General features: G+C 38.5%; 5 protein-coding genes and 1 pseudogene across 6 annotated transcripts; 1 reads left to right on the forward strand and 5 right to left on the reverse strand.

Moving 5' to 3' along the window:
• Nucleotides 1–16,968: 16,968 nt before the first annotated feature.
• On the reverse strand, nucleotides 16,969–91,458 carry SPINK5 (serine peptidase inhibitor Kazal type 5). 2 transcript variants are annotated; one of them, XM_032403516.1, is made up of 34 exons: nucleotides 91,402–91,456; nucleotides 90,055–90,080; nucleotides 86,065–86,192; nucleotides 84,323–84,395; nucleotides 68,224–68,351; nucleotides 66,345–66,408; nucleotides 65,315–65,442; nucleotides 63,804–63,870; nucleotides 60,228–60,355; nucleotides 58,610–58,697; nucleotides 56,623–56,750; nucleotides 55,294–55,375; nucleotides 53,804–53,931; nucleotides 52,011–52,092; nucleotides 51,549–51,676; nucleotides 48,484–48,532; nucleotides 46,618–46,745; nucleotides 44,324–44,414; nucleotides 41,805–41,932; nucleotides 41,091–41,157; nucleotides 39,953–40,080; nucleotides 38,130–38,232; nucleotides 36,604–36,731; nucleotides 34,131–34,203; nucleotides 33,186–33,313; nucleotides 32,947–33,025; nucleotides 29,231–29,358; nucleotides 28,348–28,420; nucleotides 27,353–27,439; nucleotides 27,132–27,259; nucleotides 26,156–26,252; nucleotides 23,297–23,427; nucleotides 20,665–20,755; nucleotides 16,969–17,274 (listed from the first exon to the last, which is right to left on the reverse strand). In XM_032403516.1, the coding sequence occupies exons 1-34, from the start codon at nucleotides 91,454–91,456 to the stop codon at nucleotides 17,266–17,268; spliced, it is 3,279 nt and encodes a 1,092-aa protein (XP_032259407.1). In that variant the 3' UTR covers nucleotides 16,969–17,265. The 2 variants fall into 2 exon arrangements, with proteins under 2 accessions (XP_032259407.1, XP_032259408.1); XM_032403517.1 differs by lacking the exon at nucleotides 27,353–27,439 and having other exon boundaries at nucleotides 91,402–91,458.
• A 2,833-nt stretch (nucleotides 91,459–94,291) lies between these two features.
• LOC116632034 lies at nucleotides 94,292–123,849 on the reverse strand (annotated as a pseudogene).
• Nucleotides 123,850–184,520: 60,671 nt separating this feature from the next.
• Nucleotides 184,521–185,033, reverse strand: LOC116631963 (60S ribosomal protein L10a-like). Its single transcript, XM_032403518.1, has one exon. The coding sequence runs from the start codon at nucleotides 185,031–185,033 to the stop codon at nucleotides 184,521–184,523; it is 513 nt and encodes a 170-aa protein (XP_032259409.1).
• A 34,641-nt stretch (nucleotides 185,034–219,674) lies between these two features.
• CUNH5orf46 (chromosome unknown C5orf46 homolog) lies at nucleotides 219,675–231,119 on the forward strand. The gene is made up of 4 exons (XM_032403565.1): nucleotides 219,675–219,744; nucleotides 226,412–226,420; nucleotides 226,587–226,722; nucleotides 231,071–231,119. The coding sequence occupies exons 1-4, from the start codon at nucleotides 219,675–219,677 to the stop codon at nucleotides 231,117–231,119; spliced, it is 264 nt and encodes an 87-aa protein (XP_032259456.1).
• Nucleotides 231,120–246,540: 15,421 nt separating this feature from the next.
• On the reverse strand, nucleotides 246,541–247,247 carry LOC116631971 (ATP synthase subunit f, mitochondrial-like). The gene is made up of 2 exons (XM_032403527.1): nucleotides 247,127–247,247; nucleotides 246,541–246,569 (listed from the first exon to the last, which is right to left on the reverse strand). The coding sequence occupies exons 1-2, from the start codon at nucleotides 247,245–247,247 to the stop codon at nucleotides 246,541–246,543; spliced, it is 150 nt and encodes a 49-aa protein (XP_032259418.1).
• A 1,773-nt stretch (nucleotides 247,248–249,020) lies between these two features.
• On the reverse strand, nucleotides 249,021–252,158 carry SCGB3A2 (secretoglobin family 3A member 2). Its single transcript, XM_032403519.1, has 3 exons — nucleotides 252,104–252,158; nucleotides 249,430–249,632; nucleotides 249,021–249,044 (listed from the first exon to the last, which is right to left on the reverse strand). The coding sequence occupies exons 1-3, from the start codon at nucleotides 252,156–252,158 to the stop codon at nucleotides 249,021–249,023; spliced, it is 282 nt and encodes a 93-aa protein (XP_032259410.1).
• Nucleotides 252,159–255,122: the final 2,964 nt, after the last annotated feature.

Below are 255,122 nucleotides of genomic sequence, written 5' to 3' on the forward strand. Positions count from 1 at the left end.
TCTTACTGAACCTTCAATAATTCTTGATTATAGTCTTTTTTACATTGTATAGTAAACAACTGTTCAAAAGTATGTCTCTGACTAGTGTACCAACTCCTTAGTGGCATGGATTCTTTGCCCATTTGTATTGCCTTTCCTTACACAACGGATTGCTTGACCTATAGTGATCTTTCTATGTGTGTTGTTAGAAAAAACACAAAAATCTCTACAAAATAGCTGGCAAGCATTTGCCCAGTCTTCACTAAAAGAGCATTGTGCTGGGGCACCTGGGTGTCTCAGTTGGTTAAGCATCCAATTCTTGATTTCAAGCTCAGGTCATGATCTCAAGGTCATGAGATGGAGCCCTGCGGTGGGCTCCATGCTCAGTGGGGAGTCTGCTTGAGGTTCTCTCTCTTCTTCTCCCTCTGTCCCTCCCCTCCTGCATGTGCATGCTCTCTCTCTCTTTCTCAAATGAATAAATAAATCTTTAAAAAAAATCTTTAAAAAATCTTTGGACAGATGAACTTACAGGGCATAACTATTTAAAAACTTACTGTTAGAAAATTCTTCTCTTTACCAATGCAAAATATCTATCTTTGCATGTTACATTAATGACATAACTCCTCCTGTGGAGCCCCAGAAACGAGAAAGTTCTGATCTCTCTATCTTATGATATTTCTGCATATGCCCTCATCTTTCCCAGTTACCTTGAACTTTCCTTGGGCCTTTTAGTGACTTCAACAATTTAATCAGATTATATTGTTTTTATTCTCTTCCCAACATGATCAACAAAATGTCTTCCTTTGTGGGTGCCACTTGTGACTGAGTCCTCTTTAAATAGATATCTAACATCTAATATTATTCCTGGTCTGATTAGTTGACAGTATTATGGATTCTTACTTTATCTTTCTCCAAAGCTGAAATTTCCACTTTTCATTATTGTGGCTAAAGGTACTAATGTTAGACTTGTGGTCAGATCTGCCACTTGATGCATGTTTACTTAAAAATTGTGAGGTTTTTTTTTTTTTTTTAATGGGATGCTAAGAGCAGATTCTTCTCTCACCAGTGTGTATACAATCTCTCCTACTCAACTTGAGTAGAAATAGAGGAAATCTTTCCGTGTGACCTATTGAGGGAAATGGCCATAGACATTCTCCTTAAGAGACAGTCACATCCAGAGACAAACCTGAAAGCTTTCTGCTGAGAATTTTTTATTGAAGAATGAAATCCATATATTTGCTCCCATAGCCATCCAACAGGGATTGATTCTCTACGTGGAATCTGCCAAAGGGAACTCGGTGCCCTTGAGCATCAGGGAGACTCAGCATTTTCCGTGCTTTGCCAAAAAAAGTGCACCACGACTATTCCTACAAGAGAAATAATTTTTTTTAAGGGAATGCTGTGGAGATCTTAAATTGAAACTTTAATATTCTTAGATCAAGCCAGCCAAACGAGCACAGAGTGTGAAAGGTAAGTAATTAGTAACTGAGCTCCAGCATGGCAGAAAAAGTAATTCAATGTACTAGTCAAAACCAGTGTTACGAGCCAAAAAATCTGTAAATATCTCTGTTATCTGCCACTTAGTAATATTATGATGTTGATCAAGTCTCCTTTTCCAGCTTCAGTTTCTTCCTACAATCCACTTTCTTTTTTTCTCTTGCCCTCTCTCTCTTTCTCTCTTTTTACTTCTTTTTGTAAAATATTATAATTATCAGTGAACCATCTCACTTTTATGCTTTGTAGGAGCATCTTGCTTATTAGGTAGCTATGATGGTTTCTGGCTCGGCGGGAAAGGCTATTTCTGCAAATAGCACATTAAATTCAGCACTTACACAACAGCATTGCAAAATAAACATTTGTTTGCATAGTTCTGCCCATCAGATCCACAGAGAGGTGAGTAGTCCATGGTACATATATCAGAATATTGGGTACACTCAATATCCTGCAGTCCAAAAAAAGGAAACAAAGAAAGAACAACTTCAAATTGTTAAATTATAGAAAATGAGCTTTTTTTAAAGGCCTCGAGATGTCATTTAGCCCTCAATCCCACATGCAAAAAGACATATCCTCTTCAATTTACAAAATCTGACCCAACCATGGTGGCAATCTTGTCACAGTAAGAGATAGCTTAGCTTGAGGTTAGGGCTTCCCTCTCACTCATTCTCCACTGGGTACTGGTGAATAGAGTACATCCAGTGGGTCTATCTTTTTTTTTTTTTTTTTAAAGATTTTATTTCTTTATTTGACAGAGAAAGACACAGCGAGGGAGGGAACACAAGCAGGGGGAGTGGGAGAGGGAGAAGCAGGCTTCTGCTGAGCAGGGAGCCCAGTGCGGGACTTGATACCAGGACCCTGGGATCATGATCTGAGCTGAAGGCAGATGCTTAATGACTGAGCCACCCAGGCACCCCCCAGTGGGTCTATCTTGTGCTTAATTTCCGAACCAGTCCTCTCCTCGCCACACAGTTATCCACTTTATTCAGGCCCTCCAGATGTCTTGCCTGCATAATTGCAGGTGTCTGCCAGTTTGCTGCCCAGCGTCCATGCTTAGCTGAGATTTCAGTCACCCTTCACACTCATGTCAGAGTGATCTTTTAAAAACCAAATCAGAACTTTTTTTTTTTATTAGTTAACTGATTCCGCATCTACAGGAAGTCCCCTCATGAGCCGTGCTTACTTCTCTCATCTGCTCTGCCTCTAACTCCAGCTAAACTTGAATGATATTCCCGGAGTGTTTCCCGCTCCTATACATCCCTGTGCCTTAGCTTAGGCTGTTTTCCTATCTTACCCGACCTTACCCACTGGAGCCATCAAAACAACTCCTAAGACTCCTAGTCCTCCTTAGAAATCAGTTTAACTCTTTTTATAACAGTTTCATGACAACATTTCTCTCCCTCACATTGGGTCAGATGCCACCCCTTAAAATGAACTGTCTTTACTACCACAACCCCATGTTTTTATTTCTCTTGTCACATTCCAACCTCTATTAAAATTATTGACATCCATTCACATAGCTCTTTACTCCAGAAGTGTCTTTACATTTGTTCTCGAGTTTTTTTTGTTTTTAAAAAAATAACTTCCTTTATTGTTATGAGAGTGTCCTTGAGTCCCTAATGTCCTCTTCTTAACCTGCTAATTAGTTGCAGTGTTAGAAAACAACCACATGTATACCAATCTGACCCAATTAAGGGCTATGAGTAAAATTTGTGGAGTTTTCCTCTGGAGAAGTAAATTAACTGTGTTCAGGTCTTTTGTTTAGGCTGGCCACATGACTTACCTATGACTATACATACTCACAGACAATTTCTAAAATGTCTATTTTAAAACTTTCATAAAGTGAGGAATTATTGTAACATTTTATATTAAGAATAAATAAAATTTCTGTGTATACTTACACATTTATTATCATGAAGTTTTCTGACTTGTAATCCTTTGTTTCTGAAAGAGATTTTTATTGAATGGGTAATGCATTACTTGGCATTTCACAATCCACAGAGTAAAATACTGTCATATGTCATTCTGTATTCTCTGTCCTGTACTGAGAATGAGGAGCTCTGGTTAATATTCTACCCAGGTTGGCTAATACTGACCATTAACACCTTTGATGGATGATCATTTTGTAAACAAATAAAAATATAAGAAAATAAGATCAACACTAAGAGGAGATTGGGCATTTAAAAAAAATTAGTCCATGAATATTCAGATGAAAATCAAAGGCATAATATAGTGTGAAAACATTTTTTGCAGTTAAGAAAAAGAAAATATGTTCCAAATCCATCTGTGGCACTTGTAGTCTGTGTAATTTTGTTACAGTCACTTCTTTCTATAAGATTTCTGTCTTCTAAAAGGAGGCTATGAAATGATAAAACCAGTAAAATCTCGTGTTTAGTCTCTTGTGTTTTTATTAGTACATGAGTTTCCGTATCCTGAGAGACTTTATTCTGAATAACACTTGTTATTACACTTGACTATAAATTTTCAGAAGGGTTAGAAAAGAAGGAAGAAAAAGATGAGAAGGAAGAAGAGCTCATTTCTGTAAGCATGCAGTCTGTATTAGCTGCATAGCTAAGATTTGATGTGTTTTATCACCGTGGATCCTAAACACTATTATAATTTCTAGCTTACAGATGAGACGACTGAAGCATGAGGTGGATTGGGTATTTGCCTAATGTCACACATCTCCTAAGTGCAGTCTGGATTCTAATGCAGATCTATGACACCAAAGCCTGTGATTTTAATCACTAATCATAAAGTAGTGAATTCCAATTCCTGGAATGGCTGGTAATAACCATTCTTTCATTCTCCTAGAAGCTGAGATGTTTACAGTGAGGAACTCATACGTAATTTGCGGGCTACTGGTGGTGGGGGTCCCAACTATCCATTTGTACTTTCAATCTCCTCCCTAGATTTTTCCAGATAATCATAAGAAGCAACATGGATTTTCTCTGGGGTAGGAAGGATAGATCAAAGTTTTGTAAATAGCACCCATGGCAAAGAGCCTACATAGAGCTGTCTTCTGAGCTCTCATTATGCAATAAGAAAGACACAACAGAAGATTATGGAACTTTGACCAAGATACATTTTCTGCCTGAGACTCAGCTTCCTCAAATGTAATGTGGGAACAAAAATGTCTATAGGTAACAGCTAATGCCTGAGGAATAGTGTATAATGTAAATGAGAATTTGGCTGGATAGCAAAGAAATACATATCTCCTTTGAGATATAGCTAAATTTATTTGTTTATTTTTTATTTGAACAAAGCAATGCCCAAAGGGTATTGGAGGAGCACAACCAAAGGTAGGATTTATCAAACCACATTGTTATAAACCAAGCAGATTTTGGCCAATGTGGACTTCATGATCTTTAAAAAAAAAGAGGGGATCTAAACTGAGTATGATACTTACCGAGTTAGCATGCAAAACATGCATTCATTACTGTAAGTCTTATGATCTGTGCCACATATTGGATCCAGGTGCCTTGGGCATGCAATCTCAGAGCCTTTTGTGTTGTATTTGGAGCAGTCCACCTATAATTGGAACAAAAAATAACGGCCTACATTGTCTTCCTTCAATTCTGTAGTCTTTCTCATATCAAGTTGGTAAGACAGAGAAGAGAGTGGAAAGAGTACTAGCCTCTTCAACTTTTTAGCAAACATGTCTAGAAGACCTTATATGGATCAGATGCTGTGCTACGGGCAGCTAGGTCAGACAGGTCAGACATGAAACATTCTGAAATTAGAGTTAGCTGTTTAAGAAGGAAATGTTAGTCTCTCCTTTTTGAGTTACAGTGAGAGTACAATGGAATAATGAGAGTGAAAAATACTCAGAAAAGTTTGAAATGACGCCTAAAAGTAACAGTTTACTTTATCTGTTGTTCTCCTTTTGCAAAGAGATTCCTTTTGTGACCTTTAAAGAAAGAACCACCACCAAGAGAAGCAGAGTAGGAATGGTTTTACCTCCCTAGGAATTATTTCCACCCACAGTGAGCCAGCTTCATTACTTTCACAGCTCCATTTACACATCAGCTCCGATTTCATTTTTACCAAGACCCCACAGAGAAGGTTACACTCACCTTTCTTCCCACTACTTGATCACCGGAAGACAGTGGCATGAGAGCATTTGAAGAGAAGGAATCAGAGAAAGAGCAAATTCCACAGTTAGAGATGCAAGGCTGAATTCATTGTTCACAGTAACTAAAACCCATATCTGCCATCCCTGGCCCAGGCCAGACCTAAGAGAGGTCTCTTCTTTACTCAGAGCCAACTCAGGATGAAGCCAGAAATATGTGTGATTCTGATTAAAAAAAAAACAAAAACAACATGGGGGAAATCCCTGGTCATTGGAGAAAGGGCTGTCACAGGAATTCCTGTGAGCAAGTCCAGGGTAGGGTTGGGTGAAGGTCTCAAAGCTGCGTAAGTTGTTTCTGAAAGGCAAGTCAGAAGCCTGGTGTGGATCAGGAACTAAGCAGGTTGCCCACAGTCCTTTTATTCTTCTTTTTTTAGATTGAAGTATAGCCGAGTCAGTATGTTTCATTAGTTTCAGGTGTACAACACAGTGATTCACTAAGTCTATACATTATGTTGTGCTCACCACATTATGTTGTAGCTCCCATCTGTCACCGAACAGTATTACAGTACTACTGACTATATTCCTTATGCTGTACCTTTTATTCCCATGACAATCTTTTTATTCTTCTTCTCAGTCTCTCTTCCTCTTCTAGAAGGTCTGACCCCCCACCCCCTCTTTGCTAATCAGGCCAATCCAAATAGTTAAGGTCTCAAGTTTTCTTCTGACTTTAACATTCTATCGTTACTGAAGGTTGAACAAACTGCAGTTAACATAAAGCCATCGCTATTCAAAGGAGTCTTAACTCACCAGGTGGAGACGTAGCCCATGTGGTGGCTACAAGAGCAAAGATGGCAAAAGCAGTGATACTCTCCATAGTGATGAGGAGTGAGGGTGACTGCTCTGAGGCACACATACACGTATATATATACACATGCATAAGGCAGGGTCCCACCCTCCTCAAGACTGATCTTTTCACTGATGATTGGTTGTTAACCCAAGCTAGGATGTTAAGTTTATTTGTCAAGAAAAGCTTCCTTATTACCTTGATTTATGGGCAGCTGGAAGAGTTATACCCTGAAACTCACCTACCAGAACTGTCTTGCATAATAATCCTCTGGTTTCTTAGCAAATACAACGGCATGGCTATATTTGAGACCAAATAAAATAATAGGTGTAGTGAAGAGAAATAAACAATAAAATGACATGTATAAAGGGTTTCAAGATTATATGAAATGAGGGAAAGTTGAAATAGAAAACAGGAGCAATGAGAACATTTCTTGAAAATGTATAGTAGTACACAACATGAATACTTAGCACTATAATACATTTTCTAGAGTTTGAAGATAATTTACCATGTTCTATGAAGGCTTGTTAAGTGACTAAAAAAACTTGTGAAATATGCAGACCAGTATTACTGCTACTTAGCAGATGGAACTACAAACACAGAAAGATTAAGTGCTTTCTCTTTAGTCACAGAGTGAACAGTTGGAAGAGCCAGTTCTCCAGGATTCTAGATCTATACTTCTCTCCTATTTTTTTTTACTAAGATATGCTACTTCAATAACAAAAACCAATATTTATATTGAAAATCCAGATTTTAGCATAGTGTCTCATGCTTCTTAAGATTATAACCATGATATTCTGTTTGACACATTCTTCTGCATCCATATCTATATATATTATGTCCATCCACATAACCAACGTTCTTTCAATAATCCAGGCCTAATGATTTCCAGTTACTTAGCACTTTCATCTCTATCATCTTATGTGGATGACACCATCTCATGTGAAGACATCAGCTCTCTAGAAGATAGAGTTAATACGGAGTTAAGCTAGAGTTAATTCCGAAAGGACAAACTCAAAGATTGGAGGAGTTAAGCAAATTGCCCAAAGCAGACAGCTAATGAGTGATAGAATCTTGACCAAAACCAGATCTTTCCGTTTCAGAACTTATGGTCTCCCAGTAACTGGTTGCAATTATTTCTAATTTTTTAAGATGTTTCTCTCTCATTCATACTTTCCATTCTTCAATACCACCTCTTTTTCTCAGAGATAATTCCATAATTTTGGTTTATGCTATTGTGAAATTTGCATACTTGCACCTCACCCATATTTCAGTGCTTGTTCAGCATTTGAAGTATGTGTACTATACTGAAATGTGCTCCGGAAACTTTTCTCAATGGGATAAGTGATCTTCTTCCCAAGTCATAGTGGAGCATCTGATTAGAGTGACCAAGTTCTGAGTAGATGACAGAAATGAGAAAAATGGCTTAGTGATGGTAGAGCTGGCCAGGTCAGGAGCAAGCACCTGGGTCTGTGGCTTTCAAACTTTTCATTATTGTTATTTAATTAAGAAATGGTATTTTCCCCCTCCCTGAATGTAATTCTATGAAGCAAGCAAGCAATGAAACAGATTTTTAAGCAGTCACTTAAATAGAAGCAAGACAGGATTCAAGAGTGCCTGCATTTCCAGCACATCCCATAAGTTTCCATGCAAATCCATTTGGAAACTGATCTAGAACACACACATACAAGGAAGTGAGGCCCTGGAAGGGAGAGCATCTTGTCCAAGACCTCTCAGTGACACAGATCCCCAGATTCTAGTACAAGATTTGTTCTGCTATGCCAAATCTTTTCAGATCATTACTCAGCATGGGATTTCTGCCCCTACTTGCTTTCCCAGAGAACATGAGCAAGTATCTGCCACCTGGGTCCTGGACTCAATTCTCTACTGCTTATTGGATCTCACCTTTCTGACATCCCAAAGGATCTTCCAGTTCAACATGTTCCTAGGAGAGCTTGTTGCTAAATCTCATTTTTAATGGCTTCCCTCCAGTTTCACTTTGTTAATATCTGTCAGTGGCAACCCAATCCAGGAACATTGTAGGAATCTTCATTTCTTCTCTGATTTTCACACTCACACCCAATCTCTCACCAACTAGGTTTTGAGTGTGTGCCTTCCTCGCCAGGAAGAATATAAGTGTTGTTTGATTGTTTATTATTTTTTTAAATTCAGAGTTCAAGAATAATAGCTTATAAATCTACCTCTAAAAAAAAATCTACCTCCCATATTTCTTCCTTTTGGAAATTTCCACAGGGATGACAGAGAATTTAACCCTGTCTACAAATTCTAATGAGACTGCATTTTTCTTTCTTCCTTTTGCCACTACTCAGTAACTTTCTAAAGATTTAATGCTCAGGAAATAAGTCAATCAGAGAAAGACATGTATCATATGACCTCAGTGATATGAGGAATTCTTAATCTCAGGAAACAAACTGAGGGTTGCTGGAGTGGTTGGGGGGTGGGAGGGATGGGGTGGCTGGGTGATAGACATTGGGGAGGGTATGTGCTATGGTGAGCGCTGTGAATTGTGCAAGACTGTTGAATCACAGATCTGTACCTCTGAAACAAATAATGCAATATATGTTAAGAAAAAAAAAAAGAAGAAGATAGCAGGAGGGGAAGAATGAAGGGGGGGAATTGGAGGGGGAGATGAACCATGAGAGACAATGAACTCTGAAAAACAAACTGAAGGTTCTAGAGGGGAGGGGGGTGGGAGGATGGGTTAGCCTGGTGATGGGTATCAAAGAGGGCACGTTCTGCATGGAGCACTGGGTGTTATGCACAAACAATGAATCATGGAACACTACATCAAAAACTAATGATGTAATGTATGGTGATTAACATAACAATAAAAAATTTTTAAAAAAGATTTAATGCTCAGCATTCCTCAGGCTCAGGGAAATACAAATCAAAACTACAATGAGATACTCCCTCACACCAATCAAAATAGCTAAATTTAACAAGTCAGGAAACAACAGATGTTGACGAGGATGTGGAGAAAGGGGAACCCTCCTACACTGTTGGTGGGAATGCAAGCTGGTGCAGCCACTCTGGAAAACAGTATGGAGGTTCCTCAAAAAGTTGAAAATAGAACTACCCTATGACCCAGCAATTGCACTATTAGGTACTTATCCAAAGGATACAAACATAGTGATTTGAAGGGGCACCTGCACCCCGTTTATAGCAGCAATGTCCACAATAACCAAAGTATGGAAAGAGCCCAGATGTCCATCAACAGATGAATGGAGAAAGAAGAGTGGTACATATACACAATGGAATATTACTCAGCCATCAGAAAGAATGAAATCTTGCCATTTGCAACAACGTGGCTAGAACTAGCAAAATAAGTCAGTCAGAGAAAGACAAATACCATATGATTTCACTCATGTGTTGAATATAAGAAAGAAAACAGATGAACATAGGGGAAGGGAAGGAAAAATAAGACAAAAACAGAGAGGGAGACGAACCATAAGAGACTCTTAACTATAGGAAACAAACTGAGGGTTGCTGGAGGGGAGGTGGATGTGGGGGGTTGGGGTAACTGAGTGACGGGTGTTAAGGAAGGCACTTGATGAAATAAGCACTGGGTGTTATATACAACTGATGAATCACTAAATTCTACCTCCAAAACTAATAATACACTATATGTTAATTAAATTGAATTTAAATAAAAATAAATAAAAAATAAACACAGTATGTAGGATTATGTAAACTCAGTATCATCACAACACATTGCCCAGATCAAAAGTTACTTCAGAGCGACTTCAAGTCCATTCCCATTTCTATTACCAGTTCCTTAACAGGTTTAAGGTTTTATCTCAGAGAGAACCGATTGGCTGTGATTTTAGGGCAGCCAGGCCTGGAGGTGGATGTGCACTGCACATGAATTCTTAGCAACCCCCAGTATGATCCCCCACGTAGTAGGTGTGAGTTTTGATCAATAAATGTAGATGTACAAAATTATCTATTCCCTCTTTTTCTCTAAATAAAATCATGTCTGATTCCAAGTCTTCTGCCGGGCTTTGGGGACGTTTAGTCTCATTCATTATTGAGGTTGATGAGGATCTGAGATGGTTAAGAAGTGCACAAGAACATGAGGCGAGGCCCTCTAATCCCTGGCTAGTCATGGCTGCTGCCTGCGTCCTGATGGTCCAAGCCAGCTGTAAATGGTTCCCGTCCCTGTGGTATTTCCTTGATTCTGTGCCACCCATGGGACGTGGTGACTTTGGGTTGAGATCGAGAACTCTTGAACCCTGGGTTTGGCAGACACATTTCATGGTCGTATACTCAGCCATCTTTTGCTTTTCGAGGCTGCTGCTCAGTGTTAGAACTTGGTCCCTTTCATTTCTCTTGAAATTTTTACTGCTTCTCCTTTTGTTGCTTTCCAAAGCACACAAGCCATTAAGAATAATTTCTTGCCCATTATGTTTTTGTCCAGTTTAACTCAAATATCCTCTAAGGCAAATGTACACATTGTTTTCTTATAGCTCTGTGATTGAGGGGAAGGAAAGATACAGGGAAGAGTAGTTAATAGCTTTTAACTCTTGCTTTTATTGTTGATGTGTTATTATTTCATGTTTAACATATTGACATTAAAATGATGATCAACATTCCATTCTTCTTTAGAATATTATCTTGTGCTTCTAGGTAAGTGCTAATCGGGGGTTATGCAGCTCCATCAGCAATCCTTCAGTGGGCACTTAAAACTGGAACCCATTCAACTGCCTACTCCTCTTTTGAGCGCATAGGAACAGCCTCTGGGTGGGGAAGGATGTGGCATTTCCTGCTAGATGTAGCCATACTGTCCTGTGACCAAGGGCTGGGACTTAAGCAAATATCCCCTGTGAACACAACTTGTCCATAACTTATTTTTAGAGACCTCGGCAACAGGAGTTCTGGCAAATTTCTCACTTAAAATTCCAGGAGCAAAATGGATCGAGAGGTAAGAATATAATAGTTGAAAACTTCATTTTATTACTGCTCCCAGGACTTCTTTCATGTAAGTCAAGCCATTGGAATTCACTTTTCATTATTAATCCCATTCCTATATGCTAAAAAATCAGCATGTGTTACTTTCTCCTGCCACATGTTCCATAGATTTGGAACTGAATTATTCCATGAATAAACAGAAGTAACCATTTCTGTAGATAGTGAACAATTTTCTGGATCACTAGATGCAAAATCCATTTCTTTTGTCTGTAAACATAATCAGATAGATAATATTATTTGTATGAAGAGCATGGAACTGGGATTCATTAAGCCAGAGGGAGTGGTGTAAAGAACATGAGATTAAAATACACTTACTTGAATTTGTATTTTTGATGTAGACCCACTTGGGTAAGCTCAAAAAATCACTTTCCCTCTCCAGGTTTCAAGATTTCCATACATGAAACATCCTGGATAAATCATCTCTAATTTTTCTCTAGCCCTGTTGATCTGGGATATTATCAACCTGAAATAAAATGATCGTTTCTCAATTGAGACCTTATCAGTATGTATTACGTATTTAGCAGATAAAAACCAATTAATCAGTTGCAAGTACAATGCCAATTACAATAGTACACTTCACAGCATATTTTTCTGGCATCATGCTACTCTTTGCATTCCTCTTTAGCTGCAGCTTTTGCTAGTATTTCTGAGAAATACCTCATGAATTTAGCCTTCTGGGGCAGGGAGGAGGAGGGGAAATACATCTTATAAGTTCATATTTTCATGTAACTAGTTTGTTTCCAGCTATTAGCATCAGCGTTTTTATTATTATTATTATTAGTAGTAGTAGTAGTAGTAGTAGTACCAGGAAGGGAATGTAGTTGCTTCTTTAAGTTCCTTGAAAAGTAATGGTCCTCCCCTGTCCTTGTAGGTTTTATGTCATTGACCAGAACTGAGAGTTTCCGTCCTATATTCCCTTTTAAAATTTTTATCTTAAGGGTCTAGTTTTACTCAACAACTTCTGATAAGCAATTGCTTCATGCCAGGCATTGTACCAGGCACTGGGGATTTAAACATGAACATTAAATGTTCTCCTCTCTTAAAAAAGTCACAGTCTAGTGAGAGGGATCAACTTCTAAATAAGCTAGTGCACAACAGTGACAGCTGGCCAGGCAGGTGTAACGAGAGGATATTATGGGAGCATAAGAAAGGAATGACTAATTCATATTCTTTTTTTAAAAGTTTATTTATTTATTTTTAGAGAGAAAGAGAGAGCACAAGCAGGGTGGGGGCAAAAGGAGAGGGAGAGAGAGAAACTTAAGCAGGCTCCACACCCAGCACAGAGCCTGACACTGGGCTCGATCTCACCCCCCTGAGATCATGACCTGAGCCAATATCATGAGTCAGATGCTTTACCGACTGAGCCACCCGGGCGCTCCTAACTAAATCATATTCTAAGGGGAAAGAGGTCATGGAAGGTTTCCAGAAAAAAGCTGCACCTTCAGTGAGCAATAACAAATAAGAGTTTGGATGGATGGACCTTGGGAGATGGAAGAAAAACTGGGAGAAGGACCATGGGGGTGGATAAAAAGAGTATGTTAGGAGGGGACATGTAGGAAGAAGTTCAAGAAAATTATTTAAGGGAAAGAGGACAACGTAAAAGGGGAGGCTGGAGAGGTGAACGGAGGCCTCGCATGTCAGAAAGGCTTTGGACTTCATCTTGGGGGCTAGAGAAGCCATTTACAGGTTTTAAGAATAATGCTATCAGATCTGGATTTCAGAGCATTATTCTGCCTACAGTGAAGAATGCAGTGGAAGGGAGAAGACTGAAGCAAGGAGGTCATTAATAAGCGATGATCATGAAGCGACGATGATGGCTTGAACCTGAGTTTATCCGTGGTGATTGACTCTACAGAGGAAGAAAGGGGTGGGGGTAGACCGAAGCCAATGCCTAGACTTCAGGTTTGTCTCATTTTGCTTTGTTCTAGCACAGTGTGGTGGCTTAGTAGGAGTTTTCAACAATTTAAACTGGGGAATTAAATAGATCAGTGTTTTGAAGAGGTCATTTGGAGGTTTTTTTGTTTTTTTTTTAAGAGAGAGCTATAAGGATGGAGACAAGCAAGTCGGTTTGAAGGCCACTAGAAAAGTCCATTGGGGAAAAAAAGAGGGTCTAAAAGTCATAAAAAAATATTACAAGTACTGTAACAGATTAGAATGGCAAACGTACACACTGTTTTCTGATTGCTTTGTGGTAAAGGGCAAGGAAAGATACAAGGAAAACTAGTTAATGACGTAGGATGACCTACAGGAAGACAGCACACCTTCCCTCAAAATAATCTGGAAGGAGCTCCACGGTCTAATAAAATTTCCATCAAGGATGACAAATATTTTGTTTGACTCTTTTCCTGGGACTAATCCTCATTTGACAAAGCCCTCTCTGTTCTTTCCTCATCTCAAAGAATGATTTATAGTCACATGTAATTTAGAAAGAACTTTAATTTCAATACTGGAAAGAAAAAGGCACCTGTGTGTCATAATAGCATCAAAGAAAGAACAAGAATGTCTTGCTATGCTTTTTTTCCAGGAGGTAGACAGCCCTTGTCATTGTAAAGGCCGCAGGACATATTTACTTTATTTACCATTCTCTCTCTATGTAATATATGACACTGGCCTTGGTCAAAGTCAATCAAGAAGGCCACAAAGAATGTTGGATTGGGGTACAAATCTGAGTCTTGCCATGTGCTTTTCTCAGTTTCAAGCACATATTAAATGTTTAGAAATGTCAACATTTATTATTTTCTATAATTTTATTAAACTGTTCTATTCCTATTTTTATTCTCTATTATCATGGAGTGAGAAGTGTGGTTGGTGTTTAAGAGTATAAAAGAGGGTGAAGAGAAGACCAGTAAGTTACAAAGAAGGACAAGAGACAGATTCTTATCCACTACTGAGTTATAGCCCACAGGTCAAACCTGGCCCACCACCTGTTTTTTTTTTTTTAAAGATTTTATTTATTTATTCATCAGAGAGAGAGAGAGAGAGACAGCGCACACACACACAGGGGGAACAGCAGGCAGACAGAGAAGCAGGCTCCCCACCGAGCAAGGAGCTCGATGCGGGACGCGATCCCAGGACCCTGGGATCATGACCTGAGCTGAAGGCAGATGCCCAGCCCACTGAGCCACCCAGGCATCCCCTACAACCTGTTTTTATAAATATACTTCTATTGAAACACAGCCATGTATATTTATTTACATAATGTAAATTTATTTACTTACACAACAGCATGATTGAGCGGTTGTGACAGAGACTATATGTCCTACAAAGCCTAAAATATTTACTATCTGGCTGTTTACCGAAAGTTTGCCTACCCATAGTCCAGACAAGTGCTCTCCTTGGGTGTTTTTGAAGCCTTGAGAGAGAGGAAAACTTCAGGTGAGTTCCTTACATGAGAAAATAAGGAGTTTGATAGTGTTAGATCTCTGAAAACCCATATTCTGAAAATGGAATCATTTTCAGCATCAGTTCTAGAGAAATGTGTAAGTCTGTGGTGGTGACCAAGTAGAGGTGATATAGTTTTGCTTTTTCAGTTCCAACTCAGGATTCTTTGTCACTTCCTGGGCTAGAATTTTAGGGCTGGTTTGTGAAATCTCAGTGACATGGGTCTGGTTTTCATTTGCCTCCCATCCATTGAGCCATAACTCAAGAAGCAACTCAAAAATTAGTTCACTTGAAAGAAAAATTAGTCTACTTGACATTTAATGCAGCTATTTTGTTGTGAACATTTTGACACAGATGACATTTTATATTCACCTGTTTGTGTCTGCCAAAAAAAAATCAACTTTCAGCTTTTTAAAAATCCCAAGTAATGTGTTCAACACCTTCACATTCAACCCCAATCCCTGCACCTCAGTCCACTGTCTATTTTTCTTGGACCCCATCCCATTCATGAAGTCTGCATCCTCCACTTTACCCTGACTTTCCCTGGGTCCCTGGGCCTTTCTCCATCCCCATGTCTCATCCCATTCCAGACCATCCTATGCTCCAGCCCACCCTATTCCTAAGCAACACTTTCCCTGGTGTTCAGAATGATTATCAAGGATTGGTTAAGTCTTAAGCGTACGATAACAAAGTCTTTTGTGCATATTACCTAATAATCATAATCATCACAAAAATACTAATGAAAGAAGGTAAAGGGTTCATTGTTTATAGCTCAATAAAATGTTCAAAATGACATAAAAAAGCAACTGCTTCTCAAAAAATAATATGTCTTAGCCATGGACACCCTAGCCATCCAGTGTTTCTGGATTTCCTAAACTACCCAGGAAGGAGATACAATCTCATGTTACAGACTCCCTAAACCCTTCCCTTACATCCTGGAATTGCCAAAGAAAATAGCAACATGGTTTTCTCACTTCTTTTTTTTTTTTGAAATGACAGTATTTTCATCCTTGAAAAATGATTTACAAGCCTTTTTTTTTTTTTCCTGTTTTCTTAATGATAGCATAGAAAAAAAACTAGTGTGGAATTGATCTTTCACACAGTTACAAAGGACAAAGATCACAAACTCCTACTATAATTGCCCTAGGGACAACTTATCTAAAAGAAAAGGGCAGAGGTGAAAAATACAGAATTAACTTCCTCAATCCAAGTAGACCTGCCATTCTGGGTACAGTTCTTCTATAGCTGAGAACAACTTCAACCATGATGGACTCTGCATTGCTTCCTCCCTCTAGCGTGTGTTCAGCACCAGCCCCATAACTGTAAGTGAACAACGTAACTAGGTACGCTCACAGGACGCCATATCAAGATGCTGAGCACGACAGAGTTTCAGCACCGAGGCAGGAGCTTACAGGCTGTTCCATCTCACCCCTACCTACTGCTTGTATTCCCTGGTTGATTTCTCAGGTGCATGAGCTCACTGACTGGTTTAGTGGCCTCTAGCTACATGTAGCTATTAAGCACTTGAAATGCGGTTGGTCCAAACAGATATGCTGGAAATACAAAATACATACACTAATATCAAGACCTGGTTAAAATAAAAGTTTATATTGGTTATATTTTGAAATGATAATAGTTTTGACATATTGGGCTACATAAAATATATTATTAAAGTTGACTTTACCCATTTCTTTTGTATCTACTAGAAGATTGGAGATTACATGTCATTTGAATTCTATTTCTAATGGACAGTGCTGCCCTAGTGACATGTGACACACTGGTAATTCTCATTTCCTTAGTCTTGCCCAGACCATGGGTCCAAGGCCCTGATAGAGGAAATAGTCAAGGAGCAACATGACTGAATATGAGAAACTACTGGTTTGTGTCTTCGGATGGTATCTGTGTAACAGTGGTAGTTACGCTCTGTGGAAGTACAGAAGGTAGGCAGGAGAGCTGCTAAGGTGACAGGGACTGAAGGTGATTCATAGCTGGTTTGGTCTTATACAGCTCTTGAACGCCAGGGAGCCCATACCTCCCTACCTCCTTTTTAGACATTTCTTCCCAACTATGACAGCAACTTGAATCTGAAAAAAAGTGAGCATTCTGTGTCCACCAATAGCTTAGCAAGACAAAAGGGTAGCGTTTTTGGCTTCTGTAAAAAAAAAAAAAAAAAAGTTCCTATTATCCAGGCAGTGACGAATCCCAGAAATGGTGTTCTGCTGGGTTTACTTTTATTGAACAAGTATTTGAACAGACAGCATTGTGATCAGGAGGTTTTCAAGCACAGACAGATGGAATGTCTCTGTGCCCTCAGATCACAGAATCTAGGAGGAAAGAGACGGGAAAGACTGGAAGTCAGTGAGTCCATTCCCCCAACAGCTCTGTATTATTTTCTATAGTAAGTAAGACAGGCTCTGAAGAATTCTCTCTCTATACAGATGGTGAGGGTTAGGCGATTCAGAATTGGGGCATATATTTTCCTTCCTGGCTTTCACCAATTCTTCCATCATTTGTCCTGGAAGAGAAGATGGGTAGGTTAGGTGCTAGAAACTGAGAGATACTATAGGTATGTGGGTTATACTGTTATACTGTACTGGAGTCAAAGAAATGCACACATCCTTGCAGTCTGCCAAGAACTCACCATTTACCATCACTTTCACATTTTATTCAATTGATTCAATGAGTACCGAGCACCTAGTACACACTGCCTGCAGCAGTGGATACAAATAGTAACTCTGCCCTTGATCATGTGTGACCCTCATCATCGTGTGTGATCATGTATGACCAGACCCTGCTAATGAAAAGAGGTAGGTGTCAGTAACGTCGTTTCACAGAGGAGGGCACAGAGCTCCAGAGAAGGTTAGTGACTTGCCAAGGTCTCACACTGGGTCAGAACTTAAATCCAATTCCTCCAACACTAATGCTTTACTATTATAAGTTGTTTGAGGCCATAAGAATTTAATCAGCTAACTTGCTTGCCTGACTCATCCAATATTCATACACTCTTGAAATGGACATTTAAAAGAGCGAATCAACACCTAAACATTTTTCAAAAGAAGGTAAGGGCCTCAGGAAGTTTTTTCCCAGGTAACTGCACAGTGTCAGCGTGGAGCACCAGTAGCGCTATTGTGCCAACCCAGACCTCCCTTTTCGTTCTCACATCCACCCCAGGAGATTTCCTTTGGTTTGAGGGTGGCCATCTATGGTCTTGTGGTTTCTTCGAAAGGCTTTGTCATGGAATTGAGAATAGTCATTTATTCATCTCACAAAATAGTATTAGTATTTTCCTTAACAGAGAAATGTCCTTTCAAGGTAGCTAATTTTTATTTAATTGAGCTATGTAATCCCTCTTCTAGAGCCCCTGGTTTTCAGAATTTCCTGACAACTAAGGGATGGTGGCAGAGCACAAGCTATGAAGCCAGAAGATCTAAACCAGATGCAAAATAGAATGTTGAATAACTGATAATTGCAGGGTCTCCCCTAGGCTGATTTTCTGTAAAACGGGAAGGATAATAATCCCTGCCCTAATCACAGGCCTACTGTGAGGATGCATACAGGGAAGAGCACATAAAATTCTGAGTTACATAAATCTTAGGAGTTACTGTATAATAGAAAATACTTCCTAGATACTAAGCATGACTATACATTCTAGGATCTTCAGTCTATTTTTCTAGGAAAGTAGTGACTGCCTGGCCTTTTATTCATTCTTCAAATTCCAGACTCTCTGAGAGATTCTTTCTATACAGGAACAAAGTTCAGGCAATTGCTTTCAACCTCCAGGATATGCATGCATCATAGTTATAAGAGCAATGCTGGGCCATGACCCACTTGTACCACCTTAGTATATCCAAGATCACACCCCTGAATCATACAGAGGGAACTGAACCCATGTTCAGGACACCTTTTGTTCTAATGATTTATTCCATCATCTTAACACCATAAATAAGTCCTGTCATTAATAATATGTTACATAATTCTAGTGGAAAGAAAACACCCAAAAAGGAAAAGAAGAAACTCTCTCATAAAACCTTTTATGCTTAGCCCTGTCAAGATTCTTCCTTATTTGAATAAATACATCTTATCAGTATTTCCCTATGGCAAATTTCTCATAAAGTAGTTTTTGTCAAGTTGTCTACATGAGAGTACAGCAAGATGTGGTCTAAAGTGTGATCTTTAGGATTCACATAAAGATTATTTTTACCTACTGTCCTGAGTTACATGTAATTAGGTATGTGTGTGAGATGTGAGGGATACTATATTCTGTTAATAAAAAAGGAGCAAACCACTAAGAATTTATATGTAATAAGACAGCACACACAATATGGGGTCTAGAGCAAAAGTTGATACCGTCTCCTTATGGATGTGTAACAGATGACTGTCAAGCCCACATGAGGAAAGATGAAGGTCTTCGGGCTTCACCCCAATACTCTGCCTACCCCACCCGGCCTTCCAGCTGCTAATGTAAAACCAAAACCACTGAGTTTCCATCTCTTGTTTTTCCAGGGTCCCCTATCAAGACTCACTGAGTAGTTCTTATGAATGCAGTCTCATCTAGTGTTGCTTAGGAGTTCCAAATCTGGCAGAGTAGTCTCCAGTTCCATTATTGCCAGAGCTTTCTGTGGCAGTGGAATGGAGTGAAACCAGTTGTGAATAATAATAAATATTTATTTAGTAAATATAATTTATTAGAATATTTTGTTTTTATTGAATATAAATATATTTTTAACATCAAATATAAGGTTATTAAACTATAATCCATTATAATTATTAAACATACATAAGCGCTGTGCCAGGATCTGTTTCTCTAAGTTTCCACTATGGACTCTTCTCTTTCTCTAAGTTCATACTTGGGTCTCTTTGGCATAATAATAATAGTGATAATAATAATAAATGCCATTAGTTTGTAGACAGTGCCAAATGCTTAAAAGTCAGTACTTATTGAGTATTTTCAATAACTTGGTGAGATCTTTGGTTTAGATCTTTGATTTGCCAAAGGTCTCATATATGAGAAATCTAAAAAACTGGAATTTAAACCCATATTTGGCTGGTAACAAACATTTTTTCTTGTTTGAAAATTTCTACATTTTCCCCCAAGTTACATATCATCTTGCCCGAGGAAGAGCGTCCTCAGATGCAATCACCAGGGAGAATGGCAAACTCGATAAAGTCTGTCAATCTTGCAGGCTGCAAGGATATTTTGACAGACATTATCGAGTTTGCTGTTCTCTCTGGTGATTGCATTTGAGGACACGACCATGAAAGACTTTGGAATCCGGGAACCGAACTGAGGGTTACAGAAGGGAGGGGGATGGGGGGGATGGGGTAACAGGGTGACGGGCATCAGGGAGGGCACGTGTGGTGATGAGCACTGGGTGTTACACACAACTAATGAATCGCTGAACACTACATCAAAAACTAATGATGTATTATATGTTTGCTAATTGAACATAATAATAATAAAAAATCCTTGCAGGGATTTAAATGAAAAGGCCAGCTTTTCATGTTGGGAAACAGTTAAATGCAATGTTAAGTGTGAGAACGTGGGGGTTTTACAGAAATGGTTGAAATTCAGTTCCGTCACTATGTGACCTCCCTCAATCTTTTCTTCTCTCTTTATAGTAAATCACAGGATATAAAACCTACTTTGCAAAAGTGTTATGTGAGGGACCTTGCCCATAAACAATCTATTAATGATCCCAGTTAACAGTAAGCACTTAAAAATATTAACTATTATACTATTATCCCCGCATATTTCAGTGATTACTTAATTATCCTCACAATGAAGATGTGACCAATTCTGAGCCAGTATCACTGCTCCAGCCAGAGAAATGTCCATCGGTCGGTGGCAGACACAGAATCAGAACCAGCTGGCTCTGGCCGTGTAATGGGGACGCAGTGTACTTACAGATGCTGGCACATCGAGAGGGGTTGTTTCTGGGGTGCTGTTCTCTTCACACTTCCCTTCACTGCGTATGTGTGTATTAGTTTGGCGCATTCTAAAACAGAGCAGAGGAAATTAAAAAGATGGAAAAACTGACAGTTATGATGAGAAAAGAAAACAAACAAGGATCAATGGGGGTGACATCTGGGCATCAAACCAGAACTGAAATTACAAGTAGGACCCGGGATCTGAATTCAACTATTTCCCAGTAGGAATCACCCAGGTTTTGTCTCTCTCTCTTCAGATTCAGCCCCAGATTCGTTGCCCAGTCCTGGATTCATTCCATCACCTTTCATTCACCTATATACTCATGAAATTGTTCAATGTTAGAAATAAACTTGGAGGGGCGCCTGGGTGGCTCAGTTGTTAAGCATCTGCCTTCAGCTCAGGTCATGATCCCAAGGTCCCGGGATCGAGCCCCGCATTGGGCTCCCTGCTCAGCGGGAAGCCTGCTTCTCCCTCTCCCACCCCCCCTGCTTGTATTCCCTCTCTCACTGTCTCTCTCGCTGTCAAATAAATAAATAAAATCTTTTAAAAAAAAAAAAAGAAACTTGGAGACCGTCTATTCCAGAAGCCATTATTTTACGGATGTGAAAACTGGATCCCACAGAGAAGCTTCATTTTACTGAGTACCTATAATGTGGGATTACAAAATACAATACATATATATAATAAAAATATATAAAATGCATATAGAATATAGATTTTATAAAATACAATAATATGTAATCATACAGGTTGAGTTTCATAGCTGGAAAAAATCTTAAAAGGTATGAATTTTAATGCCTCTCTCTTAAATATTGCATATCAAACATCTGCTTGTTTCCTTCTGGTGATGGGAAACTCACTGTCTATCAAGGCAGTTTGACTTGTCTTTGGACATTGCTCAAGTTGAAATGGCTTCCCTCTAAGACCACAGAAACCAATACTGTTTCCTCTTTCCTGGGACAGCCTGGATCCTCCCTCTATAATATATACTACCAGTTCCTTTAGCTAAACAATCCAACCTGAGCCATGCTTTATTAATATTTTTACCATTGAAGTTTCTGACTCTAAAGTTCCCTTGACTAAAGTGTCACTTGTTACGGGTTTATACAGTTAATGGAACGCTTAAAGAACACTGGGTGGATCATTTAGGCCCTGACATTTACAATAAAGGGAAGGTGAAGAATTTCTGGGCTGAAGATAAGGCATATACAGTAACAAATTCCTGAATGGTTGCATTCATTTCTTAAATGGAGATTTCTTAATTCTTAAAACTCTGTAAGATCCATGGAGGGATTTCAGGAGATTTATGCACCCATAAATATTATGCAGACAAATTGTTAATGTTGCTTCATTTTCTTTTCTTTTCTGGAAAGAGGTAACTTTCTCATCATCAAAGGAACTTTTGATCCCTTGACTACCTTGGATATAACAGTAGTATAGTGGAGAGAAAAGAGAACTGTATTTAGACCCAAACCAACAGGGTGAAAATCCTGTCTAATCTACTTCCTAGCTTTGTGACTTTAAACAAGTTATCCGGACTCTCTGAACCTTAGATTCACCCTCTGTACAGCGAAGATAATAGCACTCATAGCATGTACTGAGGATTCAGCAAGAGAGTGAATGTGCGAGTGTCTTACAGATGTGAGAACACACAAAGCACTCACATTCAGATGTTATGCTAAGTGTATAAACTGCAGAATGTCCCATCCTCACATTCTGGGCTTTGCTTATCGTGTCCCCAGAAGGCAAGAACATACACGGACTACAGTGTAAATATAAGTGGGGTGGGAGTGGGATGGAAGAGTCAAGATTTGTCACCAAGCTTTCACTTAAAGCTGGTCAAATGTGAGGCAGGTGAATGGAGGTGAAGATAAGACAGTATTTGAGCAGAAAAGCAAAAAGCTAAAACCCATAACGACAGTATTAAAACAAATCCCTCATATGTAATTTTAAATAAAAATGGCAATTCCATTCTTCTTAAAAACCCAGTGAAGCCAGCTAGCTCAGAGAATGGTCTGCACTTCCTCAGTGGAAAAAGTGAATCTGAGAATGATGAGATAACATGGCCACAGATAGATGCACAGACAGTAATAAATCTGAGTGCCCACACCAAGTCCACCATTTGCCATTTGTTCCAGGGGCTTTCTCTTGAATGAGACCACTTCTGCTCCAAGAAGAAGACTTGGAGAGGTTGGAAAATATGTGACTATCCGGTAGTCAGAGGGCCCAGGAGAGATTATTGGCCAGGCGGACTCAACACAGCAATGATTCTCAACTTTTTTCTTTCTACACAACGCCTGGATGATGTTCAAATTCCCATGACTGTACATGGGCTAATAGAGACTTTCTCTAATTGTTGCAACCCCACCACTTTTTCCTTTCTCTTCCACTCAGTAAAGTATATAAGCAACTTAATCAAAAGGATAACCTCCAATCCTCTCTAGTTTATATTTGAATAAGATCATCCACAAAATTTGAATTTTTAACTGCTATGATTAGTAAATTGGTGCAATGCACCTCCAATTGGTATGAATGCAGTCCTGTGGGTCGACACCATAGTCAAGAACCTCTCCACTTGAAGATATGATAGTACAACATGTATACTTACAGGTTTTCATGACAGAGCATGCAGGGATTGTTGTATGTCTGGCCATCATCACCACAGACAGGCTGTAAATTCTTTGGGCAAAGGTAACCCATCTTGGGCAATACTCGGTAATGTTTGCACATCTCAGAATCCTGAAGAAGTAAAACATATATCAGATTTACTCAATGGCACTTAGGAGTGGAAAAATCTTTTGATTTCCTCAGTCACATCTCAATAAAACATTAGTAAAGGAACTGTAACATAGGTCATAGAAACTCACTATTTAAAAATCAACCAACACACTTATAAATAACTCATGACTCAAGGTACTCATAATGGAATGTAGAAATGTTTTAAACTGAATGATAATAAAAATATAAACTACCAAATCACAGCAGCTAAAGCAGTGATTTGAGGGAAAGTTGTAAATAAATACATAATTGGCAAAGAAGAAAGCTTTAAGATCAATGATCTAAACTTCCATGTCAAGAAGCTAGCAAATGGGGGCTCCTGGGTGGCTCAGTTGGTTGAGCGGATGCCTTCGGCTCAGGTCATGATCTCGGGGTCCTGGGGTGGAGCCCCAGGTCAGGCTCCCTGCTCGGCGGTGAGCCTGCTTCTCCCTCTCCCTCTGCCTGCTCCCCCCCGACCCTCGCTTGTGCGCGCTCTCTCTCTCTCTGTCAAATAAATAAATAAAATCTTAAAAAAAAAGAAGCTAGCAAATAATAAACAAATTAAGCTCAAAGAAAATAGAAGAAAAGAATAATACAGAAGAGAAATATATGAAATAGAAAACGACAAAGCAAAACACTGGTTGTTTGAAAAGATTAATAAATTGAAAAACCACTTGCAAAATCGATAAAAAGGCAAGAAATATACATTACCAATATTAAAAATAAAATGGGGGTTTCACTATATATAGATATAAAAGGATAATGTGGAAATGTTATAACTATATGCCAATAAACTTGACAACTTAGATGAAATTAAAAAATTCCTTCAAAACAACTTTCTGAAACAAAGAAATAGAAAATCTAGTAGTATCATATCTGTAGGTATTCTTTCCAGAGGCATAAAGAAGTACTTGTTTGTTAGTTTGTTTTGATAAATAACTCAAACATCCAGGGGTGCCTAGGTGGCTCAGGCTGTTGAGTGGCTGACTCTTGGTTTTGGCTCAGGTCAAGATCTCGGGGTAATGAGATGGAGCCCCGCTTTGGGCTCACGCTCAGCGTGGAGTTGGTTTGGCCCTCTCCCTCCCCCTTTGCCTCTCTTTCCAATATTTATTTTATTTGAAAGAGAGAGAGACAGTGCGCGTGCACACACACACACACATGCATGTGCATGCAAGTGGGGAGAGGGGCAGAGGGGGAGGGAGAGGGACTTTGAGAGGTGGTTGGAGCCAGGGTCTGCTCTGAAGGTGAAATCAACCATAATCGGTTCAGAGTTGATAGACTATGTAAGAAAATACTAAGGATATCTCTCCCTCTCTCTCTAAAATAAAATTTAAAAAATCCAGTGGACTGCTTTAGAATATGGTGAGTTCCATATTGGTAGATATTCAGGGAGAATTTAGACAAGCACCTTCTATGAATCACTGGCAAAGGTAGGAATGAACCAGATATATCTTTAGCATTTTTTTTTCAGGTATCTGCTGCTACAAGGTTCAAAACTACTAGGATAAAGCATTACAAAGAAGCAATGACAGGCTTCTTTGTACAAACTTTTTTTTTAAGGGTACAAACTCTCACTTATAAGATGAATAAGTTCTGGGGGTGTAATGTACAGCATGGTGATTATAGCTAATCATTCTGTATTATACACTTGAAAGTTGGTAAGTGAATAAATCTTAAATGTTCTCACCACACACACACAAATAGTAATTATGTGAGGTGATGGTGGTGTTTGCTGACACTATGGTGGTATCATTTTGCAACTTAAAAGTGTATTAAATCAAGACACTGTACATATTAAATTTACACAGTGTTATATGTCAATTATATCTAGAGGAAAAAAGAACAGATTTTGTGAATAGTTTCTCTCCATGCTTACAGGAGTCCTAGGGTAGCATCTAGTTTACTAAAAATCTGTAATTAGTATATATTTCACTAGGGCAACTCATCTACTATCCTACTTAAATTGGGCAAATAATAAGATTAAATTCATGTTTGATACTTTTCTTTCTTTTTTTTTCTGGGTCATCAGACTAGATGCTAAAGTTTCACTTTTAGAGGCCAATTTGATATGCTACTTCATGAATATGCTCTTATTCCCTTTCCTCCTTTCTATTCCTCACTTTGGCAAAGCTCTAAAAAAGCAAACCTGTTAGGCTAATTTACACTAAGGTGTATGTTACTGAAGGGCATCAGCTTGTATTTTGAATAAACAAGTTTTAACCACTGTGAATCGCTAATTAGTGGAATTTCACGGGTGTGAAAATGCTCCGTGCACCCCTCTTTAGGCTATTGGGAAGAGGGTTGATTTGGGGAGGGGGAGAGACAGGAAGCTAGGTGAGGAGTCTTTTTGGCCTGCTGAAATTACAGAACTGAGGCTCCTAACTACTTATCTGACCATATGTGCAATAAGCCACATTCATGATACACCCACATTTTAAAATTTCAATAATGTACTAAATTGGCTTGGAACAGGGCTAATAATCTAAAAGAGCACAGAATAATGCACTGATGAGACATTCCCAGAACTCTCACTGAGCTTGGAACTACACACAAAGGGTTTGGAGCTACACTGAATTCGCCTTTCCAAGGCCTCTTTATGGAAATGAAGCTCATGGGGGGCCGGGGGGGGGGCGGGGAGGGCAGATTGGCAACAGACCCCAAACAAATGCATCAACTTAATAAGTAGCTTTTCAGGAGTAGTCATTCTTACCAGAAAAGAAGTGGAGGAAGTTGGGCTGTTTTCGTCCATAGATCTAACGTGGAATGATTTCTCTTGAATTCTTGCCCTTTCCAAAGCTTCTTTTTGACTACAGAAGAAGACGAAAAGTAATTTAAAGTTATAGCCACAAAGACTAGCGCCTGTAACTTCCAGTGGAAGCTATGCCATCCTAAATAAAATATGATAGAACCGCAGAACATTCAGCCAGAGGATGATGTAAAGAAAAGTACACAATGGGGAACTGGTTGAGAGCACTCATCACTTACTAGATGTATGACCTTGGACGAGTTGCTTAAATGCCTTGAGCTTATCTTTTCTAGAACTTAAAAAGAGGGTAGTATTGGCAATTCCTGTCTCCAGGAATGTACTACAAAGAGCTAAAAAAATACCGATTATTACAATTGTGTTCACAGTGTTTCCATAACCATCGTCATTAGTATCTATCATGTCCATTGGTCCCCAAATATAGTTGTTCATCAAAATAACCTAGAAACCCCTTCTAAACAACAAATTCCTTAGCCCTGAATTTTTTGCCAAGTACATTTTGGGGGGTAAAAATCTGTTATTTCAGAAAAAGACTTTTCTGTTGAGTCTGATCCAGTTGTGGAACAAAGATTTGGAAGATTTTCTTGTAGTTATGATCCTGAGAGTTGACAAAAGTTTTCTCCAGTGACACAGCTAGTAAATATCCTGGTTAGAATTCACATATGGATTTCCTGTCTCCTATATCAAGTGTTCTCAACGTAAGGGCCTCGAATCTAAAGACTATTTTAAGGACGCCATGGATTCATGAGCACACATTTATTTAATTGGCAACTTCTAAAGATTCTGTTCCCATGGGTCCTGTCCCCATGCTTTAATAAAAACACCTTTTGCACTGAAAAATAAAAATGAAAATAAAAAATTAAAAAAAATAAAAACACAATTCCCCCACTAGCTGGAGGGGTAACAGGATCCTCTTACTCACATGATCATTCTGCACATGTGGCACTTGTTTTTGTATAATTTTCCATCAGCACCACGCACGGGGTCATTCTCTTGAGTGCACATGAGCCGGTCATTCCTCACGTACTGCCGAAAGTTACTGCACTCGTCCTAGAAAATGAGAAAGGGGAAGTGAACAGGATTTTTCCCCTTTCTAAAACTTGGTCTTAGAAAGTCCTTTCTTAGCTCTGAGCTCAGACTCACTGCCCTTATCCTGGCAATGGAGGCCAAGGAACGCCTAGACTTTAAAATTTCCAACCTCACTTCATTCTGAACTTTTCTTCCTGGGTCCTGGAAATGCAGAGGGGAACACTTAATAGATCATGTCTCCCTCACCCTTTCCTTCCTAACTTCCTTCCTTCCTTCCCCTCCTTTTCCACATGAGCTGTACTCTTTTTTTTTTTTTTAAGATATTTTAAAAAAATTATTTGTCAGAGAGAGAGAGCGCGAGCACACAAGCAGGAGGAGCGGCAGGCAGAGGGAGAAGCAGGCCGCCCGCTGAGCAAGGAGCCTGATGTGGAACTCGATCCCAGGATCCTGGGACCATGACCTGAGCCAAAGGCAGACGCTTAACTAACTGAGCCACCCAAGCATCCCACAGGAGCTTTACTCTTGACCAAAGGACAATATCACAGGACTCTAATGCCACAAATATGATTATCACTGCAAAGGACTGAATGAAGATGTCTTCTTTGCAGGCTTGAAAAGTAAATAGAAGAGGCAGCATCATGCATACACACTACTGATTTGTTGATGCTAAGAAAGCTATCTGGAGGAAACAGAAAAAAAAGACATCAAGGAGAGAAGCTAAAGGGGAGCTTTGAAATTAGTGTATGTTACCTGAATTGTTAAAATCAATGTCAACAAGCTACCCGAAGCCTCATTTCACATTTATGTCAGAGGAAAGCATGCAGTTGAGGTGAAAGAATTTTACACTCTATTTTTCAATACATATTTCTCCCAAAGAGGAGAGCAATATTTGATGTACACTGAGGGCAAATTCTCTACAAAACTGAGAAAAATATTAAACTTAAAGCCAGACGAAAATGTTGTTATAACCAAAATGAAATATTAGCAAAGTCTATTTTCTTTGAAGCAAAACATTGGCATTTTTATTATCCAAAAAAAAACCAGAGGAGAATGTCAGATTCTGAGGATGAAAGGCAAAATAGTTATCTTCGCATCTTTTAAGAAATGACCTTTGCATCATCTGAGGGCTTGGCACTTGATTTTTCTTCGTCATTCTTTTTTCTTTCACTAGCTTCTCGCTCACTGCAGAATAAAAAAGGATAGGATTTTTTTTTATAGGGTTCTTACTGAGTTTTTTTGTTTGTTTGTTTTTACTGAGCTTTTTAAATGAAGTATTTCTCTAATTCTAAACCTTAGCAAATCTAACACTATTTTCTCATATCTGAAAAAAATACCTAAAATACTTTTTTTTTCTTTTTTATTAATGAGTCTTAACTGTTGGAATTTTCATAGTGCATTTGTGGCAACACTATCGACTTCCATAAATTCGGTTACTACACTGTCATCCAGAGTGCTATGCTTAATAAAATATTTTATTAATAAAATATTTTATTAAGGAAAAATACAATGTATTTTTCTCTCTCATGTAGAGTTGCTTCCTTTCTCCTTTCTCTTTTCCATATTCAATTAGAACTGAACTTTACAATATTGATTTTCTTTATGTAGTTATATTGCTTCAAGTTTATAAATGTTTGAAGCATATTATCTCCTTGAATCACTATGAAAAGTCTATCATGTAGAAATTGCTGCCTTTACATAAAAGAGGAAGTATGTGGTTACTCAGCTGATGGACTTCTCTGAAAGCCCGGGATTTGGGCACCATACAATAGCTGTCTCCCTGTCCCAGATGCTCCGGGTATGATTACGCTTCTCATCATCAAAGGAAACATTTCTTGCCAGAGCATTCTGGAAGCTCACTGTCCTCTTCTAAAGGGAAGGCCTTGTCTGTTTTTCATGTGCAATGCCCAGGGCCTTAAGTTTTAAATTAAAAAGAACCATCTCCTCGCAAACAAGCAAAACCCATCAAATTGGTCGATAAACCTCTTCACGTACAAGATGCTCTGACACATAGCACACTTGTTGACGTGCATCTTGCCATCTGGACCCTGAACAGGGTTGTTTTCTCTGGTGCAGATAAACTTCCCCTCTCTCACCATATTCCGGAATTCATGGCACTGATCCTGCCAAGAGAAACAGAAAAAAGATGTTACCGTGATAGTCTGAGCTCTAAAATTTAAAACATAATTTGTGAGATATAAGCTCATAATACTTGAGGGGGGAAATAAAAATCTAGAGAAAACAGAATTTTAGGGATGGAATGTGTTTTAAAGGCTCTTTATTCAATATCTGCGTAGGAAGTTAGAATCCTCTCCATAGTGTCCCTCTCAAATAATGACTTTGTCTGGTGGAATTTCACGACTGCCTAGGGCAGCCTGTACTGTGTTAATGCAATTTTTAGCAGGCTGAGCCCCAAACCTGTCTCCCTGCAGCCTCCTCATTACTCCACACATAAGTAAGCCCTGAAATGAAATGAAAGACGCTCTGTTCCTCAAGAACAAAATAATATTTTATTATATGCCAGGCATTTTGTTGTTTGCTAAGAGCACACAAGATAAACACTCATTATCCTCATTTTATTGATGATAAACACTCATTATCCTCATGTTATAGGTGAGAAAATAAGGCTCAGAGAGATTAAATAAAGTCAATATTGGAATTGTGATCAGAAATCGGGTAACAAGCTTTGTTATTTTCTGTGCTTTTACCTGGCAGAGAATAAAACTCTTAAACACTTGTAAAAAGATAAAGCTGCCTTTTATATTCACTGAAAAATAAGAACCTTAAAAAGAAGGCAGTGAAAATGAATCCATAGGATCTGCCTCTGATGAAATTTTTGGACATCTACAGAAATTTGTCATTAACTACCTGTAAGCTCAAAGAGCCAAAGGAAATATATGGGAAAATTACCTTGAAAAATACTGCTAGTGACGTGGATGGCAGTTACCCTTCCTTCCTTCCTTCCTTCCTTCCTTCCTTCCTTCCTTCCTTCCTTCCTTCCTTCCTTCCTTCCTTCCTTCCTCCCTCCCTCCCTCCCTCCCTCCTTCCTTCCTTCCTTCCTTCCTTCCTTCCTTCCTTCCTTCCCACCTTTCTCCCTTCCTTCCCACCTTCCTTCCTTCCTTTCTCTCTTTCTTTCTTTCAAGAGATTTTATCTATTTATTTTAGAGAGAGAGAGAGTGTGAGTGGGGGGAGGAGCAGAGGGAGAGAGACAAGCAGACTCCATGCTGAGCATAGAGCCCGACACGGGGCCCGATCCTGTGACCCTGAGATCATGACCTGAGCCAAAATCAAGAGTCAGACGCTCAACTGACTGAACCAGCCAGGTGCCCCTATCCTTCCTTCTTTAAATTGTGATACCCATGAACAACTCCAGACCTACTTTTATTTGCAGTATTAAAAAAGTTCTCTGGAATACTTGATCAAAATACTAAATGTCTCACAGCCATCACTTTTGGAAGTTGCTAGAATTATTTCCTTTTCCAGCTACACAAAATCCCACTTACATATATGTTTATGATAACACCCATCTGCCTGTACTTCCATCTTTGCTTTATGGGTGCAATCTCTGGCTCTTCTTATTATGATCTGTGTGTAGTTAACTTATCTGAGTTTTTCTCAACTGAAAAACTGGATCAATACCACCTACTGCATAGATTTTGGGAAGGCTTATTTATTTTTTATTGACGTATAATTGATATTAGTTTCAGATACACAACATAGTGATTTGACATTTGTATACTTTGCAAAATGGTCACCCCAATAAATCTAGTTACCATACAGAGTTACTACAATGTTACTGACTGTATTCCCCATGTGTACGTTATATCTCCCTGACATTTACTCTCGAACTGGAAGCTTGTCCTGGGCAGGTGGTCAGTATGGATAAATATTATTATGATTTGTCCCGCATAACTGACCACCTGGATCTGCATGTACACCAGCAGGCTAAGGAATGTTGTTTGTTAGACTCATGCTGTGTGAATAACCTTGGGAGCCTGGTTGTTTGAAATATATTATCTGGCCTCCAGATGGCCCTTCTGTTCTGGGTGCCAAGAACTACAAATCTTGTCTCACACCCCCTCCTGCTCAAGGCTGGACTGGCCCCCTAGAATGGAATCTGGGAGGGGAGGCAGACAGACAAAGCCCAGGCTCCTTGACAATACAGAAACATGGTAACATAGAAATGCAGCTCACAGCAAACTGCAGGTAGGCAGACAAATGTTTAATTTCAAACCCTATTATTTGCCCTATAAATATTGCTCTATGGGGAGGGTCGGTTGGAAGTCTCACCTGAGGGGAGGATGCTCAGCTCAGGCCTCTCAGCGGGGACTCTAGCCTGGCTGTTCCCATAGGGCTTCCCCAGCTAATGAGGTTGAATGTTGTAAGTATCTGATTTGATGTAACTTTGCCTTACTCTCATTTATTGCCTACTATTACTTTCATCTATGTGTAGATTCCTTTCTTCTTCTGTTCCTATTAGGTTTCTATAATAATAATAAAAAACTTTTTCCTTTTTGAAACTGAAACACAGCTGTTGTGAATCTTTTGTTCAGAGCAGCAGGTTTAAATATGACGATGCATGTGATTTGTAAAAAATTTAACTTTGCAGATGTAGGTAAGACCATAGCTCTCTTTTTGCCACACAAACACACAAAATGTCTGGACATTTTTAATATACGAATATATAGAATATTTTTTGTTTGAAATTTCTAAAATAGATATTAAAAAAAGAAAAATATTGACTAAGATTATAAATAGAATAGATGGCCAGTAGAGATGATTTGAATTTATACAATAAAATCTTATCTCAAGGCCATTCATTTACCAAAATGCATAACAGATATTCCCAACATATATTTTTTAAAATGAAAATTACTATTAATGGTTCATTTTGTAAGTCAGTATAGACCTAATGAAAAGTTCCCTCATTAACATTCTTTAACAGGAAAACTTTCCTGGGGAGACTTCACGATTTCTCTTTTCTAATTGGAGTCCATTGATGGATTAGAAGAGATTGTGCTGTGTCATATTCTATGTGTTAGTGTTGTAAAGCATTGAACATTATTTTTAAAGCCCTAATTGAATACAAGACGGCACTGGAATGCCATGTCAAGAACTTATCATCTGGAGCTCTAAGTTTTTGATACTTGCTTTCTTATTTGTAGTTTTGGTGTCTATTTGCTTAATTATTTGTTTTAAAACTTCAGAGAAGAGGAGCGCCTGGGTGGCTTAGTCGGTTAAGCATCTGACTCTTGGTTTCGGCTCAGGTGGAGATCTCACGGGTCGTGAGATGGAGCCCCATGTTGGGCTCTGTGCTCAGTGGGGAGTCTGCTGGAGATTCTCTCCCTCTGCCCCTCCCCCTACCTACACACACATGCTCTTTCTCTCTCTCTCTCTCTCAATAAATAAATAAATAAATAAATAAATCTTTAAAAAAAAAAATAAAACTTCAGAGAAGAAATCCACTTCATCATAACAATAGCTTGGTGATGGTCATTGGTCCTACAGATAGGTGGTAATTACACCAGAGTTGCTTTCAGAGCACTGAAATAGCATGCTATTTCTTTGCAAGATCTGGCCATGCTTTCCTGTTCATCATTATATATACAATGAGTGGGACAGAGTAGGCATTCCATAAATATTTGCTGAATGAATTAACCTCACCCCCCAAGCTTCCAGCTTTAGGTATTAGTACATCTAACACACACTACCTGGTTTTCATTGCTCTTTTCTCCTGTGTTTCTCAAGTTGTCCTGCTCTTTCTTTTTTCTTTCAGCTGCTTCCCTTTCCCTTGAAAGAAAAATGGAAAAAAACATTTCAACCAAAGTGAACAAACACCTCATTAATAATTAGATCTGTTTTTAAAAAGAAGTCATTTTCTCAAACTGATGAGAAATGATTATCAAACTTTAATATTCGCAGTTAAAGGCTCATTTTTGAAAATACTCACAGTTTGTCCTTACACATAGCACACTTATTGCCGTGTGTCTTGCCATCCAGACCCTGGACAGGGTCACTTTCTCGGGTGCAGATAAGTTGTCCGTTTTTCATTTGGCTTCTAAACTCATCACACGTGTCCTAAAAAGAAGGAAAGTTTATATTGGAAATGGCTGTTTTCACATAGTATTTGATTGGGCTTGAAAATCTGAAGATTTTGATTTGAGAGTCAGGCAGCCACTTAACCTTGCTGGGAGGCGGTACAATGACCTACAAACATGTCCACATCCTAACTCCTGGGGCCTGTAAACATGTAGCCTGACATGATAAGGACAAATTAAGGTTGAGGACAGAACTAAGACTGCTAATTAGCTGCCCATAACATGGAGAGATTATCCTGAATTATCTGGGTGGCCCAGTGTAATCACAGAAGTTCTCATGAGAGAAAGAGGGGGGCAGGAAAGTCAGGATCAGAGTGAGGCAGCATGAAAACAATTCAACTGGCCCCTGCTGATTTTAAAGGTGGCCACGAGCCAAGGAATGCAGGCAGCTCTAGAAGTTAGAAAAGACTACGAAACAGATCTTCCCCAGAGCCTCCACAGAGAGAATTTGCGTTGTTTTAAGCCACTGTTGATAGTAATTTGTGACAGTAGCTGAGCCTCATTCTCCTCATCTATAAAATAAAGTTAAAAAATGTATTTGACCAGGTTGTTCAGACAATGAAATAAACTACTATTTGTAAAAGTGCTTTGCAATATGTTAGACTGAAAGATTTCCATTTGGCATTAAATTTCTCCATTGAACAAGTTACCAGCAATATTGACATGTATGATGACTTCTGATCTTCTTAGGGCAAAGATCTTGGTTGGCAACATTGACGTTCTCTTTCCATATTTTTGATTGCCACGGGTTGACTTACAGAAAGATCATTCTTGTCAAAATCTAGTTAATGACTCACTTTTTCTGATGCTGATTCAGTCCCATTTGATCTGTAGCCAGAATGTTTATTTTCTTCCTCTGCTTCTCTTTCCCTGGAAGAGAAGAATCAATAGTCATCCTGTTAACCCAGACTCAGGTTTGGAAGTAGCCTTAGAGTTTGGGTATCCTAAACCACCTCCTTCACAGAGGATCTTTGTACATCCCTGAGGTGGACAGTCAGCTTGGTTATTAGGAAGCTTCCTCATCACAGGGTATGTATGATGGATATTATATGTAGATCAACTCAAGTAATTTCAAAGTCTCCTTTATTTGTGTCCAGATTTATCTCTGTCTAATGTCTGCCCTTCAGCCTTACTTCATTCACAATCCCAGGACAACACAGAACGGGTTTGCTGAATCAATTTTCTCTTCTTGATATTAACCCATCAGATATTTAGAGGCAAGTTTCAGGTCTTAAGCCCAGTGTCCTCATCTTTTCATCATTAGTTGTGGTTTTTAATTCACCACCAACTCACCATTCTAGTGCCTTGACAAGTAAGGCAACCCATTAGAATATTATTTCTTAAAGTATGGAGCCCAAGATAGAAAGAAGACAAGTAATCTAGAAAGTACCTTAGGATCATTTTTTTTTAAATCTCTTACCTTTCTGATAAAATATTTATTTCAATGGTCCCCAAAGTTTTCATGTGTATTAAGAAACACTGAGATTTTTAAAAATTCAGATCCACTGACCATCCCAACATGTTTACTGACAAGATTTAGACTGGGACTCTAGCCTGGTTTTTAATGAGCCAGGTCATTCTGATGCAGTTGGCTCAAGATCCAAATATTTCAAAACTCTAATATACTTATCTCTTTCAAAATTTTATTCGGTTTTGTACACAAAACAAACGTGTGTATGAATGTACATAACATGAATATATACATTCTTTTTAGGGAGTTCCCTTTGTGTAGTAAAGTGGTAGTAAAACATATCCTGAAGATTCAAACATATATAAAGTCATGACATTTTATCAAGTACTATTGGAAAAAGAGGGTATTGTAATGATTCAGTTTAGTGGAATTCTAGTGATAATCATGGCTCTGATCAAAAGCCTCCAGTGACCTCTGATCACACATAGAATAAAATCCAATGTCCTTCTCTTGGCCTAAAAAGCCTTATTTGATCTCTCCAAACTCATTTTCTGCTATTTTCTGTGCAATAATTTTGAGACATGATGACCTCCTTTCTGTTTCTTGAGCTTGGTAATTTTACATCTTCAGAAATTTGCATTGATTTTTGCTCTGCCTGAAACTTTCTTCCTCCAGATGTCCAGACGATTCACTTCACCCACTTTTTACAGGTATCCCTCACATGTCAGGCCTGCCCTGAACACCATAAACAAAGCAGCAACTGCAATCCCTTTCTGTTGCTTCACTCTCTTTTATTTTCCTCATCAATATCTGACTTTGTGCTATATAGTTATTTCCTTATTTATTTATAATCTGTCTTTTCTGTATTATATTATAGTTCCATGGCAGGAACCTTTTGTTGCTCACATCAAGAATGCTTGTCCATGAGTAGTGCCTGTTACATAGCAGAGAGTCAAAAACCATTTATTGTCAGATGAATGATTTCCAAAGATCATAAAAAATATTCCATTTGTGTTGTGTTTTGTTAAATACTCCAGATAAGTATCTTATAAGATAGATGACACTGATAACAATGGCAAAATTTTATCTTCACTCCCCCCATGAGACCTTGAACTTAAAAAAAAAATTCAGGTTTTCTCATCTGTAAAATGCAACATTTGTACTAATCAAATTTTCTCACATGGCCTATACTGTCACAAGATTATAATTTCTTTTCAAGGAGAAAGGTGAAGCAGGTATATGTGTGGAGAAGCATTACTTATTAAGTATATACCAATTAAATGCCATAATCAATAGCATTGTGCTATAGGCATCAAATTTTAGAACTACAAGTACCCATCAAGGTCACCTAGAAAACTGCCTTAATATACAGCAGTGGTTATGTTACTTGCCTCAGTAACACAAACCACGTGTGGCTGAGTTGGATAATAAAGCACTCCAATTCAGTACCATTCACCATGGGAAAACAGAAGCAACACACCCTGGATTATACAATAAATGTGTTGTATACATACAAGAAACAACCCTCTTAAACTATGCTGGTGAACTATCCCAAATGACCTTCACAAATTCTCCATAGGACTTAGGCATTATATGTTCTAAAGCACAATTATCTACCATGATGGCATTTGTAGGTCACAGAATTATGACAGAAAAATTAGAGTAGGAATCAGACATTGATTAGCTGCCATTGCTAAGGCTTGTTGTTCCTTAGGGGATGTAAGAGAAAGAGACAATACTTGGGAATTAACAAAAACAATAATTTTCCTGGAGGGAGTTGTAAGTAAATGAGAAAGAGCCTGTCATTCAGGAGGAAGTGGTGACTAATTTTTGGACTGCCAGTGGAAAGAAGTACTTACAGTATCTCTTTACACATGGTACACTTATTGTTGTACGACTTGCCATCAGCATCACGTACAGGATCACGCTCCCGAGTACAACTGAGTTTTCCATTTTGCGTTTTGTCCCGATACTCTGCGCATTGGTCCTGAAAAAGGAGAGGAGAGTAGGTCTCCAGATTACCTGATCTCTTGTATTGCTGTTAAATTTAACAAACTTAACTCAAAACAATTTAAGTAAGAAAAGTTCTGATTTACCTCCTCTTATATATAACACCTAGTACTGCTATCTACAGAGAAAGGGGGACTGGAATCACCCATATTCTAAGTCAGCTGTCATGGATAATAATATTGCTTTTAAGGTTCTACACAGGGAAATTATCAAGCTCGCTGGGATTTAACAGCATGAAGGGTCAGCAAACTATAGCCTACAGGACTAATCTGTCCTGCTGCCTGTTTTTATATATGGGGTTTTATAAATAAAACTTGAAACACACCTTCACTCATTCAGGGATTATGGCTGCTTTCTGACAACAATGGCAGAACTGAACAAAAGCAACAGAGACTATAGGACTCAGAATGTCTAAAATATTTGCTATCTGGCCTTTACAGAAAAGAGAAGTTGCTGACCTCTGGTGTAGATCAAAGGGAGAAAGAAATGTTGGAGGGAAATATAAAGTTATGCAAGATGCCAAGGAAAAGAGGCTTGAGCGAACTGTGGAGCGGAGAGACAAAGGGCCTTACCAGCTCTCGCCCTTGAGAGTGAGGATGTAGCCTCCTTACCGAGAAAGATGGAAAAACAGAATAGCCAGAATTTATCAACAGAGATGGTCCTGATATACCAAGGTAGTAAGAAGAGAGCTCAAGTGGCTGTCGTCTTACGCAGTGGTGTTCACACGCCGGAGGAGGGGGTTTACAGGCAATTACTGTCATTCTGACCCTTCAAAATGTCTCAGGAAATGTGCTAAAAACTTGCCTAAATTATTTTATTTTCTCCCTGTAAGAGTGAATAAGGGAAACCAGAGTTCAGTGAGATGAACTAATTTATTCCAAGCTGCACAAGTCCTGCGCCGCAGGGGCAGGATCATATCCCCAACTATCTGGCTCTGAAAACCCTGCAGTTTCACCGTATTATGCTGCCTTGGATCCCAACAGAAAATCTGCCTCTAACCCGTGGCTCCACTGAGGGAAAGAGAGAACAATAAGAGAAAGGAGGAGCATGAGATGCTGACGGGGAACGTCCCCATGCTGATGTCACTGTCTCTGCCGTGATCAGTTATTGGCCTGAGAGCTACATTCTGTAAAAAGGGGTCAGGAGACTCGGATGACGTCATCATGTTAATTATTTCCTTGTTTAAAGAAGTAAAAAATGCGCCCTAGAGAGATGAAAAATTGCTGAGATATTACCCTACAGTTTAAAGGGGGGAACTGCCCTGTCCTTCCAAGGACGCCTTCACACCCAGCATGACGTCCGTTCCCCTTTCCCACGGGTGCCCTTGTCCGTGACTTGCGTCCCCTCTGCCTGTGCAAATTAGAGGTTCTCTCACCTGAGCTTTCCCTCCTCCGCCACCGCCACCGTGGGAACTATGCTCCACCGCGTTTCTCTGATCTTCATCTTCTTTTCTCTTTCTTTCTTCATCTTCTTTCTGGCTGGAAATTAGAAAGGGGGAGGTAGGGAATAATAGATTACAGAGAGTGGGGTACGTTTCTGCGAGTTCCTCCTCCCGTGACCAAATTAGATTTGTATAGAATTCACCAGCATTTACTGAACAGCTACCATGTTGCAGGCCCTCTGAAAACAGAAAGACGAATTATGTGGAGTCCTTCTTTTTTTTTTTTTTGAGTCCTTCTGCCTGGAAAAGCTCTCCCTGTTGTAGGGGAAAACCAAGTACATAAACATAAGCAAGACCACGGGAGCGTTTTACTAGCCCTTCATAAATGCTCACTGTGACTCTCAGCTGGATTCTTCTCAAATACCTCAGAGCCAAGAGGTCCAACAATAATTATCTTTTTCCACCAAATGTGCCCTTGCTCCTGGACTCTCTACCTTCCATGAAGAACAAAACCCTGGAGCTGTCTCTGCTCCTGCCTCTCAGCTCCCACAGCTGTTGCCGGCATGACACTAATTTCACATCTCACCTTCTCTCCTGTTTCTCTGACTCTAGTTATCGCTCCTGGATTCCTGCAAACCCCTTCTACCACCAGCAGCATTCTGAATCTCAGTCCCTTCCTTCTCTTTGTTCCCTTTTTACTGCCGACATACGAATCTTCCCAAAGGAACCATATTTATGCCACTTACTCTCCTACCTGAAAAATTTTAGCAGCTTCCCACGATATACAGGATTGACTTCAAAGTCCTTGATCTGGCATTCAAACCCAGCAAAGTGGCTAAGTTCTAACGAAACTAAATGACTTGCTCTTTACTGTTGATACGGTTTCCTTACTTCTAGAGCTTTACCTGTGCTTTTTCCTTCTTCTCCTCTCATTCCTTCCTGTTCACATCTTATCCAAATTATAAAGTCCAGTTCTACTCTCCCATAAAACTTCCTATTAATTCTCCCTTCCCTGAAGTACTAGAACCCATTGAATACATCATTTATCATTTAGCAATTCCTCCTTCGTATTTTTTTAAAGCTTTATTTATTTATTTTAGATAGAGAGCAGGGGGAAGGGCAGAGGAAGAAGGAGAGAAGCAGACTCCCCACTGAGTGTGGAGCCCGATGTGGGGCTGGATCCCAGGACCCTGAGATCATGATCTGAGCCGAAACCAAGAGTCGGACACTTAACTGACTGAGTCACCCAGGCTCCTATCCTCCTTCCTATTATATGAACTTGTACCCATGTCTATTTCATCCATCTATGTACAATCATTATTCACACTGTACATTGTAGGTGTTCAATAAATGGCTATTGAATGACTGAAATATTTTATGTGTACTTCTGAGCTTTCTGTACAGAACTATTTTTCATTTTGTGAAAAATGTGATATTTTCAAAAACGTAGGTAGAAAAGTTAGGCTGATAGTAAAATATGTTTATCTTCCCAGAGGTATTTAAAAGGTGATGTAGAGAAGGGATCCATCAGACAGCAAAGGACTTAAAATTTTACCAAGAAAGATGTTGTGATCTATTAATAGGTGGGCTCTCCTCCAGAATTTATAGAGAATGTAATACCCTAGTCATATATTGTCTATTTCTAGAATTGTGAATCTTGGTCTTTATAAAGAAAGATTTGCCCGAAAACGCTCTGCAGAGAATCATTTGCTCCCTTTACATGTAAAGAAAGGACAAACACAATAGACATTATCTTCCTGGCTCTCTGTCTCCCCAACTCTGCCAACCCCCGGCAGGGGCCTCATTTGTGCACTCACAAGACAGCTTTACACATGGCACACTTGTTGCCGTGGGTCTTGCCATCTGGGCCACGCACGGGATCATTTTCTCGTGTGCAGAAAAGATTTCCATTTTGCAAAAGGCTCCGAAATTCACTGCATGTATCCTAAAGGAGGAGAAAAGGCAAGAGCGTGGGTATTTTCGTATAAATTACTTTGTTGGATTCCTTCCAAGTGCTTCCTAGTAAAACAGGAACAGAAAATGACCTCTGGGTATTTTTATTCCTGGCAATTGTTTCATTCAATTCCTACTAAACACACATGACTTAAAAAGAAGATTCTCTTTCTTTTTCCTTGAGATTTAGCCCCCAAATCCAGACTGAATCTGCACCCACACATAAGAAAGAATCCCTTAATAACCTGGGTTCTTGGAGAACTGGCCGCTCATCTTTGATGGGGGCAAGCAAATGACCACAAACCTGAAAAAAATCTACTTGGAATCAACCTTTTTGAAACGAAGAAAATATCCTAGAATGTTCTAGTGTGCCCAATGTACTATTTTTATTTTCCCCAAAATGCTGGCACCAGAAATAATTAAAGACAAAGTGAGGAACATAACTGATGTGACCCAATGTGGTCATTCAAAACGACATAGTGGGTTAGGAATTACGCTAGATTTGGTGTCTGGAGGTCTAGGTTTGAACTCTTTTGTTTTCATTTTTCAGTTGTGAGAACTTTGAAATACGAAGATGTGGAATCTGATGCCGATAGTCCCATTGCAACTTCTTCCTTCTCTCTGGGTTTTAAATCTTCCATTTAAAAACACAGGAATGAGGTAGATCAGATGTTTGCAAACTATGGCCTGTAAGCAAACTCTGGCCCACCACCTAGTTTTGTAAATAAAGTCTTCTTGGAACACATCCATGCCCATTTATCTGCATATTACCTGTGGCTGCTTTTACAGCTGTGACAATAGTGTTGGGACAGAGACCGAACGGCCACAACCATTCAAATGTCTACTATTTGGTCCTTTAAGAAAATTCTATCAATTCCTAGATTAGATGAACCTTGAGTTCTCTTACATAGGCTTTTGGTAATTCCATGTGTTGTTTTTTTTTTACAGAGAAACTGCAAAACCTCATCCTTCACTGTGATATTAACCTTCTAGGACAACTACCTTTTCAGCTTCTCTCTTAGCTTTTGTTCTGGATTCAGCTTCTTCTTTTTCTTTTGCTTCTTGCTGGCTGTAGGAGGGGGAGAGGGGAGAATCATTCCTGGCACCCAGTACCTATTATTCTAAAGGGGAAATCTCTCTAGATAGAAATATCTCATTATTTCCGTACCTCTACAAACTGAGTTTGGGAGTAGAAAGGTAAATGCACTGCTCTCCATATTGTTTTTTGTTTTTAACTTTGCTTAAAGAATAAGACACAGCGTCATAGCAAACCAATCAACAAATTTTTAGCACTACGTTCTTCTGGAAAATAAAGATATTGTCCTTTTTCCCAGAAAGCAATGAGGATGCTTGAAAATATTTACTAGATGTTAGCAAATGTTCAATTTGATAGTGCCCAGTGATCACATCTTTGGATTATTCATGGTAGTATGTATGTAGAGAACAGGTATCCCAGTCCTTGTATGCCATTAACTCTGGGGGAATCTGCTGTGAGCACATGGTCCTCCCTGGAGCAAATTCAAGGACATTTTCAAACACTAAGAATACCTCAAAGAAATGTGCAAAGTATATGGCTTTATAACTGTAAATCCTTGAACTCCATGCAAAGATAGCTTCCATAGCGACTTCCTAGAGAAAACCTTCGGTATGATGTCCCTTGCCTGCCGCAGGCCTATCTTCTCCACACTCAGCGGCAGTGGCTGTGGCTCTACTCACAAGAAGGCCTCACACATGGAGCAGGTGTTGCCATGCATTTTCCCATCTGGGCCTTCAATGGGGTCGTTCTCTTTGGTGCAGGGGAGTCGACCGTTTCTCACAGAGTTACGGTATTCATGGCACAGCTCCTGTCAGGTGAGGGTGGATTTAAGAATCAGGTAACTAAATATCGGAGAACTCTTCCACATTACCCCTCTGAAAACTATGATAGAATGTTCCCAAACATAACGGATACATCAAAATGGTGATGTAGGAGGTCAATGTTACCAAGATACTCTTCAGGGGCCTAGCTCACACGTTATCTGGAAAATAAGATTACGTTACTGATCTCATTAGAAAAACTTCAATTCAACTCAAATATTATTCTGGGTTAGGTACTGTAAGATATATGAAGAAGAATCATCTATTGTTCCTTTTGTAAAAAAAAAAAAAAATTGTGATTGGCAGAATAAAACTCCTACCCCCCAAATTTGTCCAAGTCCTAATATCCAGATCCTGTGAATATATTACCTTACAGGGCAAAAGGGACTTTGCGGATATAATTAAGTTAAGAACCTCGAGATGGGGAGATTCTCCTGGATTCTCCTATGTCCCCAATGTAACTGCAGGGGTCAGTCCTTACAATTGGAAGAGTGAGACAGGAGGGAATGAGAGGGCATTATGACTGCAGAAGAACAGTCAGAGACATGATGTTGTTGGCTTTAAGATGATGGAAAGGGTCCAAGGGCTGAGGAGCACGATGGCTTCTAGAAGTGAGAAAAAGCAAAGAGAAATTCTCCCCTATAGATTCCAGAAAGGAACACAGCCCTACCAACCCTTTGATTTAGCTCAGTGAGACCCAGGTCAGACTTCTAATATAAAAACCAAAGATAGTAAGTTTGTGTTGCTTTAGGCCACCAGGTTTGTGGTAATCTGTTAGAGCAACCATAAAAACCAAGTACAGAGTATTTAGAGTCTTTGGAGAAAGTGCATAGAAGTATCTATAAGTTAGAATAAAACAAATTATATAATTGAGGAATAAAGGAAAATTGCTGGCATAATAGATGACAGAGTTATTAAGTATATTGTATAAATGGGGAAAAGCTTTGGAGAGCAGCTAATAGTTATTCTGAGCCATGAAAAGTGGCCAGAATTTTGACAGAAGAAAGGGATAGTCAGGTCTGAGTATGAGGGGACCATACAGAAAGTAAAGTTCATTGCATGTATAATACTGAAGACTTAAGGCATGTGAGGGGCTGTGCTGATATACATGGATAAGTTTCTCAGGACTTCATAAAAATAATATACATAATAATATTTTATAAGTGAAGAAGGTAAGACACAAAACTGTCTGCCTTACTGGAAGGGAGACACAGGCAGTATTTGAGCCCTGGCAGTGTGAGTCCAGAGTTCAAGTTTTTAACCATAATGTGACTGAGTCCATAAGATGGGATACCTTGAATCAATGCTTGGCGTGTCCAAGAAGCAACAAGGCAGCACAAGGATGGCAATGGGTAGAAAGTAGGAAATGAGGTCTGAGAGGTGGCAGAGGTCAGATCACGCATGGTATTGTAAGCCACTAGAAGGACCTAGTTTCTTACTCTGTGTGAGATGAGAAGCCACTGGGTGGCATAACCTCCCTTATGTTTTTAAATAATTACTTTGGTTTCTGAGTTGAGGGTAGATTGTAGGGAACAAAGGTGAGAGCAGGGAGAACAGTAAGAAGTCAGGTCTTCCAAATTATAAAAGGATACAGGAGAGGAGAAATGAAGACCTGAGGCGCGCCCTGTAGGAATCTTACAAATGGTGACAGGGTGCAAGATCTAAGGTGTATCATGGGCATTATAGCCAGAACTTGTGTTCTAATTGCTAGCTCTCAAATTATTAACTATATATATCTCCTAACTTCTTATCTGAGCCTCTGAGTCCTCTTCTATAAAATATAGACAATAATACATACCTTGAATGGTTACTACAAAGATCAGTCCTAAAATTGCTATACCATATGGCATATAGCAGCAATTAAATAATTAATAGCCATCAACATCATCATCATCATCATCATCATCATCATCATCATGTGAGAATGTAAACCCAAGGTTCAAAAATGCTGTTAAGTAATTTTCCCAAAATCTCACAGAAAATTAATTGGGATTAAAACTTAGATTTGTTTGTTTGTTTTGTTTTACTTGTTTTGAACTAATCATCCTTATATAAAAAGATACAGAGAAAAATCTGAAATCTGCCTCTATTGGTTTGTATTCAGATAACAAGATAGCCATCTGTATACACTTCTTTTTTTGGGATAATACAATTCACATGGTCAGTGGAGAAAATGATGACTGACCTCTTCTCAAATGCACAAGCAACTAAATCAGATTTGGTGTGAATGGGAAGAAGGAATCCTCTTATACACAAGGATCCAAATACATGTTCTCAGTCTGCAAAGTCACTAAGGACACTGGGATGAGGAGGTGGGAGTGGGAGGCTTGTCCAGGGGAATGGAATATTTATGTGGTTCTAATATCTAAAACATTTACCTGTGCTGCTTCTCTTCTCACTTTATCAGCCTGTGCTTTGTCCTTTCCTTCCTTGCCATTATTTTTCTTCTCTTCTTCTTCTTCAAGTTTGCTGCAATTAAAAACAAAGAAGATACAAGCTAAGTACAATTTCCCATTGTCTATGATAATGTATTTTAAAAAGGGATGAGGATCTTCCAGACAAGGTCAGATTCACTCTTCAGTAAAAATTTATCCAGTCTAAGAGATACTATCACTGTGCCCAACAATGCAGATAATAAACAAAAGAATAATAAAATACAATCCACCTTAAAAAAAAAACTAGCATGATCTTTTATCAGTATGAGACCCTCAAGTAGTCTTGATTCCATCAGTCTTATCCCATCAATCAGTGATTTCAATGATCTGAAAGAAGCCACAGTTACCTTGATTTTTTAAAATTGTGCAACTTTTCCTTTGTAAATAACAACCATATCAGTGATGAAAGCCAGAGGTGATACCAAGTCAGACAATGGGCCCATAATCAAAATAAACCATGTTTCACTATAAAATTATTTTTTTAGATATTATTTTAAGGGAATTAATATTCAGGTTGAAGTTCAAGTTTTAGAATAATGATCCAAGTCCAATAAGATTCAACAATTAATATTTTAGGTTGATCATGAGCCTAAGCTTCTGGCTTTCTTGCTATTTTCTACTGGTACACAGTTTATCAAAGCTGGAAAATCTGTAGCACTGATCATCCCATCTAGTCATCACCACAGCATGGACAATGGATCAAGTGAGAAAAGAGCCTTGATTTCCTGACTCTCAGGCCACTGTGTACACTACTGGCTTAGTCTTTCAGTCTCTCCTTCAAGGAACTATGTGCATATACCTGAGATTGGACAAGGACATATGAAAGTTAAGGGACAACAATAACCTTGCACCTTTTCAACAGATATTATTTAAACATCTACCTTAGCTTGAGACTCTGTAGAAGATTAGGAATCTAAGAAGGAGGAGAACCTGAGGAGGTAATAATCAATTTCTCCTAGACTGTCTCACACAATGGAGCTTTGGTCCCACTCACCAAAACAATGGCCTAAAAGTCCCTGGATTTGGCTCACAAGAAGACATTTCAATAAACATCTAATGTATGGGCTCACCTCTTAGAGGTTTGACTCTCTATACTAAACCACTTATCAAAGTGTTATTTCAGCTGTGCACAGTAATGTCCCTGAAGAGATAAATGCAACCTTCTCCATTCCTTTTCTCATTCAGGTTATTTTAACACTTCTTGTACTGGCCTCATAAACTTCTGTCCAACTGGTTTTCTCTTAGCCAATAGCTGAATATATTCACAGAATCATAAAATGTCAGTGAGGGAGAGAGAGAGAGACAAAGATATCACTGCATCCAGATCATCAAACTTCTGTTTTCAGTTATGAATGATGATTATCTAGTGTTAAAAATATAAATTAAGACTTTCCCATGACTTAACTAGAGGACAGAAGGATAACTGGATAGAAGGCACCTGGGTGGCTCAGATGGTTAAGCATCTGCCTTCGGCTCAGGTCATGATCCCGGGGTCCTGGAATCGAGTCCCACATTGGGCTCCCTGCTCCTTGGGGAGCCTGTTTCTCCCTCTGCCTCTGCCTCTGCCTCTCTCTCTGTCTCTCATGAGTAAATAAATAAAATATTTTTAAAAATTTTAAAAAAAGGATAACTGGATAGAGAATCACATTGTCACTGTATGATTCATTATTACTTCATGAATTGTCCATGTGCTTTTTTTTTTAAATTTTTTATTGTTATGTTAATCCCCATACATTACATCATTAGTTTTAGATATAGTGTTCCATGATTCATTGTTTGTGCATAACACCCAGTGCTCCATGCAGAACGTGCCCTCCTCAATACCCATCACCAGGCTAACCCATCCTCCCACCCCCCTCCCCTCTAGAACCCTCAGTTTGTTTTTCAGAGTCCATCGTCTCTCATGGTTCTTCTCCCCCTCCGATTTCCCCCCCTTCATTCTTCCCCTCCTGCTACATTCTTCTTCTTCTTTTTTTCTTTCTTAACATATATTGCATTATTTGTTTCAGAGGTACAGATCTGAGATTCAACAGTCTTGCACAATTCACAGCGCTTACCAGAACACATACCCTCCCCAGTGTCCATCACCCAGTCACCCCATCCCTCCCACGTCCATGTGCTTTTAAACTTATGTAGCATACAAGCACGATATATATTCTACACATTTCTAGGAAACTGAGACTCAAACGTGATTGATGATGAGAGATTCAGTGGGACAGGTGAGGGTAGGTACTCACAATAGGCTTGCACACATGGCACACTTGTTTCCGTGCATTTTGCCATCGGGGCCATGGACAGGGTCATTCTCCCTGGTACATATAAGCATTCCATTCTTCACTTGGTTCCGAAATTCACTGCAGAGCTCCTGGAAAATATTTTCTCAGAATGACTGTCTACCCTTCCTGCACCTTTGCCTCTTCTGAGGAATAAGTGATGCGGAGTAGAAGAAAAACAAAAAGGGATGACAGGAAGCAGTAAATCGATAAGTATTTACAAAGCTTCCATCATGGACTCAGAATTGTCGTTGCACTAGAGTGGATCTGGAAATATTTATCATCATCATTCTACCGAGGCTGCTTCCACTCTAGATGCAGAAGAAGACTGACAAAATTAGCAGAGAACAATATACATGTTTGTGTTATGTTACATATCACACTCTATAAGAGCTATGAAAGATCGAAGGGGAGAGAGTTCAATGGACCTAGAAGAGGAGGCTTCCTGGAGGAACTGAGAATATTGCTGAGTCTTCATGAGAAGGAAGGACATCCTGCCATCTGCAACTACTTGGATGAAACTAGAGGACACTGCTAAGTGAAATAAAGGAGACAGAAAAAAAATTATGGTACGATCTCACGCATATGTGGAATCTGAAAAAGCTGACCTCATAGAAACAGAAAGTAGAGTGGTGTTTGTCAGGGGCTGGGGGGTGGGGGAAATAGGGAGACGCTGGTCAAATGGTATACATTTCCAGTTATAAGATGAATTAAGTTCTGGAGATCTGCTTTAGAGCATGGTTATTATAGCTAACAATATAACAGTATACTATACAGTATACTTGAAAGTTGCTAAGAGAGTAGATCCTAAATGTTCTCACCACAGAAAGAAATGTATTTATGTCATAGTGTGATGTGATGGAAGTGTTAGGTAACGCTATGGAGTATCATTTTACAATATATGTGTGTACCAAATCAAGACAATATACACAATGTTAAACTTACACAATGTTGTATGTCAATTATATCTCAATAAAGCTGGAAAATTTAAAATAAGAAGAATGTGCAAAAAAATTGGTGAATCTCGATTTGTCTTTAGAAGGCTGAGAAAGAAAAGAAAAACATGCTCAAACTAAGAAATAAAGATATATTTGAAATAAAGATATGGAGGAGAGGACAAGTATGAGTCCTTGGAGAAACTGACACCTTCCTGGGAGCTCCTTGATAAAGTAGAGGGATAGGGGATGCAGATTTCAAATAGGAGAGGTACAATATAAGCAGAGGGAAGGAGAAATGTGTTAAGACTGATTGGAAAATCTAAGATGATTTAGCAGCTAATCAGATATTATGGATAAAACAAGTGTTCAATTCTAAATTACCAGTAAAAAGATGGTTTCAACCAACAGAAAGAAAGTTCATGAGAAAGTGAGTCAGTTTAAAGGTAGACTTTTAAACTGTGTCAACTTTCCCCAAATAAATATTAGGCTTATGCTTTGCATTTATTAGGTAATAAGATCCATAAAGGCAAATCTTGTTTATGGCCGTCATATTAGAGTAATCCGACATCACATACAGACAGATTTTGTTGGTGTTACTTGTGACAACAGAAATATAAGAAAAGCCAAATATGGAGAATATGCCTTACAGAGTAAATTAATAACCCTCTCCTTCTTATAAAATGAAACTCAAAATTTGAATTATCATGCAATAAAATTGGTACTCTAGAAACTTCTACTTGAGACCCCTTTTTACAAGTGAAAGGCTTTTTGTTGTTGTTCATTTCAGGCATGGCAATTGAAAAGGAAAACATTAGTGCTAATGAGATATCTAGAATACTTAAAGGAGAAAAAATTGTCAAGGCATAACATTAGCAGTCCTGAGAAAAATTACCTTTGTAGCTTCTCTTTTAGCCTTTGCTCTTGCTCTTTCTTCTTGCTGACTATAAGGATCAGGGGAAGAAAAAGAGGGGAAAAGAAGAAATGGGTCTTAATACAGTAGAGTAGATTCTTAACATTTGCAGGTGGATCATTCGTTGCTTTGACAATTCTCAAGCACCCCCAAAGATCCACTCACAGCAATTTGTAATTTTATTGGATAATAAACTGAAATTATTTACTTCACCTCAAGAGAATAGTGTGCAAGAAAAAGTCCCTTAATGAGTAAACCCATTTAGCTCCTCAGCAAGAACATTGTAGTAATACTTTCCTATTGGCTGATTATTTTGCATCTGCCACAGCTCTCGAGAAAGTGCTAATATTTGGCTTCTGGGAGGCAGTATAGCATGGTGGTTAAGAGGACAGAGTCCGGAGCCATAAGGAACACAAGAAATGTCTAAACCTCTCTGTGCCTTCCTCATCTTTAAATACGGAAGGGGAAGGGAGGGACGGGAGGAGTAGTAACCACATTCTTCTCATAGGATTGTTGTGAGCATTAAATGAGTTGATACATGTAAAGCAACTAGAGGAAGGATCTGGTACATAATGAAATGATTGATAAAAGTGATATAAGTGATCGCTATCTTCATCACTGTGATTATCATTAAGAGTGAACCCTCCAAAAAAAAGGTATATGATGGAAATGAAGTGAGGGTGATAGCTCTTAACCATTTTTGATAACTAACAGTGTTGCAAATCAAGTGTAGCACAACTGGATCTATAATCTAAACAATTTAATCTTGTTAAATATGTAAAAAGTTTTCATTTTAAAATGTAAAAATGTGTAAATAATATGTAAAAATGTTATGTTTCAATCAACGTAAGAATTGCTCATTCATTGATCAAATTAAAACTTTTTTAAAAGGTGAAAAGATACCTGGGTGGCTCAGTCGTTAAGCGTTTGCCTTCGGCTCAGGTCATGATCCCAGGGTCCTGAGATCAAGCCCCGCATCAGGCTCCCTGCTCAGCGGGACCTGCTTCTCCCTCTCCCACTCCCCCTGCTTGTGTTCCCTCTCTCACTGCGTCTCTCTCTGTCAAGTAAATAAATAAAATCTTAAAAAAAAAAAGGTGAAAAGACAGGCCGCCTGGGTGGCTCAGTAGGTTAAGCATCTGCTTTCAGCTGAGGTCATGATCTCTGGGCTCCTGGGATTGAGCCTCAGCAGGGAGTCTGCTTCTCTCTCTCCCTCTGCCCCTTCCCCCTGTTCATGCTCTCTCTCTCTCAAATGGATAAATAAAATATTTTTTTTAAAAAAGGTGAAAAGACAGTTTGCATATGGTATGACAGTGTGCAAAAAAAGGCTATGGAGGGAAAAATGATTCTCAAAAAAAGACAAGAGCCTTTGCTAACATACCCACAAAATATGACATAGTAAATCTTTATTTCTTTTTGATAAGGAATTTTTACAGTGATGGGAGAAAATTACTAAAATAGCTCCAAAATTGTGAGGTTCCTCATACTTCTTTACATGGAAACTAATCTAAGCTTTACCATGACTCTACGTTGACTAAAAATTTTAAGAAGCATTTTCTTTCCATACTGGGAACTTTATCAGAGGAAGTAGCACAGCTGACCACTAGGTGGCAGAATTACTTCCTTGTCACTGAAAGATGAATGTCAAGGTAAAGAAAACCAGACAGAAACAAGCCTAACTTCAGGCAAATATAATTAATCGCCAGAAGTTATAATGGCATTGCTAAATGATTATATTATGTCTACAGCATACAGTGGAAAACATCATTTTCTTCATTTTTTTCCCCTGCACTGATACTTCTACCATTCCCAACTTCTCTGGGCCTTTATGCTGTCATCTGTAACTTGTGATAATACAAGAAAGACCCACTTCATATGTTTATTGTGAAGATTAAGTGGGATTAAGTAGCAAAGCTTTTAGCAAGTATATGACAATTACATGCATTCAATAAATGTTGCTTATGATGATTTGGTTTTCAGTGCTTCCATGCCCAAACACTAAAGGACAAATCTTCAGGGTTGAAATGCTCTCCACCAGGAAGACTGAATGACTGAAACCTTTCAGAGATTCTGAGTATATAGAAAATCAACTGGAGTATCCCTTGGGAATAAGATCAAAAGCCTTAAGGAATAGGGCGCCTGGGTGGCTCAGTCATTAGGCGTCTGCCTTTGGCTCAGGTTGTGATCCCGGGGTCTTTGGATCAAGCCCCACATCGGGCTCCCTGCTCCACGGGAAGCCTGCTTCTCCCTCTCCCACTCCCCCTGCTTGTGTTCCCTCTCTCGCTGTGTCTCTCTCTGTCAGATGAATAAGTGAAATCTTAAAAAAACAAAAACAAAAACAAAAAACCTTAAGGATTATCATAGACTTTTTTTGAGAGGATACATCGTGTCATTTATTCTACAGTTGTATTTTACTCCCCTGAAAATGAGCATCCAACTTTTACCATTTCTAAAGCAGGCTTTACCTATGTCAACTATTACAAAGTACATCTTCATGCTGCACCCAAATCTATGTCCCTAAAGCTCTCATCCATTTAATTCTACTCCATTAGGTCACACAGAGTAAGTAAGAAGAAAGGTAGTAAACTAAAACAAAACAAAACAAAACCTTTCCCCTAAAATTTTCCATGCACCATAATGATATTTTATATGTAATCTCAGCCATTTCTTATTTTAGCTGATAATCCTTCAGAAAACTAAGAGCAATTCGTATGGTTATCATAGAGTAATCTCTTCTCTGAATAAAAGATCTTGAGTTACCTCTAAAATATTCTAAAAGAAAAGACAGTTAAAAGAACTTCAAAATAAAAAAAAATATTATGGCTCTCTTTAGATCACAATAATCATCATCTGAAAGCTCTCCACTTGCTTTTTGGTTTTGTGTTTTCTTGTGTGTGGGTTTTTTTTTTTTTTTTTAAATTTTAGTTCATTTAAGTGTGACACCCAAAAATGACCATTGTCCTGAAGAGGAAAATGCATTATTTGCCATTGTTTGAAAACTTCCCTCAGTTCCTTCTCCCTCTCCTTCTAAAGTCCTGAGCTCTACTCACAAGAAGGCCTCACACATGGAGCAGGTGTTGCCATGCATTTTCCCATCTGGGCCCTTGATGGGGTCGTTCTCTCGAGTGCAGAGAAGCTGGCCATTCTTCCTTAATTTGCGGTAGTCACTGCATAATTCCTGTGAAATTGAGGAAGGAAGTTTGAGGTTTTGAACACAGGTTGGGTCAGACTGGAAAAATAGCTGAAGTTTAGACTTTTTTCTTAAGTGGGGATCAGTAATTGGCTTATTTTAGAATAGTTCTTAACTGGGAAGACATGACTATTTTTAAATGATAAAAGTTACACAACCTAAAGCTAGAAATAGTCACATATGCACATGGGTATGTGCTCACATATAAACAAACAAACTGTACAAATATTTCCTACAGTTTCAGGGGATTTATGAGTTTTCTGAATGCCATCTATGGAGCCCAGGTCCACATGCCTCTGACTTTTGGAGAAGTTCCCCTCACCTCAAAAGGAGCTGTGTTCTCAAATTCTCTCTTATTTCTTGATTCACTTTCCTTCTTTTTCTTTTCTTCTTCCTCTGTTTGGCTAAAAAAGAATGATTAAAAAGGAGATCAGTAAGGATCATAGAATGTCCAGGTTGAAAGTGACCTCAAATATAATTTAATTATGACAGTTAATACTTATTAAATTCTGGGGTGCCTGGTTGGCTCAGTCAGTTAAACGTCTGCCTTCAGCTCAGGTCATGATCCTAGGGTCCTGGGATCGAGCCCTACATTGGGCTCCCTGCTCCCTCTCCCTCTGCTCCTCACCACCTTCCTCCCCTGCTTGTGCTCACTCTCTCTCTTTAAAAAAAAAAAAAAAAAAAAAAAAAAAAAAACCTTAACTAAACTCTTACTATGTGCCTGACCTGGGGCTTATTCCATGAAGTCTTCCCAACTGCATGTTACAAAACTACTATTATAACCCCATTTACAAATGAGAAAACTGACAGAATGGATCACTTTCCCAAGGACACAGAACTAACAAATGTACACTACAGATTTAAATCCTAATCCAGAGGAAGTTTTTTGATCTTCCACTACTCATGACTTCTAATACTCAGTATGTCTGATTACTGTCTAGTTTTGCTTTAATCCGCTAGTAAATTCTCTACCTTGTATCATCCTTGAAACCCCACATAGGTCATTCTACCCTTGAAGTCCTCAGACTGTTAGGAAGTTGCTCCTGGCATTGAGCCAGACCCCTTCCAGAGCTTTCACTCATTGTTTCCACTTTCATCCACAGAGACAACCTGGAACTAGTATTGATAAAACAAAAGCTACTTGGATATTTCAAGACCATGACTCCCCCTTTGCTAAATGTACCAAGCCTTACATGGTTTTTATCCTAAGCGTGCTTTTGCTTTCCTGCTGAAGTGGTCCTCTCATAATGGAACACAGAAATGAAGCAGAAAGTTAATCTGAACTCACTGCTTACATTTTCTAGAATCCCTTCCATAACAACAACAATTGTCTAGTACAAGAGAGAGACGGTGAACATATAGTCACACATATCAATTTACCCCTACTAACTGTGTTTTGTGCTACGAAGCAAAGTGCTGATCACCATGAAGGAGAAAGTGTGGGGTTAGGGCCGTAGAGTAGGCTTTGCCACAGCTGTTCAAGCTGTGTTCACGAGACACATGGGAGGGGTTCACTCCACCAGATACTCATCATTCCTATTCCAAGTCATTCCCCCAGGTCCTGTGTATGAATTAATGTACCGTTTTGCATATTTATATGTTTGCTTTGTGATGTGTTGTGTGATTTCAGGTGACTTCACAGCCCTCTCTGCAAGGGTAAGATCCTTGTTTTACATCCTGTACACTTCCACAGGAACTCAACCAGTGATTGATTCTTTGGAGTTCGTTAGGAGTAATGTCACCATGATGGCAACGTAGGTGGTTCCTAACTTCCCTTCCCCTCACCAGAACAACCAACCTCTAGTCAAGAACATGACATGACTGAGAGAATCCTAGGACACGGGGACGAGGCTGAAGTACCCAGGGCACCTCAGAGACCAAGACAGACTGCATGAGAAGGGTAAGAGAAGCAGCTACTTGTGGACAGCACGGCCCCTCTCTCAGGACAGAGCAGGAATTATTCTTTGATAATTATGACATTGTGCAAAAATGCCATTGACAAGAATTAAACACAATTTAAGAAATAAAATATAACAAAGTTAAAATTAAAAAAATACAAAATGAAGCAGAAAGGACAAAACGCTCCCTCATTTCCCCAGGTGCAGCGCTACTCACAAGAACACCTCACACATGGAGCAGGTGTTGCCATACATTTTCCCATCGGGGCCCTGGATGGGGTCGTTCTCTCGCGTGCAGGGGAGTTTTCCATTCCTCACAAGCTTGCGGTATTCACTGCACAGCTCCTGCCAGGATAGAGAAAGCAAGCTAGGGATACATTTTGTTCCTATTCCAAGCAGAAGATTGGAACATCAACATTGGCAGAAACTAATGTTATGCTTCTTTGACACCAGGACTTTAGTTGTGTTTCTCTCAAATGTAAAATTTAATTCAACAAACAGAACTCACCATTTGCTAAGAGATGGGAACAAATAAGACATAATGGGATGTCACAATATAAGAAAAGAGGTGGACAAGTAAACTCCACTATAATCTAAACACACTGAAATAAGGGCAGGGGAGCCTGGGTGGCTCAGTCGATTAAGGGTGTGCCTTCAGCTCAGGTCATGATCCCAGGGTTCTGGGATGGAGCCCCAGGTCAGGCTCCTGGCTCAGTGGGGAGCCTGCTTCTCCCTCTCCCTCTGCCCCTCCGCCTGCTCATGCTCTCTCTCCCGTGCTCTCCCTCTCTCTCGCAAATAAACAAAATCTTAAAAAAATTTTTGGAGGAATAAAATAAGTGCAAACATACAGGTACAAGAAAATCTGAGAACATAGAGGTTGGGACCATGAGATCTGACTGTGAAAACCAGGGAAGATGTCACATAACAAGAATAATTTGAGTGAGACTGAAGAGTAAACAGCATTTTCATGGATAAGAAGGGGATTGGGGAATATGCATACAAGACCATTAAGTTGGGAAATAAAGTAGGAAACCACACGGGCATATAGCAGAACATAAATTTCTGAATGAAGGTAAGCCAAATAAGAAGGGAGATAAGGAGATTGAATTATATCCTATAGTTTATGATGAGCCATTTGTGGCTTTTAAGCAGAACGGTATTGCGATCTGATTAATATTGTGAAGCTTTACTCTAGCTCTGTTAGGGAGCATAGTTGGATAATGGAAAGAATAGAACCTAGCGGGAAAAGTAGAAGACTTTCATCTTCTAAATAATAAGCAGTAACAACTTATAGAAGGCTATGGAAACAAATATGGTAACATTTCAGAGCTAAAAAGCAGGCTTTCTGTGTGCAGAATGAAGGTATTTTTATCCCAATTCAAATGTGAAATTTCAAAAATTCATATGTAGAAAATATATGGGAATATGTGGGAAGTGGTTTGCAAAAGCTAACACAGTCTGTAAGTGATGAAACCAGTGCTAGAACCCAGTTTTTTCAGACTTCAAATAATTTTTACTCCACAGGGTTAGTCTTGGAAGCAGCAAGCACTGATCAAGTTCCCATGGGATTCATCTCAGTGTCATCTCCAGATTAAAGGGTTAGGATTTCCTGGTGATTTTTTTACTGGAAAATATTCCACCCTTTAGACTCTGAAATATGTTCAAGTTAGAATGCCAAGTAGGACTCAATGGGTGGATTCCACTCACTCCACATAAGGGTGTTTTTTCAGATTCTCTTTTATTTTTTGCTTCTGCTTCAGCCTTTTTCTTTTCCTCAGCTTCTGCTTGGCTAAATGAGAGAAAAAAATGAGAAGAATCCATTGGACCAAGTACAGGCAATTATTTGTCCACATTCTTGCATTGCTAATCTGTCCTCCCTCCTTAGAAAGAGCAATTTTGTCCTTTTATCACTACATACCGATGAGAAGCAACAAAACAGCCTCCAGTATGGTAAGATACCATAACTTCTTTATACTTTTTGCTTAACATTGAAAGAAAGACAGTGATTGTGGATCTGGAAAGCTTGCTTTCTATAAAATACCTTTCTTGCCTGTGATCAGAAAAGAAATACCATCAATGTCCATCAAGGAGATATCAAAACTAGTACCCTTGTAACGTTATACCTAGAGACTGAAAGTGGCTTTTACAAAGCACACTGACTGGTCCCCTTGTCTGAAGCAGAGAGGGCTTTGGCTATACTTTTAGGACAGGACTACAATTAACCAAGGTCCCTTCTCTCAAGTCTATAGTCTATCACATCATGGACACCCTAGCTTTATTAATTCACCTTAAATGTATTGCTTACTCATGGCTGTGTTATCTAAAGACAAAATAGAGTGCAGGTGAAAAAGGCCAATAATTTCCATACATTGATAAACCAAATGAGCCTATATTTGCTTTGCACAATAGAATTGCATGGTATGTATGGTTAACTGACGCTATTTCAACCACACAAGGCTATCAATCAAAACAAAAGACCATAGATTCAAAATGTAAATCAACTACTTAATCTGAGTTCAATCAAATAAACTGGGAGTAGTTCCAAATTTTGAAAGCAAACTGTCAATTCTAACTTATTGAGAAATGTCACATTATATAAAGTAATATTTAATTTTGTAAGCGTTCATGATTATTTGATGGGCAACATTAACTCTAATAATCAATATCTGCATTAAGTGCTTACTTTGGGCCCTAACCTCTTTGGAAGATGAGATGCCTGTAAACTTGTACCACAGGTTCACATATGAAGCTTCAGCAGTATGGACAATGTGATATTTGCACAAGCTCAAGGCTGTCAGGATGTTCCAGTGGTAAGAGAATGAGTGTCAAGGAAGCAGACATATTGGAGTAAATAGCTCTAGGTCCTTCTCCCAGCTCTCTTGCTAACATTCTCAATGTAAGTATTCAACTTATTCAACTCCCTTCCCTATTTTGAGCCCCAGTTTCCCCACTTATGGAAGTAAATAGTTCTATTAGACTCTCTGTAAGGTCCTTTCTCTTTGGCATTCTTTAGACACTCTGACATTCTATACTCACTAGAAGGCTTGACACATGGAACACAAGTTTCCATGCATTTTCCCATCTGGACCACGAACAGGGTCATTTTCTCTGGTACAGAAAAGTATTCCATTCTTTGCACGATCCTGATATTCACTGCAGAGTTTCTAAATAATGAAAATGAGACAGTTTAGATATAGTTATCTATTCTGTTTATTCATTTTATTTTTAAAAAGATTTTATTTATTTATTTGAGAGAGACAGAGAGAGTACGAGAGTGAGTTGGGAGGGGAAGAGCAGAGGGAGAGAGAGAGAGAATCTCAAGCAGACTCCATGCTGAGCGTGGGGCCCAATGCAGGGCTCGATCTCACGACCCTGAGATCAGGACCTGAGCCAAAATCAAGAGTCGGATGCTTAACCAACTGAGCCACCCACGACGCCCTCTGTTTATACATTTTAGATGCTGTTAATTAAAGATATCAAAGAAGAGGAACTAAGGATAAAAAATAAAACTTATAGGATTTAGGATCATCCCCAAATTTTGTGATATTTCTCTCCATGTAATAGTTACCCATTTAAGTATTCAGCAAATGTATTAAGGGGATATGACTATAAATGTGATTTAGCTCTTTTATCACTCAAGTGGACAGGATAAGGAATTGCAATATAAAAAGCTGAGAGATATGACACAGGTCTGAGTTAAATTTGTACAAGCACAAAGGGAAGAATGATTTATGGAAGTACAGAGAAGAGTTTATAGCTGAGGTCTCTATCTTTAGGATGTGTCCAGGTAAACAATATGGCAAAAAGGTCCTCCAGGAGGAATTACAACATATATGCAAAGACAGAGGGACATAAAAGACCATGTTATCTTGAGATCATCTATTATTGTCAGGAAGAATTAGCTGGATAAAGAGAGGAAGGTTTGGGAAGGGGTCAAAAAGGAGACCTTGAAGATAAGTCAAAACTAGATCACTGAACCTAGAAGGGAATTTGGACTTTATTCTTAGGAAATTGGAAAATGATAAATATTTATAGAAGAGAAGAACATAAGCAAATCTGTTTTAGAAAGACCACCCAGCCAGCCAGATACGTGGGGATTTGAGTGACTGGAGACTGAAGTTTGAGAAACTATAGGAGAAAATAAGGAAAGGAAGGGAGGGAGGAAGAAAGGAAGGGTGGAGGGAAGGAAGGAGAGAGAACAAGGAAGACAAAGAGGAAGGAAGAAAACCGGAAATGAAAGATAAAAGGATTGTTTTGATTTCAGAAATAAAATTAAAGGATTGAAGAGAAGACATCAGTTGAAAGTGAGGCTTAGACACTACGATGGAATTACATGAAGTCAGCTGCTTTATGAAACTGTGAACTACACACTACAGAAGGTGGGCGAACACTCACTGTTAAAAATAAGTTACATAGGAGTGAAATGGTCCAAATAGCCTCTAGGATACCCTCAAACGTTGGCTTTTCCTAAGGCCACTGAGTCATGGAAATATTTCCCACTCAAACAGTGTGGAAGATGAATTGAATCTTGAGGACTGAGGAAGCTGTTGGCGAGAAGCACAGAGGCCAGGCAGGATGCTAACGCATCAACACAAAGGAAATCTATGAGAAGTATGAGCTAAGTTGGTAGTAGGAGAAAAAAAAAACCCACAAATGACTAGTTAAGAGATGTGTAGAAAGTAGAATGTGGTACGATTTTAAAGGGAGAGTATTAAAATGATACATAGAAGACCTCCAAAACAGCTACCATATTAAACTTTGAATTCAGATGATGCTTTGATATATTACCTTTGTTTAGGAACAATTCTATTAATATGACTTGATTAATTTTCTCCAAATAGCGCTAAAAATTGTAATGTTGTAATTATTCTTCTAAATCTTATGAAATAGTAACTATAAACTGCTTTCCAGAAAATCCATCAGTAATGAAGGAAAAACGAACCAATATCGAAAAAGCATTGTAGAGTAAAATGCACACACATCCCACAAAAGTCATAACTAAATTGATCAAACTAATCATCACCTCAATTTCTCTCTTAACTTTGACTTTTTCTTCAGTCTTCCTTAGGTTTTCATGTGCTTTATTTTTTTCTTCTGAAAAACGCTGTTTGCTGGAGAAAAAAAAACCCAAAAATGAATACATGTATACAGATGCTTCAAATCCTCATGTTATAAAATAGTCATTTAGGGGGCTCCTGGGTGGCTCAGTCGGTAAGCGTCTGCCTTCAGCTCAGGTCATGATCCTAGGGTCCTGGGATCGAGCCCCACATGGGGCTCCCTTCTCTGCCTAGCAGGGAGTCGGCTTCTCCCTTTCCCTCTGCCCCTCCCCCTCTGCTTGTGCTTTCTCTCTCACTCTCTCTTTCAAATAAATATATAAAATCTTTAAAAAAATAAGTCATTTAGGTGCAGGTGGAAAAACAGCTATGTGTTTATGAGTTCTAGAACAAATATTTTCCAATCATCTTAAGGCTCCTTATTAGATGGAAATCTTCACTCTTTCTCCAAAGAATCCCTTTTATTTTGCCTTCATGTATAACATTTCCTTCCACTGCAATGACTGTTTTTGTCATCTTGCCTTCTTTTAAATCTTCTCAGCTTAAATTCTGCCTTCTTTAAGAAGACAGTCCAGACCTCAAAGTGGAAATGAACTGTATATCTGTCATTGTATTTTCATAGCTGAATATTCTCTTACGGGATAATTCTTACTCTGTCTTGCAATGTGTTTGTGTGTGTGTGTGTCCATGGCTTATTTCTGCTATTTAACTTTAAGCTTCTTGAGAGCAGGGATCTTCATTCATACATTCATTCAACATTTGGCTAGTAACTATTTTTTGTCAAGCGCTGGCCTGGTGCTATATATATAAGATAGACACATACACTGTGTTCTTGGAACTTAGAACCCAGTCAACAAATAGTCATAGCAATAATTACCAGCTGTGATGATTGCTATGAAATAAAATTATTAAGAGTTATAAAGATTGATTTCAATTAAGAATTTCAGGAGGTCTTATCCAAAGAAGGGTAATCTTGAAATGTGATCCACAGAAGAAGAGACACTAGCTGGCCAAGATTGAGACAAACTGGCAGCAGGACAGCATAAAGGGGAGAGCTTCAAGAGTTCAAGGATCTGAAAGAGTGACAAGACCTGGTCTGAGACATCTTCATAAATGCTGTAATTTACATGTTGTGGGATTTGTGCTTCCCCCCCAGGTCAGATGCCCGAGATGAAAAGATAAAGTTAATCCAAGTCACGTATAAACATGAAGTTTTTGTGGGAGACAACATCTGTTTTGTCACAATGGGATAATTACTGAAGGAAACAGTCTTAGTCTTGGTACTTGCTTTTACCCTCATTCTGTATTATGACTACCTTGTAAAAAGGCTCACAAAGGTGGTGGGAGGAAATATTAAGAAGTGTTTTGTAATCCAGTCCTCTAACTGGAAAATAGAATCCATTTGTACTCAGAAACAGACATACATCATTAGGATCTACTTACTAGGTGATATCATGGTTTGTAGAGGACAGAAAACTGCTCAAAAATTTTCAACAACAAAGCAGCACCTCAACATTATTCTTACCATTCCCATCAATCTCCACTTTACCTGTCCCATACCTCCAAAGAACCCACATCTGTACTCACAAAATTTCAGCACACAGGGCACATTTGTTGCCATGCATCCTGCCATCAGGGCCACGAACTGGGTCACTCTCCCGTGTACAATAAAGTCTTCCATTCCTCACTTGGGTTTCATATTCTTTACAAAAATCCTGCAAAAAGGTAAGTAATTACATTTAGCACTTCTCTACTCTTTAACATAGAAAATATATATCATGGATTTATAGCCAAAGAATATCAGGTCTAGAAGGTGTTGGTAAACATATAACATATTAATGAGGATTAATGAGAAATAGTAATTATGTTATGGAATTACTACATACCTGTATCTACTATGTGGTATATTTATTAAAAGATAAAAGAGCCGTGGGGCACCTGGGTGGCTTAGTCAGTTAAGTGGCCAACTCCTGGTTTGGCTCTGGTCATGATCTCAGGGTCTTGAGATCGAGTCCCCCTTGGAGGGGGTCTGCACTCAGCGGGGAGTCTGCTTCTCTCTCTCTCTCTACCCCTCCCCCCACTTGCACACGCACTCTCTCTCTAAAATAAATAAATAAATCTTTAAAAAAAGGTAAAAGAGCCTTATAAAAAATAAGGCTGAGCAAATATCTCATAAAACTAGATAGCTCTTATTAACTTTCAAGTCTATGAAAAAAGGATTGCAAAAAATAAAAGATCTTTCAACAAATTCCAAGATAGACATAACAAAATGCAGCTGCCAGGACAAAAGAAAAAAATTGCCAACAAGCAGAATAGAGAATCTGTAAGATGAGATGCTTAAACACTATTTAATATGGATCAAATCAAGAACAATCTGGTTTGGTTTGCAAGGAAAATGAATAAGTTGGCATCCATTGTCCTCTCTGTGACTCTGTGGCCGTTACTGTTGTTCACTTTTATGTGCTCTGCCTCGTTTATGGATGTCCATTTCTAATACAGTAGGTGGAAAGCGCAGAGAGTGAGTCTAATTTTCCTTCACTCCCCACTGGAGATAGGTAAAACACCAAGACTAAAATTTAAATTTAAATTTCAAAGGCTGTGACTTCCCCAAATAACCCAAGAAAGGTTTGTATCCAGATTTCCCAATGCTTTGGTTTAGTACTTTCGGGTTTTTCTCTGTGTTTGGAAAATTCTACTATCTGAAGTGAAGGCTAAACTTCATATTTATAGCTATATTTATATCTCTATCTACCCCAAATTACTGTAAATTTAGGAAACTCTATGTCAATAAACATGTTTGGTAATGGCATATATTACTACATAACTTACAAAACACAACCTACAAAAAAATGCTTCTCTGAGCCTTTTTCAACAATGTGACCTTCATTTTCCATTTCAGCCAAGAAAACATGAGCATAAAGAGTATGGTTTGAAGTGGGAAGACCTGAGCAGCTAGACTATGCTTCTAACTCCCTGGGAAATCACAGCAAACGCCCATTACCTTAGACACCTCTATCTTACCAACTACACAATGAAGTTTTTGGAATAATGCTCTTTAGGGCCTTTTCTAGATGTAATATTCTCAATTTTTAAAATGTAACTCATATTTCATTAGGACACTTTAAAAAAGAATCCTAATTGACTCCTAATAAGAAGGCATTTGTTTTTGGAGGAGCAGTGGGTGTGCTCCAAACTTCCTGGTTGTAACAATCTAGGAATAAAGACACGGAAGACAATCCCCTGATAATCATAGCATGGTAGGAAAATTACTGTTCAATGGTTCCCATAAAAGAAACAATGATAATTTCAGTTTATAAGTTGTGATTCATCTGAGGAGATTCTGAAGAAATGCTTTTGTGAGCAACCCACTGACGGGTTAATTATGGGGCAGATATTGAGCCATCACCATAAAGCAGTCGCATTCAACACAATCACGTCCAGTGACCCCACCAAAACAATGACCCCAGCCACAGAGGAGAAGAGGGAAAAATAAACAAGACCTGATGATAGATAATGGAAAAGAACTGTCCATGTTTATGGAGTAATAAAATGCTCAATATTACAAGATGACCCAAAGGTTTTGACTGAAATTTAACAACCAGAAGAATTGCTTTTCAAATCTCAGTTAGTATTGAACAAATTACTGAGGACATGTTCCTTCATTGAAACTCTGTTGAACACCCTATTTAGGGTGGGAAATTTGCTTGATTGAATAGCATCATGAAGTAGAAGTTTAGTCCTTGACTACCAAAAACTAGACTTGTGTCTATCCTTAGGAAAACATATGCCCATCATCCACAAAAATAGTATACTTGTTGTGCTGTCTCTCCCAATTGGATGGGGCCCCCCCAATGTAGGGCGTCCGGATGGAGTGGGGGCTGGTGGCACGGGTGGTGAAAGAATTCACCCAAGGCAGAACAAAAGAGATAAAAGTTTGTTGGATACACTGCAAAAAAGGCCGGAAAGGATAGCAAAGTAAAGACTGTCTGCCACGAGGCAGTGGGCGAAGGCTGTATTTAAAGGCGGAAGGAGAGGAGGTATGGGAATGTATGGAATTTTCCTTTTTTGGTACCTATGTCTGGGTGTAAGTAGCCCATGTGTTAGTTAGGGCTGATGGATATTTTGAGGTGGTCGCTTGATGGGCCTGTTTGTATTCAGCCAGTGAATACTGTATTCAGTATTCACTGTGGGCCCTTTTGCCTTGATCAAGTTTCCATTGTTCAAGCCTGTTTCCTTAAAAGAGGCCTCAACACTTGTATTAGCACTGCAGGGTATAGGGTGTGGAATCACATTCCAACAAGAAGGTAAAAATGAGGTCCTTTATCCAACCTCCTTAATTCGGGACAAAGAAATTGAGGCCCAGAGAGAAGAGATGACTTGGTTAGTTTCACACAGCCAGAGCATAACAAAACTATGGGTAAAACTAAGTTGTTCTGACTTCTCAACAAAAAGCTAGTCATTTAGCAAAGTAACTGCTATCACTTAGAGTGAGAGTAGGGTTTAATAACCTTGGTGATTTAGGGAATCCAAGCTGTATGACCTACCATGTTTATTCAATTACTAAAAGGAACAATTTTTCATACTAAACAAATCGTATAATAATTTGAAAAAACTTAATTTTAAGGGTACTTTAAAAACCACAACGTCAATATTTGTTTGATATCTTTCTTTAAACAGAAGCTAGACCTTTATAAATGCAGGCCTCATTGTAATAACCATAACAAATAACTCCAGTTTGTATCAATGAGATGATACATAAAATGCACCAGTGGATACACTGTTTAAAAGACTCTAGAATTATTTTAAAGTTATTCCTGTCTAATTTATATTGTTGTATTAAAAAAAATTTATTCAAAGCAAAATTAATCTAAGCCGGAGAGAAGTCTGGTGGAAATGAAGCAGAATTTAATTTGCATATTTTCTGACTGATATTCTTTCTTTCCCTTTTTCTTAAAAATAGCATATTTTGAACTTTTGGTGGGAAATGCAATTTTAATCTAATGATTAATATACTTGAAATAGTCAACTTGGGGAAGTTTGAAATTAAGGGAAACAATTTATTGTAAAAATTAAGGACAATGACATTGACTTACCTCAAAGATTCAAGCTTAACTTTGTTAATACTTTGGCCACAAGATCAAATTATGTTGGTGAGGAATTTACCTTTTCGGCACTTCGTCGAATTCTGGTTTCACCTTCTCTTTTGGCATTTTCTTGAGCTTCTTTTAAGCTGTTAAGAAAGTGAACAGTTGGTCAGTTTACGGCTCAATCATATTTTCAGTGTCCAGTTCTGTGCTAGGCACTTTCATATCCTTGGCCATAGCTTGTTAAACCGATCCACTTAACATGAGACAAGCTTTTCCCCGTCTCGAATTTGAGCCAGAAAACTGCCAAAGATAAGGAAGGGTGTGAAACTGACTCACTGACAGTCAATTAGAAGCTTTGTTCTGTAAAAGTAGATGGGTGTGACTCCTTGACTGACAAACAGAAGATTGTTGGGGCAAAGTCCCTTTAACTGGCAGAACCAAGAGCTTTTTAACACAATGCTGTGACAAGGGTGAAACCGAACTGAGCATTTGAAGTACTGCCGTCCACACCCTTATGTAAACCTTTTCTATACCTTGTAAAGTGTTTGCCTTCATGTAAAATCACTGCAGTTAAAAAAAGTGACATTGAACTGAGCTTCTAAGTCCTCTCCTATCTATTACCTAATTACAGTCCCAACCCGAGACAGGCATTATTAGTTCTACAGAGGAAGAAACCAAGAGTTAGAGAAGTCAAATCTCTTTTTTAGCTAGTGTGTGAAAACAAACAGAAAGTCACAGAATTGGGGCGTGTTGGAAAACTAAACCCACATGTCTCCTGATAAGAAAGTAGAAATTAGGCTTATTTCCTGTCTGGAAACCAGATATAATCACTGTTTTGTAAACCTGATAGGACGTGCCCTTGAATTCTCTGGCAGCACACTGTAATTTTCAAAGGCAGGTGTGAAATTTATTAATCTGTTAGATCTTTATCTGTGATGATTTGAAAGATCCGTGGATGTAAATGGAGCACTTGAAAGCCTGCTGACATATAGAGAGTCTGTATCTTGTTTAACAGCCAGAATATTAAAGACTCTTTGGATCTTCTTCACATCTCAGCCTCAATACTCACAGATGTCAGGCACTCAGAGAAAGTTAACCCTATCCTTCTCTTCCCTAGTTCCACCATTTATAGTAATAAATGAAGGCAGCCACATGACATTGTTATTATTACTTTAAATTAGATTGTCGCATTTAGTAAGAGTCTCTGTACATATACAAATGAAGCAATGCGCATCAAACGAATGACCTAGTTTATTCCAGGAAAGTGTTTTCTAAATTGTAAAATATTGTGCCTTATAAAATACTGTGCATTGTCCTATCATTATAATTAAGCAAATTAAGAGTCTTGAATTTAATAACTAACATAATTACCTTAACCATGCCTTTTAAGAAACTCTAGCAGATGATATGAATTAAAAAGAAAAGAAGCCATTCAGAGAGCAAGGACTATTTCACTTTAAGAAGACAAAGAATTGTATGCTTCATGAAAAGGACTGTATCTCTCTGTAGAGTGGTTCTCAGGACAGCAACCAAGTGCATCCTCATCAAATCCACCTACTTGGCCTGCATGGGGATGATGATACTTACAAGAGCTCAGCACACATGGCACACTTATTGCCATGTGTTTTGCCATCAGGGCCAAGGACTGGATCATTTTCCCTTGTGCATTCAAGTCTTCCATCCTTCACATAAGGCCGAAAAGCACTACATACATCCTGAAGAACAGGAAAAAGAACTTAACATTCACCATCCTGATTGTAATGCATTCCACACGGTTTTCAGAATTTTATAGTACTCAGTGCTTCTCTGCCCAATGCACACTAGCCACCTAGAGCAGTGCCAGATGCCTAGAAGTAGCTCAGTAAGTGTTGCATAATTCATGAGGTTAAGTATGGTGCTCATTTACTTATTCATTTATTAGTAAACACAGATACCCTAGTATGTGTTAGAACTAAGGCGGAACACAGTCCTTGCACTCAACTTGCTCATGATCTACTGGATGACACAAAGAGACATTTAAAATATGATGTACTAACTGCCCTGGTAGGTGCTCTAGGAGCATAGAAAGGGCACCAAACCTTGACTTAGGAAAAAACATTCAGCTAGAAAAAGTCAAGTGTGACTTGTCTGAGATACTCATTTCTTTCTCCTATAATCACAAGTGCACAGAACGTTAGCAAAGGGAAAAGCTATTTAATCCAAATCTCATTTTTAGATATGGAAACACTGGTACAGTGTGGGTAAGTAATTTACCTAAGGTCTCCTGACAGCAAGTGACAGTGCTAGGGTTTCAATTCAGATTACGTGACTGAAGCATAATGCCCTTTCTACTCTAAGTATAGTTTCCTTTTGATGGATGGATGGATTGATTGATTGATTGATTGATTTTTTTTCATAGAAAGCAGAAATAGAGCTGAAAAGTCTAACTACCAAAGTCACCTGCTCCAGTTACAGGAACCATCAACTGCTTTTCATCTAAACAAGCAGGGCCCCATCTTAGGTAAAGCAAGGATTGCTTCCTTCCTAATACCCCACCAAAGAAGGAAGAGGAGAGCATCTTCTTTCTCTCTGAAGTCAGCCTCCCAAGATTTCCCACCATTTTGACACTTGTCCTCACCTGCTCTGGATTATTGGTCTCACATTCCCCTTCACTTTTTATGCCAACTTGGGACCTGGTTTTACTGGAATTGAAAGTTAGTAGACACAGAAGTTTAGTATCACAGAACTTCTTACCATTCAAAAGTAACTTATTGTCACTGTATTATGATTCTCCTTTGCCCTTGAAAACAGATGTCACATCGCATTCTTTTCCTCATTTACTCTTTCTAATGAGAGCCTGTGTTTATAACTTGGAGTTGAAGAAATAGAATTATGTTGGAGGGCTAATAAGAGTCAGATCTATAAATATTATTTCTAGAATTTTCTTTCCTACGTCTAAAGAGGATCCATATCAGAAGAGAAGGAAAAAGTACACCTTATAACTAAAAACAGCAAAGAACTATGCTGTTGTTGATGATGGTGTTTTAAATATATGAATTCAAGTTTAAATGATCTAACATCCTGCTCTATTATTCTTTGTTTGGGTTATGCTGACTAATATTTTAGTTGTCACGGAAAGTACCTTAAGTCCCAGGAATTAAGTTTATTCAGTCTAATAGAGCTTTAACGCTATCTGAAAACAAAACCATAAATGTAAAATACATTTCCTACTTTTTGAAAAGGTAAGGGAGCTTAAAACCACAGCCTCTGTATAACAATAAAAAAACAACAAAAACAATATAAAGAGGAAAAGGAAGTTATTAAAAGTTATAAGAAAAGTTATATCAAAAGATATCATCTGAGGGAAACAAAAAAAAAATTGAATCCCAATGTTATTGCAGAGTCCCCTAGTAGACAAAGCTAAGGAAGAAACCCAATGAGCAGTATGGCTCTCACTGTATAATGAAGGAAGTATACCAGAAATTAGGGGTGAGACACTTAGACCTGAAGAGATTTAAAGAATCTATCACAGGATCCCCCACATAAAACATAGTAGTAATTAAATGCACAGTGTGCTCATAATAGTATTACAAAATACATATCTAATAAAACCTGTCTGTTCTCCCTATGTCTGTGTTTTCCATTTATGTTGACCACTGGTGAGAGGTGAAGGCATCATTTCAGAGTGCATCTCTGAAAATGCAATAATGCAAGGGATCAGAGTGATTTAATTCAGTTGTATTTTGGTAAAGATACTTATTACAAGGAGGGATAACGCTTACAGAACCCTGAAGACTGAGTATTTATCATATCCTTTATTAGTTTCAAGCACTGGTTGTTATTATGTGTGCAAAAAGTGGAGAGCAGACAATTCAAGACTGAGGCCACAGGCCAGAACCTGTGAAGCAGGTGCCATCTTGTTGACTGACAACCGACAACCAAACTTAGCACTGAGGGTGGAGAAAGAATCAAACGGGGACAAAATGTTGGGCAGTGAAATGCTGTAGCTATGTGACAAAGGTCAAATCAATGGAAAGAAGTTCAATATTGAAAGTCCCAATTATCTACTCTAATATTATAAATTACTGAGCACTAAATAAAAAAATCATTTGATGATTAAATAATTCTCTGTAAAAAAAGATATACTCCTAGATAGATAGATAGAAAGGGACAGATGTCTGTCTGTATATGTATGTGTATATAAGTGTATGTACATACATGTGTGCTTATATGTGCATACAGGTAGATACTTAGATTTAGATCTATCAGATGTCTGTCTACTTCACAGAGACACTGATAACTCTCTGATAAACTGCATACAAAAGTGCTTTGTAAAATATAAAGTGTTGCACTTCATATTTTTTTCCTTAAGAATAGTAAAAGGAGTGGTCCTAATAATTTCTAGATGGCTAACTTTCACAAAATGAATTGATATTTTAAAGACTGTAGGAAAAAATTGTGTCATGTACTTGTATGGAGAGCATGCTTTAGGGAGAAAGCCTGCTGCAGATACTCACGCGTTCTCGGCACACAGCGCACATTTGTTGCTGTAGGTTTTCCCGTCTGTGCCACAAAGGGCTGCGTTATCGAAGGTACACATAAAATCCCCACTTCTCTCGTCTTTCCTGAAATCATCACAATTCAACTGCAAGAGACGTTATCAAGGAACATCAAAATATAAGAGATAAAATATTCCTTAGATACATAAATACGTGAACATTTTAAACCCACAACAATATAACCTACTGGAAAACAAAACAGACTGAGGAGACTACAGTGCACAAATAACATCATGAATAACAAAACATGGCCCAAGAACAGAGACGTAATTAGATTTTAGGAGAAAGAATTGGTATTTGATTTCAGCCACTTGCTATCTGGGTGAGGTAGGCCAAGTCTCCCCTCTGAAACTTAGCATACTGTTTGTCAAATCCTGCCGGCCTTCTTAGCAGAGTGATAATGAGGTCTAGTGGATAAGCATAGAAAAGCTCCCTGTAAACTCTAAGCTGCAATGAAGTTTTTATTATTATAGATTAGGGTAGTGATCAGGAGCCAGATTGCTGGGCTTATAATTCTAACTCTGCCACATACTGGCTGTGTGATGTGGGAGTTACTTAACCCCTCTGTGCTTTAGTGTCCTTATTTGCAAAATGTGTACAATATTACTAATCTCTCAGCATTTTTTTTTAAAGATTTTTTAATTTATTCATTTGAGACACAGAGATAGAGCATGAGCAGGGGGAGAGGCAGAGGGAGAGGGAGAAGCAGGCTCCCCGCTGAGCCAGGAGCCTGATGCGGGGCTCGATCCCAGGACCCCGGGATCATGACCTGAGCCGAAGGCAGACGCTCAACCATCTGAGCCACCCAGGTGCCCCACCTCTCAGCATTTTAAAGAAGTTTCAGTGTATGAATACATGCACAGCATTTACAACGGTGCATAGCATATCATAACCCTTCACTGTTGTTATTGTTGTTGTTATTTTAAACATTTTCCTCACTGACAAGCAAGCCAATCATGAAACGTGTTTTGGGGATGATGGAAGAAATCTCCAAATCTCAGCTCAAATAATATGACGCATACTTAGGGACATACCTGTATGGTGAGGAAAACAACTACACTAGGTGGTTAACTGGAGACTAGGGTTTGATTCTCACATCCGCCACCCACTCACTCCACCTCTTTGAACCTTACTTTCCTTGTCTGACAAATGGAAATTCACACCCCATCTGTCCTACAGATTTGTGCTGAGCATCAAATGAATACTTAGGAAACTTTATTTGGCAACACTATTGTGACATGAGCTAACTAAAGAAGACCTAGACTTAACTTGAATTTCGTTTCTATCCCAAAGCAAAGAATGACACTGGAGAATTTTTTAGTTATTATATTGCATGACAAGATAAATTTTTGATGTTATTGTCATAATAAAAATATTTTAAATATAGATATGGAACACTTAGAATATAGACCTGTGACCTAGTATGTTACACAATAGAAAGAATAAAAGAACAATTACAAATACATAGTGAATTTGTGAACCAAAAGGTTACATCAAGGAATACTTCTGAAAAACAATAAAAAAGGAAAAAGAATTTAAAGTAGAAAAAAAAAAAAGCTATGGAACATAACCCACTGTTCATGTCATCTGTTGGGGAAGAAGTTAAAATAGAGGGAAGATAAGTAATGGCTATATGTGTTATTTCATTTATTCGGTTGTTCATCTGTTCCTCAAAATCCACTACACATCTGCTAGCCTCTGGGCTTCTACTAGACGAAGACACTGCCCCCCCCCAAAAAAAACCAAAAAAAAAAACTTGGAATATATGCTCTAAGGAACTTATATTCTGATGAGAAGGTAAAGACCATAAATATGATAATTTGAAATTAAAATAAATGCTATTAAAAATAATCTGAACAATAACTAGAATGATGGCTATTTTAAATATAGTGTCAAGAAAGATCTCTCTGTAAAGGTAACATTCGAGGTAAAATGGGATTAATGAGAAGAAGCCAGCCACTGGAGATCTGAGGGAAGGACATTCCGGGCGTAGAGAACTGCAAGTGCAAAGGATCTGTGATAGGAACTAGACTGTCCTGCTTCAGGGGCACAAAGGAGTGTGGCTGCTGCATGAGGAAAAAGCAGAGAGCGGTGGGTTTTCTCTCTAGGGTCATTTCTTTTTTTTTTTTTTAATTTTATTATGTTATGTTAGTCACCATACAATACATCATTAGTTTTTGATGTGGTGATCTACGATCCATTGTTTTCGAAACTTAGCATACTGTTTGTCAAATCCTGCTGGCCTTCTTAGCAGAGTGCTCCATGCAGTACCTGCCCTCCTTAATACCCATCACCAGGCTAACCAATCCCCCCTCCCCCCTCCCCTCTAAAACCCTGTTTGTCTCTCAGAGTCCATAGTCTCTCATGGTTCATCTCTACCTCCAATTCCCACCCCCCCCCCATTTTTCCCTTCCTTCTCCTAGTGACCTCCATGCTATTCCTTATGTTCCACAAATAAGTGAAACCATATGATAATTGACTTTCTCTGCTTGACTTATTTCACTTAGCATAATCTCCTCCAGTCCCATCCATATTGATGTAAAAGTTGGGTATTCATCCTTTCTGATGGCTGAATAATATTCCCTTCAACAGATGAATGGTTAAAGAAGATGTGGTCCATATATACAATGGAATATTACTCTAGGGTCATTTCTGGAGAAACTAATGAAGCATGGGTGATATGGATTGATTTTATTGACTTGGGACAATCACTGCTATCCCCCTTCAGCAAAAGCAAGTGTCATACTAGGTCACAGGTGTTGGTAGGGTGATGACGGGGCAGATAAAAAGTGCAGCTGTGAGGCCCTGAGAACAGGTGTGGGTATTTACTCCTCCTCCCCCGCCTCCCCCTCCAAACTCCAAGGGCTGGTAGGTCACAACCTACAGAGAACACCTCTTCCAAATGCTAACAGTTTCTGAGAGCTTACAGATGGATTCCTAACCTGATTGGAGTAGCAACAAACTGGTTCCAGAACCTTCTGATCTAGGCTTCATCCCTTTTCCTATCCTTATACTCCCCAGGAGAGGCAGAGACTGAATGTAGCCTTGAACACCATCTCACTCACTGTAGCAGAAAAAAATAACTAAAGCTATTATGGAATGTAGAGTAGAAATACCTGTATATGTAAGGAACAAATAAAAGAAATACGGTAATGTGAGCAATAGTATCAGTTGAAGCAGAATTATCAGAATGCATAGAAAAATGATTTTTCAAGACTGTAACTATGCTTTAGAGAGATAAAATATCTGCAATATGAAACCAGAAAAAAAGAAGCTATAATGGGAAAAAAGTGGAAGTTTTAGACATAGAAAATATTTAAATGGTAATAAATAAAACAATAGAAAGAATAAAAGTAGGATAGGTACATGTACCTAAGGAATTTGTAAACCAGAAGATTAGATCAAGAAACTCTCAGAGAAGCAATGGTAAAGGAAAATGAATTCAAAATAGAAGAGAAAACCTAAAGAACATGGTGAATAGAATTAGAAGTCCCAAAAAGGAGGCAACCATATATAGGAAAAATATTTGAAGAAATAGGGAACATTTCTAGAATCGATGAAAAATGAAAAAACAAAGAAATAGAGACATAGCCATAGCAACTCAAAGATAGAATCTGGTCAATAACAAATTAGAGAGGTTTAGGGATTTTTAACCAAATAAAAGCAAGCTAACATATGTTAGGGGAGAAGATACAGATATTAACAATAAACAAAGACATTAGTAATAGTAATGACAAATAATTATAAATATGGATATTTGGCTGGGGGAGTCATATTAAGAGCAAAAATAGATATGCAACATTTAACTCATCATCAAAGAAAAGCTGGAAGGAAGAAACTACTTTTAAAATAATTTTTTAAAAATATGAAAAATTAGGAGAATCAAGTTCTAGTACAACAGAAATAACAACTGTAAATGAGTTAAACACACAAATTAAAACATGATTTGTGGTTGGATTTAAAAAAACAGAATCAAACCAGGTATGGATGATAAGAGAAAATTAAAATTAAAGAGCACACAGATATTAAAACAATAGGATAAGAAAAGATATGAGGTAAAAATGAATAAGAAGAGAACAGATGCAGTAACATGAATACTAAAAATATAGAATTCAGCCCAAAATGCAGCATAAGTGACAAAGGACACTATATAAAGTAAAAGGAAAAACAGAACATGAAGGTATAATAACCACTGAGCATTCATTCCCTTAATAATACAGGCTCTACCTCCGTCAGACTGCAACCAAAAAAATGTGATAGAATTAGATAAATCAGTAACTGGACTTAGGGATTTTAGCATATACTTCTGAGAAATTGATAGATCAAGGAAAAAATTAAGATGCTTAAGCCGTTAGATTTTTATAGAAAACTACATCCAAGGAACAGCAAATGAACATTTTTTCAAGACATAGGAAACACTTATAAAAGTGGAATATGTATTAGACCACTAAGAAAGTCTTAGGAAAACTTCAAAGGACTGATGTCATATGGTCTATGTTCTCTGCCCAAAATTCAGTAAAATCAAAGTTAATTTAAAATAGATGAAGTGCAATATATTTGAAAATCAAATAATGTATTACTTGGAAGGGAGGAAAATTAAGGAATGTTTGCAAAGAATGACAAATGGAAACACTTCCAGCACAAATCTTGAGATAGATGATCATTAATATCTTCACATACTCTTGTCATGGAATCTTAGAAGTTAAAATTTTAAAGACTAGGTATTGCTCAATCCATTACAAAATGTGCAGCAGAGCAAACATAAAGAAATAGGTATAAGTGACACAGAAAACAAAAATAATTGAGAAGATTAACAAAAAAGCTGGTATTCAGATTTCTATGACAATTGATAAGAGAAAGAGAAGATGGAAATAAAAATACATGCAATGATAATTGAAAATAACTGTATAAAAATTGAGATATACATACAATAAAAGCATATTATCAGTATCTATATGCTAAAACATCTGAAAACCAAAATAGAGATGTGGCGACAAAAAAAAGTGTAAAATACCTACAGTGGTTTAATAAGAAAAGTTGAACAGACCAATAGCATTAATCCCATTGATATACTGGTCTGAGATATTCCTTCCCCAAAATGCCCAAGTACTAATAGCTTTAAAATCCATTTTTCTAAACTGTTAAGAAAAAAGGAAAACTTGTATTGAGTGTAATAATTTACAAGGTATTCCAAAAATTGAGAAGGTATGTGAACTGAAAAACAATTGTAGACAGTTTTATTGAGGTTTTACTTACATACCATAAAATTCATGAATTTTAAGTGTACAATTCAATGATTTTTGGTAAATTTATGGAGTTGTATGGCCATCACCATAACCCAGTTTTAGAATATTTCTGTCACCCTAAGAGTTTCCCCTGTGCCTGTAAATTAACTGTAAATAGTTAATCCCCATTCCCAGCTCTAGCCTTAGGCAGCCACAGAATTTTCTGACTATAAATTTACTTTTTCTGGATATTTCTTATAAATGGAATCATAAAGATGCAACTGTTTGATTCTGGCTTCTTGCACTTTGCATAATATTCCTGAGGTTCATCCATGTCATAACAGTATCAGTGGCACTTTCCTTTTATTCCTGAATAATATTTCATTCTGTAAATGTAGCTCATTTTGTTTATCCATCACCAGCGGACCTTCAGACATGTAGATTGTTTCCAGTTTTGGATTATTAAAGAGAATGCTGTTATGAATATTCACATGCCTGGCTTCGGATGGACATATGTCTTCACTTCAATGGGGTAGATTCCTAGGACCAAATTTGTTAGGTCATATGGTAAATTTATGTTTCACTTCTTAAGAAGCTGCCAGACTGTGTTCCAATGTAGTTGCACTCTTGAATACTCCTTCCTGCCATCTGTAAGTGTTCCAGTTTGTCCACAACCTTAACAACATTCTATATTTTCTGTTTTTATGATTTACAGCCATTCTTGTGGGTGTGTAATGGCACCTCATTGTGGTTTTAATATGCATGCCCCTACATAATAATAATGTAAAACATCCTTTTAAGTGCTCACTAGCCATTAAGATGTTTTTAGTGTAATGGCTTCTAATTGAGTTATCTTCTTATAAATGAGTTGTAAGAGTTCCTTACATATTGTAGATAGAAGTCTTTTACCCCATATATGAGTATTTTCTCCCAGTCCATACTTGCTTTTCTATTGTCTCAATGATTTCATTTGAAGCACAAATGTTTGTACAGGCATACTTTGGAGACACTGCATGTTTGGTTCCAGACCACTGCAAAAGGCAAATATTGCAATAAGGCAAGTCAAATGCATTTTCTGGTTTTCCAGTACATGCAAAAGTTATGTTTATACTATACTGTAGTCTATTAAGTGTGCAATAGCATTATGTTTAAAAAAATACAATGAACAAACCTTAATTAAAAGATACATTTTTTTGCTAAAAATTTCTCATCAGCATCTGAATTTTCAGTGAGTCTTCATCTTTTTGCTAGTCGAGGGTCTTGTTTCGATGTTCATGACTGCTGAAGGTTGGTGTGGCTGTTGCAATTTCTTAAAATAAGGCAACAATGAAGTGTGCCACATCGATGAACTCTTCCTTTCATGAATGATTTCTCTGTGGCATGTGATGCTGTTTGACTGCATTTTACCCACAGCAGAACTTCTTTCAAAATTGGAGTCAATCTTCTCAAACCCTGCCACTGCTTTCTCAACTAAGTTTATGGAATATTCTAAACTTTTATTGTCATTTCAACAATCTTCACGGCATCTTCACCAGGAGTAGATTCCAGCTCAAGAAATCATGTAAGTGACTCCTCAGGGTGTGCAAGTGGTGCAGTTGGTGAAGCTGCCTGACTCTTGGTTCTGGCTCAGGTCATGATCTCAGGGTCCTGGGATGGAGTCTCATGTTGGCCTGTGCATTCAGGGAGGAGTCTGCTTGAGATTCTCTCTTTCCCACTGCACCTCCCCCTGCCCCCCCAAATAAATGAAAAAAATATTTAAAAAAGAGAAGTGACTTATCATATGTTCATTTTATCACGAGATTAATGTAATTCAGTCATAATCAGCCTCCACTTCTAATTCTAGTTCTCTTACTATTTCCACCACATCTGTAGTTGTCCCCTCTGCTGAAGTCCTATATCCCTAAAAGTCATCCATGAAAGTTGGAATCAACTTCTAAACTCCTGTTAATGTTGATACTGTATTTTGACCTCTTCCCATGAATCACGAATGTTCATAATGGCATCTAGAACAGTGAATTCTTTCTAGAGGTTTTCAATCTACTTTGCCCAAAGCCATCAGAGAAATTGCTATCTATGGGAGCTAAAGCCTAACAAAGTATGTTTCTTAAATAATAAGACTTAAAAGTCAAAATTACTCCTTGATCTGTGGGCTGCAGAATAGATGTTGCATTAGTGGCCATGAAAACAACATTAATCACATTGTACTTCTCCATTGAAGATCACTGATCACAGATAACCACAACAAACTTATAATAATGAAATTTTGAAATATTATGAGAATTACCAAGATGTGACACAGAGACATAAAATGAGCAACTACTATTGGAAAAATGGTATCAGTAGACTTGTTTGATGCAAGATTGCCACAAACCTTCAATTTGTAGAAAACATCTGAGAAGCACAATAAAGCAAAGTGCAATAAAATGAAGTATGCCTGTGATTTTGATAAAGTCCAATTTAGCAATTTTGTATTTATGGATCAGCCTTCTGGTTTCGTATCTAAAAACTCTGTCTAACCCAAATTCATGAATTTCTTCTGCTACATTTTAGCCCAGAAATGTTATAGTTATGGCTCTTAAATTTGAGACTCTAATCCATTTTGAGTTAATTTTTGTGGATGATGTAAGGTAAGAATCTAAATTTATTTTTATGGATATTAAATTTTCCTAGCATTTGTTTATCTTGACAAGTTAGTCAAATATTTGCCCATAAATGTAAAGAAGATCAATTCCATTCCACTGTACTGATTTTTATGCCTGTCCTTGAACCAATAACACACTGTTTTGTTCACTGTCATTTTATAATATGTTTTGAAGTCAGTTACAGTTAGGTGTCCCAACATTTCTATATAAACATTAAAATCAACTTGTCGATTTCTACCAAAAAAAAAAAAAAAAAAAAGCCAGGATTTTTGTAGGGGATATGTTGAATTTATAGATTAATTTTGGAAGAATTGCCATCTTGATAATAATTTTTGGATTGTTCATTGCTAGTATACACAAATACAATTGAGTTTGCATTACTGATTTGTATACTGAAATCTTGCTAAACTCATTTATTAGTTTCTTGCTAAATTCATTCTCTAGTTTCTTTTTATGGATGCTTAGGATTTTCTATATATAGTATCATGTACCTACAATGAAAAACAATTACTTTCCTTCCAAGCAGAATGTCCTTAATTAATTAAGAAATTTTGCCTTATTATATTGGCTATACTCTCCGGTTCAATGTTGAATAGAAGTGGTGTGTTGAATAAAAGTGGTGAGAGCAATCATCTTCACTTTCTTCTCAGTCTTAAGGTAAAAGTATTCATTCCCTAACCATTAAGTATGATGCTAGTTATAGCTTTATCATAGATGTCCTTTATCAGCTGAGGAAGTTTTTAACTATTGGTAGTTTTTGTGCATGTGAGTGTGTGTGTGTGTGTGTGTGTGTGTGAGAGAGAGAGAGAGAGAGAGAGAGAGAGAAAGAGACACAGGGAGAGTGTTTTTTTTTTATCTTGAATGACTGTTGGATTTTGTTAAATGCCTTTTCTGCATCTATTGAAATAATGACGTAGTTTTGTCTTTATCAATATGGTGTACTAGATTTTCTGTTGTTAAACCAAGCTTTCTTTCCTAGAATAATACCCATTTGGTCATGGTTTTATCTTTTTGTTGTTGTTGTTGTTGTGGATTCTGTTTGCTAATATTTTGTTAAATATTTTTCTATGTATGTTTATGAGTAATATTTGTCAGTAGTCTGCTGTAGTTGTGATATCTTCCTTTGGATTTTGTATCAAAATAATACTGTCTGGTAAGTGTTATTTCTTCTATTTCCTGAATGAGTCTATAAAAGATTAATATTATTTCTTCTTTCAATATTTGATGGGGGTCATCAACAAAATCTGAACTTTTCTTTCACTTAATCAGGGATTCAATTTGTTTATTTGCTATACATCTATTTTGATTTTTTATTTCCTCTTGGGTCAGTTTTTAGTAATTCATGTATTTCTAAGAATTTGTCTATTTCACGTCAGTTGTCTACTTTTTGGGCACAAATTTGTTCATAATATTCTAATATAATCCTTGTAATTTCTCTAGGGTATATATTGGTATTTCATATTTCATTCCTGATTTTGGTAATTTTTATTTTCTCTCACTTTTTTTTTTTTTAGGTCAGTTTGTCCAAAAGTTTGCCAGCTTTTTAATCTTCTCAAAGAGCAAACATTTGGTTTATTAACTTTCTATTATTTTAATGTTTTGTATTTTATTGATTTCTGCTCTAATCTTTATTATGCCCTTCCTTCTGCTTGGTTGATGTTTAGTTTGCTCTTCTTTTTCTAAGTTTCTTAATGTAGAAGTTAAAATTATTAATTTGTGACCTTTCTTCTTGTCTGATTTAGGTATTTAAAGCTCTATACAATGCTTTAGCTAAACTCGTAAGTCTCAAATTGTGTTTTTTGTATGTATTCAGTTCAAATTATATTCTAATTTCTCTCAAGATTGTTTCTTTTATCCACCAGTTATTTAGAAGTATTCTACTTCTTACTGTCCAAATATTTGGGGATTTCCCTAATTTCTTCCTCTTGTTGGTTTTCTATTCAACTCTATTTTTCAGAAAACATACTTTATATGATTTTATTCTTTTAAATTTATTGAGATATATTTTATATCCTAGTATTTAGTATTCAGTCTTTTTGTAGAATGTTTCATTGTTCCTTGAAAAGAATGTACCTTCCGCAATAATTGGGGAAACACTCTCTATATTTCAGTTAGTCCCTAGTGTTGTTCAAGTATTCTATATCTTTGATGATATTTTGTCTAGTTCTATCAATTTTTAACAGTAGAATATTAAAATTTCTAACTATTATTGTTGAATTGTCTATTTCTTCATTTATAGCATATCTGGTTTCATACATTTTGAGCTTCTGTTAGTAGGAGCATATATATTTATAATTGTTATATCTCCTGGTGTATTAATACTTTTAAATTACAAAATGTCCCTATTTGTCTCCAATAATATTATTTGTCTTAAGGTCTATTTTGTAAGATGGTAATATAGCAAATACTGCTCTCTCATGTTATATCTGACATGGTATCACTCATCATTTCATACCTCTTGTGTCTTTGGATTTAAGGAGTATATAATGGAGATAGTTTATAGTTGTTTTTTTTAATCATACAAAAATCTCCACCTTTTGATTGGAATATTTAAATCATTTACATTTAGGATAATTACTGATATATTTATATTTGCTACATATCTATTTGTTTTCAATATGCTCTTGTCCTTTTCTACTTCTTTATTCCTCCACTACTGCCTTCTTTTTGGTTAAATATTTCTAGTGTGTCTTTTTAACTCTTGTGTTGATTTTATATATTTATTATATATGTCATTTTCTTGCTGGTTACTCTAGTAATTGCAATATGCCTCCTAATTTATCACAATCTATTAGAGATTAATATTTAATTCTGTTAAAATATAGAAACTTTGCCCTAATACAGCTCTATTTCCTTTATTCCCCTTTGCACTATAGTTATCTTAAATATTTTATCTATATACCCAATAAAACAGAATTGTAATTATTGCTTTATGTAATATTATATCTTTAAAAGAAACTAGGTGAGGGGCACCTGGCTGACTCTGTCAATAGAGCATGGGACTCTTGATCTTGGGGTTGTGAGTTCAAGCCCCACATTGGGTGTAGAGATTACTTGAAAAAATAAAATCTTTAAAAAATTAAAAAAAAAAAATAAAAGAAACTAGATGAAAATAAGGGAAATATATTTACAAAGTAGTTCATATTAACCATATATTTATCATGTCTGGTACTTTTCATTTCTTTCTGGAAGTCCAAGTTACTATCTAGGAGTCATTTCCTTTCAGCTAAAGGACTACCCTTATTATGACTTAGTAAGACAGGTCTGAAGGCAACAAATTTTCTCAGATTTCGTTGATTTGGAAATATCTTTATTTGACTTAATTTTTATAGATTAATTTTGGTGGATATAGAATATTGATAAACATTTTTTTTTTTTCTGTCAGGACTTTGAGCATGCCATTCCATTGTCTTCTGGCCTTCACTATTTTAGATGAGAAGCCAGTCATTAATTGTAACCAGTATAAAGAATGTGTCATTTTTCTTTTGCCACTTTAAAAATTTTCTCTTGATTTCAACATTTTGATCATGATAGGCCTAAGTTTCAATCTCTTTATATTTATCCTATTTGGGACTTGCTGAAATTCTTGAATGTAATGAGTAATTACATCCCTATTTGGGGTGTAATGAGTAAAGAAAATAAAAATTCTTTCTTATGCAACCTCAAAGCTGCTTTTGAACCTCTCTACTGAATTGTATGCTTGTCAACTCCAGAATTTCCATTTGAGATATATACCTTTGTCTATCTCCATCTCTAGCTCCTGAAAATTTCTATTTGTTTATTCATTGTCATACTTTCCTTTAATTACCCAACTATGGTTTTCTTTAGTATATGAACATTTTTAAAATAGCTGCTTCAAGTCTTTGTGAAATCTAACATCCAGAGACACTCAGATAGTTTCTATTGGCTTTTCTTTCCCTGAGTATGGGTCATACATTCCAGTTACTTTGCGTATTTCATAATTTTTGTTGAAGATCGGAAATTTTGGATAATGATTTCACTATAAAGATTATTTTTGTTGTTTTATTGTTTATTTGCATCTTTGGCTGGGCTCTCTGATTTCTTGCTGTCCCATAGTGTATAGCTGTTGATGTGTCTGCTATGAAAATGTTTATAGCTTTTATTTTTTTAAGACTGGCTCTCTAGGTTTTTCTTTCTCTATCTCTATAACTTAGTGATTGGCCAATGATTAGACACAGTTTGGGCTCAAACACCTCAGGCTAATAAGGCTTCCATTGCATGGGGGAGGGCATTCAAAATTCAGGATATAGTTACATCTACCCCAGCATTTGCTTTCCACTGGGATTTTTTCACGTGTGTTTTCTTTTTTTTTTTTTTTTTTCCTGGTGCAAAAAAGGTGGTTTTATTAAAGTACAAGGACAGGACCTGTGGGCAGAAAGAGCTGCTTCATGTGTATTTTCTAAGTGCCTGTGCACGGTCTTATGCAGCTAAAACTTTGTGAATTGCTTGGTCCCTCTTTGCTCTCTGCTGCCCATGTGTGAAAACTCAGCCAGAAATAGGTTTGCCTCAACCATGCTACAACTTCAGGCCACTATCCTTACTCTTATTGAAGATCATGACAGCCACTGAAAACATCTCTGGAAATGATTGTTGCCCACTACTCTAAATTACTTTAATAAAGACAGTGCAGTTCCTGACCCTCAAAGCCTGCCTTAGGAAGGTAGACCCTCCATACCAACCAAGCAACAGGAATGAGATGGGAGTATCCCTAAACAAGAACATCACAGACCCCCCATTGCTCCAGTTAAAAATTTAGCAGTTTTTCAAGCATAAATGCTTGTCAGAGTGACATAGGCTAGTCAGAGTGACTCAATTTCCAGAGTGCTATAACGGTTGTTTTGGTCAATTTTGTCTCAATTTATAGTTGTTTTTTGGATAAAGGATTTGCTGACCTCCTTATTCAGCCATAACCTTAGGTGCTACCTCTCAGGGTAATTTTATATTGATTTCAAAACCAGACAAGAATAATTAAAAAGAGAAAAGTATACACTCGATTTACTTATGAAAATAGTTTCAAATTTTCTAAATGAAATACTAACTATCCAAATTCAACAGTGTATTAAAAATGTATTATGGTTAAGTATGATTTACCCTAAGAAAACATTAATAGTTTAACATAAGCAAATTTATCAAGAAATTTATTACATTAATAGACTGAAAAAGAAAAATCAGAAAATTATTTTAACAGTTGTAGAAAAGACATTTGGTAATGATCAAAAGAGATTCAGGAGATTAAGAACAGAAAGGAATTTTCTAAACTTGCTAAAGTTTATTTATAAAACACCTACAGTAAGCATAGTTAATGGAAAAACTCTAGATATATTCCTTTTAATATATGAAGAGAGGGCAAGCTGATATTCATTATCATCACTACTGTTTAACTATGGAATTCTAGATCCTGGCCAATGATATAAGAAAAGAAAAAGAAATAAAGGAGTGAGAAAATGGAAAAGGAAGTTATAAAACACCTATTATCTCCTTTTATGCAGATAATGTGATCACCTACCAAGAAAAAAAATGATAGAATTAATAAACTATCAGAATCAACATAAGATATCATAAAGCTGTTCAATGTAAGATCAACCTGTAGAAATCAATAGAATTTGTCTATACCAACAATAACCAGATAGAAATACCATAAACAACAAAATACCAAACAAAATATCAATAAAATGACAAATTTTCTAGGTATTAGCAAAAATTATAAAAATCTGTGGAGAATAATAGATTTCATAAAGTAGACAGAAATTATTATGAATTAATGATAAGGTATTCTGTGTTCTTGAGTTGGGCAAGCTAATATTATAAAAAGGTCAATTTTACTCAAATTAATTGATAAATTCTTTGTATCCCTAATCACTTTGGGTTCCCAAACTCAAGTTGGATTTTACATAAACTCAATAAACTTTTTATTTCTAGTATATGGGAAAATATATGTCTATGTATAGGTAAGTGAACTTGGAAAAAGATGAATTAAGAAAGAGGACCTGCCTTATTAGTTATTAAAGCAATGAGCTCATCTGAACAGAATAGGGAACTCAGAAGCACACATAAACACACGTATGAACTTAATATCCTACATAGTTGGCAACCTACATCAACGAGGAACATTGAATAAATGAATCAATCAATTTAAAAAATAAAATTCTCTACATGGACCAAATACATTAAAGATTATGAGGAATTGGACTATGGGTGATAGAAATGAAAATGGTGAAAAAAAGTCATATTTGAGATAGACTTTGGAGACAATACCAATGAGAGTTGTAAATGGATTGGATATTAGAGTTGGAAAGTGAAAAAATGACATACTAGTGAAGAAGAAATTGACGATGCAAGTGAGAAAGGCTGTCTGTAGGAGGAAAATTCTTGAACAGGAAGAGCACCTTATTCTGAAAGTGAGCATCAGGGTTGATTTTTGATGGGAGGAATCTAAGCAGAGAAAGTAGTAGATTTTTCTCTCTTATGGGGGAAAGTAACAGCAAAAACAGTGTAATAACATGAACTCATTCAAACACAAACAAGTAAAAGTCTAAACAGAAATTACCCGAAGGGCCTGCAGCCAAATGGACTACCTTAATTTGTAAGTAAGTACATTCCTAGGTAGCAAAACAAGTAATCATGACTTAAGAGGTAAAAATTATAACTCAGGCATAACATGATAACAGAAAGGTATAATGTCTTAGAATTCCAAAATTTTATTTCTTAAAAATCTTATTTGATTAAAATTCAACATTTACATCCGACTAGCAATATTTAGAAATAGTTTTGTTAGAATTGGTATGTATGTGTATTTCATTTTTTCATTTGTCATTGGCTTGTGTTTTATATCTTAAAACATCATTGATCAGTTTCTCATGAAGGAAAAAGATGGGGAGGAGAGGGTGGAGAAGGAGAATAGACCTTAGTGAATGAGCCTCTCTCTAAATGTGACAGCTAAAGGCAGAATTGGAACTTACCAGGAAATTTTCTGATCTTCAGAGATTTTGTAGAGCACAGAAGCTGCTCGCTGTTGCTCAGATAAAGGATTTGCAGTGACTGACTAATTGAGTGGTGACTGTGTTATTGTTTTAAAAGTGAAACCAGTTGAGTTCAAGCAAAGAATGTGGTTGAGTAGATTTACTGTGGAGGCTAAGATTCTCAGACATTCCTAAGTAACACTGACGGGGAAAATTTTAGCTTGGTAAGTCCAGGGATGTTACAGTAATTTGGGTGTGTCTCCCCTGACTGATTGTTTTAATTATGTGTCAGGGACAGGAGAGGAGGAACAGAAAGAAGAAACTACCCTGGAGACCTGGGGTGATATGAATAGTTGTCAGGATTCCTAGTGATAACCCCCAGCTTCGTCAACAGCTTACTGTGACACAGTGTAGGCCAGAAACTTCCCTCAATCCGGGTCTAGTATTTTTATTTTTTTGTAGAAATTAAAAAAATTACAAAGTGAAATCATTGTGTGGGGGCTTGCATCTGTATGGTTTCTTTCATTTTATTCCATTTTTTATTAAAAACCATTTTTTTAACCACAGAATAGTTTTCTCAAACAAATATTAGCCTGTTTTCCAAAGTGCAAAATAGATATAAATAAGCAACTCTAGTTGAGTTAGGGAAACTCTCTAGGTATCAGAAAGGACATGCAGTAGGAAGTAAAAGAAAAAAGAAATAAAATGAATCAGATGCTTGCTAACATATGTTAAACACTGTATTTGGCTTTTTAAAGTTAGTTTCTCATTTGATCCACATTCCTTTTCACGGATGAAAAAAATGAGACCCCAGAGATACATAAATTGTCCAAGTGATACAGACAGTAAGTAAGAATTCTGACATTTGAAATTAGTTCTGATAGTTCCATGAAGGTTCTTGTTGAAGCTGAGACAGGACAGGAAGAATGAGAAATGACCATGGAAGGCAGACATCACACTGACTTACTCCACCTCTTAGTGTCTGTCAGTGCCCAGAGTGTTTTCTGAGAGTTGGGTCATGGGTTGGGCATATGGACAAGATGTACCAGAGATTTAGCCTACCCCTGGACTAAGCCATGTTCCCTCCCTTCTAAGGAGTTAGCTTCACAACAGGTATGACCTAGTAATTCGGAAATAAACAGGTAGCTCTAAATAGAGTCAAACATAATCTTGAAAGCAATTACAAGAAGTTGACTTCAAATAATCTCACCTCTTCTGGGGCAGTGGCCGGGGAGGCTCTTGTTAAATAGCTGGCCCTTTTCTGGGATTTTGCGTCTTTTTCCCTGGAAGACAGCAGGAAGTAGCATAGCTTAGACATGCTTTCCCAATTTGGGGGAAAGATTTAGCATACATGTCAACCTTAATTTTGACTCTTTTCCTCAGCTCAATCTAGCGTATCAGATGTGGAGGTGGTACATGCAGAAATTAGCTCAGGTACCATAAGTCTCTCCTCAGCGCTGAAAAATGTCTCAGACATGGCTCTACAGGAGGCAAGAATCTCTACCTTTAACTGCACAACCAACAGACTACTCCCCGACCCCTTTAAAAGCTTCCAACATCCAGGTGGTAACCAACTCTAAAAGCCATCTCTGCCATCGTTGGAATAGTCTCTTTGAAATACCATATTCACACTGAACCAAAATCTATCTGCCTGTTTTGGTTCTGGTTCTAAACTGTAAGGTCCCACAGAGCAAATTCAGAAATTTAAGGAGAGCTTTTATGCCTTGTACATGTCCTTTCCAGTTTAAGAAACCAAGATTATTCCAACATAATTTAAATAGGTAATAAAAACAATAATTGAGTTAGTGACTTCAAATAGATAACCTATCTTGTATGTCTCAAGGCAGTTTATTTTTGTTTTAAATTCTTTTTCAGTAAATGTACTATATTCATAGTTTCAGTCCCCTTTCAAGACACCCTATATAACAAGAAGGAAGCTTTATAGTAAATAATATATCTGCTGGTTTACATTCAGCTTTCAAGAGAATAAGAAAAAATTGCTCAGCTTGCCCTGGGTCTCCCTCATCCCCACCCCCTAAATCTTGCCCTTCTTCCTCCATCTTCCACAATTTCTTCACTAGGCGCAGCATGTGTGATCACAGCTTCATTATCCCAATGTTATTGACTAGGTCAAATTAAATCCCCTGAAACATACTCCCTGGCATTTAAAAAGCTAATTAGAACAACATAATTATCTTGAATGGATAAGCTTAGTATTGGCTTGGTATCAGTGTTGAAGTTTTGATGGTGGTCACAAATTAAAGATGACCTCCTTGTTTAAAAACAGATTAGAACACTCTGATTTGAGGATTTTCAATGGATAACAAGCCTTTTTTCACCTTTGAGTGTCACTGAAGAGAAGGAAAGAAGCTAAGAAGCATTGCATAGATGTCAGTAAACCTCCAGGACACTCACCCTTCCTGAGCTGAGGGAGGTGCAAGCTAAAATCAGTTCTTTAGACTATGTCATCCTAGCATAATCCGAAATGTCTAAAGACGCTGGCAACTCACAGGATCAGGGTGTGTCCTGCTTAAGTCTTTCTACTGGTTGGCTGCCATAAGGAGAGTTTGGCATTTTTCCCGGGGGGGCTTTTCTCAGTCCCGAGGACACAACAGAGTCAGGGCTTAACAGACCCAAGAATTCTTTTTTTCTCAGAGTCAGGAAACTCAAATTGGAGCTACTTCCTCAAAAGACTATTAAGTGCTACATAAGGTATTAACCCTGGACCCTCTGGAATGCTTTGGAATACCATTTGAGTGATTGTTAAAATCTTTTCTGGTAGGTGGCACTTATCCAACTTCACCTGATAAGAGGTATCAGACTGATCTGCTAAGCATTTTTATTTAATCTTTTAGAGTTAGAAAAATACATTTGACAGAATATAAAAAGAATACATTTACTGGTCCAGAGAATAGCTGGGAACTCAAACACTTCAAGAGGACTTTTACTCACAATATCATTTTGCACGTGGCACATCTGTTGATGAAGGCTATTCCATCAGCGCTCTGAAAAAGTTTTTTATCTTGGGAACAAAATAATTTTCCATTTTTCATTAATGCCCGATACTCATCGCACGTTTCCTAAGGAAAAGATGAAAAAAGCGTGTTTACTGAGATCTCATCAAAGCAAGACTTTACCTTCTAAGAACTTCCTTGAGCAATACTATTTAAAGACCAATACCTGCTTTGTATAGAAGCCATTCACTCAGTCTACACAAATAACATAAACAAAAACAATGACTGGATTGTCCATCTACTGAATAAGCTTTCTTCCAAAAACAATTAGTGAAATGGAAAGACTTGACCTTATATTCCAGGGTTGTAGTTTACAAGCCCAATAGCCATAGCAAATTAACTTCTCGATGGCTAACTTATCTTATCTGTAAAAATAGAGGATATAATTTCCTATGTTCCATACGTATTGTGAGGATTAAATATTATAAGTATGTATAACTTTCAAAGTGCCTGACACATAGTAGATAATCAATAATTACATTATCCTCCCCCCCTCTTCTTTCTCCTTTTTTATTATTGTTGTGATTACTATTATTGGAATATGACACATATAAAATACCTAGTACACAGTAGGTCAATAATTGCTGCCAAAAGGAACACAAAAAGATTGCTGAAAAGGTTAAGTCAATATATTTTATGGAAGGCTTGCTATATGTCACTCTTAAAATCAATGGTGCATTTGCACTATCTCGCAAAGTACTGATTTAATATGTTATACTCCCTATTAGTTTAGAAAATCCAGTGGGCCTTTAGAACAAGCCTTTGGAATCTAAGTTACGTGGTTTTTTGGTTTTATTTTGATTTTGCCAAGAAAAAAAAATGGGGTAACAGGGTGATGGGCATTAAGGAGGGCATGTGATGTAATGAGCCCTGGGTGTTTTACACAACTGATGAATCGCTGAACTCTACCTCTGAAACTAATAATACAGTATATGTTAAATAATTGAAATAAAAAAAAAAGAATTCTGTCCAGCCTCTTATATCTTTATAATAATCATTAAATCAGTCTACAAAACTTCATTATGGTATTAATTTACTTTGTTAGGTGACACGGATATAGCTCGGTGCATGGATATAGCAATAAAGCGGAAGCATCCTTGCCTAAACTGTGCTTACCATCGAATGGATAATGATGTACTTCACCTAGCCTCTTAAACATGGGAGGCAGTTGGTAGCCCTTGCAGAATGATTAATGGTGAAGGAGAATAAATAAATAATATCAGAGACCAGTCCTGGGAAATTCTGCCAGTGGGGTGACCTACTAAAATATCGCTAAAATTATTATCACCAGCCAGTGATCTTATCTGAGTAGCCCAGCAATAATTTCTGGCAACAGTCTGACGACTGGGCCTCTTGAGATCTGTCTAGTGTCTGACTTTACAGTATCTTATGCCAACATTGCAAGTTACTGCTTAGCTTGCCGGATATAACTGATTCTACATAGTCTAGATAAAACTTTGTCATAGAATCAGAGAGGAGCCTGGTGTTTTTTATGATAGAAACATATCCCTTGTGAGGCAGGTCTTAAGAAAGTATTGAAAACAAAGATTCATGAAACACTAGAATGAAGCTTTTTATAGTTTTCAGTGGTCAGTTGAAAAAGAACATTACCAATGAGGATAATTCCTGAACTGGACTTCTCCAGTGTCACGACATGAATGCCTAATTTCTAGAAAGACCCGCCTTTTTTTTTTTTTACAGATGGACAACCAAGACCCAGAGAGGTTAAGATTAATTATAATTAGTTAAGGTAGAACTCAATGCTGCTTTTCTGAGTGATGAAATAATCCAACGTATTCTCTTGGCAAACAGGAAAAGGCCATACAAATTGAAAGCAGGAGGTGGGTTTTCCCTGGGAAAGAAGGAATGTCCTCTCCATTACCCAACCATGAGAGAGGGTTAAAAGAAGAGCAGATCTACACCAAAAAGGGATCCTGAGGTGGGGAGATCACTTTTTAGCAAGTGTTTACTTGCAGTCTTTTGGCTTGTTTCCATTTTGTTTTGTTTTGTTATTGTTGCTGTTGTTTGTGTTTTCTCCACATGTCCCAGAAAAACTAAGGCCCTCCAGGGCCAAACTCCTTCCTTTACTGGCCCATTGTCTTCTACCAACCCTCCTTCAGCAGCATAGTAAAATCCCCCAGGAGCTGGCATCACCCCCACTCTGTGTTAGGGGACCAACAAGCTCCTTTTGGCTTTATAATAACTCTTCTGTGATGACAAATTTAGGTATATGGTAAAGATCCTTGCAGGGCACTACAGTGCTTTTCTGTGCTGTGCTGGCTCACGTTTATAATATTTAACAGGCTTTTGTGGCACTAGTAAGAACTCAAGCTACTGAATTTGGAAAACAAAAATTCCAGCACCATAAGAAAGACTAAATCAATAGTTTTCCTTCTGATGAAATATACAAAGACTGTTGTAAGAAATATTTCCAGAGACATATTTATTTCTTTGTGTTCTTGCTTATGCCAACATAAAGGGTGGCTAAATTTATTTTTAAACTATTTTCCAGTGAAATCGAGTTTAATGGTATAAAAAGTCACAGTTGCAAAATTAAAAATATCCACCAGAATCACCACCCATTATCAAAGACTCTGAAAAAGAAAATTATGGCTTCATGCACAGTGAGATTTACACAATACTCTTCTTTTTTGCCAGTATAAAACATGCAAGTAAGCATGATCTTTGATTCCCCCAATCCAACATTTTTTCTACTCTACTACCCTACTTATTTCATAAAGGTTTTTGAACCTCTCCTTACACAGCAAATTTAGATGAAATTATATAAACTACAATGAAATTTTCTAGAACATTCCTGAAATGTTTCTTTAAAAAAATGTTACACTAAAATATAACAAGAGAGCATTTTAACAATAGTTCTAAGAGTTTCATTATAGAAAAGCGTTGTTTTACTGGTTTATTATTTTAATGTTCATGGGTTTTAAGAGACATAGCACATATTTCCTATATACCTAGCACTATTTTAAGTGCTGAATTAATGGCATAGGTGTGTGTGTGTGTGTGTGTGTGTGTGTGTGTGTGTATTTGGCTCTGGACTTTTTTTTTCCAAATAGATAAAAAAATTAACTTCTAGAGAAAATGATTCTTTTATTGTTCAAACAAAAGATCTCTAAGAATTGGCTAAGCACCCTCCTGAGTCAAGGCCTCTATCATCCCAGATTTTTCTCCTGATCTGCTGTCACCTGCAAAAATCTTCAGGACTTACTACCTTCAGATCCTTGGTCTAATACTATCTTTTCAGAGAATACTTACTTGAGTATCCTAAGAAGAACTGATACCACCTCATCCCCAGAAATTCCTATCTTCCATTCTGCTTCATTTTCCTCCTAGCATTAGTCATCATTTAATGTGCTATATATTTTACTAATTTACTTATTAACTTATCTGTTTTCCTCCACTAATACGTAAGCTCCACAAGGGGAGGGTTCTTGTCTATTTTCTTTATTTTCCAATATCCCCAAGAACTCAAACAGGGTCTGACAAATGATAGATACTCAGTAAATATTTACTGAATGAAATATAGACAATGACCATATTCAAGGTACAGACAACCCGTTTACACATATTTCTGCTTTCTATGTTTGTTATGGCTTTTTCGGCTATTAAATCTGACAATACTAATTCACTGCTTTGTTTATGGAATTTGAAAGCACTCCTTTAGCATGGTAGATTGCCTCTTGCAGGCATCCATCATCATTAATACATTGATGTGTATGTGTGTGTGTTTGTGTGTCTGTGTGTGATTCATGTCTTCCCTCATAAAGACCTGTTTCTGTGTTTTTAACAAAAGCTATTAGTACCTATCAGTATAATATGTCTGTATTATTAATGTGAAGGTGTTGGTCACAGGCCATTTTTCCTTACAGATTTTGGAATGGATTCAATGAACAGAAAAAGCAGGACTAACCTGATTTTCATCCTCACTGGCAGCATCTGGGACAAAAATACAGAAACTTAAGTTAAGGGAATGCAAAATATTCAACAAATAAACAATTCACTCAGTGTAGTGCCTTGCTTATTTTAATGACTGCATGTTATAAAACCACAAATTGCTTTTGAACACATTAAAATTTACCATGGCAAATAAAATGGGGGCACTGCACCAGGAAATCAGTACATGTACTCACAGAGGTCTAGTCACTCATAAAAGTCTAATTACTTTGGAAAACAATACTCATGTACTTTCTTACCCCCTTCAAAATATCTAATTTCAAAGAGATCCTTTCACAGCAAAGTATGGCAGACCTCTTTTAAAATTATAATATAACAAATATATCATGTCAATTATAATTTAAAAGTATAATGTAGCATAAAGTTTATATCATATGTGCACATAAAATGAAAGTTTCTGAATTCTGGCAAACTTGTCTCCTTACTAGAGCTACAAAACTCAAAGATCTGACAAAAATCAAGATTAATTAAAATCATAGGCTATTATACTCTCTCATTAACAGACTCCCTTTTGTACTTATGCACTTATTTTAGGAAAGTGGGCATCATTTATGTATAATGATCTCCTGACTCTCCATCTCTGAGATTTTCTTTTAAAAAGTACAAATGCTTCAGAACAAGATTGAGCCTAGGAAATTCATGTTCCCTTCAAATTCAAATAACAAATACAAAAAACTGCCTTCTACTTCCCACAAAAGTCTCTTACCTTTTAGGAGATATGCTTTCAATCCATTTAGGATTTGGTAACACAAAAATAAAATATGCTAGAAGGCACTACTACTTTAAAATAAGAATAGATGATTAAATTTGATTTTTAATAGTTTATAAATATAGTATTATTATTTATAAAATATACATCTAAGTTTTAAATATCTATTATATACATAATTCCTATCAGTATGAATTGATAAGCTTAGTATCATCTATATGTACGGTATATATAATTTCCAACAGTATGAATTAATATGCTTGGTGAGAGGAAGATGAAGAAGAATCCATTAGCTTTCAGAACCAATATAGAATTAATAGAAGGATTTCTCATGGATAAAAATTCAGATTATGTCAAACTATTTGCCATTTCTAAAGTTAACAACATAGTTATTAAGCCACATATATAATTCTTCAAAACTCTGTGTCTGGTAAGATATTTCAAGACTATACATACACACATACATACAATCACACAAACACACTTACATATATACACATATTTATATGTGTAGGAGTAGGGGGAGGGAGACAAGTCCCTGCCCAGGGCTTTGCCATGTGTGGAAGAGGCTTAGATTACATGCAAATTGCTCACCTTGTATGAGGCAAAGGGCCAGGGTCAGAAGCATTGGCACTTTGGCTATCTTCATGTTGAAGATGATGTAAGTCGATTACAAGACGGCTCTGGGCATTGCTCACCAGCTGGTGCTCTAAGACTGAACCCATGGAGATGCAGCTCACTTTTTATATACTTGGTGACACCCACAATAACAACCAACATTACAAAACCAGTTGTTCTAGGTCATGCTAGACTTAATATACCACATCAATTTAGTTTCCATCCTTTAGCATCCTGTCAAGGTGGCAGATCTGAACAGATAATGTCTATTTCCACAGTTCTGATATGTTTTCATGATACCTCCCCCAAAAGGCAATAGATTGAGTCCAAGAACTCTATTATAAAGTTTAACACTCCATACTCCTATGTAAGAACTGAATTCTTCACCAAGACCAGACATATAACTTTGCAGACAAACATGTTTCTAACTGGGCTCCCTTCATAAGTGGGAGGGGAGGAAAGAAGACAGATGAGTTATCCTACTAGTCAGGTAGAGACTTACAGATTCCCACATCTGGAGAAAGTTGCTGAGAGTAAGAGAAGCTAGAATTCTTGTTGCTTCCATCTGCAGGTGTTTTGAAGGGTCTCAATTCAGTGCCACAGACTCATGTACAAGTTAGAGTGAACAACTCAAAGACATAACCCAGCAAGATTTTAACACTGAGTACATGGTGAAGCCAAAATCCAGAAAAAGGACAATGACTTTCCCAAGAGCACATAGTTTAGATGGAAGAGGCAGAGGTGGTACTTGAGGAAGATCACTTTTTATTTAACTCCATACACTGCTTCCATCACACATTGATAAAGGCAGAAACTATGTGAAATCAAAGCTTGCACATAACTGCTTTCAAAAATTCTCAATCTGAAGGACATTTTCTATTCTAAAGCCTTATCTTTTAGTCTAACCAAACATTGTAATCATAAACATTAGAGGCTCAAACTTTAACTTTCTACAGCCCATCACTCCCCAAATTACTGTTTGAAAAACGTGGCTCAATCAATTTCCCCCTAAATTAAGTTTACTCCAATAGTGACTCATTATTTACTCTCTCAGGAAGAAAAGAAAGAATTAAATACTTAAAAATATAAATATAAATAATCAGTGTAAGATTTTTCCAGAGAAAGTATCTTCTCCTTAGTTATCTTCTCCTTAGTTCCTTCTTCCATTTTACAAGTAATGCCTTTTGTCTACCAGCTTATTCTACTCTAATACCTGAAAAATTATGCAAAAATGATTGAAGCCACAGCCAAACGGTTTGATTCCAGTACTCCAAAGGGTCTCCATATCCACAGAGGGAAAGTTTGGGACTTTATGGGATCAAAGCCCTTTTAAAGATTCTTCCAGAAAACTGATCTAAGGCTAGCCAATTTGATGACGATGTCAATATTCTGAATGCCATTAAAGCCAGAGTATTTCCTTTTTTGTGCGTGTGAAATAACTTATTTCCTCTAAAAGTGTAATCGTTGTTTTCAAGGTCTGTGCTTTGTTTCTTTCCAATGGTTTAGTAAAATGAGTGCCTATGGAAAGCAAGCTCAAACTACATTATTGTTACAGATTAGAAAATTTAATCCATCATAGCTTAATAGAAAGAGAATGGAACAGGGAGTCAGGAAATTTGTTTCTATTCCTGTCTTTGCAACTACACAACGTAAGGAAAGGAGCCTGGCTTTGACGTATGGTAGACGTGGGTACAAATCTTGACTCACCGGTTACTAGCTATGTTGCCTTGGGCAAGTCATTTATTTTCTCTCTGTCTTGGCTTCCCAATATGCAAAACAGGGGTCATAAAATTACACTGTACAATTGTTGTAAGAGTTAGAGGTAATTCGTGTGTGTGTGTGTGTGTGTGTGTGTGTGTGTGTGTGTAAGGTTTAGAACAACTTTGAGTATAGTGATAAGTTTTATAGTTAATGATAGCTGGTCTTGCATTTTTATGTCATTACAATGATGTAGTTGTATTATTAGGTAATTTCAAAGGTACAAGAAAAGTCAACATCTCTTGCACATTGACCTCATCAACAGATTTTAAGCTTACTCAGCATGTAATGACACCCCCAACACATTCTGAAGTGAAATTAAAAAGTCAAGACATGTCTTCTTTTTCATTTTGTTATTATGTTCTAAACCACAATACCTAAAACAAATCAAAGCATTTGCTGTTTCAAACCTGTCAAAGTCATTGCAAGATTTCAATCAGCATTGATTTCTTAGCTTTCTCTGTGAAAGTGTCTTCTAAATATTGACATACCAGTACTAACTCTTTATTTTTTATCTGTTCTGTCAGATCATATGAAATGAGTCCCAACAATACACTCTGTCACTGGTGGTAAGAAAGTTTAGCACCTATTTTTTTTTTTTTTTATAATATAGTTAGGTTTATTTGTCTTAATCTGCATTCCATCTTGGCTTCCCCTGACAGCATGGTTAATTTAAAAAATTGGCATCAGGACTCTTTCTCCATTTCATTTCAAGAATGTTTTAAATCCAGAGGTGATTCACTGCATACTCTGTTAATCACTCCATGTTTCTGAAAACCACAAAATTTAAATTCAGATGAATGGGTGGGAGATTTTAGAAAATTGGGGTTTGGGTTATCAGGGTGCTTTTTGTGTGTGGTTCTGAAAACCGTTTCTTCTTTATTGTTATTTTGCAATGTTGCATCACTGTCTCTTCCATGCACATGAGTGAAAATGTCCTACTGACAGAGAACACTGTGGTTGGGTCAAAAGGCTGCTGGTAACAAGAGTGACACCTAAAGCAAAGTTTCAACTTAAGGTTAAAGCACATAGCCTGGCAAATGCCTGTCAGGGAAAGCAGGGTCAGCAATATTCTCATCAGAGAAATCAGAGTTGAATGACAAAGGCATTAAAGATATGGAATATCATGTAAGCCCCTTTGGCCCCTACCTGCACTCCTGACTTCCCTGACTCCTGTTGCCCCTTGAGGAGAATGGATCTTGTACATCTTATTGTATCCAATGTAAACTACCCATTTTCTGTTTTTTCTTTAGCTCTTCCTTGACATATCTCCATATTCTCTCATCATCTCCTCACTGCCCAAGTGCCTTTCCTTTTTTTCTTTTGTTTGAAGTTTTTATTTGAGTTCTAGTTAGTTAACAACATATAGTGTAATATCGGTGTCAGGAGTAAGATTTAGTGATTCATCACTTACATACAACACCCAGTGCTCATCCCAACAGGTGCCCTCCTTAATACCCATCACCCATTTAGCCCATCCCCTGCCCACCTCCCCTCTAGTAACCCTCAGTTTGTTCTCTATAGTCAAGAGTCTCTTATGATTTGCTTCCCTCTTTCTCTTCCCCCCTCCCCTATGTTCATCTGTTTTGTATCTTAAATTCCACATATGAGTGAAATCATATGGTATTTGTCTTTCTCTGATTGCCTTATTTCACTTAGCATAATACACGCTAGTTCCATCCATGTCATTGCAAATGGTAAGTGTTCATTCTTTTTGATGGCTGAGTAATATTCCATTGTATATACACACCACCCCCCCCTTTTTTTTAAGATTTTATTTATTTATTTGACACAGAGAGAGAGAGCACAAGCACGGGGAGCAGCAAGCAGAGGGAGAGGGAGAAGCAGGCTCCCCACTGAGCAGAGAGCCCAACGTGGGGCTCAATTCCAGGATCCTGGGATCATGATCTGAGCTGAAGGCAGATGCTTAACTGACTGAGCCACCCAGGCACCCCATTCCACATCTTCTTTATCCATTCATCAGGCGATAGACATTTGAGCTCTTTCCATAATTTGGCTATTGTTGATAATGCTGCTATAAACATCAGGGTGCATGTGTCTCCTCCAATCATTATTTTTGTATCCCAAGTTGCTTTTCCTGTAAGTCGTCCTGATAGTCCTTGGGGGAATCAAGGGGTACCCCTGTCCATTTTTCTTTTTGCTTTCCTGGGCATGTAATCTTCAGCCAGGTGCTTTTTTGCAGCCCACTGCTGACTTTCAGGCTTTGCCTGGGGTTCTGGCTTGCTGTCACATAGTGATTTTCCCTCATTTTTGGACTTGCCCGGCTTTTCTTGCTTTACCTCATCTTCTGGTTGTCCCTCATCATCTAGCAGTCCCTCATCATCTCGCTGTCCCTCATTCTGGAACCTTCCCTCATGCCCTGACTTCCCCTCCACTTTCAGCTTTTCTTCCTCACCCGATTTTCCTTCATCTTCAGGCTCTACTTCATATTCTGGTTTTAGCCTCGCTTTTCTTTTTGGCTTTCCTTACTTTTCATTGTAGAATTTTTTCCATGTTGAGATTTCCCCTTCTTTTCCTGTCCTGCAGGGATTGTAGACTGGTTTCCTCCCCCTGTTCTAGCCTTGCACAGTGCTGGGGACTAACGTGCAGAGCTGCGGTCCCGGCCGGGCTGCATGTCCTAGGGCCTAGGTTTCCGGAAGCCCCCACGCCCCTGCCCGCCTCCCCACCCCCCTGCCACTTAGGGACAGGTTTCCAGCGGGCGGTGGGAGCGGAGGAGGCAAGGACGTGACAGCCAGACAGGCCAGCGAGTGTGAGTACTTTTCCTTAAATTCCAAATTGCATCTTTTTTTCTTCAGCTCTTAATTATTCATCAAACATGTAGAAACTTTTTTTTGTCTCATCACAAAGGAATGGAGCTTGATTATAAGAAGTACAAACTTTACAATTCAGAACATGTATCAAGCAACCCAGAATCTGAATTCACATCAAGGATATTGACACAGAGGGAAGAGATGAGAAAACTGTAAAAGTAAACAAGGTTTTGTAGACCAGTAGTGTTACTGAATACAAAGGTTATTTCAAAATCCAAGGTTATCAGACTATTGTTCAAATCTTCTCTTTTTCTATGTAGAGATATCCTTGATGATCACAATAGTTTAATAAATAACTATATTATAGATAAAAATCACTTTCTGCATCTTTCAAAACAATCTGCCATTATTAGCTCTCTTATTTGTTTATGCAATGATGTGAGGTAGCAAAGAAGGTGTTATCCTTTTCTTACCTGCCCGAAATGGTACCATGAATGAGCCCCACAGCAGGAACTAGGGTGGAAAGTAATCCCAGCCTTGCCACCTTGTACACCCAATGTGGCTAACCCAGAACCTTTCAGGGGGTTCAGAGAGAATCTAGACATTATGGTGCTATAAACTAGGAACAGCATGCTACTGCTAATGTAGTTCGTTCTTCTAATTCCTCCTCTCGCACACTCATACAAATGCCGTGCAGCGCGTGCGCACACACACACACACACGCACACAATCACATACCCATAATGACTAGGGCAAAAAGAAATATGTTGTGATCATGACTGAAAAATATATGTCCTAACAGGTCTTAGAAGATGAAATAATTTATTTCTTGTTTTCTTAATTCTTAATTTCCTTTCCCATAATTCTCATATTTTCCCCCATTAATTTAGCATGTCTGTATCCTGTTTTTTGAAAGACACTAACTGGAAAACAGCCTTTACCCACCTTCTTATCTTGCACTGTTCTGTTAACAGCCAGCTTCACTCCCTCTCTGAGAATTCCTTTCTGTTTGTCTACAAAAGCAAAGAAACTATAGAGATAGGCATCTCTTTTTATCTAAGAACAAGATGGGATGGGCACTGTTGGATCACAGACCCTGCTATTTATAGATATAATTGTTGCTTTTATTAGATTAGGATTAAGAAAACAAGAAAGTTTCAATATCTAATTTTTTTTTTAAAGATTTTATTTATTTATTTGACATAGCGAGAGAGAGCACAAGCAGGAAGAGCAGCAGAGGGTGAAGTAGGCTCCCTGCTTAGCAAGGAGCCTGATGTGGGACTCGATCCCAGGACTCTGGGATCATGACCTGAGCTGAAGGCAGACGCTTAACCGACTGAGCCACCAGGCATCCCTCAATATCTAATTTTTAATTGGATTAAGTTTTATGTTTTGGTTTATATTTGGTTCTTAAATACAATATCCTTACAGTTGTTGCTACAGGAACTCTGTTACGTGACTACACTGTCACCTGGAGATTCAGTACATTCCAAAGTCTCCTAGGATCCACTCTGACTATAGGAAACAGAAGTTTGTGGAGTTACAGTCCTTTGAAAAAAATCACAGTGAATTAACTTTGAAGTAGCTAGTATGAGGAATTTTGGTGAAAAATGCTGCATATTTTATATGTGAAATATTTACATGTATTTGTGTATACAGTAAGCAAAAACAAAACTGTTACATTTATAAACAAAATTTGGAAAAGGTAATTTATGTGTTTTTTGACATATATCTTTATAAAACTTTTTGCAAAGAAATATAAAATTTGCTGGCATTTATTGTGCACTTACTGACAGGTATAACAATAAAGCTAAAGAGTAACTATTTCTGTTTTACAGGTAAAGAAATTGAGGTTTGGTAAAATACTGTAACTTTCCCAAGTTCATACAGCCCATAAGCAGTAGTCTTTGCAACTGATAACCATCATTGCAAATAAAGGCAGTCAAACTCCAAAGCCTATGCCCTTAAATACCACACACTGTAGAGACCACATTACCTACATCTGTAATTAACTTAGCTCAGACACTCAATTGTTATGGTCCCAGTTGTGTCTCTCCAAAATTCATATTTTGAAGCCTTAACACCCAGTACCTCAGAATGTGACTGTATTTGGAGATAGGTCCTTTAAAGAGGTGCTTATGTTAAAATAAGGCCATTAGGGTTGGGCCCTGCCCCAACCTGACTGGTGTCCTTATAAGAAGAAGAAATTTGGACACACAGAGAAATACCAGTGAGCTGTGTGCACAGTGGTTTACACCAAGCCACCTGGCTTGTAGGTGGTTAAGCTAAGATTCATATCTAGGTCTTAAGATTTAAATTTCATTCAATCAAGTAACATATTGATTGTGTCATTAGACAGAAAAAGGCAATAAAGGAATTAATAGAAATCATAGAGTTCTCAGGTAAGGGACCAAATTCCTGAAATGAGATTTAGAAAGTTAAAAATGTAAGTCCAAAGTGAGGTGTTATGGTATTCCAGTAGATTCCGTAATACTCCACACATGAATACAACAAATATTGACTAAATGCCTACATTTGCCTGGCACTGTTTGAGAGCCTTGTGCTAAATTTGTGGATAAAAAAGACATGATGTCTGGTCTTTAAGAGATTATAATCTAGTGGAAGAGGTGGAAAATGATCATACAACTCATTGTTCAATCAAATCTGTGAAAGGGTTTTTATTTTTTAAAGATTTTATTTATTTATTTTAGAGAGAGAGAAAGCATGAGTGGGGGGAAAGCAGAGGGGAAGGGAAAGGGAGAGGGAGAGAGAATCTGAAGCAGACTCTGTGCTGAGCATGAAGCCTGATGCGGGGCTCGATCTCATGACAGCAAGATCATGACCTGAGCTGAAACCAAGAGTCAGACGCTTAATTGACTGAGCCACCCAGGTGTCCCAGTGTGAAATGTTTTTTTAAAAAGATGTCCATGGAGTAAAGCTAACATAACACAGGTTCTAGCCTCTGGAGGGGGATTCCCTGATGAAATCAGGCTCAATTTAAAAAATGAACTGGGATTAAAAAGATATATAAACTCACCTATATGAAAAATTCAGCTAATCAGAATGAATCATTCCTTTAATAATTATGAGAACCAAAGTTTTGCTCTGGTAATTTCTTCTGACATTTTCAGTTTTTACTGTATCTCTAGTTAGTTATCTAACAGAGAGGCAGGAGTTGAAATTAAAATTGAATATGGGAATGATTTTGAATTTAGTGGGTTTTTTGGTTTATTTTGAATGATATCTCCCACATGATATTAATACATTCCAAATCCTTACTAAAAAACTGATTTAGTTAAGAAAATATTTTCCCTTAAAAGTAATTTTAATATTTCTGAGCAAGGAGCTGTAAATAGTGGACAGTTATTTGCCAACCACATAAGCAACCTTAGAAAATGCAAAAACTAGCTTTAGTCTACAGTATAAGATAGGGGTTATTTTTTCTCTCACATAGGAAATACTACTTATGCTTTTTAGCTCCCTTGGTCTCCCCAACTCTCAGCTATGTATCTGCATCTAAGGGAGACTGGAAGCCTCCACCTGTGTTTTCTTTCTATGTGTAGCTTACTTAGTATTTTTTCCCTTTCTCAGGGATCACTGACCTGTACTATTTGATGTCCCATGTCAGAAAACTATGTCTTTTTTCTGTATTTTTTTTTTCATTGTTTCAGGTGACAGGAAATATCCTTTCTTTGTTACTCCATTGTAACCAGAAGCATAAATCTTACTTTGTTTTTAAATGATATTTATTTTTCTCTTTCAATGCATTTGGTGTCCTTCTGTCCTCTTTACTTTTTTTCTGAATCCATGCCTCTCTTTTTACTCTCAATATTGTTTGTGACTCAAGGGTTATAAAAGAAAGAAAGGGGTGCCTGACTGGCTCTGTCAGTAGAGCATGTGATTCTTGACCTCAGGGTCATGAGTTCAAGCCCCATGTTGAGCACAGAGATTACTTAAAAATTTTTAAAAAATTAAAAAGAAAAGGAGAAAATATTGAGAGTACAAAAGAGTCCAGCCAAATGAAGTAAAATGTTTCAGGATTTTCCTGATCTACAGGGGGAGCCAGACAATGTCTGGATAGAGAAGATCAGTTCTCCAAACTGTACCATAGACCAGTGATTTTTTTGGAAATGTGAGACTTGCTGGCATTTCGACCTCAGGCAAACCATGATAAGAGTATCATCCACTTGACAGCATTGTTGAGCAGACTGAGATGATTATGTGAAAAACCTAAAGCAACTATTATATTGGTAACAGTGCAAATCATATCGTTAAGACTACCTGAGAGCCAGAAGGACATAAAACTTTGAAGTTAAGTGTTTGGCTTTGCAGTGATACTACTTGGGCTTAGAAACTGGCTTTTTTGATGTGTTACCAAGGACAATTTATCTCAACTCTCTGTCTCAATTTCTTCACTGCTAAACTGAGAATTATAACAGTGATAGCCATGAGGATTCAGGAGGTATTCATGTAAAGACTTAAAATGATACCTGATGTATGGAGAGTGCACAGTGTTAGGTGGTTTTTGTGTGTGTGTATTTATTTATTTATTTATTTATTTATTTATTTATTTGACAGAGAGAGACAGCAGAGAGGGAGCACAAGCAGGGGAGTGGGAGAGGGAGAAGCAGGCTTCCCACCGAGCAGGGAGCCCGATGTGGGGCTCGATCCCAGGACTCTGGGATCATGACCCAAGCCGAAGGCAGACGCCCAATGATTGAGCCACCCAGGCGCCCCCAGTGTTAGATGTTATTAGAAATGTCTTCTTGTTAGCCTCTTGACAATACTGAATTAGGGATCACAGTGGGGAAATCCAATTTTGGGTCTTTGAAAGTACTGAATATTTTATGGGAAGTGCCAAGAACCAGTGCCTAATTTTAGGGGCACTAACGAATAACCTCCAGGATAGAAGAGTCATTTCCTCATCAGTGCCCCTTCCTTTGGACAGCTTATTATACTCCAGGTGGTGAGGCCTTTGCAAGGAATTGGGTCACCCTCAATGAACAATAGCCACACGTGTCTGGATGGACTGACAGGTTATTTGAGACATGAAAAAGTGACACCTTTTCAAATAGGTCAGAAAACCAAACAGCTCATTCTAACCTCTTAAATTTTCTTTTTTTTTTTTAAAGATTTTATTTATTTGACAGAGAGAGAGATAGCGAGAGCAGGAACACAAGCAGGGGGAGTGGGAGAGGGAGAAGCAGGCTTCCCGCCGAGCAGGGAGCCCGATGTGGGACTCGATCCCGGGACCCCGGGATCATGACCTGAGCCGAAGGCAGACGCTTAACGACTGAGCCACCCAGGCGCCCTAACCTCTTAAATTTTCAAATATTTTCCCACTTTAAAGAGAGGAAATGTCTTATCACCCAACTGAGGATGGGGGTGGGGCAACTGCCTTGTCCTACTGTTATGAGTCCCTCCTAGACCTCTAACTCATTAGCAAGTTCATGAATATAGTCAAATAGTATCTAATGTAGAATTAGGGAGTCTGTATTTTAATTCCAGTCCTCACTTTTAGCTGAAGCAAGACTGTGAACATGGATTAAGTTCCTAAATTACTAATGAGGTGTGAGGCACATTGGAAAATGGACAACAAGGGGTGCACCTGGGTGGCTCAGTTGGTTAAGCGACAGCTGCCTTCGGCTCAGGGCATGATCTCAGGGTCCTGGGATCGAGCCCTGCATCGGGCTCCCTGCTTGGCGGGAGGCCTGCTTCTCCCTCTCCCACTCCCCCTGCTTGTGTTCCCTCTCTCGCTGTCTCTCTCTCTGTCAAATAAATAAATAAAATCTTTGGGCGCCTGGGTGGCTCAGTTGGTTAAGCGACTGCCTTCAGCTCAGGTCATGATCCTGGAGTCCCTGGATCGAGTCCCGCATCGGGCTCCCTGCTCGGCAGGGAGCCTGCTTCTCCCTCTGACCCTTCCCCCTCTCATGTGCTCTCTCTCTCTCTCTCATTCTCTCTGTCTCAAATAAATAAATAAAATCTTTAAAAAAAAAATAAAAATAAAAAAAATAAATAAAATCTTTAATAAAAAAAGGAAAATGGATAATGGGGACAAAAAGAAGGAAGGTAGACCAATTAATTTTTACTAATCAAGTATATCAACCAATGTAATAAAAATACTGTCTTCACACAGAGCATTTTTAAGATAGTGAAACTGCTCTGCATGATACTATAAGGGTGGATACATGTTAATATACTTTTGTCCAAACCCATAGAATCTACAACACCAAGAGTGAACCCTAAAGTGGGGCACGTGGGTGGCTCAGTCGATTAAGCGTCCAACTCTTGATTGTGGCTCAGGTCATGATCTCAGGGTTGTGGGATTGAGCCTTACATCAGGCTCTGTGCTCAGTGGGGAGCCTGCTTAGGATTCTCTCTCCCTCTCCTCCTGCCTCTCCCCTTGCCCATGAGCTCTCTCTTCTCTTGCAACTAAATAAATAAGTCTTAAAAAAAAAAGAGTGAACCCTAAAATAAACTATGGACTCTGGGTGATAACAATGTGTCAATATAGGTTCATCAATTGTAATGAATGCACCATTCGTTCATTGGTGGGGATGTTGATAACAGGGATGTTGATAACGGGGGAGGCCCTGCACGTGTGGGGGCAGGAGGTATATGGGAAACCTCTGTACTTCCACTCAGTTTTGCTCTGAATCTAAAACGTCTCTAAAAAATAAAGTCTAATAAATAAAAAATTTTAAAAATATTGTCTTCAGAGTCAGCAATACCTGGAACATAGCAGCATTCAGTAGACAGTGAAGTAACTGATGACCCTTTTGATAAAAACATTCTATCATTAAGTCACTTAGGGAACCGCAGTGAAAAAAAAGCGTAAGATTTGGAGTAAAAAAACTGGGTCCCATAAATTATCTGTGTGATTTTAAACATGTTTACTTATATCCCTGAGCCCATTTTCTCATTTAAAACATACAAATAATATTGCCATCTATAAATCAGTTTTGTCATGAAGATAAAATTAAATAATAAGAGTGGAAGTAGTCCATAAACTATAAGGTGCTGAACAAAAGCTCATTGCTCTTCTTGATCCAAACTGGTATTGTGTGCTTCAAGCTGCCTCAACTCTTACTTGATCATATTCACTTATAAGGCTAACTCATTACATCTCAAAATCTTAAAAAAAAAAGGGGAGTAGGGAATAAGGAAAGGAAGGGCTAACGCTCTTTTTTTTTTTGCCCTTAGATTAATTAATATATGCAATTTTAACTAAAGTTAGTTCTTAAAAAATATACTTTGTTGTCATCTGGGTGTGGTTGTATAGTAAGATGCCACTGCTCTGAGGGTGGCTGGCAATGGCACCAGGCCAAGTCCACTGTGGGTGTGGAGACATCTAGAATAATAAAGTATCACTCCACCCAGCTGTCTGTCACCTAATTAACTGGTGTGCTCTGAAAACAACTCTTGGGAGTCACAGTAATCTCTCATCTTAAAGTTGTGATGCAATGGAAAATGGCAGCCTACTTATGGCGGAAATGCAGAATAGCCTCCAACATTTGTTTCCTGGGAAGAGAGGCAAATGGAGAGAACTGGGCTCCACAATTCCCCTGGAAGTTCACCCTTGATTCTTTGCCCACTTGGATTACATTTGTGAGCTCAGCAAAAAGTGCTTGCCTTACCAAAACTGTTTAGCCCTAGGCCTCCCTTCTAGAAAGAAAGAAAAAAAAAATTGTAAGGCAAAACAGATGCTTTTGGCAGAGCACACTTTTCCCTTCCATTTCTCATAGAATTAAACAGTGAGGGTAGATATAGCAATGAGCCCTGTTAGAAAAGAAAAAAAGAAAGAGGGGAAACCTGTCAGGTTAGGCTTGACCAGAAAACACTCAGCCCTCTTGAGTGTATAGTCTTTGAGAGAATTCAGTACCCAAAGAACCAGGTGAACATTTATGAATGGTCACAAACTTATCATAGTCTTTGAACGGGAATGGGTCTTGGCATATTCTAGTATATTCAAATATCTTCATTTTATTAGTAAGACCAATAAGGGGAGCCATAGATACAAGGACAGAGAGCTAGAGAGTGGCAGAGTTGGAACTCATTCCACATCTCCTGACTTCCAGCCCCAGTGTGCTTTCTCCCACACCACTTTTTCAATCACCTACTCATGCCTAATTGGGATTGACTCTTCCTTTATCACCCTGTATTTTGGGAATAAACCGAGACTCATCTCATATGCAGAATTTTGTGTAATGGGTTTGAACTCCAGGTTACATTTTTGTTAGCTTTACTCTATCTTAACTGGAGGCAATTTTGTCTCTCCCCACCCCCAGCCAGGGGACATTTAGCAATGTCTGGAGACATTTTTAGTTGTTACAATTAGGGACGCTCTATGACACTAAAGGATAGTGGCCAGGGATGATGTTAAACATACTGCAATACACAGGACAGCACCTCCCGCCCCCAACAAAGAATTATCCAGTCCAAAACTCCAAAAAAGATGTTCAGAAACGCTGCTCTATACTTCTTAACCAGAATTAGTTTCAAAGTTTTATTAATTATCTTGGCGATTAGACAGTTGCTTCTGCAACAAGGGATTCTGCTATGACACACAGAGGGTATAAGGGTACCAATAGAAAAGCCAAGTAATATTTATTCTTTAATGATTTACTAGATTAGCCAGTTTCTCATTTCTGATTTAAAAAATCATATCTTCCCCTGAGTGCAGAATGCATGTACAAACATTGATTCCATCAATAACCTGTCTCGGCCAGAGATAGACTTTCAAAAGAAGATGTAGAATACTGGATATTTTACTTTGGCCTTCTTTCTAACCCTTTCCTCCATGTTTTCCAATCATTATTTTGTCATTAGCATCTCTGCAGTTGAACTCCTCTGAGATCTAACTTCCAAGGATCTTCTTTGAGTGGCTTCTCACCTCTGCTGAAACTTCACCAAGCTAGCTAGGTATGTATTCACAGTTGGTCACACTCTAAAGGTTTATTTGTATTTCTGACTCTCCTCACTGTTATAACCATGGTGTATTTCAAATTTGCACCCCAAAGACTGCTTCCCTAACTTCCTCTCTTCTTGCTCCTTAAGAACTTTCCTACAGGTCTTCTGTTCTTTCTCTGGGGCTTACAATGTTTCTGTCTTTGCTATATTGAATTCTATGCTTAAACAAAATTTGTTCAAATAAGATCATGAGTGTAAACATAACATACATAACAACTGAAAGTGTTTCGTTTTCAAGTAGAAAGGGAAAGACCAGTGTGCCTCACCCAGCTTCCCGGTCATTACACAGAGGATAACTTCCTAATTTTTTAAGTTTTTATTTAAATGCCAGTACAGTTAACATACAGTGTAACATTACTTTCAGGTGTACAATATAGTGATTCAACACTTCCATACATCACCCAGTGCTCATCACAGCAAGGGCACAGAGAGGATAACTTTCTAAATCACCCATGTATATCTAGTACAGGGAGTACATGCAAAGAAGTTATATACATACTTATTGATCAAAATGAAAGAGGGAAAAGGTATAAACAGTTTCAAAGTCACAGTGATGCTAGGTGTGGACTTTTCTCCCTGCTATCTTTTCTCCCACATCTCAATCACTCTGAGTATGTTGAATCTTGTATCAGTTGAATATTACTCATGTTATGAAGAATTGTCTTTCCCCACTGAACATGTTACTGAGATTTCCTACCCTCTTTCTTCATTTTTAAAGTTTACTTCTCATTTTCCATTATCTCTATCAAGATGATTATTCATTGTGCTCACTTCAGTAGCACATAAACTAAAATCATTCATTAATTGATTCACTGAGTCATTATTGATCATCAATTTCAAAGTCTGTGGACGTTACTAAAGATGAACCAGCTATAAACCTTGCTCTCAAAGATCTTCTAATCTAATAGGGTAGATATGGTTAATCCCCAATATAGCTCTACTTTGAAATAAACAGGGATAACTGCCAGAAGATAAATACCATGGGAGTTTGGAGTGGGAAAATTTACTACCAGCTGAAACATTAAGAAAAGATATATAGGAGATATGAAATGTGACAAAATCCTTGGGAGATGAGTCATCTGAACATAAAGACATGCAGGTGAGGTTCAGAAGTATATTTGGAGGAAAAGTGATATTGTGGAGTTTAATTAGGCTGTAATAAAAGGTGACTGAAAACAATGATAGATACAATTAGAATAGGATATTGGGACCAAAATATAAAAGGCACAATACCTAAATCTTGAGTCTCATTCTGCTTTATTTCTCATGGCTTTTTCTACCTGATATTTTTAAATAGCAAATATTTTCTTTACAGGAACTCTGGGCTGGGTTAATATTCTATTAAAATAAACATCTTGATTAACTCTTCTGCTTTAACTGTCTCCTGAGTATACACAAACACTGATATGCAAATTGAACAGTAATCTAATATATCTTTATAAGTTAGAGAATGTAATCAATGGGAATGGTTATCACTTACATATAATCAATAAGGAAATATTAAAAACTTGGCCAATGATGGGGCCTGGGTGGCTCAGTTGGTTAAGCGTCTGTCTTCAGCTGGGGTCATGATTCCAGGACCCTGGGATTGAGCCTCATGGCGGGCTCACTGCTCAGTGGGGAGTCTACTTCAACCTCTCCCTCTCCCCCTCCCCTGCCCCCATGAGCGCTCTCTCTCAAATATATAAATAAAATCTTAAAAAAAAAAAAACAAAACTTGGCTAAATTTAGCACAAATGACATTTAAAAATGGAATTGACTAAGCAATTTTACTGAAAATGAGGCAAGCTTTATGAATAATATTTTGAAAAAAGTAAAATGAAAAATTATCAGTTATTTAAAAAGAACACTGTAAGCTTGTGGTTTTTAAATATACCTGTATATTTATATGTCTATATCGACTGGTATCTGTCATTATCTATCCAGACATTCAGTGGTGATAACATCTACTATGATGAATGCAATAAGAGATTTGTACTGTTAAGAAAAAGCTGCCACATGCTAGTTTTTTTTAACAATGCTGATTATCAGGGGTGCCTGGGTGGCTCAGTCGGTTAAGCGTCTGCCTTCAGCTCAGGTCATGGTTTCAGGGTCCTGGGATTGAGCCCCACATGGATCCCCAGGTCAGGCTCACTGCTCAGCGGGGAGTCTGCTTCTCCCCCTGCTCCTCCCCCTGCTCCTCCCCCCTGCTTGTGTTCTCTCTCTCTCTTTCTCAAATAAATAAAATCTTTTTAAAAAAACAATGCTGATATCACAATGATAATACCTTGTATAGGAGAAACACTGGAAGTGGAAATCTAGAGACACAAATTACAACCTTGGCTACTAATTACAAGTCATTTGGCCTTGGACAAACTGCATTGTCCTCTTAGAAAAGGGATTACTCATTTCTGCCATATTGAGACTAGACCATAAACTTCTAGTTTCAAATAATGACAATAATAGTAATTTTGTCTTCCATGATGTCAGACATGTCTACAAAAAATTGCCCCATCCAATTTCCTTGAGGAAAAAGAAGCTCTAGGCTGTTCTTTCAGAATGGGGAGGCATGGCTACTACTCAGACAAAGGTGGACATGTGGTCCAAGGGCAGCCAATCCATAGGCTGAGGATACTTTGCACAAGGGCTTTGGCACAATAGGGGCAATGGATATTTCAGCTAAATAATCTCCCCTGCTGGAATTTGAGTAGTGTAATATGGAGATAATCAACATACTGATAATTGGAAAAAGAAATAAGATACAGAAAAGTAGCTGAGGCCAGGATAGTGGTGTCAGAAGAACTAGTGAAAGGGATGGCAAGAAAATCCATTGCTCCCACAGATGAAGGCAGGTGTCCTAAACATTGCAAATATATTGACACACCTCTCTACAAAATACAGAATTCAAAATTGTAAGATTACAAACACCAAAGCATGTGCACAGCAGTCCAATATGCTTGAGTTTTCCCTTTAGGACTATGCACTGACTGAAATGAAATATCAAAACCTTAAAAAAAAAAATTCTGGTACCTTGTCTTTGAAGGTCCCTGATGCACATTCTCAGTCTTTCCTATTGGATCGTTTACTTGAACTGCTTTTGGTTGTGAACCAAAGCCCTTCCAGGGTCTTTCTTTCTTATTCTTTCTTTCTTTTATTGTGATAGAAATCATATAACATGAGGTTTACCCTTTTAAAACATTTTTAAGACTCCAGTATCATTAACTATAAGCACAATGTTGTATAGCAGATCTCTAGGACTTTTTCGTCTTGCATGACTAAAACTCTATATCCACTGAACAACACCCTGTTTCCCCCTACCCCTCAGCCCCTGGCAGCCATCATTCTACATTCTGTTTCTGGGAGTTTGACTATCTTAGATACCTCACGTAAGTGGAATGATGCAGTATTTATCCTTCTGTGATTTTCCTATTTCACTTAGCATAATGTCTTCAAGTTTCATCTACGTTGTAGAATGTGACAGGACTTCCTTCTTGATGAAATCATATTCCATTGTATGTATATACCACATTTTCCCTCTGGGTCCCTTCTCTCTTATTGTCCTATGTTATTCTCACAATACATACCTGTTACTAGAGGTAACTTGGGTAAAACCTCTTCTCCTTGGAACTTAGAGAACTAACTAATAAAATTTTTTCCACCTGTCATCTGATTTAATGTTCCTCAAAAACCTATGGGTATTTTGATCTCTGTTTTAAAATTAGAAACGGAGACTCACATTCTTATCCCAAATTACAAAATTAGACAGTGGCATAGATTGCCTTCAAACCTAGAAATGTGTGACCACAGAGGCCATGCTGTTGTGGTGCCTTCCAAATGTAAAGTTCCAATGGGCTGTTATCCCACCTCTACTGAAAATAATAATAATGTGATATTTTTCATAATACTTCCATATCTTTAGCCCATATCTTCATATTTTTGTTCCAATGTGGGAGATAAATGAGAAAGGTAATATCATTTCCATTTTGCAGATGCAGAAACCTAGGATCCCACCCAATCTGGAGACTATATAAAGCAAACCATTGCAGAGGAAAGGACACATGCCTGTCTTCTCCACTTACCAGCTATACGAACTTCTACACTTCACTAATAGGGGTTCTATGTCAATAATGACATCGATCTCATAGAATAATGTGAGGATTAAAATTAAATGAAATCTAGCTCTACAATTGGCAAAAAAAATGTCCAATAGATGATCTTTCTCTTCTTTTTTTCATCCCTGATCCCACCCACCCTCTTTTTAAGAATTAAATCACACTGTGTTTAATATCCATCAAACTCTCCAAGGTCAAATTATAACGTGAAATATGTGAAGTATGATTCATCATATAGGATTTCCTTAGATCAAAGAGTGTCATTTTATCCAGGACTACTCATGTCTATTTCTGCTCACTTGCTAATTTATTTCCACCCCGCCTTGTTCTAAAAAGCATTTAAGGCAGATAACTCAACTTAAATTGCCAGGATATAAACAGTGACATAAACATGAGAGAGCTCATTCCTTCAGTGGTCTCCCAACTTAAAAATTCCCTGTAGAAAAGGAAAGATGTGCTAATATGAAAGCCAGAAACATTTAGAATTGAGGATAATTTCATCATCCAAAACACTAGATTTCACGAAAATTGCCCTCTCTGAGTCTCAGTTTCCACTTCTGTGAACTGAGGGAGTAGGATTAGCTGATTTTTCATTTTCCTCCCAACTTGTATGATGCAATGTTATCATGGGAGCAGAACATCAATCAGGGAATCTGGCCACTACCTTAAAACTGAAGCGGAGAGGAGTTTCAGCCGCTATAAGGAGACTTCCTGTCCACCTGGGAACACTCCCTCCACTGACCTCCTCTAGCACATTGACTTGATCACCCATTTGATGCATTATTTTAATGGTTAAATTATGAGTTGGTTTTTGTTTTCATAGGTGTGTAGTTAACAGAGAAGACACATAGTTAACAGAGCCTTATACACGTTCATAACTACAATACCCGATAGAGTATGTAAAGACAGTGAATACTTGCTGATAAGGGAAACTTCTTTTCATGTTCTCTCAGATTTAAAATTTTAAATACCTTGAATGTGTTTACAATTATGTGTTCTCTGGGTCACACAAAATAGTTTCTGTCGTTAACATTGGTCCCAGACATTGTAAAACCTTTTCACCTTAATTATTAAGTTTGATGCCTCCAACAGTCTCAAATCTTGCACAGTGATCTACGTTCTACTACTGATCTACATTCCTATAACACTTACAAGCAGGGAAGAATGGCAAGTGAAAAACATGGGCTTTAAAATTAAATTAGGTTCTCGGTCCTGAATCTACAATTACCAGCCATGAAAGCAACAAAGAATTATTGAAATTTCTGAGTCTTGGCTGAGATTAAACTATTCTATAGTTATCATGAGGACTGATTAGATAATATCTGAAAATTTCTAGGCTTTAGTAGGTACTCAATAAATGGTAACTATTATTCATTCTACAAAATATTAAGGAATATAGATTAGGAAGAAAAACATAAAATTGTCTTGTCACAGATGTGACTGTCTATGTAGAAAATGCAAACAAATAGACAAAAAAAAAAAAAACCTCTTGGAACCAATAAGTGATTATGACAGAGTTGCAGATTAATATGCAAAAGTCAATCACTTTTCTGTATTCCAGCAATGAATAAGTGGAATTTAAAATTAAAAACACAACACCATTTACATTAGCACCCAAAGAAATGAAATACTTAGGTCTAAATATAACAAAATATGTTAGAGACCTATATGAGGAAAACTACAAAACTATGGTGAATGAAATCAAAGAACTAAATAAAGAGATATCTCATGTTCATGGATAGGAAGACTCAATATTATCAAGATGTCAGTTCTTCCCAACCTGATCTACAGATTTAATGCAATCCAAATCAAAATTCCAGTAAGTTATTTGTGGATATTAACAAACTGATTCAAAGTTTATATGAAGAGGCAGAAGACCCAGAATTGCCATTCAATGTGGAGGGAGTAAAGCAAAGTGAAAAAAAGAACAACTTGGAGGAGTGATGCTACCTGACTTCAAAGCTTACTATCAAGCTACGGTAATCAAGACAATGTGGTATTGGTGAAAGAACAAATAGATCAATGGAACAGATTAGAGAGCCCAGAAATAGACCCACATAAATATGGGCAATGGATCTTTGACAAAGGAGCAGTGGCAATACAAGGAAGCAAAGATAACCTTTTAAATAAATGATGCTGGAGGGGCGCCTGGGTAGCTCAGTTGACTGGGCGTCTGACTCTTGATTTCAGCTCAGGTCATGATCTCAGGGTCTTGAGATCAAGCTCTGTGTCGGGCTCTGTGCTCAGTGCAGAGTCTACTTGGGATTCTCTCTCTCCCTCTGCACCTCCCCCCTCTCATGTGCGCGTTCTCTCTCCCTCTCTCTCTAATAAATAAATAAATAAATAAAATCTTTAAAAAAAGAAACAATCTGATTTTAAAATGAGCCAAAGACCTTAACAGACACCCCACCAAAGTATATGTATAGATAACAAACAAGCATATGAAAAGATGTTCCATATCATACTTCATTGGGGAAATGTAAATTAAAACACCAAAGATACCACAACATAACTATTAGAATGGCCAAAATCTAGAACACTGACACAACACCAAATGCTGGCTAGGTTATAAGCAATGAAAACTCTCATTCATTGCTGGTGGGAGTGCAAAATGGCACAGCCACTTTGGAAGACAGTTTAGCAGTTTCTTACAAAACTAAACACACTCTTACCATACAATCCAGCAATACCACTCCTTCGTATTTACCCCAAAAGAGTTGAAAACTTACATTCACACAAAAACATGTACATGCATATTTATAGCAGCTTTATTCGTAATTGCTAAAATTTGGAAGCCATCAAGATGTCCTTCAGTAGGTGAATGGATAAATGAACTGGTATATCCAGAAAAATGGAATATTATTCAGTCTAAAAAGAAATTGGCTTTTAAAAAGAAAAAGCTATGAATAGATATCAAGGAACTTTAAATACATATTACTAAATGAAAGCAGTCAATCTGAAAAGGGTAGGTACTGTCAGATTCCAATTGTATGAAATTGTGGAAAAGGTGAAAGTATGGATACAGTAAAAAAATCGGTGGTTGCCAGGTGTTAGGGGTGGGGTTAGGGATGAATAATTAGAGCACAGAAGATTTCTAGGGCAGTGAAAATACTTTGCATGATACCATAACGACGGACACATGTCATTACACATTTCTGAAAACTCATAGGATGCACAACATAAAGAGTGAACCATAGTGTAAACTATGGATTTTGGGTGATGATATCTTATGCTCATCAATTGTAACAAATGTTTCAGTCTGGTGGGGGAGCTATGCTATGCAGGTTGGCAGGGGGTATACGGGAAATCTCTGTACCTTTCCCTGAACTTTGCTGTGAACCTAAAACTGCTCTAAAAAATAAAGTCTTTTTTTAAAAAAGATTTTATTTATTTATTTATTTATTTATTTATTTATTTATTTATTTGACAGAGAGAGACACAGTGAGAGAGGGAACACAAGCAGGGGGAATGGGAGAGGGAGAAGCAGGGAGCCCGATGGGGGGCTCCATCCCAGGACCCTGAGATCATAACCTGAGCTGAAGGCAGATGCCTAACGACTGAGCCACCCAGACTTTATTAAAAAATACAGTCTTAATTTTTAAATCTTATCTTGTGATTTCATCCACAAAATCTTCCAGCAACTCCTCCCAGCCTCAGAATCAAGATCTTCCTATTCATCTTTGCTTTTCAAAGACCGCATAATTTGTGTGCAGCTTACCTGTTGGAATATATGGGAATCTGCGTGAATCCTTAGACCTTGACAACCTAGCTTTTGAATACGTCTTCTTGTCCCTCCATTTGTCACTGTAGAAAGGTTAAAGATTTTAAAGCTAGTCACAGACACAAAAACTGAGATTGAATATAGGCTCTGCCACTTCATACCTCTTGGGATCTTACGGATTCCACTTAACCTAGCTCCATCTGTGAAAAGGTGATGGTAATGTAAGGATTGCTGCTAATACCTATATTTTATAACTCGGGGCCTGGCACATGGTAGGCACTCAGTAGTTGGCAGTGATGGTGATAATGAGGAGGAGGATTTTCTGGCCACTGAGCCGAGATGCAGAAAGTAGAAAAAATTTCTCTCTTTCAATACTTTCACCGAGTTTTAACTAAATCAATATTGACTTATTCAACGCACGCGTATTTTTCCCTAACTACTACACAGACTGACATCTGAACCACATATTCTATTTCACGTTGTTGTCTTTATATAAATATAACATTCACCAATCAGGTGTCTTATAGACTGTTAACAGAATGTAATGATTAGAAGGATGGATTCTGGAAGTAAATTGTCTGGATTTACATGGCCACTGTTAAGCTTGGACAAGTTACTTTCTCTCTCCTTGCCTCCGTTTGTTCATATGGAAATTCTGGATAATAATAATAGCTATCTCTTAAATAAATAATTAAAATTAAATAAGTTAGCACATGTATAAAGTACTTAGAATGGTTCCTGGCAATCATAAGCTTTCAGTAAGTATTTGCTATTATTATTATTATTTCATTCTTTGTTCTCTCTGATAACCCTTTCACCAGCAACCTCCCAAAATATTTAGCATTAGCTGGCCACAGAGAGTGTCCTGAATATTTAATGGCTTGAAATTGGATGTAATTTGAATTTACAAGGCTTAAAAAGAAAGACACCGACAATGGTGGAAGAGTTTGTGGAAACACGTACAGCCATTCTGAAGAGCAATGTAGAGAGTCCACAACTATTTTAAATGCATATCTTAATCTGTAATCTAACTTCTTTATGCCAATGACATAACAGATCAAATTCACTAACCTAAACATATAAGTTTGATAGTTGTATAGCTCTGTATACAAGAAAATAACAACTTAAACGTACACCAAAAGGAAAATGGTAAAATAAGCCATAGAGTACTCACAGTTCAGCTATTTAGACTTGAGCCCCTGAACCCTTACTGTACTCTGTTACCTATCCTACCTATCCTGAGCCTCTCAGTAAATGTCTTTCTCAAGCCAAAAACCTATGATTCTTATCTGACTCCTTTCTACCCAATCTTCCAGTAAGTCCAGTCAAGTTTTCTTCTATAACATACCGGCCTCTACACTGTGACCTGACCCAAACCATCTCTCATAAAGACTGCTGCTCCAGCATCCTCATCAGTTTCCTTGCTTCCATTTTGACCCCTATGCCAGTCAGTTTTCCACACAGTAGTCTGAGATATCTTTTAAAAATACAAATCAGATCAATTAAACCACCTTCTCAAAGCTTCTGATTGTTTTCCATCAGACCTCACATTGGAATTAGATCCAGACTTTAAGTTCCGTCCTACAAAATGTTAATGAATCTTTCCAATGTCAACTTGTACTATTGTTTCTTCTCACTTATTATAATCTATTACTATCAGCCCTTTTCCTGTTTCTCCAACATGCGAACTCATTGCTACCTTAGAATCTCATGAGTTTAACCTTCTGCCTAGAAAGCTCATCCCCTAGATTGTGAGGGGTTGACTCCCATATGGGCTTCAACTTAAATATATATATTTTTTTCAGACAGACATTTCTTTGCAACAAAATCTAAGCAGACCCTCTATCTACTGCATCCCCAATACCAGTCATTTCACGACAATTTATTTTATTTTCTTTGTAGAATAATCACTAACTAGAATTCTCTTGTTATTAATCTGTTTACTTCTTTACTACTTGTCTTTCCCACTAGAATAGGCTCCATAAAGCAAGGACCTTCCCTGAGAAAGAACTCTTTCTCAGATTTCACTCCCTGAGGATGTATTTCATGATTATTGTTATTGGTATTATCACTGTCATTATTATTATTATTTATTGTGTTACTTGAGAATTTCTGCTTGGTTTCCCCTATTTCAGAGCAAAAGTAAGAGCATTCCTTTATATAGATCACATAAACTACAAACATAATTTCTTCCACTCATTTTTTCTTATGCTCCCATTAAAAAAAATAGGAAATCCATTAATTTGGTGCTGATGGTGTTTATTTTTCCTTAAATCTTCTCATCCTTGATCACATTCCCAGACTTCTTTTTATACATTGTAATTTTTCTATAACAACAGGACTCAAAGTATCATTTATATCTATGTCAGTCATCTCACCTATGGTGTCTCATTTAAATGCCCTCAACAACCTGAAGGGGTGGGTATCATCAGGCCCATTTCATGAATAACAGCTAACATTTGTTGACTGATTATTCCATACTAGGCACTGTTAAAAGTGTTCTTCTTATGTTAACCAAGCTTCATGACAACTAACATTTTATAGGTCAGGAAGCCAAGGAGAAGAGAAATTAATTAACCAGTATCATACCATACAGATATATTATATCTGTATTATATCTGTATATGTATTATATCTATTATATCATATTGTACAGATATTGTTAATGACAATTTCAGTACTCAAACCCCTGTCTGACTCCAGCCTCATTTTTTTAACTTCTATATTATATTGTTTTCACATATAACAAGAATTTCCTTTGGGAGAGTTTGAGGAATTTGAGAATAAGTGGCAGAACAGGGTTTGAATGAAAAACACAGACTCTAAACCATTCAACTAGTTTGCTATCCCCAATGATATTTAGTGCTTCAGTCAGGACTGTGAAATGTTTTGTGACCAGACAAGTTGTTAGAACCCATTTCTCATCCCCTAGACCAGTGCTTGCTCTTCTCTTTTACCTGTCCCACTCCATTCTCTATTGGACGTTTTCTTCTTCATAGGATTGAGTAACAGTTCTGTGGCTGTTCCCTACCCACTGCTTATGCCCACCTTTGTCCCAGCAAATGTGAACAAAGGGGACTGGCGTACAAAGGAAGTTCAGTGAAACAGTGTAGATGCAGGTGACTCTGCAGTCTGTCAGGGCGAACAGCCATCCTAGACGCAGCTCTACCCATGTGCCAGGCACGGTGAACACTCTGCATGCGTTCTCTCATTTGGCTCTTCACAGCAGCCCTGTGAGGGAGCTAGACTTATCTCTGTTTCCAGGCGAGGAAACACAACCTCAGAGAGATTAAGACTTGCCCAAGGTCACACAGGTAGAAGTGAAGCACCAGGATTCGAATATGAGTTTTCCTAACACCATGGATGACTCTTAAACTCTTTTTTTTTTAAAGATTGTATTTATTTGAGAGAGAGAGAGAGAGAGAGCACACGCGCATGCACACACAAGCGAGCAGGGGGAGAGGTAGAGAGGGAGGAAGAGGGAGAGAATCTCAAGCAGGCTCGGAGCACGGAGCCCCATGTGGGGCTTGATCTCACGACCCTGAGATCATGACTCCAGCCAAAACCAAGAGTTGGACGCTTGACCAACTGAGCCACCCAGGCACCCCTAAACTCTTCAACACTACACATACGGATTTCTAAATGAAATTCGGAGGGAGCTTTTCACTAGAGTTCTAAGCTTGTTATCAACAGTTTTTTAAAAGTGTTAATATGGGCAATTCAACTTAGTAAGTCACACAGAAAAAATGCTGAATAGGGGAGGACCCAGAAGTCAGTGAAGGCATCCTGAGATAGAACATGGTTTCTGTCCTTACATAACACATGTGCATAAAATGTTCCCAGCCCAGATATGCAACATGAAAGCTCTCATTGGATTACACATTCAAAGGTGTCATTCCCAATGTTGTTATGGTGTCGTGGCAACTGATTCAGGTCAGAATTCCTGCATTTTAATTCTTGCCTAACAGTGGAAAGAGCGTCTCACTTACTGTCAAAACTCAAGAAGCCCTTAGAGACCATCTAGCCCAACCCCTTTCATTGTATTGATTAAGAGACTGAAGCCCTACTGACATTAAAACACGAGGTAGCAACTTGGATGAATCTCAAAGATATTATGTGGAGCGAAAGAAGCCAGATACAAAAGACTACATGGCCACTATGTAATGTTTTTATACAAGAATAGAGTGGGTTAAGCCTGTTAAAAAAAAAAAAAAAAGACTACATGGTATATAATTCCTTTTATATAAAGTTCCAGACAAATGAAGCAGTTCTGTGGTGATAGAAGTTCCAACAACTGTAACCTCTGTGGCTGGGGAGAGGGAGGGGGGAAGGCATTGACTATAAAGAGGCACAAAGAAACCTTTAAGGCAATTTCTATACTTTGATCTGAAAGGTAATTACACAGGTCTATGCATTCATAAAAATGCATCAAACCATACACTTAAGTCTCGCAAATTTTATTGTATAAAAATTATATCTAAAAAGAAAATGAAAAAAGAAAATAACTGCCTGTATACTAAAAGGTCTGTGGGAATCTCATCTTTTACTGAATAATACTCAGAGACCATTTTGTAGTACGTTGAGAATTACATTGAGGATTGCGGATGTGGAAAATCGCTCTGTAGAACAGGGAAGAAATTTACTCAGGGTCATGGAATAAGGAAAAAAGTAGGTTTGGATTTTACTTTTCATGCCATAATGGCTTAGAAATACCGGGAATTATAAAGAAGTTTCGATGGAGGCCCCTGCCATACTGTGCAAAAAGCACAGTACTTGAAGGCAGATTTGAAGTTTGAAGGCAGAGAATTTGTATTTAAAGATCAACTTCAGGGCGCCTGGGTGGCTCAGTCGTTAAGCGTCTGCCTTTGGCTCAGGTCATGATCCCAGGGTCCTGGGATCGAGCCTCACATCGGGCTCCCTGCTCAGCGGGAAGCCTGCTTCTCCCTCTCCCACTCCCCCTGCTTGTGTTCCCTCTCTCACTGTGTCTCTCTCTGTCAAATAAATAAATAAAATCTTTAAAAAAAAAAAAAAAAAAGATCAACTTCACCATTATTTGTATAAATGACAATGTATGGCACGTGGTAGGCATTCAATTTATTTTTAAGGGGGGAATGTGAAAGGATGATCGAATGAAATATGATCCATAATTTAGCCTCTGAATTTAGGAACAATAAAAATAAAAATCTTTTAGGGGCACCTGGGTGGCTCAGTTGGTTAAGCGACTGCCTTCGGCTCAGGTCATGATCCTGGAGTCCCGGGATCGAGTCCCGCATCGGGCTCCCTGCTCGACAGGGAGTCTGCTTCTCCCTCTGACCCTCCCCCCTCTCATGTGCTTTCTCTCTCTCTCTCTCTCTCAAATAAATAAATAAAATCTTTAAAAAAATAAAAAATAAAAAATAAAAATCTTTTATATATTCTAAAGCAGTGACCTTCAAAGTATGTTCCATATAAGACCAAATATTTACCGTTTGTACCATTAGAGAAAAGCTTTTTAGGGTCAAATGTGGTTTGACAATCTTGACTTGAACAAATTGAATAACTTTGCTTTAGCTGCAGGACTTCTTTCAAGTGCTAATGTACATGTGAAATCCCTAGAGAAAAATTAGGTATACAGCATTTTCTAAAATCATTTAACCACTAAATTATCATTAGATTGGAATATTAACATCTCACAAAACAAAAATGTATCATAGAAGGAAAAAGTCCTATCTTTTTAAAGGATGAGGAAAAATGTCAAACTTAGTCCATGATACCTGGAACAAAAATGAATGAAATGAGATGAGATTTCACTTTTACTAACTTCCAAACCCAAATTTAAACATTTTTTAAAATTAATAACTTTAAAAGATGTGATGCCCTGGGGTACCTCGCTGGCTCAGTCTGTTGGGCGTCTGCCTTCGGCTCAGGTCATGGTCCCAGGGTTCTGTGATCGAGCCCCACAGGGGGGCTCCCTGCTTGGCGGGGAGTCTGCTTCACCCTCTCCCTCTGCCCCTCCCCTCTGCTCCTGCACTCTCTTTCTCTCTCTCTCTCAAATAAATAAAATCTTTAAAAAAAATTAAGTCTTTTAAAAAAATAAAAATAAAATAAACAATGTGATGTCCTAAAGTTAAATATATTTGTGGGTTTATTATATATAAAGAAATTAAACATGACCACAATGGTATGAATGACTGGAGAGAGGAAATGAAAATATATTACTGTAAGGTTATTACATGATGAATTATTGACATATTTAATCATAGACTGCAAATGCTTAAAATGTATATAGAAAACACTAGAGTAAAACTTGAAAAATTTTTAAAAAGGTATAGCCAATAATGGTGGAGCAAAAATGGAATCATAAAAACTATTCAATGCAAAAACAGCAGGAAAATGAGAAAAAGGGAAAAAAACCCAGGAGGGAAAACTTGTAAAATATATAGTAAGATGGTAGATCCAAATCCAATTATTATCAATGTCAATTATCAATTATTAATAAAACAAAAACACTAATTTGAGAAGACATAGGCACCCCTATGTTCATAGCAGCATTATTTACAATAGCCAAGATATGGAAACAACGTAAGTGTCCAATGATGGATGAATGGATAAAAAAGATACACACACACACACACACACACACACAATGGGATATTACTCAGCCATAAAAAAGGAATGAAATTTAGCCTTTTGCCACCACATACCGGACCTAGAAGATATTATGCTATGTGAAGTAAGTCAGACAGAGAAAGATAAATACCATACGATTTCACTTATATGTAGAATCGAAAAAACAAAACAAATGAACAAACAAACAAAAAACAACAAAAGAGAAACAGACTCATAAATACAGAGAACAAGCTAGTGGTTGTCAGCGGAAGGGGGTGCAGGGATAGGTGAAATAAGTGGAGGGAGTTAAGAGGTACAAGCTTCCAGTTACAAAATAAATAAGTCACATGGATAAAAAGTATAGCATAGAGAATACAGTCAATAATGTAATAATTTTGTATGGTGACAGATGGTGACTATACTTGGTGAGCTTTGTGTAATGCATAGAATTGTCAGATCTCTATGTTGTACACCCGAAACTAATATACGTCAACTATACTTTAATTAAAAAATAAATTTAAGAAGTGTTTAGAAAGAACTTTTTTAAATAAAAAAAATGTAATGCCATTTACAATAGCATCAGAAACAAAAATTTTAGGAATAAATATAATGAAAGATGTGCTCTACGAAAACTATGAAACAATACTTGAAAAGAAATTAAAGACTACTGAAATAAATGGAGAAATACAACATGTTCATGGATACAAAGACACAAAATTATAAAAATTTCAAATGTTCCCAAATTTAATGTACAAATTCAGCTCAATAGCATTCAAAATTCTAGTAAGACACTTTGTAGAAAACGAGTAGCTGAATTTATATTACATATGAAAATGCAAAAGGCCAAGTAGAGCCAAAAGATCCTCTGCAAGGATACTGAGGATGGGATATTAGCAATAAGTGGAAAGTTGCAAGTGATGATTCCTAAAATCTTTTCCTTCAAACTCTAAACTTCATATTTCTTTAAAAGAATGAAGCTCTTGGCAGTGAACGTTGACTTCAGAAGACCTAGGTTTTCACACTGGTCACCTTTATTTACTAAGGTAAACAACCTTGGACAATCATTTGACTTCTGTCATCAGTCAGTAAAGTGAAAATAATTCCAGCTTTCTCACATTATTGAAGTGAGGACAAAAACGTGCTAATGGAAGCATTTTGAAAACTGTACCATATGTATTTATTATTGCTTTTATTACTTGAGGAACTGTACTTATATCAGGAGCAAGACAGAAAAACTAGATGACAGAAGCTATTTTGGAAGCTATTAAAAATACTGAGTGGGTAGGAAGCAGCTGGAACTCTCAGGTGGAATGCAAGTGGGAATTTCCTGAGTAGTTATCTGAAGAAGGGAAGAGCTTACCAAACATGGCAGAAGGGCAGCTCAGTTGAAATACCAAAGAACAGAGATGTTTCTTGGGATTCTGAGGACTCCTGCATATACTGGCACTATATTTGACAGACACATAGCCAACGTGGCCATGTGTGACAGAAGAATCAGTTAAACAGTTGGGCCAGAACATTAAGCGAGTATACAGGTAGTAGGAATCATTTTAAAGAACATGATGTCAGTAAGCCAACACCTTAAAGAGAATTAGTTATTCAATATGGTCAAGTTTTCCAAATAATTCAGAATTTACCCTTTGCATGCCATATGGCTTAACCATATCTGGGGAAAGGAAATATTCTAAAAATCTATACACACACATTTTGCCTCCTTGAAGAAAAAATAATCCACAAAATTTTATCTATCTTTGACAACTCTATAAAATACAGATACACCCGTTGGATTTTATTAAGGTACATGGGGTTATCTGCCCTGCACTGTTTTATCCCCCAATTTACATGTTCTATGAGTACTCCTAGAAGCTTTCCTTGTGGAATTTTCTACCATAACAACCTATACGACACAACCACACTCCAGCCCTCACCATTACGTGGATATTCTCCACCCCCAAGATGCAAAACTTGAAGTGCCCTTTCTGATCAGATTACCTCTGTCTGTCTTTCCCACTCTCTAACTTTCACTCATCTTGCTCCTCACATTCATCACACACAAAGTTCCTTCTCCTCTTCCTATTATTGCTAACTGAATATCCTGTCCTAGTTTGCTCTCTCTCTCTTCCAACCTAAATTCAATGCTGAACATATCAGGTATCAACTCACCTTCAGTAACACATAATCTTGAGCTTCTACCAGTTCTCTTAGCAAAATTCCAAACCAATCAATAAAGGTCAGCTATTTTCATGTGGGGGTATAGCTTATATTTGAGAAACGAGGCTCTAAATTCAGGCACATTTAATTTTAAATTCCAATTCTTCCACTTACTGTTTCTTTGAACCAAGACCATTTATTCAACTTCTTTCTGCCTCAATTCTCTCTATATGGTATATTCCATGCTGTGGTACCCATAATAGTGTCTGACAAAAATCAGATGCAAGGTGAGAATTTGTTGAATGAAAATAAACATTACCCCCCTTAATGTCATGGAAATGGCCATTAATTTCTATTACTGTTCCTTTTCTTACTTCGAAATACATCTACAGTTTCAGTCAGCCTTTCTGTTTTCCATTTTGCCTTAGGAGAAGGATGACGACAATTCTCCAAGGCTAATCGCCCACCTCTCCTCTGTATTCCAAGTTCTCCCACGTCTTCAGTGCATTCCCTTATCAAATTTCCTTCTAATATTCTCACCACAACAGGATGTTCTTCCTTTAACTCACAAACATGCTTTATCTTTCTCTGTAAGTTACTGCCTCAGTTTTCCCTTGCCTCGTCTTCCCAAGGTCCTCCAAAGGGCAGTGTCTTCCTTCTACTTCTAGGGCTTCTACTTCCTTACCTCTCATTCATTCAGCATTCACCAAATCTAATTTAGCTCCTTTCTTACAATTGTACTGAAAAATATTGAGCACTAGCTATTTAAAAATAAATTCTTTTTTTGTTTTATTTAATTTCTCATAAAAATTTGACATGATTGGGGGCGCCTGGGTGGCTCAGTTGGCTAAGCATCCAACTCTTGGTTTCAGCTTAGGTCATGATCTCAGGGTCGTGGTTTGAGCCCCATGCACCAGGCTCTATGCTCAGCATGGAGTCTGCTTGGGATTCTCTCTCCCTCTGCCTCTCCCTCTGCTCATGCTCGCTCTCTCTTGAATAATAAATAAATAAATCTTTTAAGAAACATTTGATATGATTGTTGCACTTTCCTCTGAACCCTGTGCCTTTCCTTTCAGTGCCACTACTCCCTTAAGTTATGCTCCTACTGAACATTCTTCCTCAATCTCATTTCTTTATTTTTCCTTCCTTCACTGCCTAGCTCTCACACCTGGTATGTCTCACAGTTTAATTCCTGACCCATTAAGTTTCAGCTACCTGATGTCAACCCCAAATCATTGTCTCCATCTCAGTGTTCCCCTTCATCCAGACTCCCAACTCTCCATCGGCCATTATTACTCACACATCCAAAACCAAACTCACTATTTCTTCCTCACACCCAAGTCTCCTCCTCTTTTGTTCCTTATAGTTAGAGCTTCCCCTCCCCAGTTAAAAATGTAGAAGTCATTTTAACATTTTTTAATCTAGCTACATATAACTGATAATAACATCTTATTGGTTCTATCTATAAAATCTCAAATCTATGCCTGTATTTTTAACTTCATTACTAATGCTTGCATGTTTGCTCACTTGCTTTTATTCATTCAAGGTAGAACTCCTGACTTTCCCTACCCAAACCTGACCTCCACTTGCAGTCCTATTACAGTGAATGACACCACCATTCTCCCAGTTGGAAATGCCAAAAACCTAGCATCTGCCTTTGATTTCCCACTTCTCTCACTGGTCACATGCAATCTATCATCGATTCTTGAAGATCCACCTTCTAATGATCAAGAACTAATATGATATTCTTTCGACCTCTACTACATCCTTAGATCAGGCCACCAAGGTCTCTTGCCTCACTTTTAAAATATTAAATAGCTCTCTTACTTTCACTCCTAACCTATAACCCCCTTTCAACTTATTCTGTATACATAAATTGTCAAAGTATTAAAGGCCAGATTGCATTTTAAAAAGTTAATCATAATCAAAATTGTAATCATAATCATAATACAGACACATTGAATACATGCCAGGTACTGTTGAAGTGCTTCACACATGTTAATTAACTTCATCTTCACAACATCTCTGTGAGGTCTAAGGCTCAGAGAAGTAAACTAGGTTGCTTCAGGCCAAAGACCTAGATGAAACCAGGTCATGTGTCTCCTTTCCTAAGCAACCGTCCAACAGATTTCCGTTATATTTATAATTAAATACAAATTGTTTACTACAGCCAACAATGATCTCATCCTTGCCAGCTCTTCATCTCCATCCTGTGCTGCTCTCACCTGTGTTGGCTGGGTTCTGATTGTACTACCTTTTTCTCTGTTTCTCAGATATCACAAACTCCCCTAACTGAAGAATTTTGAGTTAGTTCTTTTACCTGTAAAGCTCTTCTACCTAGTTCTTTCCATAGCTTACTTACCTCAATTTTCATGTGTCAAATTAAACCTCACTGTTTTCCCTGAAAAACTTAAAGGCCCTAAAATAAATAAAGGCCCTGATTATTTTTTGTCAAAACATCATTTGGATTTCTTTCATGGCATTTATCATCTCTGGAATTATTTTGTTAATTTACTATTTACATATGTATTCCTTCTCTTCCATTACATTATAAATTCTACAAGGTCAGGAACCATGCCATTTTGTTTAATATTGTAGCTTTAGCACAACACCTGACACAGTCTCTAGGACAAGGGATATGCTCAGTAATAATGGTTGAATTATTCATTTGATAATTCACATTTTAAAAATCTACATTAGTTCCCACTATGTTCTAAGTGCTTACAAATGATGATAAATGTGGTTTACAAGAATGTGGCCTTGTACAGAAGTAGACAAATAAATAATTACAAATGTGACAGATGCCATAAAAAGGCACTTGTAGGAAGAGAACAATTCTATCTTTCTAAAGGAGACCAGGAAGTCTTCATGGATAAGTTGACATTGGAATTAGATCAAAGTTTCTCAGGTGGTTGAAATTTTGTCCCCCAGAGGACATTGGGCAATATCTGAAGATACTTTTGATTGTCACACTGAGAGAGAGAGAGGGATTGCTATTGGCATCGGGTAGGTAGATACCAGGGACATCCTGCAAAGCACAAGACAGCACTCCCAAAACAAAGGATTAACCAACTCAAAATTTCAATTGTGTCAAAGTTGAGAAACCCTGAATTAGATCTTAAAAGATTAATGAGGATTTTTTTACCACCTAGATGACCACCATAGCTTCCTATCTTCCTGAAAACATTCATTCTACACCCAGGGGCCATTAGCTTTCTAAAATATAAATCTATTTATATCATGCCCAGTTCACCATGTTTTCTGATACTAATATCTAATAATTTATTGATTTATTACCACATGCCAAGGTCTTCACAACAATATTGTGAGGAAGGCATTACTGCCCCCATTTTACTGAAAAGGAAACTAAGGTTCAGAGAAGGTAAGTAACCTATAGGGTCTCACAAGTGATGGCTTCCTTTGAAACACCCTGGCCCCTCGGCTTACTGCATAGTCTGATTCCAACTTTCTTTTCCAGCTTTATTTCCCAATAGTCTTCTTAAACACACGACTAATTACCAATTGCTAATTTTACACATTTCCAAAAACACTTTGGAAAACAACAGTATCCAGAAAAATTGAAGATCTATGTACCACCTGAGCAAGCAATGCAAATCCTAGATGAACATGTCAGAGACTCTCATACCTCTACACTAGGGGACAGGTACAAAAATATTCAAATATCAGTTTTTCCAACAAAAAAGGAGAAAAAGAAAAAATAAATCAATATGAATATTCATCAGCAAGAGCTTTACATAAGTGAGTTGTGATTTATTCACATGGTAGAATAGTACAGAGCGATTAACATGTGATATTTATAGAAATGTACATATCAACATAGATAAAACCTTACAAATAAAACATTAAGAAAAAATGCAAGTGGCAAGAATATAGTGTATAATAATATTTATATGCAGTTCAAAACATACAAAAATCAAAACGAATTACCTAGATGTCATATAAGGAACAAACTTTTATATGTATGTATAAAAAAGCAAAGGAATTGCAAACAGCACATTCAGGACAGTGGTTATCTTTGGAGGGAAGAGAAGGCCATGAGATCTAGGAGCTTCAATATATTTGGGTATAGGCTACTTCTTAAGATTAGTATTCATTATATTCTTTTTATTCTATATAAGCGTGGTCTATGCACATATTATTAGTATTTCTATTCTTATTATTTATATGTAGTAATGTTTAAATTTATACCATTTAATTATTTTTTAATTTATATTTTTGTTCTTGCTATTTCTTTTGCCTGAAATGACCCCTCTCTTTTTCTACCTGGTGGAATCATACTCTTTTAAAGGTACTGTGGAAGTTCAGAGGGAGAAGCTTAATTCAGGCTGGGTAGCCAAGGAAGGCCATAAAGTAGAAGTGACATTTGAACTAGGTTTTAAATTTTGAGAAAAATAAACAGAGTCAAAGAAAGGTCATTCAGGACAGAGAAAGCAGCTTGAACTAAAGCACGATGAACAATCACAAGTTCAAGATTCCAGGATGGCTGAAGAAAGGAGTGATGACAGAAGAGGATGGGCTGGAAATTTAGAGAGATAATGAGGCATTTTGAAAGTCATTCCAATACCCTAATAAGAGAGCTGTTTTAAAAAAAAAAGAGGTGTTTTGGGAAAAGAATGGTGAAAGAAAGTAGAACAAAAGGATAGAATGGAGTGGGGAGCCCGGGAAACCATCTGGAGGCTATGGTAAAAGATAGAAGGATCTGGACAAACATGGACTAACCGGGGACAGAACATACTCATTTACTGATAGCATGAGAAAAGCATGGGAGTTTTAAAAGGAGTTATCTCTAAATTTCTAAAATTTAAGTATAATAATGTAAGAAATTAACCAATATAACCTCCCTTTTGCTAGACATTCTTTGAAATGAAATCAGCCACACTAACAAATTGCATTAACTCAATAGGATGCCAAGTTGACAATTAAATTATATTACCGAAAACCTTTATTTTCTGGAAAGAGTAAGTATGGCTTCTCAAGATGCTTACACAACTTTCTATGAGCTATTACTTGTTTCCACAGTAGGCCTCAGAGTTGGGAGGGTCAAAGGCATGCAAAACTGGACACGGTATTAGAGATTATCTAGTTCTGACGATGAGGAGAGAGACGGCTGCAGAGGGGAAGTAGCACGCATTCGAGATCACAGGACAAGTTATTTCATCCATTCATTAAGGTAGATATTTATTGAAATCCTACTTTGTACTAAGTACTGGGTTGGTACATGAGCTGGGAATAAAGTCTGGGTCTCCAGACTTCCCAGCTTTGGGCTCTTGTCTTGCAACCTGTACAACCAAGCATTTCATAACAAATTCATTCACCAGGGACAAATTTCAGTTTATATTTCTGTAACTTGAGGTCCTTGGTCCCCCAGCACTGGAATCCTGGGCCCTAACATCACCCTACTAACTGAGACTCTCTAGGGAAAGCGTTATAAACCTGCTTTTTAACAAGTTCCTCAGGTAATTCTCATTACTATGACATTTGAGAAACACAGCCCTAAGGGAGTAGACAGGAAAAAGCAAGGATTTAGACCTTTCATTAAATTAGGAAGCAAACAGCTAATACCAGTCAACATATTCCCAGAAATAGGAAAGAAACTGATCCCCTAGTCCAGATTTATGGTATCTCAGAATCTGACCCACTGATTAACCATTTACTTACAAAGTATACTTTACCATTTATAAGTGCTTTCACATAAATTATCTCACTTGATCAAAACAAAAACACTGTACTATATTGACACAATTCTCTTCTTTCTCCTATCAGGAGAAAATAGCTCAGGAAGGTTAAGTGGCTTACAGGTCACACAGCTAGCTAAGAGGCCGAAATTCCTTTGACTGCATCACAGTTTCCTCATCTGTCAAATAAAGGAATTGTACTTAATGAAACTTAAAATTCTCGGTATGAGGTATGAAAACTAGGACATGCGTTTGCCAGTGTCTATCCATGTAGTGTCATTCACTGCAGAGTCAAAGTCTATGTTTCCTTTAAAAGAATAGAGGAAGAATGAAAGCCAAGCTTCTCTCGCCAGACCCAGACACAGAAACTATAGTCGGGAAGAGTATCTCATGATAATCCCATCTTTGGGGCTTTAGCAACTCCCTCCCAGGCTGGCTAGCTGCCGTGTAAACCCTTTCCCCAGCAAGCGCTTCCTTGCAGGTGTCTGTCTGACATCACAGGCCTATTTTAAACATTGCCTACTATGCTCTTTCTCCTGGAAAGTAAGAGTCCACATTCCTTCCGCTAATACTAATACTATCTTACATAAGTCTAGTACCTTGTAGTTTTGAAAAGGTCTTCAGAATCTTTTTATCAGACACCAGCTAGTTCTGGGTTGCTAAGTTCTTCTACGAGCTGCTGAGACTTCTGGGCTCCTGATTCAGATCCACCCCAGCCTAGCACTCTCAGGACTCTCCCTGAGGCACTCTTCTTTATAGTCTCCTTCACCCTTAGGGGCCTAGGCAGCTTACTTGACTTCTGCTTGGCCTTAGGTCTTATTTACCTAAGGAAACTGCTAGCCCCTTTAAGCTTGGCGATTTGCATTGCTTTTTCTCTACCTCCCCACAGCCCAGAACATGAGGTGGAGCACAGCTATGTGCTAATAGAGTTCTCTGATGCTGTCACTTGATGGGATGCCCAAGTAATGTCCTCTCCACTTCCTGCCATAATGCTTGGCTTTGTCCATGAGAAACCACTCCCCCAAAATTTAACATTAAACTCCCTTCGTGCTAACAGCTTAGTGATAACAGCAATACAATTTACTGTGTCTGGGAGATGGCTAAGTGCTTTATATGCAATATCTCACAACAGTACTGTAGGAAAAATATTATTATTTTCATTTTACAGGTAAGTGAACTGAGGCCACAGAGACTAAATACCTACTCAAGTTATACAGCCAATAAGTGGAAAATGTGAAATCAGGTCTGTGAAACTTGAAGAGACACGTTCTTAACTAGTCAGCTAGACAGTCTACCTTAACTACTACCTGCCTCTCACTCTACCCTTCTTGGAAATACTGAACTATGTTGGCTGGCTAGAATTCCTAACTGCACCAGCTGCAGCTGAGTGCCTGCCCGCCACTGTCCCATCCAAGTGGGTGGATGAAGTTCCAAGTTCCAGCCTCTCCCAGTCATTAAATCCCACTGAAGTTAACTAGGCTATGCTTGGAATTATATGACACGTCATCTATTTGAGCCTCCCAAAAGCTCTGTGAAATTGACACCACACAGATCATAAATCCCACTCTCTAGTTGAGGGTAGCTGAGGCACAGATAATTTGACTAGTCTGGGTTTAATATAGCTAGCAAGGGGCAAAACCAGGAAACTCAGGTTTCAAACACCAAAACACTGTACATTAAGTATGCCTCAAAGTACATTAAGTATGACATTCCACTGTACATTTAAGTTAGGCAAGGAATATAGAAAGTTAAATGCACTGTCTGAGCCATCATTATGTTGAAGCGCATAGAAATTCAGTTCTGTATTATTGCTTGAGGCTAAGATGTTATCAGCCTCTTCACCCTTACTCATCATGTCTTTGTACCACAGTGGCCCATATGGTAGAACAATAATCCATTCAGTGTATGAAGTAGCCACATCCAATGTTCCAGAGTGTATGACCCAGTAGATTTGAATAAAATTATATAATTAATGGAAGGAGAGAAACAAGGAATGAAGTAACAGTGAAGTAAGATCCCAGGTAAATCTGGACAGGATTCAGGAAAGGAAAGATTTTGTTAATGGTATTGAAAGTTTACTGTGATAAAATAAATTTTCCTCCTAGAGTACCCTGGGTTTTCCTAACCAGGTTTGGCTAAGCCACATCAACATTTGACATTTCCCTAGAGAAGCAGGATCAATCACCACCACTGAAAAAAGAATCAGTGAATATGGAGACTTCTATCCAACCCTTGCTATTTTTTACTGGAAAATCACAAGGGAAAGGAAAAAACCTCCAGAAGCCACTTGTTCTGTGCTCTTGCTTTGAGATATAATCACCTCCATTCAGCTCCTGAGAGTGGTATAGAACCTTTGAGTAGGAAAGGCCTCAAGGGTTATCTCTTGTAACTCCCTCACATTATAGATGATGCAACTGATGCACAGAAAGAATAAATGACTTGCCCAAGGTCACATGGTGAGTCACTGTCAATGCTGGGCATCAGCATCCAATGTGCTGTTCCTTCCTCTCCAGAGTTATGCAATTGAAGCTTTTCTTTCTTTCTTTGGAGAGCCCGGGGGGGGGGGGGGGGGGGGGGGGCGGGACAGAGAGAGAGAATCCCAAGCAGACTTGCCGTTGAGCGTGAAACCCAATGAAAGGCTCAATCCCAGGACCCCGAGATCATGACCTGAGCCGAAACCAAGAGTCAGACACTCAACCAACTGAGCCACCAAGGTGCCCCAAAGCTTTTTTTCTTCTTATTTTATATTTTATTTAATTAGAATGGTACAAAACCTGATTATTTATGAGCTAGAAAAAATGAAAGCAAGGTACTAGAGTGATTACTGTGTTATTAGTATTGTGAACATTTGTTCGGTAAGGGGGATGGTGAAAAATTGATATATCCCACTGGCTACAGTAACTATTTCTATAGAGTATAAAATGATGACATGACCAACTAATTAATAAAATGTAGGATTAGTCCTTAAATTGAAGTTGGGTTAGACTATATCAGTTTAAGATTCCTGAAAACATTTGAGACTCCATGATCCTGGACAGAGAGTAGAATGAGCATGAGCCTTGGACTCTGAGTCCAGAGATATCAACTGACATTCCAATTCAAACATGACCAACTCTGCAACTTGAGATAAACCAGTTAGTCTTCCTGAGCTTCATTTTCTTTTTTCATGTAAAAATACTAATAATCCCCGTCTAAGCCTCAGGCCCATAAGGAAAGTACAAGATTGTGTATTTAGCAATAGTTTATATTCCATATTATTAGTATTACTACTAGGCTGTAATTACAAAAATCCCAGGTATGATATATGTGTATGTATGCATGTATATATGTATGTATGCATGTCTGGATGGATGGATTCATATATATTTCTGCTTTATCTTTCTGTGCCTAGTTTGATTCAGCTGCACTGTCTCATAATGGCTGCACTCTTCTAGGGTGTACCTTACCTGCCCCCATTTTAGCTCCTAAGAACTGTCATCTCCCTCCCCTTCCTCCTGCGTGCATCTGCCAAGGTTCCCATACCTGACCTTCATGCCACTGGTCCTCCCAAGCTTGTGGATATTAAGGCTTACTGTTCTGTTTCTCAATATTCTATTTTGTGATTTCAGTTTCAAGTTACATTTAAAAAAAAATTAATTTTCCTTTTGTTTTTGTTTATTTTTCCCAGACCTCCCAGAATTTCTTGTAGAAAATACATGTGTAATTTTCCCTTCTGAAATTTAAGTGCCAATCCTAGATATAAAGCCTGTGAATTAGAAGTCTTTGAACTGAGGATGTGGTCATTTTATTGAGTCTTTAATTTATAGATGGGGCAGGAATAATCTGCTATAATCCTCTGGGTGTATACAATGTCTAGCATAAGCTAGGATTTCAAGATTTGATGAAGGGACATTTTTATGCTGATGTATTATCATTAGAAGTAAATGAAAAAACTGGCATGCTTAAAAAAGGGGCAAGTTTTTCAAATTACTACCTGAAAAGTGGTGACAAAGAATCAATCTGGAGATGGGCAGGAGTGGGGAAGCATAGTGAATAAATAAATTATTAGTTCTAGCAATAATATCATAACAAAAATTACCTTTTCCATGTGGAATGTGCTTTTGTATTTTCAAAGCCCTTTTATTTGTTGTATCTCATCTTATCCTCTCAGAACACTGCTAGGAAGACAAATCAGTGATGTATTTTTCTCATTTTACAGACAAGTATCTAAAGTTAGGCAAGGTTAAATATTTTGCTTGAGGTCCCCTGTATAGGGACTGGAGAAGTCCAGACTATTAATTGAGGACTTTCCCTGAAACATAAATTTTATTCCCCAGAGGTGAATTTCCATTGTTTTGTTATTCTTTGGTGTTCTCAGAGCACCCTATTTTTAAATTATCAAATAATTTTTAGGATTTCATGAATCAGAAATTGTATCTTCATTTACTCAGTCTACCAACAATACCTAGTGTGCATACAGACCCCTTAGCAGCTTGCAAAACCCTAGGAACCCCTCCTCGCCACAAAAACCTGAGAACCACTACATTTACATGGTTTGCAAAGTGGCCTTTTGAAAGGAGCCTCCTGTCTCAATTAGGAGATCTGAATCAGAAAGGGAGTCATTATTTCACATAACAGGAAGTCCAGAGGTGGAGCAGGCTTCAAGACTGGGTGACTTGGCACGAAGGCTTGCATCTTCCTGGTGCAGGGGCCAACTGGCTGCAGCAGCACCAGGCATGGGAGCCAGAGAAGAAAAAACCATCTCTCCTCCAGGCATCCATGAGGGGAGAGGAAACTTTTCCAGGAGCCCAGGACAGACACCACCAGCCTGTATGGAGTTCAGGTCATTCCTGAGGCTAAGCACTGGCAAGGGGAATAGTATCTCCCTCATGTCAGTGAGGCCCAGCCTGGAGCTGTGGGTAAGGTCAGCTTCCTAGAGGCACAAGGCTACATGCAGAGATGAACAGAGAACAAAATCAGTCTTCTGTTAGGAGGAGGGTGGAATACTGCTGAGTCGGGAAACAACAGTGGTCACTAGAGGCTAATGCCCGTGTATTGGATGGGACCCACAAAAAAGAATGCTTCAGTGGAAGTCCTAAAGTTGGATGATAGCACTGGCTTTATAAATTTCTTTAAAATTGAAGCCAATGCCTAACATTTTAGAGTGACAATACAATTCATACATTTCAATGGTCTATTAATTTGAATGACAGAAAATGATCATTTGTAAAGGATGCAAAAATTACAATAACAGCATATTATTTTTAGTAAATTCATTTACAAAGTTCATTAATCAATTTAACAGTCACTGAGCAAGTGCTACAGGCTGGGTAGTATTCTAGACAGTGAGTATACCAACATAAATTCATTAAAGTGTGTGTGTTGGGGGTAAAGGGGTGAGGACAGACATGTAAATTATTATATGCAATATTTTTCTTTCTATCCTATACAAAGCAGAATGGGAGGATGGTCCAACACATGAGATCAGGGTTAACAAATGGCTATGTACATATATAATGAGAAATCATAAAATAGGTACAAGATATAAACATATGCATACTTCCAGCTTAGCAGCAGTAGAGTGGAGACTAATGTTCACTCTGTTAAGTAGAAGTGACTTAACACCCTAAGTATTATAGACGTTACATGCCAGCAGAAAAATGGAATTGCATGAAGACCTACATAGGTAGCAGTGTTAGTTTCCCAAGGGCAGCTCTAACCAGACCTGACAGCCAACTACAATGTATGTCTGTTGAAGATATGACAGACAACTCTCTGTCCAGAATATTGTGATCATTAAAAATGGAAGTCAAAGCTTAAATAGTTAAAAATAAATAATAAACGGGCGCCTGGGTGGCTCAGTTGGTTAAGCGACTGCCTTCAGCTCAGGTCATGATCCTGGAGTCCCGGGATCGAGTCCCACATCAGGCTCCCTGCTCAGCAGGGAGTCTGCTTCTCCCTCTGACCCTCCCCCCTCTTGTGCTCTCTCTCTCTCTCCCATTCTCTCTCTCTCAAATAAATAAATAAATAAATCTTTAAAAAAAATAAATAAATAATAAACATGATCCCTTGTGTTAAGTACTTAGCCACTTTTCAAATATAATCTTATTTAATCATCAGAAAGCCCCTGGGGTAGGTATTATTATTATTATTATTATTATTATTGACCATTTCACAGATGAGGAAACTGGAACTCAGAGGAGGTTAAGCAATTTGACCCAGGTATATAAATAATAAGAGATGAAAGAATTGAGCTCAGACTCTTTTGTCTTCAAAGCCTGTACTTTTTAATGTTTCAACCACTGTTTTTTAAAATGTGGTCCATGGTCTATATACAGCAAAATCACCTGGGATGCTTGCTAAAAATGCAAATTCTTTAGCTCCATCCAGGCGTACTGAATCAGTGCCTTTCAGATGGAGCCAAGAATTGTGCATTTCATTGCATTTTTTTTTCCTACTGCCTATTAACACATTCCTAAGCTACTCTGCCCTCTGGCATTTAAGACATCATTATGGGGGAAAGGTGAAAATCTTACTAATAAGTGCACATGAACAAAGACCTTCTGGAGGTTATTCCATTTAGAAGCCTTCATTGAATAGACAGGAAAACCCACTGACTAGAAAGTGTAAGGTCTAAGCTTTATACAACAATCTCAAAATTATACCATGGGTGGGAGCACCTGCTGATACCTGAGAATTCTGGAGTTTTTCCCCTCCTTCCTGACTCCAGTTTACTCTAGGACTTTAAAGAGGTCACTTTTTATCTCTGGGCATCAGTTTCTTTACTGTTAGCTTCTGGTGAGCTGACGTGCCCTTCACAAGGATGATCCCAAGATCCACTCAGGAAAGCAGCTCAACCAAATGCTCTAGGGATTTCTAGCTCTGAGCAAAGAAACATTTATCAAGGCAAGGTAACATAATATCACTTCTCATTTCTCTGTTTCAGTGTCCTTGAAAATAATTTCTTATCATTTCCCACCATTCTTAAATTCTTTCAGGAGCAAAACTGAATGTAACACGTAAAGAAATGTCCCTCTTAATTTCGCTTAGGTATGGCTGCAAAAAGCAGCAAGTTCAATAACGTTTCCCAAATTATTTAAAGTCATAGAGGAGAAGGGACCTTAATATATTTATTTTAAATCTCTTTGATTTTTATAGGTGATAAAACCAGGCAGTAAATGGCAGAGGCAGGACCTAGTGAAATACTCCTGTGTTACTCTACTACATCTGATAAATGCTTATGCCTCCTCGTCTCTGCTTCCTCAGTACAGTGATAGTGTTATTATAGCTGCTGCATGTTTTCTACATCAGCAATCTTAGCCCATGGCCCTGTGGCAGGGCAGAGCAGTGGTTCTCAAAGTTTGGGACCTCCTACCCTTGTAAACTACAAGAGGATTTAGTTGATTTGGGGTAATGTTGAATCACATTTTTTTTCCACTGAAAAAGAGTTCCATTAATAATTTAAAAAATATTTTTACTTATTTCAAAGAAAAAGTCTCAGGATGGTGTTAATATAACTTTAGAATCTCTGTGACTTGATAATCTCTGTTTTTAAATTAAGTGTGGGCAGTTTTGTTTCATTTTATTCTATTTATATGCCTTCTCTTTATGCTGAGAGATATAAGCTTTCCAAATATGATGGTGATATGAATTTTTCTTTTAAAATCATTCAATTTAAAGAAAAATATTAAGCAAATAATAGTATAGGTGATATGATAAAAATTCATGAAAATAGTATGAGAATGATTACAGTAGAGGAAACACTGATAAAATGGTTCAAAACACAGACTTGGTGTCAAACGCATTTGGGTTTCCCGTCCAACTTCTAGATGTATAAGATTTGTAGTAGCTTATACATTCTTTCAGTAATTCACTTTTACCATTGGCAAAATGGAAATATAGTATTGCCTACCCATAGTTTGTCGTGAGGATTAATAAGATGATCAATGTCAAGCTCCTACCATAGTGCTTAGCATGTAGTCAGGGCAACAAGCACTACCTGCGGCTTTATCGACAGTGGCAGCACCAACACTGCCTTGGCTGAGGAATGCTGATGTATTTCATCCTCTACAATCACAGATCATAAAATCTAGGGAATGCAAAAAAATCGCTAAAGTTTATATAATCTAACCTTCCCCAGACCTTACCACTCGAAGTTTAAATTTTCTCTAAAGGAGTTTTTCACCTTTATGGTTTTAACCTTTACGGTTTATGACATTTAATAATCATTTATAAATGATTTCACCAATCTGAAACTAAAATTGAGCACACATTTTAATACAAGCAATATTCTGACTTTGTCACCGATAGAAATCATACTTACAAATTACGTTACTTGAAATATTAATATTCTTTTTTCCTTTTTTTAATTATATTATGTTAGTCACCATACAGTACATCATTAGTTTTTGATGTAGTGTTCCATGATTCATTGTTTGTGTATAACACCCAGTGCTCCATGCAATACATGCCTTCCTTAATACCCAACACCAGGCTAACCCATCCCCCCACTCCCCTCACCTCTGAAACCCTCAGTTTGTTTCCCGGAGTCCATGGTCTCTCATGGCTCATCTCCCCTTTGATTCCACCCCCCTTCATTTTTCCCTTCCTTCTCCTAATGTCCTCCATGCTATTCCTTATGTTCCACAAATAAGTGAAACCATATGATAATTGACTTTCTCTGCTTGACTTATTTCACTTAGCATAATCCCCTCCAGTTCCACCCATGTCGATGCAAATGATGGGTATACATCCTTTCTTATGGCTGAGTAATATTCCATTGTATATATGGACCACATCTTCTTTATCCATTTATCTCTTGAAGGGTATATCGGCTCCTTCCACAGTTTGGCTATTGTGGACATTGCTGTTATGAACACTGGGGTTCATGTGCTCCTTCTTTTCACTACATCTATATATTTGGGGTAAATACCCAGTAGTGCAATTGCTGGGTCATAGGGTAGCTCTATTTTTAACTTTTTGAGGAACCTCCATACTGTTTTCCAAAGTGGCTGTACCAACTTGCATTCCCACCAACAGTGTAAGAGGGTTCCCCTTTCTTCACATCCTCTCCATCCTTTGTTGTTTCCTGCCTTGTTAATTTTTGCCATCCTAACTGGTGTAAAGTGGTATCTCAATGTGGTTTTGATTTGAATTTCCCTGATGGCTAATGATGATGAACATTTTTTCATGTGTCTGTTAGCCATTCGTATGTCTTCTTTGGAGAAGTGTCTGTTCATGTCTTCTGCCCATTTTTTGACTTATTTGTTTTGTTTTGTTTTTTTTCAATAAATGGAGCTGGGAAAATTGTACAGCTATATACAGAAGAATGACACTCGACCATTCTCTTACACCATACACAAAGATAAACTGTAAATGGATGAAAGACCTCAATGTGAGACAGGAATCCATCAAAATCCAAGAGGAGAACATAGGCAGTAAGCTCTTCGACATCAGCCACAGCAACTTCTTTCAAGACATGTCTCCAAATGCAAGGAAACAAAAGCGAAAATGAACTTTTGGGACTTCATCAAGTTAAAGAGCTTCTGCACAGCAAAGGAAACAGTCAACAAAACAAAGAGGCAACCCATGGAATGGGAGAAGATATTTGCAAATGACACTACAGATAAAGGGTTGGTATCCAAGATCTATAAAGAACTTTTCAAACCCAACACCCAAAAAGAAATATTAATATTCTTTGCTATTTAGAAATTATGGTAGCTATTTGAGGGGCTGAACTATTTATTAGCATATTAAGGAAGAATAAATGTATTACTTGCTTCCAATTTAATGCTCTCTGTACCACAAAGGGTCAGAGAAGAAGATTATGGGAACAGCAGGCAGACAGGGCAAGATAAAGGAATGGGACTGTGAGAGTCAAGGAAGAATGAATTAATAATTTTACATTTAACAAAGTGTTTCCATAGAATCTCTTTCAGTTCCAAACAACAACAACACCACAACCTGTGTAATATTATCAATACTTTCTTTTTTTTTTTTTTTTAAAGATTTTATTTATTATTTATTTGACAGAGAGAGACACAGCGAGAGAGGGAACACAAGCAGGGGGAGTGGGAGAGGGAGAAGCAGGCTTCCCGCTGAGCAGGGAGCCCGACGTGGGGCTCGATCCCAGGACCCTGGGATCACGACCCGAGCCGAAGGCAGACGCTTAACGACTGAGCCACCCAGGTGCCCCTATCAATACTTTCTTGATGAACAAACACAAGCGACCACAGAATGATTTGTTCAAATTCACAGAAACAGAAGGACAGAGTTAAGGTTTGAGCTCCAGAAGGCTGGTAAGAGGCTGCTTCCAGCCTTGTCCTTGCCCCTCCCCTGACAGAGTGGGTGGCACAATCTTCCTAAAGGAAAGATCTGATTATGCCACGTTCAGATTCGATATCTTTCAGAGCCTTTGGGATAAACTCCAGGACTCAGAGATCCATTTTGATCTGGCTACTGCTTATTCCTGCTATGCTAGAGCCAGTTCTTACTGGCCTTTGGAAAATGATTGTTAAAGATGCAGGAATTTTGCAAGTCCATTGAGAAACTGTTGGTAGCTTGAATTTGGCCATGGTGGGAATATTTACACCGTAGAAATTGGCAAAAGTTACAGATGAGGGTTTGTTTTTTCTTTTTTTTAACAGATTTACCAACATACCAGTGCTCCATATCACACATCATTTGACCACACCCTATCTCTTCTTTTCAACCACGCTGAACTACTTTCTGTTCCCCAATCAGTCATGATTCTTTCGCCTAGAACTCAATTTTCCTTCTCCTCTTTCCTTGACTCTACTTTCAGGAATCTTTCAAGTTTCAATTTTTGTCCTGCTTTCTTTCTGACATTCATTGCCCTCTGACCCTCATACTACAAGTCTGGGTGAGATGTTCCACCTATGCCATCCCAAAGCACACCATGCTTTCCACCCCTGAGGCAGTACTGTAATTGCTCTATTACTGGCTGGACTGTGTCACTTGACTACAGTTTCTTAGGTGCAGGAACTCCATCTTATAATTTGTTTTAATCCTATTCCCTACCATGTGTCTAACATCTAGCGAAGGCCCAATGTTTGCTAAATGACTATAGTTAAGAAGGTCTCAGGGGACAAGATGCTTGAAAAATAGAACTTTTAACTTATTCATATTTAGAGGTGGGAATAAGGAATTGGGAAAATCATTATCAAACCAGAAAAGAACTTCAGGGGAAAAAAGGACAAAACCAGTGTCTTAAGAGACAGGGTTGTCAGTTTATTTCAGGTTCTAGCCCTGAAATGACAAATACTTATCCAGATACACCACTACCTATTACCAAGGGCATGAGAAGCTTCCATGTTTGCTCTCTGTACCCTTTTCTGCTGAGCCCAGGAGACTCCTCAATGCCCGGGCACTGGCATCAATTAAAGCTGGCATTTAAATTGAAACTCATTTGCCAATCTGGAGAAGGTCCTGATACATAATGACTACTGCCTTCCTCCTGAAACCTTTCTGCTCTACTTTCAAGTGTCTCACCAGCTTGCTCCCTTTTGGTGTCAAGTTTGAAACTGAGTGAAGAGGAGAAGGAAGAGGAAGTGCGGAATCGTGTGGGAGGGAGAAATTTAAGCAGAGGCAGTTGGGGAGGGCCACCTGTAACCTGCTCTCACATTCCACCTCCTCCCCTTTCCTTCTTTCCTTGAGGTTCTTCTTTCTCCTCACTAATTCTCTCTGTGATTGTTCTCTCACCTGCCTATGTCCTTGTGAGTGTTGGCTCTTTGTTAACCTACACTTTTCACTCTGTAGCAGCTTCTCCTTTCGTGTGTGTGTGTTTATGTGTGTGTGTGTGTGTTTTAAGTAGGCTTCATGCCCAGCATGGAGCCTAACATGGGGCTTGAACCCATGACCCTGAGATCAAGAGTCCACATTTAACCAAAAGAGCCACCCAAATGCCCCTCTATGTCATTTTCTGATATCCCCATCTCCTTTTCTCCTCGGCCATCCTCCTTCCTTTTCAACTTCTCTTTTTGTCCTACATTTCCTCCTGCCTTTTAACAGGTTCCATGAACATTCTGGGAACTTTTGGTTTCTTCTTTCATTTTCATCTCTCTCCTTCTCAGCTAGATTATAAAAGAATTATCTTTATCTTGAACATTACTCTCCTCCTCTTCCCCTGGCCCTACTTCTACTTTATCTTTCAATTTCACCTTCTGTATCCCTGACTTCCTGACATCCATCCCCTCCTAGCCCTCAATTTCCAAAAGAATGGGAAAAAATTTCTTTAGAGCACTGCTTTTTTTCTAATAGAGGTTTCAGTTAAATATCAAAATATTTTATTTAATCTCAAGGCAATAGATAAAAAAAAAACCATTGCATCACATACACAGTAATGTAACCTTGCAGATTATTTTCTAGCTGGCTTTATAAATCTTACATATCTTCTAAATCAGTAATTTCATCACACATAGTTTTCTTTAAATTAAAACCTAACAGCAATGGCCAAGAAAATTAATCCTGTCATTTCTTGAGTGCCTACTATTGCTCAATATATTACTCAAGTTCTAAAGCCTTTGCTTTTCCTCTCTAGACCTACACCTAATCTGATTTCTAAAGATATTTCATGGGAAAAAATTTTTCTAAATAAGCACAGGCTAATTAGAGCATTTCACATTTGTATTGTCCTGCTAATAAACACTGAATGCCTGTACGTTGTCCTGGGTAGAAAAATTTGGCATGGCCTCCTAGATGCCTTTGGAATAGCTGCCTTAATGAATGTGCCTTATCCTCATTAGCTTATAAATATAAAAAAATGCAATGCAGTTTCTTAAAAAATGAGACACAAGAATTCTGAGTTAAAGCCCAAGTGTCACTGCTAGGAAGAGGCAGCCAGTCACAAGCAAGGCGTCCTGTAGAGGGTGGGGAACTTTGGTTAACCTTGTTTTTAGTAGGAACGTATCAGTGTTTCCTTAAAATGTCATTCCAGTGACTGACCAAATGCAAAAAGCTTACAGCAACAAACAAAACAAAAGACATTCAGCAAGTCTCTTAAGAAAAGCCCCAAGTATCAGACCAAAAAAAGTCAATCCTACAGAGAACTCTCTTATTTCCACCAAAAACCGAGCATCAATTACAGAAGAGCAATTAGGGAACATTAAATTCAAATTCACCACTTCACCTGCAGACAGTTTGGTTATAATTATGAATATGAGCTTTAGAGACACACAGACCTGGCTTAAGCTGTCACTCTGAAACTCACTAGCTGTGCTCTAAGCTAACAATATCACTGGCATTGAGAAGCTATGAGCATTAAATAGATGAGGCTCATAAAATTATGGCAACATAAGAAACCTTCATTCAACATTAAATTATGAATTCCAGAGAAGGAAAGGGGACTTCCTGATGTCACACAATTGGCCGAGAACAGGGTTAAGACCAGACCACTAACAAATTGGTTTTTATGCCAATCTTCTTTTGACTGAGATCATCAAACTATGGCCTGTGGGTCAAATCTGCACTGCTGCCTGGTTTTGTAAATAAAGTTTTATTGGAACACAGCCACACTCATTCATTTAGGTATTGCCGGTGGTTGCTTTAGTGTCAAGATGGCAGAGTTGAGTGGTTGCAATCAGCAACGCCAAAAATATTTACTTAAAATCCTTTACAAAAAGTTTGGCAAGACTTGTGCCCAGGTCTAAACTTCAAGTCTAGATCCCTTGGGGAGATGGAGTAAGCTTCACTATAATTCTTCCTGTGCCCTTGGGGGTTTTACTCAAAAAGGCAAAGATTTTTTGGTGAAATCTGACCTTACCAGGTCTTAGTTTTTATTGTTTAAAACACAAACAAAACAACTTACATAACCAGAGCGTAATCCTTTCCTGTAATGAATAGACTTCAGATTCAGAAAGATGTTCAGAATCAAAATCTTTGTTCACCCTGGCTTTCTAGTTCAACTCAAATCTCCAATCTCTACTCCATTTTCTTTCCACCAACCTGAGAATCTCCAAGTGCATATAAAACTGCTAGGCACCCCTCTGACCCCCATGCAACTATGTTTTCTTCATCAGGGTCAAGCAATGTTGGTGCTAAATCTGTCCTTAGGCCCTTCTTTACATAGATGAAGGAATTGATGTCCAGGTAGGGAGAGTCTCCTGGCCATAGATCCCAAGCACAGTGGTTTTTTTGTTGTTGTTAAACTAAAACTGCCTGCACGATTTACTTTATGTCGTTCAACTATTTAGAATTCTATGGTGGCAGGTAAGATCACAAATTTAGAATTTTAAAATAAGAATTGTATCCTTGATTAATTACTTTTTAAACTGCCTTGCTGAAAGGAAGAAAATCAGTGCACACCAGCCAGGGATGAGAACCAACTACCTTATCCCAGTTCCTCAAAATACCAAAGTTACAGACTAACCTTCATGCAGTTATAACCTAAATACTCTGAGATCACCTTTTTGCCAAAAGATGCACCCATAGGAAAAGGAGACCCACAACACTTGGAAAGGGAGGGGAAGGTGGACTAGGACATAGGCCAGAAGAGCAAAATCCAAAGAACTGCTTGGAAAGGGTGCTAACAGTATATATTTAGAAGGAGTTGTGGATTTATTTGGTAAAAAAATGATGATCTACAAATGGTTACATTATTTATCAAGGATGTCTTTAGCTGAGACTTTAAACTCCAGCCCCTCAGCCACCTCCACTGCCATTACTGACATAAGGCTCTGTCATATTCTACAAGGCTGAGGGGCCAGAGTCCATAGTTTGTGTATATACAACATATTTACATCTCCACGTCCAGTAGGCTGTAAATTTTATACAGACAGTGTAATTGTTCACCATCCCTGTAAGAGATCATTGAAGGAGATGGACATTGTGAGAAGTAAGGGAAAAAACGCCTCTGGTGCTATTAGCTTTGTGGTTTTCCTGGTCAATACCACAAGTCCTGAGCTTATTTGTTCTGTCACCAAAACTTTATTCATAGCACCTTGAGGTCTGCTGTATAAGCCACAGCGTAACAGCTTTCCTCTCCAGATTAAAGTTAAAATTGCCTTAGGTGGTAAAAATCTTAGAGCTTTCCTTTTAAGTAACTAAATTCGTTTGCAAATCTTGTTCCATTTATAAAACATTTTAAATTAACCAAATTTTAAAAATCATTTTTAAGTGGCCTCTGAAAAATATTTGTTATCTTTTTAAAGCTTAGGTAATTAAATACTCTAAAACTTTTAAAACTATGTTTATAAATTTAATTTCCCTTTGAAGTATTTTAATTGGTAGATTTAACAAATAAGTACTTTTTCAGTACTAATGAGTTTTTATAAATGTAGTAAAATTGACAAATTTAATTATGTTGCAATAGTGAGAATGACATAGGAAGATCTCAACCTGAAAATGTGTGTATATCAATTACTCAACCATTTTAAATGTATAATGTATATAACTTATTTGAATTAACTAAATTTCCTTGTGTATTATAAATATGTGAAATTACAAATATGCACAGCCCCCTTCTTTCGAGATACAACTGACATACCCTAAATATTTAAAATGTACAATTTCATAATTTTAGACACAGGTATACATATGTGACACCATCACCACAATCAGCATGATGAACATTTCCATCCCTCCGCAAATTTTCTCATGCTTCTTTGTAAAGAACTCTCAAAACTCAATAATAAGAACAGAATTCCAAGCCAAATTGAAAAATGGGCAAAGATTTAAACAGACCTTTGGCCAGAAACAAATAGCACATAAACACATGAAAAGATGCTTGACATTATTAGCAACTAGGGAAATGAAAAGTACAACCACAATTAGATATTATTACACACCTAATAGAATGGCTATAATTTAAAAGACTGACCATCCTGAGTGTTGGAGAAGCTATGAAGGGATTAGAATTCTCATACACAGCTAGTAGCATTGCAGAATGCAAAAACCACTTTGGAAAAATAATTTGGGAGTTCCTTTAAAAAGTTAAGCATACATCTGCTATTCATTCTAGCCATTCTGCTCTTAGGTACTTACTCAAGAGAAATGAAAGCATATTTTTATATAAAGACTTGTACCAGAATTCTTAAATCACTTTTATCATAATGGCCAAATCCTGGAATCAATTCAAATGTCTATCAACAGGTGACCAAATAAACATATAGTGTTATATCCATACAACAAAATACTACTCAATAATAAAAAGAAATGATCTATTCACACATTCACAATATGGGTGAATCTCAAAATATCATGCTGAAGCAAAGAAATTAAACAAAAGATTAAATACTGCATGATCTTATGTAAAACTAAAGAAAATGCAAATTACTACCTGGTGATGGAAAGTAGAACAGTACTCAGGTGAGGGAGATGGAAGTGGGAGAGAAGATTTGAAAAGGGCTTAAAGAAAAGTTTGAGTTAGGGAAATGTTCATTGTTTTGATTGTCATGAAGGTTTCGAGGCTGTATGCTTATGTCAAATGTATCAGGTTGTCCACTCTAAATATATGCAGTTTATTTTCTGTCAATTATTACTCCAATCAAGTTATTAAAATTTTTTAAATGACCTAGTACTATTTAAAAAAAAAAAAAAACTTGGGCGGAGCAAGATGGCAGAGGAGTAGGAGACCTGGATTTCGTCTGGTCCCAGGAATTCAGCTGGATAGGGATCAAACCATTCTGAACACCTACGAACTCAACAGGAGATCGAAGAAAAGAATAGCAACAACTCTCTGAACAGAAAAGCGACCACTTTCTGGAAGGTAGGACGTGCGGTGAATCCAAGGCGATATTCGGGAGGATAGACGGCGGGGGAGGGGCCTCTGTCGGCGGCTTCTGGCAAGTGATAGAGCCGCGGAGCACAAAATCGGCACTTTTAGAGTCTGCTCCGCTGAGGGACGTCACTCTGGTGGCTAAGTGGGGGGTGGAACCCTCGTGGGACAGTGTGGTCTCAGGACCCTCGGGGTCACAGAAAGACCGGGGGTGCCTGAGTGCGGCAGAGCTCCCAGGTATCGGAGTGGGGAAGCCGGCTGCAGAGACGGAGCCGAGGCGCGGGCTCTCAGCTCGGGGTTGCCATAAACTGTGATCCGCGGCACAGTCAGGCCACTGCTCCTCTAGCAGGGACCCAACAAGCAGCAGATCCGGGGAGACTCACCTTCTTCCCCCGGGAGGAGCAGCGCAGGAGCGCACTGCAGGGATCTGCTGGTTTGGAGACTCCACACGGAGTTGGGTGCCAGAGATAGAAACGCTTGGTCACAGTCCGGGTGAGCACGGAGGGCGGCCGGAGACCGGGGAGATGGGAGTGACTGACGGCTTTTCTCTGGGGGCTCACTGAGGAGCGGGGCCCCGAGTTCTCGGCTCCTCCGGGGCGGAGACTGGGAGGCCGCCATTTTCACTCTCCGCCTCCAAAGCTGTACGGAAAGCTTGCAGGGAACAAAAGCTCCCGAGAGCAAACCCGAGCAGATTACTTAGCCCAGACCCGGCAAGGGCAGAGCAATTCCGCCTCCGGCAAAGACATTTGGGAACCACGGCAACAGGCCCCTCCCCCAGAAGATCAGCGAGAACAGCCAGCCAAGACCAAGTTTACCGATCAATGAGAACGGCAGAACTCCAGCGCTAGGGGAATAATGCACATAGAATCCATGGCTTTTTTACCATGATTCTTTAGTCTTTCAAAGTTAATTTTTTTTTTTGAATTTTCTTTTTCCCCTTTTCAACCAACATCTTATCAATCCCTTTTTTAAAAAACATTTTTATTTTTCATTTTTAGAGTCATATTCTATCCCTTCATAGTAGTTACGCTTATTTTTGGCATATATATGTAAGTTGTTCTCTCTTTAAAATTTTGAGATACAGTTTCTTCTAACAGATCAAAATATACCCTAAATCTCTAGTGTATGGCTTTGTTCTAGTCTCCTGCCTGATCACATTCTCTCCCCCCCTTTTTTTTAATCCTCTTCTTTCTTTTTTCAAACAACTTCTTATCAATTCCTTTTATAAAATTTTTTATAATTTTCATCTTTACAGTCACATTCCATCCCTTCATCATATCAACCCTTATTTTTGTATATATATAAGTTTTTCTTTCTTTAAAATTTTGGGAGGCACTTTCCTCTAACAGACCAAAATACACCCAAAATCTAGTGTGTGGCACTAATCTATGCACCAGCCTGATCATATTTGATCATATTCTGTTTTTTTTGTTTTGTTCTGTTTTTGTTTGTTTTTCTTTTCCTTTTTTTTTCTTTCCCTTTCTTTTCCCCCGGCTTCAGGTCTTTTCTGATTTGTTTAGAGTATATTTTCTGGGGATGTTGTTACCCTGTTAGCATTTTGTTCTCTCATTCACCTATTCTCCTTTGGACAAAATGACAAGACTGAAAAAAATCACCTCAAAAAAAAAACAAGAGGTAGTACTGACTGCCAGGGACCTACTCAATACGGACATTAGTACGATATCGGATCTAGAGTTCAGAATCATGATGTTAAAGATACTAGCTGGGCTTGAAAAAAGCATGGAAGTTATTAGAGAAACCCTTTCTGGAGAAATAAAAGAACTAAAATCTAACCAAGTCGAAGTCAAAAAGGCTATTAATGAGGTGCATCAAAAATGGGGGCGCTAACTGCTAGGATAAATGAGGCAGAAGACAGAATCAGTGATATAGAAGACCAAATGATGGAAAATAAAGAAGCTGAGAAAAAGAGAGATAAACAACTACTGGATCACGAGGGCAGAATTCGAGAGATAAGGAATACCATAAAACGAAACAACATTAGAATAATTGGGATCCCAGAAGAAGAAGAAAGAGAGAGAGGGGCAGAAGGTATATTGGAGCAAATTATAGCAGAGAACTTCCCAAATTTGGGGAAGGAAACATGCATCAAAATCCAGGAGGCACAGAGAACCCCTCTCAAAATCAATAAAAATAGGTCAACACCCTGACATCTAATAGTAAAACTTACGAGTCTCAGAGACAAAGAGAAAATCCTGAAAGCAGCTCGGGAGAAGAGATATGTAACCTACAATGGTAGAAACATTAGATTGGCAACAGACCTATCCACAGAGACCTGGCAGGCCAGAAAGGACTGGCATGATATATTCAGAGCACTAAACGAGAAAAATATGCAGCCAAGAATACTATATCCAGCTAGGCTGTCATTGAAAATAGATAAAAAGCTTCCAGGACAAACAAAAACTAAAGGAATTTGCAAACACGAAACCAGCCCTACAAGAAATATTGAAAGGGGTCCTCTAAGCAAAGAGAGAGCCTAAAAACAACATAGACCAGAAAGGAACACAGACAATATACAATAACAGTCACCTTACAGGCAATACAATGGCACTAAATTCATATCTTTCAATAGTTACCCTGAACGTAAATGGGCTAAATGCCCCAATCAAAAGGCACTGGCTATCAGATTGGATTAAAAACAAGGCCCATCGATATGCTGTCTGCAAGAGACTCATTTTAGACCCAAAGACACCCCCAGATTGAAAGTGAGGGGGTGGAAAACGATTTACCATGCTAATGGACATCAAAAGAAAGCTGGGGTGGCAATCCTTATATCAGACAAATTAGATTTTAAACCAAAGACTGTAATAAGAGATGAGGAAGGACACTATATCATACTTAAAGGGTCTATCCAAAAAGAAGATCTAACAATTGTAAATATCTATGCCCCTAACATGGGAGTGGCCAATTATATAAGGCAATTAATAACAAAAGCAAAGAAACATATCGACAACAATACAATAATAGTGGGGGACTTTAACACCCCCCTCACTGAAATGGACACATCATCTAAGCAAAAGATCAACAAGGAAATAAAGACTTTAAATGACACACTGGACCAAATGGACTTCACAGACATATTCAGAACATTCCATCCCAAAGCAACGGAATACACATTCTTCTCTAGTGCCCATGGAATATTCTCCAGAATGGATCATATGCTAGGTCACAAATCAGGTCTCAACCAGTACCAAAAGATTGGGATCATTCCCTGCCTATTTTCAGATCACAATGCTTTGAAACTAGAACTCAATCACAAGAGGAGAGTTGGAAAGAACTCAAATACATGGAGGCTAAAGAGCATCCTACTAAAGAATGAATGGGTCAACCAGGAAATTAAAGAAGAATTAAAAAAATTCATGGAAACCAATGAAAATGAAAACACAACTGTTCAAAATCTTTGGGATGCAGCAAAGGCAGTCCTAAGAGGGAAGTATATAGCAATACAAGCCTTTCTCAAGAAACAAGAAAGGTCTCAAATGCACAACCTAACCGTACACCTAAAGGAGCTGGAGAAAGAACAGCAAATAAAGCCTAAACCCAGCAGGAGAAGAGAAATAATAAAGATCAGAGCAGAAATCAATGAAATAGAAACCAAAAGAACAGTAGAACAGATCAATGAAACTAGGACCTGGTTCTTTGAAAGAATTAACAAGATTGATAAACCCCTGGCCAGACTTATCAAAAAGAAAAGAGAAATAAATCAACAAAATCATGAATGAAAGAGGAGAGATCACAACCAACACCAAAGAAATACAAACAATTATAAGAACATATTATGAGCAACTATATGCCAGCAAATTCCATAATCTGGAAGAAATGGATGCATTCCTAGAGATGTATCAACTACCAAAACTGAACCAGGAAGAAATAGAAAACCTGAACAGACCTATAACCACTAAGGAAATTGAAGCAGTCATCAAAAATCTCCCAACAAACAGGAGCCCAGGGCCAGATGGCTTCCCAGGGGAATTCTACCAAACATTTAAAGAAGAATTAATGCTTATTCTTCTGAAACTGTTCCAAAAAATAGAAATGGAAGGAAAACTTCCAAACTCGTTTTATAAGGCCACCATTACCTTGATCCCAAAACCAGACAAAGACCCCATCAAAAAGGAGAATTACAGACCATGGATGCAAAAATTCTCACCAAAATACTAGCCAATAGGATCCAACAGTACATTAAAAGGATTATTCACCATGGCCAAGTGGGATTTATCCCTGGGCTGCAAGGTTGGTTCAAAATCCGCAAATCAATCAACGTGACACATTAACGAAAGAAAGAACAAGAATCATATGATCATCTCAATAGATGCAGAAAAAGCATTTGACAAAGTACAGCATGCTTTCTGCATCAAAACTCTTCAGAGTATAGGGATAGAGGGCACACACCTCAATATCATAAAAGCCATCTATGAAAAACCTACAGCGAATATCATTCTCAATGGGGAAAAACTGAGAGCTTTACCCCTAAGGTCAGGAATGTGGCAGGGATGTCCACTATCACCACTGCTATTCAACATAGTATTAGAAGTCCTAGCCACAGCAATCAGACAACAAAAAGAAATAAAAGGCATCCAAATCGGCAAAGAAGAAGTCAAACTCTCATTCTTCGCAGATGATATGATACTTTATGTGGAAAACCTAAAAGACTCCACCCCAAAACTGCTAGAACTCATACAGGAATTCAGTAAAGTGGCAGGATATAAAATCAATGCACAGAAATCAGTGGCATTCCTATACACCAACAACAAGACAGAAGAAAGAGAAATTAAGGAGTCGATCCCATTTACAATTGCACCCAAAACCATAAGATACCTAGGAATAAATCTAACCAAAGAGGCAAAGGATCTGTACTCAGAAAACTATAAAATACTCATGAAAGAAGTTGAGGAAGACACAAAGAAATGGAAAAACGTTCCATGCTCATGGATTGGAAGAACAAATATTGTGAAGATGTCAATGCTACCTAGGGCAATCTACACATTCAATGCAATCCCCATCAAAATACCATCCACTTTTTTCAAAGAAATGGAACAAATAATCCTAAAATTTGTATGGAACCAGAAAAGACCCTGAATAGCCAGAGGAATGTTGAAAAAGAAAAGCAAAGCTGGCGGCATCACAATTCCAGCCTTCCAGCTCTATTACAAAGCTGTCATCATCAAGACAGTATGGTACTGGCACAAAAACAGACACATAGATCAATGGAACAGAATAGAGAGCCCAGAAATGGACCCTCAACTCTATGGTCAACTAATCTTTGACAAAGCAGGAAAGAATGTCCAATGGAAAAAAGACAGTCTCTTCAACAAATGGTGTCGGGAAAATTGGACAGCCACATGCAGAAGAATGAAACTGGACCACTTCCTTACACCACACACAAAAATAGACTCAAAATGGTTGAAAGACCTCAATGTGAGACAGGAGTCCATCAACATCCTAAAGGAGAACACAGGCAGCAACCTCTTCGACCTCAGCTGCAGCAACTTCTTCCTAGAAACATCACCAAAGGCAAGGGAAGCAAGGACAAAAATGAACTTTTGGGACTTCATCAAGATAAAAAGCTTTTGCACAGCAAAAGAAACAGTCAACAAAACCAAAAGACAACCGACAGAATGGGAGAAGATATTTGCAAATGACATATCAGATAAAGGGCTAGTATCCAAAATCTATAAAGAACTTATCAAGCTCAACACCCAAAGAACAAATAATCCAGTCAAGAAATGGGCAGAAGACATGAACAGACATTTTTCCAAAGAAGACATCCAAATGGCCAACAGACACATGAAAAAGTGCTCAACATCGCTCGGCATCAGGGAAATCCAAATCAAAACCTCAATGAGATACCACCTCACACCAGTCAGAATGGCTAAAATTAACAAGTCAGGAAATGACAGATGTTGGCGGGGATGCGGAGAAAGGGGAACCCTCCTACACTGTTGGTGGGAATGCAAGCTGGTGCAACCACTCTGGAAAACAGTATGGAGGTTCCTCAAAAAGTTGAAAACAGAGCTACCATACGATCCAGCAATTGCACTACTGGGTATTTACCCCAAAGATACAAATGTAGGGATCCGAAGGGGTATGTGCACCCCGATGTTTATAGCAGCAATGTCCACAATAGCCAAACTATGGAAAGAGCCAAGATGTCCATCAACAGATGAATGGATAAAGAAGAGGTGGTATATATATACAATGGAATATTATGCAGCCATCAAAAGGAATGAGATCTTGCCATTTGCAATGACGTGGATGGAACTGGAGGGTGTCATGCTGAGCGAAATAAGTCAATCAGAGAAAGACATGTATCATATGACCTCAGTGATATGAGGAATTCTTAATCTCAGGAAACAAACTGAGTGTTGCTGGAGTGGGGGGTGGGGTGGGAGGGATGGGGTGGCTGGGTGATAGACATTGGGGAGGGTATGTGCTATGGTGAGCGCTGTGAATTGTGCAAGACTGTTGAATCACAGATCTGTACCTCTGAAACAAATAATGCAATATATGTTAAGAAGAAAAAAAAAAGAAGAAGATAGCAGGAGGGGAAGAATGAAGGGGGGGAAATCAGAGGGGGAGACAAACCATGAGAGATGATGGACTCCAAAAAACAAACTGAGGGTTCTAGAGGGGAGGGGGGTGGGAGGATGGGTTAGCCTGGTGATGGGTATTAAAGAGGGCACATTCTGCATGGAGCACTGGGTGTTATGCACAAACAATGAATCATGGAACACTACATCAAAAACTAATGATGTAATGTATGGTGATTAACATAATAATAAAAAATTTAAAAAAACAACTTTATTTTTTTTTGCAGAGGATCAAGAAGATCCTTAATTTTTTGGCTGTCAAAAAATACCTGTAAATACAGACAAGATCTTTTAAAAAATTCTTTTGACTCATGTCAAAGTTAGACCTTGTTTCATATATCTGTTACTAGCATTTTCACTTTATGGATTATATGTGACACAAATGTATGAATGAGGGTATGGTAGGTTATGCTACATTGCAAACAACCCTAAAAAATCTCAGTTCCTTTGAACTACAAAGGTTATTTCTTTTCTTTTCTTTTTTTTTTTTTTAAAAGATGTTATTTATTTATTTGACAGAGAGAGAGACAGCAAGAGAGGGAACACAAGCAGGGGGAGTGGGAGAGGGAGAAGCAGGCTTCCCGCCGATCAGGGAGCCAGATGCGGGGCTCGATCCCAGGACCCTGAGATCATGACCTGAGCCGAAGGCAGATGCTTAACGACTGAGCCACCCAGGCGCCCCCAAAGGTTATTTCTTAATATATTACATGTCCATTGTAGTTTAGGAACTCTGCTTGTTTTTATGACTCAAGGACTCCAGCTAAAGAGCACACACAATATCAAATGCTGCCAGGTGACAGCTGGGCAGGACATTCTGGAGGGTCTTGCAATGAAATGCTCAGCCACAAGTGACAAAGTTCATTTCTATTCACAACTCTTTAACCAGATGAGCTAATGCATATGGCCCCACTCAATCACAAGGGGGCCAAGAAATCCAATTCTACAAGTGCTAAGAAATATAGAACCAAAGATATTTGACAAGCAGCATTTGTGGCGACCACCCACATTGTAATGTTCCCATTTCTCAGAGACTTTGAAATATATGCAAATAACCATTAACTTAATGCTATATGATTTCAATTTTCCAAAGGCAATTAATAATGTTTTAAAAATCGTAACATATCCAAAGAAAATATAATCAAATCAAAAAAGAGTTATTGAGGGAAAATGACCAAATGTTGGATTACTAATCTTTTTTTTTTTAAAGATCTTATTTATTTGAGAAAGAGAGATAGTGAGAGAGCATGAGTGGGAGGTGGGGAGAGGGAGAGGGAGAAGCAGACCACCCCGCCTACTGAGCAGGGAGCGCGCCTCGGGGGCTCGATCCCAGGACCCTGAGATCATGACCTCAGCCAAAGGCTGACGCTTAACCAACTGACATACCCAGGTGCCCCTTGGATTATTAATCTTTACCGAGAAACTTCAAGTGTCAACCTTTCTATTGCTTCATATAATTTTCAGGTTATTTAAATTTTATTTGAACAATTACATCAAAATTACTACTTTTATAGATATAGTAAAGTTTAATTGCATTACCTTTAAAGAGAAATTCTGTTCTGTTTTACACATATGTGATGCTTTCACTATTTACTTTTAGTTCTTAAATCCAAAATTTTCAGTGTAATCAGGTATGCCATGTCCCAAACTCCCCATTTTGCATTCTATGTTAATTGCATTTAATACCACTGAGAAAAACATAAAATTGCAATTTTTAAAATTAAGAAATTTTTAAATTTTCTAATTAATCATAGTTTTTTGAATCACCTTTTGGACTATGAAAGACATTTAATATAAAATCTCTAATTTATTATTTAACATTTTAGGATTCTTTCTCTACTGACATGCACTTTTTATCTTATTTACACAAGTCTTTTATATGCCCCACCTGCTCAGAATTCCTCACTGGCTTCCCACTGCATGACCCATTCAGGAAAACTTTTCCACCTGGTGTCCAGGGCTCTCGATGATCAAACCCAGTCCCCCTTCCCAGTCCCGTGTCCCATGGCTGTCCTCTACACACTGCTCTCTGAAGCAGACACACTTGTCCCCTCATCAGTACTGTAGCCTGACATATTCCTTTCTTAACATGTTCCTTACATTGTTGTGCTCTCTGATGTGCTTTTACGCATATTCAACTGTCCCACTAGTCACTAGAGAAATATGAATGAAGGGCCTACTCAGACATAGTAAACAGGTAGAAAACTACGATAAGCAAAAAAAAGCCTGGTCTCTGCCCTTACAGAGCTTGCAGTCTAGAGGGAGAAATGGGCACTTACCAAGTAGTCATATAAGTAAATGTGAAACTGTAACTGTGTGGAATGCTACAACGAAGAGGCACCTGTGCTGTAAGGGAACAAGGTGGGATCTGACCTCATCAGGGAGCTCGCATGTGCAGGGAGAAGGCTCATGTAGTGAGGGGCGGGTTCCAATGGGTCAGCTGAGCTGATATCTGCATAAGAAGCTAACCGGTTCAGGAGGAATAGGAAGCCCATCCTGGGCAAGCACAACAGACTCTAAATACAAAGGTGGCTTTCTTCTGATAATCTGTATATGCCAAAAATAAAAGAAAAAGTAGCCATAAGTTCACAGTTACATGGGGTTTGTTTAGCTTATGCAAAAGCTTAAAATATGCGAACTCATTTGACCCTGATGGATACTCTGCAATCATTAATATGAGCCCATTTTATCGGTAAGTATATCGGAGTTCAGAGATATTAACTGGGTTGTCCAAAGGACAAAATCAGGAATAAAACTGCGGTCTCTGATCCCTGGAGCAGGATGTTTTCTCCACAGCCATTGTCACTGCCCCTGCATCTGCAAAGTCCACTCATCTCTGCTCAGCCTGCTGCCCAAATGTGACTTCTTCCCTCAAGCCTTCCCAGTCCTCCCTGACCTACAATCAGAAATAACTAGTGCATGGTGCCTGGGTGGCTCAGTCGTTAAGCGTCTGCCTGCGGCTCAGGTCATGATCCCAGGGTCCTGGGATCGAGTCCCATATCGGGCTCCCTGCTCAGCGGAGAGCCTGCTTCTCCCTCTCCTACTCCCCATGCTTGTGTTCCTGCTCTATGTCTCTCTCTGTCAAATAAATAAATAAAATCTTTTAAATAAAAAAAAAAAAAAGAAATAACTAGTGCAGGGGCGCCTGGGTGGCTCAGTGGTTAAGCATCTGCCTTCAGCTCAGGTCATGATCCTGTGGTCCTGAGATCGAGTCCCGCATGGGGCTCCTTGCTCAGCAGGGAGCCTGCTTCTCCCTCTCCCTCTGCTGCTCCTCCTGCTTGGGCTCTCTCTGAAAAATAAATAAAATCTTAAACAAAACAAAACAAAACAAAAAAAACTAGTGCTAAGCACAGGGTATCTTACAAACCAGGAACATATCTGTAACATAAATGGCAACAAAGGAGCACCATAAAAAGATGTCACAAAATTGACTGGAGAAGCAATGAGAGTTAAAGCAGGAATAAAATCCAGGCAAAAGAAATACAAGAAGCTACACAAATACAGAATAACATGTCAAACTTTACTAGTAATCAAAGAAGTGCTGATTGGGGCACCTGGGTGGCTTTGTCAGTTAAGCAACTGCCCTCGGCTCAGGTCATGATCCCAGGGTCCTGGGATCGAGCCCTGCATCAGGCTCCCTGCTCAGCGGGAAGCCTGCTTCTCCCTCTGGCTCTCCCTGCACCCCCTCCCCGCCCCCACCCAGCTTGCACTCCGTCTCTCTCTGTCAAATAAATTTTAAAAAATCGTAAAAAAAAGGAAGTGCAAATAAAAAGGAGGTAACGTTCATCTATTAAATTAGTATTTTTAAAATATATAATAAAAGGAAAAGCTGTCAAACTTGCCATAGAAAGATGGCATTAATGTTGGTGGAGCATAATCAAAATAGCAAACAATTGTACAGAATGTGCCATTCTCAATACTATTCATCCACTGTTCAAAGTACCTTCTATATGGCAATTCAAACCTATGAAGTAGGTATTAATGTTATTCCTCTATTAGAGATAAGGAAGGTAAAGCACAGAAAGGTTAAGTAATTTTCCCAGTCACTAATTAAAATTAATACAACCATCCTGCAAATTAGTTAGATGTTATACAACAAAAAAATTTTAAGTATTGGGTTGCCTGGGTGGCTCAGTCAGTTAAGCGTCTGCCTTTGGCTCAGGTCATGATCCCAGGGTCCTGGGATCAAGCCCCGAGTGGGGCTCAGTACTCAGTAAATATTTGAATGCAGCTGTAAAGACAGGTAATACCATCCTTGGCTTGAGGAAGATAAACACATAATCTGTAAATAAAAATGTGGTAAATCTGCTTGGAAGGAGCAATTAAAAAGGCATGTATTGAATGGAGCACTGGGTGTTATACGCGAACAACGAATCATGGAACACTACATCAAAAACTAATGATGTAATGTACGGTGATTAACATAACATAATAAAATAAAATTTTAAAAAAAGTAATTTAAGAACATAGAGAGAATCCTGTTGGTTTTTTTTTTAAAGATTTTATTTATTTATTTGAGAGAAAGAGAGGAGAATGCGAGCTGGGGAGGAGCAAGAGAGGGAAAGCAGACTCTGCACTGAGCACAGAGAGCCTCACATGGGGCTCTGAGAGGACTCTGAGATCATGACCTGAACTGAAATCGAGAGTCAGAGGCTCAACTGACTGAGCCACCCAGGCACCCCAAGAGAATCTTTTTAAAAATCAAAACAATGATTTATGTTATGAGATATTGTATCTCCATAAAATAGTTCAGAGTTTACAAACTGGAGGAACCTCAGCTCTGTTGAATTACACCTAAATCTCATTAAAATGAATCATATCCACAAAGCTTTTTCAGTATTACAGGAACAAAACTTAACTAAATCTGAGCTATTTGGCCAGGACCCTGCTCTTCAGGTTTGGCTAGTCTCCTTGACCCACTGGGGTTAGGTCCAACTGACTCTCTGAACCCAGGAAGTCAGATTTAGATGTCCTGTTGACTCTTTACAGTTTAAGTTTCATAAAAAGAGCCTCACCCTCTGATCCACCCAAAGGAAAACCTGCAACCTTCTCCAAACTTCAAGACTCTTCCTTCCTCTCTTGAGACTCTTTGTTCCCCTGAGATTCCAAGGCTAGCTACTGCCATTCCCATTTCTCTTTTACTCCGAGCCTGAATATAATCCCTGTTCATCAGAATGATTCTCCTTAGGGTTGGAGACTAGATTGTATTAATGCTGTACTAACAGAGCATGGCCTAGTTCAGACCCTAACCCAGAGATCAAGAGCAAGCAACACACAAGCTTGGAGGATGTGATGAAGGAATCCTAAATCTCTGCCTTCTCATGCCCACCCTCACGATGAATGGGGGCTGTATCTTAGTCCAGTTACCTTATCTATGTGTCTCCATTTTCTCATCCGGAAAATGGGTGTAATAATACTTACCTCATTAGGAACATGCCATTAAAATGTTTTCAGCACACAGGTGCCAGGTCCATAAACGTTAGCTACTATTATGTTAATGATGATCACCAAGAGAAGCTAGCTAATTCCCTATCAGCGCTAGTACAGAAATTTAACCGGACGGTTAACTACTGGCTGTTTTCACCTATTACTTTACTGTCAGAATCCACAGCGTAGCAAATGGCACAGAGTTACACTTGACAAATACAGATAAATGAGTAAGAATAATGGATCTGGCAAATACCTTCCAGCTGCCCAGATTTTAGGCATCCCTGGGGAGCAGTGATCTCATACACACCTGGGTAAAGAGCCTAGGATTTCTGGGACAGGCATCCACATTTCCTAGCCACCTCCAGAACCAGTATCCAGGTGCACTTTCCTACGAGGGCTGCCTCTTTTCCTAGATCTCTTTATAACACCAGGCAGAACTAAGATTTGCAGTGAAAACTGACTGCAGCTTGGGGCAAACACTATGTGAGGTCACTCCCTTGGTTTGGGCAAAAACAGCTGGTGCTGTGAGTGTTGGAACCCTGGCACTCGAGACACATCCAGCCAGACCCTTGCTGGCAGATTAATGGATTGCCGCGATCAAGAAGCCACTCCCTGTAACAACCATCCGAGAAGTCCTGCAGCTTCTCTGCATAAGATGAACCTCATTAAACTCCATGAAGCAAGAGCCACACATTCAAGCAATCAAAATCTTAGTTTTGTAAAGCAAGGAAGGGATTGTATATGGGTGGAGAAGTCAGCTTCCAAAGCTGCCCTTCCCACCTCCTCCTTCCCTAGTTCTCATCACTCCCATCTATCTCTCAGAATAATGAACTCAGTAGCACAAACCGGTCCCATTGTGCCTGGACTGAAAATCTTAGAAACCAGGTCTCTGCTCTGATTTCCAAATGACAAGCAATGTCACCTCTTCAGCATTCCTAATTGCTTAATTTGACATACTGTTGTTTGTACCATGGAAACAGATTTTTATGGGTGCGAGTATCCTTAAAAAGCAATCTGGCTAGTCTCTTGAACTGTATAGAAAAGAATCACCTAAGCAGCTTATTCAAAATTCAAATTCCTAGGCTCCAAACCCAGATATTCCAATTCAGTAGGGCTTAGATGGGGCCCAGGGATTTTTTTTTTCCTTCCTTTCTTTCTTGCCTCCTCTTTTTAAACAAACTTCTCACAAGATTTTGATGCTCAGTCAGGGCTGAAAGTCACAAATCTTCCAAATTCTCCTAAGTTCCTGTCTAACTCTTGAATCCTCTTCATAGTATTCACAGCAAATGATCATCAAATCCATGTTGGAGAACTGTTAGTGATGGGAAGCCTGACTTCTAGAATAAAACCATCATTTTATGTAGTTACCTAACTCACTATAATTTTATTCTTTTATTCTAGTTTTTAACCCCCCTGGGACCTTGAAAAACAAATATAATCCCTCTTACACTCTCAAGTTTCTTTATTTGACACAACTCTTTGTATGAGGATTAAAGGGTTATTTATGATTCAGTCTTTCCCAAATTGTGTTTCAGAGGACAGCCTATTAGGATCTGTTCCATGAAAAGGTGGTCTGTGGTCAAAGAAGTTTGTTTTTTATCAAAAACATAGGCTACACTAGTGGTAACAAGTACACATTATACATGGCAGGGGCAAGATGGAGATGTCTCTCACACAGGCACTGGAAGGAATTTCTGCCCAGGTTGAAAGAATTGACTTTATAACTAAACTATCGTCTCAGGTAGCTTCAGTACTGATATATTTATTAAAAGAATCTAGTAATTCCTTCTTGCTCACAATAGCCCAGTCCCATTTGAAACCTCATAGAAAAGCAGGGAAAAGTGAGCATTCTTTATTTAATCCATCTCCAGTCATCAAGGGTCAGCCCCAGGTCACACCCCATCAAGAGGGTTTGTCAATTAGTCATCATCATGAGGGAAGGGCCGGATCTGTCTACTCCCACTATAATTCACTTAGTTCTCATCAATGGCAGAGGAAGATTTTACCCTTCACTTAGTAAAGGCTCAGCAGATTTCAGACGAAAGAGAATCAGAAGTCAAGGAGGTCCACACCTACTCTTTTCCAGACACTTGAGAATATGACTTAATTTTGTTTTATACATTGTATAAACCTATAGACTTAAAGAAATTGTTTAAAAATATATACCTGATGTTAACCTGTTTCAGTAAATGTATATGGTCTAAACTTTCCTGATCAAAGACAAGGAGTCTCCAAGTGCATCCCCCCCAAAATTTATCAACACTGCTTTTAAGAGACATTTCTAAAACAAAATTACTAATTAATTAATTAATTAATATATTGATTTAAAAGGCTGGGAATAAATGAAAACAAACCATGCTTAAGCAAAAGAAAAGGGTTGCCAATAACGACGTCAGACAAAAAGAAAAAAAAGCATAGCAGGCAAGTTTTGGAGGCTTATTTTACAATAATTAAAGTTATAATAATTTGAAAATATACAAAAAATTATGAATGAAAGGAATATGTAAAACAAAATACAAATATTTAAAGAATGATCAGAAACAAAAATAAAGTTTTACATTACTGCTGCAAAATGAATGTATTGCAGATGAAACAGAAATTTGTGACATAAGCAAACAATTGAAAAATATTCAAAACAATTAAAGTTTAAATCCTACATACTAGAATTTATAGAATCTGGTCAAAGAATTACTCAAAGCAAAAAGTAAAATAAAATCACACAAGAAGAAAATAAATAGAAGAAAATCAATTACACAAATGTTGTTATATCTAATTTTGAAAATAGAAGCACACCTAAATTAGTCAAGCCCAATTCCTTAAAAACGATCAGCAATATAGACTAAAATTATTGATTCTAATCAAGAAAAAAGCACTAGAATAAACTACAATATTAAAGGAAGGATACATTAGTAAAATGGTTATTTAGAGGGCTATGTGTTTTTTAAACAGTGCCTGGATGATTTTAAATAAAACAATCTAAAATATGAAAAATATAGTAAGAGAAGAAAGCTGAACAAGCCTGGAAATAGTAATAATAATAAATGAAGGGGGGGAAATTGGAGGGGGAGATGAACCATGAGAGACTATGGACTCTGAGAAACAAACTGAGGGTTCTAGAGGGGAGGGGGGTGGGGAGATGGGTTAGCCTGGTGATGGGTATTAAAGAGGGCACACATTGAATGGCGCACTAGGTGTTATATGCAAACAATGAATCATGGAACACTACATCAAAAACTAATGATGTACTGTATGGTGATCAACGTAACATAATAAAATTTTAAAAATGCAAAAAAAAATAATGAATTCGAGCCATACAATCCTCAAATAATAATAATAATAACAATAATAATAATAATAATGGAAGAATAACTTAATTGAGGTGATTCTCTTTTTTATATTTTATGATAAGGCAGTCGTCATATTTAGAGACCTTCCTAAATTAAAGAAAGGGCCTCTGTGCATTAAGCCTCTAACATAGGTTATATTTTTCCTCAATACTGTTAGTTCTGTGGACATTCTTTTTTTGTGCAACAAAAGAATTTTCATTATCCCCTCATGCGTATGTGTGTGTATGTGGGTATACACTTGGCACCAATGGAAGAAAAAAGGACATTCTAATATCCTTGACACCAAGAGGGCTGCTAGCCACATGCTGAGAACACTGGCATGTCCTCACTTCTTCCATGAATTTATTTTGGTTGTAGTTCATGTAGAGTTTTATAAGGTTAAATTTACTTTACAGTATGTTTTTGCAGTCTTTAATAAAAAGCTCCCTTCAATCTCTCTTTGGGTATGAAATCCTATCACAGCATTATCAAACTACGGCTAGACGACAGGTCAGATAATGGCTTTATTTTCACTTTTCTTTTTCTCTCTTTTTTTTTTTTACAAACACCCCTAGGGAGCAGTACCATAAAAAGCATAGATTTAGGCATAAGGCAGATCCAAGTTGCTGAACTTCTCTGAGCTTAATTTCTTCATCTGTAGAATAGGGCTAAAAATACCTTGTTTGTTTGCTTTGAGACTTGAGAGAAATACGGACTGCATGTGGAACAGTACTAGAAAAATTGTTCTTTTTCTTCTTCAGACTTTTTTCAGAGGATTAATTCTGGTGGTGCAGCTTATCCACACCTTTGCTAGCTCTCTCTCCTTCTCTGTCTGTCTCTCTCTCCCTCTCTGTTCTTCCGCTCTCCCTCACAATGAAATCCTCATCACATGACAAACAACATACTGGGGCTTCCCTAGTGGTGGATGGAGAAGAACCACAGATGTAGCATAAGGACCAGGCCTGCAAAATGAGGGAGAGCCCCGGCGCTGGACTGCCTAGGCTTGACTCTTGAACATCTACTGTGAACTTGGGCAAATTCTCTAACAACTCTCTGCCTCATAATAGTACCTCCCTCATGGAGATGTCATAAGTATTACATGAGTTAACATATGTAAGCACTTAGAAGGGAGGGTCACACATAGTTAATGTTCATTAAGTGTTAGCAATTATTACATCCTAAGTAGTCTTTGTATGTTGAATAAAAATGCCCACAGCTAAGTATAATCCACATATTCCAGGTTTCCCAGGATGTGACAATAAAATGAGGTCATACTTCCTTTTCATAACCAAATTGTGACAGGATTAATGAACCTCTGGTCAAAAACCATCTATCCAGGGGGTGCCTGGGTGGCTCAGTCAGTTAACCAGCTGCCTTCTGCTCAGGTCATGATCCCAGGGTCCTGGGATAGAGCCCAGCCTTGGGCTCTCTGCTCAGCGGGGAGCCTGCTTCTCTCTCCCGTTCTGTCCCCACTCCTCTCCCCCACCCCATGCTCTCTCTCGCTATCTCTCAAATACATAAATAAAATCTTTAAAAAAACAAAACAACAACAAAAAAAAACAAGAAAAATCCATCCATCTTCCACAGGTCCCTCAACTATTTCCAAGATTTTCCCCATTACTGCTATTTATGTAGTTAGAATAAATAAAACTTCTAATTCATCTGCCCTCACTGCTTTATCATGCCAGCATTCCAAAGTCTCTGTTACCAGCGATCCTTGGAAATTATTATTTTGTTTGATACAGCTATTGTCCAGAGGAGAGCACGATTGTCATTCTCTTCTGGCCTCAGCTGGAGAAGGTGGTTTGCTTAACAATTTTGCCTTTGCTACTCAAAACATCCCTGAATAAAGGCTCTACTTTTTGACCAGAATTCACTGAAGCTTTGTGGATAATGAAAGGAAGGAGAAACACCGAGAACACCTTTAAAAGGTTCTTTGTATGGCTGGTTCCTCTCAATTTAAGGGTCATCTGAAATGTCATCTCCTCAGAGAGACCTTCCCAGATCAGCCCCTCACGTATCTTCCTGTTGCAATTTTCTCCTCCTCCTTCTTATCCTTCACCAGTACCCAGATTACCAGAGACAATCTTACACATTTGTTTACCTGTTTATTTATTTCCTTGTCTTAGAGAGTTCTTGTTCATTCCTAAATCCTTAGAGCACACCTAACTGGAGGAAAACAATACACATTATTGCAGGAAAGGATGGGCGAATAAATGAATGAATGCACAGAACCAGACCTGCTTTCGGGTGTAGTGAATTTTTGCAAGGTCCTCCATGACCTACTAGACAAGATAAGCTCTCCCTCTGCACTCTTTATCCAAAATTTCTCATTTATGCGTCTTCCCTGCTTGATTGTCAGAGCAGGAGTTCTGTCCTGTTTCATCTTACAATGTGTCCCAAGTCCTAAGAAGAGCCCATGTTATGTAGTCGGTGCTTAATAAACTTTTTCCAGTAAAATAATTATTAAAAGAGTATTCAAATTGATGAAATAACACACAATTAAAAGACAGCCTTCCTATTTAATGGAAAACACAAAACTGAAATTATGTGAAGAAAACTTTCTAATGTACAGTTGACCCGTCCAACGTTTTATAAATTGGTTTTTTTTTTCCTCGACTCTACCTCTCTCACTCATGAGTCACTCTGTTCCACCATTACTAAATATTACAAATTCTTTCACTGCAATTATAAGTACCTTTCAGAATAACACTCAGCAATAAATGCATCCTTTAACTCCCAACATACTAATGTCTTCCATCAACAAATCTAGTGACTAAGGAAATAGTTTCCCCACATGTACTTTCACATTTTTCTGGGAGGGGGAAATTCAGAGTCAGTGCTTGCATTGTTATATTTGGTGTCATTAGAAGAAAGCCACACTCAAAGTGACGTGTCCCGGGAGTCAACCTGCCTAAGGGTTCTCAGTTCTCAGGAATGTGAAGATGGTAGCACATTCTCACCTAAATTTCGGTGGCCAAAGTGGTAAAACAGACACTCAGCTGTTTTGATGCTTAGGCTTTAAACCTTAGTTTCTGCAGACATTCACACAATGGCAAAGAACACTGTTTATTTAAATAAAGAAAAACCACAATTTAAAAAAAAAATTAAATGTATAATTTTATAAAAATAATATTATTATATTATTTAATGTTATGGCAAAATCTCTCACCCTAGAGACACACTGTGTTTGTGCTTTGAAAAACAATTATTTTTTACAGTGCTATGTCTCCTGCTTTGTAAAGTGGATATAAGAATGGCTATCAAGTTTAGAGAGTTGCTATAAGGTTTAAGGGAGACAGTGATCATGAATACAATAATTACAGTCCCCACTTATGCTTTACTATGCACCAAGTAGTGTGTTATATATTTTATCTACATAACCAAAATGAACTTTACAAAAACCTTGTAATGTGGATGGATTTCTGAAAAAAATAAATAAATAAATAAACGCAAGGAACCAAGGCACAAGAGATTAAACAACTTGCCAGTAAGCACTACCACAGTGTAAAACTCTAGTTGGCACCACTGATGTTGTCATCTGTAGGTATGGTGACCCTTGGAATTGTGCAGCAATGAGGTCCAGAGCCAGGATTAAAATCAAGCCCTTAAACATAATGCTCTACAACATGGTTAGCTATCAAATACAGCGTGGGTGCAAAAATATTAGCTAATATCTTCATAAACAACAGTAAATATTAAAATAGTTTTATTTTGAATGTCTTGCTTAGAAGAAAGTATGTTAATTAAATGTATTTAAAAGAGAGGAATGGTTATTAAATTGACCAGAAACACTAATTCAAAAGAAAGACCATATAATCAGGCTTAGAAGAATCAGCAGGTTGACCCAAATAGGGCAGAAGAGAGTAGGCCACTGGCTGAGTCATTAGCAGGGAAGGTAATGACCTTCCTTGTTAACATCATATATTACGGTATAATTATGTTGTGTTAGTTCGGAGTACCGCAGATATACAAACATCAGTATTATATATGCTTTACGCAAAGAAAAAACAGAGATTCGAGTTAGATCTTTATAAGGAATTCTATTCTAAAGTATCCCTTCACTGTCATGTCTTCTGACAAAGCTTTTGTAGACCAAGTTCAAGAAACTGGTGTGCGCCTCAAAACAAATCTTAATACAAGCTTAAAACCTTCTCTTGTTGTCTCCTTAAAAATAATGATCTTGATAATAATAACTCTTTACGCTAAGTGAGGGCTTACAATGTGCCAGGCCCTGTGCTAATAATGTGACACTGATTATCTAATCTCTCCTTCCGGCCATTCTGAAAGTTATTAACATTATTATGATTCCATTTTATAGAGGCAGAAACTGACACACAAAGACATTATGTTACTTGCCATCAGTCACATAAGCGAGTTAAGAAGTAAAGCCGGCACGGAAACAAAGCAGTCTGGACCCCCCAGTACTTAAATGTGCTGACATCTTGACCAGGGATTAATTCTAGAATCATTCCTGAGAACAGACCCCTCCATACCAAACTACGTCTTTGAGTCTCTTTCCACACCGCTGGCTCCTTCTGAAATGTGATTTTCATGAACTATTAAAATAGCTCTATAATTCAAATTCTAGCTCTTGGCTATCCTTCCTCATGAAACTTTTTTCTCTTAGGTTTCTTATCACATGCTGCTTTGTGTTATTTGAGGACAGAAATCAGAGTTCTCTCTTTCTTCCATTGTTGGGAACTGTTAGTATTCCAAAATCTTCTAACGTTGAGAACAAGCAGCTATTTAATAATTGTTTGTGGAAAAAAATAAAATGAAGAACAGGAAGAGAAAAGTAATAATTGGGCAACAATTTATATAGTTAAGTTAGACTGTAAATATTTACAAGATTTTGTTTTTTTAAAGATTTTTATTTATCTGACAGAGAGAGAGAGAGCACAAGCAGGGGGAGCAGCAGAGGGAGAGGGAGAAGCAGGCTCCCTGCTGAGCAGGGAGCCCGATGTAGGGCTCGATCCCAGGACCCTGGGATCATGACCTGAGCCAAAGGCAGATGCCTAACTGACTGAGCCACCCAGGTGCCTTATTTGCAAGATTTTAAAAGTGAAGTATGTCAGGACCATAATCCTGAGAAGAGGTACAGCAGTTCTAGCAGACTTGACTCAGTAGACTAGAATTCTCCCTTTCCTGGTGGGTTTCTCTATCTGCCACCATTTCTATGCCCCAAATCAGGTAAACCCTACTCCTTCCCCCATTTACAACTGTGTCCCCACTTGGACCTGAATCATTTTTCTTTGATGATCTTAATATGTAAATCAGAGTAGCATTTTCAAAATGAACATCTTCATTTGTCTATGCCAAATAGTTAAGTTAATTTTAGGGAATAAAATCAAGTTTCCAAAAGAAAAGTTTCTGGTACTTAGCCACTAGAAGTAGCAGAAGTATGATCACTTTGCCAAGCGCTTTACATATATTATCTCACCTCAGGGAAAAAAGTATTATTTTTATTCCCACTTTGTATTTTACGGAGAGTTCAAGTAACTTGCCCAACTACACAATGGTTTGTGATAGAAATGGAATTTGAACCCAGCTTTGCGGCATGTTAAAGTCAATTCTGTTAACCACTATATTCTTCTGAATCTTCTGTCTCCTCGGTCCTAAGGACAGCTCCCCAACTGTCCCAGCTGTGCCCACGTGTCATTTCTCCTCTCGCCCCTCAAGGGGATCAGTACTCGCACCTTCTTGCTGGTCTGTCTATTCAACTTGCTTAATTCCCTGAATGATTTCATGAGGGGCTGTAACTGTTTTTTTTTTTTTTTATTCCTTCTTTTTTCTCATTCATAATTCCCAGAACACATAGGTTTCTTCTATTTCTAGAACTTCCAGAGAAAAGGAATACAGAATGAAACCATGGCTCCAGAATGGAAGATGCAGACTTCAGAAATGATGTTCCTTCTTCACAGGGACCATCTCTGCTAGCCTGTCCCGCGGCAGGCATGTCACTCAGGCAAGAATCTCCATCCATCCACACAGAGGCCTCGGGTGGGTTTTATTATTAATAATAACAACATTAGTGACAATGACCATAACTGGCATTTACTGGAGTCTTTTATGTATATTGTTCTCAGTATTTGCTAAATGGTGCATATTTTTTTATCAGATTTCATTCTCATCTCCACACTATGAAGTGTATGTGTTATATCACCATGTGGCAAATGATGAAAGTAAAGCTCAGGCAAATTAAGTAATTTTGTCACCAAGGCTGTAAGCTGGAGTTGGAACACCCATCCTTCTGACTTCAAAGCCCTTGCTCTGAACCTTTGTCCCACATTGAACCTGATCCCATTCCATCAAAATTTAATTAACACCAGAGCACGAATATAGCCCTGAAATAGTGCAAACGTGTACACACATGCATACACATACGAGCACCATATTTATTCATGATGCAATTCTATGCCTACAAGTGTTTTCTCACAGTGTCTTTCAGGTTTCACTTACAGTGCTGTGACCAAGACAGCCATGTCAATTCCATAAATAGTATTGATAGTCTGATGTAATTCAGAGGAGGCCTTATTATTCTAACCAAACTGTGGCTTTTTATAGTTCACAAACACTTTAGTTTTCACTGGAGGCTCACATCAACCACACAATGTGCAAATTTGCAAAGGAGGTGCGGCCTCCCATAAGTACACAAGAACCTGAAATCAGAAGCTCGTAGAGGAAAGAGTGGGGAATTGAATCTTGGCTCAAGCTCCAAAGCCTGGGGCTCTCTGCATCACTTCCCACCGCCTCCCTTCAGATGTCTCATGAATTCTTTCCTCATCTCTTCTCTTCACTGTGTAGCTGCTGATATCGGTCATTTGTGGAGCTGAACATTCCCCCAGCTGGAAATCTTCCATTCATTGTATTACGCCAGAATGCTTGTATCTGGGTGGAGTCCTTAAATTATCCCCTAGTCCTTTCCTTCCCAGGAAATGCCTGGACGCAGTCCAAAGTAAAATGGGTTGAATCGCTCCTTGCCCTCAATGTCGACTCAGCGAATGCAGGGTCTGCGTGACTGAAGCCGTTAATCCAAAATGGCAGATCTCTTCACCTTCTCGGTAGCCCCAGGGCTGAAACCCATCAAGCCAGCACTTTGCCCTGGATGGTTTTAGGCTTCTACACTGTAGCACTCTGATTTGTCACCTTCATTTTTTAAGTGAAAGAGATGGAAGGATGAAAGGCCTTTTCCATCTGAAATCTAGAGTTATTTGCTGCCTGCATCTTTTCTGATTCCATACACTCATATGAGTTTCATGGGATTCATGGGATTCATATGAATGGGACAATCAGCAATAATCCACAAATAGGACTTCGTGTGGATTGATGTGACAACAGTTTGTGAACCGGCAGTGTTCGGCAGATGGCACTGTGAGCGGGACAGCTCTGTGTCAAGTCTAACCAATCACCCTCCCAGGTTCACAAGACCCTTCTCTGCTGCAAGCTGACACTTGACTTGGCATAGACCCTGAGGATACAGGCTACTGCCATATAAAAATGCAATCCCTTATTCCTTGGGAAGTAACCCCATCATGAACTCACTCCCTCTGAGGAGGCCAGAGAAATGGATCTAGGACCTAGGGATGACTTTAGTCATCAGGCAGAAGGCTCCTCATGCTGAGCATCTTGAACAACTTGAAAAACACTCAGAATGACCAACCAGCCATAATGGTTTATATATATCCTTTATGGTTCACCCAGAATTTCCTCAGACATTTGTTTCCTGCAAGAAGAAAACTCTGAGGAACGTATCATTTTTCCAAAATTGCCCTGTGGCATTCTTCTGTCCCTAGCAGCACTTCCCAACCTCTCCAACTTCATTTTTCTCCCCCATATCACCATTCAGCATATTTTGTTTATTTGTTGCCCTATGCTCACCAATAATAGCTACATAGTTAATCCATCAGTTACTATTCTAAGTGCTTTATGCATGTATTCATTCATGTAATCTTCATAACAACCCTGTAAAGTATGTCCTATTACTCTCCTCACTGCAGAGATGGGGAAATGGACAGAAAGTGGATGGGTTCAGTTTTGAGCATGGTGAGATTGAAACACCCTTAAGATATTCATGCATAGATATCCAAGAGGCCACTGTGCAAAATCCTGGAACTCAGGAGAGAAATGACATTAGAATGAGATATTAGAATCCTCAGTCTATGGATGGAAACTAGGGCAGTGGAATTGGAGGAGATCTCTTAGGTTGGTGGTCCTGGTGTGTGTGGCTGGGCCTTTTTGTGCTTGTCTTTGAAGGCAGTTGGAGATGGCGCACCTGGGTGGCTCAGCCAGTTAAGCGTCTGACTCTTGATTTTGGCTCGGGTCATGATCTCAGGGTCATGATCTCTTGGTTGTGAGATAGAGCCCCATGTGGAGCCCCATATCAGGTTCAGCTTGGAGTCTGCTTGTCCCTCTCCCTCCCCTTCTGTCCCTCCCCCACATGTGCACAAGCACATATGCTCTCTCTCTCTCTGTGTGTCTCTCTCCCTTTCAAATAAATGAAGGCAGTTGGGGAAGAGGAGGGGAGAGAGAGGCAGGATGCCAATAGCAGAACAGGATGTTTGATGTTTTGTTGGGTCTCTCTGATATGAGACCAGCACCTAAGCCTCCTTCAGAACTTGAAAATTGTAACTAACTTGTTCTATGGCTTTGTGCAAGTCTTTTCACCTTGAAGGTCTTCAATTTCTCTCATGTGGGTTATACAATAAGTGGGTTATACAATGTGATTTCTAACTCTACAAGCTCTAAGCTTTAAAAGTTTAAGAAAATAGTTTCTCAAATAATTTGATGGTGGGAATGTAAAGGGTACATCCTGTATAGAGGGTAATTTGTCAATATTCTTCAACATTACAAATATCTATACCTGTTAACCCGGTAGGTGTACTTCTAGGAACTTATTAGGTCGTTATAATTGCATATGCACAAAATAACATAAGTTCAATGTTGTCCATTGCAGGATTGTTTGTGTATCAAAGATTGGAAACAGTCTAAGTATCCATTAATAAGGGACCAAAAAAATAAATTATAGTATATCCTTACAATGGAAATTTATATAATAAGTCACAAAATAGAATGCAGATACAATGAAATACTATATAGCAATGAGAACAAAGTATTATTACATGCAGTAGTATATGACTATCAGAACAACGTACAGAAATGTACAGCAAAAGAAGCCAAACATAAAAAGAGCATATACCATATGAATCTACTTAATTAAAGTTTAAAAACAGGAAAAAGAAATTCCTGGTGTTAGAATCTGGGATAGTGGCTACCCTGGGGGGCCAGAGCTCTAAAGAACACCAAACATGCCATGATTACTAATGGCTTCAGATAAATACATTTACTGGATCCCTTGTAACTGAACTGTTACTGAGAGCAACTCTCCTTATGAAAAGGGGGCCCAGACTCTACAATCTCTGGCTTTCAAAAGGAGCAGAGATGCACTATATTAGAACATGATACGATGATGAGGAAGAGGAGGGTACTGGAAGTTGCTCCCCAGAAACAATCCATCTGTGGGAACAATGGAGAATGATTAGGAAATGAACAACCACAGGACAAACACTCCATTAGTCTGCAGTCTTCTGCAAGATTCTCATGGGAGGCAATGGGGAGACTTGTTCCTTGTGGTTAAAGGAGATGAAACTAGGGCATGTGGGTGAAAGCTACAGAGAATCGTATTTCAGCTTGTTTAAAGAAAGGTTTCCCATAGCTAGAGCTCTCAAGGTGGACCTGATGCCTGTCAGCAGCCACTACTGGAAATAGGCCAGGTTCCAGTTGAGAGTTAGGCAGGATGGATTCTCTTTGTACCCATGAGAAGCCTTCTAGTCTTTCCCACGGCTATGAGGAAGGATGTGAGGACAGAACAGCCATTTTTCCTGGTTGGGCAAGAACTATGGGACAATAGCTGTGTGGTTCTCAAACGTTCTCCTTGACAGTGATGTGGGTGATGGAAAGTCAAGCCTGGGTGTCACAGCCAACAATGGTGCTCACAGAGCAATGGCTCTTTGAGTCCTCATGAGTAGCAACTTAAGGGTCCTCCCAAGATGTAGGAGAAAAACTCTAGTTCTAAGTCTCTCCCGCATCCTGGAATTCACCAAAAACCAGAATTACAGAAATCTCCTAGCTGGAATCACCTCAAAGTTCTAACTGAGCTCCCACCCATGTAGGAATGTCCTTTGCAGCATCCCTGACAAATACCCACCTAGTCCTGTTTACACACCTCCAACGATGAGGAGCTTTCTGCTTCACAGCTTTCCATGGTTCAACAGTTCTCACTGTTATTGATAAAATGTGAAAACAGTAGCTAGCATTTGTTGAGTTCTATGTGCCAAACTGTGCTGAATACTTTCTGTGCACTTAACCATTGAATCCTTGCCACAAAATTACTAAACAGGTGAGGAAATGTTAAGAATGTGTTCAAGGTCGGGCTCCCTGCTCGGCGGAAAGCCTGCTTCTCCCTCTCCCACTCCCCCTGCTTGTATTCCCTCTGTTGCTCTCTCTCTCTCTGTCAGATAAATGAAATCTTTAAAAAAAAAAGGCGGGGGGGCACCTGGGTGGCTCAGTCGGTTAAGTGTCTGCCTTTGGCTCAGGTCATGATCCCGGGGTCCTGGGATCGAGTCCCACATCGGGCTCCCTGCTCCGTGGGGAGCCTCTCTCTCTCTCTCTCTCTGTGTCTCATGAATAAATGAATAAAATCTTTAAAAAAAAATGTGTTCAAGGTCATGCAAAGTGATAGAGCTAGCTTCAAGGAATAAAATTTTCACAGATTTTATTCACTCATCTATCACTTCATCTGTATTATGTCTGAGAATCATCTTTACTATTATGCAGTTAAAATATCTCTTTAGGGGCACCTGGCTGGCTTAGTCAGTTGGGCATCCAACTCTTAGTTTCAGCTCAGGTCGTGATCTTGGGGTTGTGGGAGCAAGCCCTGCATTGGGCTCTGTACTCAGTCTGTTAGTCCTCCCTCTGCTCCTCCTCTTGCTCTCTCTCTCTCTCTCAAATAAATAAATAAATAAATAAATACATACATACATACATACATACAATCTTAAAAAAATTTCTCTTTAAGTGATCCTGTTTCATTATTTAAAAAACTTAAATACTTATTTTAACCACTTCTTAAATACCTGAAATCACAAAATTTGTCTACTAGTTATGTATTTTCTCTCATATACCATATGGCATATGCTTTTTTTTTTTTAAGATTTTTTATTTATTTGAGAGAGGGAGAGAGACTGAGCACAAGAGGGGGCAGGGTCAGAGGGAGAAGCAGACTCCTCGCTGAGCAGGGAGCCTGATGCGGAACTTGATCCTGGGACTCCAGGAACATGACCTGAGCTGAAGGCATTTGCTTAACCAACTGAGCCACCCAGGTGCCCTAAAATAAATTCTTAATAAATAAAAGTATTCAAAGTGTTCAACCATGTTTTAAGTAAAAACTATTTCTTAGCACCATTTTGTATGTATTATATTTTGGTAAACACTGCCTTAATCTACATTACTTCTCATTTTTAAATGTATATTTTTAGTAGTCTTATCATGATGAGCACTGAATAATGGGTAGAATTGTGAATCACTATACTATACACCTGAACTAATATAATACTGTATGTTAACTATATTGGAATCTAAAAAAAAATCAAAAAACAAAAACCAAAACCTTGATTTTTGCAATTATTTTTCACTGTTGGTATTAACTCTGCCCTGTGAACTTGCTGAGAAAAAGTCTTGGCAATCTTGTCTTCAAGACTGATTTTTAAGTGTCTGAAAAGATCAACTATATTTCCATAAAGGCTTTTCCAGATTGGTCATTAACTGTTCCTCCAAACTCTTGGACAGGGTTCCTAGGGCCCTCTAGACCCTCCCTCATAGGTTGGTCAATCCTGCTTGAAATCCCCTATTTTGTAACCCAGCCACAGTTGTTGTATAAAGGCATATACAATCCTACTTGTGGAGGCCAGAATCTTTACATGTATATCCAGTAGCTGCTTCCATGCTCAGGCTCAGATCCATCCAGCTGGGGACAGAATATACAAGCTAGTGGAAAGAACATAGTCCCAGCCCAGAAGACATGAGCTATTTCCCAGCTCTGCCCACCCTTTAGCCATCACTTGACTTAGAGGAACCTGAGTTTACTCAACTGAAAAATGAATAATTCTTGTCTTGCTACCCTCTCTAGATAGTTGTGAAGACAAAATGAGATAATTGATGTGTAGATTTTATAAACTATGAAGAGTTACAAATATTAGTTATTAAACCAAAATCCATGGCCTAAATACACCAGTACTTACCCCCTTCAAAAACCCACAACCCAGGGCACTTACAACTCTTCTAGAAAACATCAAGTTGGAGAAAGTGGTAGTGGGACTTGATGATACTCAAGTAATTCCCCGTGTGAGGGACTGCTGTGTTCCAGTCACTGTTCTAGGTCCTGAAATCCTAAAATAAATTGATATTTAACCACTACAAACCAGTGGCCTATTGATTGCTAAAATACTGAAATATTTTCAGGGTGCCTGGGTGGCTTAGTTGGTTGAGGGGCCAACTCTTGATAGAGGCTCAAGTCATGATCTCAGGGCTGTGGGATCGAGTCCCGTGTCAGGCTCCATGCTAAGTGCAGAGTCTGCTTAAGATTCTCTCTCTCCATCTTCCTCTGTCCCTCCCCCAACTTGCACTCCCTCATGCTCTCTCACTCTCTCAAATAAATAAGTAAAATTTTAAAAAATAAAATAAAATACTGAAATATTTTTATAGTAATGGCTGACTAACCATTTCCTTGAGTCCCCGACTTCACATGTGTTGCCCTATTTACTCTAACTCCTCCCTCAGGACTTCTAGATCTCCCCACTATGCCAGCAAATTAAGGGTTAAGGACAGAAAGAGGGGCTGCCTGGACCCTGATCCAAGACTTCGGCCAGTATCAACTCCAATTGATTAGTGCCATGTGATACGAGTTGTTAAGTATTTGGAATATCACACTGGGAGAACAGGTTTCATTCTATTGAGAAGGTACACAGTAAACAAGTGAATGAAACAATGCATAATTCAATTGCATATTGTGGTAAGAGCTATAAATGAAGGAGATGGTGATGCGGGCAAAGGAGGGAAACTTAGACAGCGTAATTGGGAAAGTCCTCTTTAAGGAAGTTAGCTTTGAGTTGAGAAAGGAATGAGGATGAAGGCATGACAGCCAACCATGCAAAGGTTTAAGGGAAGAGCATTATGGGAGGAGGGAAGATAGGAACAAAAGCCCCAGGGCAAGAATGGGTTTGGCATATATGAAGAACAGAAAGTCCATATGACTAGATCATAATGCTGGTTGCTCAAGGTAGGCCAGGGCCAGAGCATATGAATGCTGGCAGTCTTCAGTAACAGGTCTAGATTTTATTCCAAGTGCAAGCAGAAGGCATTAGAATGACTTACGTACATTGACATGTGGTTATCCTATTTACAAAATGCCTAATTCTGAGAGACTCAAATCCTGGAAGTCACTCCCTTTCTTATTGTCTCCCTACTAGAATTGGAAAATCTGAGACTGATGAATGTTCTGCATATATGTTGTGGACGATTACAAGCCATTCACCAGCCTACGCCGACTAGCTTCAGAGGGTCTACAGAGACCTAGAAACCCTGTCCTATGAAAATGGAGCAACAGGAAATGACCAACCTGGAGAAACTTTAATGGGAATATAGCTGGTCTTCTCAGACATTTAAAACTAGCTTTGAAGACAAAGTTGCCAAAATGTTTTCCTTTGTATTGTCTGATCTTCACAATAACCAGGTACAGTGGTCCAAGCTGAAGTTATCATTTCTTACCAATCTGATACCGAGAAGTATCAGATTCTTCAAAGAAAATCACATTTGTGTGCTACAGAGCCACAGGCAAGGATTACTTCACCTATTTTGCTTACTGAGAAAGCAGTTAAGAAAATTTGCCTGATTTTATATACAATTGTCACAGCTGGGCTAGCACTGGAATACAGACAATCCCCAACTTAAGACCTATGATTTTTTGACTTTTTGATGGTGAGAAAGCAATATGCATTCAGTATAAACCATACTTCAAATTTCAAATTTGGATCTTTTCCTGGGCTCGTGTGGTGTGATATTCTTTCAAGCTGGTAGGCGTGGTAGTGAGCCACGTGATCACGAGGGTAGACAACCAATACACTTACAACCATTCTGTACCCATATAGTCATTCGGTTTTTCACTTTTAATACAGTATTCAATAAATTATATAAGATATTCAGCACTTTATTTTGAAACAGGCTTTGTGTTAGATGATTTTGCCCAACTATAGGTTAATGAAAGTGTTCTGAGCATGTTTAAGATGGGATAGGCTAAGCTATGACATTCAGTAGGTTAAGTGTATTCAATGCATTTGTGACTTAAATATTTATTAACCCCATCATAAATTGAGGAAGATCTGTATAGGTGCCCTGATTCCAATAATACTCCACTGCCTCCTTGTGACATTTGGGGAACAGGAGAATTTTGTAACTTTTGTGCTAGTGAGCTGAGGAGTGACGCAGCCAGCTCCCCATGTATTACTCAGCCCACACACACAATGACTCTCTGGTAAGGCATTCAGAGAATCTGCATGCTTTATCTAGTGTTGAGAGGGCAGACATGCACTCAGCTTGGCATAGTTACACTTCAGTTAATTTTCATTCTAAATTTTAGAGATAGCTAAAACCTGCCCAGGAAATTTTCTGTGACCGAATAGCATCTAGAAAAAAAAAATTTAAGCTTTCTGGGGCACCTGGGTGGCTCAGTTGGTTAAGCGACTGTCCCGGGATTGAGTCCTGCATCGGGCTCCCTGGTCGGCGGGAGTCTGCTTCTCCCTCTGACCCTACCCTCTCTTGTGCTCTCTCTCTCTCTCTCAAATAAATAAGTAAAATCTTTTAAAAAAAATCTAAGCTTTTTAATTGTGAACCAGATGATCACAGTGGTGTAAGGGAAGGACAAGTGGACTAGAAAGAAAGAGATGTTTCTTTGTTCATTTTTCTAGAGTCTCCTAACTAACTGTAGCTCCAACCCATGGTTAATCCCCCCAAATACAGAATAATAGAGATATATATGTTCATGGTCTTGATGCAGCACTATTGAATGGAAGAGGCTCACCCAGGGACATGGGGAAAGCTTTTGCCCACAAGATGGGACATCACGTTAAGGTGGCCTTTCCCACACTTCTGCAATGTGGTTTCTCTTGGAACCCTCCTCCAGGCTGTGCAGTTCCAGCTTCATGTTCACTGAGTTCTTTCCCTCTAACTTTACCTTGCTTCATCCCTTCCCTTTGCTTACTTTGATATTTTCTATATCTCCCACTAGTCTACAGTATTCCTTGAAGACAGGGACCACGTCTCCTTCTTCTTTACCTACTTCCATAGTACAAGCGTGGTATTTTTCATAATACCGACTCAGCGCAATTTTATAAAGTAAAACAAAATATAACAATGACTATCATTTGTGGAGCACTGTGTGCCAGGCAGACTTCTAAGTGCTTTACCTATTTTATTTTATTTTATTTTTATTTTATTTATTTTATCCTTACAGCAAGCCATTGATGTGGGTGCCTTTGGTCTTGCTTTATAGAGGAACAATAGAAGCTTTAGGAAGTTAAATAACTTGCCCAAGGTCACATAATTAGTAACCAGCAAAATTGGGACGCAATCCATATTTTTTCTGATGCAAACACAGAGCAACTTACACACTAATCTAGGCTGCCTCTTTGTACTGTTTCACTATAAAATTAGAAGAGAAGAGCTGGAAGGTTGAGACAGAGCTAGACAAGCAGCCACTTGCATTAAGGAAGCTGGACCAGTTGAACTGCCAAGCAGAGTCCACATTCTTGATGTGTACCTGGGTATTAGAGGGTGGGCAGGTATCTGTGGGAAGGAACTCATTTCAGATGGTAAGCTAGTTCCCATCCTCTTTTAATACCAGACAAACAAACTGAAAGGGAGCTGCCCTGTGTTCAGTGTACTGAATGCTAATCCTATTTTCCCTGGGAGAAGAGAAGGAGTAGGAGATGCTTTCTACAAGTCCTTGCCTGGTTTTGCAGACAGAGAGCTGAGTCAGAGAGAGAGTTGGCAGAAATTGTGGAAAGACAGACTGGCGGCCGAACCCAGGGTGGTGCAGAGCTCTTGATAGTCAACCTTTCCCAGGAGTTGGAGAGCAGGATGCTCTTGTCATACAGTGAGAGTAGATATTTAGTAACTGTGGAAGGTGTATTGGTGGAAGTGGAATATGCCATTGTCACTTTGGAAATCCAAGGTCTTGAAGTTATTGAACAAATTATGGAAGTGAAAAAGCTAAAGACAGCACAAAGGGGGTGTGGTATAGTAGAACAAGCACTAGTTATGGACTTGGTGAAGTTGTGTTTTGGATTTTAAACAACATGAACCTTAAACATCATGAAGATGGATAATATCTTGAAATGTTAATATTCTTTTGTTTCCAGAATTTGCTTTAATCTTTGTTCTTTCCCTCATTTAGTCAGCTAAGCATTCTTCATCATTGTCTTAGAGATGAACTGACAGCAGGAGAGAAAACAGTCAATTGTTGGCTTCTGAGTTTAGCAGCTCACCTGTTCTGACACATGAGATTTTGAAAGAATATATGATACAATAATGATGTGAATAATAAAATTTTCCTACCTTCGAGATAAAGGATGGACTTCCAAGGCTTAGAAGAAAGAGATGGGGGAGACTTAGAGATCAGTTGGACAAAAAATGAGGGGACATAGCCAGAGGGACCATGAGGACAGTATTGAGTCAACATCCAGGGAATGCCCAGTGTCCATCTGAGTGTGCATTACCGGTAGCCAAGGCCCAGGGGCAGAGACTAGTGCCTTCATAAGTGCAGTCTTACGTGCCTGTACTGAGGAGTTATCACGAGGTTCTCTCTTTGACAGAAGTCAGTAACTAGCCCACTGATCATCCAGCAAGAGTGATAGCATTTATATCCTCACCCTTAAGCTTGTTCTGTTCCCATTCATCTTACCCTAGAATTGTCAACTCTTCATCAGCTTCCCGGGACACTTGTATACCAATTAAATGGGCACTGAGAGGGTGGTGATGTACAAGAAAAGACCTCTCACATGGATTTAGGTGGGAATGAATGAAATCATCTAGGGATTTCTCTGTGTAACTGACAGTCCAAAACAACAACAACAACAACAGGTTACCACCAATGACAGAATAATGGCCTCCAAAGACGTCCACATTCTAATCCCCAGAATCTGTGAATATGTTACTTTATATGGCAAAGGGGATTTTGCACATGTGATCAGGTTAAGACTCTTGAGATAAAAAGATTTCCCTGGGCTTTCCTGGTGGGTCCAATGTAATCACAAAAGTCCTTATAAGAGGAAGGTAGAGAGTCAGAGTCAGCAGGGAGATATGACAACAGAAGCAGAGGCTGAAGCGATGCAAGGCCGTGAACCAAGGACTGTGGTGGAAGCTGGAAAAGCCAAGGAAATAGATTCTTTCCTAGAGCTTCCAGAAGGAAGCAGCTTGTTAGTAACACAGTATCTTGAACCCTTCTTTAGATCTACCGAAGTAGCTGGATTTGGGCCAAGATTTATATATTTTTTAGAAGTTATCCCAGGTTGGGGCACCTGGCTAGCTCAGTCAGTAGAGCATGCAACTCTTGATCTCAGGGTTGTGAGTTCGAACCCCACATTGAGTGTTACTTAAAAATGAAATCTTAAAAAAAAAAAAGTTAGGGGCGCCTGGGTGGCTCAGTCGTTAAGCGTCTGCCTTCAGCTCAGGTCATGATCCCAGGGTCCTGGGGTCAAGCCCCACATCGGGCTCCCTGCTCAGCGGGAGACCTGCTTCTCCCTCTCCCACTCCCCCTGCTTGTGTTCCCTCTCTCGCTGTGTCTCTCTCTGTCAAATAAATAAAAATAAAATCTAAAAAAAAAAAAAAAAGTTACACCAGTTTATTCTGATACAGCCAGCCTATAGGAGCCCATGCACAGCAGGTCGAAAAACACTGAATCTAAACTGACAAATCACTCACCACTATCACATTCAGAAATTCTAATAACCTTTACCACATAAACACCAAGCAGTCACTCAGTTTCACAAGAATACCTAAAGGGATTATGATCTCATCATCTTTTGAATAATAATAACAGCTTCCATCTAGTGAGCATATCCTAAGACAATCAATATGCTAATATTTTAAATATTAAATATCTTATGCATTATCACATTAATCTTGGAGCAAACTTATAAAATAACGATTGAAGTTATAATCTATAACAGAAAAAAAAAGACCTAGACAAGTTAACTATAACTGGATGGGAAGGGTAGGAGAATAGAATTATTGTTTTGAATGAGATTGGGGAAGAGCAGGCTGGATCTCTCTCACCAGTTCTGTTTTCGCACTAAAGCAGAGAAATGAGGCTGCCCGTCCATATAAACATTCCTCCTTTCAGCATTCAGGAGACCTCCTGGCATTTCAACTGGGTCTTAGAACATACCAGACAAACAAAAGCTTTTTCCATTCAGGGCAAGTTGGATGGGGCTAAACAAACTATGGGTCCCAAAGAGTTGTTCCTCTTACAGGACAAAGACGAGCACTCTGCTAGTGCTTCAGTAGAGGGCCTCATAAGGAGGTGATGAGGATAGCTAATATAGCTCTATGGCAGGATGATTTACAATACTGGTGAAATTGCCTAATGTGATCCCATGATCTGCATTAAGGATTTGGCTCCCACCTTGTGATAGATGATGTTTCCCTATTGGTAGTTGATGAGTCTTGGTGCTGATTCCATTGCTCTGTCCTGGTTCCTCCTGGCACATTGAGCCCCAGGCAGGCTGGGCTCCACCAACCTCCTTCCTCGACATTATCTTTCCTCCCCACCTGAACCTCTAGCCCATGGAATTTTTATGTGGTCTTAGGGGGTGGTGCAGTGCGACTCCTACCCTATGTTTCCAAACGTTATGTTCTAACTCCTTCCAGACATTCTAGCCTTTGATTCTAAAAGCCAGACTTCGGGCACTCAAAACCCTTTTTCTAAAACTACTCTCTTAGTCTTACTTTCAAACTCCAGGCAGTGTAGGCTGGAAAGGAGAGCATGAAGTAGAAGGGCATGTGGGAAAGGGGAAAAAAAAGCTATCTACACAATATGGCAAAATATTGCTCCTCTTCATATCGACAGTCCCCAGGGTCATACAGGCAATAAGGATGGAGCCAGGAACCATACCCACGTCTCTCTGATGTCCAAGTCTCTATGACATCCAGTGCATCATTAGCTCTGACTAGTAAGCCCAACTCTAAATCCCAGCAAATTCTACCCATAGGTTCTAGTTCTGGGCTTATGGAGCAAGTAAGCTCCTCCTCTCTCAGGTTAGTTGTTCGGGTACTTGAAGATAATAATTTTGGCACCTGAGCTTTCTGAGCTAATATCCGCCACCCCCCTCCCAGTTTCTTCTACTCTTCATAGTCATGGTGTTTCCCATTTTTTATTATCTTGGACCTTCTTTTAGATACGCACAAGTTTTTATGTATCCCTCCTGACTTGTGACTTTCCTAAATAGGCTGTCTCATTCCAACCAGGAATTCCAATCAAGTCCAAAATCAATTACAGAAACTTCTCCAATCTCTTTGTTCCTGGCACCACACTCCTAAAGCAAAGGATGTTTGTACCATGCAACATGTGTGCAGATTTCTACTGCACCTGTCTATGTGATAGCTGCAAGCTCAGAGAAAATATTTGCTGCCAATTTAGGGTAATCCTCAGCCTCTCCCTAGAACTCAAAGAGCACACAGGTGGCCAAAACATCCAAGACCCATAACAAGACTAGGAAAACGTTTCTTTTAATGTATTATATAGCAATATGTCTAGTGATAGAGTGAATCTGAAGTCCCCAGAGGTGAGCCTTACTTCAGAAACCCCAGCCCAGAGGGCAGCAAAGCATGGGTGGGCATGTTTGTAAAATGACGTAGTGAAAAGCATAGGAGCCTGCAGCTGACTCTGCCAATAACTTGCTCTGGGACTTTGAACAATCATTTTTCTCTCTATTGATTTTATTTTTCCCACTTGTGAAACAGTAGCATTAGACTAGAGTGGTTTTCAAATGTATTTGTTTATGTGCTTTGATCAGAAAAACATTTCTGCACATGAAATTTATATATATTTTATGTATAAATCATATATATGGAAGAACAACTCTGCTTATAGTTTGTTTTGTTTTCCAAACTGGAAAGATTGCCACGGAGAAAGGAGAAAAAGAGAGAGGAAAGGGAGCAGGGAGGGAGGAAAGGAAAGGTAATTTCAAATGTTCTTTCTAGCTTTGAAGTTCTACTACATTCACTTAAAATGGTGCCAAATCATCAACAACTCTGGGACTGGACTTCTTGAAATCTAAATATTTGTATATTAGGCTGTATTTTCGTTAGTTCTATTCAGATTTTCCTGAGTTTTGTAATCTAAATTCTTTTCTGCAAATACAAACAGCAATAATGGAAGGTAATTTCCTTACACCTGGGCCTAAAGAACCAGAGGAACAGAGAGCTTTTGGCGCCCTCTTGTGTCCATAATTTGTGATCACAACAGCCAACCCCACTAAGTGTTAGGGACGTCTATTAAGGCCCAAGATAGTGGAGTAAAATATGAGGAACAAAGAAGTTGAGGTGGTGATAAGGGTTTGTTCATCATTTATACAGATCTGCTCTAATTGAATACATCTTCTACAAACAAAAATGTCCTACAAAGAAAGCTACTTCCTTTCTCCTCTTTATCTAAATGCCACCCATTTTTTGAGAAAGTTGATCACCCTTAGGTGTTTCTTTAGTTCACCATAATGATCCCTTCTCTGTATAATTAGAGCAGGTAAGATCACACGTTCTAACATCAGGTGTCAGTTGGATTCTCAACTGCCCTTCAGTAGCTATCTAAGTCTGGGTAAATCAATTCAGCTTCGCTCCTAAGCATCTCTGCAGCCAATTATCAATGAATGGGAATATACTTAAGCATAATTGCTTCATCTATGATTGAACTAAGCAAATCCACTTCTCCTCAAAAGTTAGAACTGGAGACCTAAGCCACAAAAGAGAGAACAATTTGGACTTCATCCAAATTAAAAACTTTTATGGATCAAAGCACACTCTCAAGTAAGTGACAAGACCTAATAAATAGGAGATAATATTTGTAAATCATATAGTCTATTCTTGTTATTGGTGAGACATTCTAAAAGTCGCTGCAACCACTGAATTAGCAAACACTGAAACACCGCTCCTAGAAATCTATATAGACCAGGGATATATACAGAGAAGGGACATAATCACATAGATGATAGTCTTCGATCCTAAAAACAATTCATCCTGGCATTCTTTTTTTTTTTGAAAACTTTACGTGAGAGAAAACAAGGTTCGGAAGAGTTAAGCAACTTACCTGAGAGCACACTACTAATGGATGGCAGCGCTGGGATTCGAACCCCTCCAGCAGGCCCCAGAGCTGGACTGCTTGTATGACGTTGCCCTGCCCAGCTGTCTCTGTCCTCTGGTCATCTCTGTGTGATAGCTGGAACAAGAAGGTAGAGGGACACTAGATTCTACATCAGCTGGGAGTGTGTGCCTCTGGCAACTAAATTTTTCACTGTTCTGCATGTCTTCAAATGATAACAAAACCATATTGATTTTTGAGTTATGAATAAATTTTAGTAGTAGTAGGCAAATTCACAAATATAGATTCTATAAATAATGAGAATAAACTGTATCTGATAAGGGACTATTATCCAGAAAATATACAGAACTGTTACACTCAATAACAAAAAGGTACACAAACAAATTTTTTAAATGGGCAGTGAATTTAAATAGACATTTCTCCAAAGAAGTACATTAATCGAGTACAAATGGATGTCGGGTACATTAAAAAGTGGCTGACTGTTGGTGGCAATGCAGCCACTATGGAGAACAGTACGGAGGATCCTTAAAAAATTAAAAATAGAACTACCATATGATCTAGCAATCCCACTTCTGGGAATATATCCTAAGGGAACAAAAACACCAACTTGAAAGATACCTGTCTTTCCATGTTCACAGCAGTATTATGTACAATAGCCAAGACATGAAAACAATCTAAGGTCCACTGATGGATGAATGGATAAGGAAGTGGTGGTACATATACACAATGGAATATTATTCAGCCATAAAAATGAAAAAAAATCACACCATCTGCAGCAACATAGATGAACCTTGAGGGCATTATGCTACATGAAATAAGTCAGACAGAAAAAAACGAACATAGTATGATCTTTCATATATGTGAAATCTAAACCAAAAAAAACCAAAAAAAAAAAAAACCAAACTCAAAAAACAACAATTAAACTCCTAGAAAAAGGGGATCATATTTGTGTTTACCAAAGGTGGGATGGGGGTAGGGGAAAAGGAATTGGAAGAAAGTGGTCAAAGGGTACAAATTTCTAGTTATGAGATAAGTACTAGGGATGCAATGTACAACAGGATGACTGTAGCTGACATTGCTGTATGGGATATAGGAAAGGTGCTAAGAAGGTAAATCTTAAGAGTTCTCATCACAAGGAAAAATCTCTCTTTTCTTTCTTCCTTCTTCTTTTTTGCTTTCTTTCTATTGTATCTATATGAGAAGATGGATGCTAACTAAAGTTATAGTGGTAATCATTTCACTATATATGGAAGTTGAACCATTATGCTGCATATCTTAAACTTATACAATGATGTATGTCCATTATATCTCAATAAAACTGGGGGAGAAATTGCATTCGACTTCTTCAGTCATTAGGGAAATATAAATCACAACCACAGAGATAACATTTTCACTATGTTTTGACTTACTGAGGTCATTATATTTTTTTTTTAAAGAAAGAAAATAGCAAGTTTTGGCAAGGATGTGGAGAAATTAGAGGCCTTGTATGTTGCTGATAGGATTGTAAAATGGTACAGCCATTGTGGAAAACAGTTTGGCAACTCCTCAGAATGTAAAACATAGAATTTTACCATATGATCCAGCAATCCCACCCCTATTATATGCTTGAAAGAACCTGAAATGAGTATCCACACAAAACCTGTAGCACTATTCACAACAGCCAAAAAGTAGATACAACCCAAATGTGATCAACAGATGAATGGATAAACAAACTGTGGCATATTCATACAATGGAAATTATTTAGCCATAAAAAGGAATGGAATACTGAAACATGCTACAACAACGAAAAACATTTTCCTAAGTGAAAGAAGCCAGACACAAAAGGTCACATATTGTATTATTCCATTTATATAAAACATGCAGAATGTGTAAATCCACAGACAGAAGGCAGATTAGTGATTGTCAGGACCTGGGGGCAGAGGGATGGGAAGTGACTTCTTAATGGGTAAAGGGTCTACTTTGGAGGTGATAAAAATACTTTGGAACTAAATATAGGTGATGGTTTCAGAACATTGTGAAAATACTAAAGGCCATTGAATTGTACAGTCTAAAATGGTTAATTTTATGTTATTTGAATTTTACCTCATTAAAAAAATTAGTCTTCGACAAAGGAGGAATTAATATAAAATGGGAAAAAGGCAGTCTCTTCAACATATGGTATTGGGAAAACCGGACAGCAACATGCAAAAGAATGAAACTGGACCACTTTCATACACCATACACAAAAATAAATTCAAAATGGATTAAGTACCTAAATGCGAGACCTGAAACCATAAAAATCCTCGAAGAGAGCACAGGCAGTAATCTCTCTGACATCAGCCGTAGCAACATTTTTCTAGATAAGTCTCCCGTGGCAAGGGAAATAGAAGCAAAAATAAACTATCGGGACTACATCAAAATAAAAAAAAATTCTGCACAGAGAAGGAAACAATCACCAAAACTAAAAGCCAACCTAATGAATGGGAGAAGATATTTGCAGATGACACATCTGACAAAGAGTTAGTATCCAAAATATATAAAGAACTGACACAACTCAATACCCAACAAAACAAATAATGCAATAAAAAATGGGCGGAAGATATAAACAGATATTTCCCCAAAGAAGACATCCAGATGACCAACAGACACATGAAAAAATGCTCAACATCACTCATCATCAGGGAAATACAAATCAAAACCACAATGAGATACCATCTCACACCTGTCAGAATGGCTAAAATTAACGACACAAAAAACAAGTCTTGGCAAGGATGTGGAGAAAAAGGAACCCTTGTGCACTGTTGGTTGTAATGCAAGCTGGTGAAGCTACTCTAGAAAACAGTATGGAGGTTCCTCAAAAGATAAAAATAGAACTACCCTATGATCCAGCAATTGCATTACTGGGTATTTACCCAAAGAATACAAAAACACTAATTCAAAGGGATACATGTACCTCTATGTTTATAGTAGCATTATTTACAGTAGCCAAACTATGGAAGCACCCAAGTGTCCACTAGATGAATGGATTAAAAAAATGTGATTAATATATATACATATATATATTTATGGAATATTATTCAGCTGTAAAAAAGAATGAATTCTTGCCATTTGCAGCGACATGGATAGAGCTTGAGAGTATTATGCTAAGCGAAATAAGTCAGTCAGGGAAAGACAAATACCATATGATTTCACTCATATGCAGAATTTAAGAAACAAAACAAGAGAATAAAGGAAAAAGAGAGAGAGGCAAACCAAGAAACAGACTCTTAACTATAGAGAACAAACTGATGGTAACCAGAGGGGAGATGGGTGGGGGAATGCAGGAAATAGGGGATAGGGATAAAAGAGTGTACTTATCATGATGAAATAAAATAAAATCAAGTGATAAAAAATGCATCACCAAAAAAGTTAGGAATTGAAACCAAAAGTAAGATCTTTTTCTTTGTCAAGATCTGTCTCATCAGAGACATGTCATTTCAGAAACAATCAAATGGATATCTACTGCCTACCAAGTGGACAAAGGAACAGAGAGAAAGCTGCTCTGCAGAGATATGGAGAAGAAAGTATAATCTGTGGGTAGGAGCATAAATTCAGGATGGAGAGAGAAAACATGGTATTTCAGACTCCAGTTTCAGCTCTCTTACTCCTGCTTGTGGATTTCTTGAGGTACCTCCTAATCCTTATAATGAACGTTTTTCTTAAGCCAGTTTTTATTCTACAACTTGTAATCAAAAGTGTACTGTCTAATGCACAAAGCCAGCTGAAGGATCACCTCTTTTTTTTTTTTTCTAATGGTAACACTAGGGTTTATTAAGCCGTGCCCTAGTACAGGTGCTGGGGCTTGCCCATGGTGCTCTTGATGTATAAAGCCTAGACGTTCTGCCAATTCTTCTTGAGCAATGACGCCAGGAAACTGACAGCTAAGTGGATGTTGTACACAAGCTCATCACCTGTCATCTGCATGTGGCCAACGGCCACTGCCAGACATAGCACCTTCTTCATCTGGAATTTGATGGTGGACTTCACTTCATCCACTTTGGCCACCATGTTCTCATTGTGGGTCAGCAAGGAAGGGAACTTGCCAGCCTTATGGAGGCCTGGGCCCAGGATTTGTGGGATCTGCTTGATCAGAAATTCTGATGCCAAAAAGGCATCATACTTCTTGGCCAGCTTCTTGACTAACTTTTTATTCTTGTTGAGTTTCTTCAGTGCCTCAGTGTCCACATGGGGAATATCCACAGTCTTGGCCTCATCACAGTCCTGCTGGTCCCCCCAAAAACATATGGGGAACTTGGGGTGGGAAGTGGACTTAAGTCTGACTGTGCCTGAGAAGGATTTGTCCTTCTGAGGCTCATAGTTTGAGGTGACCTGCAGCTCCACCATCTCCAAAACCTACCTGCACTTGCACTGGCCGCCGGGCAGGACCTCCCGCACCTCCTCGTCCAGGGTGGCTCGGGAGACTTGGCTGCTCGTGGAGACTCGCAGCACAATAACAGGAAAAGAGAGCCTGCTGAAGGGTCACTTCTGCCATGAATTTTGAAGTTTATTATAGAAATAATGACTTGTAAGATTAGAAAATACCTCAGTGGTCCCTCTCAATTAGACATAATCCCTACACTATCTTTTCCAAATATCAGCAGACTCTGCTTTAAAAACTCTAATAATGGAGACTTTATTATCTCCAAAGGCAGATAATTTCATATTTGAACAATTCTGGCTATTAGAAAATTATTCTGTGTAAGTGGGCAGAAATCTAGTCACCCAAAATATTCTAACATCTGGGATCATTCAGAAAAAACATGGTATCCCTTTCCCTATGACAGCTGTATAGCAGGTTGAAGACAATGACCATAGCTCCACCATTCTTCTTCCTGTTGTTCCCCTTGTGTGTAACACACACACACACACACACCACACACACACACCCAAGCACATGCATACATACACACACTCTCTTCTCACTAAAAAACAGAATTTCCTTGCTCAATTCTCTCACAAGAAGCTTAGAGCAGTTAAAATGACATGTTTAATGTCGGACTTGGATTTGATTTCTTTTTTTTTTTTTTTTTAAAGATTTTATTTATTTATTTGACAGAGAGAGACACAGCGAGAGAGGGAACACAAGCAGGGGGAGTGGGAGAGGGAGAAGCAGGCTTCCCGCGGAGCAGGGAGCCCGATGCGGGGCTCAATCCCAGGACCTGGAATCATGACCTGAGCCGAAGGCAGACGCTTAACGACTGAGCCACCCAGGTGCCCCTTGGATTTGATTTCAACTCTGCCTTTGTTGGATGTGTAGCTCTGGACAAATCAGTTATCTCAGAGTCTCAGGTCCCTCACATATGAACTGGGCATAATAAAAGTGTTCAATACAAAGGAGTATTGTGAGGATTGAATGAAATGATTAATGTAAAGAATGAAGCACACACACACACACACACACACACAGAATGCAGCACAGCATCTGCCCTTGGTAGGCGTTCAGTAAATAGGAGCCATTGTTATCCTATTAATAATACTATTGATACTGGTTATTATGATTGCCCTTATCTAGAAATCTGGTCTTATTTGACCAATGCTCTCCAACTGTTAGATATCATGACAGCAGATTAGTAGCTCTGTGTGCTTACTATAATACCAGACACCACAGAATTGGTAGATTATCTCCCTCTGCAGAGGAAGGGGAGACACAGCTTAAGTAGTTGTCCACAGTCACACAGCTAGGTAGCAGAGCAAGAATCCGAATCCAAGAATTCTGACCCAGGCACTGTTGCAACGTGTCAGTTATGCCATCATAGCTCATTAATTACCCACAAAGGTGGTGCTCAGCCATGGACAGTGGCTTTTTCTGCTAAACCCTCTCAAGCAATCAGATAAGCAATTCAAAATGAGGCCCCGTGGGCGTGAGTCAGCATTTCTAATGGAGGCATTTTCTTCCAAAAGCAGGACTTCAAGTCAGTATTTAAGGAGAGCACATAAGTCATGGGGATGTTACATATATCACGGTGACTATAGTTAATGATACTATACTGCATATTTGAAACTTGCTAAGAGAGTAGAACTTAAAAGTAAACTAATAATAACAAGGAGAGTAGATAGGAGGTGTGGTCAGTAGCACAAATCTAGGGCACAAGAGAGACACTTAAATGCCTGAAGAAAATATGGGCGAAAAACTCCTATGAGCGTGAACCAAAACATAAGCAACTCCCTACAACTAATTTCCCTATGTCTGGTCCCATCACACAAATTTCACATCCTCGTATCCACATTGCTAATTAAGTCGTTCCTTTTGAGAGATGAAAACCAACCATAATAAATATAGGTGTAAATTAATTTGTAAGTGTTTGTTATGTTTTTCCCTTCCCCAATGTATTCAAGAAAATTCTGCCTTGTTCTGGGCTTTTCACTAGACCTCAATCCCTCCCCACCTTCAAAAAATAGATTCAAAATGCTGCAGTTCTGCTTCTGGCCTATTTTCGACAGAGAATTGGCAAATGAGAAGAGAGAAGAATGGAGAAGTGGAGAGAAATTTCATCAGAAAGGCAAATATTTAGTCCATTAATAGCATAAAATTCAGGGGCAAAGGATAAGAGAGAAGAAACATGGAGATCACTAAGGTTCGGTTTTGTGTTGTTTTGTGTTCTTACCCAGGTACGTTCCATGGAGGATGGATAGTGAAGGTTTAAGATAAAGGCTTGGGGTGGATAGAGAGTGTGAGAGACGTGAAGATGGGAGGGAGGGCAAAGGGGGTGTGGAAGAACTGAGTAGGAGTTCCACCCCTGTTGATGTCTGTCAAGGGATTCAAGTCAGGATCAGAATCACTTCTAATCACTTTCAGATGTCACACTTGGTTTCTTTGATGACAGCTGCAGAGAGAACTCCAGCTAGCTGTAGCTCTTGGGTTTATTCTGGTTAGAGCAACATGCATCAGAGGCACCCACACACGTGCCCACCTTCCTGGAATGAGTAGTTCTTATCCTGTTTGCTTCTCCTTGCCGGCAAGCAGACCTGTCAAATAAATTATTTTCGTGATACTGATGAACCAATATTAAGCAAATTATGCTCCCTTGCCACTTCTAAGGATGTACTATAAATACGAATCCCTAATGCACCTGCTGCTCCTTACAGTTTTAAACTTCTGTTTCAACTCGTTTGTTGCAACATTCCTGGAAAGCAAGCACGGGTCATTATCACCATTTTACAAGATGAAGGAAAGGCGGTTCATAGAAGATGCATGGCTTTCACAAGATCACAAAGTCGGTGTGTGGCAGAGCCAGATTTTAACTCAATTTCTGACTGCAAGTCCCCCGGGCTCCATGGGATTTGTCACCACACTTCTCCACTGTATGAGCTCCATGAAGCATGTGCTTCATATAATTACCTCATGGAGACGGATAAGTATGGAGAGGCAAAAAGCATTTGGCTTAGAGCTTGAAGGACTTGGTTCTAGTCCCTCCTTTTCTATGACTTTGGATAAGTCATTTTTCCACTCTGAAGTTTATCGACTTCATCTGTTTGTATTGAAGTATAGTTAACACACACGGTTACATTAGTTTCAGGTGATCAACATAGTGATTCGCTAAGTCTATACATCATGCTGTGCCCATTGACTATATTCCCAATGCTGTACATTTCATCCCTAGTACTTACTCATTCCATAACTGGAAGCCTGTATCTCTCACTCCCCTTCACCCATCTTGCCCACTCCCCACCCCAAACCCCTCCCCTCTGGCAACCATCAATTCTCTGTACTTATAGGTCCGATTCTGTGTTTTGTTTGTTTGTTCCTTTGTTTTGTTTTTTAGATTCCACATATAAGTGAAATCATATGGTATCTGTCTTTCCTTTTTTTTATGTTTGCATTTTAGAACTCCAGTATTCCATATTAACAATGATAACAGCTATTATTACTGAAGGCTTATATAAGGTAGACACTAATAATAGGTACATAGATTTGTCATCCATTTAATCTTCATAACCTTGCAAGGTTTCAGAGAGGTTAAAGTAACTCCCAAACTGGCAAATAGCAGAACCAGGATTTGAACACAGGTCAGAAAGATTCTTTTTTCACAGCACCATGTAGCCTCAAAATCTCTTGTTGAATTATCAAAATATGTGAGTGACTATAAAAGAGGCAGTCCACTCTAGATTGGTGGGTTTAATAAGCAAGAGAACTTACATACAAGCCTTGTCTTGGGTGACAGCAAGACAAGTAGATCTCTGCACCTGTCTGACAGAATCTTTCAAGTTTATAGAGGTGTTGAACAGGATCCTATCATGTATCTAGTCCAGATGGTCTCAATAACACATTACTGTCTCAAGGCTGTGTCCTTGAAAATGACTCCTAGTGTGAACAGTGGGTGGAACGTACATTCCAAGGATGGGTGTGGGTGGGGTGGGGGAAGGAGGAGCCTCTAATTGCCTGGGTCCAGCTCATGGTTCAACCGGTGATCACATCCTCTCAATGACCTCCTTCAACAGGTTTGGATCTGAGTTTGTCTTCCTCAGAGTCCACATTCTTAGAAACTGCTTTGTATCCCCCAGATACGTGGAGCTTCTGTGTGGTCCCCATACCTGTTTCTGTCTTGAATCTATGTGGTCAGAAGGATTTCTCTTTTGAATGTGATCAGAAGACTTTCCTCCACTACCTCAGTAGACTTTTTTCCGAGTCTACAACCACTTACCTGTTAAACCCCTTGTTAAAATTGCTCGTGCATTACTATCTACCTTCCTTCCCCCCAGCACTAAACCAGGAAATATGTGCATATACAGTTTCTATTTATTGGTATACAGGAAAGTAAACTCTAGGGAGTAAAACATGATAATAAATGCTTTTTCTTTACATCAAAAGCTTGAGAACTTTATGTAGGAGAAGAGATAACCTCCAAATACCTGTTGAGACAAGCTTTGGGCTTGCTTCCTTCTGGATTGTAGTCATATTTCTGAAACACACATTCTAAGCAAGTGGGACAGGTTTGGTCACTTAATTAGGTCAGTAGGCCCTCTTCAAGCCAAATGCAGGACTCTCTAATCCTCACACTGTGAGGGAAAATACCGTTTCCAAGTCAAACAAGAAAAGCACTATCTGAACTTCATGGCTACCAACACACAGCCATCTCCTCAGGCAAATAGGCATTTCCAGCCTTAGGTTCCTACACAGCTCGGACATTCCAGACCATGACAGAGTCACCAGGCTGACCCCACACCCTCTCATAGACACAGAAACTGAGGGCCAGAGACTTGCTCAATGTCAGGAGACTCCTAAAGACTGTGCTCTTACTCCCCTGCCCTTTTATTAAAACTTAACGCTTCCTCTTGGGAAACCAAACAACCACTGGGAGTCATCCTGACCAGCCACTATAGAGGACTGCCCTTGGCAAAAATCCTGCCATGGAGGAGCTGGGAAGAAATACCCCATAATACTTTCCTACTGCCCTGTGACTTCCCACCAGAGGTCACCACAAGCCAAAACCAACAGGAAACAGGAGGCAGGAAAGTCCACTGATTTAATCCAGTCAGGCCAGCCTCAGAGGGCAAAGAGCAGAGTAGAGAAAAACAGGGGGCGGCTTGGGAAGGGTACACTGACTCTATCCAAAGCACTTCTGGCTCTCTGTAGAGACCGGACCAAGCTCAATTCCACCTCTTCTTTCACCTAGGGTGGAACAAACATCAAGGGAAAAGAGGAGAGGGAAGGGGGTGTACTTTTCTACTTTGTGTCTGCACGCTTCCCCCAGAACTGGATGACACTACCATCTGTGGAAAAGCAGTATGTCTCTTCACTGGCAGGTTAGACCCTCTGTCAGTGTTCTTGACATCGGCAGAAAAACTTCTCACTCTTCTCTGTCTCTGAGTAGGCATCTCTCACTTCTCTAAATTCTCGTCCCTCTCAGTCTCTAGAGAATTAGCTCTCAGGATTCCCCTGCTCATTATCTTACTGTTTCTTCTCAGATTCATTCCTAAGTATCTCTTCTTAAATACAGTAGTTTTTAAAAAATGTTTTATCTGCTGAAGGCTCTAACACCCTATCTTTGGGGCTTACTCTCAACCCCATTCCTCCAGTTCCATTGGCCATCTACTTATAGGGAACCCCCACTTAGATGATGAAGCAGCCCTTCAATCTTAAGTGGCCAACTACACTCAGCACCTTTCCCCTGAGCTCCCTCCTTGGCTCCCTTCTCATGATAAAGTCACCATCACCCTCCCGCTAATCACCCAGTCTCAAAGCCAACTCTAACAAATTCTAGCTCCATGACATCACTACTACTTATATCCTTAGCTTCCTTCCCATTGACAAGATTGCTGTTTAATTTCTCATTTTTTTCTTTCCTTGGCTAATAAAATAATTTCCTAATTAATTTCTTGCTTTTTTTTTTTTTACCTCTCTAGCCCAATTTACACACACAACCATCAGATTAATATTCCAAAAATACAGTTCTGATTATATCATACTTAAAAAAAAATCATTCAAGGTTTGAATAGCTGTTGAAGGGAAAATAACTGTGAATGTGTGAACAAGGAGGACAGGAGGCAATGTTAGCATCGCACCTCTTTGGACTGCATCTGTTTTTCTGTTCTTTACCTTCTGTATGTTTTTTTGCTGGCGGTCAGTGGTATATTTGTCTTTCTTTTCGTTCACTTCCAAATCTTTTGCAAATTTTGGAATTGGAGATAGTGCGAGAGGGAAGAAAGGTGAAACAAGATTCATGTAGTTGAGGAAGAGGGGGGCAATGAAGACCCTGAGTGACCGAATTGGTCTTTGATAATTGCTAGTCATTCATTGGGAAATTGAAAGCATGAATGGATATTTTAAAAAACCAGGGTTTCTAAATATGGCTAAAGTGGAACTAACTTCATTGACCAGAGTTCTTAGTGTCAATATCAGTTCTAGGGGCTTGGGAGTTCTGAAAGGGAAATGACCAAATTCTAACTACTTCAATCTGAATGGAACCAAAATCAAAGTACTCAGTTCAGTAGATGTTCAGGAAAATATTAAAAAATAGAAAAGTCATGACTTGTTTAACTATGAAATCATAATCCTAATAGTTGAGAGTCTTTGAATGGCTATAGCATACATACTTAAAGGGATTTGGTCAGCAAGATAATGAACATCAACTCTGAAGAGGAAGAGGATGAGTATGGAAATAACCATAACAAAGCTAATGGGGAGGGTGGAGCTGGTCCACCCAGAGAATATGAGGAAGAGGAGGAAGAGAAGGAGAATGAGGGCAAGATGAAGCAAGTTCAGAATTGGGAAAGGGAAAGTAGGAAATAGATCTCTTATGTTCAAAGAAAGAATTTCAGGATGGATATTGTGATGACTATGTTGACAAGGAGAGAGTAGAAGATGGAGAAGAAGGTCTTCAAGGAAAAAAGAAAAATCAAGATGCAAAGGATGAAAGAGAATGACATGACTAGATCCTTCTTAAACCAGACCCCGTAATGCTACTGGTTTTTCAGTAAAATGGTCACTACAGTGATTTCCATAGAAAACAAACATGTAACTCTTCATAGAATATGTTTTACTATTTTCATATTGTCTTCATTAAAATAAGCTTTATTAATCTGTTAATAATTATATGTGGAGAAACATTTTTATTGATGTCATTGTCATATTCCCTAGAAATTCATTTGGAATTTTAATTTTTCTCATTATCTTATTCTTGTCAATCATTACTAGCCAACAATGAAAACATGACTGATTTTACACAAGTTTAATATGGTACATTTTTTTCATGTTTTAAACTTATTTTAAAAATGGAAGTTAACAGGGCGCCTGGGTGGCTCAGTCGTTAAGCGTCTGCCTTCAGCTCAGGTCATGATCCCAGAGTCCTGGAATCAAGCCCTGCATTGGGCTCCCTCCTCAGCGGGAAGCCTGCTTCTACCTCTCCCACCCCCCCTTGCTTGTGTTCCCTCTCTCGCTGTGTCTCTGTCAAATAAATAAATAAAATCTTAAGAAAAAAATGGAAGTTAAAGTTGCTATAATATGCAAAGGCAACAGTTTCTCTTTTGAATGGCAAGTTGATTATTTTCATAACTGACCCAGAGACCTCTAGTTGGGAAGCTCTTAGTTTTGTGTTTGTTTGTTTAGTAAGAGTTTTTAAATTTTTGTGTTTGTTTTGTCACATGAGTAGTTTGGAGGATAGGAGTAAAATAATAAAGATTCTATTCAGCCACACAGTTCAAGAATTTTCACACTCTTTGTATCACAGTATATATGTATTGTGTTAAGTTCCTCATGAGTCTCTTCCTAAAAATTTGAAGGTCCTACTTTTTCTGCAACTGTTTTTTTCCAACTTTAAAGATTTTTTTTATTTGAGAGAGAGGGAGAAGCAGACTCCCCACTGAGCAGAGAGCCCGACACGGGCCTCAATCCTAGGACCCTGAGATCATGACCTGAATTGAAGGCAGATGCTTAACTGACTGAGCCACCCAGGCACCCCTGTTTTCCAACTTTAGTGGGGAATAATTGACAATTAAAAACTGTATACGTGTAAGGTATACAACACAATGATTTGATATACAGACACACTGTAAAATAATCACCACATTCAAACTATATAACATATCAATCTCCTTACATAGTTAGCATCATTTTTGTGTGAGGTAAGAACACTTAAGATCTACTCTCCCAGCAAATTTTGTACACAGTACAGTATCATTAACTATAGCTACAGTGTTGGATATTAGATCTCCAGAACTTATTCACCCAGCGTAACTGAAACATTGTACACCTTGACCAACATCTCCCCATTTCCCCCTACCTGAAGGACCGTCATTCTCCTCTCTGCTATGTTCATCAGAGGTATTAGCCTGTAGTTTTCTTTCCTTGTAGTGCCTTTGCCTGGTTTTGGTATCAGGGTGATGCTGGTCTCATAAAGTGAGTTTGGAAGTGCTCCCTCATCTTCAATTTCCTGAAAGAGTTTAAGAAGGATTGGTCCTGGGCTTTTCATGGCTGGGGGGTTTTTGATTACTGATCTCCTCTCCTTATTTGTTATTGGTCTGTTCAGGTTGTCAATTTCTCCTTGATTGAGTTTGGTACGTCATTATGTTTCTAGGAATTTATCCATTCCTTCTAGGTTATCCAGGTTTTTGGCATGTGATTCTTCATAATAGTCCCTATGATCCTTTCTATTTTTAAGACATCTATTGTAATGTCTCCTCTTTCAGTCCTGATTTTATTTATTTGAATCTTCCCTTTTCTTTTTCTTAGTCTAGCTAAAGTTTTATCAATTTTGTTTATTTAAAAAAAAACACCACAACTCTTAGTTTTATTGATTTTTCCATTTTTATTCATATTTGATTTATTTCTGCTCTAATCTTTATTATTTCCTTCCTTCTGCTAACTTGAGTCAAATTTGTTTTTCTTTTTCCAGTTCCTTGAGGTATAATGTTAGGTTATTCATTTGAGATCTTTCTTCTTCCTTAGTGTAGGTATCTATCACTAAAAACTTCCCTCTTAGAATGTTTGTGGTGCACCCCATAAATTTTGGTATGTTCTGTTTTCATTTTTGTTTGTCTCAAGATAATTTTTAAATTGTTATTATATATTTCAGGTATATGACATTCTAATCTGACATCTGTATACACGACAGAGTGATCACCCCCAAAAGTCTATTTACTATCCATCACCCTACAAAGCCACCCCCAACTCCTTTCCCTCTGGTAACCACTGATCTGTTCTCTTTATCAAGATACTTTAAAAATTCCCTTTGATTTCCTCTGACTCAGTAGTGGTTCAAGAGCACGTTCTTTAGTTTCCACATATTTATGGAGCTGGGGTCTGGTGCACAGGCATGCATGGAGGGGCAGCAGTGCCAGGATCCAGAGTACAGGTGCACATGGAGCAGGTGTGCAGCCAGGTCCCAGGCATGTGCCAGAATGGGGCAGGTGGGTCAACAGCGCTGGCACCCCAATGGGGCTGGGAGCAGTGGCTGCTCTGGCCTGGGATGAGGGGTGCAAAGCAGCTCGTACTTCCCAGGCAGCTTCACCAGCTGAGGTCAACGTCAGCAAAAACTGTAGGGATATTTGGTGGCAAAAACTGGCAAAAGCTGTGTGGAAAAGGTTGCTGGGGTCTCCTATGGTGAAAGCTGCTGGGATCTTCCTGCTCGTGCTTTCCCCCATAGTGAGGAAGTCATGGACAAGGGGATCTTTCTTGGTGCTAAGCAATGCAAGACTGGATGATGGGATGATGAAGGTAAAATGCTTCCTCTACTTTTTTTTTTAAATTTATTTTATTATGTTATGTTAGTCACCATACATTACATCATTAGTTTTTGATATAGTGATCCATGATTCATTGTTTGCGTATAACACCCAGTACTCCATGCAATATGTGCCCTCCTTAATACCCATCACTGGGCTAACCCATCCCCCCACCACGCCCCCCTCTAAAACCCTCAGTTTCTTTCTCAAAGTCCATAGTCTCTCATGGTTCGTCTCCCCTTCCGATTTCTCCCTTCATTTTTCCCTTCGTTTTTTTGTTTGTTTGTTTGTTTTAACATATAACGTATTATTTGTTTCAGGGGTACAGGTCTGTGATCCATCAGTCTTACACAGTTCACAGCGCTCACCATAGTACATACCCTCCCCAATGTCCATCACCCAGCCACCCCATCCCTCCCACCCCCCACCACTCCAGCAACCCTCAGTTTGTTTCCTAAGATTCAGAGTCTCTTATGGTTTGTTTCCCTCTCTGGTTTCATCTTGTTTCATTTTTTCCTCCCTTCCCCTATGATCCTCTGTCTTGTTTCTCAAATTCCTCATATCAGTGAGATCATATGATCTTGTCTTTCTCTTATTGACTTATTTTGCTTACCATAATATCCCCTAGTTCCATCCACATCGTTGCAGATGGCAAGATTTCGGGGTTTTTTTGATGGCTGCATAATATTCCATTGTGTATATATACCACATCTTCTTTATCCATTCATCTGTCGATGGACATCTTGGCTCTTTCCATAGTGTGGCTATTGTGGACTTTGCTTCTATAAACATTAGGGTCCACGTACCCCTTTGATCACTACATTTGTATCTTTGGTGTAAATACCCAGTGGTGCAATTGCTGGGTCGTAGGGTAGCTCTATTTTCAACTTCTTGAGGAATGTCCATACTTTTTTCCAGAGTGACTGCACCAGCTTGCATTCCCGCCAACAGTGTAGGAGGGTTCCCCTTTCTCTGCATCCTCACCAACATCTGTTATTTCCTGACTTGTTAATTTTAGCCATTCTGACTGGTGTGAGGTGGTATCTCATTGAGGTTTTGATTTGTATTTCCCTGATGCTGAGTGATGTTGAACACTTTTTCATGTGTCTGTTGGCCATTTGGATGTCTTCTTTGCAGAAATGTCTGTTCATGTCTTCTGTCCATTTCTTGACTGGATTATTTGTTGTTTGGGTGTTGAGTTTGATAAGTTCTTTATAGATTTTGGATACTAGCCCTTTATCTGATACGTCATTTGTGAATATCTTCTCCCATTCTGTCGGTTGTCTTTTGGTTTTGTTGACTGTTTCCTTTGCTGTGCAAAAGCTTTTTATCTTGAAAATAGTTCATTTTTGCCCTTGCTTCCCTTGCCTCTGGTGATGTGTCTAGGAAGAAGTTGCTGCGGGCTGAGGTCGAAGAACTTGCTGCCTGTGTTCTCCTCTAGGATTTTGATGGATTCCTGACTCACACTTAGGTCTTTCATCCATTTTGAGTCTATTTTTGTGTGTGGTGTAAGGAAATGGTCTAGTTTCATTCTTCTGCATGTGTCTGTCCAATTTTCCCAACACCGTTTGTTGAAGAGACTGTCTTTTTTCCATTGGACATTCTTTCCTGCTTTGTCGAAGATTAGTTGACCATAGAGTTGAGGGTCCATTTCTGGGCTCTCTATTCTGTTCCATTGATCTATGTGTCTGTTTTTGTGCCAATACCATACTGTCTTGATGATGACAGCTTTGCAATAGAGCTGGAAGTCCGGAATTGTGACGTCACCAGCTTTGCTTTTCTTTTTCAACATTCCTCTGGCTATTCGGGGTCTTTTCTGGTTCCATACGAATTTTAGGATTATTTGTTCCATTTCTTTCAAAAAAGTTGATGGTATTTTGATAGGGATTGCATTAAATGTGTAGATTGCTCTAGGTAGCATAGACATTTTCACACTATTTGTTCTTCCAATCCATGAGCATGGAACGTTTTTCCATTTCTTTGTGTCTTCCTCAATTTCTTTCATGAGTATTCTACAGTTTTCTGAGTATAGATTCTGCCTCTTTTGTTAGATTTATTCCTAGGTATCTTATGGTTTTGGGTGCAATTGTAAATGGGATTGACTCAAATTTTCTTTCTTCTGTCTTGTTGGTGTATAGGAATGCCACTGATTTCTGTGCATTGATTTTATATCCTGCCACTTGACTGAATTCCTGTATGAGTTCTAGCAGTTTTGGGGTGGAGTCTTTTGGGTTTTCCACATAAAGTATCATATCATCTGCAAAGAGTGAGAGTTTGACTTCTTTGCCAATTCAGATGCCTTTTATTTCTTTTTGTTGTCTGACTGCTGAGGCTAGGACTTCTAGTACTTTGTTGAGTAGCAGCGGTGATAGTGGACATCCCTGCCGTGTTCCTGACCTTAGGGGAAAAGCTCTCAGTTTTTCCCCATTGAGAATGGTATTTGCTGTGGGTTTTTCATAGATGGCTTTTATGATATTGAGGTATGCACCTTCTATCCCTACACTGTGAAGAGTTTTAATCAAGAAAGGATGCTGTACTTTGTCAAATGCTTTTTCTGCATCTATTGAGAGGATTTTATGGTTCTTGTACTTTCTTTTATTAACGTATTGTATCACACTGATTGATTTGCGGATGTTGAACCAACCTTGCAGCCTGGGAATAAATCCTACTTGGTCGTGGTGAATAATCCTTTGAATGTACTGTTGGATCCTATTGGCTAGTGTTTTGGTGAGAATTTTTGCATCCATGTTCATCAGGGATATTGCTCTGTAGTTCTCTTTTTTGATGGGGCCTTTGTCCAGTTTTGGGATCAAGGTAATGCTGGCCTCATAAAATGAGTTTGGAAGTTTTCCTTCCATTTCTATTTTTTGGAACAGTTTCAGAAAAATAGGTATTAATTCTCCTTTAAATATTTGGTAGAATTCCCCTGGGAAGCCATCTGGCCCTGGGCTCCTGTTTGTTAGGAGATTTTTGATAACTGCTTCAATTTCCTTACTGGTTATGGGTGTGTTCAGGTTTTCTATTTCTTCCTGGTTCAGTTTTGGTAGTTTAGAAGTCTCTCGGAATGCATCCATTTCTTCCAGATTGTCTAATTTGCTGGCATAGAGTTGCTCATAATATGTTCTTATAATTGTACTTCTTTAGTGTTGGTTGTGATCTCTCCTCTTTCATTCATGATTTTATTTATTTGGGTCATTTCTCTTTTCTTTTTGGTAAGTCTGGCCAGGGGTTTATCAGTCTTATTAATTCTTTCAAAGAACCAGCTCCTAGTTTCTACTGTTCTTTTGGTTTCTATTTCATTGATTTCTGCTCTGATCTTTATTATTTCTCTTCTCCTGCTGGGTTTAGGCTTTATTTGCTGTTCTTTTACAGCTCCTTTAGGTGTAGGGTTAGGTTGTGTATTTGAGACCTTTCTTGTTTCTTGAGAAGGCTATATATTTTCTCTTAAGACTGCCTTTGCTGAATCCCAAAGATTTTGAACAATTGTGTTTTCATTTTCATTGGTTTCCATGAAATTTTTAAATTCTTCTTTAATTTCCTGGTTGACCCATTCTTTCTTTAGTAGGATGCTCTTTAGCCTCCATGCATTTGAGTTCTTTCCAACTTTCCTCTTATGATTGAGTTCTAGTTTCAAAGCACTGTGGTCCAAAAATATGCAGGGAATGATCCCAATCTTTTGGTACCAGTTGAGACCTGATTTGTGACCTATGATGTGATCTATTCTGGATAATGTTCCATGGACACTAGAGAAGAATGTGTATTTTGTTGCTTTGGGATGGAATATTCTGAATATACCTGTGAAGTCCATTTGGTCCAGTGTGTCATTTAAAGCCTTTATTTCCTTGTTGATCTTTTGCTTAGATGATGTGTCCATTTCAGTGAGGGGGTGTTAAAGTTCCCTACTATTATTGTATTGTTGTCAATGTGTTTCTTTGATTTTGTTATTAATTGGCTTATATAATTGGCTGCTCCATGTTAGGGGCATAGATATTTATAATTGTTAGATCTTCTTTTGGATAAACCCTTTAAGTAGGATATAGTGTCCTTCCTCATCTCTTATTATAGTCTTTGGTTTAAAATCTAATTTGTCTGATATAAGGATTGCCACCCCAGCTTTTTTTTTTTTTTTTTTATGTCCATTAGCATGGTAAATGGTTTTCCACCCCCTTCTTTCAATCTGGAGGTGTCTTTGCATCTAAAATGGGTCTCTTGCAGGCAGCATATCAATGGGTCTTGTTTTTTTTTTTATCCAATCTGATACCCTGTGTCTTTTGATTGGGGCATTTAGCCCATTTACATTCAGGGAAACTATTGAATGATATGAATTTAGTGCCACTGTACTGCCTGTAAGGTGACTATTACTGTATATTGTCTGTGTTCCTTTCTGGTCTATGTTACTTTTATTTTTATTTTTTAAAGATTTTATTTATTTGACAGAGAGAGACACAGTAAGAGAGGGAACACAAGCAGGGGGAGTGGGAGAGGGAGAAGCAGGCTTCCCACGGAGCAGGGAGCCCGATGTGGGGCTCGATCCCAGGACCCTAGGTTCATGACCTGAGCAGACGCTTAATGACTGAGCCACCCAGGTGCCCCTGGTCTATGTTACTTTTAGGCTCTCTCTTTGCTTAGAGGACCCCTTTCAATATTTCTTGTAGGGCTGGTTTGGTGTTTGCAAATTCTTTTAGTTTTTGTTTGTCCTGGAAGCTTTTTCTCTCTCTTTCTATTTTCAATGACAGCCTAGCTGGATATAGTATTCTTGGCTGCATATTTTTCTCATTTAATGCTCTGAATACATCATGCCAGTCCTTTCTGGCCTGCCAGGTCTCTGTGGATAGGTCTGTTGCCAATCTAATGTTTCTGCCATTATAGGTTCCAGATCTCTTGTTCTGAGCTGCTTTCAGGATATTCTCTTTGTCTCTGAGACTTGTAAGTTTTACTATTAGATGTCGGGGTGTTGACCTATTTTTATTGATTTTGAGAGGGGTTCTCTGTGCTTCCTGGATTTTGATGCCTGTTTCCTTCCCCAAATTTGGGGAGTTCTCTGCTATAATTTGCTCCAATATACCTTCTGCCCTCTCTCTCTCTCTTCTTCTTCTGGGATCCCAATTATTCTAATATTGTTTCATCTTATGGTATCCCTTATCTCTCGAATTCTGCCCTCGTGATCCAGTAGTTTTTTATCTCTCTTTTTCTCAGCTTCTTTATTCTCCATCATTTGGTCTTCTATATCACTGATTCTGCCTCATTTATCCTAGCAGTTAGTGCCTCCATTTTTGATTGCACCTCATTAATAGCCTTTTTGATTTGGACTTGGTTAGATTTTAGTTCTTTTATTTCTCCAGAAAGGGATTCTCTAGTATCTTCCATGCTTTTTTCAAGCCCAGCTAGTATCTTTATAATCATCATTCTGAACTCTAGTTCGGACATCTTACTAATGTCCGTATTGATTAGATCCCTGGCAGTCGGTACTGCCTCTTGTTCTTTTTTTTGAGGTGAGTTTTTCCATCTTGTCTTTTTGTCCAGAGGAGAATAGGTGAATGAGAGAACAAAATGCTAAAAGGGTAACAACTACCCCGGAAAAATATACACTAAACAAATCAGAAGAGACCCGAAACCAGGGGGAAAAGAAAGGAAAAGAAAAAAAAAAGAATATGATCAGAGCCACATACTAGATTTTGGGTGTATTTTGGTCTGTTAGAAGAAACTGCCTCCCAAAATTTTAAAGAAAGAAAAGCTTATATATGTACAAAAATAAGGGTAAATACAATGAAGGGATGGAATATGACTATAAAGATGAAGATTATAAAAGATTTTATAAAAGGAATTGATAAGATAAGAAGTTGGTTGAAAAAAGAAAGAAGAAAAATTTAAAATAAAACAAAACAAAAAAAAGGGGGGGCAAGAATGTGATCAGGCAGGAGACTAGAACAAAGCCATACACTAGAGATTTAGGGTGTGTTTTGTTCTGTTAGAAGAAACTGTATCCCAAAATTTATAAAGAGAAAAACTTATATATATACAAAAAATAAGGTTAACTACAATGAAGGGATATAATATGACTCTAAAAATGAAAATTAAAAAAGATTTTAAAAAAAGGAACTGATAAGATGTTGGTTGAAAAAGGGAAAAAGAAAAATTCAAAAAAAAAAAAAAAGAAAAAGAAAAAAAGAAAATTAAAAAATTTAACTTTGAAAGACTAAAGAATCATGGGGGGAAAATCCATGAATTCTATGTGCAGTATTCCCCTAGCGCTGGAGTTCTGCTGTCCTCATTGATCGGTAAACTTGGTCTTGGTTGGCTGTTCTTGCTCATCTGGGGGAGGGGCCTGTTGCCGTGGTTCCCAAATGTCTTTGCCAGAGGCAGAATTGCCCCGCCATTGCCGGGTCTGGGCTAAGTAATCTGCTCGGGTTTGCTCTTGGGAGCTTTTGTTCCCTGCAAGCTTTCGGTACAGCTTTGGAGAATGAGAGTGAAAATGGCAGCCTTCCAACCTCCGCCTGGAGGAGCCAAGAACTCGGGGCCCTGCTCCTCAGTGAGCCTCCAGAGAAAAGCAGTCAGTCACTCCCGTCTCCCCGGTCTCTGGCTGCACTCTGTGCTCACCCGGCCTGTGACCGAGCGTTTCTATCTCTGGCACCTGACCCTGTATGGAGTCTCCAAACCCAGCAGATCCCTGTGGTGCGCTCCCATGCCACTCTTCCCGGGGTAGGAAGGGGAGTCTGCCCGGATCTGCTGCTTGTTGGGTCACTGCTGGAAGAGCAGTGGCCCGACTGTGCCTCGGATCTCGGTTTATGGCAACTCCGAGCTGAGAGCCCACTCCTTGGCTCCGTCTCTGCAGCCGGCTTCCCTGCTCAGATACCTGGGAGCTCTGCTGCACTCAGGCACCCCCGGTCTTTCTGTGACCCCAAGGGTCCTGAGACCACACTGTCCCAGCGAGGGTCCCATCCCCCTGCTTAGCCACTGGAGGGACGTCCCTCAGCAGAGCCAACTTCTAAAAGTTCCGATTTTGTGCTCCACAGCTCTATCACTTGCTGGTAGCCGGCTCCCTCCCCCCATGGTCTGTCTTCCCAAATATAGCCTCAGATTCACTTCTCCCCACGTCCTACCTTCCAGAAAGTGGTCGCTTTTCTGTTCAGAGAGTTGCTGCTATTCTTTTCTTCGATCTTCTGTTGAGTTCGTAGGTGTTCAGAATGGTTTGATAACTATCTAGCTGAATTCCTGGGACCAGATGAAATCCAGGTCTCCTTCTCCTCTGCCACCTTGCTCCTCTTCTGCTTCCTCTGCTTTTTAATACAACCAACCTCGGTTTATGTGTTCCACTGATTTGCTGCAACTTCCTCATTATGCTTTTCCTCATTTCCCATTAAATAGCTCTTCTATGGTGAACATCTCAAGTTCTTCAAACTTTGCTTAAAGGCCATGTTTTTAAAGCCCCTCTGCATCATTGTTGCTTTTTTTTTTTTTTGAGAGAGAGAGAGAGAGACAAGGCTCGATCTCACAACCCTGAGATCACAAAGTGAGCCTAAATCAAGAGTCAGAGGCTTAACCGACTGAGTTACCCATCTCTTTTTTAAAATATATTCTCTGTGCCAGAGGCTGTGCTATTTGCTCTCCATGCATCATTACATTTGAGTCTCTTAATGAGTCTGAGAGTTAGGTATTATAATCTCCATTTTACAGATAAGAAACTGAAGTTTTGAGAGTTCAAATAACTTGCCCAAGATATAATTGACTGAGCAGCATCCAAATTGAGTTCTGTCTGATTTCAGAGTCTATGCTATGCAGTATCCACTATGTTGTCCCAAGAGGTAGCAGACTGCCCATCTTCAGAAGTGTAATCATAAAAGCTGATGCACACTTGAGGGAACAATAGAATGAGGGGTGCCTGGGTGGCTTAGTCAGTTGAGTGCCCGACTCAGTTTTGGCTCAGGTCATGATCTTGAGGTCCTGAGATCAAGCCCTGCATTGTGCTCCATCCTTGGCACAGAGCCTGCTTGAGATTCTCTCTCTCCTTCTGCACCTCCCCCTGCTCACGCTCTGTCTCTCTAAATAAATAAATAAATAAATAAATAAATTCTTAAAAAAAAAAGAATGAAGTTCTAAGCAGCTGGTGAATTGAATGAGACCTTTGAGAATAATTTTGGCCTTCTCAATCACATGAGACTTTGAATTTTAAATAGTTTTATAATATGCAGTGATGAATTTAACAGGACATTTAAGATAGAAGCAGCAAAACTAGCAAGAACAGAATATGATTTCTCCCTTACTCCTCTGTACATGAGGATTATAATGATCATATTCTGCCTTATATTAAGGTTCTTTGCATTTCATATCTTTCTGAAATAGAGAAGGCTGTGGATACATGTTTCACAGATAAAGAAACCAGCCCTGAGAGAGATGCATGGAATCGACTTTCTTGACTCTCTAACAACAGACAGTGAGGTATTATCACCACTGCTACATGAGCACTCCTCCTGCAAGTGACCAAAGGCTCCTTGCCATGAGATTAATGAAACATCATAACCCTATCTCTGAGCAGTATCCAACAAAGACAGCTCTCCCTTTCATAAAGCCTTTCTTCCCTTGGTTTACACAGCATCTAAATATCCTCTTTTTTCCTTCTGCCCTTCTGATAGCTTTTTCTAAACTTCTCCTCCAGAGCCTTCTAGCTTTGTGGGGCCCTTAAATTTGGATGTTCCTTAAGCATCTGGTGAAGTGCTCTTCTCTTCTAATTTCCCCTCTATCCTTGAATTATCCCATCTATTCCCATGGCTTTATCTTTCAGTGATGACTCCCGGGCCCATATCTCATGTAAAGTCTCCTCTTTCCAAGGTCAGAAAGTATTTGTTGATAAATGAGTAAATGTAGGAATGGATAATTAAGTATAGGAGAAATAACTGGGTTCCTGTATTTCAGACTGGAACCCAGTAAAATGCATTCTTATCACTGGTTTTCATATCAGATAGAATTAAGTTCAAGTCCAATCTTGGCCCCTTACTAGTAGAGTGATATTAGATTAGGGAATTAAAATGCTCACACCTTAGTTTATTTTCTCATTGTTGCTGCTAGTTTGTTTTGCTTTGTTTTTAACAATTTACAAAATGAGGATAATTATACCCATCCTGACCTACATTTCAAGTAGGGTAATTGTGAGGAATGCATGAGTTCTCACATGGGAGAGGGCCTTAGGAATGAGAATTATTCTTACTAAACAGTATTGAGCTATTCATTCAGGAGAGACGGAGGGCAGGATACCTATCAGTGTGCAAGACAGATGTTTTCTTTTCTTTATCCTAAAGGTCTAGGTTGCTGTTGATGGCAGCTATTCACAGCTCATCCATAAAAAGTCTGCTGAAGGAAGGATATGAAGGATAAAGGGTGGTGGCCACACTAAGTCCAGCCCTAGACATCCACAACACACACCTGCCTGTTGTATATGGTAATGCCTCAGACAGAACACAGGCCCAGCCCAGACCTCAGCTAAAGCACCTGGTCTCAAAGATGGAGGGAATACAAAAGCAACCAGTGAGACTACCTCTTTAGTCATCACAGAGTGCCAAGGCTAGAGGCATTCTAGTCATTGTTCCATTCAACAATCTCATTGGAAAAATGGAGACATTTGGGCCCTGGAAGGGAAAAAAACAAGTGCCCAAGGTCACCCAGCAAGTTAGTTGCAGAGCTGGAATATAAATGTCAGTCACCAGTTCACTATACATTCTAACCACTCTGACTACAAGACTATTACAATTATTTTTCATCCAGAAGGCTATTATAATTATTTTTCTTTTCCCTTATTAGGTTATAATTTACATGTACTAAGATACTAAGGTATAATTTACATGCAATTTAAATTTACCGTTTTTATTTTTTTAAGTTTTAATTTAAATCCAGTTAACATACAGTATTATATTAGTTTCAGGTATACGATATAGTGATTCAACACTTCCCTACAACACCCAGTGCTCACCCCAACAAATGCACTCCTTAATCCCCATCACCTATTTCACCTGTCCTCCCATCCACCTCCCTCTGGTGACCATCAATTTGTTCTCTATTGATAAGAGTCTCTTTCTTGGTTTGCCCCCCTCCCCATTTTTCCCCTTTGCTCATTTGTTTCGTTTCTTAAATTGCACATGAGTGAAATCATATTAAATTTACCTTTTTAAATATCAAGTTCTGTGTCTTTTGCCAAATAGAAAATTTTATGATATAAGCATATTTATTGCATAAAGTGTCCATCATCCTGAACAATTCCTTCAGACCCATTTACAGCCCTTCCCTCCCTGTTCAATGCACATATCTGTCTCCTGTCCCTAGAATTTTTCCTTTTTCAGAACATCATATAAATAAAATTAGAAATAGTATGCAGCATTTTGAGTTTCACTTAGAATAATGTGTTTGAGGAGCACCTGGGTGGCTCAGTCTGTTAAGCATCTGACTTGAGCTCAACTCAGGTCTTGATCTCAGGGTCATGAGTTCAAGCCCTGTGTTGGGCTCTGCACTGGGCATGGATCCTACTTAAGTAATAAAATTGATGATAATAATAATAATAATAATTTGGAAATTAATCCATGCTGTTGCATGTATCAGGAGTTTGATCCTATTAATACTAAGTAGTACTTCTTTTTTAAACTATTTTAATTCAATTAATTAACATATAATGTATTATTGGTCTCAGAGGTATAGGTCTGTGATTCATCAGTCTTATATAATACCCAGTGCTCATTACATCACATGCCCTCCTTAATGTCCATTACCCAGTTACCCCATCCTTCCACTCCCCTCCCCTCCAGCAACCCTCAGTTTGTTTCTTATGATTAAGTCTCTTATGGTTTGTCTCCCTCTCTGGTTTCATCTTGTTTTATTTTTTCCTCTCTTCCCTGATGAGCTTCTGTTTTGTTTCTTAAATTCCACATGTCAGTGAGATCATATGATTATTGTCTTTCTCTGAATGACTTATTTCGCTTAGCATAATGCCCTCTAGTTCCATCCATGTCATTGCAAATAGCAAGATTTCAATTTTTTGATGGCTGAATAGGATTCCATTGTGTATATATATATATATATATATATATATATATATATATACACCACCTCTTCTTTATCCATTCATCTGTTGATGGACATCTGGGCTCTTTGCATAGTTTGGCTATTGTGGACATTGCTGCTATAAACATTGGGGTGCACGTGCCCCTTTGGATCCCTACAGTTGTATCTTTGGGGTAAAGACCCAGTGGTGCAATTGCTGGGTCGTAGGGTAGCTCTATTTTCAACTTTTTGAGGAAGCTTCATATTGTTTTCCAAAGTGGCTGCACCAGCTTGCATTCCCACCAACAGTGTAGGAGGGTTCCCCTTTCTCTGCATCCTCGCCAACATCTGTCATTTCCTGACTTGTTAATTCTAGCCATTCTAACTGGTGTGAGGTGGCATCTCATTGTGGTTTTGATTTGTATTTCCCTGATGCCAAGGGATGTGGAGCATTTTTCATGTGTCTGTTGGCCATTTATATGTCTTCTTTGCAGAAATGTCTGTTCATGTCTTCTGTCCATTTCTTGATTGGATTATTTGTTGTTTGGGTGTTGAGTTTGATAAGTTCTTTATAGATTTTGGATACTAGCCCTTTATCTGATATGTCATTTGTAAATATCTTCTTTTCTGTCAGTTGTCTTTTGGTTTTGTTGACTGTTTCTTTTGCTGTGCAAAAGCTTTTTATCTTGATGAAGTCCCAATAGTTCATTTTTGTCCTTGCTTCCCTTGCCTTTGGAGACATGTCTCACAAGAAGTTGCTGCAGCCGAGGTCGAAGAGGTTGATGCTTATGTTCTCCTCTAGGATTTTGATGGATTCCTGTCTCACATTTAGGTCTTTCAACCATTTTGAGTCTATTTTAGTGTATGGCGTAAGGAAATGGTCCAATTTCAATCTTCTGCATGTGGCTGTCCAATTTTCCCGACACCATTTGTTGAAGAGACTGTCTTTTTTCCATTGGACATTCTTTCCTGTTTTGTCGAAGATTAGTTGACCATAGAGTTGAGGGTCCATTTCTGGGTTCTCTATTCTGTTCCATTGATCTATGTGTCTGTTTTTGTGCCAGTACCATACTGTCTTGATGATTACAGCTTTGTAATGAGCTTGATAAGTAGTACTTATTTATGTGGATGCACCACATTTGTTTATCCATTCACCAGTTCAAGAACATTGGAATTATTTCCATTTTGGGGCCATTACCAGTAAAGCCACTATAAACTGGCATGTATGTTTTTTCTCTGAACATAAACATTTATTTCACTTGATTATATACCTAGAAGACTGCTGGGTCATATGGTTAAGGATATATTTAATTTTATACAAAACTGCCAAACTGTTTTCCCATTTTACATTTCCTCCAGCAATCCATGGGAGTTCTAGCTTATCTGTATACTATCTAGCAGTTACTATGATCAGTTTTGGTTTTTTCTTTTTTAATTTTAGTGACTCAGATAAGTGGGTAGTGATACCTCATTGTGGTTTTTAATTTGTATTTCTCTGATGACAAATGGTGCAAAATATATCTTTTTATGTGTTTGTCAACCACATACCTACTTTGATGAAATATATGTTCAGATCTTTTACCCTTTCCTTTTAATCAAGTCATTTTCCTATCACTTAGTTTTGAGAAAAATTTATGTATTCTGGCTATAAATCCTTTAATAGGATTTTTTGATTTGTATTTGGATTCCCCTAATAGCTAGTAATACTGATGAAGTCCCAATAGTTCATTTTTGTCCTTGCTTGTTTTCTCCTACTGTCTGGCTTGTCTTTGCTTTTTATCAATAGTGTCTTTTTGTGTATGTGGGATCATGTTGTTGGTGTTATATCTAAGAAATGTTCATCTAACCCAAGGATATAAAACTTTTTCTCTATATTTTTTCTAGAAATTTTAGAGTTTACATTTTTACATGTAATTCTCTGACATATTTTGAATTAATTTTTCTATATTGTATAAGGTATAGAAAGTTTATTTATTTTTTTAGTATGGATGTCCAAATGTTTCAGTACCATATATTGAGAAGACTACTGTTTCTGCATTGAATGACCTTTGTACCTTTGTTCAAAATCAGTTGATCATATAAGTGTGAATATATTTCTAGACTCTATTCTGTTTCACCAACATGTCTATCATTTCTCCAATACAATACTGTCTTAGTTAATGAGCTTTATAGAAGTCTTGAAAGCAGGTAGAATGACTCCTCAAACTTTGTTCTTTTTTCCCTCAAAATTATTTTAGTTATTCTAGTTCTTCGCCTTTCCATATATATTTTAAAATCACTTTGTCAATTTCTATATAAAATTACTTTGGAAAGAATTGACATCTTAGCAATATTTAGTATTCCAGTCAATGAAAAAAATCTGTTGGTTTATTTTGGTCATTTTTTATTTCTGTCAACAAAATTGTATAGCTATCAGCATACATACCATGTAATATTTTGTTAGATTTATACCTGAGTATTTTTTTTTTTTTTTGGTGCTATTGGAAATGACATATTTTAATTTACATTTGTGCTTTGCAAGTAGTGAGACATGCAATTGATATTTGCAAGTTAACCTTGTGTCCTGCAACCTTCTTAAATGTACTTATCAGTTCTACTCACATTTTAATATTTTATGTGGGATTTTCTACATAGACAGTCATGTCTCCTGTGAATAGAAACAGTTTTATTTCTCCCTTTCCAATCAGTATGCTGTTTACTTCTTTTTCTTGCCATATTGCACTGGTAAGGACCTCTAGTACAATACTGAAAAGGAATAGTGAGAAAGGATATCTTTGTCTTGTTCCTGATTTCAGTGAAAAAACGTTTATCTTTCAACATTAAACATGATGTTAGCTGTGGGTGGTTTTTAGATACTCTCAAGTTGAAGAATTTCCTTTTTATTCCTACTTTGCTGAGAGGTATATGTATATAATGAATATTGAATTTTATTAATTATTTCTGTACTTATTGATATGATTATATGGTTTTTCTTCTTCGGCTAGCCATATAGTAAACTGCATTTATTGATTTTCAAATATTGAAAAGCTTTGCAGTCCAGGTATAAGCATTACTCGATCTGCTAGTACTTTCTTTGGGGGTTTTATGTTTATGTTTCCAAGGGATATTGATCTGTAATTTTTCTTGTATGATACTTTCTTTTTCTGATTGTGGTAGCTGAGTAATGTTGGTCTCATAAAATGGCCAAGAAGCACAATGAAAGATGCTCAGTATTACTAGCTATTAGGGAAATCCAAATCCAAATCCAAATCAGATAACACTTGGGGCACCTGGATGGCTCAGTCAGTTAAGCATCTGCCTTTGGTCAGGTCATGATCCCAGGGTTCTGGGATCAAGCCCCACATTGGGCTCCCTGATCAGCAGAGAGCCTGCTTCTCCCCCTCCCTCTGCTGCTCCCCCTGCTTGTGTTCTCTCTCTCTCTCTCTTTCTCTCTCTCTCTCTGTGTCAAATACATAAATAAAATCTTAAAGAAAAAAGAAAAAAATTAGATAACACTTCACACCTACTAGAATGATTAGAATTAAGAAGACATAGTAAAAAGGGTTGGTTCTGATATGGAGAAACTGGACCCCTCATACCTTGCTAGTGAGAATGTAAAATGGTGTAGATGTATTGGAAGAGTCTGGCAGTTTCTCAAGAGATTAAACTTGGAGTTATATGACACAGCAATTTCATTCCTATGTATACTTAAGAGAAATGAAAACATATATTTATTCAAATACTTATAAAGGGAATGTTCACAGCAGCATTATCTGTAATAGCCAATTAGTGGAAACAACCCAAATTCCTATTAACTAATAAATTATTAAACAAAATTCAGTATGTCCATACATTGGAATATTATTTGGCAATACAAAAGAATGAAGTATGATGCATGCTACCATATGAATTAACCTTGTAAACATTATGCTAAGTGAAAGAAGCTGGATAGAAAAGGCCACATATTGTATGATTACATTTACATGAAATGTCCATAATAAGCAAATCTGTAGAGATCAAAAGCAGATTAGTGATTGCCTAGGGCTGGAGGAGAAGAGGATTAGGGAGAGGTGAGGAGTGGCTGATAATGGGGATGGGTTCTTTGGGGAGTAATGAAAAAAGCTATAAAATTGGTTATGACAACTCTGTGAATGTACTAAAAAACACTGAACTGCACATTTTAAATGGTTGAATTGTATGGTATGTGAATTATATCTCAATAAAGCCCTTAAAACATTTAGTTGGGAACTGGTCCCTCCTCTTCTATATCCTAAACGAGTTTTCTGTAGATCTATTATTATTAGTTCCCTGAATGTTTGATAGAATTCATTAGTGAAACTATCTTATCCTAGAGTTTCCTCTATTGAAAAGTTTTCAAATATGGATTTCATTCTTTAATAGATACAGAACTGTTCAAATTACCTATTTCTTTCTGAATGACTTTCTTTCGTTTGTGTCAAGGAATGTCCATTTCATCTAAGTTGTCACATCTATGGACATAGAGCTGTTCATATTATTCCTTATTATTCTTAAATAACTGGGTCCTGATATTTGTAGTTTTTGTCTTCAATTTATCTCTGCCTTTCTCTTTCTCTTTCCCTCTCTTTTTCCATCTCCCTCTCATTGACAAGTCCATTCAGATGTTTATCACTTTTTCAAAAAAAGTTTTTAATTATTTATTTGAGAGAGAGTGAGAGAGAGAGAGAGAGAGAAAACCCAAGCAGGGGGGAGGGGCAGAGAGATGGAGAAGCAGACTCCCTGCTCAGCAGGGAGCCCAAGGCAGGACTCCATCTCAGGACCCTGGGATCATGACTAGAGCCAAAGGCAGACACTTAACCAACAGAGCCACCCAGGCGCCCCAGCTGTTTATCACCTTTATTATTTTTTCAAAGGGTCAGATTCTTACTTCATTAATTTTTCTCTATTCTCAACTTAATGGATTTATGCTCTTATCTTTATTAGGTTATTTATTTTATTTGTTTTGAGTTTAACTTGCTCTCTTTTTTTAGTTTCTTATGGTGGATGCTGAGCTCATTGATTTCCTTCTCTTTTGGTACAAGTCTTTAATGCTATAAATTTACTGCTAAACATTATATTAGCTGCCTCCCACAAATTTTCATGTTTATTTTTATCCAATTCAAAATATATTTCAGTATCTCTTGGGACATCCTCTTTGACTCATGGATTATATGACTTTTTAAATTTAATTTCCAAATATTTGGAAACTTTTGATGTAGTTGATTACTTGATTTCTAGTTTGATTCCATTACAGTAAAAAATATATTTTGTATTATTTCAATTTTCTTAAATGCATTAAGGCTTATTTAATGATCCAGCAAAGTCTATCTTGAACAATGTTTCCTTTGCAAAAGAAAAAAGGGTATTCCATTGTTTGGTGCAGAGTATTTTATAATGTAATTTAGGTTAATCTGGTTAGTAGTGGTATTCAGGTTCTCTGTATCCTTCCTGATTTTCTATGTTTGTTCTATCAATCTGTAGATTGATCTCTAGTTTCTTTTAATCCCAAATTTCTTTTGATTAGTGTTTGATGATATATATTTTTGCATTCACTTACTCTTACCTATGTCTTTATATTTAAGGTAAGTTTCTGTATATAGTATAGTCTGACAATCTCTGCCTTATTATTGATGTATTTAGAATGTTTACATTTAATGTAATTATTGATATGATTGCATTAAAATCCACAATGTTGCTAGATGTTTTTTTTAATTCCATCTATTCTTTCTTTTCCCCTCCTTTTCACATACTTTTTAAAAAAAGATTTTATTTATTTATTTGAGAGGGGGAGAGAAAGAGAGGGAAAGAGAGTGCACAAGAGTGCAAGAGCAGGGGGAGGGAGAAGCTGACTCCCCACTGAGCAGGGAATCTGATGCAGGACTTGACCTCATGCCGGGATCATGACTTGAGCCAAAGGCAGATGCTTAACTGACTGAACCACCCAGGCACCCCTCACCTACTTTTGGATTAAATGAGTATTTTTTATGGATCTATTTTATCTCTATTATTGACTCAACAGACTCAATCAGTTTTCCATCAATGTATAGTTTTCAAATTATAGTTTGACAATTTATAGTTTTCAAATCATTCTGTATTCACTACCTCATTTGATACCCGAAAAACCCTGTGATTTAAGTGTTATTATACTCTTATCTGGTGTGGATAAATTAAATTATATATGACTGACATAGGAATATTTATACTGTGAATTTAATGCTAGGTTCTTCATAATTCAGGGTAAAATTACTATTTTCATGTAATCAATTTATGCTTAATTTTTTTTAAAGTTCCCTTCATTCTATCCCATGTGCCAAAGTGAGGCATGACCAAGTAAGTACCTATTCTGGAATGTTGCCTCCACCCTCAGCCACAGCTCTAGCTGCTAGAAAAACAAAATCCACTGTACTCTTTTTTTTTTTTAAAGATTTATTTATTTATTTATTTGACAGAGAGAGATACAGCGAGAGAGGGAACACAAGCAGGGGGAGTGGGAGAGGGAGAAGCAGGCTTCCTGTGGAGCGGGGAGCCCAATGTGGGGCTCGATCCCAGGACCCTGGGATCATGACCTGAGCCGAAGGCAGATGCTCAACCACTGAGCCACTCAGGTGCCCCAAAATCCACTGGACTCTTAAGTACCTTTCTATTTATACCTCATCTCCTGGCCTGAGTTTTGGCTCTCATTCCAGTGGGAATCTAGGATCCTCTGCCACTAGCCCCAGTTGTCCATTCACATATCTAATGAGCATCCATTGAATATCCACTGCATTTATTCAGCACTATCTACTTGCCAGTCATGATTGTAGGCAAAGAGTATCTGAGGATAAATAAAGTATGGCTCATGCTTGAGGAGCCTATAATTTAATGAAGGTGTCAAAAATAAAACAATAGCTTAGGACTCAAAATAATGCTTACTGTAATAGAGGTGTGTGCAAATGAGCCCACAGCAGAAATGATTAATTTTGCCATGGATTAGGCCAGGGATGTGGTCACAATGTTTTTCTGAAGGATGAGTTGGTGGGAGTTGGATATTCCAAGTAAAATTAATGGAGTGATGGAATAACTAATACTCTGGAGGTATGCCTGGTAAGGCAAGAGGGGAAGCTGTATTCAAGAGTGGTGGGAGGTTATAATGCAAAGAGTAACATGTATTAGACACACATTGTGCTAAGCTCTTTACAGCATGATCTCATTTATGCTCATAAAAATTTTATGAAGCTGACACTTGTTATCTTCATATTCATGATGGAAAACTAAAGTTCTCTAGTCACTATTAGGAACTGGAAAGATATTATATAATAAATAATTATATAATAAAATAATGAAGGTACAGAGGCTGATCCTCCTTAGTGGACTGGATATAAACAATCTGTGTGAGCATTTCAGTACTTGCCAGGTAAATACTAGTTCTTATGAAGTCAGAGATGAAATCCAGGCCATCTGACTGCAGACCTGCGCTCTAAGACTCATTCTATACTATGACTAAGATAAAATAAAACTATTGATTGAAAATAATTTATGAAGGGCTTTATCCACAAGCAGTAAGGAGCCATGGAAATTATTAGAGAAGAGAAATGACAGAGGATATTAACATAATCATGTTTAGAAACATAAAGATGACAGCAATGTTGAGGTGATAGGAGAGGTGTACATCAGGAAGACAAGTTGTTATTTCAACAGTCAAGACAAAGTCCCAAACTATGACACTTATGGTGGAAATGAAGAGAATTTGATAAATGTGAAGGCTATTTAATAGGAGAATTGATAGGACTTTGTGAACAAATGGGCTCCATAATGAAAAAAGAGTTAAAGAAAATTTGCATTTCTAGGGGTGCCTGGGTGGCTAAGTCAAGTTAAATGTTGGCCTTCAGCTCAGCTCATGATCTCAGGGTCCTGGGATCAAGCCACTCATGGGGCTCCCTGCTCAGTGGGGAGTCTGCTTCTTCCTCTGACCCTCTCCCCCATATGTGCTTTCCCTCTCTCTCTCTATCAAATGAATAAATAAAATCTTAAAAAAAAAAAGGAAATTTGAATTTCTAACTCTTAAATTGATGGATGGCCATGTGCTTATCTGAGATTGTAATAGGGAAATAAGAACAGAGGAAAAACTAACTATGAACTTTAATACTTAAGTGATTTGTGATTTCTTACACTTCCCAATATCCTGTTTCCTCTTCTCCCTCCTTCCCTCTCTCTCTATTATTTCTTCTTGGCATGTTTGTTAATTAAAGCAAACTTCAAGATTCAGTTAGCTCATTTTAATGTTCACTTCTAATACTACTGAAGAGTCTGAAGGTTCATTCCCAGAAACATGTTACACTCTTCCATGCTTCTGTGCTTTTGTAGATGTCACGTCTCCCACGTGAAGTGTCTTCTCCACAACTTGCTTGCATAGTGAACACCCACAGACCCATTTTTCAAGGCCCCAAACAAATGATACCTCCATGATTGCCTCTTGAGACAATGTTAACCACTATATGATACACTCCCATAGGAATCTGTTCATAGCTCCCTTAGCATGTCTCATATTTAAATTATAATCATTTGGTTACATATTTGCCTCCTCAACAAAGGTGAGGTCAGGGACTAGTGTTTTACATTTTCTTGTCCCTCATGCCAAGCAGAACACCTGGCAAATAGCACAAGCTCAATAAATGTCCATTGAATAAGAAATTAATAAATTGATCAGTGGCATAAGGATTGACTAAGACATAAGCTACATGTAGAAAGGTGACAAAGACTATGGTCACTCCTCAGCATATGGTCACAAAGGCCTGGGGAGCCCTTCCTGAAGCCACATGCATTCCTTCCAGAGCTGGTCTAAAATTTTAGCTAGAGTGAACCAAAAACAAGAGAGAGGCTAATAATTTCCTTATGAGGAACACAGGGGAAATATATGTCCCTGATGTGATATTAAAGAGGAACTAGGCCCCTCGATAACTTCCGACTTCCACTTTCCACATGTGATTTTCACTTCTCATGTACTAACTTTTAATCATTTATTTGACTTCCTCATCCTGTCATTCACTCTCTGATCTGGGGTTAAATGCAAGAAAACACTGACGAGTGCCTACCCCTGTAGGGTTGCCAAGATTGGGCAGATACAAGTATAGGACACTCAGTTAAATTTAAATTTCAGCTGAACAACAAATATTTTTAGTATAAGTTTGTCCTGTGAAATATTTGGGATGTACTTATATGAAAAAATTATTCAGTGTTTATCTGATATTCAAATTTAATTGGACGTCTTGTGTTTTATTCTATAGCCCTATCTCCAGTTTACTTTCTGCCAAGGATTAAGACACTCCATATCCTGCACTTCTGATACATCAAACTGAGCTACAATAGAGGTGAATAAGGTGGGTCAGATCTTCATCCAGGAATCAGTGGGAAACCTACAGACTAATGGGAAAAACAAAGCAGACACAGATGGATCTGTAAGCAAGCAGGCTAGTGAGTGCAAGCTTCCTTGTTTGACCCAGGCTTTTTGCCAGTAGTAGCCCTGAGCACATGCCAATGCAACATAATATAATAGTTAGGAGTGCAAACTTTGAAATCACACATCCTTGAGTTCAACTCCTTATTGTGGCTCACACATGATTTGTAAGCCTGGACAAATTATTTAATTTCTCCAAGCTTGAATTCCTTATATAAATTAGAATAATAACAGCAGCCTCCCACCAGCTTCACCGATATGTTGCATCTAGTATGATACCTGGACAGAGTTATCCACATTAGCCTATTACTATTATTAGCCCTAATGCTGCTTACATGGCTAACTGTCACTTCATCCTCTGGGACAACCCAAGGTAGAACAGGATAGGATAAGACAGGAGAGAAGAGCATAGGACAGAACAGAATAGGATAGGACGGGGTAGAATAATAGGATAGGGTAGGGTAGAATGGAATGGAATAGAATAGAATGATTAGTCTACCACTTATTTTTTACTTAGCATGCTCAAGGCACTGTGCTAACTGTATGCCTATATTTTCTCATCAAATACTTGTAACAACCCTGAGAGATATCATTATTCCTATTTTGTAGATATTGGATTCAAAGCATAAAGAGATTAGGAAATATTTCTAAGGTGACAAGGTCAAACAACTTGTAAGTGGCAAATCTGAAACTTCTGTCTGATCCCAAAGCCCATGCTTAACCAGTAACACATACATCAAAATCCTTCTGTGAGATTTCCAACCCAGATTGCAATTCTTTCCTGTATTAACAACCCTGATAACTGTCATTTATGCATGGAAATGTCCATAGGAATTAAAGAGTTCCATATTCCTTTCATTCTCATATCTTCTTACCACACTAGAATGGCATTCCAAGAGAAGGACCTTATCTTTGTCTTCCCAGCTTGGAGAAACCATCTTTCATAACTTCAGTTTCTCCTCTACCTAAAGGCAAATTCATTTGCTTATGCCGGTGGAGTATAAGTCACATCTTCTAAACTGCTATTAATATGGCACATATTATAGGCTCCTTATTTACAATAGCCAAGACATAGAAACAACCTAACTGGCCATCAGTGGATGAATGAATAAAGAGATCGTCTTACACACACACACACACACACACACACACACACACAGTGGAATATTATTAAGCCATAAAAAAACACAAGGAAATCCTACCACTTGTAACAACATGGTTGGACCTTGAAGGCATTATGCTAAGTCAAATAAGTCAGACAGATGAAGATAAATATTGTATGATCTCACTTACATGTGGCATTTAAAAAACAACAATAAAAAACCAAACTCACAGAAAATGAGATCAGACTTGTAGTTACCAGAGGCATAAGGTGGGGAGAGAGGAAATTGGAGGAAGGTGGTCAAAAGGTACAAACTCCCATTTATGAGATACGAAGTACTAGAGTACAGGACTCTAACCAACACTATTACATGATACATAGGAAAGCTGTTAATAAATCCTATGAGTTATCACAAGGATAAAATGTTTTTCCTTTTTCCTTTCTTTATATTGTATCTACATGAGAAGATGGATGTCAGCTAAACCTATTGCAGTAATCATTTCACAATATATGTAAATCAAAACATCATGCTATATGCCTTGAACTGATATAGTGATGTATGTGAAGTATATCTCAATAAAACTGGGGAAACAAATAAATAAAGATTCTTTACAGCTTATCAGGTATTTTATCTGTTATCTCTCATATCCTTAAATACTGCAGACAAATAGGCAGAAAATTATAATATGTCCCAGTTTCACAGATGATAAATTATTCATTTATTTGGTATGTATTTTTTGGGTATCTTCTACATACACTATTCTGGAAACCAGAGCTGTCTCAGTGAACAACATAGACCAGAGTCCTTTCATCCTGGATTTTAACATCTCTGGGAAGAGACACTTAAATAATGAAACAAAAAATAATATTTAAATGCTAAGAAAGAAGAACACAGAGTATACAAAAGATTACAATAGAGGGATCTGAGTTACATTAGAGAGTCACAGTTTTCCTCAGAAAAGAGGCATTTTAACTGAAATCTGAAACTAAAAGGAATAAACCAACAGAAAAGAAGAGATAAAAATACAGCAAACACAGAAAACTGAGGATCAGGCCCAGAGAGTATTTAATCAGGGTCATACAATGAGTCAGTGGTACCGACAGGAATAGCATCCAGCTATCCTGCCCCCTCAGTGTGGTGTTTTTTCCTTGATACCAGACCAATGAAAGCTGATTCAGGAACTTGTCTGCATGCCCCATTTAGCTGGTATCCTTGAGAACAGCAGGCCTCTCTTCCAGGTTGCAATATTAGAGTCTTTGCTTGCCCGTACAGTGTTCTTATGGCGAATTAGAGCCCCCTGAGGGCTCAAAGCTTGTACAAAGCAGAAGGTATTGTTAGCCTTTCCCATGCAAATACAGCCACATATCAGGGACCACAGCATGGCTAAAAGAGGAAGCTTGAGTGTTATTTTCCCCCTAAGACCACTGGACAAGCACAGTGCTCTCCTAAGCAGTGACCCTGATGGCATAAATCTAACTCATTGAAAGCTTCCTACTATGAACCACTATCTCTAGCTCACAACACTTTGTATAGGAGTAACAGGATCGGGGTCTTCTTAATAAGATAGTTTGGAGTGGGGCACCTGGGTGGGGTGCCTGGGTAGCTGAGTTGGTTAAGCGTCTGACTCTTGATTTCAGCTCAGGTCATGATCTCAGGGTTCTGAGATCAAGCCCCATGTTGTGCTCTGTGCTGGGTGTGGAAACTGCTTAAGATTCTCTCTTTCCCTCTGCCTCCCACCCCCCAACTCTCTCTTAAAGAAGAAGCAGAAGCAGAGGAAGAAGAGGAAGAGGAAGAGGAAGAGGAAGAAGGGGAAGAAGAAGAAGAAGAAGAAGAAGAAGAAGAAGAAGAAGAAGAAGAAGAAGAAGAAAGAAGAAGAAAGAAGAGGAGGAGGAGGAAGAAGAGGAGGAGGAGGAAGAAGAAGAAGAAAATAGGTTGGAGTGGGAGAGAAGACCTGGAAGGGTCCAAGCAGAGCTGCTTGATTGCTTTCAAGTGCAGCCGGGTGTCTACAGAGAAGTACTAACCTGAGTTAGAGAGCCATGTCCTGGCTCTGTGACACCAGACAAGCCTCCTGTTTCCATATCTCAATTAATACAATAGGGCCCTCTGATACTCACAGTGTATATGTTTTGGTCAATCTGTAAGTTTAGGAACTAAAGCCTCATCCCAATTAACTAAATTTATAGCAGTTATCAGGATAACCAATATCATATAGACTTGAACTAAATTTTATCCCCTTGAGTGTCTGTATTCAAGAGGAAATATATTTTATACCTGAGATACATAGCAGCATTTCAACCCCAATATTCTTTTTTACAGAGTGCAAAAATTTATTTTTCTTTCCTTTTTTAAATGTTTGCTATATGCCTTGAGTAACATGTATTCAACTCTGAAAAAGACAGTCTTGCCCTGAAGGAACCTACAGCATATTGGTGGTGACATTTAGACACACACCTATCAGGCACATAGCGGAGCATCTACCTCTACCAGGAAGAACCAGAACAAGCTTCGCAAGGACGCGAAGTCAAAGCTGAGAACAATTAGAAGAGCCATACGAAGGTCCCTGAAGATTCAGTAGTGAATAAAACACTCTGCCCTTAAGAGATTCATGGGCTAAAGAAGAAGAGAGCTCGTCAAGAACTTCATTCTCAAACAATATGTCAGGGTTCCAGAAGGCAGACGATAGAGCAGTTGTCTGGAGTGGGGTGGAATCATCATCATGAAGGTTTCACAGGGAAGGGGGCATTTGAACTTGAGCCTGAGGAATAGGAGGAATGTTCTTAGGGGAGATGATGGGGAGGATATCCCGGGACAAATAAAGAGCATGAGCTAAGGGCATGAGGGTGTGAATGGGCATGCCCACGTGGGGACAAGTAATTAGTTCAGAGCATGGAAAAACAAGCAGAGTACACAGGGAGGAGAGTAGGCACACCTCACCAATCTGATTTGTTGCCTGTTCCTTGGCCCTGCATAGTCATTCTGCCTGAGAGCCATCGAATAATCAATGCTGGCATTGTAACTACCTGTAAAGAGCTACTCCAGTGCTCTTTATAAAATACACATTAGAAACATTGACAGGGTTTTTCTTTCCCTATATGAAAAACTTTTGGTTTAAAAGATAGGGCAGGGTTCATTATAGAAATCCAAGCACAAGCTGTGCAGATATCTTGTGCAACAACCTAAATTCCATAACAGATGATGTCACCTATAAATGCCTTATAAATGGAGCAAGCTCTGGGAGCATCTGCACAGGTGATCTGCACCAATACAGGCATGGCTGTCTCAGTGCTGCGGCTGACAATTGTCCTGGGACTACTCGTCTTAATCCTGACTTGCCAGGCCGGTGAGTGCTTCTGAATGCAGCTCATGCAATATGCAGTAGTCAGCCAGGAGTCCAGGAAGGCAGCAGCACTGATCCAGAACATAAAGGGGAAAGAGGGAAAGGGGGCTTTGGGCAGTACAGAAAGAGCATTGGACTAGGGGACTAGAGGCAGATCTAACAAAAAGAAAGTAGGATTTTCATTCTAACGTGCTTCAGTTACAGCCTCTATCCTCAGTGAGTGTATGAAGTTTGGGATGATCTTTTTTCTTATATATTCATGTAATACAGTGACACTATTATATTATAAATTTCTTGACGGGGGGGGGAGATTTATTTTTTGATGATTCTAACTAATAATGTTTAAAGGTAAAGAATATATACCTGGAGGGGCACATGGGTGGCTCAGTTGGTTAAGCCGCTGCCTTCAGCTCAGATCATGATTCCAGAGTCCTGGGATCAAGCCCCACGTGGGGCTCCTTGCTCTGCGGGGAGCTTGCTTCTCCCTCTCCCTCTGCCTGCTGCTCCCCCTGCTTGTGATCTCTCTCTCTCTCTCTCACTATCTCTCTCTGTGTGTCAAATAAATAAATAAAATCTTTAAAAAATATATTAAAAAAAAAAAAGAATATATACCCTGGAATAAGACTCCTAGGCCTGGCTCTACACTGATCAGGAATGTGACTTCAGGCATGTTATTTCACCTCTCTGGGCCTCACATGTTAAAGGGAATATCAGTAGTTAACTTTCTCATAAAGTTATCATGAAAACTGAATAAAATTGAACACGAGACAAAAGTCCGGTCCTTAATAAGCACCCAGTAAATAGTAACTGTTACTGTTATCACGTATTATCTCATTTGAGTCTCATAATAATCCCCTTAAGTAAACATTCAAAGTTTTATCATTTCCCTCTCAGCAGGTTAACAAACAAAGCTTGCAGAAGGAAAGTCACTTGGGCAAAGACACAGGTAGAAGAGGCATACCTGGGACTGAAACCCCAGGTCCTTCGATTCTGTCCATTATGACTAAGCGCCTACTTCTTTCGTGTCTGTCCCAAGCACATAGAGGACCACAAGGCAGCTTGTAAGATTCCCCTTAACTTATTTTTGGCCTGCAGAGGGTGGTGAGCTCTTGACTTGTCTTTATTCAGAAGGATAGGTCAGAAAACACAGCCAGTGCAAATAGTTTAGTAACAGAGCCTTTTGAAATGTTCTAAATGTAACCTGGCAGAACTCAACACTTAGCCAGCCACTGTGCACCAGCAGAACATAGAGGCAGGTACCCTAATGGAACCGCCACAGAGATGGCCGCAGACACCACCGTGACTGTCAACATCCGGAGTCATCGCTACAGTAAAGCGAAAGATGAGATTTATATTCTAAGGACCAGTCCCCAGCTCTGTCTCTCAAGAAATCTGAAACTGGTTAAATCAGTTCATTGCTTTGAACTGTTTCTTCATCTATAAAATGCGGTAACAATCAACTTCACCAGGTCAAATGACTATGCCTTTGTAATCACTTCGTAAACTATAAACACTATACAAATATCAGCAGTACTGTATTTTTTTCCTGAACTTTATGGTAACATTTACTGAAAAACTCAACCAAGTAGTTAATATAAATAAAGGCTAGTCCATATTATATTTGAAAAGAAAAAATATTCAACTATTAGCTTTGCTAATTTGTTTCTAGTATGTCAGACTTCTTAATTTTTATTATTTTTATTTATTTTTCTGTTTTTCAACATTTTCAAATGCCTTAATATTTTAACCGCATTTTTCAATTTTCATAATCTCCTAAAGCACAAGAGAAAGAAGCTACTATGAATCATTTTGTTACTATTACTATTAATATATTTTATTATATATATATATATATATGCACCCATTATTATGGTTATATATCCATAGTAATGCAGCAAATGCAGCAAGCATTTATTGTGGGTTTACCTTGGACCCTGTGATAAGTGGTATATATGTATATAGATACGGGTATATACATATATATGCATATATATATACACATATATGATATATGTGAAAGATATATAAAATATCTTTCAATACTGACAATAACACAATGAAGAAACTGAGAAAAAGAATGGTTAAGTATTGTGTGCAAGGTTACATGGTGGATTTTTTTTGCTGAAGACAGGAATCAAACTCAGGTATATAGGACTCCAAAACATATGGTCCACCATACTCTAAAACCTCTTAATATAGCTATGGTCCAAGGGCTGGAGCCAAATATCCAATCTTCACACATATTCCAAACCAGAGCTCTTTGTATAATGAAAAGCTAGCATTTAGTGTCATATTAAAATAAAAGGTCAGTAAAATTAACTTGTTATGCAAGTATGCATATAGCAACATAGGAAAAAGGAACTTACTTTTCATGCAAGAAATTGCTGTTTTGTACCTGGTAAATGTCTTCAGGGGAAAACTACTTGAAGATAGTATTATATCATGTAGATAATGTGCTCTGTGGAGTTAAAACAATTTAGGCTCAAACCTTGGCTCAGCCAGATTCTAGAGGTGTGATGTTAGGTGAGTCATTTAATTTCTCTGAGCACCTGTTTTCTATAAAACCGTGATATCTTCACTGAACTAAATAAAGATTAAAACATGTCATGAAAACAATATCCCAGTACCTGCTCAACAGGCACATCACAAATTTCCATTCTCTTTCCTTCTTCCCGTGATGAAAACACAGCAATTCTGGTCACTGTGGTGGCCCTGCACTCCATGTAAGGATCATGTCTATACATGTTCATTCATACCTTAACTCTTAGCATATGCTATGCACATCATGGTAGGCTCAAAAAATACTTGCTGAATGAAAACACCAACAGCTAAAGGAACAAATCTTTTGTTGTTGTTTGGTAAACAACAAATGCTTGCAGATTTGAAAGCCATATTTTTTGACTAAGAGTTTCCATTTTAGGACATAATATAGATACGAGGCTTCTAACATAATTTTTGATAGCCTCCACACAAAAAGCTAGTTACATCTCCTTCATTCAGAGTCATGGGGAACAAGGTCTAGATGTTGGGACTTTTTGAGTCAAAACTTGTGGTGGGGTTGGCAAATGAAATACAGGATACCCAGTTAAATTTGAATTTCAGATAAACAATGAGTAATTTTTTAGTTTAAGTATGACCTAAATATTGCATGGTCATTCTTACACAAAAAAAAGTATTTGTTGTTTATCTGACATTTAACCTTATTTGGGTATCCTATATTTTTATTTACCAAATCTGGCAACACTACTTGTGAGGTTACAATAAAACTGAAAGATAAGGGTCCCACTTCATCCAGGCACCAGAGTCCAGGGGGGAGGCCACTTGAAGCTGCTGACACTCTTCCCTTACTTTTAATCTCTTGAACAGACTACAAAGCAAAGCCAAAACCCCCCAAGGGACCTTGCATGTCCCCAGCCTCACTCTCTGGATCCTTGGTCCTCATTCCAAAAGGCACTTGACTAAGAGTTAAGAGTAAGAAGCCTGAATTTAGAACTCCATCCTCTCTTTTTTTTAAATTTTTTATTGTTATGTTAATCACCATACATTACATCATTAGTTTTAGATGTAGTGTTCCATGATTCATTGTTTGTGCATAACACCCAGTGCTCCGTGCAGAACGTGCCCTCTTTAATACCCACCACCAGGCTAACCCATCCTCCCACCCCCCTCCCCTCTAGAACCCTCAGTTTGTTTTTCAGAGTCCATCGTCTCTCATGGTTCGTCTCCCCCTCCGATTTCCCCCCTTCATTCTTCCCCTCCTGCTATCTTCTTTTTTTTTTTTTCCTTAACATATATTGCATTATTTGTTTCAGAGGTACAGATCTGAGATTCAACAGTCTTGCACAATTCACAGCGTTTACCAGAGCACATACCCTCCCCAGTGTCTATCACCCAGTCACCCCATCCCTCCCATCCCACCCCCCACTCCAGCAACCCTCAGTTTGTTTCCTGAGATTAAGAATTCCTCATATCAGTGAGGTCATATGATACATGTCTTTCTCTGTTTGACTTATTTCGCTCAGCATAATATCCTCCAGTTCCATCCACGTCGTTGCAAATGGCAAGGTTTCATTCCTTTTGATGGCTGCATAATATTCCATTGTATATATATACCACCTCTTCTTTATCCATTCATCTGTCGATGGACATCTTGGCACTTTCCACAGTTTGGCTATTGTGGACTTTGCTGCTATAAACATCGGGGTGCACGTAGCCCTTTGGATCCCTACATTTGTATCTTTGGGGTAAATACCCAGTAGTGCAATTGCTGGATCGTATGGTAGCTCTATTTTCAACTTCTTGAGGAATGTCCATACTTTTTTCCAGAGTGACTGCACCAGCTTGCATTCCCACCAACAGTGTAGGAGGGTTCCCCTTTCTCCACATCCCCACCAACATCTGTCATTTCCTGACTTGTTAATTGTAGCCATTCTGACTGGTGTGAGGTAGTATCTCATTGAGGTTTTGATTTGGATTTCCCTGATGCTGAGCGATGTTGAGCACTTTTTCACGTGTCTGTTGGCCATTTGGATGTCTTCTTTGGAAAAATGTCTGTTCATGTCTTCTGCCCATTTCTTGACTGGATTCTTTGTTCTTTGGGTGTTGAGCTTGATAAGTTCTTTATAGATTTTGGATACTAGCCCTTTATCTGATATGTCATTTGCAAATATCTTCTCCCATTCTGTCGGTTGTCTTTTGGTTTTGTTGACTGTTTCCTTTGCTGTGCAAAAGCTTTTTATCTTGATGAAGTCCCAATAGTTCATTTTTGCCCTTGCTTCCCTTGCCTTTGGCGATGTTTCTAGGAAGAAGTTGCTGTGGCTGAGGTCGAAGAGGTTGCTGCCTGTGTTCTCCTTTAGGATTTTGGACTCCTGTCTCACATTTAGGTCTTTCAACCATTTTGAGTCTATTTTTGTGTGTGGTGTAAGGAAATGGGCCAGTTTCATTCTTCTGCATGTGGCTGTCCAATTTTCCCAACACCATTTGTTGAAGAGACTGTCTTTTTTCCATTGGACATTCCTGCTTTGTCAAAGATTAGTTGACCATATTGAGGGTCCATTTCTGGACTCTCTATTCTGTTCCATTGATCTATGTGTCTGTTTTTGTGCCAGTACCATACTGTCTTGATGATGACAGCTTTGCAATAGAGCTGGAAGTCCGGAATTGTGATGCCACCAGCTTTGCTTTTCTTTTTCAATATTCCTCTGGCTATTCGGGGTCTTTTCTGGTTCCATATGAATTTTAGGATTATTTGTTCCATTTCTTTGAAAAAAATGGATGGTATTTTGATGGGGATTGCATTGAATGTGTAGATTGCTCTAGGTAGCATTGACATCTTCACAATATTTGTTCTTCCAATCCATGAGCATGGAACGTTTTTCCATTTCTTTGTGTCTTCCTCAATTTCTTTCATGAGTATTTTATAGTTTTCTGAGTACAGATCCTTTGCCTCTTTGGTTAGATTTATTCCTAGGTATCTTATGGTTTTGGGTGCAATTGTAAATGGGATCAACTCCTTTTCTCTTTCTTCTGTCTTGTTGTTGGTATATAGGAATGCCACTGATTTCTGTGCACTGATTTTTTATCCTGCCACTTTACTGAATTCCTGTATGAGAACTCCATCCTCTCTTACTATTTGTGAGACCCCTGCAAGTCACTTAATCTTTTCAGTTTCTTAGTCCAGTGAGCTAAGAACTGCATACCCTATAAGAATGGTCAAGTGTAAAATCACACGGCATTTGTAAAGTCATTATTTACAGAACTATCAAATGATGTACAAGTGATAGAATTTCTCCTTGCCATCATTCTTATTATACTACTTTCAATCTTATAACATACTTGTGGTTAGATCATAACTTTTCTGTCAAAGGCCATACAGCTCATTTTTGTTGTTGTTGATATCTTGTATTTTATAAGTAATCTATGTTTGCTGTAGAAAAATTAGAGAATATAAAGAAACAGAGGTATTTCCATTGTGGGGAGGGTGGGGAACAAGCCTATGCAGTTCAGCACTGAGTGCTTTTGGATCCAGATTTTAATACCAGTCCGACATGGGATTGAACTCTATTTTGGCCACTCACTAACTCTGTGCTTTGCACTAGCTCCTAAACTTCTCTCAACTTCAACTTCTTGACCTTTAGCTTGAGATAATAGTTTTGCCTACTTCATACTGCTGCTGTGAGAATAAAATGATGTGACCATGCATGCAGATCGTCTGTCATAGGTCTATGTGTAACAAATGCTACCCATTATTATGTCATCATTATTATCATTACAACAGGTCAGGGATTGCATGGAGAAAAATACATTAAAATGGGCATTCTGGGGGTGCTGGGGTGGCTCAGTCCATTAAGTGGCTGACTCTTGATTTCATCTCAAGTCATGATCTCAGGCTCATGGAATTGAGTCCCGTGTCTGGCTCCTCGCTCAGTGGGGAGTCTGCTAAAGACTCTCTCCTTCTGCCCTTCCCTCCACTCACTCTCGCACTCTCTCTCTAAGATAAATAAATAAATCTTTTTTAAAAGGTGGGGGGCATTCTATATTTCAATCCTGGCACTGGCATTTTTAACTCTGGACAAGTTACTTAACTTCCATGAGCTTCAATTTTCTCAATCAGAAAGGAAACCCATGTCTAAGTAAGTATTGATATATGCTGTTTTTAGGAATAAGCAAGATGATGCATGTGAAGACTTTGTCAGGGCAGGCATTAAATGTTCAATAAATATAACTGTACCAGGCTGTATAATTAACAAGAGGGGATACAAAGCGGTCTAGGGACTCCTTTCAAAGAAAAGAGTCTTCTTTTTCTTATTGCTGAGAATCACCTGAGATTCTGTTCTGTTTTTCAGATGACAAACCAGATGACAAGCCAGATGACTCAGACAAAAACGCAGAGCAAGAATTCCCAAAATTCCTAAACCTCTTGGGCACAGAGATCATTGAGAATGCATTGGAGTTCATCCTCCGCTCCATTTCTAGGAGCACGTAAGCCCTGAGACAAACCTTGCTTTCGTCTGGTTCGCTGTCAGTAATGACCACATTGTATTAAAATGAATAAGAAACAAAACTGTGCATGACAATATATTATTTGAGTTGAAAAGTATTGCACCTACCTTAAGATATATTTGCATCTGAGTGAATTTCCCTAAATTCTTTTGGAGTGTGCACATTCCCAACAAGTGGTTCCATAATTTTTTATCTCAGGATCAAGTAGGAAGGAGGAAGAGCACCGGACCAGGGAACAGAAGGCCAGGTTCTGGTCTCCCCACGTGTGCTACTTGACTGGGTGACCCTGAGCAAGGCCCTCCTTCTCTGAGTGCCTCAGTTTTCTCATCTGTAAAGTTAAAAGAATAAAGGACCCACCCAGTGCAGGCACTGTAATTCTTTGGTGAAGGTGGTGAGTAGTGATGTGTTCACTAGGGAGAGGTGTGATGAGTCCTGCCCTTATTTTCTAGTTTGAGAAACTCAAGAGGGTTAGCAGAGAGAGTAGCTGATATCTCTTCAGAGACAATCTAGAGAACCTCTCATATGAGTGTTGATCATGAGGGATTGCCATGGTGGCAGAGCATACAGCCCAGAATCTTCCCAGGGTTCTCTACCTCCTTCCAAGCCCCCCTGTGCCCAACACCTAACACATCTTACTCCAATCTACACAGCTCTGATTTTCACTTCTACTTCACGCTGTTTTCATTCAACCCACCGTAAGCTCCCTACTTTCAGCTCTCCAAGATCCAATTTGTTCTGAATTTCCAGGTGCTTTCAATCTCCACTTCACTGAGCCTCTGTCTCTAATTCTCTCCTTCATAGACCCCAAAGCCCAGTTTGACAAAGTGTGGTCTAGAAACCCTGGAGAATTTGTACAAAATGAAGTTTCCTTCATCTCATCTTGTGTCTTCCTAGGACAAAGCTAAGGGTATGCTTTTTAACAAGCTTGCTGGTGATTCTGATATCCCAACAATTTTGAAAGCCCTTGATTAGATGCTCTGCACTACATGGCTTCCCCTTAAAGGTCCACATATCCTTTAAATTTTTATTCATATTTTGTGTAAATGTGCATCTTAGCATTTTTTTTTTTTTTTTTTTAGGGAAATGCTTCTGACTTTTTTTTAGATTCTCCAGGGGGGTCTATGACCAATAACATTAAGAAACACTTCTATAGTGAAGTAATCAGGGGCCATGTTGTAATCTCTGATTTGCTTAAATCAATATATCATCATGTGATGGGCAGGATTCTGCATGCCATCTTCATGCACAAATTATTGAAACTCACAGATGTTTATTTTTGTATGGTTATTTTTCCTATTGGTGTTGCTTTTGCAACTGTTGAGTTTCAGTGATTGTTAATGTAAACAAGGAGGAAACTGACAAGGAAGCAAGAGTAATACCCATTATGTACAAAGTACACATTACACTCCAGTTGAATTCACATTGTTACAAAGCACAACGATAGCAATGCAAGGAGTTGAAGCAATAATATTTCTTTTCATTCCTTCCTTTGAGAATTCCCCAGACATAAAATAACACTTTTTTTTTCTCTGTTAACCCTGAAAGCTCATTATCTGAAATACAAGACAATTGCTGTCAGCTCTGGATTCGGGAATGGCACCTCGACTTCAACCATTTCCTTTTTTCCTCATTGTTTTCTAAGTAAACAATGTTCTTTCTGTTTCTGGAACTTAAAACCATCTCAGGCTCTCTGCCCTTGCTTACATTTCCTAAAATGTTCTTTCCTTCTCTTGTGGCTAGTGCTTTGTCTCACAGCTCATCTAAAAGTCACCTCCTCAGAAAACAGTTCTATGACCACTCTTATTCACACTATCTTCTCTCATTCCCTAGTTCTTCTCTCTTACTTTATCTTATCATAGTGTCGTTATAACATATATCACCATCTTTATTTATTTGTAGTCATGCAGCTATGTGAAAGTAGGGATCAGGTCTATCTAGCTCATGGCTCTAGCACAGTACCTTATAGATTGAATGAGACACTCAGCAAATAGTTGAATTGATTAATTAAGGAAAGGTATCTTAGAGATCAGATCTAAAACCCATTACTGCAATTTGACTGAGAAATCCTGAGAGATCTTTGTAGCAAGACACAGCAGTCCTTGCTCAAGGGAAAAATCTAGCTGTCCTTTCTCTGTCCAAGGGAAGACCATAAATATAATGGGGATAGGGAATGGGAGGAGACCATCAAGAAGTGTTTCTAAGCACTTAGTATATACAAAGTTGGGGCAGAAATTGTGAAGGAAAAATCTAGAATGTAAATCCCTTCTCAAAGATTTGCAGTCCTTATGGTAAGATGACACAGCAAATGCCGTGATGACTAATATGCTAACTAAGATAAATGTCAGTAAAACATCACAGGTAATTTCTGGAGAATGGAGCTGTCTACTGACACCAGGATGTTTAGGGGAGTGTTTATAGCAAGGATGAGATGCAATTTGAGCCTTAAAAGACAAAATTTGATTAGAGAGAATGACAGGAATGAGGGAATTTCATAAAGATGAAAATTTCCTTTATTTACTCCAATATATCTGATACCTAAGTACTGTCAGGCACATAATAAATGCTACATATGTGCTTTCAGGACATTGAATAGAAGAGCTCACCTCCTCCACTCTGAATTACTTTAGAGCTGTGTAAACTGGATTCTGGTCACCATTGTTCTGAAAAAATATACATATTCTTAAATCCTCTGACCCCTCAAGAAGGCTCCAATCCTTGTGAATTTCCCCTCACCTGCTGAATTTCCATGACACGACATTTTCCTTGTTCTCTCCCTACCTCTAACCATTCTTTCTCATTCTTTTTATTTGACTCATGACCCAATGACTTCCAAAATCAGATGTCTATTGTGTTCTTTTTACTGAGCTTCAGACTGAAATGATTAACTGTTTGCTAGAAAATTACACCTAGGTTTTCCACCAATACCTGAAATTTAACTGGTCTAAACCCAAACCCATCACCCCACAAACCTGTTCCTCCTCCCATGTTCCTTATTTCAGGAATCACATCCCCACCCACCCACAATCCAGAAACCTCAGGGTCTTCTTGGATCTTTCCTGCTTGTCAACACCTTCCTCAAATTGCTGAATATTCTACCTCTAATTTTTTCCTGTATCATTGCTTTTTTTCAACTTCACTGACTAGCTGGCCTAGTAGAGTTTTTTCGTCACCTCCTTCCTGAGCTCTTTTTATTAGATTTATGATTAGTTCCACTGTTTCTGTCTGTCCTCCCTCCAAACCATCCTCTACTTACTATCAAAGTTATATAACAAAAACACAAGTTGGGTTCTATTACTGCCATGCTTGAAACCCTTTTGTAAATTTCCATAGCCTACAAAATCAGAACAAATGCACTTGGCTGAAGTTAAATGTTCTTTCCTGAAGCCTGTGTATCTATTAATCACGTATCTCACTCCTGAAGTCAAACACCTGATGCCCCCAATACCAAATGATTTGTTTCAGAACTGGTCATGTTTGTATAAACCCCCAACATCTTTGTACATGGCTCTTCTCTCTGCCAGCAAGGCCTTGCTAGGTAGACTTGTCCGCCTAGCAAGTTTAATCATTTCTAAAGTCCAATTCAAAGACAAGTTCTGTGAAGACCCCTATGATTACAAACTGCAGGTATTCATACTCCGGATTTCCTAATGCTTTGTAGGAACCTTCAATCAATTTTTTTTCTCCCCTCATTATTTTAAATTACTTGTTCATTGTTTTAAATTACTTGTATCTGATTGTGTCTATTTTCTCCACTAGACTATGAACTTCTCACAGGCCACATTTTAATCATTTTACCTTTCCAGCAGCTACTGTGTACCCCATCCTTCAACAGTATAGTGCTTCTAGGATTAATTCCTGATTCTAGACATCTCAGTTTTAGACTTTGCTTTGCAGTTTACCAGCTATGTGATTTAGACAGGTTGTTTAATCTCTTTGAGCTTTAGAAGTTTCTTCATATGTAAAAAGAAATAAAAATTCATTCATTTATCCATTTATTTATTATTTATTTAATTCAAACATTTATTAATTTATACTATATGCCAGATGCTGGGGATATATTACTAAACAAATATACCAAAATATCTGTCTTATGCAGTTTATGTATGAATAGACAGTTAATGAATAGATTTGTTGGCAGATTCAAAGAGATAATTGTGCATAAATAGCTTGCAACTACAAACTGTTATGGAAGTCTTGCATCTTATTAACTTATGACATAGGAAAATCTGCAGAATAAAATTGTGGCTCAAACATTATAAGACATCCTAGTGATCATTCTAACATTCTTGTTCAATCTCAGGCATAATTCATTTTTTCTCTTTTCAAGAGAATTTATGGAATTTGATGATGAAGAAGAAGAACATTCAGCAAAGTGACTTCCCCAGGTGATTTTAACTTATAATTTACAAGTAAAATAATAGCATATTGAACAAAAAAGGGGGGTCTGCATTATTTTATTTAATTAATTTGGGCACCCCTGTGCATACCTATAAGCAGAAAAGGTGTATTTTTTCATTTTTACTGTAGTTTCTTAAAATTAATTTTAAATACATGTATTTTTTCTTTATCATCATAAAGTCACCGACCTAATCAGATTATCTTAAGAGAGGAGGCAAACTGTGGGTTGAAACACGTAAGCACTGGGAGTTAGGGGACCTGGTCCTGCCACAACACTGCTCACTTGCTTTGTGCGCTTGGCACCTATGACATGAGGGGATTGTGTGCACTAAAGTAGAAGAGCCCATGCAATTGTGCAATTAGTTACTCATGAGAAGAGTGAGATTTGCTGAATCTAATTCCAGGAGAAAAGACTAACAAGCTCTTTAATCCCACGGAGTTGGATTTATAGTAGTCCCCCCCTTACCTGTGAGGGATACGTTCCAAGATGCCAGTGGACGCCTGACACTGTGGATAGTACGAATCCCATATATACGTTGCTTTTTCTTATACATACATACCTATAATAAAGTTTAATTTACAAATTAGGCACAGTTAGAAATGAACAACAGTAACTAATAATAAAATAGGAGAATTTTAATAATCTAATAAAAGTTATGCAAATATGGTCTCTTTCTCAGAATATCTTACTATACTGTCCTTACTTTTCCTCTTCTTATGATGATGTGAGACAATAAAATGTCTCCATGATGAGATGAAGTGACGTGAACTACACAGGCACTGTGATACAGCATTAGGCTACTACTGATGTTCTGACATTATGTCAGAAAGAGGATCATCTGTTTCCAGACCTCAGCTGACTGTGGGTAACTGGAACTGTGGAAAGCAAAACCACAAATAAGGGGTAACTACAAACAATATGGTTTGAGTACTCAGAAACACCCACTATTTCCTTATTCTATTCTCTCCTGAGAACGGATATTGAAATATAAGAACAGAAATGATATAGCTGGGAATGTAATTATTATATCAGTAGCTAGCATGAACTGAGTACATACTCTGTTTTAAGCATTAAGCTAAGTGCTGTATATGTAGTACCTAATTTCATTCTAACATCACTATGAAAAATGGGTATTCTTCTTTAATTTTGTAAGTAAGGAATGTGACCAAGTCACTAACGTTGGCGAGTTAGTAAGAGAAGAGGGAAGGATTTGAACTTAGGCAGCCTGATTCCAGAGTGTGCATTCTATCACTAAGCAGTAGTGCTAGTGGAGAACAAAGAACAGTGTAGAAGGACGCAGTTGAAAAGAGTGAGCAAGCTATGTGATCTTACACATGCCTTCCAGGTGCCCATAGAAACAAAACACTACCCCTTTGGTTAGCTGAGTTACCTTACATGCATCTCCAAGAAGCATGGTCTTTCCTAACTTCTATTTCATATCTGATCTGGGAATGCTCCTTTTCCCTACTGCCTTCATTTTATAACCCGGGTGTTATTAATGTAAGCTCAGCAGGTTACTATCATATTACCCAGGAACATAGCCCACTCTTTTCCATAAGCTTCTAAAGACAGAAATCAGTTTTGGGCTTTGGAATCAAGAAATGCCCAACCCAGACACATCTGACTCTCACCCCAAATCCAACTAAGCTTCTAAGAACATTCACTTAGGTTTGCATTTTCCATTTCCATCTTCTCAGAGAACAACTTACCTCTTGTTGCAAGTGTCCCAACCCTTAGCTGGTTCATTCAGGCTGCTGGTACACATCTGCTGGTACACATCTCCACCCATTGGTACCCACACCCTGAATCTTTAGAGTGCTATACTAACAGTTCATGTCTGTCAATGAGACAGACATGTCCAACAGACAAGGTGCCACGAAGGAGTAGAAAGAGCGAAAGACATAGAGAGGAAAGAAGTTCAAATTCTAACTTGTCTGCTATTGGTTGTGTGATCCTGTGAAGGTCACTTGGCCTCCTTGAGTTTCACTCTACTCCTTATTAATGTTAAAAATCTCAGGAACTTAATTGTTCCAGATCTTAATGCCAGAATTTTTTTTTACTCCATATAAAAAAACTTTGAGTGAATTCATGAACCAATTGTAGATGTTCTAATGGTCAGTGAGGAATGGCTCAATTTAGGGATATAAAAAAATTGGTCTAGAGAGAAGGAAGCCTCTAAGGCAAAGATTAAATTTTGAATGGTTTGATCAGAAGTATCTCTTTAAACCCTAGTGACTGTGCATTTAATAAGTAGCTTTAAAAGTTTCACATGTATGATAATTGCCGCAGCAAATCAAAAGCAAGTGAGCACTTTAGAATTAAATGACCACAGCAATGTCTATTTCTCCAGTATAGAAAATGTGGCCGAAGTTCTAGGTATTTCCTAAATTAAGACAGACATATAAACAGATAGATATCTAGATATCCCATCTTTCTCCTATAACACATGCCCCTTTCTTACATATCCCTTTAGTGCTTATTTATTTTTTAAAAAAGATTTTATTTATTTTTTGACAGAGAGAGACACAGCGAGAAAGGGAACACAAGCAGGGGGAGTGGGAGAGGGAGAAGCAGGCTTCCCGCAGAGCAGGGAGCCTCATGCGGGGCTCTCCTGGGATCATGACCTGAGCTGAAGGCAGACGTAGTGCTTATTTGATCTGTACCTACTATGTGTCAGATTCTGCCAGTACTCTCAAGATAAATAGTGATGTCCAGCCATTGAGCAGTCGATAGTGATAGTCTGGGCTATCACTTAGCACTGTGTCCCCCAGGACTGTGGAGGGAAATGATAGAGTTATGTATAAAAGTGCCTTGGACATGCCTTGGAGAAAGGAGGTAAGGGACATGCCTGGAGGAGGGGGTGGGTACTAAAAGGGCTTTACAAAGAAGGTGAACTTGCGCACACATTCTCAGATGATTAACAGAGAGGGGCAAGGTCTCAAAAGCAACTCATCCAATAGTTGGACACTTAATCAATCTGAGACCCTCCCAACCTCTGCTCAATCACATTGGTACAATTTCCTCATGTTAATAGACTTAAAGTCTTATTTCCTATTGTCCAGCACCACTTGAAATAAATCCCAGGGATTCAAGTCCCCTAGTCTCTTAAGTCACTAGATGTCTTAAGGTATACATTTCTTTTCTTGTGTTAAAAAAAAATCTGATGAACCTCACCAGTCTATTGTCAAGTAAAAATTGGGAAAGCACTTCACGAATTCTTAATTTCTAATTACGTGTTTTGAATAAAGAAAAAATGTACTGTGGACCCACTAGATCACATGTTTAGAGTTGCTGAGTCAGAAATTCCAAGAGAAGAACCTGAGAATAAATACATTTTGGGGTGGGGTGGGGCTAATAAATACATTTAACCGGAAATCCTCATGCTGCTGATGAGCAAAACTGCAGTTGGGCGTGACATTACTTAATATCCACTCCAGGATGTCTTATGGGAAAAGTTTCTTGCTGAATTTAGAGAAAGAAAAAATTTGCCTTCCCTAAAAACTGCTTCTTCTTTTCTCATTGTAAGATTTATGTAGCATGGTCTATTCTTTTATTTTTTTTTCCTGCCTATCCAGAAACTCAAAGTAAAACTGATTACTCATTTTATCCCTGAGTTTAACCTGTGCGCATCCTCCCCTCATCCTTGTCACTGATTCTTGCCACATATACCTTGCATTTTCATTTTTATTGTTGTTGCTTATTTCATCAAATATGTATTATAGTTGATTTCATTATAAATCATCTAGCATTTTAAAGTGCAAAGGCATAAAAATGTTAGAGAAAAGATTAAAAACTCTATATTTTTCTTAAACCCTCTCTAGTTGGTAATTGTTTCCCTCTATCTGGCTTGTGTTTCTAAGGACACACCCACAAGGCTCCAGAATAACCTAAGGGCAGCCAATCCTGCTTTTCCAGTTCTGCTTCATGAGTCCTCCAGAACAGAGGCCCCAAAAGCAGCTCCAAGCAAGTTCTCAGGATTCAGGACCTGGCTCAGCCAAACACAACTTTTTTTGAACATCCTGACTGCATTCTTACCTCTAGAAATCAGAATAAATGTGTCTCCTTAGGGGTCACATATCCTAGGGAACTGAGAAGATTTTTATTGGTAGCAGTAGTAACTTTCTTGAGCATATTTAAAGTTTTTAATTATGCCAAAAAAAAAAAATAAAATATACAAAAGTTATTATTAGCCAGAAAAACCAAAGAATGGTTCAAAATAAGGAAGCTAAAGCCCAGATAAAGTAACACATCCAAAGTCACAGAATTAGGAAATGACAGAAAGGGAATTTGAACCTGACTCCAAAGAACAAACTCTTAACCCATAAAAATATATGAAGTTTCAGAGTTCAAAGCTTCATATGTTCTTTTTGGAAAGTCTTTCAAATACATCTGAGCCCACTCTCCTCGCTAGGTAAACTAAAAACCAACCATTTTTCAAATAAACAAGCTTATTACTTGTTCCAGAGAGTCGTCATTATTCTTACAGAATAGCAGAGTGCCGGGGATGGGAGAGTCCTGGAAAAGTCTCACGGAGCTCTTAATTTGCTCCACCACCCATTACACAGAGGCGGGGCCTGGTAGCCGTTCTACCGCACTTGCCAACTTGGTCATAGAAGATAGAACCCCTGTATAACCTGACCCAGCTGAGCCAGAAAGATTCTCCCAGAATTATTTGTGTGGCCAGTAAGACCAGACTGAAATCATGGAGCATGATGATAATTATGGCAGTGCTCTAGAATAAAGGATGTCTGTACTTCTGCTACTGGGTTCTCAACAGCTGTCCTGCGTCTGGCCTTTCCTAAGCACTCTGACTCTGAAAGAAACACCCGTGTTTCAATAAATCTTTTATTTGTCTTGTTTCCTATTTTAGTAGCCAGAATATGTCTGCATGCGACACAAAGAACCTTTAATAATATAGATAACTAGGGGCGCCTGGGTGGCTCAGTCGTTAAGCGTCTGCCTTCGGCTCAGGTCATGATCCCAGGGTCCTGGGATCGAGCCCCGCATCAGGCTCCCTGCTCCGCGGGAAGCCTGCTTCTCCCTCTCCCACTCCCCCTGCTTGTGTTCCCTCTCTCGCTGTGTCTCTCTCTGTCAAATGAATAAATAAAATCTTAAAAAAAATAAAAAATAATAATAATATAGATAACTAAACAAAGAGTGAACACCTACAAAATACCAAAAATACACGTTACTCTCTACAATAAATTCAGACAACCCACCTTCTGCATTTTCCAGAGATTGTGCCAATTTCTTCTTTTTTTTTACTGTGATATAATTGACATATAATATATGTAGTTTTAAGGTATAAACATGATTTGTTATACATGTGCAAAATGATCATAAGAATAAGGTTATTTAACACATCTATCACTCACATATTTACCATCTTTTTGCAGTAAAAATTTTTTTTTTAAATATTTTATTTATTTATTTGACAGAGAGAGAGACAGCGAGAACAGGAACACAAACAGGGGGAGTGGGAGAGGGAGAAGCAGGCTCCCCGCGGAGCAGGGAGCCCGATGTGGGGCTCGATCCCAGGACCCCAGGACCATGACCCAAAGCCGAAGGCAGATGCTCAACGACTGAGCCACCCAGGTGCCCCAAGGAGTAAAAATTTTTAAGATATACTCTCTTAGCAACTTACAAGTCCAAGATACAGTATGCTAACTACAGCCACCATGCTGCACCTTATATCCCCAGAATGTACCGATCTTGTAACAGCAAGTTTGTATTCTTTGACAACCTTCACCTATTTCCCCCACCACCTTCTGCCCATGGCAACCATCAAACTACTCTCTGTTTCTCTGAGTTCCATTTTTTAGATTCTACATATAAATGAGATCATACAGTACTTGTCTTTTTCTGCCTGACTTATTTCATTTAGCTTAACACTCTCAAGATTCATCCATATGGTTGTAAATGGCAGGATTTTCTTTGTTTAGGCTGAATAATATTCCTCTGTGTGTGTGTGTGTATTACATTTCTCTAGCCATGAATTCATCAATAGACACTTAAATTGTTTCCATGTCTAGGCTATTGTAAATAATGTTGCAGTGAACATGGGAGTATACGTATCTTTTCAAGATAGTGATTTCATTTCCTTGGGATATATACCCAAAAGTGAGATTGCTAGATCATATGGTATTTCTACTTTTAATTTTTTGAGGAACCTGCATACTGTTTTCCAGAGTGGCTGCACCAGTTTGCATTCCCATCAACAGTGCACAAGAGTTACCTTTTCTCCATGTTCTTGTCAGTACTTGTTTTCTCTTATCTTTTGATAATAGCCTTTCTAACAGGTGTGAGGTGATATTGTGATTTTGATTTGCATTTCCTTGATGAATACTGATGTTGAGTACTTTTTCATATACCTGTTTGACATTTGTGTAGCTACTTTGGAAAAATATCTATTCAGGTCCTTTGCCCATTTGTTAAATCAGATTACTCGTTTCATTTTGTTTTGTTTTTGCTATTGAGCTATATGAGTTCCTTATACATGTTGGATATTAACGCCTTATCAGATATAGGATTTGCAAATATTTTCTCCCATTCCACAGGTGGCTTTTTTACATTGGTGATCATTTGGAGACTCTGCTAATTTCAAATATCACATCCTCTTAACCAAAATTACCCCAGATTTCTATTCTGTTCAGCATCTGACATACAGACTGCTTCTCCCCAACAAATGTGACCCAAAAATCCCTTTTCAGATTCTGGGTACTTAGTTTGTGCCTAGGAATTATATTTCCTGTAGCTACAATAATCAGTACACTACTTTTTTTTTGAGAGACATGTCCTATCAGAGTTTCTCTGTCTTTATATTTACCTGTTTGTTGTACAATTTGAAATCACTCTTCCATACTGGGAAAAAACAAAACAAAACAAAACAAAAACAGATGCCAAATCAGTCCTGGATTTGATTCACTACTAAGAAGTAACTGTCCACGACCTCTAAGAATATACAGAGATTCTGAAGATTTTCCATTTGCTTTAAAATATGTTTCCTCTTTCTACGTCCTGTTACCTTGTCTTCCTACCCTCTAATAAGACCCCTCTCTGCAGCCAGGAGGCACCCCTGTTTCTGAGGATCAAGAATCTCTTGCACCTGCAGAGTATTTTTCTTTTATGTTCTCTTCATATTGTTATCTCACTGTAAACTCACAATCACAGTATGATTGAAGCAAGATGATCAGACATTATTTCCTTCATATGACAAGTGAAGAAACTGAGGTTTGGGGAGGCTAACCAGCATCATGCCTAAGATAGGATTGTTGGTAAAGGATGAGTGGGAACTCCAGCCAGGTTTGTGTCACCTCCAACACAGTGCTCCCTGTGACACCTTGATGGCACAGTCCACAGTATCACTCCTCTGTCTTCAATCCCAGGGTTCCTACCATGACATCAGTGCTTGAGGGAATTTACATCTTGCACTTTACAGAACTGCTCAGCAGAAAAAGTCCTTCTATTAAAATATAACTTGAACCGGATCAATTCCTTCTGCTACTTTCCATCTCATTCTGAGCAAAACTGTATTTTTTAAATTTCCTAACAATGGTGATTAAGATCTCACCTAAGCTACCTGCTTCTCATCTCTTCTACTACTAATTCCATTACTCCACCCATTTGGGATCCTTCTCTTCCTTAAACGCTCTAGTCACATTCTTTCCACAGAGCCTTGCATTTACTCTTCCTTCTGCCTGAAATACCCTTCCAAGGACAGCCACATGGCTTGCCCCTCACTTCTAGAAGTCTTTTCTTCTTTTCTCAGAGATCGCCTTCCCAGTGAGAACTTTTTGAGCACTCAACTTAAAATTGACTTAAAGTCGTTCCCTCTGGCCCACCATTTCTTATCTGCTTTGGGCTGCTGCATTTTTTCCCTCCATTTCACACATATTTTAACACAGTGTTAAAACTTGTTTATATGTTTTGTTCCTTTTTTGCTCCAGCCCCAATAGAATGTAAGCTCCATGAGGCAAGAATTTTGCCTTTTGCTCAATATTCCCGGTACAATAGTGAGCAATTAGAACAGTGTCTGGAAGAGAGTAGCTGATCAATAAGTATTTGTTGTTTTCTGTATTAATTAAAGAAATTGAAATCAGAGAACGTTTGCCTAAGAACAAGAAAGCGAGGATGCAAAGTTGAAGGTCTCATGGTTCTGAATTTCAGGTAGCTCACCATCTTGATACAAAAGATATAAGCACATAATTAACTAACTGCATTCAGCATGGTGTCATATAAAGGGGGCACAGACATGGCAGCATGGGAACCAGGACAAAGAGCCATTAATGCTCCCTTAGGAGGTCAGGGAAGACTTTTCAGAGATAGTAACATTTGAGCTGTATCTTGATAGGTGAGGAAAGATTTGGAGACATGGAGGAGGAAGGGCAGAGAAGACAGCTTAGATCAAAGCTCAGACTGTGACAAGGCTTGTCATTCAAGGATGGCCCTGCAAAAGCTACTTAACACAGCAAAGAAACAGATTCATTGGGACATTTCCCAGGCTTGGTCCTTCATAAATGTTATCTCCTTTAATCTTCACATCAAGTACAAAAATTACATATTATTATTCCATTTTAAAATAATGAATTTGAGAATCTGGAAGTTTAAGGAATCCATTCAAACCACTCAGATCATTAATGCTGGAGCCTGCACTTGAATGAAAATCTGTGTGGGCCTGAAATCCCTGCTATTTACTGCACTGCTTTTCTGTGATAGCATTTCCTTTTGTTATTTTGTTTTTACTTTGAGAGGGAGGGAAACTGACTAATATGTGTTGATAAAATGTTTTCTTTTTTTTTCTTTTTTTAAAGATTTTATTTATTTATTTGAGAGAGAGAAAGCATGAGAGGGGGGAGGGTCAGAGGGAGAAGCAGACTCCCTGCCGAGCAGGGAGCCCGATGCGGGACTCGATCCCGGGACTCCAGGATCATGACCTGAGCCGAAGGCAGTCACTTAACCAACTGAGCCACCCAGGCGCCCTGATAAAATGTTTTCTTCAAAATTCTGCTTCAAAAATTATTAAAGCAGGGGCACTTGGGTGGCTCAGTCAGTTGAGCATCCAACTCTTGGTTTTGGCTCAGGTCATGATCTCATGGGTCATGGGATCAACCCCCACGTGGGGCTCTGCACTCAGCAGGGAGTCTGCTTGAGATTCTCTCTCTCTCTCCCTTTGCCCCTCCCCACCTAAATAAATAAATAAATCTTTAAAAAATTATTAAAGCAGCATGTGCTCATGCCAAGGGGAAAAATGAGGGGGACAGTGGAAAAAATGTATGTATATTTTTTGGATTTTTTAAAATTTAAATTCAATTAATTAACATGTAATGTATTATTTGTTTCAGGGGTACAATTTTTAAAAGCTACCCATCTCTGATTCTAACATCATTAGCCCCAAACCAGCCCTCATAGCAACTAATATTGACTCCATTCTTCCTATCCATTCAAACGTATATGTGGAGAGAGTTTGGGATGTGCACTTTACTCTTTAGTTTGCCTTTCTTATTAACAACATCTCAAGGTATTTAATTCAGGTAATTAATACAAATCTTTAAGAATCTACTTGAGGGGTACCTGGCCGGTTCAGTCAGTGAAACATGTCACTCAGTCTCAGGATTGTGATTCAAGCCCCATGTTGGGTGTAAAGATTACTTAAAAATAAAATCTTTAATATCTGCAAATTACATATCAGATAAAGGGCTAGTATCCAAAATCTATAAAGAACTTATCAAACTCAACACCCAGAAAAACAAAGAATCCAGTCAAGAAATGGGCAGAAGACATGAACAGACATTTCTCCAAAGAAGACATATAAATGGCCAACAGACACATGAAAAAGTGCTGAACATCACTCGGCATCAGGGAAATACAAATCAAAATCACAATGAGATACCACCTCACACTGGTCAGAATGGCTAAAGTTAACAACTCAGGAAACAACAGATGTTGGCGAGGATGCAGAGAAAGGGGAACCCTCTTACACTGTTGGTGGGAATGCAAACTGATGCAGCCACTCTGGAAAACAGTATGGAGGTTCCTCAAAAGGTTAAAAATACAACTATCCTACAACCCAGAAATTGCACTTCTAGGTATTTATCCAAAGGATACAAAGACACGCACCCCAATGTTTATAGTAGCAATGTCCACAATATTCAAACTATGGAAAGAGCCCAGATGTTCATTGACAGATGAATGAATAAAGAAGATGTGAGATATATAGATACAGATATATAGATATAGATACACATATAGATATAGATATAGATAGATAGATATATAATGCAATATTATTCAGCCTCAAAAAGAATGAAATCTTACCATTTGCAATGACATGGGTGGAACTAAGGGTATTATGCTAAGTGAAGTAAGTCAGTCAGAGAAAGACAAATACCTTATGATTTTACTCATATGTGGAAATTAAGAAACAAAACAGATGAACATAGGGGAAGAGAAAGAAAAATAAAATAAGATACAGACAGAGAGGGAGGCAAACCATAAGAGACTCTTAACTATGGGAAACAAACTAAGGGTTGCTGGAGGGGTGGTGGGTGGGGGATGGGGTAACTAGATGATGGGCATTAAGGAGGGCACTTGATGTAGTGAGCAACGGTGTTATATGTAACTGATGAATCACTAAATTCTACCCCTAGAACTAATAATACACTGTGTTAACTAAGAAAACAATGAATCATGGAATACTACATCAAAAACTAATGATACAGTAGTATGGTGACTAACATAACATAATAAAATAAAATTAAAAAAGAAATGTTATATAAAGTTTTTAGTAAAATAAAGGCTAAAATTTTGTGAAAAATATAAATAAAAAATTTTTAAAAATAAAATTATATAAATTATATAAACTTACAATTAAATGATATTGAAATAAAGATAAATATAAAATAAAATAAAATCTTTCAAAAGAAAAAAAAGAATCGACTTGAGCGCTCATAATTTAAGATACCATTTTTCCCTATCGTTGGGCATTCATAATTCATATTGTTTCCATTTTTTTGGCCCTTCAGAGACTGCTGCAATAAACATCTTTATACATATAAACTTGTGCACTGATGTTTTTATTTCTTCATAAAAGATTTTCAAAAACTGAATTGCTAGATCAAAGGACATTTTTCAAACTTTTAAATATTGTAATAGATGTTGCTACCTTCAAAAGACAGTAATTCTCTTACTGACCCGAATTGACACTTTATTGACAAAAATCAGCTTAGGTCAATATCTCACAGTATATGAGTAACGTTTTACAACTTTACTGAGGTACAATTGATATATAATTACTCGACATATTGAAAGTATACAATTTGAAGTTTTGACATATGTATATACCCACAAAACCATCCCACAATCAAGATAATGAACACACCTGTTACCCCCAAAAAGCTTTCTCATGCCACTTATAATTCATCCCTCCCTCCCACCATCTCCTATTCTATCCACAGTCAACCACTGATTTACTTTTTGACACTATGGATTAGTTTGAATTTTCTAGAATTACGAGATAGATTTTGAAGTACTTATTTGTCCCTTACCATGTATTCAACCCTGTCTCATACTTGGCAGTATCATATTCTTAGTTGGCTTATGTGGGTACTGAGCTACCCTGGGTAAGCCAAATCTGCTACTGATCCACCTCTAACTCTAGGTAAAGTGCCAGGAAATAAGGGAGACTTCTGGCTTTTCATACTATCAGTACAATCTTCTTACCGCTGTGGATGAAGAATGTAGTGTTATAACTTAAAGTCAGGCTGATGCTAGAAACCTAAAGAAGGTTAATACAGTCTCCTACCCTTTCTTTAAATAAAACACATCCTAGAATATCTAGGAAATGGGTCATCTAATAGATGTATGTTAATTTATGTCACTCATAAAATACTTAAGAGAATATTGCTATGCTCCTTTACTATGCTAGGTACTGGACTTTGCCTCGTTGCAGCTCACGAACAAGTAGGAGATGTAAGTAACAATCACATAATCATACATAAGTATATAATTTTTTAAAGTTTTTATTTAATTTTAAAGATTTTATTTATTTATTTGAAAGAGAGAGAGAGAGCAAACATGAGCAGGGAGAGGGGCGGAGAGAGAAGCAGACTAGCCGCTGAGCAGGGAGGCCGATGCGGGGCTTGACCCTGGGATCATGACCTGAACCAAAGGCACATGTTTAACCAACTGAGCCAACCAGGCATCCCTAAGTTTTTACTTAAATTCCAGTTAGTTAACCTACAGTGTAATATTAGTTTCAGGTGTACAATATAGTGATTCAACACTTGCATACAACACCCAGTGCTCATCACAAGCACACTCCTTAATCCCCATCACCTGTGTCACCCAGTTCCCTACCCAGTATATAATTATTTTTGAGAGACATGCTCAGGAAGGATGAAACATGGTTCTCTTAGGGCCTATAACAAATTTATCTTGCCTGCATGGGTGATCTGAGAGGGTTTCCTAAGAAAGTGAGACTTGAACTAAGGTGTGAAAAAAATGATTTGGAGCTTAAATAGGAGAAAACTTAGGAGAAGAAAATGAAGGAGAAGAGGTTTTTTTATAACTGCGTAAAGAGCATTTGCAAAAACCCTGTATCAGGTATCCTGTTGCCAGCAGTAAAAAGAAGGCCAGGGCAGCTAGGAAGCAAATGGAGCAAATGAGAACAAGGGAGGCAAACAAGCACTTAGGCCTTATAGGACCTCATAGGTGTGGTCAGTATTTTATTCTTAACTTTGAGAACAATGGAAAGATACCAAAAGACTTTTATGATTAGAATGAGAAAGATCATTGTAGCATTTTGAAAAGATCCCTGCCTCCTGTGCAGACCACACTGTAGGAGTCGAAGCAGGAAGCCTGCTAGGAAGCTCTTGCAAGAGATGAGAGACTTGGAGGAGGGAGGGCTAGTGTGGGGAGGGGCAGAGGAGAAGCAGAGAGAGAAGCAGAGTCCTCGCTGAGCAGGAAGCCTGATGTGGGACTCCATCCCATGAACCTGAGATCATGACCTGAGCTGAAGGCAGACGCTTAACCAACTGAGCCCACCCAGGTGCCCCTCCTTTATTGTTCTTATCATAATTTGTAATAATCTATTTACTCATGTTTACTCACAGTTTCTTTTTTTATTTTTTTTATTATTTTTAAAATGTAAATTCAATTAATTAACATACAGTGTATTATTAGTGTTTCAGGTCAGTGATTCATCAGTCTTATATAACACCCAGTGCTCATTACATCACATGCCCTCCTTAATGTCCATCACCCAGTTACCCCATCCCTCTACCCCCGCCCCTCCAGCAACCCTCAGTTTGTTTCCTATGATTAAGAGTCTCTTTGGTTTGTCTCCCTCTCTGATTTCATCTTGTTTTATTTTTCCCTCCCTTCCCCTATGATCCTCTGTTTTGTTTCTTAAATTCCACAGATGAGTGAAATCATATAATTGTCTTTCTCTGATTGACTTATTTCACTTAGCATAATGCCCTCTAGTTCCATGCATGTCGTTGCAAATGGCAAGATTTTATTTTTTTGGCTGAGTAGTATTCCATTGTATATGTGTGTGTGTGTGTGTGTGCGTGTGTGTGTGTGTGTATCACATCTTCTTGGCTCTTTCCATAGTTTGGCTATCGTGGACATTGCTGTTATAAACATTGGGGTGCAGGTGCCCCTTCGGATACCTACATTTGTATCTTTGGGGTAAATACCCAGTAGTGTAATTGCTGGGTCATAGGGTAGCTCTATTTTCAACTCTTTGAGGAATGTCCATACTGTTTTCCAGAGTGGCTGCACCAGCTTGCATTCCCACCAACAGTGTAGGAGGGTTCCCCTTTCTCTGCATCCTAACACCTGTCATTTCCTAACTTGTTAATTTTAGCCATTCTGACTGGTGTGAGGTGGTATCTCACTGTGGTTTTGATTTGTATTTCCCTGATGACAAGTGATGTGGAGCATTTTTTCATGTGTCTGTTGGCCATTTGGATGTCTTCTTTGCAGAAATGTCTGTTCATGTCTTCTGTCCATTTCTTGATTGGATTATTTGTTCTTTGGGTTTGATAAGTTCTTTATAGATTTTGGATACTAGCCCTTTATCTGGTATGTCATTTGCAAATATCTTCTCCCATTCTGTCGGTTGTCTTTTGGTTTTGTCAACTCTTTCCTTTGCTGTGCAAAAGCTTTTTATCTTGATGAAGTCCCAATAGTTCATTTTTGCCCTTGCTTCCCTTGCCTTTGGAGATGTGTCTAACAAGAAGTTGCTGAGGCTGAGGTCACAGAGGTACTTGCATAGTTTCTGTGTCTTTCTTTACACTGCAAAAATCTGTGGGGGTATGGGTCATGTTCATTTTGTTTATCACAGAATGCTCAACTTTTAGCAAAGGTACTGCAATCAGTATTGAATTAAAATATATATATATATAATAGAACATGATAAATGGCCGATAACTATTACTATGATTGTAAGTCCTGTTAGTCACATTAGCTGTTATTATTATTTGATCAGGAAATAAATTCTCATTTGATAAAGATACACACCTAGCTAATAGCAGAGCAAAGAAAAAAAAATGCTCAAAATGAAGCAGAGGTAATTAATAGAATGGAGGAGTATCAGATAATTTTGATTTAGTTGCTTCTCCCAGGGAAAAATTTAATACAATAGAAGATACTGATATTTCTTGATATACATCTTATATATGTAAACAAAATCTGTGTTCCTTGGTGATGCTAACAACCTGTGAGCACCCCTGCTGTCGTTAACCTACTTAAAGCCTGAGAGCTTTTCAACCGGATCCTTCCTAAAATTAAAAAAAAAATGCAGCCAATTAATTTTACTGATTTATCTGTTGGTATCACCTAACTCAAATATAGAGACAAGAGATAATATGATTTTTATTTTGCACCTCCTGACCCCCCAACACATAGTAAAGAGGAATGCATTGCTTTCTCAGGTTAGAATAAACATATCCTAGGAACTGTCTTGGGCCCCTAATCTCATCTTTAGGAATGGAACTTCTCTGACCTCAATCACTTCAGATCCCAACTGCTGTTTCCAGTGGAAATTTGTTACTAGCTTTCAAAATTTTAAATATCATATAGTTCTTGGCACTGCACTTCCACTTCTAAGACTTTTGTGAAGCGATACAGAAATGAATGCAAATAAATGGATACTTACTGTGGTACTCTTTATAATAAGAAAAAAAGTTACTAAAAATAATTTAAGTGTTTGCATAAATGCAAGTTTAAATGAAGTATGAATCATTCGTACATGCTTGTTTTTATTTATTTATATTCCATGTGCCAATCATCTTTTAGTGGGCATTAATTCTCAATTAGGATATGAAAGGATTCAGGGGTGTGAGGAAAAGGTCATGGTCAGGAATGCAGAATGCACCCTCAATATCGGGCCCTCTTCAGTGGTACTTGTGTAGCTGCTCATGTTTGAGTTCCTTGTATGAAAGGAAGTAGTTGAAAAACTCGTAAGCTGCCAACACCATAGAAATCCCAGGGACACTTCCTTTCTTCACATTAACATACTTTAAAAAAAATTTTTTTTATTATGTTATGTTAGTCACCATACAGTACATCATTAGTTTTTGATGTAGTGTTCCATGATTCATTGTTTGCATATAACACCCAGTGCTCCATGCAATACATGCCCTCCTTAATACCCATCACCAGGCTCACCCATCCCCCCAACCCCTCTCCCCTCTAAAACCCTCAGTTTGTTTCTCAGTGTCCAGTCTCTCATGGTTCTTCTCCCCCTCCGATTTCCCTCCCTTCATTTTTCCTTTCCTTCTCCTAATGTCCTCCATGCTATTCCTTATGTTCCACAAATAAGTGAAACCATATGATAATTGATTTTCTCTGCTTGACTTATTTCACTTAGCATAATCTCCTCCAGTCCCATCCATGTTGATGCAAAAGCTGGGTATTCATTCTTTCTGATAGCTGAGTAACATTCCACATTAACATGCTAAATGAAACATCAGTATTATCCCCTTTGAAACATTCCAGCAATGCCTTTAGGAGTAAAATCCCACATCAGTATCCAGCTTGGCAGCTCTCCTATTTTGACGTCGATGAGCTTCTTCTCCTTCACTGGTATGACTGACACCATCTTGGAGTCCTAGGTGTCCATATACACTTTTTTAAATGAGCAGAAAATATTTTGAAAAATCACATAAAGTTGTTAGTGGTTTCCTCTACTTTGTGAGATTTATAGAGTAAAGAAATTAAAGTTACATATGTAATTATACACAGTTACATATCATTATGGTTATATATAACTTGCATTAATTATATATAATAGCTATTTCTACATTCTCCTTATCTTCACAATATTTTTTCTTTCTTTTTCTTTTTTTCTTTCTATTTTTTAAAAAAATATTTATTTGAGAGAGAGCAACGGAACAGCGGGGAGGGGGCTGAGGGAGAGAGAGAAAGAGGATCTCAAGCAGACTTCCATTGAGCGCAGAGCCTGACACGGGGCTCGATCCCACGACCCTGAGATCATGACCTGAGCCTAAATCAAGAGTCAGATGCTTAACAGACTGAGCCACCCAGGCGCCGCCCCCTTCATAATAGTTTTCAATTATCCTTTTTATTTTGAAATAATCATAGAGTCACATGAAGTTGTAAGAAATAACACAGAGAGATCCAGCATATTCTCTACTGAGTTTCCCCTAAAGACAGCATCTTGGAAAACTATACTACAACATCAAAACCAGTATTTTGATACTGATACAGACAAGAAACAAAACATACTCTGGTTTTTCCCATTTCCCATCTCCTATCTCCTGCCTAAGCCTCCCAGGGTCAGAATGCAGCCCAAAGTTCAGCTGACATGGGAACCTGAGGGCTCAGCATCACAGAGCAGAGCAGGGAAAGGGTGGGGAGTGGATCTGAGGGCAAATGGTTCCAAGACTGGGACAAGCTCAGGCCTGAAGGCAGATCAGGGCAGATATTCTTGGTAGGAAAAAACTAGGTTTTTCATTAAGGCATAAAAGTGTTAGCAGGAAAGAGATTTAGTGATTTTCTCAGTGTGAATGGGGCTAGAGCACATTTCAAGAAAGGAATATTCCAAGAAAGAAAAGGAAGGAAGGAAGGGAGGAAAAAGATTGATTAGACTAGACATGCAAACAAAGGCCAGGTCATGAAGGGCTTTGTAGCCATCCTAAGGAACTTGACATCTATAGGTGATTGTATATCACCAGAATTATGGTCTTGGAAAGATAATTCTGGCATCATCATAGATGGTGGCATGGAGAAAAGGAAAGGATAGTTCAGAACCTAGTAGCCAAAGGATGATGCAGTGAAGACCTAACTTGGTGGCAGGGTCTGTGAAAGCTATGGAGCGGCCATAGTATAACCACAAACTTAATAGAACCTCGCACTCTGGTGATGTAGACGCCGAGTCAGTGAAAGACCCTAGTCTTGTCAGATAATACTTTGAAAACTCTTTTTTTATATTTATATTTAAATTTAAATTTTTATATTTTTATATTTTAAATTTTAAATTTTTATATTTAAAAAATTCTTTAGAAGTGAGGGAATAGGAGCTTGAGGGGTATAGAAACACTGTCAAAGAGCAGTTGAAGAAAATGATGATGTTTAACTTAGAGTCAAGCAGAGGGGAAGACATGATTATGTCTTCCTGAAAATGCCAGTTCTCTTGATAACAAGAGGCTCTCTGGAGTTTATGACCCAAGAGGAAAATTATCTAGCGGGCCCTTCTGAATAGAGCCCCTAGAAATAAACACAGGACAAAATGAAATCTATTCATTGCTTTATTCACTCTTTTCAGGGGTCACTACACCTTAGGATGAAATGAGTTCCAGCCCCAGAGGAGAGCACCATTCCCCTTCCCCTCCACCGCTGCTTTGTGCTGACATCACACCAAATGCGACAGCGCCTCCTGAAAGGCAGAAGGACAAGAAAAAAAATAAAGTGGCTTACATGTGCTTAGCATGTTTCCAAATATAGTCACCAACCTATTTAGCCACCATTTTACTGATGTGGAAATGGAGGCCCAGAGTGGTTAAGTCCCAACTAGAATCACTAAGCTGAGAAATGCAGTCACAATCATAACATAGATCTCTTTCATTCAAAAATCCCTTCTAGAAATGTAGATGCTGCACCTTCCTTGAGATTCCTGGGCATGCAAACTTTGTATGAGTACATCCAGGGAAATACATGTCCACAGGTGAGAACAGGGTGAGTGGGAGTATGGTGGGGGGTGGGGGGGCGTTCAGGTGACTAAGCTCTCCCCATTGACAAATTAGTCCACAACCTATAGTTACCAGCAGTTTCTTCACTGCCTCAGAGGCCTCTGGTCCCAGCTCATTCACACACTTTCTTAGCCCTTCCACAAGGTGCTCAACAGAAATGCCCAGAGTGTTCAGAAGAAGCTGTAATGGATCCGTAAAGGGGAGAATGTTGTCCACAGGTAAAGGTAAGGCTTTGTTGGCAGCATCTGGCAAACTGTTGATAAGGAAGCTGGTAGCTGCAGAGCAAAAGGGAAACTGAGTGAAACAGGCACATCTGACTCCTGTCCACGACTGCACTACTTTCCACTGTGTCCATCAATAACTCTGTTCCAGTCTCACTTGATTTCCCATGAAAACTTTTGCCTCAGGGCCTTTGCATCTGCTGTTCTGTCTCCTCAGAACTTTCTTTCTCCAGTTAGCTACATGTCTCTCCTCAAATGTTACCTCCTCAGAAAGGTACCTAAAATAGCATCATTTATTATCCTCTAACTTCCTTTATTTTTTCTTACCATTACATAAAATAGTAAAACTCACTTATTTATTTTGTGCCTTCAACCTCTCACTAATATGCAGACTCCATGAGAACAAGGAATTTATGTTTTATTCACTACTGTACCTCATGCCTAGAATACTAGACTCTGGCATTTAGTAAGCAATCAGTAAAAACTGGTGGTTCACTGAACAGGAATGTACTTTGCATGTGGCTATCTCCACAATCCATGGCTTTGAGGCCAAAAAGTAGATTCCATAATGAACCTTCACTTGGGGACATGCATGAACCCAATCAACCACAGCCCAGGAAACTGCTCCCAACCAATTCAACCCAATGCTACAAACATAACTGAACACCAACTCTGTAGTGGTTAGTGCAGATACATAGATGAATAAGACGAGGATATTCTATTCAGAGAACTTGCACAGTCTGGTGGACAATAAAGATCTGTACATGCCACAGTGTGGCATGTGCTGTACTAACATTGTGGATAAAGCTCTATGGAAACATAAGAGAAGGGATGACTAATTCTAATGTGGTAGAGTGTTGGAGCAATCTTCCCAGAGAGATGTTGCTGGAGCTGTGTCTTGAGGCAGAATCCAGGGTCACAAGGTAAAGTAGGGGAGGTGCATTTTAAAAAGGAACAAAATTAACAAGGGCACTGAAATGTGAGGATGAAAGTGTGCACACTGCCTGTTGTACCTTCCAGAGCAGCTGGAGTGCAGAATTCCAGTGAGGTATGCTGAGGTGGGGAAGGAGGTAAGGCAGCAAAACCAGGTGAGGTCAGATTTTTCAGAGCCTAGAACGCCGTATTAATGCATTTGAGACTTTGTTCCCTAAGGGCAATGGGGAGGTATCAAGACTCTTTTATGGAACAATTGCGTTTTGTATCTTTGGCTTTAGAAAGAGAACTTTCACATAGAAGATGAATAGAAGGGAAAGTGTAGAGAATGAGAAAAATACATACAATATACATTTTTACAAAACACATGTGCAAATATGTAAACACACACGTACATGAGAACACACATAAGAACACACATCTTCCTAGTAAGACCCTGCCATAATTCATTTTCCTTTGGAATCCTTTTCATTCCCCATTCAAATCATACAAGTGGAGCCTATGCATCTATCTTCCCTTCATCTTCTACCACCTATTTTCCCTCCAAAATCCTCCCGCATAGGAGGGATATTTATTTCCTTCCACCCAGCTTTCTGTTGCCACCTCCGTCAGTAGATATTTGACGCGTTACTAAAGACAACAAAATAGCCAAAACTGGTGAAGTTACAAATTGGTCCAAAATTTCAGTAAAAAGCACAAACCAGAGTTGCCAATGTGGGAGTGGACAGCACCTAGTTTCTCAGGATTAGTCTCCCTACTTATTTTAAAGGTTCTGGTGGCTGTCTTCTCTGCATATACTTATACACTTCCAGGGGAAGACCTTCAAGGCTTTCTGTTCTTTGAATGAACAGTGGCTATCCCAATGCATTTTGTAGATGCATCCAAATATACTTTCCTGTAGTTAAAATGACTCCCTTCAAAAAGAATGGATCAAGAATCCAACTTCTATACCCCACCTAGAAATTGAACTGTTCGCCCCTCAGTTCTCCCACAGAGCTCTGGCTGTGTATGTCTCTGTGCATTAGTCTAGCATCATAGTGACTTCTGTCTGAAGAAGCCTTATCTCCCCTGTCAGATTACAAGAACCTTGTAAACAATCCCTGTGTCTGATTCATATCTAAATCTTCCGATGCTTATCCAAGTACCCAACAGGTTGTAGCCATTCAGCAACTATCCATTGACTGTGTGAATGATAAATGTAGCTATGTCTCAGGAGAAACAACCTGGCAACTGATTACAGACGATAGAAAGAATGACTCCATATAGTTTCAAAAGAAAGAAGTTACCAAGTGAGATTTTGACTCAAGATTAATAAAGAAAAGAAAAACTATGGTGACAATGTTCAAGAGTGTTGACCTCTAGTGTGAGTTGGCTAACTTCTTACGTAGGATTCACTACGGATAGTACTTCTATTGGGTTAGAGCTTGGTAGGCTGGGGCTGGGGTGGGGGTGGGGTTGCTGCATCTGAAATCCCTTCTGACCTTTCCATTCTGTGGTTCTAAAATTCCCTCCACCATATTCCCCTGGAAGCCTAGGCTTACTGATTACATTCCTATCACAGAAAAGTAGAGAGACGTGTTCGGGCTACTTACCAGAGTAACTGCAAATGCTGACAGTCATCAGCAGAAACAGAGTTACTAGCTTCATGACAGGGTTTCTGTGAGATTTACTTGGAGTTTAAAATTGAACTGCAAAATGCAGTGAATCCACTGAGCTAGTGGCCCCACTTACGGTAGTAGGTGTGAAGGCTGCTTTCTGCACAGGCACATATTTATATCCCAGGAATGACCTAATGTCAGTCCCTACCACTTGACTCACCCCAGAGAAGAGCAGGAAGATCATGTTTCCTCACTAAACAAATTGGAGGTTTTCCCACTTTCCCTCATGTTCCCACAAGAAACAAAGCCCTAACTTGAAGCATTCTCAAGGTCCTCTCATAAAAGCCCTTCCTTGCCCAGAGATGCCAGTGGGAACAGAGAGCTCTAAGAGTCCTTGTCTTGAAAGAATCTTGAAAAGAAGGGGAAGCTTTATATTGGGATTAAAAAGAGCAAATGTTCTGTTTTCCTCCAGCTTTCTCTTCATCTAAAGTTTGCAGAATCACATTACCCGATAAGCGACCTAGTCGTGGAAGCAGTCGGGCGGTCCCATCAGCTGTAGTATATACAGACTCAGCTTCATTGCATTTAGGACCATATTTCTCTAGAATTTACCTCCACCCACCCCATCCCCACTCACACATCTGCCATGGCAAGACCTCTTATTTTTTCTAGTATCTCCCAGTTAATTTGAGAATCCCTCGGGTGTGCCTTCTCTGTTCTCATATAGAATAATAGGCTATATGACCTAAAACTCAAAATGCCTTTGTAAAAACCTAGGATTCCATATTTACTCTTGGTGTGATCTTGGAGTAAACTTTTTAAATCTCTAGTATGGGTTTCCTCATCTAAAATGTGGGTGTGTGACCCTAAGGGGAAAAAATTTTTTTTTGTTGCAAGACCTTGTCTACATAAATAATTTAGGTCACCAAAACATGCATTTCAGAACCATTCCGGCAATCTAATCCCACACAGTCACACGAAAGAAATACCGTGCCAGCCACAGGAGCAATCTGCTTGCAAGGCTGCCCCCTCTGGACCCAGGACTCAACCAAGGAGCTCCAGGACATCCCTACTTGTAAGCATGAGCCCTGCAATTCCTTGAGACATCTGGTGTCTCCCATGCAAGAAAGAGGGAAAGAAAGAACCCTGAAGGAGGACAAGAGGATTCAGGGTCCAGGTAGGTGCCAGGCCCAGATCAAATAGCACTGCTGGCCTCAGCCATCGCCACCATGCAGGAGGGACACAGAACATTCTGAGGAAGCCATGCCAAGGCATGAGCCCCTTACGGTGCGCGGCAAGGAGTTGAGGCTCTGCTTGAGGGTGTGGTACTGTCAGGAAAATTTAGTAAAATTATGGAAACAGAAAATGTAACTGTACCAAAACAAGACTAATACTTATTATGTGTCACCTGTTATTTATTCTTGTAATACAAGGTACTGCATTGTAACTGCCATTCCTTTATTTTTATGCTACTTTATAAGCTGCAAGAAGGAGAAGATGATTTACCACCATGCTAATGCTCTCCTTCCACTTCTGCTGGCTGTCTCTGCCAGAGACTGCTTCCATTTCTCCTGGGTATTAACACCTAGCCAGGCATATTGATCTGCCAAAATGTTCAAAGGGCCAAGGTTGTGTGGGAAAGTGGTGGTAAGTTGATGCCAGCCTTTATTTTTATGTTGAGGGGCTCCTGGCTGGCTCAATGGGTTGAGCATGCAACTCTTGATCTTGGGGTTGTTAGTTCAAGCCCCTTGTTGGGCTTAGAGCCTACTTAAAACAAAAAGCTAAAAAAATAAATAAAAATTTTTATGTTGTGACCTCTTTATGGGATACTAACCAGCACTGCCCTCATCTGCACTTGTCATTTCCCAGTTGCTTTTCAGATTCTTTCCCTGCACATCCCCTCCTCTTCTCTGTCCTAGAGGAAGCTGAGTTTTCCAAACTATGGTTTCCCGGCTTCCTTGCCCCTGAGTCTGGTTAGGTTCAGCGGACGGAGGGCACTGGTAGAAGACTCAAAGGCAAAGAATGGGAGAGTCCAGGCTATTTCTCCCTTTGTCACTGAGACCAGTGACTCCATCTTCTCTATGGCTCCAGCTCCTTCCAAAAAGGCCCTGTGTCTGTGGTCCCACCCAAGCCAGGCCAACCCATTATTGTTCCAGCTTCTCCAGCATGGCCCCAGCTCCTGGTCCCAGCTCCTCACTCTCTGACTCCTGGTCAAAGAGCAGTAGCAGTTTCCAGCATTTTCTAATATCTGGATTGACTCCGCTCCCTATTTCTTGCTCTAATTGCATTTCTAGCACCTTGTAAATTAACCTCCAAGTTAAATTCCTCCTATTTGCTCACCTGGTATGGTTTTGATTTTCTGGCTGGAATCTGACTAATAAAGCATTCTAAAATATTGTAGAGTTTTTGTTAAAAACAGATCTTTCGGGCGCCTGGGTGGCTCAGATGGTTGGGCGTCTGCCTTCGGCTCAGGTCATGATCTCAGGGTCCTGGGATCGAGTCCCACATCGGGCTCCCTGCTCCTTGGGAGCCTGCTTCTCCCTCTGCCTCTCTCTCTCTCTCTCTGTCTCTCATGAATAAATAAATAAAATCTTTAAAAAAATTAAAAAAATAAAAATAAAAACAGATCTTTCAGTTTTAAACAGAGGTGTCTCCCTCACAAGTGATAAGCTATATGTCCATGGGGGCAGGGCCAAGACTCCTCCAAGAGAAATACAGCACGATACACACAAAAATCCTTCTCTCTTCCAACCTTGGAGGTGTCTGGTACTCTCTTGAGCTTGTCTGCTGGCCCGACCAGCATGAGTTCTTCTCCAGGAAGACCTGTGTGCTAGATTCTGATATGCCTATCGAATAACCTACCAGACATGCAGTGTTGGCTGAAACCTAGTAGCAGACACAGCTTAGACTGAAGGCTGGAACCTGCTCCATGCAAAACACACACACACACACACACATTCAGCAACACAAATACCCACATTCTTACACATGCATGAACAGTCACATGTGCCTA

Source organism: Phoca vitulina, unplaced genomic scaffold (assembly GCF_004348235.1).
Source record: "Phoca vitulina isolate PV1807 unplaced genomic scaffold, GSC_HSeal_1.0 scaffold6, whole genome shotgun sequence".
Taxonomy (NCBI): Eukaryota; Metazoa; Chordata; class Mammalia; order Carnivora; family Phocidae; genus Phoca; species Phoca vitulina.

Excerpts from the sequence above, each read along its gene's own strand:
- LOC116631971 (XM_032403527.1), bottom strand. The coding sequence starts at position 247,247 with ATGGTGTCAGTCATACCAGTGAAGGAGAAGAAGCTCATCGACGTCAAA. Across the intron at positions 246,570-247,126 it reads TGCTGGAATGTTTCAAAGGG|AACATGAGCAGCTACACAAG; the intron begins GATAATACTGAT and ends ACAAGGAACTCA.
- SCGB3A2 (XM_032403519.1), bottom strand. The coding sequence starts at position 252,158 with ATGAAGCTAGTAACTCTGTTTCTGCTGATGACTGTCAGCATTTGCAGT. Across the intron at positions 249,633-252,103 it reads CAGCATTTGCAGTTACTCTG|CTACCAGCTTCCTTATCAAC; the intron begins GTAAGTAGCCCG and ends TTTGCTCTGCAG. Across the intron at positions 249,045-249,429 it reads AGGCAGTGAAGAAACTGCTG|GAGGCGCTGTCGCATTTGGT; the intron begins GTAACTATAGGT and ends TCTGCCTTTCAG.
- LOC116631963 (XM_032403518.1), bottom strand. The coding sequence starts at position 185,033 with ATGGTGGAGCTGCAGGTCACCTCAAACTATGAGCCTCAGAAGGACAAA.
- CUNH5orf46 (XM_032403565.1), top strand. The coding sequence starts at position 219,675 with ATGGCTGTCTCAGTGCTGCGGCTGACAATTGTCCTGGGACTACTCGTC. Across the intron at positions 226,723-231,070 it reads CGCTCCATTTCTAGGAGCAC|AGAATTTATGGAATTTGATG; the intron begins GTAAGCCCTGAG and ends TCTCTTTTCAAG.
- SPINK5 (XM_032403516.1), bottom strand. The coding sequence starts at position 91,456 with ATGAAGATAGCCAAAGTGCCAATGCTTCTGACCCTGGCCCTTTGCCTC. Across the intron at positions 36,732-38,129 it reads GCGGAGGAGGGAAAGCTCAG|GACCAATGCGCAGAGTATCG; the intron begins GTGAGAGAACCT and ends CTCCTTTTTCAG. Across the intron at positions 20,756-23,296 it reads ATGCTCTGTCATGAAAACCT|AATGCGCCAAACTAATACAC; the intron begins GTAAGTATACAT and ends GCTCTGTTTTAG.